At 44.4% G+C, this 288358-nt stretch overlaps 1 protein-coding gene across 2 annotated transcripts; it reads right to left on the bottom strand.

Annotated features, from left to right (window-relative positions):
• Window positions 1–11973: 11973 nt before the first annotated feature.
• Window positions 11974–174703, bottom strand: STC2 (stanniocalcin 2). Of its 2 annotated transcripts, none has more exons than XM_085618089.1 (4): window positions 174505–174703; window positions 27162–27304; window positions 20414–20625; window positions 11974–19055 (listed from the first exon to the last, which is right to left on the bottom strand). In XM_085618089.1, exons 1-4 carry the CDS (start codon window positions 174524–174526, stop codon window positions 18665–18667), a joined length of 768 nt encoding a protein of 255 aa, XP_085474215.1. In that variant the 5' UTR covers window positions 174527–174703; the 3' UTR covers window positions 11974–18664. The 2 variants fall into 2 exon arrangements, with proteins under 2 accessions (XP_085474215.1, XP_085474214.1); XM_085618088.1 differs by lacking the exon at window positions 174505–174703 and adding an exon at window positions 88996–89230.
• Window positions 174704–288358: the final 113655 nt, after the last annotated feature.

Genomic DNA, 288358 nt, shown 5'->3' on the forward strand with positions numbered 1-288358 from the left:
GACTATCGCATGGTACCGCAGTGTTCAGAATATGATGTTAACACGGTGTTATTTTGTCGCGATAGACTGCGATGTGAAGAGTTGCGTTAAGCGAATTATGCGGTAATTATCACATGTTCTTGAGAATTTCCCCCATTGTTTCTTAGCTCTGTGCAGGCTATGCTGTCTTGCAGGAAGTAAAGCTGAGCATGCGTTTGTGCAAAGATATGGAAGCTGTAACTGGTTTCAGAGGTCCTAGTACGGTCCGGATGATAGATTATGTAAAAGGTCCAGTCACAGACTGAGATCACGGAGTAAGAGCCATATATATATAGCTGTTGACAAAAATAAAAAGCTGGCGATATCATTGCTTGATGATTCGCCTGGTACTATCCGAGCTCAGTGTTTCAGTGCAGTTCCAATAAAGTGTATGCACGGAGGGCAATGGTGGCTGTGTTTAACTCTGTAGTGCCACAGCTGGATTTGCTTACTGAGCCTAGTTTGGTGTCTGCTATCCAAAGAAGTTTTACAGTTTTGATGTTCAATTGAAAATTTTGCGGGTTCAAGCTGGCGATTACTGTCTGCCGCATGTGCTGCCTAGCCTGATGAAGTTGGCTTGGAGAAAAAATGTTCTTTGCTGCTGTAGCTGGGGACAAATACATAAAACATGAATTAAAGTATCTCTTCCGTGGCTGCATAGATGGCAGCTTGTGTCGTGGTTGGCAGAATGGAGCCAAGACGGGAGATGATCTAGAAAGTTCCACTTACCCATTCTTAGAGCCACGAGCCGGGCTTTAATCCATACTGGTTAAGTACAGGTTATGTAGCTCTGTTGCTCTAGGGAAGAGTACGAATCCATGACTCACCACGTGTTTCCCTCTAGTTTCGAATTTTTTGGAGCTGTGGAGGATGTCAAATTCTTAAAAACCTGCTGGGAAGGTCTGTTTACTCCAGGCTTCGGTTGGTACGAAGTCGCATGGGGGCATATTATCAAGACAGGCGATAAAATTATCGCCGCTTTAGCGGCAGAAAACTGCCGCTAAAACGGCGATAATGGGCTTGATAATCTGCTCTATGGAATTCCAATTGAAGCCCATGTTAGATATGAAGGACAGCTAACCTGAGCTTCAATTGGAATTCCATAGAGCATATTATCAAGCCCATTATCGCCGTTTTAGCTGCAGTTTTCTGCCGCTAAAGCGGCGATAAGTTTATCGCCTGTCTTGATAATATGCCCCTTAGTTTGGAGTTCGCTCGAGATTAAAGCATGCATGAAATCAGGGGGCACCAGTCCGAGCCAGTGGTAGAAGTTAAGAAAACTATCACTGGCCCAGTGCTGCACATTCATATATATTGGCCTTAATCACAGAGGCATTTGGGCACAGAAGTAGTTCCTAACAGCCATTGGTTCAATATTAATACGTTTCGGGAGGCTCAGGATGGGTTCCGAAGGTGGCCAGCTGATAGCCAGCAATCTTAACACACAGCACATGTAACACAGTAAAACAACACGCTGCCTAAATACCTTTGTGCTTATACTGGCTAGACTACAGGCGAGCCTGCTTTAGAACTGGATGGTTTACTGCAGCCAAGGCAGGACAGGCTGGCCTCTCGGGGTGCACCACTGATAGCTGACCGTGCATCACTTACCTCTGGGTAGAGAATGACTCCCCACAGATACCGTAGTGATGGAACAAATGTATGGATTATGGTAGTACGGAAGTTGCACTTTTGGAAAGTGGTGCTAATAATGAAAGAATGGACATATATGAGACCCAGTTAGTCATGGATTAAGTACACAGTAGTATTAAATACTGTGGCTATAGTAAATTAAGTGGTTGTGTATAAATATTTTATTCTTGAATCATTTTTCTGAGATGTTATCAATACTGTTTAATTGTGCTAATTTATATGCATTCAACTTTGTATGAATAATATATTGTATTTATGATTAATGCTTTCACACTGCTCTTTAAATGTTCATGTTCAGCAATTTATATGTAGATGCCTGAGACCCAGAACACACTATTAACGCTCTTTAGCCTAGCACTGCCCTCAGCAGAGGCACAACCATACTGTATTTTCCCCCAAGAAATGGTCCACCTCTAAAGGAAACTGCACTTTTGCAAATATTTGCAAAGCATCACTCTACATACCCTTTACCCCACAAGAAGTGTCACCAAGAGGGTAATAGTGGCATTTGGTATCTTACTGTGTGCCTTCAGATCAGCATGGTTCTAATCAATCTGTTTGTTTTCAAAGCCTCGACTCTCGTCATGTGGATGAAAAATAATTGTATACTAAATGAATGAATGAATGACATAACTTGTATAGCGCACAGACACTCAGAGAGAGTCCCGGCGCTGTAACTCTGCAATTTAGGCACAATACGAAGTATGCTCTTGGACAATGCCAAACAGTGGCACTCCCCCGAGTACAGGATTGTGGCACACTGGTATGGTATTTATTTGCTGTTGCTTTAAATGTTTAGAACTCTTATTTTAGATTCTTACTATGTCATGTTTATTCCATGGGGTTCAGTTGCTGTTGGGTTCCTGACTTATCGGTTGCTGTCTCCGTGGGCTCTCCCTTGATACTTTCCACTACGCTTGTATCTGGAATAAAGATAGTGGACTTTACGTGGCCAGCTTCTTGGTTTTATTGGTGACACCCCTTATACTACAATTGGTACCAGGAGTGGGGTTGTCGCTGATTCTCCTGACAATTTAGCTGCCGACATCTCGAGGCCCACCGGACCGATACCGTCGTACATCTAGAGATCTCCTGCTTTGTATCTTGCGTCAGATTGGTGGACTATAATTTGGATTTCTACAATTTCATGGTACGCGAGCGCGTGACGCGAGGAAGCCACTTTTGAAAGTTGCTTACCTGCTCGCTCTCTACGTTCCAAGCTCGCTCCTCTGCCATTCCGATCCGTTCCAGTGCTGTCATCGGATCTTGCTTCCCTACAGGCTCTGCGCGAAGTGTACTGTCGTCATACGCTCAGTGGCGGCCATATTGGGTAATAACGAAGCTAATCCGCCGTCAGCTGTGTAAACAAAGCGGCGTTTGTTCAGCAAATTATTTCTTCAGATTGCTTTCGTTCAGTGTGACGTTGGTTTCGGTGATTCGCACACCATCTGCTCACCTTATCTGTTACAGTGAGTTCTTTCTACAGATCTCTAAGAGATTATTTATTTACTTTTATTTGGCAATGTACAGTTCTACTCACTTATTTCTGGGAGATACTGCAATTTCTATCATATTACGACAGCAACTCACTTTTTATTAATTTAATTTCTAGTGACTAATTTACTGTTGCTTTCTGCTTGGATTTGTGTTAAGATGGCGTCCATTCAAGGGGTTATTCAGCCAGCACCTTTTCTGGTTAAACCTGGTAAACCTGAGTTGAAATGGTCTGAATGGTTGAAAGATTTCGAGAATTACCTCACTGCTATTGACGCTGACAGTTATTCTCCTACAAGGAAATTGGCTCTTCTAGTCAATCATCTTGGTACAGCTGGTCGCAGGGTTTTCGACAATCTTCCACGCTACCCTTCTCCCGCAACCGAAGATACCATATGGAATGTCTTCATAGAAGCTAAATTGCGCATGGGTAAACAGTACTCTGATGCTACTAGCGTTCTTTTGGAAAGATTTAATTTTGCCAAGTGCAAGCAGTCCCCTGAAGAATCCGTGGAAGACTATATTGCGACTTTGAGAGTTCTAGCAGAAAAAAGCGCTTTTGGACCCAATGTAGATATTCACATTAGAGACCAGTTCGTTTTTTGGTGTCACTCCAAGAAAGTTCAAGAACGCCTTCTCACCTTCCCGAATCCAACTTTAGCTGAAACTATTGATGTTGCCAAAAGTATTGAAAGATCAATAGTTACATCTAAAGTACAGTCTGGTCATATTAATCAAAATGCAAATGTTTTCTCTCCTACAGAATCTGCAAATGTAAGTTCGATCTCTGAGGATAACGCTGTATGTGCCATAAACACAAACACTAAACAAACATACCAAAAGAAACAATTCACTAATCAATCGTTTAGAACTCAATTAGTCTGTTTCTGCTGTGGTTCTAGGAACCATATTGGAAACAATCCTAGCTGCCCCGGCATAGGAAAAAAGTTTACTAAATGCAAAAAAATCGGACATTTTCAAAGTGTTTGGAAAAGTAATGTATATAATTCATCCTCCAACAAAGTAAATATTTCTACGGTTCTCTAGATTCATCAGACACACAGGATCACAATTCTAAATTTTCAAACATTGTGGTTACAATTGAAGTTCCAGAATTATTCGGGAAACCTATAAAAGGGCCTTTGGTTGACATTTGCATTGATAGTAAAACTATCCTAGCCATGGCTGATTCAGGAGCGCCGGTCACAATCTTTGCAGACACTACATTCTACAAACATTGGTCCAACAACACACCGCTCATTAACCCTGACATCAACCCCAAAGCATTTGGCGAACAAGACATAGATCTCATTGGGTTTTTCTGGGACAATCTACAATGCCTTGGGCGATCAATTAAAACTAAAATATATATAGCCATCAAAGGTAGAGATATCATCGGATGGAAGGACCTTGCTCTATTGGGCATTATCTTACGCCCTGGCCAAGATCCTCCAATAGTTTTAGGTGACTTACCATCAAATATTCTATCAAATAATGTCCCTAATTCAATGGTTGAAGACCTGTGCAAAAACTTTCACGAAGTTTTCAAGAATTCTGTGGGTACTGTTAAAGGTTATGAACACACCATAGTATTAAAAATAAATGCCATTCCCATCACTCATAAAGTTAGACCTGTACCTCTTAGCATCAGAGATGATCTTAAATCACTCCTCATTAACCTGCAATCTGAAGATATCATCTCTCCCATTGACTCTGCGGAATGGATTTCTCTGGTTGTTTTACGGGGAAAAAAAATGGCGATTTGAGATTATGTGTGGACTTGAGGTCCCTAAACCAAAACATATTAGTCGATTGCCACCTTTAATACACGAAATGTTAGCCAATATTGGTAAGTCTAAATTTTTCTCAACCATCGATTTACATTCCGCATATCATCAAATTCAACTCACCACTAATTGCCAAGCTCTTACTGCATTTGTAACTCCATTTGGAGCTTTCAAATACTTAAGATTACCGTTTGGTCTTGCCTCGGCCGCAAGCGTGTTTCAAAAACTTATGGACAATTTATTTGGCAACATTCCCCATGTACAAGCTTTCCAAGATTACATATTAGTTCACACCAAAACCAAGGAAGAACATTTAAAAGTACTCAATGAAGTATTCAACATTTTGCGTGACAGAGGCATGACTGTAAAAGCCAATAAATGTAAACTTTTAGTCAATGAAGTTGAATATTTAGGTCACACGATATAAACAAATGGCATTAAACCTAAATTTTGTAACATAGAAGCAATGCTCCTCCTCCATGTGATAAGGATTCTTTACGTTCATTTTTGGGGCTATGTGAATATTATGCAAGATTTGTACCTGGCTATGCTCAAATAGTTCAACCTTTGAGGTGCCTTCGCAAGAAGGGTGTTAAATTTGAGTGGTCTGACAATTTAAATGAGACATTTGAGAAAACTAAATTATTAGTTATTGATGCCCCTGCACTACACCCTTTCGTTTCCAATGCTAAACCTTTTGTATCTGTGGATGCCAGTCAAAGAGGACTTGGTGCAGTATTTGGTCAATGGGTCGATGGTAAAGAAACCACCATTGCCTTCGCCTCACGTGCCCTGACTGTCACTGAGTGCAATTACAGTACAATCGAGCGTGAAGCCCTTGCCATTGTATGGGCAGTTCAAAAATGTAAAACATACATTTTGGGTAATCAGTGCGAAATTTTCACTGACCACAAGCCTTTAGTTTCATTACTTTCTGGCAGTGGTTTAGGCAAATCTTCTGCAAGATTAGTCAGATTGCTTTCCAAATTACAGGAATACAACCTGATAATAAAATACATTCAAGGAGGCAAGAACATTCGAGCTGATTGTCTTTCCCGAATTCCTCTATCTGACTGCAGTGACGGTGAAGATGATACGAACAAAGATTGTGTAGTGGGGTTGTTAGATGTTATTCATTCATGTAATGGGAGCATATCTCAAGATGAGTGGGCATCCGCAATGTCATCTGACGAAACCCTTAGGAAAGTTGAAGCGTTTATTAATAGTAAATGGCCTTGTAGTAAAAACTTAAGTGATGAGCTGAGACATTTCGCACAAGTCAGTGAGGAGTTATATTTTGAAAATGGCGTTTGCATAAGGAATGGTTTGTTTGTTCCCCCAATTTCTCTCAGAGAAAGAATTATAAAAATTGGGCACGAAGGTCATCTAGGAATCTCTGCCACTTGCAAGAAATTAAAAGAAATGTATTGGTGGCCAGGCATAGATAAGCAAGTAGCTACATTTATAGACAATTGCCCAAATTGTGTTGTTTCCGATAAGCATTGGAAGGCCAGTAAGAAACCGTTATTGACAGTTCCATTTCCTGATTTTCCATGGGAAAAAATTGCATTCGATTTTTCAGGACCTTTTCTCATGTTACCTGCTGATAAAAAATACTGTTTGGTTGCTATTGATTATCATTCCAAGTGGATATATTATTCTTTCACACATGCAGCCAATTCTTCCACGGTTATTTCTTTTCTTCAAAGGTTGTTTAGAGTTGAAGGTATTCCCAAATGTGTCATTACTGACAATGGACAACCTTTTCTCTCACACCAGGTTTCTAATTTTATGGAAAACTATGAAATTAAACACTGTCAGGTGGCATTGTATAGTCCTTCCTCCAATGGACTGGTGGAGAGGGCCAACAGGTTCTTAAAGGAAGGAGTCCAAACTGCTCTGGCAGCTAATCTTGATGTGGGAGATTTTTTGCAAGAGAAGGTATGGAGTTATCTCACAACTCCTCATTCGACTACTGGTGTCACACCATTTAAGGCCTTGAGAGGCAGAGAAGCTAGATCTAAATTGATGCCACATTGGTTTTCTAACTTAGCTGCAGGTTCAGCTTTACAGAATAAGAGAAATGCTGCACCAGATCCACAAATTGTAAAAGACAGAGTAGCTGGCAGACAGCTAATTAAAAAAAAAGCATATGATGGTCCTTACACATCTGCTGCTCCTGTCCTCAAATTTAATGATTGGGTTTTGATCAAGAAACCTTATAAAGTACAGAAAGGCCAATCTAAATTTACTCTTCCAGTTCGAGTTATCAGGGTCACCAAATCTTCTGTACTTCTAGAAAGTAAAGGTTGGTGGAACAAAAACAATGTAGTGAAAATTACGGACAACCAACTTAACATGTTTAACAAAGTAAATGCTAATAAATCTGTCAGTGATTCTCATTTTGGGCCTGATTATAACATTTCAGACATCAATAGTACCCAAAATGTTGACTCTGATTCAAATTTTTCAGTAACCTCTCCATCTGATCTTCACAGTGATTCATTCATTTCTAATTCACCAATATTACCATCACCTGATCAACGAGTTTGCAAATTACCTGTCAAACTTCATGATTATGTATTATATTAAGTTTCTTGATGTATAATTTTATTTTTATGTATATGGGGGGGTGGTATACTGGTATGGTATTTATTTGATGTTGCTTTAAATGTTTAGAACTCTTATTGTAGATTCTTACTATGTCATGTTTATTCCATGCGGTTCAGTTGCTGTTGGGTTCCTGACTTATCGGTTGCTGTCTCCGTGGGCTCTCCCTTGATACTTTCCACTACGCTTGTATCTGGAATAAAGATAGTGGACTTTACGTGGCCAGCTTCTTGGTTTTATTGGCGACACCCCTTATACTACAAGGAACTTAACATCTTTACAGACTTTACAGTGGACAGAACCAAGAAGGAGTTTTAACAGATACTACATGAAGTATATCATTAACCTTTGCAAAGGAACAAAGACACATTTCCTATGAGCCGAAGAGGTTTTCAAACTTTCTTCTTAACACAGTTTTGTCTTAGCATTTAGCAAATTGATTATAAAACGTGTATTTCCTATTTCTCCCTCTTCTTGCCACTCACTTCTAGGTAAGAGCACATTCGGATCTCAGAGCAGCAGCCATGACGCAGCACGTTTCTACAACTGGTTACCTGTGGTCTATGAGCAATTGGTCTTAGAGCATGTAGAAGATGGTAAATGTTTCTTGCCCCTTGCGTTGGAATGCCGGTACATACCTAAAGAATATTCCTTGGTTGTCAGATCATGGTGAAAAAAAGTCCATGCATGCAAGAGCCGCAAGCCCACTGTTCTGCAGAGTTTTCCCTCTGCCACACAAATACGTTGGGCTTCCTTAGTGGCTACGCAGGGCCAGGAGAACAGCCCTTGTTTATCATGGAGGTACTTGAGTTTCAGAAATACTGTGGTAGTACTAGCTGTTGGAATGTTTAGAACTGAGGATTCTAAGTAACCAGGTTGACAGCCATTGCCTGCATAGTCATTTGGTCCCAAGAAAAAAGGTGTGTGTGAGTCTATGGGCAAGTGCAGTTCACTGATGACATTGTTATCCCGCTTTTCCTTAGTACTCGAAGGCTGGAATCCCTCATCTGGGCTTCTCTGATTTCTAAATGGTTTAAGCGGGGTAGAACATCAAACGAATGCTAGAGACATCGCAGAAGGCCAAGAGGAGGGCATCAGGACAAGCATCCTGGGTCCTCTAGGTACATGTGAGGAAACAACCTTTACAACGCAGTCATTACATCGCACTACCTTTACAACGCAGTCATTACATCGCAACATCCTTTACATTGCATGCTATTACAACGCAGCCATTACATTGCATGTCACTACAACGTGTACCATTACAACGCATAGTTTTTACCCTTACACTATCCAACACTTACCATACTGTTGCACTCACTGGAGTGGGAATAGTAATTTTTACCCCTACACTATCCAACACTTCCCCTACTGTTGTACTCACTGGAGTGGGAATAGTAATTTTTACCCCTACACTATCCAACACTTACTTTAACTGCAATGTAATGGTATGCATTGTAATGGTATGCGTTGTAATGGTATAATGCAATGTAATGGAATGCGTTGTAAATGTACTTTCTAAAAATGCATTGTGATGGCATGCGATGTAAAAACATGCATTGTGATGGATGTTGCGATGTAAAAACTGCGTTGTAAAGGCATGTGTTGTAAATGTTTGCGTTGTATCGTCATACATTCTACATATCTGCCCAAATGGCACGGGGAATCTTGGGATATCTTTGCTGTAGTGGGCACTGTCCAGTCCTGGGCTGTTGCAAGCTGATCTTGACAATATGGAGATTAAGCAGCAGCAATAGTTGCACAACCCTATCCTCAAACGAATGGAGCCAGAGAGCTTCTACTTTCTTTGCATCCGCGCCAATGCTTTGCTTCGGGACAATCTGGCTGATGTAATGGTCATTGGAATGCCAGAACTGGCATTTGTCGAGAAGCAGCTTGAGGGCTCGCTCTCAAGATTTGTGGAAGACTTTTACCATCTGTTGTTAATGTTGCTTCACTGTCTTTCCGAAGACTGATGTCATTAGGGTACATTAGGACTTGTAGTCGAATCACGTCTCCCGCTGTGTTCTACTTTGGACTCTGGAATGTTGCCAGAGCTCGAGAGAGGCCCTTGGACATCTGTTTACATTTTAATAGACCGTGGCGGCATTCTTTCCTAAAGGGATCTGATATTATTCACTCTGCAGTTTCAGTTTTGAAAAACAGTTACTCTCAACAACCAGGAATTGGCAAGTTTTGATTATACTGTGTGAAAATGGTCCAGGTATTTTTTAACCCAGATATCACATGGCGCTCTAATGCCATCTGGCACATTCACATCATTACTGATAATCCAGAATTATTCTTTTGTATTCACTAAGGGTATTACTTCTTCATGGAGAGCACTGCAGTCATCCCTTAGTCCCTTATACTCTTTGTGACAAATTGAGACAAGATAGCCTGTGAGGGCTGTCTGACGTCCACTAAGCTGCCACCCGACACCCGCGCTATGGGAGGAGGATAGGCTGCCCCCCAAACCACAGCAAGTGTTACCTGAGTTATCGGTGTTCCAGCTGAAGTGCCCACTTGTGATCTTGTACAGTATTGAGTTGTGCGTTTAAAATTAAGTACTTTTTCTATTGAAAGTAAAAACACTTGCTGGACCAAAGACATAGTATCGGGGGAGGGGGGGGGGGTTTGGAGTGTTACCCCCCCCCCATCAATGTATTTTTAGGTAAATAGTTGGGCACAGGTGCTTTCAGTCGAGTGTGGCGAGGTGTCTGTCTGGTTTCACCAGATATTTTTACATACACAGAGACTAAAACATACAGTCTCCCTCTTTCTGTTTTAAAAGTGTTTTCCCTCACTTAGTACCCCTACCAATCTACATTCCTCTCCCTTTCCACTGCCCCTTAAGCCCCTCTCATGCTCCCCGCTTGTTGTGTAATGTATTTAACATTATATGCCAGCGTGATTGTTGGAAACTCTGAAGACCACCCCCCCCCCCCCAATCTTACTGACCAAGCAAGGCCTCTGTGCTGGGCCTGGATATGTTGATTCGTACTGAATGTGCTATTGGGTCTGTGCCCTCACGTCACATGCCTGAGTAAGCCTTGGACTGCTCGACTTCGCTACCCTGAGGGTCACGTGCTAAAGAAGTGTACTTGGTGCTCAGTTTTAGACTCAACAGTCGGGTAAAACCCCAGGACACCAGTGGTATATATCTCTGATTGTTGCAGTCTCAGCCCTGTATCCCCGGGCGGTCCTGGGGCTCCCAAAAACTTGACTGCAATTGTAAATTGCAAATAAGGCACATTGCCATCAACAACCGCATAACTAAGAGAAAGGGGCCGATCAGCTGTCCTAGACTCTTTCCGAAGAGCATAAGCATTGAACCACCTATAGCTTCCACTAGCTCAGTAATTACATAAATGGGGGCAAATCTTCATCTGGCACTTCAACAGAGGCAGAAATACAGAAAATAAAATAGCTGCACTTTTAAATCCCCCGTGAAGTCATAAAAAGGTTAACACATGTCCTTTTGTTTGCAGCTCTGTGCATTCCTTTTGCAAAGTACTGTTTATTGGAGCTTACTATCTAATTGGTCAAAATTTGAGCCAAAGCTACAACTCCCAGAAAGCATTGGAATCAATCAGTAACCCTTGGCACATGTCCACTTACAGGAAGAGTTCTGAGCTTTGTTTTCAAAGTGAGAACAGATCTACAATTAATTTTGCCAACAGTAATGCTACTTAGAAACAACAAAAGCTGAAAATATATTGTAGTTGTGTACAGTGGCGGTTGCTATAATTACTTGGTGGGGGGCGGGAGGGATGCACAACCATCAAAAAAATCAAAATGACACTTACTGCCACTCCGACAGCCGCCGCCTTGCTTCTCTCCTCTGATCCTGGACTCCGACTGCACAGGCTCCTAGATGCTAAATCCCAGCTGGGATTGGTTGGAGCGGCTTTGTTTGCCGCTCAGACAGTGCATTGAAGCCTGGTGTATTTTTCCAAACCAGCTGTGCAACACAGCTGTATTGGAGAAACTTAAGTGCGCATGTATGTTTGGCCGGCTGGCCACATGCGCACTTAAAAGTGCTGACCACTCTTCCCCCTGTCATGCCTGTCCAACAGGATTGCCTGGCCCCGCCCCGCTGAAGACTCGCATCGGCAGCTGTTAAGCAAAACTAAAATGATAATAAAATGCTTTATTATCATTATTTTATTTTTCTTCTTTTAGCAGGGGGCGGCGCCATTACAGAGAAGCCACCCCTGGTTGTGTTCAGTATTATTAACTTGGTTGTGTTCAGTAATATTAATGTTTTCTTCTGAATCAGAATGCAGTGCAACAGTAATATAGAACATTAAAAACTGCCTTCAAGAATAAACTCCACTGTTTTAGGTCCAAGTTAAAGATTCCTTTCATTCTGAGAGTTACCAAAAAAAATGAGACTTTGATCGTTGACTTTCAGATAAACATAAAAACAAGTTTAATAACACAACAGCAATAAATAATAATAGTAATGTTGAATGTGGCTCGCCAATAACATCAGACAATGGTATAAAATTATATTTTGTTGTTTAAACAAAAATGTACTTGTGGCATAAATATATACAACACAGATCATGACATAGGTTTTAAATTACCATATCCAGCAATTGTGTTTTATTCTCTCGCTTTTGAAATCTAGGCTTTACAATAAATAGAACTGTTAAATATTTACAGTAATAGCATATACAGAATCAGTAGATGCACACAAGAACCCTCTCACACCTACATACTGTAACATACAGAAACTTATTCCCAGGGATCAACATACGGACAGTTTCTTTATTTAAAGAACATATTCTGTGTTTTTCTTGACTTTTCAATGTTTCTTTATCTAGAATAATCTGCAGTGAGTGGGTATGTTTTATTGTAATGCACACTGTGGACTGGATCGCCTCTAGGCACTTGGGTGAATTAAGGGTGTAGATGTAGTACTTGCCAAAGGTGCAGTGCTGTGAGCACTGGAGCCCTCCTCAACAGGAGGTCCAAACTGCTATACAGTCGCTTTCTTTACTGTTCACTATGTCATGATTTTGCTTTATTGCCTTTGGTATGTACTTTCCACTTATTTAAAGAAAACTGCCTTTAGACTTTTGCTTTTCACAAGCACTTTCATGTGGAATGCTGCAACAATGAGAAATATACATCACTCATCAGTGTCACAGGGTAGATTGTTGTGTAAGCACATTGGAGCGAAAATGTCTGGAGCTGATTGCAATGTTTGGAGTTGATTGTAGCATACAACAAGGTTAAAAGTTAGAAAACAATTAAAAAAAGAGTTCTGGTATGCTTCCTAATAGCGATAAAAGCAATTCATGTCTGTACATCAAGGCTGAGATGTCAGAAAAGAGACATCTGACATATTGCAAAATGAACATCAGTGTGTCAGCCTTTTCTGGCAAGTAAGGCTAACAATCAGTACCCTTAATATGGTCACATGAAGAACTGACCTGCTGAAACACTGTAACCAATTGCATCTATATACCTATTAATACAAAGTATGTCCGATTATGGCTAATTGTGGCGTAATACTGTTGCTTTTCAGAGATATTGGCCTGTTAGGTTTACCAGGATGTTTTTAGTTTTCCCTTTTTTGGAAAAAAGTCTTCTGCGCAAATCCATCTTTTTGGGGAAAATTGTTCTTTTTGCCCTTTCTGAGAAACACAACGAATATGCATTGATTTTTTTTATGTTATTCGGTTCACACCTGATGGAAGTCTGTCAGGTCCACGGGATATCCCCATGACATTAGCCCAGAAGTGGTAATTCTGGAACATAAACTATTATAGCATAACAGTTTCTTGCATTCCCCAGTGCCTCTGTGGCAGAACATGATCATAGGAATGTCAAATCCACACTACTGTGAGCCTGCCATTAGAACTCACCTCTTACATATAGATAATTTACATATATCCCAAAAAGTCCCACACCTGTTACAAATATGCAAACACGAAGGGAAGAAATTCAAAATGGCACATTTGTATTACAAATGCTGTAAAAATATAACATGTTGTTTCCCTACGGAATTTATAAAGTAACACAACTGTCCATAAAATGTAGGATTGATGACAGAAAATGCACTGTGGTTTGATGACCCCTGGTTTCTATCTTATTAGAAAAAAATACCTAAAGTATATGCAAATTTACATAGGCTACACATATGTACAGCAAAACGTCTTTAAGATAATGAAATAATACAAAACGTGTGTGCATGCTGAGGTGATGTGTTGAATTTGATAGTCCAGGGATGTGTCCATGTGAATCTGGGAAAGAGTGACCTCACGTGAACTACGCACATGATGCCAAAAGATAATTCCAGATGTTTTCCTTGGCTCAGTATTGATGAGAGAGGAAGGTTAAGGATCCGGAATGGCTTTTCCAATGCATGCAACTTATTACTGCATATTAGGAAAGCCTTCCCCAAAGGGGACTTGAAATTCTGTCTCTGCATTGACAAACAACATTTGCTTCCTTCTGGCAGGAGGATTTTTAAACCTCCCCAGGTGACAATGAAAAGGAAACCAGTGAGAAACACAAATAAATGTCCACTTTACTGTCATGAGCCAAAACATTTTTTAAAGTCCCTATGTAAGCTGTCTTTAGTTCAACAAGGTTCTCAGCTCCGTTCTCTACCATCTTAGCTAATTTTCTTCGCTGCCTCGTAGATCATTTTTAATGTCATCCTGGCTAAAGCTTTGCTGGAGTACTGTCTAGACGGGCCAGTAGGAGGCAGCAGTTTCAGCTGAGGCAAGATGACTCGGCTAGACACTCACAGGCTTTAAATAGTACCTCTCCTACAGACATCATAGGTTACACAAAATGCTAGGGATGACAAAACTGATGACAGAGTAGGAGCTTTTCCATGTTAACCTGTTTGGAGAGCCGTACAGATGAATGGCGTGCACGGAAAAGGAGCATTGTTAAACTCAACTCCGTGGTCTAGATCACCAGAGTGTTCTCTTTCAACAGGGATGCCTTGCATGGACATACACATTCTCCTTTAAAAACCTTTTTTTCACACAAGCCTGGCCAAAGGTGTATGTATGGGTGGTGCAGAGGGAGATCTGGAGGAGGTAGGTTGGTATGGGTACAAAACAATCTAGCCTTTAACTGTGTGGGGAGTGTTGTGATGAGAAAACTGGACATGGTTTTTAGGGTAGATAAGAAAGATTGAGAGGGGAATGGGGTTGTTTACATCCCACATACAATATTGTATGCTCTAGTTAGCAGCAAATGTATATCTTAGAAAAAGATAACAGTTGGAAACAGGGATTTTAAAATAAGAACACTTTTTTGATTGAAGCATAATATGCTGGTTCCAAGGCAATTTGATTTACTTTGAATGTGGATCTACAGGGAAACAATTTATTCAGATTCTCTTAAAGTACTGGAAGCATAGGGCTTAATCCAGGAGTCATGGCCTCTGCTCCTCTCACTGCCAAATCCACCCAAGAGGGGAGTCTTGCAGGATATGTGGCAGATATAGGGAAGTGCATCTTGGGAGTAACTTTGCAATAGAATTATATTTTCAAGAATATAGTCTGTGTTTCTTGAGATGACTGCATGTCTGATCTGTGGTGGAGCCTGTCATTTCCTACAGATGTAAGAAGAGGACCACTCAGCTTAGGAAGGCAACTGGACTGCACGAAGGAATGGGGCCAGGGGGGGTCTTTGTAGTTAGGTAACACAACTCCCCTGTCCAGGTGCCTACCCAGAGACTAGTCTTAAGCACAAGGTCTGTAATGTAGCACAAGGAAAAAAAGATATTTTACTTCACTATCCTCGAGTCTGCATGTTTTCCCTCCGTCAGACCCTAGAATGAATTGGAGTAAATTGGGCTGCTGGGTGTTATACCACCCCTGAATCACGGTCACAGCTATTGTAACTAAAACCATAGGGGCATATTAGCAAGGGCTGGCGATATAATTATCGCCGCTTTAGCGTCCGTTTTTGTCGAAAAGCGGCGATAATTATATCGCAATATCATCAAGGACATGCTAGCGCGTGTTTTCTTGATGTAGGGCCCGTTTTTTCACAGCCTCGCATCGCTAATAAGATGCAAAGAAGGCGTGGCTGTGAAAACAACACGTTAATATCGTGAAGGCAGCTGCGCGATAATAACAAGGAGGTGCAGCGATAAAAAAAATCGCGCTACCTCAGCCTTAACTCAGGAATTTAACGTCTGTTAAATTCCTGACTAAGGCATACTTTTAATGGGAGATGGATTATGCTGATAGGACCACAGGGTCCTATCAGCAATGTTATCGCTGTTTTCAATGGAACATCGCTGGAAAACCAGCGATGTTCCATTGAAAACACCGCTATCGCTGAAATATTATCGCCATAGCGCTATGCGTTGTAAATATAGCGTTATCATGGCGATAACATTCAGCGATAGCCGGCGATAATATTTCTATTGCTATGTACGGCCAGCGATAATTATCGCTGCCCGTTGATAATATGCCCCCAAGTTACCTACTTGAGGAGAAGAGATATGTAATGTATGAAGGCTGTGAAAGAAACAGAGGTATAGTGCATTAGAGTGCATGAGGATCCCACCTTTCATTGTTCGATTCTGACTATAGGTGACCAACTCTTAAGGTAGCTTTTCGGAGAGAGTTACGTCCCACACAAATTAGGGGACAATGCTTTTAAGTAGTGCATCTGCTCAAGAGGGATGCAAAACTTTTGCTTTTTACTTTGATATCCCAGTACACATCTGAGATATCAAGGGCCATTCAAGGAATTTAGACATTGATCTGTGGAGGGCAAAAAAGTTGAGCCTACAGAGAAAATATGCTTCGTGAAGGCTGAGGTTGTGCATCGTTCCCCTCATGAAGAGAAAACGTCCATAATGAAAAGGAGGTCTCTATACTCAATGGCACTCTAGTGAATTTCAGGTTAGAATGCACTCACCCGAGAGAGAGTGGTTCACAAACCTGAATCCTGGAGTCAAGAAAATTCCAAGGCATGTAAAGGGTTCAAAGAATTGGTTACTAGAGTTTCCTGCCTGCTTCATTCCACCAGGAACAAGCACATTTTAAATACCCTGCACTCACAGCTGCAGGGTGGAGGGGATGTGTACACCATTTGCTTGGGTGTCTGTATTTAAGAGGGGTGGTTGCTACTCAGTTTACAAAAGGTAAATTGCTCCAATTGGTCAATAATACAATTCAAATGGGCCGGTCCGTAGCCCCTTTGCTTTTCTTTCTCCTTAATGGATTCTCAACACTTGCCAGCAAAGGCTGATCCCACTGGCACACTATCCTTCCTTGTCAGTCTTCACCTTCAGTTTTCCTGGTCAGTCTTCACCTTCTATTTTCTTCTACCTCCCAGCGTGTTACAATCTATGAAAGGAAATAATAAAATAGAAGGTACACCTTTCTCCTCACTTCACGCCAATGCGGTTATTATGCCATGATGAATGGACATCTATCCCTTTACACGTTTGCGTTATCAAAACTCTGCTTTTTATATATAAGTTCAGATATCAATTATTTTCTCTACTTGCTACTTGTCCCAATATTGAGATTTACTTTCGTCTTTGCACTAAAGGAGATCGATTGCTTTTGTGAACATCAATGATATATTGTTACTGTCAATGGCCCTGAGGGAGTGACGTGTGTCATGAAACATGTTGGCCAGTGTTTTGTGTTTGGTCAAAAGAACAATAACACTTTTGAGTTTCTACAAAGATGTCTAATAGAACTCATTGTCCTATCTACAAGACCTCAAAACTCAATCCATTTTTTATGTTTTTTGTGCGGGATTTGAGGAAGTAACCCCGCACCCCTCTTTAGGGTATAGTGTCAAACCTGGATAGCATTTGTATCCCTCATTAGCAAAACACTGGGCAATGATGGGAAAAGCGTCAGAGATACACTCTGCTACTTCCAGATAGAAGTTGGGGAAACCGAACTCTTGTGACCTGGAAAGATTCTGCGTATTACTGTGCCCTAGGTTTTAGAGTCTAGGATCTCTCTATGTGAAGCCCATGGAGCACACTTTCGACACTTCGGCTGATCCTGCCAGACAAAGCACTCATTATTGATATGACAGGAAGAGATGTACAGATGTTTTCTCGTCAGATGAAGTTCGATCTAAAGATTCTACAGATATTACAGTTAAAAAGATTCCAAAATGTGTTGTTCTTACTCCACCCTGGACATTTCTTTTTAATGCAGACTGTTTATTCAAAAATATCCAGAAAAAATCCAATTAACAGGATTTTTGCCATATAATTTATTTGTGTTCAACAAAGGGGAATTTCTCTGGAAACAACCTCAATATAGAAAAGAAATCATATATTAAGTTTTTAACAAGCAATTCCACCTTTCTCTTAATCTCCCAACTAGCTTGCAAAATGTGTCGCTAAACAGACCTGACTATGTTAACGCCTTTTAATGATTAATGCAAACATTTTGTTATGATGTACATGGTATTACCGTAGGTTCCATTAAGTGATTTTTTTTAACTAGTTGACAACTTTTATCACGGTCAACAGATAATTGTACTTGTTGATCAAATATAGCTTTTTGTATGAACTTGGAATTCTAAAACTACATTTTAGAATATTTGTGAATTGGGCTGTAAAGAGCCACCAAATTTGATAGCAATCAAGGGTTTTAATGACTCGTGTATATATAAATAATTGCCAGTAAAATGTGTTACATGTGCCCTTGTCCAATATATACTGAATTTGAATACTCTGTGAGTTGGTGATCCCAGTCCTATCTAGGAGAAATTATTTTGCTGGAAAAAAGACTGCAAATGGTGGAAATGGAAATAAAAAAAATATTAACTGCAATAATTAACTTAGGTTAATTTGTTAAATAGTTAGGGAGGCAACAGTACTACCATGCACTTCCCTACCTTAAGGATGGGAAGGTAAAAATTACTATGGGATTTGGCATTGCTAGCGGAGTACGTGGAAAATCTGGACGTAACCATCTCTCATCAATATGTAATGCACCGCCCAAGAAGGCCAAATATCCCAGAATTACCATGTATGACAAAACCCTTGTCCATGGTAAATGATTTGGAATGTCCATAGTTACGAAGACGGACCTGTAAGTGATCAGTGTGGTGGGGAGGAGTCAGACATCCTTTCACCTGCGGATATCTGATGACTCTACAAGCTCTTCGGCCTGGTCACCGGTCCCTTGGGGGACTCTAGGAACCTGACTCCCGGTTCTCACACGAACATTCATTGGCCCCCGGCCGCTCTTGTCTTTATCTCCTCTGACAACTTTGAAGCCCTCCCTCTCCGTCTCCAGTTGGGGGGCTGGATCCCCTTCTCTGCGAGGACCTCGGACGACATCCCCAAACTTCTTCTCTGGAGCCAGGGTGATATCTGCATGCCCAGCAGAGCTGCAGAAACTCAAGATGCTACAGAGGCTTCCCCAGTTTTGCTCGCATTGGGTTTGGATGCTGTGTGTGAGCGCCTCCTTGACGTCATTGCTGCAGGTCAGCAGAATGTTCACCAGGTCTACATAGGGCCTGAGGGTGAAAGAAATGCAACATTTATTGTCAGTTTACTAAAAGTTATTTGATAACAGGTGTTACCAAACACAAAAAACACATTTGACAGCAAGTAAGGGTTGCTATGCCAACCCAGTATACAGTTTTCTCTAGAGACAGAAGCATAATGCGAAATCATGTCCACTGCACCAAAAACAATATTGTGATAGACCTCTGATACTGTCTGCCCCTCCATAAGTGCCATCCCTTATACCAGCAGAGATCTTTCCAGCACACATGGGCAGAAAGAGAAGCATTGTATTGAATCTCACCCATCTCCCTTAGGTAAACTTAAGTGTACAGTTACTATACAGCACACTGAATAGCATTTAAGTGTTTCTATTCGCTACAAGTTTTGCCAAGCAAGATAACTCTGCACAGCAAGTAAAGTAGTGTGCCCAGGATTGCAAAATATATTTAAGGGGGGAAGGTAGGAATAGAAGGTTGCTCCTTTCGTTTCATAGTAATCTCACTGAAGCCCCCCTGCATGAACAGCCGTACTAGGGAGAATTTGTTGTGGTGGCTGCATGTGCCCTGAGGCAATTAGTGTCAGCTATGTGTAGCCCTGTTTCAGTGCAGGTTCTGTTGCAGGAGGTGGGCATATGTAGCAGGGGAAGCTCCTGCTAAAGAGCGGAGGAGTGTCACCCTGCCTACTTTGAGCGCAGCAGGCAAACACAAATATGTAAACCGGCATAATAGTTTGCCACCAGCTCCCGCTGTATACAGTGTTAGGGCAGGGAGCGGGGCTGAATCCTGCGATTGCAGGATGACTGCTGCCCCCTTTCAGTGAACATGTCGGGTTTGCCAGCTGTCTTGCTACGGCCAGGCCGACATGCGCACTGTAAACCCAGCCATCCCAGGGCTGAGGAACGGCCAGGGGATTGCTGGCACAGGCCCTCAGCCTAAAAATGAGCGCTGCTTCCACCAATCCTGGAGCTGCTCTCATGCTGAAAACAGCACGAGAGCAGCTCCAGGATTGATTGGATTCACAGTTCCACTGAGCAGGAAGGAAGTCCTTCCATTCCTGCTCGTGGATGCTGTGGGAAAAGTGCCGCACTGCGGGAGCCCCATATATGGTGAGTTTGGTGCCAACGCACTCACCATATTTTAGTCCTGCTAGCCGCCACTGATATGTAGATATTAAGAGATTTTCCAGTAGTCAACTAGAAACAAACGTGGGGCACAATCTACCACTTACTGAACCAGCCATTTCAGGCACAGAGAACCTCTGAATACAACTTATAAACAAATATTACATTGTAAGTCATTATTTTTCCGAAGTGCTAACTTCAAAATGTTAATATTGATGTTGCAGCAGTGGCTGCCTATATGCTTACTCGAGGAGCATGAGATCTTTGAAGTGGATCATCTCCACAATGACCTGGACGTTCTCCCTGGCGGCGGAGCACAGGTCGTGCTTCTGGTAGCACTCGCGCTGAAGCTGCAGAACCATGTCTTTGATGGCAGGGCACTTGCGGCTGATGCAGCTGAACTTGTGCCGCAGCCCATGAGCCTTGCACTTCAGTGCATCTTTGATGAAGGATTTGCCCTGGAGAAATATGGACAGAAAAAATTTATTTGTTTTTCGAATGTACTTGTGAGACTTATGTCTAGTGTTACAGAAATACAACTCTGTGATCATTCAGTTCTATCAACCTGAATATACATATGAAGGCTAGGACGAGTACAGAGATCAATGCATAACCATAGTCGTTTATTGTTCTTTCGAACACAGATCAAGAACGGAGTCCGATATGGGTGTTTACCGTAGAAAGTCTGCTTCCAAGATTAGAAAATAAACAGGGATGAGTGCATGCAATTCGCTTTCACAAGGGGATGGCTGCATATCATATAGTGCCTTTTAAAAACAAATTGCGTGAGGTGTAGATTGGTGCACATAAGAGGATTGCCCCTACATGGATTAGGGATCAACGCTGTGACAGGTGTACACTAGAGGGCTGGATTCCAAGGCTTAGGTTGGGCATGGAGATAGGAATGCAATGCAGGATGCAAACGTCTCAGAGTAGGGAGGTGCAGTGAGCTGGGTATTCACTGGCAGATGTCCCAAAAAAACTGAAGTTACAATGCGATATATCCACCAAATAAGTTTGCAAACAATCCAGATCAGATAAATAACTAATGTAAAGCATAATAAATCCATCATTCATTAAGATCAAAAATTGACCTAATTGATATGAATTCAGGACTAGTGTACAGTGTTGAACACTTGCTAACAAGATTTACTATTGGTGGTAGTAGATGTAGAGGGATGCGCACATTAGGGCTCCCAGGGTCAAGATCCTAGATAGACCACCTATGGAGATTGGGAAACGTAAAAATAAAAGAGTGCTCCTTACAAAGATCCTGGGAGAAATCTGGGATAGGACTAAACTGCAGAGCACACAGTTCCAACATTCAAGATGGATCGTTAGCGGTGCGGCTGCAGGTATACAGCGGTTCAGGATCACTTCAGCAAATTCTGTTTGCTGAATTTATGGTAAAGAACCTCACCAAAGTTCAGAAATTCTTCTGCACATGCTCTACTTATTGCTTGTAGCATTGACATGTTTCACATATTCTCACTATTGATTGTTTGGCATCTGGCATCCAGACACAGGTGCACATTACTCTCAGGTCAGGCTGGTTCCATCACCCCAAAATTCTGGATCCTCACCATGACTCCCTCACGCTATGGACCCTGCTCCTATCCCCTTGTAACCCATTTACGTTGCGATGTGGCCTAAATGGATGCTTTGATGATTCATTCCATAATGATATTGGTCAGAAAGCCACAAATCTCCCTTGAGGAAGAACTCCTGAACCTTCTTCCCAGTAAATGCCACCTTATTAAAAGCTGACAGCAGTGAAGTCATCATACGAAACTCATTTTTGCATGTTACAAAAAGATTGTGCTCTCTGTGAAAGCAATAATTGTGCACAATGACTTCACTGCTTCGCTTAAGTGCGCATGTGCAATTGGGAGACTGAGGAGTTATCGACATTTGGGAGCTATTATATAAAATCATACACTTATTTTTGCAAAGTTACTCTTTTCTTGGGATTCTCTGAATTCCCATGGTGCGAAACAGAAAGATAACCCTTACGCAGCAGATTTTCTGCCAACAATAGATCTGTCACTCTGCAGTTAGATATCTTTGGTTGTGTCTGGACGACTTATGTTGGCCTTTGATTTCATGTTATGGGAGTTCTGACTTTACAAGCTTCTGCTGTTTTTAATGATAAATTACTCAGCCAGTATACTCTTGATTGAACAGAACTGACCGTCTTGTTTGGAAGAGCCCTGGATTTCTTCCACGTGGACTCTCATCTTGAGGTCTCTACGGCACATAGAGTACCTCCTTTCAATTCTATGGGCCAAGGAAGAGCACATCTGCAGACTCAGCTTTCTGAAAGTGAAAATTAGCAATTGCACCAAGCACGGGCATAGCCAATAGGTCTCGCCTTTGTGACCTATTGACTTGGCTAATTGTTTTTACCATACTGCACAGAATCCACAATGCTGTTCAGTTTGGCTAAAGTAAAAAAAAAAAAAAGAAAAACTTTGGCACAGGCGTCTGGTTCTTTTTGGAGGCGTGCAAACCACACATGTGCAAACCTAGAAAATGACCGCAGAACTTAATTTTATTCTATTAACCAATCTGAGTTGGATCAGTAACTAAAAAGAAAATAAAAAACAAGCAAAAGAGAGGGGAGCAGAAGCAACGCAGTGGGTGATGAATGGTGAACAACACAGGGGAGGGTGAGGAAAGAGGAAGCATCACACGGTTGGGTGGGGAATGGCAAAGCAACAGGGGGAAATGGGGGTGAACGGAGAAGCAACATAGGATAGAGGGGGAACGCCGAAGAAACACGGGAGGGGACACGAAAGCAACAGTGGAGGAGGGCTGGAGAGGTAAGTGAAGGCATCATGGGACTGGGGAAAGCAACACTAAGGGTGTGTGTGGGGGCGGGGAAGCATTATGGAGAAAGGCGAGTGCAAAAGAGAAGAGGATAGGGAGAAGCCCTCAGGCAACAGAGAGAAACATGGAGTGCATGGGGAGAGACATTTTCAAGAGAGACGTACTCACCCTAATGGAGTACTTCACGGAAAAAACAAAGTAGTGATTGAAAAACAGGCAGTGGATGCTGTAATGCGAGCTTATCTAAGAGATTGTAAAGGGGCAATGCTTCATATGAGGGACATACACAAGATTGACAAGCTGGGACACAGGAAGAAGAAACAAGCAAATGAGAGTGAGGGTAGGAAAGGGAGCCTTGGGTAGGGAGTCTCAAACCTCACATCCTCCATGATGGCAACTCTCTGAAACTATCCTAAAGTTTCCTAGAACTTCTAACACATGCCCAGACACAGCCACTCCCTTGTGTGTACTTAGTTAATCACACACCCACAAGCATTCTCACTGATGTGTATGGCCTTTACAACCCCATCGGCAAACTCACAGGCTCACCACACTTACACAGTTGTACAACACATGAGATCCGGGCTGTCTTGTTCATGCTTGTATGGTAGTGGTTCCCACTTCCTACACAAATGTGATCAGTTGTGGGGTTTCAGCAATCATATGATGTGGAAGAGCTAACGAGAAAACCTCCCTCTCTGGTGATATCAAGAAAATACATGAAACGTCCATATCTTAAGACAAAAAGCCATTTATTGTAAAATTACAATCCTTCTGGTGAAAACCCACAGCACTTTCATCAAACAGTTAATTCAGCTGAACATTTCCAGTCGTCCTTCTTTAAGGACCCAGCAGGCAGGGACGATAATAGGCTGCACTAATGAAGGCGTGCTGTAATTACAGAACCATACACTGGTTCGCCCCTTGAGTGGAATGCTGGGCTTATTATTTCGCTTCTGCCGAGGCCCCCTGTTGCTGCAGCTCCTTTCTACCTTTCTAGGAATTTTGTTTGAAGTTGATTTCATATTCAGATCCAAAATTCCTCTTGCTATTATAGTCTGTTTTTAGATTTGAACAGAGGACGCTTGCTGCTGTGTGAAAGGACCCTGGGGTTAGGCACGTCAAGGGTTGTATATCTCAAACACAGGGCAAGGTAACCCACATGCTAAGTTTCAGGAAATGACTGAAGTCCTACACCTGCCTTGCATCTAACCTCACCGCCTGGCTTTTGGCAGAGGAGGGTGCATGTGCTGCCCAGTGAGAGGGAGGGGCTCGCGGTCACGCAACCAGTGAGAGTTTGTCGTGGGATGTGTTGTGTTTTGTACTGCTTGTACGTCTCTGCTCAGTTATGATGCGGCCCAATTTCGCCTGTTTTGTGTATTCCTTACGTGGAACTCTCTGTATGAAGAAACTTGTGTTGTTCGTATGGTGTGTGTTTGTGTTTTTCTGTGCTCAGTGTTCAGTTGAGGACAAAGTGTGTTGTGTACTGTGCTGCTGATAATGAAAAAAGCCTAAATTTTAAATCCTCATTTTACATCAGACTGATTATAGTGCTGAAAATGTTGGCTTTCTCCTAAAGTAGAGGGGGCGAGGCTGGCAGGACTGAATTGCCTTTGCATTTTCCGTTACACTACATCACGAAAAGTTAGAAACCAAGGCGTAATGATGGATTCAGATACCACTTGTCAACATTATCACACAGGCCACCGTCTACACAATGAAGCCTCTCTGTCACATCTCCCTATACCCTGGATACCTACAAAAGCTACAAGCTATCTTCACACTTCTAATCCCCAAGCTTGATTATGCAAACAGCCTATACCTTGACGGCCCAAGTTTCATCAAATGCAAAATACATCTCATCCAAATTGCCTCTGCAAGACTCCTTCTCCCCCTCCATACAAGAGAATGCATGACTCCCATCCTGCAATCAGACCACTCTACCTATTGCTAGAAGGGCAATTCCAAAGGCTCTCTGCTTTGTCCACAGAGTTTCTCAAGGAAAGCGACTACTATACCAACAAGTTAAATTCACGAAATACAAACAAAATGGAGAACTGTATACCACCTTACTAGAAAGAATTCTTAGGCACTGCCTTTTTGGTACAAGTTGTCATGCTCTAGAAATCATCACCAGCCAAGATTCAATGCATTCAGGAGCATATACACTTCATGAATGAGTACGAAAAAATGCTATTTCCAAGATAACTAAACTAAATCATCCCACAACCATGCAAAGGAACCTGGGAAAATAATCACACATTCAAGTGCACACAGGGAACAGGCCAACCACCATACAACTATTTATATCCAGGTACATTCTGAAGTGTTGACCAATGTCTAGACTGGAAATATAAAGTAGTAGCAGTGCATATGTATCCTTCCTGGCCAGCACGAATATTAATACCGTAATACTCAGTGGTCAGGGGCAACCAACTGTAGTTCATCTAGGCTGTGTAATAATTCTCTTATACTGCTTGACCATCTTACACTCATATAAGATAAAACTGCTATGGGTCATGAACATCACCCAGTATTCTACCAGTCCACAGCAATAAATCACCCATCACCAACTGAACAGGCATACAATAACTGAAGCGATGAGCCACATGCTGCTGTCCAACTGAGGCTTTAACTTAGTCTAATATGACAGGTCCCAAAAAGCCACATACTATGGCTGCTTCTTGACACCTCACAAGGACAATCAAATAAGGGATGATTGTTGCAATTCCATCCCAGCAGATCTCTCTGGTGCTTCTCCCTCCAAACTATGCCTGCTCATGACCATAAATCTTAAACAAAATATCTCAGAATAAACAACCCAGTGAAGTCAAGGAATACCATTAAGGAACCGGCAGAGCTGCGCAAAGCTGCAGTCTAGACTGAAAACTGCGTGCTTATGTCTCACACTTCTTCATCTACCACACGGCTAAGGGCTGTGTCCTGTAACACAATAACCACTCTTCTGTGATCATTACGTATGACATGGAGATGCTTCCCATTTATGTTCAAAAGCAAAGATAAGCCCCTTTTAACTATGCACCCTGCATGGTGTTGCATACTGCCCATGTAGGCAAGTGCTTTAATGACCCACTCATAAATGTTCCAAAACAATTGAATGCAACTAATTGTATTTCTCTGTCTACATTAAATGTAGAGTGCCACACATTAAAACAAATTAGAAAAATACCATCAATGTATATAGAGTTGCACACATGTAGCTGGAAAGCAATAGAGTAGCAAAAGGGCTGATGTTGAAAGTAAATTAGGGGAAGGGCCAAATATAAGCGCAGCACTGACTATGGCATCGTGCAGCACTGGTGATGGACAGTTCAGCCTTAGCATCTTTGGGTGTCAGCATCTATTCATTTATAAACTACCTCTATATCATTTGAAATGGCCTGTTTGGTTATAAAGATGTATCGGAAAATCTCGGAGTTAAATGTGTGTCCTTTAGACAGTGCACTCAGATACAAACAGGTGCACAGCTGTTTCCTGAATATATTCACACATTCGTGATAAGTCTCTTGTTACTAATCTAAGAATTTATGGTGGATGCCGCATGGGACAATGGGCCAGCCCACTGCAGCCACTTCATGATGTGCACTGTGAGTGACTGCATTTTATCTCATCACATGTGCAAATTGTCCTAAAAAGAAGTGCACTTCAGTGCCATTAGTTTACCAATGATGTTTTCCATTCTTTACACTTTATTTGTTAAAGTCATCCTTACGTCTTACACTAGGCCTTTGTTTACAGCAATTTTGAGCTAATACCTCCTTTTTATTGAGCCAATATGAATCATATTCTTCTGTGATGTGCATTCAAATTAGAAAAGGTTTCTGTACCTGTGTGTAGTACACCTACATGCCAGAAAGCACTCTACTGAAATTATATGTGAAGGCTAATTATGTTTTAATGTAACATTTTCATTGTAAGCTTTATGCCAGCACATCTAGCTGACATAATGTTCTTCTTCATTTATTTTTTTTGCCATACTCTTGTATAGGCTATAATGCACTTGTAATATGGCAGACGGGACAACCACCACATTTGTGACAGAGTAACTGATCGTAAACTCTAAATAAGGTCCTAAATCTCCATATATTTGATGGACAGGGCACCTCAATCATCTGCATTGTAAAGTCGTTCTATTTTTTTTTACCTGTGCTTTAAATTTCCCAGCGTTGTGCAAGAAGGTCATGCAGATTTCATGAAGACCACGTATCTCGCAGGAGTTGTTCTCGAAGCATTCGAAGACTCCACAGCCGACATCTCCGGCGTTGACCAGGCAGTGCTGGATCTCAGCTGCGAAGAGGCATAAAATACAGTTAATGGGGGCATTCCAAGGAGATCACACTGCAAAATGGAAACAGCACATTTAATTCGCACTTTGGTACTGACCAGCACTTAATGTCATGTACAAAGGCATCTATCTTCAAAAAAGGATTTAACTGTCAACTGTGGGTGTGCAAAATCACGTCATTGTTTCATGCAAATTTTTTGAAGGTCCACGAACTTGCTTTTAAAATTAATGACATGCTCATAGTGAAATGAGGTCTGACAGTATCTCATGTACCTTTTTTATAAGCTAGTAAGCAACTTGCATACATTTTTTTTTTATGTGAGAGCCAGCCTCCTCCAAGGCTGTTCACACAAGGTACACGCTTGCTTAATTTTTTTTAGAAATCGGCATTAAGCATGGCTTCTTCTAAGTATTCCAATTGGATAACAGAAGTAGACATCTTAGCCCTGATCAAGGCCATGCATCAATGTAGAAATAAGCCATCTGTTCCATGGTTTACGGACACGCTTGGACAAAAGTTGCAGCGCTGTAGGAGACTAGAACGCAATTGGAGAAGAGAGTACAATCCCACAGATAAAGCTAATTATAAACAAAGTATGGAAGTATACAAGATCCTACAGAAAAAAGAGAAAAAATCGAAACCTCCAAAAATTCTACTAAGGAACTATTCCAGACTGTCATCAATATGACCATGGTCCCTTGAAGAAATCTTATAGGTTATAGCCAATCTTTCCGCGATACCTTGGCTAATTTCTTTTTAGATAAAATCGAACAATCTACAAGAAGTTCTCTCCCACTAAGAGTGCAATCCCAGAGGCGAACAAGAACAGCAAGTAGTGTTGATACGTTCCCTCATAAAAAAAAACAGCCAAAACCTTACAGACCTGAACAGTTACTGTCCTATGTCATGCCTGCCGCTCCTAGCTAAGATAGTGCAAAAGGTGATGAATCTTCAAAAGATGGACTTTATTCAGAGGAACAACCTGCTAGACCCTATGCACTTTGGTTTTAGAGGTGGCCATAACACCGTGATGGGCCTGATGAAGGCAGCTGAAGAAATCAGGGCTGCTCTTGACCAGGGATGGAATGCTGCCTTGGTTTTTACTTGACCTTTCTGAAGCATTCGACAAGGTCGATAATGGCCTGCTTACCAAGACCCTTCATGGTATTGATATTGAGGGGATGGATTTGACATTCCTAAAGTCTTTTCTTACCCGGAGAGAGCAAATTGTAGCCTTAAAAGAGTTTGCCTCCAAACCTTTGGTACTGCCTTGCGGAGTGCTCCAGTGGTCTTCAGAAAGACCTTCTCTATTTAATGTTTATGTCACACCACCAGTCATCCTGATTAGGTCCTTTGGTTTTTCTCTCACTTCTTAAGCTGACGACAAGCAAATCGCTGTGTCTCTGTCCAATAAAGATCATAATACAGGACTTAGATTTCATGGCTGCATGCACTCTGTCAGCAATTGAAAGAACAACAAATGCTTTAAACTTAACTCTGGAAAGACAAAGGTTGTTCTGCTTGGAAACCAGGTTTTCTTCTGGTCCCTGTCATGGTGGTCAGAAGAATTCGAAACTCTACCTCCTCCAGTGAAGAAGGCACAAAACCTAGAAGTTGTCACGGAAAACAGACTCACGTTTGGAGACAAAGTTAACTCCATCACATCATCTTTCATTTTACATCCTGAGGACTATAAAAATAAGTACTCCAGAAAACTGTGGTAACTTAATTAGTGCTTTCAAAGTTAGACTACTGTAATAGTCTTTATCTCAATATGCAACAACACCTCAACAAACTCCATACTGTGCAGAGTGCGGCTGCACAAATCTTGCTAGGTATCCAAAACATCAGTCGGTATCCAGATTCCTTCATAAACTACATTCGCTCTCAGTCAGACAGAGAATTAAGTTTAAAGCCTTATGAACAGCCTGTAAAGCATTGCATGATTCTGGCCCAGATAGCACAGCAGAGATAAAGCACTTCGCTAGCTGACCAGACCATCAACTGCCAAGACTGGAACATTCACAAACCAGATAGAACACTCATAGGTAGTAAGGAAGGTTGAGCAGATATAAACACAAAGAATGGACTACAGACCCCAAGTAGCCATAACAAAGTAAGCACATATATACAACACCCAGCTTTCCTGAAACAGAGAATTAGCTGGTACGAGCCACCTAGAAACTTACGCTCAGTGAGGGAAACTAGACTCAGACTTCCCAACAAAGGTTTTGTGTTAGGTACCTCAATAATCTGGAATTTACTACCTTAACACAACAAAGCCATGCCCAGCCTCCTTACCTTCAGGGAAGCAATAAAAACCTGGCTTTTCAACAACTATTAGGTCGCTACGTTCGGTTTAGTAGAGCTAGCGCACAAAGACACCCACAGGTATTCGTACGCTCTATAAGTATTTATAACATAACATAATGCCATTACTGAAATTAAAAGGAAGTATATTGTCTTGTGTACCCTGTATGTGGCCTAGCTTTTTAATATAGATGAAGCAACATTTTAGTCAAATGAATGAACTCATGAAGGATTTTTATTCAGCCAACATACTGAACTTACGTATTTGAAGGGGCTCTCTTAAGTGATAAAAAAGGAGGCTTGGAGATATAAAATAGTTGTCTAGGTTCACACCAACAAGCATGGAAACTGGTACTGATTCCAGGTTTTCTAGTTTCACATCACGGATTTGAGCCACTAGGTGGCTATCATTCTCCTGTTTTACATCAAATATTACTGAGGTCTGTCATTTTTAGGTCGAGGACGTCCGGTCTGCCGAAAGGCAGAACCGGAAGTCGGAGATTTAATGACTTGGAGAAGAGGGGCTTGAACCCGCCCCTCTTCTACCCTGTTCTCCATTGGCTGGCCTCTTGAATGCTGGCCAGCCATTGGAGAAGAGGTCAGTCATTCAGATCAGGCCCCGTCCTTTTCGGATCGGGGGGCGTGTTTTTTGCAAGAAGTCTCAGGGAGGAGACAACAGCAAAACACGCCCCCGAATCCGAAAAGGACACTGCGTTTCTCCGAGGCATTTCTGCTCTGCCTCGGAGAAAGGCGGTGGTGTCTTCCGGTGCCCTCGGCTTGTCTAATGAAATCCGCCGAGTGGGAGAGCAACAGGAGTTGGAAGCGCCTTTCCTTGGAGACTTTCGCCGTAAGTTCGGGCTCCTGAGACTTTTAGTTTTGCTTTTGGAGTGCATGTTTCAGTGTTTGCTGTCGTGGTGAAGTGCCGGCGAGAGACTCGCCAAGAACGCTTAAGACCGCTCAGTTGACGTGATGACTTGGATATCCGCAATTCACATCGCGCCTTGCCACAGAATCAGAAAGCTAATAAAAGAAAGAGAACGTGTTTCTCATCTGTACTATAAACCGAGCTCGTTGAAAGGTGTCCATTGCGCTAAGGTTTGGAAAATGTACGCTCTTCCATGCGACATAAAACGTTTTATTTTCCGACCTGCACAAAGGCACTTCAAAGGTAACAGGGTATTAAGTAAACTGCTATTTAAAAGCAGTTGAATGACATGTAGAAGATCACGCTAACGCTGGTCTCAATGGGCTTACCTTAACCAGTCTTTTACGTTATATTGTTTTGTTTAAACCGATGTTTTCTCGTATCAAGTAGAAACAGAAATTCGTTTCAAGATCATGTCTAAAAGGAAAGGGAGCCGTCGAACTCCAAAGCAGTAAGATCAACCAGCCGACAAATTATGTTAAGATTGCACTGCCTGGTCTCAAATGGAAGGCTGTTAGGAGCTGCGCGAGTCTCGTTGAGAAATTGAGACAGCATTTTTATGGCTGTAGATGGGTGTCCCGTGTCCGGATAGTCAGGATAAGTATAAGGAAACGAGCGAGAATATAAACGCGTATATACACCAAGAGTGTGCCAACAATGTTCTAATTTAGGCTGTTGTGAGGGAACATAGTTTGAGTGCAGAAGACAGAGTGTTATGCTCACAATAAAGCGCGGTTTAAAATCGGCTTGTTTTGCCAATACCCGTCGCTATACCTCATGTTAAGAAATTTGTTTTAAAAATTGTTTGAAGAGTTCGGGGTCCACCTTGTTTGAAGACTGCGTATTTTAACGTAATTATTTAGTTTTTTTCTGACAAATTTGGATTCACGCCTATCACACTAATTACCACAAGCTGCACTGACTATAATATTTAAAAGTTTGCTTCAAAGTGGGAACAGATGTGTTTAATTTAACTTTGTACACATAGTGATAGGGGCACAAAAACCCCATTATTTTTATAGTCGGCAAACTGGCACCGCGTTAATGTGTTTTCATTTTGCACCATGTAAATATGACTACCCCAAGTGGGGGGGATTTGTTTTTAATTATGTTCTGTTCTCACAGTAGAGGGCACCTCATCTCCCTATCACAGCTGCTCAGACAGAAAATACAAGCTGATATTATTTCATTGATTGGCATATGACAACGAGATTCGCATTGAGAAGTCAAATTACAAGGCTAAACTATATTGTGCCGTGGTTGTGCATAGTGTGTAGGCTTCGCTAAGTGCGGGGGTTGCATTTGCCAGTAAACACGCAGAGGAGGGAACAGGACGACCAGGTGAAGAAAGGTCAGGGCCGGATGTTACTGCCCGTGTGAGTGGGCGACGGACGTGGCAAGGTCCAGTCGCAGCATTGCTTGGGATGCTTCACAGGGTTGGATCAGGAGGTCTGCTCCCGGAAACCCTCGCCGTCTCCTGCAGCATTTACTGGTACGTCATAACTTCCAGCTTCTAAGCGAGTCGTTGTGAATCGAGACTGGAAGTGTGACGCAACGACAGGCTCACTCTCACGTCACAGAGACCTTCACGCTCCCAATAGAATCTACTGTGGATTAATTCTGTCAGTCACTCCCACACTGGCTCCGCCCCTTCGTGCCCGTTGACTGTGAGAACCGTGGTTGCTGGGCATGGAGGACGAACACTTTATGCTGTTGTGAGGGACATGGTGATTGACTGTTAAGTAGTGATGGAATAGTGGGAGCGTAACTGGCTAACGGACTGAGATTGCTGGTTTTAGATTGATAAAACAATGACTGGAGAGGCCTAGGCCATAGAGTTGCGATTGCTGGGCGGGTGGCGCAGCACCTATTGCTATGGACGATGAGCAGTGACTGCTAGGGTGCTGTACGGAAAACATTAGCTGGATATGGGCAGAGTCTTACTGCTGTGGTTGGAGTGAGTATAATGGTGGTTATTGGACCTCAAGCTGTGGCGCATACCCGTGACTGGTGATAGATGTGAGGCCAGAATCTACAGTTGTAGAAGCAACGTGTATTGAATGTATTCTGCAGATGTCTGAGTGGGGCATGTGTAACATGCTAGGCTAGGTGGGGAGGGGGGTGGTGTGTGGGAGGTGTAACCTGCCAAGGGATATAGTTCCGTTTCCCAGGCTGCTGAAATCTCTGGTACCTAAAGGGAGATCCAGTTCCTGTAATCTCATTTGGTGACCTAAGTGATTGTTGATCACCGCTAAATTGGCCAAAGGGTCAGAGTTGAACTCTCCTGGCTACTGACTCAAGGGTTTTAGATCAGAGGAAATATTTTCCACAAGACAGAGCCACAGCCCATTGGACTGGTGATCTGACGCGTTTCATATACTTGCATGGTGTTTACTTCTGTGCTTTAGATTGGAGACTGGTATCAAGGTGCCTACAACCTCGAAGAGATTGCTCTGTAGTGCAAAGCCAGTCATAGATGCTTTATCCACCAGGCAACAACTGTAATATGATGACCTAACCAGCTTAGAACCCACTCGGCAGTAGCCAGTTCTTAAGCCCCATAGTCTGTGGGCTGAGTCCATCTTGCTTTTCTGTGAGCAAAGTATACAAGCATTTACAAGGCAACGGTCTCGGCATTGTTAAAGTTAGAGCTATTGGCATTGCTCATGACATTTTTGTTTATGTTTTTGTTTTTAAATCATGTAAAGAAACGGCAGTGTTATTTACAATGTCAATAGCTTAATCAGTGTGTGTGTAGGTGGCTCTGTGTGTGGGTGCAAATGCAATAGGTCTCGCATTTGAGAGTGATTAAGCTATTGACATTGTAAATAACAATGCCGTTTCTTTAAATGTTTTAAAAACAAAAACAAACAAAAATAATGTCAGGAGTAATGCCAATAGCTCTAACTTTACCAAGGCCGAGACCATTGCATTGTAAATGCTTGTTGGTACTTGAGATTAGAGCGTGGGTGGCAGGCAGAATCAATATGAAAGTTCAGCTCGTTTTGGGCTTGGCGGTCCAAGACGACCTCGAGCTGAGCCACAGCCTGGCATTGGCTTAAGTATTCAGTGCCTCACCCACCTCTAATTTTTCCCTGAAATTCAAGAGGGACCCTTTGTAGCAGGATTACACCAAACAGAAAAATAAATTAAAAGTTGGAGAACAATCCACATTTTTAATATGTGACGTTGTGAAGGTTGTGGACTTCCAATCTCCCCAGTTTATTATTTAAATATTTGTGAGCAAATAGTGAAACACGCAAAGTTCTAAAAAAAAAAACATAATTGGCACAATCAATAGGCCTGCCTTGCAGTTTGAGTCCTGACTAAAACATTAAGCCAGCTAAAGTGAAAAAACAAATCCATGATGATTGTTTCTATGGAAAACCGGCCCCCAGTAACAAAACCAGCCCACACAGGTATAAAACCACCCTCCACCCCTCCGGCCCATCGGGGAAATGCCCGGTGTCCGCTGCGCCAGTCCCGCCCTGATTCCTTGCGCACTGCAAAGCAAGCACTCCGTAGCAGTCGGAATGATACATCAAACAGCCAACAGACGGAGGTGAGGGAGTATTATTGGGTGGAGTCAAAGCCCACTCTATGTATATTTTAAAGCATTGATAACAAATTAAAGGGGGGGCATATTCAGTGGCCATTTATGGCAGCAGCAAAAAGCATGTATTGCAGAGGACATCCTGCAATGTAAAACAATCTGTCTATCATGGGGCTGCAGTTGGGAAAACGTTGCATTTGCAAAGTCGGACAGAATTAGAAAATATTGCCCTGCTTTGCCAATAAAAAAAATCTATTTCGCAAGAATTTGCAAAGAAAGGTAAAACCTATTAGTGTAATACCACTTTTTATAAGAGAACCCTTTGGTTTTCCAGAACACATAGGTAAGGACACGAAAGCCATTGCCACCATGTGTGAAGCTTTTGAATACAGTACGAATAGTGACCTGGACTCTGTGGCCTCCATTCAGTTATGTGAGTGACTCATAAACAATGTTTTTTTCCGTGAAAGTTGAGACTATTGGAAACTTCCTAATCTCTCTTTTGCTCCCAGCTCCACATCTCCTTACTTCAGGACCTGGGACAGCACTGGTATTCACCTCGCATTATTTCACGACACGTGACAGCCTTATTGCCCAGCTTCCCTTACTACAAGGCAAATACAACAATATGTTCATAGGAATAAGGAGCCAGCATACAGGGATAATGTGAATCAGGAGAAGAACAGTGACGAATGAATAAGAATAGTCAGTCGTATATCACTCTTGGTGGACCTAACAAAGTGCATGAAGCTAATACAAGCAAAAGGGGCACCTTGAAATTCCATATCGTTTTCACTCAAGGAACAGGAAGCTATCATAATATGTGTAGCATTCTATTTTTAACAATGTAATCTCAAACCTCCCACAACACATGATCCCCACTAAATGTTGCTTAATGTATAGAACTCTTAAGTATAAAGAGGTGAGTTTGCCTTGCCGTCGTTCAAGCCTATGGCCAACACAGATCTCAGCAGCGGAGCCATCTTACGACCTCTCTCATTCAGAGTTATAAGGCTCAAAGCACAGCACAGAGGTAGGCGAAGGATGATACTGCAAGGGCCGGAGACTAGGGCCAGTCTACAGGGTTGATGCAGGATAAGAAGTGAGCAGTTTACATCTTGCCTGCAAAGGACCATGGCTTCAATGTTTTTTTGAAAAAGAATGTATTGCATTTCTACCCCTTTAGCAGTAGCAATATGAAAAATTAAGATAAAAAAATATCAGACTTTATTGTCAGATTCTTTATTTAGGATGCATTAAACGTATGGAAGAGAAAAGCGGAAGAAAAAAGATGGAACACAAATATCAACATGTGGATGGGTGGGTTCCATTGGATGTAGATTGTTTTTATTTATCCTATTTCCTTTTTCTTCATAATACTGTCTATGTGCAAAGCTAAAAGAGTGTTATGTATTTGTGCCTTCATTGCATTTTGGGTAGGTATATGTAGTCAACATCCCAGTACCTGGTGAGGTTTAAGGTCACCCACTCCTCTAATCCTCTCCATAAGAAGAATCGTGCCCTCAAGCTCAGTTAAGTGTTGGCAGGTTTAACTCAGTATCACTTTTAAGTCTTCCTTAATGAACAACCAATGCATCATTTGCCTCTTCCAACAACATCTCAAGGACTAAGATCCATCTTGTCACCTAGAGTGATCATTTTGTGAAAGTATTCAACCATTCCATTGCCTCAACACTTCATACCAGTAACCTCACAAACCACAGAAACACATTCAACATCAGATATTGGAAGAAATTGGACCTACCTGCTTTTTGACCCCTAATGTCTCTTCCAAAATCTCTAGCCCAACATTAACAGTTCAGCAGTTTTACCATGGACTGAGAACTGTCTTTGACAAATGTATCTCATTCAAATGCATGTAAGCCACTAAACCCTTTAGGAGATCTGTCTGGCTGACCACATGGACGTCTTTTAGGGGTTGCCAGCGGTTGCTAGGGGTTGCAGCTGCGACCCCTGGCTTTCCCCTTTCAACACCTGGCACTGCCTTTTCGAACCACTCCCCTCAGAGGTGGGAAAATTAGTGCCAGGAACACAGTGGCAGCTCGTCTTTATGGACGTCAGCTGGGGCTGCACTCTCTTTGTTTTTTCTCTCAATTGTGATATATATATTCACTATTAGTGTAATTAAAAAGGAGTTCAATTAGCTGAAATATAACCCTCTCTGGCAGCTGAGATATGTAAAAATGCTTTTAAAAGTATGTTGTGAGCATGCTTGCAGGGGAGAGTTTGATTATGTGAGGGTATGTAAGTGTGAATGTGTGTGTATTTGTAAGCATGTGTGCGTAAGTGAAGTGTAGGTCAAAGAGCATGTGATGTAATTTCCCCTACCCCTGGCGTTTTGGTGAATTGGAGTAAACTCACTAAGCTCAAATAGAAAAAACTGGGCCAGACTCTGGAAAAAGCTGACACTCCAGCACCACTCCAAATTCTATAATGACTCCATTACAAAAGTGTTTTAACATTGCTTGCGCTGTATTAAAGAAGCCTTTTGCTCGTGAAGAGAACTACATAAAAAAGTTTGATGAATTCCAGAATCCTGAAAGCATCCAATCGAGTATGACCTACTCACAGACACTAAGTGTTTCTAAGGCTGACCATTTCATTTAAAAACTAAAAGACCTGAATATTGACCTTGCTTATTTAGAAAAAGAAGACAAATTTACCTCCTACCTCACTCCCACAATAACACACCAAACAAATCAAGGTCCCAAGCTGCTCCACTTTAAAACCCCTGCCCTTGAAGACGTTCCCAACACCAGAAGAGCTGGTAATTCATCCAGCTTACAAGTCAACCCATGTCTGGTTGACAAATTCAAGGGCATCCTCCTCAGTAGCCCCGCTGCATTCTCGGCCAGTGCCAATATCAATCACTCCTTAGTGACCAGAAGCTTCTCAAGCAAACTCAAATCTTCTTACCAAACCCAATTTAAAACATGCTCTTGATTCTACCAATAGTGGACCTATATCAAATGGTCCTTTTTAGGCAAGTGCATCAAAAGATCTGCATCCAATCAATATCAACATTATTTGGAGAAAAAGGTCTGCACACTGGTAATGAAGATGGATTCCGTCCCGGCCATGGCACCGAAGCAACACTCATAGCCGCATAAGATGGTATCTGAAATACTGTTGACTCAAAAGGAGCAGAATACTCCTCCTTGTGCGATCATTTGGCCCATCACTTAAAGCTTCTGTACAGAATTGATTACAAAGGAGTCAAGGGGATTGCCCTGAATCGGATTGCCTCCTACCTTGATAATCATATCACTTCACCCATCTCCTAAGAACAATTAAACTGCAAGCCTGGTGTACCCAAAAGTCCAAACATTACTCCTGCCTTGCTCAATGTATACCTCAGTCTGCTACCAGGTCTCATCTTCTTGTTCAATTTTAAGTGCTATAACTATGTCGATCACATGCAAATCATCCTAAAGCTACAAAACCCATCAGATTTTGACTCCTGCTCTACTGGACATAAGCAGGCACTGCCTGTTAGCAATTTCCCACTGGATGTCAGCCAACTGCCTCAAGATTATTACCTCAAAGAATGGTGTACTTGCATGTGACAAATGGACCAACTCTCACCTTTCAACAATGCGGTCTAGAGAAGTGGACACTCCACCATACCTCCCAGCTCACGTGAGGAACTCAGGTTTGACTATGGTCTGCAATCTCTCCTTCATGCCACAAGTAAATGAAGTCAAAAAATGAACCTTCCATATAATGATGAGCTTCCTTTGCCAACTTTCCCATACCTCAGCTTTCCTCAAAAAGTTCAAGCTGCCATCAATCTGGTAGTCTTCCATCTTGGCTGTGCCAACAGGTTATGCCTTCAGTGCATATGCTAATGCTACTGAAATTACAGAGAATTCAGAATCTATAAAACAAAAAGAACCTGGCTGTTGCAGAAGATGAGCTTTGTAAGTTGGAAATCAGGTCTTCATGAACATGCCTACTTCACACACTTCGCTCTTCTTCATGTTTATGAACAGAGACGTACAGCAAAATGTCTTTGTTATCTTTACCCATCACACACCTAACCCAATAAAGAGTATGTGACATCCAACATCCTTTCAACCATACACTCTGAAAGAGTGCCTTGGGGTCTGAAAGTTAAAGCCACAGGTGGCCTTGTCAGGGGTACAAGGCGCTATATAGATGCAACATACAATACGACACATCAAGGTGCCTATTTGGCTGCTAAATTAATACAATTAGTTCATACCGTACTGAAATGGTAGAATCTGCTCCACATTACAGGAATAATCAGACTATGATTATTAAGGAACACATTGCGTAAGTTACGTAAGAACACTGCCCTACTACCACAAACCCTCTGAAATCAGGCAGTGAACAACAGTCAGAATTAATGGAATGACATTTTCTCTCTGCAAGGTACTGTCCTCTGTTGTACACGGAGGAGTTCTTTGCTGTGCAGCTATTATAAGATGTACGTTGACTGCTCAGCCTCAACCCTACGCCATCAAGTCGGTCTGTGGAAAGGGAATCTCCAGTTCTAAATAACACTTACAACAAGTATACCCTCATTCTCAGCAACCACCTGCCTGAACTGTGAACGATTTTAGATCTTGCTGATGAAGTTAGTCAATCTCAGCATCAGCCTCCCAGCAGTGCTTCCATTGAAAATGATGCAGAAATGCTCAATGATAAGGTTTTCAAATACAAAACACAACAAAATGCGTAATATCTTGCACCAAAAATGAAAAGCAACGAATGTGAATGGGAAAGTGTGCAAAATATAGAAAATAAACGAGTGCGGATTTCTAAAAGTAAATATAAATCTGAATGAAAAGATAAAGACCTGCGAAGAAAAAAGTGCACAAAAATCTGTGAGGGATATGGACAGGTTTAAAAAAACAAAGAATACCAAATTCTGAATAAAACCGTGTGCATAAGTTTAAATTGAAAAATACATAGCAGTCTAAAAGGCTGCGGAATTCTAAAAGGAAACATGCGCATAATTAAAAAAATATATATGGGCAGTCCTTTCAATGGAACCAGCATTGAGACCTATTGGCTTTACCAATGCCTTTTGGCTTTTTCTAGACTCTGTGAAGCATAGTACGAAAAAAAAAAATGCATGATGATGTGACCTCCTGGTTGTAAAGTTATTCCACCGGCGGCACACGCATGTGTGATGACGTACGCACTTGACTCATAAGCATTGCTGAGGAATGATGTGGAGACCTTTTCTTCAAAATTTTCGGTCTCACTTAGCTTGTGCTGTCTCTTTGAGACATGTTATATTCAGGTATGGGCTCTGCCCATTTTCCGCACATCTTTTTTATTGGCTGCTGTTAGTGTCCCTTGTGAATGGTGGCTGTTGATTCGTCAATAGGCTGAGTAGTCCCACCTTAGTACCTCCCTTTTCCTGTTGTAACCTCCCATGAGGACAGCTCCTTTTACATGTGTTTTTACTCTGCATGTTTTAATTACAGCCTGTGAGCGCTATTTCCTTAAATCACTCACTCCTGCCTGCAACACTCTCGCCTCAATGCCTTTTGTTTTTTAACCGGCGCGATTCAGCTGCAGTAATGGCAGACGCGCCTTTCTTTTCTAATTTGAGGCTCGCCGAACTCGGCCGCGCGCCTTTCTTTTCATCTATTTAATCACTTTTCTTACAATAGCTGTAAAGATCTTAAGCTAAAGCGCGGGTGCTGCGATTGATTCAAAAGTAAATAAATAGAAAACAAATGCACCCCCAAGCCTTTTTTTCGATTTCTTTGCTTTTGAAGCAATCCTGGCACCCGTGCTTTAGCTTAAGATGTTAAAAGCTAAAGCACGGGTGGCGCAATTGCTTCAAAAGTAAATAAATAGAAAAAAATCAGGCAGATGCCATTTGTTTTCAATTTGTTTACTTTTGTAGCAATGGCGGCACCCGCGCTTTAGCTTTAAAATTTAATTTTAAATTGCTTTAAAAGTCAATAAATAGAAAACAAATGTGGCAGCACGCCTCTTTTTTCTATTTCTTTACTTTTGTTACAATTGCAGCACTCGCCCTTTAGCTTTATACTTCAAAAGCTAAAGCGCAGGTGCATCGATTGCTGCAGAAGTCCATAAATAGGAAAAAAACAACGCCCTTTTTTCGCATTTGTTTACTTTTGTAGCAATTGCGGCACCCGCGCTTTAGCTTAAGATGTTTAAAGCTAAAGCGCCGGTGCCACGATTGCTTCAAAAGTCAATAAAAAAAATGCATCCCCAAGCCTTTTTTTTGTGTTTCTTTACTTTTGAAGCAATCGCAACACCTGCGTTTTAGCTTAAGATGTTCAAAGCTAAAGCGCGGGTGCCGCCATTGCTTCAAAAGTACATAAATAGAAAAAAAAGCATGCGTTCGCCATTTGTTTTCCATTTGTCTACTTTTGTAGCAATGGCCGCACCCGCGCTTTAGCTTTAAAATCTTAAGCTAAAGTGCGGGTGCTGCAATTGCTTCAAAAGTCAATATACAGAAAAAAATGTACCCGCACACCTTTTTTTTCTATTTCTTTACTTTTCTCACAATTGCAGCATCTGCGCTTTAGCTTTCAACATCCTAAGGTAAAGCGCAGGTGTCACAATAGCTAAAAAAGAAAATAAATTGCAATACAATAGGTCTTGCATTATTGAAAGTTTAAGATATTGGCGTTGCATTATTATTAGCAATGCCAATAGCTCAAACTTTCAGTAATGCAAGTCCTATTGCATTGCAAATGCTTGTTTATTTATCAACCCAACATGGTGGATGTCATTTGGATCAGTAAGTATATTTTTATCGTCAAAGTGGCAATTAGAAAAAAAAGGACCTCTCGGGTGTGGGGATGTATCAGAACTGAGAAGTGGGTGATTGTGTGGTGGAGAAAAGGATTGCACGAAAGAGGGAACAACAAGGGAGTGTGGAGAGAAGCACACATGGAGAGAATAAAACAGAGCATGGGGGAGAAGATCACGGAGGGTTGGAGACAGAAGGGAGAAGCACCCAAGAAAGCAAACACACAAAAGTAAAAGCAACACGAGGAGCACGGGGGAAGCACAGAAGTGCAAGAATAACATGGAGCGCAGATAGTTGAGAGTAGAAGTACACAAGAGAGAAACATAGATCTGAGGAAGAGGGGGTGGACATTAACGGGAGCACACAGTGAGAGAATGAGATAAGCTGGATAACACATGCACTTTCAAGGATTGCTTAACCAAAAGGAAAGAAGTTCTATGAAAGTAAAGAGTGGAAGAATGAAAACCAGCCATCTCACTCATTGAGATGGTAAAGATGTTATACCCCAGAGGAGGAAAAATACAAGATCGGCCAGCTGCGACAAGGAAAACCAACCAATAATATGGAAGAAATTAGAGTGACAATAAAGCAAACCAATGGCAAGAAATGGGCTGCCAGCCCCAGTGAGGTCTTGGTAAGCCCACAGTGGGTCTTTTGCAAACAGGCAGTTTGTCTGGTAGGTTCGACCTAATAAATAAAATGGGGTTGAAACCGTTTGGAACAAAGACTCATATAAAAGCAGGCATTACAGACTGGGGAAATCACTTATGCCTATGAAAAGAGTGGCACTCTTTGCTTGGGCATGTCACACATTAGCAAACCCAGGCCTTGCGCTCTCCCGTTTAGCTGTGTGTCCGGGCTTGTTCAACCAGCCGTGGCCGCTGCAGGTAAGAGCGGTGGGGCCGGGTGAGTGGGTATTTCGAGAGACGCAAAAACCAAAGGAAATGATGGACGGAGTGTTGAACATTGCAAGCACTCACCCCCAGTCAACTGATCTGGGTTTAATCCATCACCGTTCTTTAGCCCACTCTGCCACCCCAGTTCAGACATGGCCATATGCAAATCAGTCTGACCCTGTGCCTCATGGGAACAGTCCAGCCCGAACTGCCAAGCCATGTCTTCCCTGGACCGGAAACAAGCTTCCTAGGACCGGTTTCTGGCATTTCAGCCGTCTTCAGCCAGGCTTGCTTGAATCCAGTGGCAAAGTGAGCAAGGGACTCACGTCTGAGCATACCCTGCCAACTTATGGCGAACAAAGCAAAAACCAAAGGAAATGATGGACGGAGTGTTGAACATTGCAAGCACTCACCCCCAGTCAACGGATCTGGGTTTAATCCATCACGTTCTTTAGCCCACTCTGCCACCCCAGTTCAGACATGGCCATATGCAAATCAGTCTGATCCTGTGCCTCATGGGAACAGTCCAGCCCGAACTGCCAAGCCATGTCTTACCTGGACCGGAAACAAGCTTCCTAGGACCGGTTCTGGCATTTCAGCCGTCTTCAGCCAGGCTTGCTTGAATCCAGTGGCAAAGTGAGCAAGGGACTCACGTCTGAGCATACCCTGCCAACTGAGTTGACTAGGGGTGAGTGCTTGCAATGTTCAACACTCCGTCCATCATTTCCTTTGGTTTTTGCTCATTTCGAGAGACGACCATGAGGGAAAATAAATTATTTATTCAATTTTCCCATGTGGTCGTCACTCGAAATCACCCCCCACCCGGCCCCACCGCTCTTACCTACAGCGGCCGCAGCTGTCGTCAACCCCTGCTTTAGGAGCCACAGCCAGTTGGGGGTTTTGGTGGGCCTCTTCTGTCTGCAACTCAGCAAAGAGTGGGAAGGTGAGTGAGCGAAAGGATGGGTGAATGGATAGATGTGTGAGTGAAATGGTGGATGGGTGGGTGGGTGAGTGAAGGGGTGATGGATAGATGCATAGATGACTGAGTGAAAGGATGGATGTAAGGATGTATGAGTGAAAGGAAGGATGGATGAATAGATGGATGGTTGGCTGATGAGAAAGGATGGATGGACGAGTGAGTGAAAGGATGGATGATACATGAAAGGGTAAATGGATGGATGGATGGATTGAAAGGCTGGAGGGATGGGCAACCTGAAAGGATGGATGGATGAGTATCAGGATGGATGTAAGGACGGATGAGTGAAAGAATGGCTGAAAGGGAGGATAGATAGATGGCTGGATGAAAGGGTGAATGGATGAGTGAAAGGGTGAATGGATGAGTGAGTGGAAGGGTGAATGGATGAGTGAGTGGAAGGATGGATGTGTGAGTGAAATGGTGGATAGATGGGTGAGTAAAAAGGTGGATGGAGAGATTCAAGGATGAATGAGTGAAAGGTTGTATGTAAGAATGAATGAGTGAAAGGAAGGGATAATGGATGGAGGGATGGATCGATGAATGAAAGGGTTACTGGATGGATGAATTATTGAAAGGATGGATGGATAAGTGAGTAAAAGAATGGGTCAATGAGTGAATGGGTCAATGGACGGATCAACGAGTGGATGGAAGGAAGGATGGATGGATTGACTGAGTGAAAGGGTGGATGGATATTTGAGTGAAAGGATGGGATGTTGGCTGGATGGGTTCAACACTGGATGTAAGGATGTATGAGTGAAAAAATTGATGGATGAGTAAAAGGGAGGGAAGATAAAAGGCTGGATGAAAGGGTGGACGGATTGATGAGTGAAAGGGTGAATGGATGGACGAATGAGTGAAAGGGTGGATGGATGGATGAGTGAGTGAAAGGATAGATAAATGTGTGAAAGGGTAAATGAATGGACAGATGAGTGGATGGATGTGTCGAACAGTGGATGTATGAGTGAAAGGATGGCTGGATGAGTGAAAGGGTGGATGGATGGCTGAGTGAAAGGGAGGGTGGATGAATGAATGAGTGAAAGGGAGGGTGGATGGATGGAGTAAAAGGATGGGTGGATGAGCGAAAGGATGAATGGATGCCTGGATTGATGGATAAATGAATGTATGTGTTTGATGAATAGGTTTGAAGATAGATTTGGATATGGATGCGCAAACGGATGGAAGTATTGGCGACAAACTGACTGCTCGATGAAAGACTGAATGAATGACAGAATGTAAAGGTGAAATGGTGATTATCAGTGGGTGGATAGATGAAAAGTTGAATGGACAGATACTTGGATAGAAGACAAGCAAGCTTTTCAGGATAGGGTTGCGATGACTCTCTTCACTTGTTTGGTGCCATAAGTGCTTTGGTTCATCTGGCTACTCCTTTAGCAGTGTGTCCTGGGCGCAAGCATCATCGGGAAGGGACAGCAGCAAAGAGCATCACCTGTTAGTGCCTGTTCAAGAAATGTGAGGGGGGTTAAGAGCATACAAACATGACCTCAAGTCTACAGTTGTACTGTAGGCTTCAATGTTCCCTTGCTGCATATATTGCACTCAACTGTGTTTTTTGCACCTAAAGTGTCATACCACGCTGCAGCTGATTTTCCATCTTAATCTGTTTGGCACCGAAATACCATATTTGATGATGAGATTTTTGCATCTCATGGTACTTGCTTAACTTCCCTCCTTCTACGCAGCACATTCCCAAAGACCCTGTCCATAATGCGTCTCTCCTTTATGTAATATTACCCACACATGCATACGACAGTTCTACGCAATGCTCTACAAGTCTATGCGCATTGCCACTTTCTGTCACTACTGCCATTAGGAATAACAAATCTTTGGAGCAATTCTGTTTGACGCCCAGTGCGATGGGTATGCCCAGACATGGGTCCCTTGTGTTGCAGTCAGCGCTCTAGCGTCTGACGCTAGAGCGCGTAGGTTGCTGATGGTGTGCGTACGCCACGACGGTGGCGTACGCGGCAAGTATAAATAAAAGGGGCGTGCCCCGGTTGGGCACTTGCGCCGAGACGCAACACCGGTGTGGTCTCTATTTCTTTACCGCGCTACCGCAGCTAGGCCAGCGCCACGCACCAACACAACACTGGCGACGAGGCGGCCGGACCCGCCGCGTGGACCACACACAGCGCCACCTCCCGCTGATCGCGTCGCGGCAGTCCCGCGATCGCGTACCTGCCTCGCACAGATCTCCCTCGGGCCTGCCATGCGGCCGAAGCATCTCTTCACCCTGTCGGCGTTCTAGCCCTGCTACGGCCTGCACCTCGAGGTGAGCTACTGTGCACTGAACACTGCCTGCAGCAATCAGCGGATGAAGGTTCCCGCACATGCTCACACGGCCCTGCCTTGAGCCTGCATCCCTGCGCTACCTCCTCTGCGCAGGCCCACGTGCCGGCCTCTGGAGTTTACCTGAGGCCCCTGCTGTGCTGACCGCTGTCCAGCCTCCGCGCGCCCGGCTTCGCCACCCAGAGCCACCCTCCGCAGAAGCGCCATGTGGGATGACAACCCCCCGCCGCCAAGCCACCCGCCGACTGGCGTCCTGCCACCTTTTAGCGAGACCGCTGACCCCGCAACAGCCGCACCACGCTGGCAGACATGGATTGGGCGGCTCAACAACTATTTCATCGGCTCCAGGGAGACGGATGGCGCAGTGAAGCGTTCGCTCCTTCTCCACTACGCGGGGGAGGAGGTATACCTGCTGTTCAAACACCTCCCTAACACAGGTGAAGCGGACGACTACGACGCGGCCGTGACGGCCCTCAACACGCACTTCGACCCCCAGATGAATCCAGACTTCGAAAACTTCAAAATGCGTCAAGCGAAGCAGAAAGAAGGGGAATCAGTGGATGCATTTCATGCACGGCTGAGGGTGCTTGCGGACACTCATCTAGTTGGCGACCGGGCGAAGGAGGAGATCAGGGCGCAGCTTATCTACGGCATCCGAAGCAAGAAGTTGCGGAGCCTCATCCTCCGTCAACCGAACATTCCAATGACAGACATCCTGGTGCTAGCACGATCCCACGATCTGTCCGACGCACGGGCGGAGGAGATGGAACAAGCTCTCACGCGAGGCACAGGGCCAGGTGTGACCGTCAAAACGGAGCGTGCAGACGCAGTGCGGACGCACGAGAAGAAGCGCCGTCCAGCCGCAAAGCAGTCGCCCCCAACACAGTGCGACTACTGCGGATACGAAGAACATCAGGGCAAAACATGCCCAGCGAAAGGGAAGACGTGCACCAACTGTGGCACCCTGAACCACACCTCGCACACTGTGCACTGGAATCAAGCTATACCCAGACCTACCTAATAAGAGGTCTCGGAGGTTTTTTTTGTTGCATCTTTTATATAGCGCGAACTCGACCTGAAGGTATTGGAGCGCTGTACATGAGCACCGTATTCACATTACATACGGGGAGATTTAGTGATTTGCCCAGAATCACCGGATGTGGACGCGACCTCGAGGCTCGAACCCTGGTTTCCTGCACCAAAGTCGGCAGTTTAAGCCGACGGACCACATCCTCCAGTTGCTTGTGTTCCGGTTATTTTGACAAGGTTTGGTTTAAGTTTAATGAATTAGTTAATTATTTTGACTAGGTTTGGTTTAAGTTTAATTAATAAATATTCTTACTGGCGTTGTGAGTTATACCACGTAGTTACACAACATGGCACCGAGGCGCCTGGTTCTATCACGGGATTATGTCTGCAGTGCACTCCGCAGTACGTAGAATCCACTCAGTGTTTCCTCTCGCCAAGTCTGCACCGCGGTGAGGAAATGTTAATGGTTCCTAATGGAATGTTTTGAAGGGACGCCGGACGGTGCAGGAGCTTTGGCGGAGCTCCACTTGCTGCGGGTACATATACACGTCAGAGCGCGCGAGAATCCTTAGTGCGCCACCGTACGTAGTTAGAGGGGGCGGAGTTTTGTTCACGTCATCGGGGCCAACTGATGTCCGTGCTCGGCTGCACGGTCTTCTGAGCCACCCATGTTCAGCAGGAATCGTACGCGGTGAGAGGGGGCTCAGGGCTCCGTGCCGCGCTGTACTCAGATGTGGACATTTGCACAGTTCTGCAATAACCCAGACATATTTTTTCGAGACTAGTGCTTTCCTACCTGTCATAGTTATCCTCCAAATCTAAAATCTGTACACTTTCGGAGACCCTTTTGAGAAATCAGGTGGCATTGATGTGGTAACCGTTTCACCGTTGCTACCTGACTACTCATTTAATCGACCTTAGAAGGATGAGTGGACCAGCCAGTACTCGAACGTTGAGCATTGAGATCAAGTAGAGTTTCCTGTAGTGGCAGCATTAGCTGAGCTAAAACGCCACTGAACTAAAATGACACTGAGCTAAAATGCCACCTAAACTGGCATGGTTCTTCCCGGACAGAACCACGTATGTGAGGGAAGACAGAGCATGGAGTGTTCGCCTATTGGTGGTACCAATTTTCCATTTTTTTAATGGTCTCCCTCTCGGCATACTTTTGTAGTCATCAGTAGCAAATAGATTTCCTATTTAATTATCTGATAAACTCGTATTTCAATTGCATTAATTCTGCCAAGACTGGAGACATACTTGAGATTCTGTGGCCACTGAATTTTCTGCATAATTGAAGATTTATTGCATTATCTGTATAATCCACCACCCGCTTCTTAAATTACGGATTTCAGAAAAGAAAAGTTTTCTATCTCAAACCAATCAAAAGTTGCTAAATTTAAGTGCACACGAGGGCCCACTCCAGGGGGTAGCACTCAAATGGCACGTGCAGTGGCACTGGAGACCACATGACCCTGATGGCTGTATTTTACTGCTTAACCAGTGTTCAGGGGCCAATTTCCTTGTTTGCTCTAGGCTAGGGTCCTTGGCACCCTCACTATGCCGCTGGGCCCCGCATTAACATACTCTTTACCGAACGCAATTATTCACCTTTAAGTTGCTGCTGCTGTATTCAGGTGCTAAACTGTCACTAATTAGATGAAAAGTCTGCTTAGACAGAATTAATGTGTGTTAAAATAGCATTATAGAGAAATAATGTTGCAGCTGGGCGTCCTGCGTTAGGCCACCTGATTTTCCTTTTATTGATGCGAAACGTAGTCATCCTGCTGCATAGTTTGATCCTCAATTGCCACATTATTCCAGTAGCCCACTTAAAGTATTTTTGCACTTTCTTGGAATGGGTCTTCAAAGAAATAGCTTTAACTAATGTAATGTATTTGCTGATTGGATGATCTTTTGTATTGGGCTGGTGGAGGCGGGGTTCCCACCAGTGTACAGACTCCTTGCCTTGCCTCATTGACCTCCCAGCTAACTGGCGTCCCCCTGGCAGCTGATAAGACCATCGGTCCTGCCACCTCTTTAGTCCTACTTTGCATTGTGATTGATGGGTTTTAGGAGCAGGGCTGTTTGGATTAGTTACCTGAAGCACTTGTAGAGCAAGGGAGGTCAGAAGGTTTTGCTAGGGAACATGTCTCCGTATCTCTCTTTTTTATTGGTTCTTCAAAAAGGATCAAGATAAAATCAGCATATAAGTATGGCCATACAAATGCACTAGTGATACATATGAAGATAATCAAAGTAAAAAAGAAAAAGAACAAAAGGTAATGAAGTATATGAGACCACATGTCTCAACATCATTTAGGAGTATGCCAATGAACATTAACACTTAGGAGAACACTACGCCCTGAGTAGATATCAACTTATGGGTTATAAATTCAAGGTTGCCGTGAATCTAGAATAGGACCCGAAATACAGTCAAATCCTTGCAAATTATTGTGGTCTCCAAACTTGAGGGCAGACACAGACACGGGATCCCCACCTGCATCACAGAGGATTATCACTCAGGGTACCTCCTCCACTGACGCGACTGCGGACTAACACTGACACCCAGAACACCGCTGCCACTGAGTCTTAGAGGTGTTTGAGGTCCTCCGGCAAATTTGACTATGGCGGAAGGTCTTGCGCGACTCTACCCTACCCTACCCTTCCTTCGCTTGTGTTGTCCTCATTTTGTTGTGCCCTATGTCACGTTTGAACTGCACTGCTCCTACATTACTCGCATACTACTCGATGCCGTGATTTGTCAGCATCACTCTCTTTCTTGGGATATTGACACAAGCTTTGATATAATTAATGCGCTCTGAATTTTCATTGTTATGTAGTGATTAGTCCAGGAGTACCTTGTGGCTGACAATCAATTTTCTCTCCTTTCTCCATCTGTTACATGAGTAATGCTCTAACTGTATGTTTTACTGCCTGCATTCCTTGCATACTACCCTATGCTGGGATTTGTCAGCACTACTCTGTCTTTCTTGGAAAATTGTCAAAAGCCTTGATGTAATGAATGCACACTGACTTTTCATTGCCATTTTATTGTTAGTCAAAATGTACCTTGCTACTGGCACTTACTCTTCTCCCCCTCCTTTTTCCATCTATTACATGAGTGCTGTTCCAACTGTATGTTTTATCGATAAACGTGCAAAAACAAACAAAAAAGGTTAATAAAAACGATTTAAACAACAAAAAATCATTGCAAATTATTGTTTAGTTTATAAACCATTTTCTCAAATGTTGCCACTTCGTACATATCCTCAAGCCAGGATTGAATATTCGGAATTACATTTGTCTTCCAAAAACGTAGTATGTTGACTTTCGCTAAACTGAGGGCTGTGGAAAGCCATTTAAAAGTGTGTATGGATATGGGAGCAATTCAGAGATGTCATGCAAAAGTGATATTCTGCTGTTAAGGAAAGGTTAATAGGAGAGTATTCCTTCAAATATGTTTCAATCTCACACCAGAATGTATGATTTTTCTGACATTCCCACAATATATGGACTATATAGCAATCAGGTTCTTGGCGTATCCAACACAGGCAACTGGGACTAAGGGGATGAAGGGGTGATTACAATGGCGGACGGACTTCAGTCCGACTGCCATCGTTTCGGAGAATGGGACCACTTGAAATGCTGTCGGTGGTCCCATAGTAGGGATTAGGATGCGACCGCCACCACGGTGGTCGTAATGGCTATATTTTAATAAAGCGTGTCAGACCATTTATTTATTTATATTTTGATAAAGCATGTCAGACCATTTACGTTCAAAGAAGCAACTTTTAGCGATTTCGTACATGTTGGTTGCATGATGTTGGGCAAAGTGTTAAAACTGAACGGTAGGGTAGGAGTTATTTATATAGTAAAAGAAGAAAGAGAATGCATAGTAAGTGTTGGATTTGAAAATGTATGGTATAATCTTAATTATTGTGTGGATTATATCGTTGATGTGAGACTTTAGGCTCTAAATGAAAATTATTTCACTAACAGGTACTTCTAAGAGTGGATGGTCAAGCAGCTAAGAGAAAAAATATATAAGAACAGTTTCCAGTTGTGTGTCTAACACCAGGTGTTCAGACAATGGTGTACAATCAACTTTTAGCTGGGGGAGTGCGTATAAGATGATGTGGGACTGAGGGGAGGCAAAACCAACAGCCCTACAAAGATCAAATAACAGTATCCCATGTGCAAACTGATTATTGAATACCAGAAATAAAATTGCAAAGATAAAACAGCGAGCAGTATATTTATAAGTCATGTCACAGCAAACAATAGGGATAGCACCTATAATACAGTATTTACAGGAACACGTCTCAATAAGACTACTCACCGTAATGCAAGAAAGCATAGAAAAGTGAGAGGTAACTTAATTAATACATTACAGATCTTTGTAATATGATATAATGATTTTATAGATTGTACATATTCATGTTTTTAAAGGCGATCTTATTTTATCACTTGCTGTCGACAACTTCCAAACGTTATGTTTGCCTCTATGGGACCAATTACGAGTCACAGTTTAACATTTGCCACGGTTCATCTAAGTCTGATGTAATGTCACTATTTGGTTCACATATAGTTGGTGGAGATGGCGTAATCCATCACTGAGTTGGTGTCAGCCCAGTCATTTAATAAAGTTTCATGGTCATATGGGTGGAGATATTCCTGGGTTTTTCCATTTTGCGTTATGACCATTATTGCCAGTTCAAGGCCCCATATTTGATTTCTCTTTTTTTTTTATCCTACGACAGAGTGCTACAAATTGGCTCCTCCTGAGGTTAGTGGGAGCAGAAAAGTCTGTATTAATGATTGGGCCGTATCATGTAGGTATGGACCATGTTTCTTTGCTTTAGTGATGATTTGTCACACCTGTTGGTGGCTTAAGCAGCAAGCCAAGATGTGACGAGGCTGTGGATTAGGTGTAGAGTTTCTTGAGCATACTCAGGGGGCACGCTGAAATCTGAGTTGGCAGGAAAAAGTATGTTTCATCAGTATAGGAATTAGATTAGTCAAGAATTCAAGGATATCATCCTACTCCGATTGTTCTGTAAGGCCAATAATTCTGATGTTATACCTTCTGCTGTGATCCATCCAAATCAATGTTTTTTTTTTAGATACCAGATATCATGACTATGGTCGAGGAGTTTGTCAAGTTGCGTTTCAACATCTGTGAGATGACCATCTATTGTTTGCATGCATGACTGACATTGGTTGACCTCCCCCCTCAAAGAGTGAACTTTCAGGGTAGTTGCAGTTACTGTGTTATTTACTGAAGTGATCAAACTTTTAATGTCCAACAGTTCTTTGAGTATAGTATCCATCGCTGGCGACGGAACATTCGGTGAATGTGCCATGACAGCTGAAGGATCTTTGACAGTTGAGTCCATCAGTAGAGCTTTAGAGTACGATAGGTGCCTAGTGTGCTTAAATCTCAACATGGAAGTAAAAGTAAAAAAGGGAGGGGGAAGTAACCCTTCTCCTTGCCATAAAAGTATGTTGTATGCTTTTAAAAGTGAACCCAAACCAAGATGGTAGTTGTAAAAGGTAGAACTGGCTTAAGGATGATTCCCAAGTCAAAATGGATGCCAGTAGTAGAACAAAGAGAAAATACAAAAAAAAAAAAATTCCAGGCACCTCAGTTGACTGTATTCCCCTATACTACTTCCCTTTTTTCTCTCCTCTATTCCTCCTGTCTCTTCCTTCTTATGTATTTCAGGGTGGAGTCCCCGATTCAGACATTGTGTAGATATTACAAGCAATGACTGGGTAATATATCTGTACAGACAAGAAAACATGTGGCATACAAGTCGGCTGATTCACAGACTCATTTGGGGCCTGGAGTAGCTCTGGAGCTGATAGGAAGGGATGCACATTCTGTCTTAAGCGCATCCACCTATCTGTGTCTGGGGGATCCTGGTACATCTGCGATAAAGTTCCCTGCAAGCGCAGGTCACCGTGGGATGGCCAACCTTGCTGGGAATTAGTGCAGCAGACTCAGCCTGCTATCTACCAGAAACACTCTATAATTCATCCCAAGAAAGTGCGCCGGGTAAGTTGAAGATTAGCTTGGGCCTTGCAAACCCCCTCATACCCTCAGCAGAGAGCCACCATTCACAACAGTGCCAATCCCCACCTCCAGGAAACATGTCTCAGCCTCGGTTTCCTTCACCAAGGTGGTAGGGGAGCAGGACCACACTAATTCTTTCCATATATGCAAGGCACTGAAATGTTTGGAAAGGCTCGAGAGGGCTAGAGGAGATGTAAGGAGACCCACTGATCTGGACAAATCAACCAGGATGGTGGGGTCACTCCCACAGGTCTATACCTCAGAATATGGAGTAGCCTTATTTGAGCCAGCTTTTTGTATGGCCACTTAAAGTTCTTGAACTAGTGACCGGTTCCAAGAATGACTTGGGTTAGGGGGTGCTCCTTAACCCCTTCGCTGCTAGGCCTTTTCCCCTCCTGTGCTAAGCCCTTTTTGGGCTATTTGAGGTAGTGCGCGCTTAGGCCCCTGTAACTTTTTGACCACATTAGGTATCCACGCCAAATTTGCGTCCTTTTCTTCCAACATCTTGGGGATTCTAAAGGTACCCAGGGTTTGTGGATTCTCCTAGAGGGTTCCCAGAAATTAGTCAAAATACAGCAATTTTTTTTTTTTTTTGTGAAAAATGTGAAAAATGGGCTGCAAATGAAAGCTTCTGGGTTTTTCTCTGCAAATGGTATCAAAAAAGGGTTTGTGGGGCTGAAATCACAATTTCTCCAGCTTTTAGGGAATGACAGACTTTTGTTAGAAAACCAACATTTTTTACACAGTTTTGGCATTTTTCTGGGACATACCCTATTTTTGCTATTTTTTGTGCTTTCAACCTCCTTCCAGTTAACGGTAGAAAAGGGTAACAAAACAATAATGGATCCTGGAAAGCTATACATTTTTGAAAAGTAGACAAAATTCTGAATTCAGCAAGGGGTCATTTGCGTAGATCCATCAAGGTTTCTTTATAGAAATTTACAGGCAAATATATGAGAAATTAAAAATTTGTTGAAAAAAGCAGCCTCTTGAGTCAACGTTTTTACCTGTAACTTCTTCGAATTATGACATCTCTTTGAAAGCAATGTACCGTTACATCCGGTAGACCTTCCTGGTTGTGTGGACATATAGGACTTGTAGGTTCATCAAGAGCCCAACGAACCCAGAGTAGAAAAATGAGCAGCATTTTGTAATGTTTTTTTTTTTTGGTCCGGGTATATAGCAATTATTGTGGGAAAATGTATACTTGGAAAAATCGGTATGAAAGTCACCTATGTATTTCTGAAATGGGAACAAATTACAGAGTTCAGAAACAGTGCATATTTGCACATTTTCGAAATTGGGAATACTCATATTTGCATGACAATTATTGGTCATTTTTCAAAATGACTTTTTTTTTACACAATGTCTTTCATTTGGAAGGGAGAAATGCATCAAAAATCAACAGGTAATAACAGTAGCTTTACAAATTTGAACTACCCTAAGTCTCCCGAGAAAAATGGTACCTCACTTGTGTGGGTAGGCATAGTGCCCACGACAGGAAGTGGCTCAAAACCTAAGGTGAACACACCACATTTTCACACTGAAAATTTACACTTTTTTTGCAAAGAGTCTAGCTGTAGTTTTTGAACCCTAGCCCTGCCGGCACCTAGGGAAACCTAGCAAACCTATACATTTTTGAAAACTAGACACCCAGGGGAATCCAGGATGGGGTGACTTGACTGCCTCCCACCATGGTCTGTTACCCAGAATCCCTTGCAAACGTAAAAAATTGAAAAAAAAACCACATTTTCCCCACATTTCTGTGATGCAAAGTTCTGGAATCTGCGTGGATCCACAAATTTCCACCCACCCCGCGTTCCCCAAAGTCCTACGAGAAAAATGGTACCTCACTTGTGCGGGTCGGCCTAGTGCCCGCGACAGGAAACGGCGCAAAACGCAACGTGGTTTTGGAGTGAAAAATGACCCTTTTTTTGGCAAAGTGACTAGCTGTAGATTTTGTACCCTAGCCCTGCCGGCACCTAGGGAAACCTAGCAAACCTATACATTTCTGAAAACTAGACACCCAGGGGAATCCAGGATGGGGTGACTTGACTGCCTCCCACCATGGTCTGTTACCCAGAATCCCTTGCAAACGTAAAAAATTGAAAAAAAAACCACATTTTCCCCACATTTCTGTGATGCAAAGTTCTGGAATCTGCGTGGATCCACAAATTTCCACCCACCCCGCGTTCCCCAAAGTCCTACGAGAAAAATGGTACCTCACTTGTGCGGGTCGGCCTAGTGCCCGCGACAGGAAACGGCGCAAAACGCAACGTGGTTTTGGAGTGAAAAATGACCCTTTTTTTGGCAAAGTGACTAGCTGTAGATTTTGTACCCTAGCCCTGCCGGCACCTAGGGAAACCTAGCAAACCTATACATTTCTGAAAACTAGACACCCAGGGGAATCCAGGATGGGGTGACTTGACTGCCTCCCACCATGGTCTGTTACCCAGAATCCCTTGCAAACGTAAAAAATTGAAAAAAAACCCACATTTTCCCCACATTTCTGTGATGCAAAGTTCTGGAATCTGCGTGGATCCACAAATTTCCACCCACCCCGCGTTCCCCAAAGTCCTACGAGAAAAATGGTACCTCACTTGTGCGGGTCGGCCTAGTGCCCGCGACAGGAAACGGCGCAAAACGCAACGTGGTTTTGGAGTGAAAAATGACCCTTTTTTTGGCAAAGTGACTAGCTGTAGATTTTGTACCCTAGCCCTGCCGGCACCTAGGGAAACCTAGCAAACCTATACATTTCTGAAAACTAGACACCCAGGGGAATCCAGGATGGGGTGACTTGACTGCCTCCCACCATGGTCTGTTACCCAGAATCCCTTGCAAACGTAAAAAATTGACAAAAAAAACACATTTTCCCCACATTTCTGTGATGGAAAGTTCTGGAATCTGCGTGGATCCACAAATTTCCACCCACCCCGCGTTCCCCAAAGTCCTACGAGAAAAATGGTACCTCACTTGTGCGGGTCGGCCTAGTGCCCGCGACAGGAAACGGCGCAAAACGCAACATGGTTTTGGAGTGAAAAATGACCCTTTTTTTGGCAAAGTGACTAGCTGTAGATTTTGTACCCTAGCCCTGCCGGCACCTAGGGAAACCTAGCAAACCTATACATTTCTGAAAACTAGACACCCAGGGGAATCCAGGATGGGGTGACTTGACTGCCTCCCACCATGGTCTGTTACCCAGAATCCCTTGCAAACGTAAAAAATTGACAAAAAAAACACATTTTCCCCACATTTCTGTGATGGAAAGTTCTGGAATCTGTGTGGATCCACAAATTTCCACCCACCCCGCGTTCCCCAAAGTCCTACGAGAAAAATGGTACCTCACTTGTGCGGGTCGGCCTAGTGCCCGCGACAGGAAACGGCGCAAAACGCAACATGGTTTTGGAGTGAAAAATGACCCTTTTTTTGGCAAAGTGACTAGCTGTAGATTTTGTACCCTAGCCCTGCCGGCACCTAGGGAAACCTAGCAAACCTATACATTTCTGAAAACTAGACACCCAGGGGAATCCAGGATGGGGTGACTTGACTGCCTCCCACCATGGTCTGTTACCCAGAATCCCTTGCAAACGTAAAAAATTGACAAAAAAAACACATTTTCCCCACATTTCTGTGATGGAAAGTTCTGGAATCTGCGTGGATCCACAAATTTCCACCCACCCCGCGTTCCCCAAAGTCCTACGAGAAAAATGGTACCTCACTTGTGCGGGTCGGCCTAGTGCCCGCGACAGGAAACGGCGCAAAACGCAACGTGGTTTTGGAGTGAAAAATGACCCTTTTTTTGGCAAAGTGACTAGCTGTAGATTTTGTACCCTAGCCCTGCCGGCACCTAGGGAAACCTAGCAAACCTATACATTTCTGAAAACTAGACACCCAGGGGAATCCAGGATGGGGTGACTTGACTGCCTCCCACCATGGTCTGTTACCCAGAATCCCTTGCAAACGTAAAAAATTGACAAAAAAAACACATTTTCCCCACATTTCTGTGATGGAAAGTTCTGGAATCTGCGTGGATCCACAAATTTCCACCCACCCCGCGTTCCCCAAAGTCCTACGAGAAAAATGGTACCTCACTTGTGCGGGTCGGCCTAGTGCCCGCGACAGGAAACGGCGCAAAACGCAACATGGTTTTGGAGTGAAAAATGACCCTTTTTTTGGCAAAGTGACTAGCTGTAGATTTTGTACCCTAGCCCTGCCGGCACCTAGGGAAACCTAGCAAACCTATACATTTCTGAAAACTAGACACCCAGGGGAATCCAGGATGGGGTGACTTGACTGCCTCCCACCATGGTCTGTTACCCAGAATCCCTTGCAAACATAAAAAATTGACAAAAAAAACACATTTTCCCCACATTTCTGTGATGGAAAGTTCTGGAATCTGCGTGGATCCACAAATTTCCACCCACCCCGCGTTCCCCAAAGTCCTACGAGAAAAATGGTACCTCACTTGTGCGGGTCGGCCTAGTGCCCGCGACAGGAAACGGCGCAAAACGCAACATGGTTTTGGAGTGAAAAATGACCCTTTTTTTGGCAAAGTGACTAGCTGTAGATTTTGTACCCTAGCCCTGCCGGCACCTAGGGAAACCTAGCAAACCTATACATTTCTGAAAACTAGACACCCAGGGGAATCCAGGATGGGGTGACTTGACTGCCTCCCACCATGGTCTGTTACCCAGAATCCCTTGCAAACGTAAAAAATTGACAAAAAAAACACATTTTCCCCACATTTCTGTGATGGAAAGTTCTGGAATCTGCGTGGATCCACAAATTTCCACCCACCCCGCGTTCCCCAAAGTCCTACGAGAAAAATGGTACCTCACTTGTGCGGGTCGGCCTAGTGCCCGCGACAGGAAACGGCGCAAAACGCAACGTGGTTTTGGAGTGAAAAATGACCCTTTTTTTGGCAAAGTGACTAGCTGTAGATTTTGTACCCTAGCCCTGCCGGCACCTAGGGAAACCTAGCAAACCTATACATTTCTGAAAACTAGACACCCAGGGGAATCCAGGATGGGGTGACTTGACTGCCTCCCACCATGGTCTGTTACCCAGAATCCCTTGCAAACGTAAAAAATTGACAAAAAAAACACATTTTCCCCACATTTCTGTGATGGAAAGTTCTGGAATCTGCGTGGATCCACAAATTTCCACCCACCCCGCGTTCCCCAAAGTCCTACGAGAAAAATGGTACCTCACTTGTGCGGGTCGGCCTAGTGCCCGCGACAGGAAACGGCGCAAAACGCAACGTGGTTTTGGAGTGAAAAATGACCCTTTTTTTGGCAAAGTGACTAGCTGTAGATTTTGTACCCTAGCCCTGCCGGCACCTAGGGAAACCTAGCAAACCTATACATTTCTGAAAACTAGACACCCAGGGGAATCCAGGATGGGGTGACTTGACTGCCTCCCACCATGGTCTGTTACCCAGAATCCCTTGCAAACGTAAAAAATTGACAAAAAAAACACATTTTCCCCACATTTCTGTGATGGAAAGTTCTGGAATCTGCGTGGATCCACAAATTTCCACCCACCCCGCGTTCCCCAAAGTCCTACGAGAAAAATGGTACCTCACTTGTGCGGGTCGGCCTAGTGCCCGCGACAGGAAACGGCGCAAAACGCAACGTGGTTTTGGAGTGAAAAATGACCCTTTTTTTGGCAAAGTGACTAGCTGTAGATTTTGTACCCTAGCCCTGCCGGCACCTAGGGAAACCTAGCAAACCTATACATTTCTGAAAACTAGACACCCAGGGGAATCCAGGATGGGGTGACTTGACTGCCTCCCACCATGGTCTGTTACCCAGAATCCCTTGCAAACGTAAAAAATTGACAAAAAAAACACATTTTCCCCACATTTCTGTGATGGAAAGTTCTGGAATCTGCGTGGATCCACAAATTTCCACCCACCCCGCGTTCCCCAAAGTCCTACGAGAAAAATGGTACCTCACTTGTGCGGGTCGGCCTAGTGCCCGCGACAGGAAACGGCGCAAAACGCAACGTGGTTTTGGAGTGAAAAATGACCCTTTTTTTGGCAAAGTGACTAGCTGTAGATTTTGTACCCTAGCCCTGCCGGCACCTAGGGAAACCTAGCAAACCTATACATTTCTGAAAACTAGACACCCAGGGGAATCCAGGATGGGGTGACTTGACTGCCTCCCACCATGGTCTGTTACCCAGAATCCCTTGCAAACGTAAAAAATTGACAAAAAAAACACATTTTCCCCACATTTCTGTGATGGAAAGTTCTGGAATCTGCGTGGATCCACAAATTTCCACCCACCCCGCGTTCCCCAAAGTCCTACGAGAAAAATGGTACCTCACTTGTGCGGGTCGGCCTAGTGCCCGCGACAGGAAACGGCGCAAAACGCAACGTGGTTTTGGAGTGAAAAATGACCCTTTTTTTGGCAAAGTGACTAGCTGTAGATTTTGTACCCTAGCCCTGCCGGCACCTAGGGAAACCTAGCAAACCTATACATTTCTGAAAACTAGACACCCAGGGGAATCCAGGATGGGGTGACTTGACTGCCTCCCACCATGGTCTGTTACCCAGAATCCCTTGCAAACGTAAAAAATTGACAAAAAAAACACATTTTCCCCACATTTCTGTGATGGAAAGTTCTGGAATCTGCGTGGATCCACAAATTTCCACCCACCCCGCGTTCCCCAAAGTCCTACGAGAAAAATGGTACCTCACTTGTGCGGGTCGGCCTAGTGCCCGCGACAGGAAACGGCGCAAAACGCAACGTGGTTTTGGAGTGAAAAATGACCCTTTTTTTTGGCAAAGTGACTAGCTGTAGATTTTGTACCCTAGCCCTGCCGGCACCTAGGGAAACCTAGCAAACCTATACATTTCTGAAAACTAGACACCCAGGGGAATCCAGGATGGGGTGACTTGACTGCCTCCCACCATGGTCTGTTACCCAGAATCCCTTGCAAACGTAAAAAATTGACAAAAAAAACACATTTTCCCCACATTTCTGTGATGGAAAGTTCTGGAATCTGCGTGGATCCACAAATTTCCACCCACCCCGCGTTCCCCAAAGTCCTACGAGAAAAATGGTACCTCACTTGTGCGGGTCGGCCTAGTGCCCGCGACAGGAAACGGCGCAAAACGCAACGTGGTTTTGGAGTGAAAAATGACCCTTTTTTTGGCAAAGTGACTAGCTGTAGATTTTGTACCCTAGCCCTGCCGGCACCTAGGGAAACCTACCAAACCTATACATTTCTGAAAACTAGACACCCGGCGGTTTCCAGGGAGGTATGGCTTGCGTGGATCCCCCAACGTTTCCTTACCCAGAATCCCCTGCAAACCTCAATTTTTGCTCAAAAAATCACTTTTTTAACACATTTTGGGGTGGGAAAGTAGTGGCATCACCGGGCTCACACAAATTTACCACCACCCAGCGTTCCCCCAGGTCTCCCGGTAAAAATGGTGCCTCACTTGTGTGGGAGGCCCAAGTACCCGCGGCAGGCAAGGGCCCCAAAGGTAGTGAGGCCACCTCAAGATGGCCTATCGCCAAACCACCTGGTTTTGCAAGGGGGGTCACTTTGGTTTTTGGCCCGGTGCGCGGCGGCCATCTAGGGAAACCTACCAAACCCAGGCATTTTTGAAAACTAGACACCCGGCGGCTTCCAGGGAGGTATGGCTTGCGTGGATCCCCCAACGTTTCCTTACCCAGAATCCCCTGCAAACCTCAATTTTTGCTCAAAAAATCACTTTTTTCACACATTTTGGGGTGGGAAAGTAGTGGCATCACCGGGCTCACACAAATTTACCACCACCCAGCGTTCCCCCAGGTCTCCCGGTAAAAATGGTGCCTCACTTGTGTGGGAGGCCCAAGTACCCGCGGCAGGCAAGGGCCCCAAACGTAGTGAGGCCACCTCAAGATGGCCTATCGCCAAACCACCTGGTTTTGCAAGGGGGGTCACTTTGGTTTTTGGCCCGGTGCGCGGCGGCCATCTAGGGAAACCTACCAAACCCAGGCATTTTTGAAAACTAGACACCCGGCGGCTTCCAGGGAGGTATGGCTTGCGTGGATCCCCCAACGTTTCCTTACCCAGAATCCCCTGCAAACCTCAATTTTTGCTCAAAAAATCACTTTTTTCACACATTTTGGGGTGGGAAAGTAGTGGCATCACCGGGCTCACACAAATTTACCACCACCCAGCGTTCCCCCAGGTCTCCCGGTAAAAATGGTGCCTCACTTGTGTGGGAGGCCCAAGTACCCGCGGCAGGCAAGGGCCCCAAACGTAGTGAGGCGACCTCAAGATGGCCTATCGCCAAACCACCTGGTTTTGCAAGGGGGGTCACTTTGGTTTTTGGCCCGGTGCGCGGCGGCCATCTAGGGAAACCTACCAAACCCAGGCATTTTTGAAAACTAGACACCCGGCGGCTTCCAGGGAGGTATGGCTTGCGTGGATCCCCCAACGTTTCCTTACCCAGAATCCCCTGCAAACCTCAATTTTTGCTCAAAAAATCACTTTTTTCACACATTTTGGGGTGGGAAAGTAGTGGCATCACCGGGCTCACACAAATTTACCACCACCCAGCGTTCCCCCAGGTCTCCCGGTAAAAATGGTGCCTCACTTGTGTGGGAGGCCCAAGTACCCGCGGCAGGCAAGGGCCCCAAACGTAGTGAGGCCACCTCAAGATGGCCTATCGCCAAACCACCTGGTTTTGCAAGGGGGGTCACTTTGGTTTTTGGCCCGGTGCGCGGCGGCCATCTAGGGAAACCTACCAAACCCAGGCATTTTTGAAAACTAGACACCCGGCGGCTTCCAGGGAGGTATGGCTTGCGTGGATCCCCCAACGTTTCCTTACCCAGAATCCCCTGCAAACCTCAATTTTTGCTCAAAAAATCACTTTTTTCACACATTTTGGGGTGGGAAAGTAGTGGCATCACCGGGCTCACACAAATTTACCACCACCCAGCGTTCCCCCAGGTCTCCCGGTAAAAATGGTGCCTCACTTGTGTGGGAGGCCCAAGTACCCGCGGCAGGCAAGGGCCCCAAACGTAGTGAGGCCACCTCAAGATGGCCTATCGCCAAACCACCTGGTTTTGCAAGGGGGGTCACTTTGGTTTTTGGCCCGGTGCGCGGCGGCCATCTAGGGAAACCTACCAAACCCAGGCATTTTTGAAAACTAGACACCCGGCGGCTTCCAGGGAGGTATGGCTTGCGTGGATCCCCCAACGTTTCCTTACCCAGAATCCCCTGCAAACCTCAATTTTTGCTCAAAAAATCACTTTTTTCACACATTTTGGGGTGGGAAAGTAGTGGCATCACCGGGCTCACACAAATTTACCACCACCCAGCGTTCCCCCAGGTCTCCCGGTAAAAATGGTGCCTCACTTGTGTGGGAGGCCCAAGTACCCGCGGCAGGCAAGGGCCCCAAACGTAGTGAGGCCACCTCAAGATGGCCTATCGCCAAACCACCTGGTTTTGCAAGGGGGGTCACTTTGGTTTTTGGCCCGGTGCGCGGCGGCCATCTAGGGAAACCTACCAAACCCAGGCATTTTTGAAAACTAGACACCCGGCGGCTTCCAGGGAGGTATGGCTTGCGTGGATCCCCCAACGTTTCCTTACCCAGAATCCCCTGCAAACCTCAATTTTTGCTCAAAAAATCACTTTTTTCACACATTTTGGGGTGGGAAAGTAGTGGCATCACCGGGCTCACACAAATTTACCACCACCCAGCGTTCCCCCAGGTCTCCCGGTAAAAATGGTGCCTCACTTGTGTGGGAGGCCCAAGTACCCGCGGCAGGCAAGGGCCCCAAACGTAGTGAGGCCACCTCAAGATGGCCTATCGCCAAACCACCTGGTTTTGCAAGGGGGGTCACTTTGGTTTTTGGCCCGGTGCGCGGCGGCCATCTAGGGAAACCTACCAAACCCAGGCATTTTTGAAAACTAGACACCCGGCGGCTTCCAGGGAGGTATGGCTTGCGTGGATCCCCCAACGTTTCCTTACCCAGAATCCCCTGCAAACCTCAATTTTTGCTCAAAAAATCACATTTTTAACACATTTGGGGGTGGGAAAGTAGTGGCATCACCGGGCTCACACAAATTTACCACCACCCAGCGTTCCCCCAGGTCTCCCGGTAAAAATGGTGCCTCACTTGTGTGGGAGGCCCAAGTACCCGCGGCAGGCAAGGGCCCCAAACGTAGTGAGGCAACATCAACATTGCCTATCCCAAAGGTCGCCTCACTACGTTTGGGGCCCTTGCCTGCCGCGGGTACTTGGGCCTCCCACACAAGTGAGGCACCATTTTTACCGGGAGACCTGGGGGAACGCTGGGTGGTGGTAAATTTGTGTGAGCCCGGTGATGCCACTACTTTCCCACCCCAAAATGTGTGAAAAAAGTGATTTTTTGAGCAAAAATTGAGGTTTGCAGGGGATTCTGGGTAAGGAAACGTTGGGGGATCCACGCAAGCCATACCTCCCTGGAAGCCGCCGGGTGTCTAGTTTTCAAAAATGCCTGGGTTTGGTAGGTTTCCCTAGATGGCCGCCGCGCACCGGGCCAAAAACCAAAGTGACCCCCCTTGCAAAACCAGGTGGTTTGGCGATAGGCCATCTTGAGGTGGCCTCACTACGTTTGGGGCCCTTGCCTGCCGCGGGTACTTGGGCCTCCCACACAAGTGAGGCACCATTTTTACCGGGAGACCTGGGGGAACGCTGGGTGGTGGTAAATTTGTGTGAGCCCGGTGATGCCACTACTTTCCCACCCCAAAATGTGTGAAAAAAGTGATTTTTTGAGCAAAAATTGAGGTTTGCAGGGGATTCTGGGTAAGGAAACGTTGGGGGATCCACGCAAGCCATACCTCCCTGGAAGCCGCCGGGTGTCTAGTTTTCAAAAATGCCTGGGTTTGGTAGGTTTCCCTAGATGGCCGCCGCGCACCGGGCCAAAAACCAAAGTGACCCCCCTTGCAAAACCAGGTGGTTTGGCGATAGGCCATCTTGAGGTGGCCTCACTACGTTTGGGGCCCTTGCCTGCCGCGGGTACTTGGGCCTCCCACACAAGTGAGGCACCATTTTTACCGGGAGACCTGGGGGAACGCTGGGTGGTGGTAAATTTGTGTGAGCCCGGTGATGCCACTACTTTCCCACCCCAAAATGTGTGAAAAAAGTGATTTTTTGAGCAAAAATTGAGGTTTGCAGGGGATTCTGGGTAAGGAAACGTTGGGGGATCCACGCAAGCCATACCTCCCTGGAAGCCGCCGGGTGTCTAGTTTTCAAAAATGCCTGGGTTTGGTAGGTTTCCCTAGATGGCCGCCGCGCACCGGGCCAAAAACCAAAGTGACCCCCCTTGCAAAACCAGGTGGTTTGGCGATAGGCCATCTTGAGGTGGCCTCACTACGTTTGGGGCCCTTGCCTGCCGCGGGTACTTGGGCCTCCCACACAAGTGAGGCACCATTTTTACCGGGAGACCTGGGGGAACGCTGGGTGGTGGTAAATTTGTGTGAGCCCGGTGATGCCACTACTTTCCCACCCCAAAATGTGTGAAAAAAGTGATTTTTTGAGCAAAAATTGAGGTTTGCAGGGGATTCTGGGTAAGGAAACGTTGGGGGATCCACGCAAGCCATACCTCCCTGGAAGCCGCCGGGTGTCTAGTTTTCAAAAATGCCTGGGTTTGGTAGGTTTCCCTAGATGGCCGCCGCGCACCGGGCCAAAAACCAAAGTGACCCCCCTTGCAAAACCAGGTGGTTTGGCGATAGGCCATCTTGAGGTGGCCTCACTACCTTTGGGGCCCTTGCCTGCCGCGGGTACTTGGGCCTCCCACACAAGTGAGGCACCATTTTTACCGGGAGACCTGGGGGAACGCTGGGTGGTGGTAAATTTGTGTGAGCCCGGTGATGCCACTACTTTCCCACCCCAAAATGTGTGAAAAAAGTGATTTTTTGAGCAAAAATTGAGGTTTGCAGGGGATTCTGGGTAAGGAAACGTTGGGGGATCCACGCAAGCCATACCTCCCTGGAAGCCGCCGGGTGTCTAGTTTTCAAAAATGCCTGGGTTTGGTAGGTTTCCCTAGATGGCCGCCGCGCACCGGGCCAAAAACCAAAGTGACCCCCCTTGCAAAACCAGGTGGTTTGGCGATAGGCCATCTTGAGGTGGCCTCACTACGTTTGGGGCCCTTGCCTGCCGCGGGTACTTGGGCCTCCCACACAAGTGAGGCACCATTTTTACCGGGAGACCTGGGGGAACGCTGGGTGGTGGTAAATTTGTGTGAGCCCGGTGATGCCACTACTTTCCCACCCCAAAATGTGTGAAAAAAGTGATTTTTTGAGCAAAAATTGAGGTTTGCAGGGGATTCTGGGTAAGGAAACGTTGGGGGATCCACGCAAGCCATACCTCCCTGGAAGCCGCCGGGTGTCTAGTTTTCAAAAATGCCTGGGTTTGGTAGGTTTCCCTAGATGGCCGCCGCGCACCGGGCCAAAAACCAAAGTGACCCCCCTTGCAAAACCAGGTGGTTTGGCGATAGGCCATCTTGAGGTGGCCTCACTACGTTTGGGGCCCTTGCCTGCCGCGGGTACTTGGGCCTCCCACACAAGTGAGGCACCATTTTTACCGGGAGACCTGGGGGAACGCTGGGTGGTGGTAAATTTGTGTGAGCCCGGTGATGCCACTACTTTCCCACCCCAAAATGTGTGAAAAAAGTGATTTTTTGAGCAAAAATTGAGGTTTGCAGGGGATTCTGGGTAAGGAAACGTTGGGGGATCCACGCAAGCCATACCTCCCTGGAAGCCGCCGGGTGTCTAGTTTTCAAAAATGCCTGGGTTTGGTAGGTTTCCCTAGATGGCCGCCGCGCACCGGGCCAAAAACCAAAGTGACCCCCCTTGCAAAACCAGGTGGTTTGGCGATAGGCCATCTTGAGGTGGCCTCACTACCTTTGGGGCCCTTGCCTGCCGCGGGTACTTGGGCCTCCCACACAAGTGAGGCACCATTTTTACCGGGAGACCTGGGGGAACGCTGGGTGGTGGTAAATTTGTGTGAGCCCGGTGATGCCACTACTTTCCCACCCCAAAATGTGTGAAAAAAGTGATTTTTTGGGCAAAAATTGAGGTTTGCAGGGGATTCTGGGTAAGGAAACGTTGGGGGATCCACGCAAGCCATACCTCCCTGGAAGCCGCCGGGTGTCTAGTTTTCAAAAATGCCTGGGTTTGGTAGGTTTCCCTAGATGGCCGCCGAGCCCTGGGCAAAAAACAAAAGTAACCCCCCTTGCATAACCAGATTACCTATTGTTACTACAGCGTGAGAATTTAGGAATAATACTGCAAAGAAAATGTGGCAGACAATTTGAGGTTTACAGGACAATGGGGATAAAAAATATTTTTCAAATCACTAGAGAGACATCACCATGAACTCCCAAAGGTTTTCGACAATATCTACAGTTGGTGGGTTATTCTTACATGGAAAGTGTACCTTGGCAGAGAAACAAAAAAAAAAGATTCCTGCACAACCATCTATTCCTCAAACACACACACATACTGGTTGGATTTGGCACGAGGGCAAGTCATGGTTCAGTGTATTAAATTTTATTAACAAGAGATTTCACAAATATGAAATGCACTGTCAATAATTAAATTCACAAAAATCCAAACCAATGACTTGCAGCTCGTGAGCTGTAAAGCCACGTCAAGGCACCAACCGCTTTACAGGCCATTCACACACCTTTCATACGTGATACAAACAAGACCATTCGCACCACCAGGTACAAAAGCAACACAGTACAAAAATCACCAAAAAGGGACAAGGTACACCCTGCTTCAAAAAAACAAATATTACTGCACAGTCATCTAACCCGCAAGCACACGCACATACTGGTTGGATTTGGCACGAGGGTGAGTGATGGTTCAGTAGATAAAATTGTATTACCAAGTGATTTCACAAAAAATGAAATGCACTGGTAATAATTGAAAGGGCAAGAAACTGAACCATTGACTCACAGCTCGTGAGCTGTAAAGCCACGACAAGGCACCAACCTCTTTACAGGCCATTCATACACCTTTCATACGTGTGAGACATACAAAACCATTCACACCGCCAGCCGCGGGCCCATCACATAACAAAACTCACACCGGCACACAGCGCCATTCAAGGGCCCATCACTTTCACACGCCCACAATCCAGACACAGCAACTACACAGGCAGAAGGATTGCGTGGAGTGGCACTCAGCTAGCAGTGTGTGTAGTGACCAGCAGAAAGTCACTACTCACACACAGCCAGCCAAGCACCGGTCGACACACACCGCTAGCCAAACGCCAGTCCACGCACACCGCTAGCCAAGCGCCAGTCCAGGCACACCACCATCCAATCGCCAGTCCAGGCACACCGGCAGCCAATCGCCAATCCACCTACACCGCCAGCCAAGCTCCAGTCCACGGACACCACCAGACAAGCACCATTCCACACACACCGCCAGCCAAGCTCCAGTCCACACACACCACCAGACAAGCTCCAGTCCACGGACACCACCAGCCAAGCTCCAGTCCACGGACACCACCAGCCAAACACCAGTCCGCACACACCACCAGTCCACACACACTGCCAGCCAAGAACCAGTCCACGCACAGCGCCAGCCAAGCACCATTCCACGCACACCACCAGCCAAGCACCATTCCACGCACACCGCCAGCCAAGCACCATTCCACGCACACCACCAGCCACGCACACCACCAGCCACGCACCAGTCCACGCACACCGCCAGTCCATGCACACCGCCAGTCCACGCACACCGTCAGCCAAGCACCATTCCACGCACACCACCAACCAAGTGCCAGTCCACACACACCAACAGCCAAGCGCAAGCCTACACACACCGCCATCACATTTTGGATTTTTTTAGAAAAAAATAAAAACACAAACAAATCGCAAATAGATACAAATTTTCTAACAGAAAATCAGCAACTAAATACATTGCACTAACACCAACCTTGAAACAGAATCAAATTATCCAAAGAATACAGACCAGCCAGTTCACTTTACCACTCAAGAATCCTCCCAAAAATTTTTTCGCGTGTGGTACGCTCTAAAACAAGCAGAGAGACACAGTGCAGGATGAGAGGGACAATCGGGGCAGTACATACGACACTCCTTCCGCGTACCTCTTCGCCAACAGACTCTACATCTCCTACTGGGAAAATCTTTTGCGGGTGTGGGAGGAATGTGATCTGGAAAGTGGCGTTCTTTCAATCTAGCAACATCCTCCACCAGTCCAACTCTAGGAACACTTGCCTGTTCCACTACAACAAGGCTGCCTATTACAGACTCCTGAAACTTAACAAAAGTCATCGTTGACTCAGGGCAAGAATCCTGGAACACAACAAAAGCATTAAACATTGCCAAGTGGAAAAGATGGATAGCCAACTTCTTGTACCAAATGTAAGCCTTACGAAGAGCAGTGTAAGGTTCCAACCTCTGATCTACTCTGTCAACACCACCCATGTACCTATTATAGTCTAAAACACATACAGGTTTGCGCGCTTCAGCGACCTGACCCCAAACAGTCACAGGTGCAGTGCTTTCATCATGGATGGAAGTCAGCATGTAGACATCTCTCCTGTCTGTAAACTTCACAGCAAGAAGCTCCTGGCAACGCAACGCACTGCACTGTCCCCGCACAAGCTTTTGACAAACAAGTTCTTTCGGAAAACCTTTACGGTTACAGCGGACTGTGCCACAAGCAAAAGTGTCCACTTTGGCCAATTCCCTGAACAACCGTACACCAGTGTAGAAGTTATCTACATATAAATGGTGGCCTTTGTTAAAAAATCCTCTTCCAAGTTCCCAAACAATTTTCTCAGTCACTCCAAAAGTGGACGGACAACCAGGGAGGTTAAACCTAGATTCCTTACCGGTGTACACCCTGAAATTGGAGACATATCCAGTCCTACTGTCACACAGCATATACAGCTTTATTCCATAGCGTGCCCTCTTACTAGGAATGTATTGCCTAAAAACCAAGCGGCCCTTGAACAACACCAAAGACTCATCCACTGCAATTTCTCTACCAGGGGCATAAATCTCAGAAAATCGATCAACAAAGTGATCAAGGACAGGCCTAATCTTAAAAAGACGGTCACAATCAGGGTGATCTCGTGGCAACGCTAAACCATTATCTACAAAGTGCATCATCCGAAGCAGAAGCAAATACCTGTCACGACTCATGACTGCCGGAAAAATAGACGTTGCCATCAAGGGACTGCTAGACCAATATGAAGCCAATGATGGCTTCCTTAGCAAGCCCATCAAAAAAGTTAAACCCAAGAACTTCTTCATCTCTTCAACATTTGTGGGAGTCCACCGGGTAGCTCTAGAGTGTGGCTTAAGACTGGCACTGTTGTCCCTCAAAAACTGTTCGGCATACAAATTAGTCTGCTCAACAATCTCTGCCAAAAACACATCGTCCATAAACAACTGAAAAAAATTTACAGGCAAAAAGTTCTCGGTATTCACTCTAGACCCTGGAACACCAGTAAACTCAGGAAATTCCGGCTGCACCATGCCAGGGGCAACCCAGAGGTCATCACTTTCAACGGGAAGACTTGCAGCCCCAGCCTGCAGCCCAGATGTCTCTTGCCGCACTACACCAACGGAAAGGCTTGCAGCCCCAGCCTGCAGCCCAGATGTCTCTTGCCGCACTACACCAACGGGAAGCCTTGCAGTCCCAGCCTGCAGCCCAGATGTCTCTTGCCGCACTACACCAACGGGAAGCCTTGCAGCCGCAGGCTGCAGCCCAGATGCCTCTTGCCGCACTATCGGCACATCAGTCTCCTCCTCTAACACAGGCACTTCATCCGCACTAAGAGTATCTTCATCATCCGATGACCCCATACGGAGAGAAAACTCACTGCCAGAATCTTCCCCTGCCCCCTCTCCCTCAGAAGCAGAGTCAGTCTCTGACCCAATATCAGAGGAAGACTCAAACAGCAAACCAACAACCTGCTGAGCAGTCATCCTGCGGCTAGCCATTATACCTACTAAGATGGAAGACTGCACAAACAAGTCAACAACAACCAACAATGTGCACACCAAGTAAGTAAAGAATTGTGTACCTTTATCACAAAGATCAATGTACTCAAAAACTATACAATCCAATTACAAGAGACAGCTGCACTCACCAGAAATAAACTCTGCAGTGACACAGCAAAGACCAACGATATCAAACTAGAAAGAAGAAAAAAAAACAAATTACTCACAAGACAACAAAATACACATCGAGCACCAATGCAAAAAGTTTTTGACACTCAAAAACCAAACATACTGCTATTATTACACCATTTGCAAAAAAAAAACAGGCAGAGAAATCAAACACATTTACATTGTACAAAAATAAGTCTCTTACCAAACTACACAAACAGCAGAACCACCAGCCACAAAACGGCAACGTGAAAAGAAGAAAAGCCTTCACCTAGAACAAAAAAGTAAACAAAAAAAAAACATTACAATTGGAAATCACAAAAAATATAACAATAAACATTCTAACATGCTATGTCACTACCCAAATGGTCAATCGGGTTGTGTGCCAGGTGGGGCAGAAAACAAATTGCACCCTGGAAGCGAGGGGTCACTTCTATTTTTATTTGAACTAATTCCCTGGGGTCTAGTGGGCTTTTCTGCCCCCCGTGGGAGCAGAAACGGCGAAAAAATAAAACCGATCCCCCGGGCAGAAAAGTCTTCAAAAAATTTAGGGGCCCAAGGAAGCGACCCTTGCCCAAGGGGTCGCTTCCTACAATAATATTTATATCCCTGGTGTCTAGTGGGCTTTTCTGCCCCCCCCCCCCAGGAGCAGAAATGGCAAAAAAATAACACCGATCTGCCCCCAGAGGGGGCAGAAAAGTCTTCCAAATATTTAGGGGCCCTAGGAAGCGACCCTTGCCCAAGGGGTCGCTTCCTTCATAAATACTGATATCCCTAGTGTCTAGTGGGCTTTTCTGCCCCCCCCTGGGAGCAGAAACGGCGAAAAAAAAACACCGATCTGCCCCCAGAGGGGGCAGAAAAGTCTTCAAATAATAAATGGCCCCAAGGAAGCGACCCTTACCCAAGGGGTCGCTTCCTACATAAATACTAATATCCCTGGTGTCTAGTGGGCTTTTCTGCCCCCCCCTGGGAGCAGAAACGGCGAAAAAAAAACACCGATCTGCCCCCAGAGGGGGCAGAAAAGTCTTCAGATATAAATTGGCCCCAAGGAAGCGACCCTTACCCAAGGGGTCGCTTCCAACATAAATACTAATATCCCTGGTGTCTAGTGGGCTTTTCTGCCCCCCCTGGGAGCAGAAACGGCGAAAAAAAAACACCGATCTGCCCCCAGAGGGGGCAGAAAAGTCTACAGAATAATAATTGGCCCCAGGAAGCGACCCTTACCCAAGGGGTCGCTTCCAACATAAATACTAATATCCCTGGTGTCTAGTGGGCTTTTCTGCCCCCCCTGGGAGCAGAAACGGTGAAAAAAAAACACCGATCTGCCCCCAGAGGGGGCAGAAAAGTCTACAGATAATAATTGGCCCCAGGAAGCGACCCTTACCCAAGGGGTCGCTTCCAAAATAAAAAAAAACACATCCCTGGTGTCTAGTGGGGCATCCCTGCTCCACGATCGCGACGCTGTGCGCGATCGTGGAGCAGGAATGCCCTGTATTGAGACATCAGGGGAGAGGAAATACTCTTTCCTCTCCCCCGACGCCTCAATACACTCTACAAGGCCCCCGCCACCCCACCGGAGCAAACACCACTCACCTTCCTCTATGGACGCCTGGAAGCAAATGGCTTCCAGGCGTCCGAGCACTTCCTGATGACGCCAGCGCGCGCTGTGCGCGCTGACGTCACCAGGAAGCGTGGGGGGGCTCGGGGGTGGCAGCGGAAACTCTTCCGCTGCCATCCCCGTCTGTGGGGGCACGATCGGTGCCCCAGGGGGGGAGCGCCAGCGCTTCCCCCAGGGGCTGTCCTCATGACGGAGCGGTTCCGTCATGAGCACAGCCCAACTGATGCTCATGACGGAACCGCTCCGTCATGAGCATCCAAGGGGTTAAAAATATCATCTGTTTTGGTGATTCCATTCAGCTTCTCTTCCCAGTTGGGAAGGGAGGAGCATATAACTGTTAGGCAACCTTCAGTACGCACGGGTTGCCCTGTTGCAGGGCTTCTGGATTTCATTTACCTGTATGCCTGTTCTCTTGATTGGTGTATGCTAGTGGGGTGCCTCTGTCAAGATTTCAATTCAGTAGAGTCTTTGGTTTGGCACTACGAGCAGCAAGGATTTACAATTCCAATTTCAGCTTGCATTCCTTCAGCATTTCAGCTGCAACTTCTGCTTTGGGTTAGAGCTGGGCCAAGTCAAGAGGATTGGAAGGTGAAAATCTGACTGCTAAGTGTTATGTGTGACATAATCTCATAAAGGTAGGTGGGAGAGGTCACGTGGGATCCATCTGCTTTGCTGTTTTCGCTTGGTATCAAGGCAAGATTTCATTCCTTCTCATCTGTGTATTAGTCATGGTGAGATCCTGGGCCATTCCTTCATCTAAAGTGCTGCTGTAATCTTTTGCCAAGGAGAATTTAAACGACAGGCCAGTAAAATGGGTCTACAATTGCATTTGATGTTGGTGTACTCCACTTGCGTCAACCCAGACAGGTGCTGGAAAGGACTCGTGGTGGGAGGCTTATGCTGCCTGCCCTCACCATTCTTCAAATTCATGGTAATGACCTGGTTAATCCCGGCATGAGGAACTTGATTGAACTTTCGATGGCTGACATTTTTTGGTTTGCTAGCAGCTTCCCTGATGCAGTTATTGCCTTGTTATATATAATTTGTATATATATATTTGTTATATATATATATATATATATATATATATATAATTATATATAATAATGGGGAGAGGAGTTGGCCTAACGGCTAGGGCGTCGACCTTGAATCTGGGGAACCGGGTTCGAGTCTCGGCAATGACGCTGAACATCCTGTGATTCTGGGTAAATCACTTAATCTCCCCGTGCCTAACAAAAATGAATGTGTGTCCTCATGTAACGCAACTGGTGCTATGTAAAGCGCTCTGATACACGATACCTTCAGTTCAAGTTCGCTCCATATAAAACTCTGTAAAAATAAAAAAATCCAGGAAAGTATGGAGAAATGGTTAATCAGTGAAGGGTTTTAATTAGGGGAAGGACCTGAACAGTTACATGACCAAAACTAAGGCCCCCGCCAAGTTCTTAATGTATAAGTATCCGCTCCCAAAGGGATCAGGGCCAGCTCAGACACTGACTTAAACCAGGGCAGTTGAATCTCTGCCACGACTTATGTGATGCAGGTGGGACAATTTTAATATTCAACTATGAGTTTCCTGGAAGAACTTTGAGAGGGTTATGTGATAGGATTTTTTCTTATCTAGCTTACTCTCACAGTTTTTTTCTTTGAAACAAACTGTGTAAGGTATCAAAATAGTGTTGTCGTGTCTTTTAGATGTATATTTTCGTGAAAAATTCATGTTGATGAATAATGATTTTATTAGTACATCTAGTACAGAAATGATTAACTAAAATGACTATAGTTGAAACAAGTTTAATATAATGAATATAAGGGTATATATTAATGTATTTTAGTAAGGCCAAATGTTACTGAAAACTATATTTAAATTAATATGGATCTTGTGCTGATGCTGCAGAGTCCTCTCACTCCTGTTCTTCCCTTCCACCCTGTCCCCTGCACATCTTCTCCCCCCACGGGCTCTGACGAGAGCGAAGACAAGTTGATCTAATAGAAATATACTGCGTGCATGTATCAGAATGACTTTCTCCATGTTCCTAAAGTTGTTTTTCCCCCCAAGGTCCTTCCGCTGTACTTCGGTTTATGGGCATAGCACTCTTCCACTAGTGTGTAGTCCATTGTTTAGAAATGTGGTATATTAGTTGCCCTTTCTATGAGGATGTGATGCAGAAAAGGCTCGATGTTTACTTAGAAATGGGACAGTGTTGTAGACAGTATGACATTGAACACTCTGATTTGCTCAAAATGTGTTACTTTTAATCATGCCACGATGATACTGCATTTTTTTGGGTGTGAGCCAGGTGACCTTCCTTTTCCATTAGAAATGCTGTACGATTTCTTTGCAATTATGAGAGATAGATTTTAACAAGACATTCCTGTTCCTAGAGGGATGCTGCCTGATTTCTTAAGATATGAAAATAATTTTGATTTCTGATTATATGCTTGCATTTTGGGACATCATTTCAATTATCACTTACTCTGTACCGCTTGGTTTTTGAGTTTTTGTAATAAAAACCTTTTAACTTTTCCCTGGACTAGAACTCAGTTATTGAGTGACCCAGATACTTATTTGCTCCTCTGCTAAACTAATGTTGGGTTTGTTGATGGGGGGGATGCCTTTTAGCACGAGACCAACACACGAGCAGAACTGCCTAATGTAAATGTGGATGTTTTTATATTTTGGGGTGTCTTCATTTTTGGGTTTGGGGCTCTGCTCCCCCAATAGTTAATAATGTATTCAATTTAAACACTTTGTTTGGAATGCAATAACTATTTCCCAAGATTGATTCTTAATTCCAAAAACAGACACCATATCGTGTCATAATTGTGTGTGGTAACCTGTTCTTGGGGGGGGTCTCCTAGGGCAGAATTGGAGTATGCTGCCATGCCACCAGGAGCAGGCCTGGTGGGGGATGGGCCCAATAACCACTGTCATGTTACAGGGCTTGTTTGTAGCGGCCACCAGTGACGTGGGCTTCCGCCTCTGTTTGCTTGAACTTTAGACTCTTCCTGCCACACCATGCTGCAGTTTGCCTTCTTTTTCCTATCCACCCACCCAAAATCAAGGAACTGTGTTTGGGTAATTTTCTGGCAGAGGTGGAGGAGATTTGGTTATACCTGTGGTTTGGGAAATTCTGGATTGCTTTTCATATTTTGGGGTTAATCGGCAGGGGCGAGGTAAGCTTGTGGTTGTCTTCATGACAGACATCCTGCATCAAAATTGTGTGCTTTTCTTAAATATGGTTGTTTTACCCCAAGCATGGGCTTTGGGGCTCTAACGGTAGCAGCAGGCTGGGGGTCACTTACACGACTGGCTTCAACCCTTTATGAGTTGTCCATATTAATGCCCTGGGTATTGAGGGAGATGGGACTTGCAGTAAGGCACATCTCTCAGGAAGGTCTCATGGGTTCCCGACGGGAATGCCTGTGTCATGGTTTTAGGTCTGTTTCTGAACTGGCCCACATCGCTGCTTTGGGAGCAGTTTTCCATTAAGAATTTGGCATACGCCCCATCGATTTACGCACGAGCCCAAATTATGCAATGAAGTTGGGATTGGTTGAGCGGTCAACCATTAATTTAGTGTTTGGACTTAGGGAGAGTTACATGGCATGAATCCTTTTTGTCCAGTGTATAGTGTAAATAAGATTGTTTTCTCAATAATTTTTCTTGCCAACATACTGTGTATTGTAACAAAATGCTTAATGATGTATTCGAGTTAAACTCTTTTTGTGGGTAATGTAATAAATATGGCCTGAGATTTAATCTCTAAACCAAAAACAGATGAGGTTTACGGTCGTAATATCTGTGCTGTTTTGCTCTTGGGGGGACACCATGTTGCTGGGTCCCCTCATATGAGTGAAGAGACTGACATAATACAAAATCATGAGCAGGAATTAGCTTGAGCATTTTAAGGCAGAGTAAAGAGTTTGAAGGGTATATACGTAGTACTTAACCATGCAGCCCATATGTTTTTTCCAGCAGAATTTAGACACGGAGGAAGATAAAACTATGTGCCCTGGATCACACAGAATGGTTAAAGCAGATAAACCAGCACCCACGTTTCCTAATTCCAGTGTAAACAAGCATTGGCAAACCAATTACATTTTGAGACTTGACTACATTACAAAAAAACCAAGAAATGTTTGCTTTCCATATACAATGCAACTGCGCAATAAAGAATTTAATACGTGATGATTCACTATACGTGTGAGAAGTACAGTAGTTCCTCGTGCACTGCAATGCAAATACTCCAGAAGAGGTGATACGACACATAGAAGAGTCAATTGCATAAAGTTAGAAGGTAACACTGCTATGGGGTGGAGTCAGTGTCCACTCTGCTTATATGTTAAGAATTGGTTAGAACATGTAATGCTGACAACAGTGCTGTCAACCGACACCGAAATGTCCTTACAGCTATGTAATTCACTTTATAGCACTGTTAGCCATCACCGTCGGAAACTGTGCATCCTCTGTTCAGGAAAAGTGGCCATTGAAGCATTTGATTCGGATTTTTTTTTAACTACATGTGACATGTATATATACTATAAAATTATACACACCTGAAAAGTAGAAATACACTTTGAGAATGTAAAATTGCACAGAAGACACACAGCTGAGCAGAGAAAAAGAGGCATTTTTTATTTTTCAGCTTTAATGTTCTTAACTGTCCTCGTGAAAATACAACTTTGCTTTTCCATTGAAACTCCTTTTATTAGGTCAAACGTTTTTTGCGTGTCAGGTTTGAAGGAAAGATGGCGAAGTTGGCTGAAACACATTGGCTCTTTTCATTAATAGAAATTCTGTCACACATCACATTATTGTTGAAGCATGAGTAAGGCTTGCTGCTGTATGGGAACTGGCAGACTAGGTGGGCCGTGCTTTTCTTGACTGCCATCAAGGCACATATTTGCAAACATTTACACACATTTCCCCCTCGCTTGTATCCCTTACGACAGGAGGCCTCCGAGCCTCCCCCGACGCCCTTTCCCCAGCATTAAAACTCCTGCTCCTCTCCTCCTGTTTTCTTTCCTTGTCTCCCTTCCACGGCTGGGTGCGCAGGCTGCAGCATTTGTTTTGTCCAGAACGCTCCCGTCACTGCCAGGGATAGACTGGCGGAGGCAGGTCCTTTAGGGAAACGAAGCAAGGAAGAGCGCCACCCCGCGCACGGATGTGCTGTCTGGGAGTTTCAATGGGAGTCAGCGCGCTCTGGGGACTTCCGGGCAGAAATATGCCTCATGATCTGCAGAGGTAGAGGGGTTTGTAGTCACACCTTCGTCAAAGCACTCCTCTCGGAAAATGCCCTGATGGCACCCCTGGAGACTGCATCTGCCAGTACTAGGGACTCCATATTCATTACAGTTAGGTCTTTCCCTAGTATTAACCCCTGATTTTAAAACGTACCGACTAGGAGCGGGAATTAAATATTAGCTCACTAGCTAGGTATTTTTAATCTATTTTTCCCACTCCACTCACTGCACCACACATATTTTTGAAAAACTAAGTGCTCCTACGTAGTTCGCAAGTCGCAGCACGCCTCAATCCGCTGCGGATTGAGAGGAACCCAATGATGAATCATGCCACCAAGGGGTAACACTGGTGGGTGAGGGGACTCTAGAAAATATTTTTTCTTTCTGAAAAGAGGGTTTTTCACACATGTTCAGTGGAATTCCTGTTCTTCCTGTGGTTAGTTTTCTAATTCCGGTATTCCGGATGTTGTGAAACTGCATTCAGTAAGGAGGGTGAACCTAACCTTAACCTCTATCTCCCCCCGTTTTTTGATTGTACTCCAGTCTGCATACTTGCACATGTCTATTCATCAAGAACATCAGAGGTTTATACGTTTTGAGGTGAGAGGCTCCCACTCCCAGCGCTGAGTTCTACTGTTTTTGTTAAATTCTGCACCACAGGTTTCCACAAAAGTACTGGTTCCTTTGATCGTACTGCTTTATCACCAAAGAATCTTGTCCAGCCCTATCCAGATGATCGTCGAGTAATGACCAAGTCTGCCCTGCTTGCAACACAGCATGTGAATCAGGCTTCTACATGTTGACGTCTCACGGATGTCTTTTGAATACCAAGAAGTCTTACTTGACTCCAGAACAGGGTTGGATCTTTATCCGAGCCAGATTCCGTACCGATCAGGGTGTGGTTAATCTACTAGACGGCAGAGTACAAAAGAATCCGTTGCACGTTCTGAGTTAGATTATGACTCCCTCTCCCAAGGTGTCGGGCTGGATGAGAGTTCTAGGGGATGTGGGGGCAACAGTTCCACCTGAACAAGTTAATTTGCTTTCTGCTAAAGTACTGGGATTCCACTTCAAAGGACGTCTCTACATCTTCTAATGTCAGAGGAAATAAAACAGGAACTAGCTTTGTGAATGGCCCTGTGGCATCTCTTGAAAAGGTCCTCTTATGTCCTCTATCTCCATCGGTAATCACTACACATGCAAGCAATAATGGATGGGGAGCCTGACTATCCTCCCATCAAGTCCAAGGTCTTTGGACAACAGCTCAAAGTGGAGAGAGTTTGAAGCGATTTTTTGGTTCTCCCAGCCTTTTCTTCTCTGATTCTGAACAAAACAGTCAGGATCGACAAGAGGGGGGCAGGGGACAGGGGGTGAAGGCCTTGTCGATCATTTCGGTTAAAATCTTTTCTTGGAGCTAGATGCATATCATCTTTCTGACTGCAAATTATATTCAAGGTCTTCTGAACACCCATGAGGACTTATTGAGCAGGGTAATTCACTCCTCTCACAACTTTTGTCCCTCTCCCTAATTGTTCAATCAGATCTGTCAGCAGTGGAGGTGTACGTGGTGGATCTGTTTGCTTCTTCCCACAGCGCTCTAGTTCCAAGGTTTTGCTCCAGGATTTAGGAATCTGCAGCTTGGGGGATAGATGCTGTTCCTGTCCTTGGCCCCTGGGTCTTTTTTCCTTTTTTTCCCCTTTAATCCAGAGGTTCCTGATCAGGGTGAGGAGGGAGGAGGCACAGGCGATGGTAGTTGCTCTGGCATGGGCCCGCTCATTCTGGTTTACTCTTCTAGAGATGATGGGGAGGGGCAAAGGGTGGTTATTACCTACAGTTCCATCCCTGCTAATCTTCATAATTCTTTAGGAAGAGTCTGCTTTATCTCAAGTTGACAGTTTGGAGACTGAGCGGACAGGGTTGAAGTCTCTGGGCTGCGCTGATGCAGTTTCCCCTTCAATTCAGGCTGCTGTGAAGCCATCCACTAGAGCTTCCTATGCTTGTCACTGGGTGTCCTTGGGGAAATGGTGTAGGAAGCTACAGTTATTGAATATTTGTGCCTCTTTTCCTCATCAAAATATTAAATTCCTACAGGATGGATCTCCTTGGGGCTTTGCCATTCGACTTTAAAGCTGCAATTGGCAGTAATTGTGGTCTTTCTGGCGCTTTGGGGGAATCTGGGGGATCCACATGGGCTAGTTCAGAAATTGTTCAAAGGGCTTTTGAATATTCACCCTTGGGTATCTCCGGTATGTCCTACCTGAGCTCGCCGTCCAGTTCTACAGGCTTTACTATACCCACCTTTTGAGACTCTCCATTCCGTTGATATTAAAACTCTTACTTTGAAGATGCTTTTCTTGTAGCCATTGCTTCGGCAAGAAGATTCAGGGAATTGGGTGCTCTATCTTGCAGGGCCCCGTTCCTGAGGAGTTTTTTGGATAGGGTCGTTTTGAGACTAAGACCAGAGTTTATTCCCAAAGTAAACTCTTCCTTTCATTCTCAATTGGAGGTTATTTTGCCCTTTATTGTCCAAATCCTCAGTCTCTTGATGAAGTTAGCCTTCATTCTCTGTGTGTCCGGAGAGCAGTTCTGGTTTATCTAGAGAAAGTTGAAGACTTCAGACAGGATTCTTCTTTGTCAATTTTGGGCCTGCCAGGAAGAGTCGCAAACCATCCACACAGACCTTGAGCAGGTGGATTTGTTCTCTGATTTCTTTGGCTTATTCTCAGTTTGGTGTTCCTTCTCCTTTGGTGGTACAGAGCAGGAGAACTCTGGTTTTGGAAGGGCCTAGAGGGAGGGGCAGGCGAAGTTGGTCACCCCTGGGCTGCTTCGTGAAGTGGAGCAGGCCGAGACAGGGGATAGATTGGTGGTTAGGGGTAGGAGATTATGTAGGAAGGGGAGGTGAAGGCCTCTTTGGACGACTCCTTCACCTTTAGGCAGGCTACGATAATTACGGTTGTCAACCACCCACCCGGCAGAAGAAGAGTCAATGGGGGAATTGAGGGTGGTTGTCGATGCTTTGAAGAAGTTGACGTTCATGTTAAAGTTAAATTTAATGTTATATTACTGCAAAACCTGCCCTAATGAAGTGGCCTTTTATGCTTCAAGTAATGGCGTGTGGTTATTTCCTAAAGAAGTATGGATGAAACGGGTGCCATCTGATGTCTCCTCACCTCCAAATGAGCACCTTCCCTACCGCTGTGCCCTAGTCAATGCTGTTCCCCTGCTCGTCCAGTAATGCGAGAGGCAGCCAGTTACGCTTCCTGGATTCGCTAAGGCTTCGTCTGCGGAAATCACTGACGCTGCAGAGCCTTGAGAAGCTCAGTTCATAAGCTCCACCCCTCCAGGGAAGCCCTGCGCCCATGCTGCACATTGACCACCATTACAACACTGCACAGAGACGCACAGTCTACCACCCCACCACAACTCACGTGGGAGGGTACCGAGAGCGAGAAGGGACTACCCGTTCAATGTAACTGCAGGACTCAGGCGTCTGAGCACGAGGTACGACACCACTGCGTGTGCGCGTGGAATGATTAAATATTCAGCACAGGCCGTTTGCGCTATCCGAAAAAAAGGGATTTAATTAAAACAAAATATATAACGTGCAGAGAGATGTCACATGATTTATTTACTTTTCCATTACATTTCTTTTTTTTCTCCCAGGTGCAGTCGATTTTGGAATTAAAACCCCGTTGGCTCAAAACGTTGTTCCAGAGGTTCCCGCCTGCAGTTTTTGTAACAAATGTGCAATAAATCTTCCAGCCCAGGAGAACACGGTCGGCTATTATTAGCTGCGGAGCAGCGGCCTAGAAAGGGTTGTGGATAAAACAGCATAGCTAGTTATATATGTGTGACATTTTCAGGCTTTCGGTGCACTAAGCGTGACATTTCAAGGCTTATGTGTGACATTGTGAGTGACACATTCAATACACCAAAAGAGTTATGTTCTGGTAATGAGACAGGCAAAAAAGAATCCCTTTTGGGTGATGTAAATACGTAGAAACCACCTTGAAACAACTAAATAGATTCAGAAGTAAGTATGGCAGCTAGGGCACTTAGTTGGCTACTGTTGGTGGGCAATCCTAGGTCATGATTTAGAAGTGAGATGTAACAGGAAAACCATCCTGTTTCTGCGGGAAATGCTAACCCTGGAGAACTACACCACAGGAATTTCCTATGTTGCAGGAAACTTCAGTGATTTTTGTTCCAGATTTAGCATATCTATAAACTTGAAGACTCTCAATAATTACCCACTTATAATTCAGGCCCCTGGACTGGTAGGAAACTAACATGAACTATCCACGATTCTCATATTACAGATCATAAGGCTGCTGGCAACAGCTTTCTCTCCTCTTCACCCCATAGTATTTAGGCGCGCCCTACCCAGCGCTCTCTGCCCTACAGTAGCTCTCCCTAGAGAGGTTATTGGGGCTGCGAGCTGCTGTAAAAACAAGAGGAAGCGCTAACCTTTGCGCACTGCTCACAGGCTATTTAGAAAATCAATTAGGAGCGTTTTTAGCGTCTAGTAAAATTTTACCGTTTTTATTCTGAGGGCTGTTTTTAGAAATTGGGAATTGAATTAGCAGGCACACTGACACCTTACACACTCGTACCTCCTAATATTGTACTTAAATCCGCTTTGTTTTGTGATTTCACTCGGCGGTGGGCGCCATCTTGGGTGAGGAAGGCGAGGTCAGCGCTCAAGTCGGGCCGGCCTCCCACCCTCCTCCTCCCTATATCATGTGTCACCCATCCAGACGGCGCAGCGGGCTGGCGCAGCGGGCGCGCCGGAAGCGCGCCGAAGTCGAGCCAAAGTCCAGCCCGTCTGCGCCCGTCTGCGCCCGTCTGCGCCCGTCTGCGCCCGTCTGCGCCCGTCTGCGCCCGTCCGCGGCCGGACGGGGCACGGGGCCACAAACCCTGGCACCTCAGCTCAAAACACCATAAGGTATGGCAGACACGCACTACTTGCTCTACAACCCGACACACCTGTCGACTGCAGACACGCCATGTCTGCCCAGTCACTTATAAAATGCACGAGGTGCCGCTTTGAACCCCTTCTTCAAATCCCTGACACTAACTCGGGCCCTATAATCAAAGCTGCACTACTGAATTGCAGATCCCTACGGAAGCATGCTCTAGAAATCTACCATCTACTAGAGGACCAAAATCTGAATATTCTGTTTCTAACTGAAACCTGGCTAGATGATCACTCGGACCCGGATATTATCCAGGCCATGCCCAACGGCTATTCTCTATCTAGACTGGACAGGAAGGACGGCAGAGGAGGTGGCATCGCCATAGCCACGAAAGCCCCTCTAGTCTGTTCCCTAGTACACACTCAGGTTGATCATAGTGAAGCCGGTACCTTCACAATTAACACTGGCCCCAATCATTCGATCTCTGGCATCTTGATATACCGACCGCCAGGTACACTATATGAGTTTACACCGACCCTAATGGAAGCGGTCACTCATTTAGCACTGAGGAAATCCAGACTGTTAGTGCTAGGGGATCTCAATGCTCACTTCGAAGATCATTTAGATAAAAACGCTGATGATATCCGAGTGGAATTGCAATCTGTCCAACTTGACCTAAAAAATAAAGAGCCTTCTCATCAATTAGGACACCTACTAGACCCCGTTTTTGGTAATTGGCAGGGAGTACATACTTCCGATCCTATACCTATACCTTGGTCGGACCATTATATTATTCCCATTACAATACAGCTTGACAGAACGGAGATTGTTCGTCATCAATCCCTGCGATACAAACGCAGGAAATGGAAGAACTTCTCTCTTGACTCTTTTAAGCAAATTGTACATGATGAAGGCCCTCCCATAGGGATAGACTGTGAGGCAGCTAATGACAACTTAAATAACATCGTCACTAAGGCCCTGGACATCACAGCCCCAAGTCGTTCCATGTCCATTGCCAGGAGACCTAAGAAAACTGCTCCTTGGTTTAGCCAAGAATTACAAGCCATGAAAACGGCTTGTAAGAAACTTGAGAGAGCTTGGCGCCAGAATCTCTGTGCAGATATTAAAATACAATATAAAACAACGCAGAGAGAGTATTATAAATCAGTTCGTTTGGCCAAAGCAAAGCACTATCACACCCGTATTTTGGAGGCAGGCAATTCCTCCAAGGAACTGTTTCTGATATACAAAGAGCTATCCATAGTGGACATGACTTCCCCCGCTCACAATGACTCGGTGGAGGCGTGCAACAATATTGCACAGTATTTTGCGGGCAAAATACATAAAATTTATACTAGTTTCTCTAACCAGATAGACTCAGCCACGGACTTTATAGAAAATGACAAACTTGTAAATACACCTGTATGCTTAAACTCTTTTACAGTCCCTTCCTATGAAATCCTGTCCAAAATGTGCAATAAAATTAAATCAGGCTCCCCTAGAGATCCAGCACCCCCGAAAATTTTAGCTGAAGCTTTTCCTGTGTTAGAGCCTCACTTCAGGCACTTATTACAAGCCTCATTTACTACCTCTCGCCTTCCGGAGGAATGGAAACAAGCAATAGTACTACCCATTAAGAAAAAAGCAAACATTAGCATGGACATAATGGACAACCTACGACCCATATCCCTGCTACCCTACGTGGCCAAGTTAGCTGAGAAAATCGCTAACAGTCAACTTATGGAACATCTTGAGACCCACAATGTTTTCCACAAATCTCAGTCGGGTTTTAGAACTGGCTTCTCTACGGAGACAGCTCTACTGAGGGCCACTGAAACCTTACGAGAAGGAGCAGATAAGGGAAAGACAATGGCCCTTATCATGCTTGATCTCAGTGCCGCTTTTGACACTGTAGCACATTCCATCTTGCTACAGTGTCTAAATAAAGCGGGAGTCACCAACAAGGCACTGGGTTGGCTGAAATCTTTCTTAACTAACAGGACCTTCCAGGTTCAAAGAGGTACTTTCCTCTCTGACAGGGTGATGCTGGAACAGGGGGTTCCTCAGGGCTCTGCCCTGAGTCCCACCCTGTTCAATCTCTACATGGCCCCTCTGGCAGAAGTGGTGCAATCGTTCGGCGTAGAGCTTGTCTCCTACGCCGACGACACGCAACTCCTCATATCTCTGACCCAGGCCCCTTCTAAGGAAGCTGATAACTTCAACGCGTGCATGTCCAAACTGGCTATGTGGATGAATGAACACTGTTTGAAACTTAATGGGACAAAAACAGAGGTCCTCATTATAGGAGGTAATGAGGTCAAATGGACGACAGAGTGGTGGCCCAGTTGCCTGGGACCCCTGCCCTCGCCTGCACAAGAGGCGAAGAACTTAGGTGTATGGGTGGATAATAAACTGTCATTTGACAGCCACGTAAAGAAGACTGTTGGCAAATGTTTTGGGGTGATGAAAACCCTCAACCGCACCCTCGACCTGTTACCCATTAACTCCAGACGTACTATGACGCAGGCACTTATAACGTCCCGTATTGATTACGGCAATGTATTACTCATGGGGACTTCAGTGAAAAACATAAAAAAGCTACAAGTTCTACAAAACTCGGCAGCCCGCCTGGTACTAAGGCTTCCCCGCCGAGCTCCTTCACGTCCCTCTCTAGCAGCCCTCCACTGGTTACCGATCAGTAAGAGGATTGTTTTTAAAGCCATGCTCTGGTGCCATAAAATCATTCATCACAGAGCTCCGGCATATATATCTGATTTGGTGTCTGTGTATGAACCTAACAGATCTCTTAGATCCAAAGGAATGGGTCTACTCAAAACTACCTGCCCCAAAAAAGCTAAAATGGGTGGCAGATCATTTCGCACCTTAGCTGCCAAACAATGGAACCTCCTGCCCCTAGATATTAGGCTGGAGAGTAATGAAATCAGATTTAGGAAGAAGTTGAAAACCTGCCTCTTTGCTGTGTGAACTGGTTCGCTTCTTTTTTTTTCCTCTGCTGCTGCTCTCTTTCTCCATAGCGCGGGGACACGCCGGGAGGTGTTACCATGCGCTCTACAAACTCCTTTAAACTAAACTAAACTAAACCCTTTGCCAATTATTATTCTCTTTCTAGCTATGTTTTCCTCCTCTACATTCAACTTTTCACGCTCTACTTCTATTCTTCCTCCTCTCCTCTCATTCTCTTTCCTCGCCATCTTCCCTCTCATCTTGTCCCCTTTTATTTTCAGTTTCTCTCTCTCTGCTCCTAATCTACACCTCTCCTTTTTGCTCATCTCTGCTCTCTTTCTTCTTCTGTTCTTGTCTGTCTTATCCTCTCCATCTCCTTTTGTCTGTCTCATCCCATTATGTCCCGTTTCCCTTTCCCTTCTTTTAGTTCCACTATACCGCAAAAACCTTGGCTAAACTTTCAGATGAAACACTTAGAAACAGAAGAAGGGTTCGAGATCAATGATGATAAAAAGTATTAAAGTGCACCAGTCACCTTTGAGCAATTAAAAAAACAATTATTTACTCTAGATCATTAGGTGCAACAGAGACTAACCTCTGTAAGCAGGTGTTCTTGTGGCAAGATGCACTGCCCAGGTTATCTCGTCAGTAGGAACTGCCTGAGTCACACACGCAATCTCCGCCGCTGGCCCAGTCTTCTGCGACTGTTGGTACAGGCGGACGCATGCCAGGACTGGCCTCGGACAGTGCTCTTTAATAGGGCAGCTCTCAGTGCAGCTTATCTCAATGCTGCTTTCATCCGAGACGTTGCCTTTGTCTGTGCTGGATGGGCCTGGGCGCTGATAATATCTTGAGGCTGGTGCAGCGCTTAAACTGTGCTGCTGTCCAGACTGGACAGGGACTGAACTGTTCTGGGGCTGGAAGGTGAGTATTGGGCCTAGAGCTTGTTTCGCTCATATTAGCTTAGCTAGGCCTGGAGACCACACCTTCACTGTGAAAGTTTAAAAGGTAACTGCAAAGTGAACAACATAGGCGAGGCCAGTGCTTAATTTGAGCCATTGGTTTCCGGTGCTTAGCACTTAATTGTCAACACTGGGACTTATGACAGCCAGCCACATGGTGGTGCTGTTTTGCAATTTTGTGATGAACACAACAGTTGTTTTAATAATTCTGTATACATTACAAATAACTAATACCTGCCACCCAAAGCTACAAAATAGGTTGGGTGGCAGGTATTATTAATTTTTAATGTATAAAAAGTCTAAATTGTCATTAGTAGATCAATGGGAGGTGGAAGCTCCAGTGGTCTCCTGTCAAGGGCCCTGGCACTTATTTCTTTACAAATGGAGTAGTGGCCGGGGCCCATGCTGCCGCAAACCATAGCAAGGAGTGGCCTCTTCTGACCCGGTTGACAGTGACTAAATTGCCTCGGGTAGGGGCATAAAGGGTCCTGGCTGCTTTGTTTGCTGTACTACACAGAGGAGCCTGCAGCGCCTTGTGGACCATAGGAGCTACTAAATGTGTGATATTAGCATTTTATAGCAGTGTTGCAGACAGCGGCACTAAAATGTGTTACTTTAACTCCTAATGCTTGGTGTATTGTCTTCTGAGTTAGAGATGATGGGAATCTATTGGCAGAAAAGTGATGTAAGTGTTCGGGTGTAGTGTTCGGGTGTGGGTGATAGAATTCATGAAATAGAATGCTTAGTTAGCGGTTACACGCTGAGGAATAAAGATGTGTAATACCAAGCTCTGTGTGTGGTGTAATCCTTTACATGTACGGAGGCTGGGGAGGATGCAGCACTTGGCAGGGCAGAAACAGTCAGAGAGCTGTTTGTTTTACACTGGATTCCGTGCGCAGGAAACTTATCTGGATACCAATCAGACACGCATAGAATCATGCTTTAAGCCTGGTCCAGAGTAATTCCTAACAGGTGTGGACTTCTTCCTCTTCAATACATGCTTAGCTACATGCCTAAATACGTGCCTGGGCGTCTGTATACATAGGGCGTGGGCTGGAGAAGGGAGGGGGGGGCAGATGGGGCCCATACTCCAGCTCTGTTTATCCTGCCCCCCCACCACAGCTGCTGATTATGCCAGGAGGCAGCACAGAAAAACAAGCATGCACTGCACCATCCCAAACACAGTAATTTGTCCCAATGCCTTTCACTCCATAGCAGTAGGGGTTACTTTAAATGTAATATATATCTGTATACATACATACACAGGGTAAAACATTTTTAGGAAGCAAACGCACGCTGTCACATGCCAAAATGTTCAGACATACCTGAGCAGAAACATGCCTAAGTGTATAAATACATATGTGCATGCATTTCTAAATATATATATTGGAACATATTGATGCAAAAAAAGAGAAAATGCATGTTGGCAAAATGCGTCAGGAAACATGCATAACACATGTGCCAGGTTCATTCCCTAGGACCATGAACCAACAATTATGGACACGTGCCGAAACACACGTACAGATACACATATCTGAAACTTACCTAAATCTATGTTCAGAAACAAATGTATGGAAATATGCTGAAATATTTGCATATAAACATATGACAGGAATATTTTTGGGGACATTCATGCAAACATTTATGAAATATATACACAGGAACACATTGGAAAGCATGTCTAAGTTCATGTATAAAACATATGCTTGGAAACTTTATAGAAATTAAGGCAATCCTTCCTATGTGCATGTATTCAAACATGTGGTGCAATGACCAATACATGTGTTGAAATATATCAGAATGCATGTATAGATGCATGCTAGATTAGAACACAGCCAAACACAGGAATATGTGTGAACTAGGGTGTAGCAAAAAAATGGTGCAGCAAGTGCGGTGACACAGGGGTACAAAAAGTATGAAGGGTCCATTGCACCCCAAATACAACATTTTATAACTACTAAACCAGAGAATTGAGCTTTCTTGGTTATTTAAATGTGTTTTCATGGCATTCTTGCAACGCCTCTGCATGTGGAAGCATGACAAAATACACTAATGGCAACATGTGTTTGGAAACATGCTCGGGTGCACAAACAGGAACAAATATATGGTAACATGCCCCGGAAACATACCTCTTCAAAAGTCTTCATGCCAAGGTAAATGTTTAGGAACACGTGCAGGGAACTGTGTCTAAACCCTCTGTACTCAAGCACAGGCGGTACGGCCTCTCCTCACCTCGCGCTGTGCTTGCCCGCACAGTTTACCCGCTACCTTCTCCCTGGCTTCCTTTTGTAGGAGGCGCTCTCCCGCCACTCCTCATCACTGTGCAAGGTCGGTCTCCGGATTCACGCATGCGTTCCTAGACCCATTCTAGGACTGGACAGCACACGTGAACTCGGAGTAGGACACCCTGAACAGGAGTGTTGAACATACACCCAGCACAGGCGCAATGTGCCGTATAGGTGGGTAGTGACATCCAGTGCTTTAAATGGAAAAATAGAAGTGCGGGTACCCTGTACCAGAGTACCTGCTTGTTTCTCAGAAGTGCCGGTACTCTCCAATTAAAGGTATTAGTCACTCTTGAGAAGTGCAGGCACTCTTTCTCTCCATATAAAAAAGTACCGGCACATAGTACCGGACAGTACCGGCACATTTAAAGCACTGGATCTACAACGAAAGGTCACATACACAACAACCAACAGCGCACTTTAGACAGAACATTGAGTGCACACACATCCAAAACAGCACGTATATGCCTTTACTCCGCACTCGCCACTGAGACCACAAACTGCATTTCCGCTGGGGAATGACCCTGCATACAGCTCTCTCACATGCTTAAGAGAGTGAGGACACCCGCCCACAACTCTCTGAAGTTGACACATTCACCTTACACAGGAATGTTAATGCAAACGTCCACGCGACGGAGCGCACGTATTCACGAACCGAATCAGCCAATGGAGACCTTGCGACTGCTTGGACGGTCAATGTGCCACGGTGAACGCTGCCGCTCCAGAGGCATGGTATGCGCTATACAAAGAACCAGAACCAGAGCAAATTGCATCAAAAGAATAATTCGGTACGGAACGAAAAAGAAAGTGCGCGTGAGAGATAAAGAGAGAGGTGAGAACGAGAGCACGAAGGAGCTAGAAAACGTACGAGACTGCGAGAAAAAACGAGAGAAAGAAGAGCGTGTGCAGGTGGAGGTACAAGCTGCGGTTGTACTTTCAAGTCAACGAGGCACGTAATGCAAAATCGATTGCGTCTTGGCGCTACAGGACGCATATTACTAAATGAATATGATAACGTACAGATAGCGCTCTAACTGAAATTCTAGACTGGTGCTCGGCGGCTGGGGGCACCGATTGGACGGACCTACTGGGTTCCGGTGTTAATGTTTTGGTGCTCGGGTAAACTCCCACAGCAGAACGCACGTGGGCACAGGTCCTCGCCGAACATCTCAATGCCTCTATCATGTAATATATGTGTGTTGATTTCTAACATATGTTTAAAGTGGAATTGTGTGATTTTTTTGACTGTCCTGAATCATACAACGCCCTAGGCACTAACTGCCCCACACGTGCACTGGTAATGAATGATAAGTGCGACACCGGCCCCTTCTGAGCCCCGCAGCCCACCTCCCCCCACTGCATGTCTGCATGCCCAAAGACCCTTGAAGTTGTACTTTGGTGTCGTATTGGCGCTTTATAAAACCAACCTCTTCCCCCGAAACGTATCAGTTTAAGAACCTATATCTCCTGTTCTTCCTGTGTTGGTGGTCACCATGCCCCGATGCTCTACCCGCCCCCCTCTTCAACGGGTGATCACGTTCTTGTGCATTGGCTGTTGATGTATTTGCGCTATGCGTCTAGGAGCATACCTGTAAGGCACGTGGAACGACTTACCAAGAAACTAGTGCCTCGAGACTGCCGGGGTCGATAGAGGGCATTACACAAAAGTTGAAGTTCTTCAGTCACTCACTCACCAGTGTTTTGCAGCGAAAGGCGCCCCTTCTGCTGGATGGTCAGTTTCTCCCTCTCCAGGGGGCTCTCGGGCAAGTCGGTGCCCTCTGTACCACCCACCAGGTACAGGTCGGCCAGCAGCAGCAGCGTCACGGGAGCTAGGGTGCAGAGCGCCTGGGCACGCATGGTGGTGGAGGCGGGAGTGAAGGAGCGGGAGTGTGTACTGGCTGCTCACTCAGAAGGGCTCCAGAGAGGGACTGAGTTATGGGCGCGCGAGAGCCTAAAATAGAGAGCAGCTCTGGTGTCAGCCCATGAGGGACTCGGGCAGGTGCTGTCCTTGAAACGGCCAATCACAGAACGGGGGACGAGCTACACACACCCCACGGGGAGACGGGGCCCCACCCTTCCCCATTCACAGCATATCCTCCCAAAACACAAATTACGTTCACTGCTGAAACCATCATGCTCACTCCACAACCACACATTTCCCTTGCTTGCATTTCCTTCTGGTACGCATGCTACATCCCTGCCACACGCTCAGCACTCAATCACACACCGATAACACACCCCACACAGATTCAACATCTGCACGTGCCCACCACGCACAGACAGCTCACCGCAGCGAGCGAAAACCCCACACAAAGGCACGAAATCCCACATACTAAGGACATGCAAATACAACACTAAGCACAGCCACCACACACGTCGCACCCCACCCACTCACGTAAATAACACACGTCCCCAAACAGTTACTATCCGTAATAAACTTGTCATATACTGCCCCCCACCCTAAACTTGGACATTGTTGCTACATTCACCAGTTAGCACACACTTACCACTGACTCACCAGCCATTTCACTCTGGCCGCACACCCACCACGCATAGTGAAGACGTTCTATCGACCCCCAAATGATAAACGGCTGAGCAGCTCAGCCAGGATGCGCGAGCGATGTGCGCCATAGGTAATGCTCTCTCAGCCTCGTTCTCCGTCTGTATCTTTCCCAGCATCTTTTGTACGAGCTTGTGTGAAACATGGGCTTTGTAACCTTTCACAAGAGGATCTAATTATCTGTTGTGTTTTTATTTTTTTTGCAAGCTGCAAAAAAGCCGATGGAAGACAAGTCAGAGTAAAAAGACGACGGGCCGATTCACAAAGGTAAAGTGAGACGAAAGTCTAACTTTACGACTTTTGGTATTCACAAAGGGCACACTCGTAAATGCCCTTAGTGAATACCAAAAGTCGTGAAGTTAGACTTTCGTCTCACTTTACCTTTGTGAATCGGGCCCGACATCTTTGTTATTGTTCGTATACTCATTGGCCCACATATGTAATTGAATTAACAACAATAATAACAGTTGTTCTAAGTATTCATATTGTTAATATAAGCTTTACTAGGACCCGTGCAAACAATAGCTGTATGTAGCATCATAGTATCATATTAGCATCCCTCATTGTCATCATTATAATGACCCTGTACCCTTCTGCCGTCCCAGCCCACCTCTCCCAGGTGCTCCTCGCTCACTCCAGCTGGTCAGATGCCCGAGGGCTGCCAGGGCTCTCGTGCTCCCTCCGGTGAGATCCTGGCACTTTGCGGAGTCCACTCCACCCCTGATCACTCCATGTGCACTGTCCCTCCATTGTGCTCTTTTTGGGCTTCTTTCCTACCTCTCCTGTCTCCCTCAGGGCTCTAAGCTGAGGCGACCTTAGGATGGAATAAGTTGCTATACACATATTTAACAAAGCATAACACAGCATTATCTCATGCTCTAGTATCATGCCCTGTCATTTCTGCATTTCATATAGAACTACATATGCCTGTCTCTGACCCAGCTCTACCAGCCTGTCATGGGCTCCCAGCGCGTTGTATAAACTCTCCATTGCCCTGAAGGCCCTGAGCCACCCTGTTCAGAAGTGCTACAAAGTCACTAGGTGATAGTCCTACCTGTAAGGCAGGGCTTAAAGTGGGCCGGATCTCACCGGGTCGGAGCGCCGGCAGTTTTTGAAAGGGGGCCTCAAAACGGGTCTCTATCGGGCTCTATTTTGTACCCTGACACAGGCGGTCCGTTTTTTTCCCTGGACTGCAATGACCTCAGGCACTGCTGTCTTCTCACTAGTGGATAAGTTACGGCATGACGTCATGCCAAGTGAGCGTTGTAGGGGAAGGGAAATCCTTTAAAGAGAGACATGCTCTCTCTGGACTTCCCTTCTCTTTTTGAAACTCTGGAGCAGCAACTTTATCTTGATTTACAAGCCCTGCTGTAAAGTGAGAGTCTACCCCACCACCGCCCTAATCGTCTGAAGTGAAGTGAAATGAAAAGTAACACATTCTCACGTGCAAAATTGATATATGATATGCATTCTAGCCCAACACTTTTTGATGACACTATATGACAAAGACAGAGGAGCAAAAGTTAAGAAGCTTATTTAAATCTTACGAATCTCACCCTCCATTTGATCTTAAGAGTTTATCTAACTTCATTTTACCTGCATCATCCTTTTATCTCAATGTTATCTGATTCGCTAAAGTTCTCTTTATCTTTATGATTTGCAGGAGGGCTAGAATGCATAGCATATATCAATTCTGCATGTGAGAATGTGTTACTATTCACTTCACTGTTGCAATTCACAGTATTGTTCAGTTTCAATTTTCTCAGACCGTACTTCAGAACCATCAGTCATGTACTTAATATGTATATATCTAAAGTATAATGAATTGGCGCACCAGATCTCTAGATGACAACTGTTATTTGTATATATTTTTTTCATTTTTAGTATTCACTGGTAAAGAAAATCCTGAAGAAGGCATTTGCCGAAACGCGTTGGTGGTATTCCTCAAATCACTACCAGTGTTTTATATGTGATTTCAATTTTATTGTGAATTGTGTTTTGATGGCATAGAATGTGAAAAATACAATATGTTGTTTAATTGTCTACCACATATCAAATTAGGGTTTGATTTGTGCAATATATGTTGTAATGTATTTAGAAGCTAATCATGTATACATTGAATTTATTTGTATATATATTTTGCTAAATCTATAAATATACAAAAAAAGATCAATAAATTAATAATATTTTTTCAATGCTGTTTGTTAGAGTGTATATTATGTGGTTGATTGTCTAGAGTTTGCGCGCGTTCTTAATGTCAATCAGCACTCTGCCCGGTGCTACAGCTTTTTCAAAATAGTTGATTTCCCAGGGTTTTACCTTTTTTCAGGGGCCCCGTGCGTTTTTCAAAAATAGTTAGGGAATTATACACTCTACAAAGATGTGCGAAGTTCCTCGCTTCTCTTAGAGGTAGATTTTCGATTCACCCATCCAATACCCTGCAGCCGGATGTCCCGCCAAGCATTTACAGGAAATCAGACTGTAGGGAATACACATTTTTCAAGCTGATGCGTCAAAAACCTGTTCTATCAAGAACATGGAGGCAAGGATTATGCTTGGGGGAAGAACATTGAGGTTTAGATTTAATACTATGTTTTGAATTACACAAAGACGAAGGTCTACAGTGACAACATGTCTTATAGGGTCATGTGGGCCTTGATTGGTGGAGAGGTGCAATAATAGAGCAGTGACTCATGGGATATGTAGTCAATATGTTTTTGTTTTGTAATGTGATTGGCTGCTGTGTTTTAAGTAGGAAAAAAAGAGAAGCATAATCTGCAGCCTCTGGTGGGGACATAGAATTGTGTTCCCCTGCTGCCATTTAGTGCCAATGAGAAAAACAACAGCTGCTGGTTGTTTCATCCTGGAATTACCTGCAGTGGGGAAAGGAGAGATGTGAAGGACCATGGTACAGTTTTGGTAAGTGTCTGCCAAGCAGCACTCTTTTGGTACTGTGTGTCTGCTGAAACATTTCCGTTTCAGCATAAGGACTCTCCCCACCTTTTCTTAACAAGCTTTGCCAAAGCCAATAAGTCTTGCCGTTGGGAACTATTAGCTTTGCCAATGTTTTTTAGCCATGTTGCACGGCAACCCTAATGCTGTGCAGCCGGGCCAAAGAAATGTATGAAAAAAGCCTATGACGTTGCTGGCCATGTCACTATGTAGGGGTTTGCATTACGCATGCATGCGCCTAGAAAATGATGCCACTTTTTTTTTTGTTTGAAGTTACCGATCCAAGTTGAATTGGTAACTAAAAATAACAAAAATTTGCAAAAGCGTTTTTTGTGTTTTTGAAGCGGAAGTAAGCAACATGGCTTACTTCAAAAGTAGTGGGGTGGAATCAACACTGCAGGAGGAGTAAGCAACATGTTGGGGTGCTGGTGGGGAGCAGAAGCAACACAGTGGTGCAAACAGAGAACAAAGTGGAGTGCTGTTGGAAGCAGCGGGTATCAAGGATACAGCTCTGACTCTTCTTACGTCCTTTTTGGCCTCCAGGGTACAACTAGTTCATTGGGAGGGTCTTCAGTCAGGAGAATTCTAACTCCCATGTGGAGTCCCTCAAGGATCAGCCTTGTCCCCGACAATGTTCAACCTGTACGTCACACCACTAGCTAGACTAATAAAAGATCATTTTCTGACGCTAGTGTCATATGCGGATGACACCCAGCTTGTGGTGTCACTCACGCAAAATGTGGACATAACAGCTGAACGATTCCGTAATTGTCTCACGGTACAGATGGCTTGGATGAATTCTAATTTTCTGAAGCTCAACACAGAAAAAACCGAGGATGTTGAGTTTGGTCAGAAACCCTAAGTATGGAGCCAACTTTGGTGGCCCCCCGAAGCTGGCACTTGCCCTGTCCCTGTGTCTAAAGTTAGGAACTTAGGTTTCCTGATTGACAAAGACTTAACGTTTGCCCTACAAATCAACCAAGTCACCTCATCTTGCTTTTTTACGATGAATGTTCTACGAAAAATACTTCCTTACATTCCTTTTTCACTCAGGAAAACGGTAGTAGGAGCCTTGGTTCTGTCGAGAGTCGATTACTGTAACGCCCTGTATCTGGGATCTGGCGCAAGACAGTTCTCAAAACTTCAGTCACTACAGAATGCAGCTGCTCGAATATTGCTGGACTTACCTAAACATCACCGACGTCCAGTGGTATAAAGCAGTTACATTGGCTTCCAGTTCGACGATGAGTGGACTTTAAGGCCCTCTGCTTGGTGCACAAAGCTCTGTATGGAGGAGGAGCGGTAGATCTTAGGCTCCTCTTCCCTCGGTACGTACCAGCTCGCTCTCTTAGGTCTGCAAATATGGGGTTGGTATGTCTCCCCAAGACAAGAAGAGTCAGATAGGGAGGAAAAGGCTTTTCGTTCCAAGCGGCTAAGCTTTGGAACTCGCTCCCTAGACACATGCGACAACAACCTAACAGGACTCTATTTAGGAAAACGTTGAAAACCTGGCTTTTTTGCAAAAACCTAGATCTGCTAATGCTGCATTACCCGCGCACACCTCAGCGCCAAGACGCCTCGGCAATAGCGCGCTTAATAAATAATTCAGTCACTCAGTTTGTTTCTGCCTGATGCCAGTAGACACATAACACTGACGGACAGCCTTGACACCTAGCATATAGGCAACCATTATCTTTGCACCACGTTAAGTAACCCATGTACTTACGCTAGCAAGCCATGCCCAATCAGCCATACCAAAAACCAGTTCACATTTCAAACCTGCACCCATGAAGAAGTATGAATTGAAACATAGTGATGCACATACGATCCTTTTCCTATACTGGCAAGTACACAGCATTGTGCACAGTTGCTGCCGGCAAGGCTTGCGGGTGGGTGTGAGAGGGAGGTCGCGCAGGGGGATCGCAATTGCAGGAGGGAGCACAATAAAAAATAAATCACTTACCTTGCCACCGCCGGGTCTCATGTCTCTGCGCCTGCTCTCCTGCTCCGACTTCAGGAAGCAGGCAGCCAGGCTGCCTCCCCTAAGCCAATCACAACGCTATTGCAGCATTGTGATTGGTCTGAGCGCCGTGACACGGTGCTCAGCCAGGGGCTGGAGGGGTGGGCATGTTCTCCATGCAGGCTGTAATGCGGCCTGCATGGAGAAGTGGGAAAGTGCACATGACTGGTTTGGGCGGCCCCAGAGGGCCGACCAAAGTCATTGCGCACCCAGGTGTGGGCAAACCACTCCTCCCCTGCCCTGCTCCATTAGCAGAGCTGCCCCGCCCACAAAGGAAACATAAAATGATAATAACTGAAAGTTATCATTTTATGTTTTTGCTTTTAGCACTGCTTGAAAGCAGTGAGGCGACGCTCCTCCGCCATAGCGAAGGAGCTGCCACTGACTGTGCAGATGCGCAAGCAGGGATATACAAGTGAAAATAAACCGGCAATGTCATGCACAGGCATATATAATTAGCATAGATTTGCATATAATTGCTAGTTACATGAACACCAAATATTGCATCCTGAGCAGCAGCAAGCCGGGCGCGTGCTGCATGATGCAATAGCTCACCCACCCCTTCCCCCTCAGGTTATTGGATCTCTCAGCCTGTCTGCCCCCTCTACGCCGCCACTATCTCTGCAGTAAGAGTAGTCACATATTTCATCACTTCTTTAAATGTCAGGTCTTATGACGTTTTTGGAGTGTATTTATTGTTTGCATTGACTGGCTGAGCATCTTGAGTGCAAACGCCTTACCGAGGCTTCATACAACGATGCACCAGTACATAGCTGGGGATGACAAAGTAAGTTTATGCATTGTTGCACATATTTTCTCTTGCACACTGCTCGTAGTTCTTGGAAATACTATGATTGCTACCTGTAATTCACAAAGTATTCTGCACGTGGGCTTTCACGTTACAACTGAGATGCAAGCACGTTTTATAGCGCTGGCTATCCATCTAGTTTCAAAGTCGCGAGGAAACTGTGTTAAATGTATCCTGCAAGAAAATGACACCTCCCTTTTCAGCCCCAACTAGCACTGTGCAGAAATAATGCTAGGTTGCACTGAAAACTGCATTAGGGTGTAAATGTTTGAAAAGTGGGAACTCTGCAAAGTACGGGTAGGCCAGTTGTCAGGATTTTTTATTTTAGGATTTTGTGATGCTGCTCTGATGGACCTAGAAGAGTGTCAGAGCCCTTTATACAACACTTTGGTGCCGATCAGGATCCTGGAAAAACCGGGTACAAACTGTCGGTCGGAGCGTTTTCTCCGTCCGACTCGTACCCGGTCGTAAAACTTCACAAACATGCAAGTACGATTCGCACGGAAACACCATTTCCGTACGAGTCGTACAAAACACCAACCGACGAAAATATACATACAAATGTAATCCGGGAAAGCGCCGACGTAACGTCGGGACGCTTCCAGGCAGCGTTTCACGAACCAGGAAGTACGATTCGAACCGACAGCAGTCCGGACGGCAATATTTATACGGCACCCAAAAAGTGCCGGAAAAGCGAAGTACGCCGCGAAACGACCAGATTAGGGGGCCCGGTATGTGCCGTACCCCCCCCCAGCCCCCGTGAGTACGCGCCGTACCCCCCCAGCCCCCGTGAGTACGCGCCGTACCCCCCCGCCCCCGTGTACGTACGCGCTGTACCCCCCGTGTATGTACACCCCCGTACGAGTCGAACCCCCCGTGTATGTACACCCGTGTACGAGTCGAACCCCCCGTGTATGTACACCCGTGTACGAGTCGAACCCCCCGTGTATGTACACCCCCGTACGAGTCGAACCCCCCGTGTATGTACACCCGTGTACGAGTCGAACCCCCCCGTGTATGTACACCCGTGTACGAGTCGAACCTCCGTGTATGTACACCCCCGTACGAGTCGAACCCCCGTGTATGTACACCCGTGTACGAGTCGAACCCCCCGTGTATGTACACCCATGTACGAGTCGAACCCCCCGTGTATGTACACCCCCGTACGAGTCGAACCCCCCCATGTATGTACACCCGTGTACGAGTCGAACCCCCCGTGTATGTACACCCGTGTACGAGTCGAACCCCCGTGTATGTACACCCCCGTACGAGTCGAACCCCCCATGTATGTACACCCGTGTACGAGTCGAACCCCCCCGTGTATGTACACCCGTGTACGAGTCGAACCCCCCATGTATGTACACCCGTGTACGAGTCGAACCCCCCGTGTATGTACACCCGTGTACGAGTCGAACCCCCCGTGTATGTACACCCGTGTACGAGTCGAACACCCCTGTGTATGTACACCCCCGTACAAGTCGAACCCCCCCGTGTATGTACACCAGTGTACGAGTCGAACCCCCCGTGTATGTACACCCGTGTACGAGTCGAACCCCCGTGTATGTACACCCGTGTACGAGTCGAACCCCCCGTGTATGTACACCCGTGTATGAGTCGAACCCCCCGTGTATGAACACCCCCGTACGAGTCGAACCCCCCGTGTATGTACACCCGTGTATGAGTCGAACCCCCCGTGTATGGGGTTACGCACCACGCTACGCGCTGGGGGTACGCACCGTACATACACGGGTGGGGGTACGACTCGTACGTACAAGGGTGTACATACACGGGGGGTTCGACTCGTACGGGGGTGTACATACACGGGGGGGTTCGACTCGTATGGGGGTGTACATACACGGGGGGTTCGACTCATACATACGGGGGCTGGGGGGGTGTTCGGCGCGTATGCGGGCACATGTCTCCATGGTTGCTATGGGAGTTTGGTGCGGACGGTGTTTTTTCCATACGGTTGTGTCATCGGACGCACGGGATGGATCGTACTTGCGAGGTCGGACTTCACTTTTCACATTTGTACGGTGAAACGTCCGGGGACGTGTCGGACACATTTTCCGACCCGAGGACGTGTGGGGAATTATTCCCAATGCGATTCGTATGGTCTTTTTCCCATGCGAATCGTACTTGCCAGTTTGTACGGCACTTGTACGATTCATACGGTAAAAAGACCGGATACGAGTCGTACGGGGAAATTTTTGCCAGGATCGTAATCGGCACCAGAGTATCATAAAAAATACGCACACGCCTGCATCAGGAATAAGCACGGGGGTGGCGGAAATGAGCGAGACGCCACAAGATGGTTGCATAGGCTACTGTGATCACCACAGACTAGACCATGTTCTGATGTATTCGTCACGACATGTCGATTACAAAGAATTGGAACAACAAAATGACCCTTTTGATGTGAAGAAAGAGGTGTCTGGGGTCCATTTTGAAGGCTATCAGGTTAGTGGCAGAATCTATCTGAAAGAGGCTATTGCAGTCGGAGGGTAGGTTGGGGTTCAGGAAGCAATAGACCTGAATGTAGAGGTTCCTCTAAGGAAACAAATTGGGTCTATTACAGTGGGAGGGTGGGTTGGGGTTCAGGAAGCAATGGACCTGAATGTAGAGGTTCCTCCAAGGAAACAAATGGGGTCTATTACAGTAGGAGGGTGGGTGGGGGTTCAGGAAGCAATAGACCTGAATGTAGAGGTTCCTTCAAGGAAACAAATGGGGTCTATTACAGTGGGAGGGTAGGTTGGGGTTCAGGAAGCAATGGACCTGAATGTAGAGGTTCCTCCAAGGAAACAAATGGGGTCTATTACAGTGGGAGGGTAGGTTGGGGGTCAGGAAGCAATGGACCTGAAAGTAGAGGTTCCTCCAAGGAAACAAATGGGGTCTATTACAGTGGGAGGGTAGGTTGGGGTTCAGGAAGCAATGGACCTGAATGTAGAGGTTCCTCCAAGGAAACAAATGGTGCTTGATGCATAATGAACGGTATTTCATGATGCAGTGTCAGGCACCCATTCACTCAAGGTCTTCGTCACGGGGAAAAATGAATTGTCCTGGTTCAAACCTGGTCATCACCACTGAAATACCAATGTGACCGTAGCCAGAACTGCACTGTAGGCAGTGCTTAATTTGAGCGGTGGTTTCCGGTGCTCAGCACGGGCGCTTTTATCATCAACACTGGCGCTTTTCAGGAGTACCAGTTAAGGACACATTAATTTACACGGAGATTACGTGATTTGCCCAGAATTATAGGATGTTGAGCAAATGCCGAGACTGAACCCTGGTCCTGGTTCTCTAACTCCAAAGTCGGCAGCTCTGACCATTATGCCACATCCTCTCATCACTTTCATGGTTAGTAGTCAGTTCTGTTTTAGGCGGCGCTAAAAGGAGAAATAGACTAGTGCAAGCTGCCACCTGACGAGAGCCCCAGCACTTATTTTTTTTTCAAATTAACCACTGACTGTAGGTGGCATTTGCCAGTATAGAGTTTGGGACCTAAGGTCCTCACCTGAATGAAAAAATATTTTATTTGAAGGTTAGTGTGAGGATTGCAGTGTATTATATGGTTCGGAAGGTCGACCATACAGTGAAAGACACTTGCAAAACTGTATTGGGCCCAGGCAGGCTCATTTGTAAAACCTTTAGCTCAACCCTGAATGGCTGTGGCTTTGAGCAGCAAGTCTTAAAAAAGGAGCTAGTGTAAAGCATTTAGAAGCACCTCACAACAAATAAGAAAGCCATGCAACACAAAATAAATCAGAGACCAATTTCTAGAAATAGATTATATTTTTATGAATTTTTAGGCACCAAGATGAGGAAAATCCACATGAGGGTTTCGGAGGTATAGATTTTTAAGTAAAACTAAAATCTCAGCTTTTTAGTCCAAAGCACAAACAAGCATTGGTAATGATAAAGTTTATAAACTTTTGAAAAGTTTGAAAGAGTTGTGTTCGGCTCCTCCGACGTGAGTTGGAGGACCAATTTCAAAAGGGACATGGTCTGCGGGTCTAAAAAGGAATATTTGGACAATTACCTGGTCACCAAAGCAGTCTCAAGTCCACTTCCATGATTTACATGAAGACCACCATAAATTTCAATAGAGTGGTCCTAATGCTGGGGCTGAAGGATGATGAAGGATGCTCTGAGCGCTGTGCGGTTGATGGCAGTGTCCTTACGGTTATTCTTAAGTCCACAGATAAGGTGGGGGGACTTTGGCCCCAGGGGTTGGCGTCCCTCGAAGTCCTCTTCGAGCCAGTAGCAGTCCAGTTGTGGCTGGGCTACCGATCTCTGGACACAGCGGGTCCAGTGGTATCCTTTGGTGAAGGCTGGTGTCCTTCTTTAGTGAAAACCAAAGGAAATGATGGACGGAGTGTTGAACATTGCAAACACTCACCCCCAGTCAACTGATCTGGGTTTAATCCATCACTGTTCTTTAGCCCACTCTGCCACCCCAGTTCAGGCATGGCCATATGCAAATCAGTCTGACCCTTTTCCTCATGGGAACAGTCCAGCCCGAACTGCCAAACCATGTCTTCCCTGGACCGGAAACAAGCTTCCTAGGACCGGTTTCTGGCATTTCAGCCGTCTTCAGCCAGGCTTGCTTGAGACTCACGTCTGAGCATACCCTGCCAACTTATGGCGAACAAAGCAAAAACCAAAGGAAATGATGGACGGAGTGTTGAACATTGCAAACACTCACCCCCAGTCAACTGATCTGGGTTTAATCCATCACTGTTCTTTAGCCCACTCTGCCACCCCAGTTCAGGCATGGCCATATGCAAATCAGTCTGACCCTTTTCCTCATGGGAACAGTCCAGCCCGAACTGCCAAACCATGTCTTCCCTGGACCGGAAACAAGCTTCCTAGGACCGGTTTCTGGCATTTCAGCCGTCTTCAGCCAGGCTTGCTTGAATCCAGTGGCAAAGTGAGCAAGGGACTGACGTCTGAGCATACCCTGCCAACTTATGGCGAACAAAGCAAAAACCAAAGGAAATGATGGACGGAGTGTTGAACATTGCAAACACTCACCCCCAGTCAACTGATCTGGGTTTAATCCATCACTGTTCTTTAGCCCACTCTGCCACCCCAGTTCAGGCATGGCCACATGCAAATCAGTCTGACCCTTTTCCTCATGGGAACAGTCCAGCCCGAACTGCCAAACCATGTCTTCCCTGGACCGGAAACAAGCTTCCCATGAGGCACAGGGTCAGACTGATTTGCATATGGCCATGTCTGAAACTGGGGTGGCAGAGTGGGCTAAAGAACAGTGATGGATTAAACCCAGATCAGTTGACTGGGGGTGAGTGCTTGCAATGTTCAACACTCCGTCCATCATTTCCTTTGGTTTTTGCTTTGTTCGCCATAAGTTGGCAGGGTATGCTCAGACGTGAGTCCCTTGCTCACTTTGCCACTGGATTCAAGCAAGCCTGGCTGAAGACGGCTGAAATGCCAGAAACCGGTCCTAGGAAGCTTGTTTCTGGTCCAGGGAAGACATGGCTTGGCAGTTCGGGCTGGACTGTTCCCATGAGGCACAGGGTCAGACTGATTTGCATATGGCCATGTCTGAAACTGGGGTGGCAGAGTGGGCTAAAGAACAGTGATGGATTAAACCCAGATCAGTTGACTGGGGGTGAGTGCTTGCAATGTTCAACACTCCGTCCATCATTTCCTTTGGTTTTTGCTTTGTTCGCCATAAGTTGGCAGGGTATGCTCAGACGTGAGTCCCTTGCTCACTTTGCCACTGGATTCAAGCAAGCCTGGCTGAAGACGGCTGAAATGCCAGAAACCGGTCCTAGGAAGCTTGTTTCTGGTCCAGGGAAGACATGGCTTGGCAGTTCGGGCTGGACTGTTCCCATGAGGCACAGGGTCAGACTGATTTGCATATGGCCATGTCTGAAACTGGGGTGGCAGAGTGGGCTAAAGAACAGTGATGGATTAAACCCAGATCAGTTGACTGGGGGTGAGTGCTTGCAATGTTCAACACTCCGTCCATCATTTCCTTTGGTTTTTGCTGCGTCCTTCTTTAGTGACCAGTCTGGATTCAGATGAGAGTCCCATATCCCGCAGATTCTGGTGCCACTTTTTGCCAGAGAGTATTGCCCATCTGTGGTCAGCATTGATTCGAAAAATGTGGCTACTGACTTGTCCGAATGGGCTAATACAGCTTTGATAGCCCTGGTACTGGTTTCATGGGGTCAGCCGACTGACCCTTGGAGTCACTTCCTTGGTCTGGGGCTCGGGAGCAACTTTTCAGTGAGCAAGGACCCACAGGCACTGTCCTCTTATTGCTAGCCCAGGGTGCAGCAGGTGCAGTCCAGCAGTCAGTGCAGCCTATCTTGCCAGGTCCAGGGGTCAGCAGAGCAGTCCTTCTTCAGTCTTTTCTCCAGTTCAATTGTGATCTGTGGTTCAGGGTGCCAGGGATGCCTTATTTATGGCCAGATATTGCCCTGGGGGATAATGCGGTGACTAGCTAATGTGCTACCAGGATCCCTCTTGCCCTATGAAAACATCCTGCTACGTGTGGCTTTTAGCAATCCCAGAGTGCACTATTTTGCGCACGCCCAAGATGTCTCAACCCTTCCTTTGATGTTAGGAGCTTGGTAACCCTTTCTAGAGGGGTGGCTACCTGTGGTCTACACACCCACAGCAAAACTGGTGCTGACACTGGTTGAGCCATTCTGTTCCTGCCTCCAGCCCATCTGCCTGAACAAAGGGGTAGCCCGCATGAATGTGATAGCCATTTGCCCACCAAAGCTGGCACCCCCCTTTGAAGCTTGCCTTTTGGGTCAACACCCTGTGTGGCTTTCTGCAATGGGGAGGTACTACCTCCCTCTGCAGCAGACGTCTATTGTTCCTGAGCCTTGTGACTCTCACCCTACTCTCAAGGAGGGCGGAAGGCTGTCTGGTGGCCAGCAACTGTGCAAGGCCACTGGACAAACAGGGCAACAGAGTTCCAACTTTTCAAAAGCTGCTTTTCCTTAATGTGACAATAAATTTGACTTGGGCACCAAGTTGGCATTAATTTGATACTGTGAAGACCCATTTTAGTAGTCCCGTCCATTTTATTACAGTTCATATGTAAAATGGGGTTTGTTTCCCAGTTTCCTTATCTGGAACTTTCATGGACTGAGCACTCAGTTTGCCCCATACTATACAAGACTAGTGTATCCCTTGCTTGTGCAATCCATTGATTCTGGTGCTTGTTATTGAACTTCCCCCAATATCAGCACAGTAGTGGTTAGTGCAATACAAGTTCAGTACCTCGAGTTCCTGAATGAAAAGAGAAAAGAAGACTTGAGGCTGAACACGGGGCGCCTTGGGTGCTCTGAAGTATGGATTCAGGCGAGGAATGTCTACAGTAGGCCTTCTGATCTTATACCTTTTTGTTGTACATATATTTACACAGTTGGAAGAATGTTGCGTGTTGGATCATGCTATGCGCTAACAATGGGTAACACGTGTAATGACTTAGTGACTTAATATTTGCAGCAGTTGGTGCAGCTGATAAACGCTGGTCATGTCATATACAAGCATTGCAGACCTGGTGAAAAGTGCTGGCACTCTCCCATTACAATTGTACACCAACTGCTGATGTAAACTGACGTAATCTAGCGCTAGCCATTATTAGCCCTGCTGATGGTACCTGACGTAAGCCGGCATTATCTATTATTGGCTCTGGTGATGTCTGCGTGACTTAAGCAAACGCAGAATTATCTAGACTATGATTGGCCGTGCTCCTAGGAGGTAGCACTATCTGGACACCTGCTGAGAAGTGCTGTTACTGTCCCACAAAAAGCGTAGACATGCGTCTGAGAAGTACCGGTGCTGTCCATCACTTGTAAGGGGCAGTGTCAAGAAGTGTCGCACTGCATACATGCCGAGAGGAGTTATTACAGTCCAACTAAAAGTGCAGCAGCCCAGCTGAGAAGTGCTTTGTCGGCTCCGTTACATTTTGGGACTGGTACTTTCCATGTGTTGCTGGTACTGCCCTACTAAAAGTATAGCAGCTCTGCTGAGAAGTGGGTGCCCTGGCAATTACAGGGGTAGCAGTCCTGCTGTGCGTAATGTTATTCGTGATGCGCCTGCAAGAAGACAGCAGGCCATCCAACGCGCACTAATACTGCCTCCTGCTCCTCTCTTCCAACCCCTAGTGGTAATTTCCAGAGTCATTTCTACCATTTCCAACTTGAAGGTTAAACAGGTACCTAATGTTTGGAAAGGAGAAGTTGAGAAGGTTAAATAAAGGGCAGAACCTACCAGGGCTAAGATGTGTCTTTTTTCAAGGGGTTGGAAGGTGGATTGATGAGGCCAAGGAAAAACCTCTAGCAGCAATCGAGGTCAAAGAAGGAAAACATTTTGTCAAGCAACAGGAGGTTCGAGCAGGCTTCCCTTGTCCTGGCTACTCTTTGCAGACCATGTCTTATCTCCAGCGTTACCACTGTATACTCAATAGTCTTGTTGGAGTATATTTGTCTCTTGTCTTTTTGACTTCTCAAAGTTTGCTGATTCCATTTTATTCTGCTTATGCATGTGACTTGAAAATTGAAAATTGAAAATAATGACAAAGTGGGCGAACCATTCAGATCAGAATGCATGTCAGACCCCTAGGATTCCTCATAAGCCATCCAAATGCTCATGCTTGTATTTACGGCTGGTTCCCTAACTCATCTGACACCCACACCCTCCCTTAAGTCAGGGTGTATGCCAGACCATGAGCATTACCCTTAGCCATGCCAGTACTAAAGTCAGTTACTGTACAAGACCTTGTGCAGTGGTGGCCCGTGCAGGTAAGCGTGGCGAGGCGGGTGGAAGTCGACATACAACAGGATATTAAACATAAAATAAATAAAGCCACTTACCTTGCGCTCGCCGCACCACCGAGTCTGCGACATGGTGAGCGTAAGATAAGTGGTTATGACCATACCTCAGTGTAATTTCTCACATCCGAGCAGTTGTTAGATCCATGTATACACGGTGGTACCAGTGCCGGGATGCATGTTTCATTTCGTTCATGCCTTACATGTCACTCAGTGGAAATAAAAAAAAAAAACTCACCTCTCTGGTGAGATAACTGGTCAAAAATGAAATATTGTGGCCTAGGGTTCCCTAAAAGTAATAACCTTCATGAGCAACAGCGTGCAGTCCTGGGAAAAACCAAGAATCTGCTGACTCTGTTCATGTGAGGTCTGGATTTTCTTTTGTGTCCTTGACTATAGTACAGACATTATGCACACATTTCCACTGTGCAGGAAAAAAGTTCTGATAATCTGTGATGCATGTGCATCCACGATAAAGCATTTTTAATTCACTGATCTAACATGGTGGACGGCCATGTTAGACCAGTAAATTAATGTTCAAAAAATGTAAAACAACACATGCAAAGGCAAGAAAGTGAGGAAACAGTCTGGCTGAATTTTCCAACTGCTGGCCCATGGTAAAAAAATAATAATAATAAAAAAGTCGACTCTGGATGACGAACAGGAGGGAGTGGTGGAGGGAGGATGTGAGAAATTGGGTTGTTGGTTGAATGGAATGTGAACCTTGGTCAAGCAATATCCACAATCCCTTGCAGGGTGAAACCACAAAAAGTCACTAAATTAACTTGTGCTTAACCCCGTGTAACTTTGCACAATTTGTACAAAAAATAGTCAGGCTTAACTTAGATGCAACGTGTAAGGTATTTATGCAGGTATTTATGCAGCACTCAAACAGTAATAAAGTGACAACACAACACAAGAAGAATCCCACACCAATTAAAAAAAATAGCTTACATTTTAATAAATTATTTGACACCAAAAGATATAAATCCAATCAGTAGATCCAGAGTTAATAATTTTTAGAATGTTTAGTGAAAACTAGCATCACAGAGATCAAGGTGCCAACTGCAGACATCTAGTCCCGCAAGACCGGGACAAAGTGGAAAAATATAGGCAACCGAGATGGAGTGCATATTCGGTATAAGCAGTGGATTGGGCCTGGTCAGATCTTATCTTTTGAGAAAAATGTTCTGAGACAGTAAAGTATAGAAGTGCAAGTCTGCAGGCAGTGTCCAAGGAGAGAGCATTGTTGTTGGGGAGCCTTGCGTTGACGCTGTGATAAAGATTTCTATGTTTGGATTTAGGGCCTTAATGCGAGTTTGGTGGCCCTCCTGCACGTTCCTGCACGGTGTGGCTTGCATGCCACACCATGCAGGAATTGGGGGTGCAGTACCAGGAGGGCACAACATGTGCCCCCCTGCATGCACCCCCTGGCGCAGGAGTGGCAGGGGTACCTGTTAAGGTCCCCTTAGTTGCCTCTCCGCCACCCTTTTCATTGCGGGCTCACCACCATGAAAGGGGTAGTGGAAAGCTATCTTGGAATATTCTTGGCGATGCCGCAGCGGCACTGCCAGCATATTGTGGCTACTGACCTCTGCATGGCCACTGTGGGGTCCTGGATCCCAGGCGATTGCAGCAGTCGTGTGGCGGTCCGATTGCCACACTCATAATACTGCTGGCGGGTTCATAGTGTGGTGGTGGTTGGACCGCCAGCGCGAGTACAGAGGCCCTATGGACCGCGCTACTCATAATAAGCCCCTTTGTCTCTTTTTTGGAAGTTGAAAATCTCCAGTGAAACGAGGTGAGAGGCTGTAGTCAAAGACAGTTCTAGGGACTTGGATACCCCTTTAGTGAAGGACTGCTGAACAGGAATATTCTGCGGCGGAAAAGAATGTAGCAGGAGCAGCCACAAAGTCGGGCTGATGGCCATACACCTTGGGTTGATAGACGAGCAGGTTGGTCCCAGTCTTCCCTCAGCTCTCAAAGCAGTTTTTAGCTAAATATGTTCAAAATCCTCAGTTTTGGATTATGGCTATCTGTGCACCTTTAGCACCACAAGCAAAGGTCCAGGACTGTTGGGACACCATTTGGGGTTTCAAAACTCATTCTGGCTGGGCCCAGGTGCAGGTTTAAGATGGTGAGAGCCGTTGTGCCCCTGTGGCTCTTAACAGGAGGCCTGCAAACTAGCCCTTGAAGTCACTGTGGTAGTCCTGGGTGCAAGTGAACATGCACAGCTCAAACAGCAGCGCTGACCTCTGAGGGTTCAAGGGAGGCTCCAGGCAGCAAAACAGCCCTACAGGAATAGCAAGGCAGTCTTTCAGAGTGCCCAGCAGATTACAGCAGAAGATTGTCCTCCGAGAGCCCTTCTGCAGGTCTAGAAATTGAAGTGAAGAGTGGGTCGGAGGGCCCGAATTTTTTTATACCCAATTCTGCCTTGGAGGTTGGGAGGAGTTTCTAGAGGTTTCTACTTTGAAGTGCATGAAATTTCCTGACTCCCCCGCCCTGGCTACAAGCTGGCTACAGTGACAGTGTGGAGATGATAAGCCCTTTGTGTGAAGAAGGAGCACAGCCTATTCACTTGCAAGTGGGACTGTGATCATCTCCTCTACTCCATCCTGCCAGCAGACAGCCCATCAGGCACACCTAATCCCTCTATTGTGTGACTGTTTGGGAGGAATTCACAAGATCTAACTGTCAGTTACACCCAGTCATGTGAGCCAGGAGAGGCTGCAGGCACCAAATGGATAATGGCAGGAAAATGCCAACTTTCTAAAAGTGCATTTTCAAAATTGTAATGTAAATTCTGACTTTACCATTAAAGAGGATTTTTCATTGCAATTTCATAGATACCACATACATGAAGTGCTTCTCTGGTCCCAATCAAAAGTTAGCACTTATTAAATGCACTAAGGCAACCCAATGTTATCCTGTGGGAAAGGTAGGCCTCACAGTAGTTAGTGAAAACAATAAATTTAGGAGTTTTTCACTACCACGTCATGTAAAACTTAAAAGTACATGTACACATTTTTAATTCCAATGCACCCTGCCCTATGAGCTACCTAGGGGTGACTTACATGCAATGAAAGGGAAGTTTAAGGATTGGCAAGGGGTTTATCTTGCCAAGTTGAATTGGCAGTTTAAAACTGCATTCAGGCTGCAATGGCAGGCCTTGGACATGTTTTAAGATGCTACTTAAGTGGATGGCACAATACGTGCTGCAGGTCAACTAGTCTCGTAGCATTTAATTACAGGCCTTGGGCATATGGTATACCACACTAATAGGGACTTATAGGTAAATTAAATATGGCAGTCAGGTGTAAGCCAATTGAACCATGTTTAGGGAAATGAGCACAAGAACTTTAGCACTGCTTAAAAGAGCTAAAGTGCACAGAGTCCTGAGGTCAACAAAAATGAATTCAGCAAAAAGTGGAGGGTAAAAGACAAAAAGGTTGAGGGTCACCCTGTAGAGAGGGCTGGGTCCAACAGAGGAGATAAAAGAGTGAGTAAATATGGGGAGCGGGTTGAGGTTGGGAGCATGGGGAGGTTGTAAGTAAAAGAGTCTGCCCTGGGAGTGTACAAGTGGAAAAGACAGGAATAGACAAAGGAAATACATGCACTCCCATGGAGTGCTCCATACAAAAGTAAGAAAAGAGTCATATTTGGTATGCATTAGAAGGATACAACTATTCCAATTAGAACAATTTGAGACTAAAATGCTCCTAAGCAGGACAAAAATAAGAATTGGGAGGAAAGTCATTGAATGAGGAGTAGGAAAGTAAGATAGACAACACAGCTACCCAATCTTGAGCAACGGGCTGACCCAAAGCAGACTCTATGTATATTGGAAATAAAAGGTCTGGCCAGCAATCAGGAAAGGCGGCCTGTATATAGATCTAAAAAGGTGAAAGAGGATACAACAATCAGTTCTAGTCCATAGATTGGCTATCATTATCAATCTGGAGTAGTACTGAATCTCTTAAGTTTGTGTACACTTTCATGAGTTTTTTTTTTTTAAAGACCAAATTTGTGTTTCTTTTAGCCTGTACTTTGGGTCTGGATGGCTGCAGGGTACTGATATTGATAGAGGCCTGACAGAAAAGGCGTTAAAAAAAGACACATGACGAAGGTTTATTTCTGTGTCCTGAGTCTCAGCTGATTGGCAGAGGAGAAAGAAGCAGAAGAGAGAAAATGGTATCAGGTCTTTTAAGCTCAAACAAAAATCCTCTGCTGAACGCCTTGACTAAACTGTCCATTGCTTTCAGAGGAAGCACCAACAGTACAATGGGAGCAGAATGCATGTGCAGCAGCATATGTAGATGCAGTATGAAGTAATCTATTATGCACATGAATGGGGATAGACTCTGACCCCACCTTAGCCCTGGGGGTATGTGCACAGACAATATTTGGAGGTGGAGATCACTGCCATAGGGAGCAGTGTAAGGAGCAGACTGACGTCTAACTAGAAAGGGTGGCCTTTCCTGAAACTAGGCCAGCATCATTATCTAAAAAAAACTCTTGGTCAATATGATACTGAGACTTTTTTTTCAAGGTTAAAGTAAAAGGGGGCACCAAACAGCAAGCTTGTGAAGGGACAGAAAAAATACAAAGGACAAAAATATCCTCATTGTCAAAGAATTCATCCAACAGAAATATAAGCTTGGTGCCCCTTTCTGTAATGGTGTGGTCACACTGGTCGGACTGGCCTATATGGCAGTCCGGCAGTGCCCGATGGGCTGGTCTGACTGGTCAGTCCGTGCAGGGCCGGCCTTGGGCATGGGCGAGCTGGACCAATATTCCGTGGGGTGCATCAGGGTGCTGCCTGACAGAATGTCATCCAAACAGCAGCTCGTCCATCTCACTTGGTCTAGATCGGGTCCCGTTAAAGACTTTTGGCCTGGTTTAGATCTTGGAGGGTGGGTTACTCCTTCACAACAGTGACTGATAACCTGTCCGCCAACATGTACATCCCATAGGAAATAATGGGATTTATATTTCAGCGGACGGAATATCCGTCACCGTTGTGCTGGGGTAACCCACCCTCCAAGATCTAAACCAGGCCCTCTGTGATCTGCCCTTAATGTACCTCAGTGTAATTGTGAGCACCCCATCAGCACCCTGCCCTCCTTCCATCTTCCTCACACCTCATGCCCTTACAACTAATTTTATTTCCGCATAGGGCGCAGTCCCGGTCAATCTGATTTAGGGCCGGCCCTGAGTGTGTGAGTCGTTTTTTGGCAGTACTGGGCTGGTTTTATGGCCTGGTGGGCCAGTTTGTAATGTTGATTTATCCTGAAAAATACCACCAACTGCCAGCAGCAAACACAAATGCATGCAGTCTCCCTTACCAACTTGCAAATGTGGGCCACTTTTTTTTAGCTATCTAATTCACTAATGGGGGCAGCCGCAGCCCGTGAAAGTAAGAACTATGGGGCCGTGTGGGGTGGGATTTCGACAGACGACGACAAGGGAAAATTAATTATTTATTTAATTTTCCCTCGTCGTCTGTCAAACACCCCCCCTACCACCCTCCCACCCAGCCTCACCGCTGTTACCTGCACGGGCCGCGGCTGAATGGGGCCCTCTTTCACTTTAGTGGCCAGGGCTATTTTTTGTCCCGTTCCGACCCTAGCTACATTTGAAGGAATGCTAATCTATAAATTATTAATAATTTCCATCCATCACGAGAGTTGCATTAAGCGCCTAGAAGGGAGGATTAATGAATTTTGGCTTCAGGCAACAATACTCCCACATTGACCCTTGATTTCTTAAAGAGAAGAAACAGCTCCACCAGTACCCAATTGTGTCACTGGAACTCAGTCGTACGGCTTTTTAAGCCTGTTTTACACTGTACTTGTTGCATGATTGTAGAGAAACGCAACACTGTGTAGCGCGGCCTTCAGATCCAAACGTTAATCCTGCTGTGACGTGTCACGGACCCGCTCACTGACGCTATGCGCACGTCTTGCTGTGTCAGGTGCCAGCCGAGGATGGCCCTGACCAATAACCAAGAGGCATTTCGTCCTGCAGAGCACACGCGCTGCCAAAGAGTGATAGGAACTGCTCCCAGCAGAGCCTCGCGCTGCCAGATGAACAGCAGAGGCTGCTGGCCGGGGTAACACGAGATGACGCATTATTATTAAGGGCCGCAGCCAAGTGCTCGAGCATTTCAGCCGTGTGTAAAAAAGTATACATTTTAGCATCGTGCAGTATTATTTTAGGCCCTTAGTCACCATCCCATTTTGCAATCGGTTGCAGATGTGATTGAGGGCAAAAGTGTACATTGAAACGTCAAGGTTGTTACAGCACTAGGAAAACCTTTAAAATGGCCCCATCTTTGAAGATGGAATATCACTGACTCACACAAGGGCCCGCGGACTGGCTAGCTCTCCTAAGTGTCTGTATCATTTCGCTGTGTAGGCCCTGGGTACTCTGCAGCTCTTGCTTTGTGCTCTCAGGTTATGATTACACTTGTGTCTCTAAGAGACACCGTTAGGTCTAATCTACAGACAGCTTTAGCTATCTGTTGACAGACCTAGTGTTTTCAATGCATTAAACCTACTGACAGTGGGTTTTGGGTCAGCCCCTTGTTCATGATTGGATGGCTTTGTTGTCTGTCAGGATTTCCTGAGCCTGATTCAGTGGCATCCCTTCCTGTTCTCGTATTTGTCCTGCCCTGGATCGTTTTGGTCTCACAGTGTTCTGATTGGATTAGCGGTATCTTTCCACTGCTGACATCAGGAAACTCTTTTTCCTTTCGCATGTTTTTGTATCATTTCATTTTTAGCACTTGGTGGGAGAGCACAGCCTTCCTTTGTAATCCCTTCCGGTACCTTCATATCATTGCAACCCTCCACCACTCCTGATTTCCTCTGTGTGCGGTCTCATTGCTCTTGGCTGTTGGTTCACTCTTTCTCTTGAAGTAGTTCACATCTAGACAGTCAGCAGATTTTTCTCTGTTTACAGCCGAGAACTATTGCCTTTGTTAATGCTTGTTGAATTTTGATAATATTTTGTCACTGACACTCATGCTATTAGACTGTTTCAGGCATTCACCAACCATTCTTTAAATACAACTTTGACCTACATAAAAAAAGCTCAGGGGCCTAAAGTTTTTCTTAAGAGCACATCGCTGATGCTTCTGAATACCAAGGTTGCTAGGTACCATGACTGCGTAGTCATGACTTCGTCTCATGCTTCTTACTTTCACTACCCTACACTTCCTGCTTTCTCCCTGTGTTACTGTTTTCCTTTCTTTTCCCCCTTCTTTCTCCCCTCTTCAACTTTCTCTCTCTTGCTTTGTGTCAAACTCTAATGACGAAAAATATGCTCCTGGCTCCAAAAATGATTGGTGGTTGCCTCCATTTGTGCAATGGTTTTTGCAAAGCGCTCCATCACCCGTGAGGGTATCCAGGAGCTGAGCAAGTGTGGTACTGGACTCCGTGGGTATCTAGTCAAAGAGCTAGGTCTTCAGCTTCTTGCAGAAATCAAGGAGCAAAGGTGAAGTCTTATGTAGAGTGTAGAGGAAGTTTGTTCCAGGCTTTGGGGGCGATGTATGTTTTGCGGATTCGAGGAACGTGCTAAGTGTCTTGAGGGTTGATGGAAGTGGATGCAATTGTTGAGGTGTCCCGGTCCTGTATTGTGGAGAGCCTTGTATGTGTGGGTGAGAAGCTTTCACATTACTCTTTTGTGTATTGATAGTCACTTGAGCTTTCTGCAGTGTAACATTATGTGTTCTCGTCTAGGGACATTGAGGATGAGTCTAGCTGTGGTGTTCTGTGTGGTCTGTTGTCTGCTTGTGAGATATTTTGGGATTCTGGAGTACAGGCTATTTCCATAGTCCTGTCTGCTTTTGATGAGGGGTTGGGTGACCGTCTGTTTGATGTTGTAAGAGAGCCACTTGAAGATTTGTTTGAGAATTTTCAGCAGGTGGAAACAGGACGAGGTGACTACGTTGATCTGAGCTGCCATGTCGAGTTTGTAGTTATTAATGATTCATGGGTCCAAAATCTGAGGGCCACCAGTTGGAGTCCCAAAGTGAGGGTTCCTTCCCAAAGGAAACCACTTCCGTTTTATCTGTATTGAGTTTCAGGCAGTTGTCTCCCATCTAGTTGGCCACTTCAGTCATGCATGATGTGAATCTGTTCCTTGTGATTGTTGTCTTGTCTGAACTGGATAAGATGAGTTGTGTGTCATCTGCGTGAGATAGGACGTTGCTGCTGTGGGCCCTGATGATGCCTGACACAGGTGTCATGTAAATGTTGAAGAGTGTAGGGCTGATGGAGGTACTCCACAGATGAATTCTCAAGTCTCCAATGTATATAGCGGATGGTTGACTGAGTTTTTCTGGTGATGAGGAAGAACCACTGGAGTGCATGTCCTTGGGCGCCAGTGTTATGTGTATGTCAGATTAGGACTTGTTGTGATCCTGTGTCAAATGCTGTTTAGAAGTCCACGAGAATGATGAGTGAAGTCCCTCCTAGGATATTCCTGATGTTGTCAATTGCTGTGAATGGGTGTACATCCTGAAGGAGTTGGTGGTCCGCAAGGTGTTTTGTAAGGTGCCTGGTGGTGGCTTTATTCAAGATCTAAGCTGGATATTGGTGGAGTGAAAGGAGATGGTAGTTTTCAGTGGACTTGTGAGGATTATTAAGTGGAGTGTTGACTGACGTGTGCTTCCAGATCTCAGGAAAAGTGTCTGTGTTGATAAAGGTATTGAGAATCCAAGTAAAGACTATGCTTATGGATGTGAGTCCTTTATTGAAGATGTGGTGAGGACAGGGGTCTGACAGGGGCACAGAGTGGATGATCTTCATATTTCAACTGTTTCCTTGGTGGTGATGTGGTTCCAGTGAGGTGGTGGGGATCAGGCTGGCCCTTGTAGCTTCTGTAATTGTTGTTGAAGAACTCATAAAGGTCATTTCAGAGCTCCAGGGAGGGGGTGATTTTACTGGTGGCGGCTGTGGTGAATTCATTCACAAGGGAGAATATTTCCTTGCTTCTGTTGGAACTTGTGTCAATTTGGTCTGCAAGGAATTTCCTTTTAGTGTTTCTCATCTGTTGGTGGTATCTCCGACGGGCAAATTTATAGGTGTGTCTCTACCAATGGTATTATTATGGCTGAGCCTCCATTTCTTCTCCAGCCACATGCAGTGTCATTTGTACACCTTGAGTTCTTCTGTGAACCAGCAGGCGTGGATTTGTGATCTTGTAGCTTAGTTTTGTCTGAAGGGGACAAGTGTGTCAGCACATGTGGTCATCCATTTGTTGAAGTTTGTAACGTCTGCCTGTTTGATTGGGAGGGTTCTCTGAGAGTGCGGACACCATATTTTCCTCTGTTGTGTTTTTCTATTGTCAGCTGGTGAGGCAGGCAATGGTTGTTTTCCTGGTTCATGGGTTGTAGATCATAAAGCTTAAAATGGAGTGGCATGACCAGGTGACTGTAATAGGTGTGTTGTTCGAGAGGTTCAGAAGGTGGAGAAGATGGGGCCAGAATGTGTCCGGCGGTGTGCCTGAGTCTTATTTTGTGTTGGGTGAGACTGACATTCATGAGGTTATCAGGGATGGCTGATGAGTTGGGGTTGGAGTGGTCTTCTAGGTGCTAGTTGAGGTCTCCTAGGAGAATGAAGGTGTTTGATTTGATTTATAGAGGTGTGATGAAGTAGAGAGGTTTTGATGAAGTTGCCTCATGGGGCGGGTGGGCTGTAGATCACAGTGCTATGGAGGGTGAGGTTGGTGTTGACCTTAAGTTTGAAGGTGAGGTGTTCAATGTAGTTAGCATCTGTGTCTATAGAGGCTGTGCATCTGTATGAGTCCCCATAGATATTGGTGATCCCTCCTCTGAGTTTGTACTGTAAGTCTTCTCTGGTGATCTTGTACCCAGCAGGGATGGCCATGATGATGTTCAGGGTTGGCGATGGTCAGCCATGTTTCCATGAGGAATAGGATTTCTGGTGCCAATGTTGAGGAGGAGGCATGATACTGCGGTGCGTGGTGTTGGTGTTGCCTTGTTGGGTGGCTAGGAGTGGGTGAATTGCAGAGTGTAGTGTGTGTTTGTTTGTGTGGTGGATAGGGTGTTGCAGGTGTAGTGGCAGGTGAAGGCTCCTTCTGTGTCGTGCGATACGTTGCCGTGTACAGAGCGGCAGCCTGAGTTGAGGGTGTGGAGGAACAGAGCAGGGTGGGGAGGGCCAGAGTTCCCAGTGCTGGATGCAGATCAGGTGCAGACTGGTGCAGACAGGCCGGCCTTTGGTACACCTTTGGTGTGCCAGCGGTGCCCCACTGTTCACGTCAACTGTGTGTCTGCTTTGCTGCCCCATTAAATAGGTCCTGGGTGTAGGAGAGATGCAGAGGCAGGAGGTGGTAAGAAGGAGAGCGGGAAATAGCAGCAGGTAAGAGAGAGAAACAATCAAAACGAGAGAGAAAATCCAGCACAGAAAGTGTGAGTGAAAGTTTCAGAAGGCACATCAAAAAGATACGTGTGAGCAGAGAAAGAGTGAAAAGGGTGCTGAGCAGCATCGGCTTGGGAAGGTGCGCAGTCGAGCATTGGCCGATGTGCCGGTGCCTAAGGGTCACCAGTGGGCCGGTTTTTGTCAACTGGCCTGCAGGGCCTTATTGTCTTCCCACCCAGCTCACTGTAAGGGGGGGCAGCATCATGAGCAAGGAGGCTCTGAGGAGGTTGCTTTCAGCAGTGTCGCTAGGCCAATATTGTTCTGTCCGCTGCAGACTCTACCATTGCCTCCCGTGGGGCCAGCGCAGATGCCCAGAAGCAATGTCCCACTCCCCTGCTGTGGGCCATTATCACCTTGGCTCCCCTGAAGCAGCAGCAGCTGTGTTCTTTTCTTCACCCCTCCCCTGCCAGGCCATCACCCTGAGGCTACAGTTGGCTGGTGTAAGTGAATGGCCTTGCTGAGGGCCTGTCATTGGCACCTCGGTTACAGTGTCTTTTAGGCCTCAAGGGTGGTGGTGGTGGTGGGGGGTATGTTTGCATAAAGCTCGCTGTGAAGCACCTTTCCCAGAGCGGAAAATTTAGATAATGTAATGTTAGGGTCAGAGCTGCCGAATGTGGAACTATGGAAATAGGTTTGAGTCCCAGCCTCACCTCACCATCCTGTGATTCTGGGCAAATGGCTTAATTATGCAAGGCCTAAAATAAAAATGGATTTGATCTTCTGTAATCTAACTGGTGCTCATATAATTGCGCCCTTTGGCTAAGTTTACACTATATAAAACGACAGTAAAATTACCTTCTGTTTGCTCATTTTTTAAGACTCTGCAAAGGCTGGAACTTAATAATGAGAGAGGATTCTTTATTCAATAATAAAAAAGTCGGTATTGCTTCTTAACATGGCTTTTCTTCCTTTGTTTAGTCACGGATCATTAAAGAAGCTTTAGACCACATTTTAAACTACTTTCACCTTATGTTTACTGTTCAAACTTTAAAGTACTTATCGATCAGGGGAGAAAATACCAGCTTTAAGTGTTTTTCTTCATTTTCGTACTGGCAAGGGCATTAAAATACTGGTAATGCTGATAAAAAAACGTCCTGGTGGCAGCCATAGCCATATCAGGAGTTGTGGCCTTTGGGCCCCTTTATTTCACTTTGCCCGCCCCGCCAAAATGTAGTGCTTCTAATTTTCAACAATGTTTCTGGCTCTATGAACTTTCAAATGCATAATTTATCAAACATTTCTCTAAAAGTGAGCCTGATGAGAGTAGCCAAATGCTGTTTCATGAATGGGTGTGATCCAGGTATATGGGCCACTTTTTTGGGAGTGCCCGGGCCGAATTGTGATCCCAATCCGACATTGGTGCTGCGTGCATAAGAGCAAAGCAGAGCAAGAGATCAGAACAGGGCACACGTAAAAGCAGAGCGAGAAAGAGCAGACACGAGAACAAAGCAAGAGAGATCAAAGAGCAAAAACAGAGGCGAGCGTGTTCAGAGAGCTTAGATAGAGAGAGAGAGCAACATACACAGGAAAAGAGCTGGCGAGACAGTGGCAGAAGTGGAAAGCAAGTATAGTACCAGAGAAGCCAGTCAAGACGACAGGAGTCTCGAATAAGGATCTGGGGGATACGGCCTGCAAGGGCCCCTCAATCGTCAGAGTACCAGTGCAAGTAAGTGCAAGGGGTTGAGTCCCAGCACCTGCTTAATTTCTGGTCCGCATTGCAGCCACCATTAAATGCGCTCAGTAGCTTAAATGAAGAGGTACATTTGTCTCCAAGACCAATGCCTTTATCTTACTTAAAGGTACATTTAGCATAGGATAGGGTTGTCAAAAGTCAAATCAGCCCTTTCAATCATATCTGACCTTCACACCCCTGTCCTGGGCTCTTTACTTCTAGAGCCACTCATACATCACTGTGTGCCCTTCGATCTTTAGACGACAAGCATAACAACCTCAAAAGCAGCTTCTTGCACTCGAAAATGGCACTGTAACCCAGGTGGTCAAGAAGCAAAGGCTTAAGAGGAAAGGAGAGAACAATTGGTAAAAGAGGATAGATCAAGAAAAAGACAGATAGGGGCATGTCAGCAACAACCGGCGATAATTATCGTTAAGCGCACTTAGCGGTAGGATAATTATCGCCTGCTAGCGTGCATTTTCATCGCTGAGATAGCGTGCTATTAGCAATGCTTATCTCAAAAGCGATAAAAATCCTAGCGCTAACTGCCTAGCGTGAGATTATCGCTGGAAACCCAGTGATAATCTCACGCAATGTGGCGTTATCTTGTTGATAGGGCCCCACAAACTTAGCCATGATATCCACCTTCCATTGGATATCATGGCTAAGTCAGTCCTGAAGCAGGCGTAAGGAAAGTAGCGATATCAGGGGTTATCGCTACTTTTCCTGCCGCTATTCTTCATAGCGTGAGGCTTGATGATAGGAGAAATGTCGCTTAGCAACATTTCCCCTGTCATGTCAGGTCAGGAACACCCACTTTGCATCTCATTAGAGATGCAAAGCTGGGCGCTAGGAATTCCTACGCTAACGCAAGTTTTCACAAATTAGCGTGAGCTTGCTAATTAGGCGATATAATTATCGCTGCTTTTCGGCTGAAAACGGCCGCAAAAGCGGCGATAATTCCATCGCCTAGCCTTGCTGATATGCCCCATAGAGAGAAGCAAAGGAGCATGTGATTGCAGAAAAATTTAAAATGGCAGATAAGAAGTTCCAAAGAAATTGATGGAAATAAATCAAACCAGTGGGAGAAGAGATACATTGGAAAACAGCGACTTGCTATCAGGGGTGTGCTCGAAGTTGGAAGAGTTTAATTTACTATTCCAACTCTAATGTGTGCAACAGTAGGGAAGGTGTTGGAGTTAAATCCAACACCTTCTACCCCCTGTTACACACCTTTCGCGTTGCAACGGCATACGGGGTAATGGCATTCGTTGTGACACTTGCGGTGTAACAGCTGTTTCCCGCAGGTGATAACAAAAAAGTTGAAGAAAAGATACCATGGGCTCATTTTCATCCTGGCGGTCAGTCCAGGAGGCTTGGCCATTCTCTGGGCCCGGTGGCAGAGGACTGTCCCACTTATTTAGAAATCCCTGCCTATCTGGCAAGGATCTATGTGCTGTGAAGGAAGCCATCATTGTGGCGGCTCCCTTCACAGCCCTGACGGTTTGCTCAGTATGTGCCAAGTTCAAAGCACAGTCTTGGCAAACCTTTTACTTTATAGAAAGCAAACTCCCAACAGGGAATTTGGATTCTGTAAAGAAAATACCAATTGCCCCAACCACAGGGAGTTTTCTCCCTGCGTATGGGTCATTTCTGTATATATAATCAGGAATGGGTGACTTCATAGGACCAGAGCGTACTCGCTTTGGTGAATGTTGGAATACCATTACGGGGGACGTGCCCATTACTTATAAGGGATTTTACACTGGGACGATACGATTGAGGTGGACAGAAGATAGCTTTCTGTTGAGAACACACGTGGGATCGGTTGGGACCATGGATATCCAAACAGGTTACTCTCGGTCAGAAGTTGGGGAAAGGACTATTACAGACAGGTAGAGCTGGACAGCCCTGATGAAGTCCTAGGTTATACCCTAAAACGACAGAACACGTGTTGGCTAAAAAGAAGAGCCCAGTAGGCCGAAAATAAAACCATCATAAAAATACATCAATGTTCATGACTGCGCATTGTATTTTAATTTGGATAGGTTGCGTGTGCTTAAGGCTGTATGGGCCCATTCTATATTTTTCCTGCCAGTGTCCATCATGTAGAGTCTTCGTTATACCTAATTTCTCGGGCAGGTAAAATGAGTGACGGTTGACCCTCACTCGAGATGACGAGATGAATGTTACTGTGACTTGGCAGTCCCTTGGTAGGTGGGCCGCCAGGCCAGAGGTTTACTCAGACAGACCCTCTGCAAGTGAAAACCTGGCGCTTCCCCTGACTCTAAATAGAGTGGAGAAAGTCGTGGCATTGCTCCTGCTATGCTAAACTCCAAAAAAGCTCCAAGTTTCAGAAGAAAGGAGATAGAAAATACTATGGATAAAGGCAATAGATAGGACTAAGTAGGGGAGGACACGAAATAAAACAGAAAATCAAAAGTGTAACATCAAATAACAATGTAAACACGTGGGAAAAGAGGTGAAGGGTGAAACCGCAGACAAAAAAAAAGAAACTGGACTTGCAAAAATGAACTCAGCTCTGCATGTGAATGAGATACCTCTTAAAATGTTCAACACTCTCACCCCATCTTCTTATCTCGATTGTGTGAGTTGGAAGTGAGAGACAGTGCAAGGAGCTGGATTCAGTGCTTTCTTTCATATTATGTTCAGGCAGTAGCTTTGTATACTTTTCAGTCTTTTGTTGTTGTTGTCACTTGCTGAGTGCAGCAGGGTTCATCTCTGAAACTGATTCTCTTTATTAACTATATAATTCCCCTAGCCAAACTGATCAGACTTCTTGGCTTTCGCTTGCCTTGATACCACTATGTTACTCAGGTGATGTTCCGCCCTCAGTCTATCAAATTATGTGCAGCCTGAGAAAACATTACCCATGATTCCTTCTGCTTGCCATAAAATCATCAAACTTTGATATGCTGGAGCCTGGATTATGGAAATATGGTTTAATTTGCCACCCTAAATACACTCATTGGTGTAGTTAGGGAGGGACGGTGGGGGCGGACCGCCCCAGGCTGCACGAGTTTTGGGGGTGGCATCCACCTCTCCTCCCCCCGCTCTTACCTGCGGCCGTATGAATCGCCAGCACCCCCCCCCGCTCTTCGATCAGGCTGCCGTGGGCCACTGAATACACTATACACCAGATTAATTTCATCCAGAACTGGGCAGCTCGCTTGGTCCTAGACCTCCCACTTCCGGAGCTTATTTCTGTCTGACTTAGGGGTCCCCTTTGATTGCCCTTCCCTAGGAATATCTCATTGAAAGCATTATTTATCTCACTAAGTGAATGATGTGTTTTGGACATTAACTCAATCTCTTTCTGATTTAAAACATATTTTTTTTTTTAATGATAGAAAAAGTGCAATATCAACAATTCATGAACATTGGCATACAAATACCCTATAAATATCCCCATAGGGTGGACACATTCCTTCTGAAAAACGTAAACACAACGTCTTGGGCCAGATGTACAAACGTTTGCAATGAAACGGGCTGTTTGTGAATAAAAAAATTAATTCTTCAATGTACAAAAGCCCAATTTGCGATACGATATCCTATCACCGAATCACAAATTGGGTTTGCCATTCGGTATTAGGAAGGAACGTGCTTAGGGCATCCCTTCCTAATACTGAATCACAATGGATTGTGTGAATGTTTTGCGACCGAAATGCCGTCGCAAAACATTCACATTTTACCAGTTACTTTGAGTAGGTGGTAACCCATTCACAAATGGGAAGGGGTCTCCAAGGGACCCCATCTCCTTTGTAAATGTTTGTAAAAACATTTTTTAAGAGCAGGCACTGGTCCCAGGGATCACTTCCCAATCTTAAAAAAATGAAAAGAAAACTTTCCATTTATCTTTTTGAAATACATCCTATTTTACTTTCAGGAAAACGGGCTGCATTTAAAAAAAAACGGTGCTTTATTGAAAAGCAGTCATAGACATGGTGTTCTGCTGACCCCAGCAGGCTACCGTCCCTGTGATTTTTATGATTCCCAATGGGTTGCAATCCGACACCTACCTCATGAATATTTATGAGGTAGGTCTATTTGCAACCAACTGGGAATCGCAAAATGTGTCAAAAACACATTTATAACTTGGTGTTTGCGAATACCAAATAACTAGTCGCAAAATTTGCTGTTTGGTATTTGCACACGATTACCAATGTACATCTGGCCCTTTGATACAATTTAAACAAAACAACACAAAGAAAGTGAGTCGGAGGGCCAAGGAGATCAGCTACAGAGAAAGCAAAGCCCTCCTGGTAGTTTGAAATGACAGTCCACCATCATCCTTACCCCCAATTTAGTACAGACCTGCAGAGTTTCTAATCTGTCAACGTATCAGTTTCCCTTTCATCCTTATTCTGACCATCCTCAGGACTTGTTGAAGGTCCAATGGTCAGAGGGTACTACAGAATATATATTCACAGATTAATCTGCAAGCTCTCAAATAGTATCATCCCACATTATTGTAAGACTTGGAAAATGCAATCTATTATGTCTAATTTTAATTCTCTACACCACAATCCACTGCTATTTCTCATAATCATAAAATGAGTTTCACGTACATTTAATAGGATTCTCATCCTCTCACTTAGGTAAATTTCCATCATTTGAACATTTCTTAACTTTCATATTGCATTACATTTATACTGTCTTGTTACCAGTCACCCAATTATTCAGTGCAACGAATATTAGATGCAAAAGCTCTCATTTAGTATAGCATCAAGAATAAACAATTTAACTCAAAATACCCATCGGTAATCATTTAGCAATGTCCATAATTTTGACATTGTTAATTAGCCCTTAACACAGATTCCTAATCCATATTTTTGCAGATATTTACATCACAGTTCAATATTTCACTATATCACTGTGCTAACGAAACCTCCCTTAATCAAGTGACAATATGCAGGATCAAAACATTGTTAATTTTCATATGTACAACAAGCAAGGTATGTAAATGCATCTTAGTGTACTCATTCATATCGTAATTTCCTATTCCATAATACAAAAGGCAGGAGACATTTGGCAAACAGCAACGTGCATTCAAGAATAACTCTGAAAACAAATATAAAGCCCAAAAAAACAAAGACGGAGAAGAAAAGCACCCAGAGCCTTCATGGTCCCCGGGGACCCATCCCCAGGGCCTTCTGTTACAATAGGCGAGTGCCCCGGTGCTCACCTGGGGCACCTCCCAACCAAAACATTGGGGGCCAAGAAGGGTCTCCCAGGTCCCCCGCAACCCCAGCCAGCTTACCACATGGTGAGGAAGCCAGCATTGCTTCCGCTTAGAGTGAGCAGCTGCTTTTTACATGCTCCTTCCGACGGGAGTAATGTGTATTCAGTTGTAACAGAACACAACTCTGCTCCCAGCCAATGGGAACATTTTTAAATCTCTCACCAGCTAGGAGTAGACTTAGGGCCTGATTATGAGTTTGGCGGTGCCGAATCCCCCCGGCCGCCGCACCACCAAACTTGTGGTCGGGTTGGCCGCCAGATTACGAGTGATTCTTATGTCTGGCAGGCTGTTTTTTATGTTCCCACGGTGGCACCCAAAAAATGGGCACCGCAATGGGAAAGCCAAAAACAGTTCCTGCACGGCATGGACTTAAAAGTCCTTGCTGTTCGGGAATTAGGGTGCTTGCACACAGGGGGACACATGTTGTGCCCCCTTGCTTGCACCCCAGGGCGCAGAGGCACAAGGGGGCCATGTAGGACCCCCTTTGTTTAGTGTCTGCCACTGTTTTCATTGAGAAGGAACTTCCATGAAAACCGTGGCAGCGAGGAAACTTGTAATATGCTTGACAGGACCGCGGTGGTCCTGTCAAGCATATTGCTGCCTTCTGACTACTGCAACACTATCAGGGAAAGGGGGTTCTCTGGCAGCTGCGGTGGGGCTAGGCCGGTCCAACCCTGAAAACTGTAATAGGTAGATCGGAAGACTGCCACCGCTGCGCCCCCACAAGTCTGGCGGTCTGTGGACTGCCAGACTCGTAATCAAGGCCTTAGTGTTTGCTCCTGTTTAGCAGGAGATTTAAAAGTGCTTCCACCAGATGGGAACAAAGATATGTTTCCCTGCCCGTGCTAGTGCGGGCAGGGAAATGACTGTGTTCCGGGTGTGGGCTCCATGGGAAACAGTCGCTGAGCCGGTCCCGAGTATGAGGGCCCAAGTGCCTATAAAAAGGCTCAGGGAGGGGGCCGCGCAGCCCCTCTCCCTTTTAAAAAGTGTCATGGCCTCTTTAAGGCTCAGGGATAGGGGCTGCGCGGTTGCTCCTTTAATTTAAATTTCAGCTTAGGGAAATTGTGTCCTTGGGCCTCCTCCCTTATTTTTTGTCTTGGCCCCAGAAGGTGGGGTCTCTGGGGCCTCTCAGAGACTCTTGAAGGGAGGCCACATGTCCCCTGTACCCGCCAAAAAGAATATGTGTCACCCCCCTGTGGCTTGGCCCACCCCGGGAGGATTTTTAATAAACAAGTGCAGAACGCTGCACATGTTTTTTTTGCCGCAGATTTGCGTATCCTTTCCAAATTTGTGTCAAAATTAAAAAAAAATATTTTTGGCCCCACCACCCGGCCAAGTAGGTCAGGATTTCCCTACCCTGCCCCCTTATGTCTTTTTTGCAGTTTTTGTTAGTACTAGGGCATGACTCCTGAGTTCTAAGATGACTGTCACCACTTCCTGGTTGATGTGGTGGCAGCTAATCAAATTTCAGGAGGAGATCAGTCGGCTCTGCAAAACCTCCATGTTGATATATATTTTCACGTTTTTTGAGCATTAATTGCCCAAAAACTACCGAAGGATTTACAACAAATCACAAAAAGCACTCTTTCTGGACCAAGATCTAGCTTTCTGGCAAATTTGGTTTAAGGCCTTTCAGCAGGTCAGACTGTAGCTGTGTCTAAACTTCCTATTAAAAAATGAGCTGGGAAAACGCGTTTGGGATCCCCTTTTTTCTCTGCCACCACTTGACGGATCACCCCAAAACTTTCCATATGCAAACTAGTCAAAAAGTGCCATTTGTTTTAGAAAGTTTGTGGAGATTCATCAAACGGCGCAAAAGTTATTATCAGGGCTGATGGAATTATGTGGCAGGAGAGGACCAAATTATGTGGCAGGGTTGACTATATTATACGGCAACAAAAGGCCATACGTTGCATAATGTGGCACATTTTCTGATAGTATTAGTTTATTATTTTGTCATTTTTACACTTTTTAACATTGTCTGGGCATATTTTACACATCATTAGTACCAGCTTAACACCCAAACATAGCAATTAGCAAATGGTCTTCCACTGTGCTGGAACATGTGTCACTGTGATTTTAGTAACTCTTCAACCGTTTGAGCTAGAAACAAAGTTTATTTTATGTTAAAAATCTGCAGATCATGCAGCAGATGATGGAGTATGTGGCAAATGCAGCAGAGCCATAACTATGAAAAAATGCTGCAAATTCACAATCACATAATTCCAGTGGCCCTCTGTCATCAACTGTCAAGTCTTCGGTCTTTACTTTATGAGTGGCAGCACACGGAGATTAAGACTCCTGAGATTTGTCAGTAAAGGACCCCTGGTAGGTGGAGGTACATTAGTTGTACCCATGTGATTGTGGACCATGCTGCAGCTGGCCCACATTGATCGATGCCATCACAATAAAGTATGGTATTTTTCACATTTGAAAATTATTATTTTTGCACGGAAATAGCAGAGTGAGGACAAGTGGGTCCTGAAGAATGCCATGAACCAGCAGGTCAATCAGGCAGAAACATGTTGACCTTACTTCAATAGGGAATATCCATTCCCCTATTTCTCACTTAGCTTTTTTAGCTCTAACCATTGGGGACACCGATTAAAGTTGATTTTGTCTTCCTTGAGTTAGTTTTAAAACACTTTTTCACTTAATTTCCACTCTCCCCTCACTTCACACTCCTCTCCTGAGGGAGAGTTGTAGCCCACACTGTGAACCTTGCAGTCACAGTGTGCAAGAGGGAACCCAATGATGAAGTATGTCACCTTTGGGTGAGTGAGGGTTCTCGTTTTTATAAGATTAATGCCCTCTTTTTCTATACTTTCTCCCTACACCGACACCATGTTCAGTTATTAGATATAATTGACAACATCCCAATACTTTTTTGTGAGTATAATCAACTGTCAAGCCACATATATGTGAAGCTAAATATAGTAAACCTGTACATACCTGTATATTCCTACAGTGACAATATTTTTGTTGTAGAAATTCTGACTACGATATTCTTCTTGTACAATAATAAAAACCCAATATTCTGATTGTATAAAACATTGAGCTGTCATAAAATGAGTAATATGTACTTTCAAAGAAGTGTTTACCATGCATCACATTCTACTAGATTCTATGCAACATGAGTTGACATGTAATGCCCGAGGGCTGTGCAAACAGCAGGCCACAATAATCCACCTACCCGTGTACTCCACCATATCGGATTCACACTCATGTTTGACAGACTCGGTCAGATGCATTGGATGAATTGGATCTGTAACAGGAGGAGCAGAAGGTTGTGGTTCGATCTTTTGCTTAATCCTTTTCTGAGCATGTAGGCTGACTCTGGGAAGATGGCACCAGCTTAATACATCTTGCTATGGTGGGGTTAGAAATCTAATTTGGTGTTGTTTTCCTTAATTGAACAGTTCTTGTATCAAGTCGACTCTCTTTATCTCTGTAGGCCAGTGCAAAGTGCAATTGCAGAGCAGAAACGTAACACATTTCCAATGGTACAGGTAAGTGGCATCCATTCTCTGGGCTGCCTCTGCAATTCCCTTGTCCGAACTTGCCAGTAACCCATTGCTCAGTAAGGGTACCATACTCTTCCTATCATTCTCCTGTTTCACCATGGTCTTTTATTCTATCCTTCTGTGCAACTTGTAGTACCCTTGCTCATCTTCAACATTCTGCTTTTTGAATCTGCTCCCCAATCACTTAAGCTCAACAGGAGCACACTTCATTTCACCCTTCCTACAGCAGCTGTGTGGGGCACTCAGTCCCACCCTCATACTGGGTTGATCCTCCTTACTTCCCACAGAATTATGCTAGAAAATATTGAAGGCACTATATCGAAGGGTCCCAATATCATGAGCGGAATATTGGGGAGAAAAATATCAAAGAGGTGGGTGCACAGAGGGAGGTATGGATTTACTGTTCTTAACTACATATCTACGTACCTTGAAGAGATATACATCACCAAGGCACATATATGCAGATATAGGCATAACAAAACTGTACACACTTACCTTTCGATATTTTGTTCCTCTATATTCTGATCACAATATTGTGACCTTTTGATATGCTGTCTTCAATATTTCCGATCCACACCTGCCCACGGATCCCCACTGTTTTTTCTACCATGTCCACTCCCCCATGTCTCCCCATTCTATGGTATGAAACAGAAATCCTTGCAACAGTCCCACAGTGCCCATAGGTCCCATCCTCACAGTGGCCCCTTTGCTCTGGTGTAACACAGTGCTTCCCGAATAAGCCACGTGGAGTTCTGTTGGTTACCCCCATGGAGCTCATTGCTCCTCTGGTGCTTTAGCCTGCAGCTGTCTTAAGGTGCTCTGTACTCTCACCCCAGTGATCCTCATGCTATCACTTTCTTCCCACCTGTCGTATGGTGCTCTTTCAAACCTTTCATTCAGCCACTCTTTCTTTAGGCATCACTGTGCTTCCTGCAGTGATCCCAGCCTATCTGTGGTCACTCACTTTCTTCACCATGGCCAGACAATCCCTTGGGCCTTTTCACTCTTTTATGCTGTCCTCCTCCTTCCTTCAACCATCTGTTTCATGCCTGTCCTTGATCTGGAGCGACGTATGCTTTCTGGAGATGTCATTTATTGCTCTTTGATCCAACCACAGAAAGGCCTGGAACTCCTGCCATGTCATTGTTACTCCAGCTGTTGCATAGAGCACACAGTTCCATCCTCCCTATGGACTCCCTGGTCTGGTATTTTCTGAAGTTCTCTGGTGATCCCACACCTTGTCCGAAACAGTGGAAACTGATATATTGAGGAAGGAAACTGACCGCAACAACTTACTGCATTTCAATAGCTTTCATCAATTTTCTCTAAAAAAACATTTACCATACTCTCAACCTATTCAAGTCAAAAGAATTACATCCAATCTTGATAAACTATCCACAAACACAGCAGACATAATTCAAAGATTCAGTGACAGAGGCTACCCTCCCGGAATACTGAAGAGTGCTGTACAACGTTCTTCAATCAAATCACGCAAACAATTATTGACATCAAAACAAGGAGGACCGTATAGTCCTAGTGTCCGAATTTTCTAAACAAAGTCAGAAATGTAAAAGATTAATTTTGAAACATTGGCCAATGGTACAAATGGAACCAGAATTCAAAGGTATCTTTTCCGGACTTCCGTTATTTGCTTTTGAACGAAGCAAAAATATTTAACAAATGCTCCCCACTCCCAAACTCACTAATACCAATCATCCACACCGAGGCACTGTTCCATGCCTTAACCGTAATAATTGCAACAAGGTCATCAAAGGGAATTTTATAACTCACCCACACAAAGGAAACAAAATCAAACTACAAGTTACTGCCACTTGTGACACCAAAAATCTTGTGTACCTTCTGAAATGCCCCTATGGCCTGGCATACATCGGGAAAACCGAACGCAAAATCAAGACCAGGCTCAATGAACATAAAAACAACATCAGGACTAGGAAAATAAAATCTGTCATAGCCTCACACTTTTTGACACAGAAGCATACCATCAGCCAGCTTTGTTTTATGGTGTTAGAGATTGTGACTGTACAAGAACGCAGAAACAACCACAAGTACCTCCTACAAAGAGAAACGCACAGGATGAAGTTGCTAGATACCCTCATACCAAATGGACTTAATGACGTATTGAATTTCTTTGCTTTTTATAATCTGTGTGCTATTTCACATAAATGCTATTCATGGAGCACATGTGTAGATAGGCAGGGACAGTTTTGTAACCCTGACGAAGGCCCCAGACCAGTACGGGCTCTTGGTGAGTGCCAAAATATATTGGCAAACCAAAGGGTTTTTTGGACACTAATTCCCCCCCAAAAAGTTACGCAGTCAAAATATCGATTTTTTAATATCGACCTACAATAATATCCAGTTTTTAATATCATAGGGACAGAATATCGATGTCAAGAATATCGGTGACCAGAATATCGACCTTAAGGTAAGTAATATTGTTTTTTTAATATCGAAATAAGTAATATCGAAGTAACTAATATCGTTAGCAAAAATTATCGTTGTTAATAATATCGATATTTATATTAGTGTTATGTATTTTAGTATGTATTTTATATGTATGTTTAACATTTTTTGTAATGTATTTTTATTATTTTTAAATATATGTTATAAATATTTTGAAATTAGTTATTTTTTCCCAGTAAATTTTGCGTTTTAGTATCAGAGCAGGTTGTGGGAATAGGGTGGGAAGTAATTTAATTATAATTAATTAATATATTTTTGGTTAATTAATTAATAATTGGTAATTCATTTTTAATAATGTATCATTATATTAATTATACTTAATTCATTATTATTTTTTATTTATTGTTATTGTTAATTAATGTATTTTTAATTATTAATTATTAATTCATTTTTATTAATTGACTAATTGATATTTAAAACAATTATGTTCATTTTTATGTGTAGCGGGTTGTGGGTTTATAGGGGAATAGGGTGGGAAGTAATTTAATCATAATTGATATGTTTTTATTTATTGTTAGTAATTATTAATTTATTGTTAATTATTAACTGGTAACTAATTTGTATTAATTGATTAATTTATCATTATATTAATTATAATTGATTTATTATTATTTTCTATTTATTGTTATTGTTAATCAATTTATTGTAAATTTATTAGTAATTGGTCATCATTTTTTATTAATTGATTAATTGATATATAAATTAATTGTGCTATTTTTTATGTGTTGTGGCTTGTGTGTTTATGGGGGAATAGGGTGGGAAGTAATTTAATGTAAATATTAATCACATTTTGGTATTTATTATTAATTTGTTTGTTAATTAATTATTAATATGTTATTTATTTACCAAATTCATTTAATTAATAAGTATGTTAATTTAACCCCTACGCTATCCAACGTTTTCCCTACTGTTGCACTCCCTGGAGTGGGAATAGTAATTTCTACCCCTACGCTATCCAACGCTTTCTCTACTGTTGCACTCACTTGAGTGGGAATAGTAATTTTTACCCCACGCTATCCAACGCTTTCCCTACTGTTGCACTCTCTGGAGTGGGAATAGTAACTTTTACCCCTACGCTATCCAACACTTTCCCTACTGTTGCTGCTGGAGCAGGATTTTCTAATGAAAATCTATAGGGTTTTGAAGCTCTGGTTTGTCTATTTGTCATAAGATTAACATTATTAATTATTAATTACTAATTATTTGTTTTGTGTAAGTGTTTTACTCACCAATATGTATGTATGTATTAATAAGAGAGAACTACACGTGGGAACGCGTATGTGTTGCTATTAACAATGTGCATGTTTTATTAAATAAACGTTGCTGAGTGCTGTTTATTTTAAGCACGAAACGCTTTTGAATTAATGCTTTTCTGTGTTGCTAAAGCTAGATAATTACATACACATAAGGGTATTAGTGGGGTTAACACTGTTTAATCACTATGCTGTGGTAACGTTGTTTTTGTCTCTTTTAATTAAGATGGTCCATTTTGGCCTAACCAAACATGTCCGCCGTTTGCAGCCTGGCCTCGAGTGAGAATTTGTGATGAGAAGGCCTTGCTGAACACATTTGATCACAGTCCTTGCCTGGTTAAAACTTTCCGTGAGGACAGCAGCAGTTCTGGGCAGGTTTCCAGATGTATTGGACAGCCTTGGAGGACAAAGGAACTGTTAAGAAAGAACTCTGAGCATTGTGTCATCGCTGAAGAAATGTGGTTGCTAAAGGATACATTTTTATTTTTGGTTCCTGTTCTGTTTTTTTATTTTTGTGATTTCCTGAGCGGAGATTTTCCAAATGTAGTGATGCTACATCCTTTCCTGCTCGCTCTGCTCAGCGGTTCGGCGGATGTGTAAACATTTAATGTTTCTTTAATATTGCAAGTTTCATTATAAATATACTAGACTAGAGAGGGTCTGCGTTCATTGCATTCGGGATTTTGATGCCCAAACCTGCGTTGGTGAGAATCGATGCTGAGAGGACGGTGACTTGGGAGATTTCTACTGAGAGACTTGTCCTGATGACCCATTCTGACATTTAGCTAGAATAGGTAATTATGAGAAAATGATTTATTCTGATTAATTTCTTTTGACTAATTTTAGATAAAGAATCATAATTTTAAATATGGTGTTGGTGATTATTTCTTGTCAATTATTGAGTACTCTATTTGATTATTGATGTATAGATTGTTTAGATTATGACAATTGCAATAGCTAGGTCTTATCGACCTCGGTGTAGATGTGGGGTTTAGGAGGTTTAGGAGTTTTCTTTCCACAGGTTCAATGCTGGTAGAGTATTTGAGTGTATGTTAGTGAAATGGGCCCTAGTGTATGGTGAGTGTATGTACGTGTAACTGTGAAATTACTCTATCCGTGGAAGTAGGGAGATTTTGTACACCCCAATCTGCACCAAGTTCCTGGTAGCAGAGTGATGATGGTTATTGATGATTGTCTTGATCTGATTAGATTGCTTGTACATTAGCTTATTGATTATTGATTATTGGTGATGTTGGTATATGTACTAATACTATATGTTGGAGTCGTCATGTTGAGTTATATGTAGTGCTTCTGGAACTTGGGAGCTAGTAGCAGTTCCGTAGTAGGGCAGAGGGAAGTATATGCTGCTCTCGGGAAAGACGGGATTGTTGGTCCTGTACGTATGCAGGAAAGTCACATTGTCTGGATTCGGAATCAGTGACATTGTTATATGTTACTATTAGAAATATTTCTGGTATATAAGGAGTGCGTATGGTAGTGAAGGTTATCTGTGAAACTCTGGTTTTAAGTCCCAGGGATCCGTAAGGTTCGCCGTTAAAGCTTATCGCGGGAGAAGTAATAGGTATTCTCTGAGCTTGTTTGAGAAACTGGGTAGAAGTAAGCTGCTTGGTTAATGTGTGTTATAATTCTGTAGTGGAGCAGATTGTTCGCTGTTCTCGGGAAAAGCAGGATTCTGTGTGTATGTACTATATTTTATTGTATGAATGTGCGTGAATGTTCGTATATTTAGTTGATTGTAAGACTCTTTGGACAAGTCCTAGAGGAAACAATTAAGGAATGTATGAAAGAATTTCGTTGATTCTTGTGAAATAGATTTTCTTTACTATTCTGTGGTTAGCGAAGCAGACAATGGAGATGTTTATATGTTGTAACTAATAGATTTTGTAGAAATTTGACACGGAGTCTACTGAGAAATTTTGTAAAGGAGGGGTAGACGAGTGACAAGAGACAGGAGACAGAAGCGACTGCAGCGACTGCTGACGTCAAACAGACCGCGCTCTGATTGGATATTAGATCAGGATAGTGCTCGCGCTGAGATTGGTGCGTTGGTGTGAGCCGCGCAAGGATTGGTGGAGCTATTCTAGTGACGTAACGTTCCAGGATTGGTGCGTTAGTGTGAGTCGCGCTGTTATTGGTTGAAAAATCATATTGTGTAGTTGTATTACGGAAGGGATTAGAAAGTTTGGTAAGCGTTAAAATGTATTACCAAGAAGAGAAAAAGAAAAAATCTTTGTTCAGAAAGATTAAAAATTGGTTTGACAAGGATAAAGATGTTAAAACGAGAGAGGGTGAATTATTACCTCCATCGAAAACGCCTGCATCCTTCATGGCTGCAAGATATGGGTATCATACCTGTATAGGGTTGGAAAATTGGGTTAGGTATACTAAGGAAGATGGAGTTTTAGCATTTCCAGAACATGGTTCATTTAATCTGGCCGTGTTGAAAAATTTACGGGAAAAGATGTTATGTCTTGACCCAAGACCAAGGCCGACACAGTTCGAGGCTTTAGTGGAATGGGAAGAGGAAGTACATGAGCGAGAGAAACAGAGGTCTGGAGGCAACTATAGGTACATGTTCGGGAGGAGACATGGTCGTGAAACTCATCATGATCGAATGACGAGATGGCGAGATGCTAGTATGTCAGAGGGATTATATCCTGTGAGAACAGTTGAAGAGGGAGCAGAAAGAGTTCCTGAGGCAGAAGTGAGAAGATATGGAGTTAATGAATATGAGGATGAGGTTTTAAATGACATGATTTACAAAAGACCACCTCCATATAGACCGGAACCAGAAGAGAGTACACCAGTTGTTTCTCCGATAAGAGATACAGTGCGTATCATTGAGACAGAAAATGTGACACCTGAGTTAAGAAGTGGTAATCCTTTCAGGGAGAGAGAGAATAGAAGCAGTGGCGAAAATACGAGAGAATTAGCTAGAACTACATCGGAGTTGACTGAAAGGATCAAGGAACTGACAAAAAATCTAGACGCTGTTACGGTACCCGTAACCATAGGTCCGGTTATGCCTGTTTTTGATAAGCAGAGGACGGGTGAGAATGGTTTGGTTATTCCATATGTTGGGAATAGATTGACAAGTTTGGCTGGTCCTTCAGGAGATTCAGGAAAAAGGGCAGGAAAATTCAGACATGACACATGTAATGAAGGATTAGAGGAGTCTAATTCAGGACTGGATGCTGGTGAAGCTAGTTGTTCAGGGATGCCAATTTTAGAACCGCAGAAGAAAGTGGTTCCAGTGAGAAAATCTACTGAAATAACAGCTGAAGAATTGAATGAATGGATGAAAGTTCTTCAAAAGAGGGATAAAGATTCACAAGCAATTGATGTTGCTAGGTTACGTGTAGAATTAGAAGAGCTTGTTGCAGGGACAGTTCCAACAGAAATTCTAAAAAATCATCATGATGGTGAATTATTGCTTATGTGCAAGAATATCACCTGGAGAGCGAGAAATACACATGACAGATTAAGAGCAATAGCAAATGACTATGGAGTTGACATTGATAAAGTGAAAGTTTTGCAGAAGTCTTACAGGATGGATTTCACAGACAAGGATATTGAAAATTTGAATGGTACTGGTAGAACAGGACAGATTAAAGAGATGATCGCTTTATTGCGAAAATGGGGTGATGTTGAGAAGTGGAAGGATAGATGGTACAAAAATAGAGAAGAATCAGGGGATAGGACTTATTCAGCATTTTCTGTGAGAGAAAAGGAAAAACCAGTGGATACTTATCCTATGAGAGAAATACCTGGAGGAGGATATGTACATGTTCCATGGACCAGACAGGATATTTTATCATTTACGAATGATTTCCCTCGATTGAGAGAAAAGCCCGTCGAGTGGTATAGGCAGGTAGACAGGTTTGTGAAATTGTCAAAAGTGCTGTGGATTGACCTGAATAGTCTGTTTGATATAATTGTTCCAGCAGACTTGTGGGCTGAGTGTAAAATAGTTGTGAGTTGGCCTACTGAGGAATATCCAAGGGATCAGAGAACAGGAGCACCAGATCCAGAAGTAATGAGAAAGTATGAGCAGGTGATTGTATACCTGAAAAATAAAGTACCTCCAAAAGAAACAGACTGGGTTAAAATAGATCGAACACATCAGGAAGCAAAAGAATGAGTTCATGCTTTTTACGAGAGGCTGATACTGGCATTTAAGCAATTCAGTGGAGATGAACACCTGGGTGACAAGGATTTGAGTCATTTTGTATACAGATTTGTATATGGCCTGAGACCTGAGATTAGTGAAAGAATTCGTGAGCATACTGTGGATTGGCAGAGTAAGAAAATAGATGAGATTCTGAGACATGCAAAATACTTCAGTGATGAGATTGAAGCAAAACAGAGAAAGCTGAAAGAGAAAGCAATGTGGGCACAAGTGAAAGTTGCGGAAAGACAGGAAGCACAGTTGGTGGAACAGGCGAATAATGCAGGAAATAATGCAGGGAATAGACCTAGGTATGCAGGGAAAGGAAAGGGGAATCTTGAGGAAGCTAAAAAGAAGTTCCCATGTCACAACTGTGGCCAACTGGGACATTGGAGATCTGAGTGTACCAATCCACCATTAGTGAATAATGAGGGAAAATCCTTAAATCAACAGGTGCAGAACGAGGGGAATAATCAACAGCAGCAACAGCAGAAAGTTGTGAGACAGCAGAGTCAAGAGCCAAAACCGCCCTTGCCGCAGAATAGAGGAGCACAAAAGTATAATCCGGATTCGGGATTCTACAATGATGAGCAGGTAAACAAACCAAGGCGTTCTAACCAGGTACAACAGTACTTGTTAAAGAATGAAGGGAGTGAGTCTGAGGGTGATTATTGACGGTGCCGAAGAGAGGAGGAAGAGTGCATACTTGGTGCAACTCTAGAAATAGACCAGGCAGGACCATTTGTGGATGGAAAAATAAATGAAGAAGGTGTTACTTTTTTAGTAGACACAGGTGCGACAAGATCAACTGTCAGGTCAACAGATATTAGAAATCTTCCTCTCTCGGATGAAGCAATCCAAGTAGTTGGTGTAGCCAATACACAAATCAGAACACGTCTTACTGAACCAGTAAGAGTACAAATAGGGAAATTCTCAGACATGCACAGATTTATCGTCTGTGACACAAGTCCAGTGAACCTGTTAGGTAGGGATTTGTTATGTAAAATGAACTGTACAATTTTTTGTACACCAGATGGAATAGCTTTTGAAACACCAGATGAGGATGTTTTGTATCGAATGACTCTAGAAAATAGAGAGAGTGAGTTAATTGGTGCATATGCTGTGTTTGATCCGGAGGATTTGCCTCAAGAGCTGAGAGACACAGTGAAAAGGACAGTTTGGGCTTTTACTGGAGAGGATGTGGGATTGATGAATAATGTAGATCCTGTGAAAATTTCAGTGAAAGAGGGAATTACTTATCCTAACATTCCTCAGTACAAAATGACACCAGAAATAATTGAGGGAATAACTCCTATAATTGAGAAAATGATTCAGCAGGGAGTTCTGAGAGAACTACTGAGTAGTCCGTGTAATTCACCGATAATGGGGCTAAAGAAGCCTAATGGGAAGTTCAGGATTGTACAGGATTTGAGAAAAGTTAATCAAATTGTGGTGGCATGTTGTCCTATTGTGCCAAATCCATCAGTGATTTTGTATCAGATTCCACATGATGCTGAGTGGTATACAGTGATTGATTTGTGTCATGCTTTCTTTTCAATTCCATTGCATCATGACAGCCAGCCGATTTTTGCATTTAGATTTGGCCAGCGTATTTTAGCATGGTGTCGTATCCCACAGGGGTATACGGAGAGTCCTTCAATATTCAATCAGTTATTGAAAAAGTCATTGGAGAGTTTGATCATGCCTGAAAGTTCAGTATTAGTGCAGTATATTGATGACCTACTTGTGGCATCAAAGACACGTGAAGCTTGTGAAGTAGATACTATAGCTTTACTGAATCATCTGGCAGATGGAGGGTTAAAAGTATCTCCAGCCAAATTGCAATTCTGCAAGAAAGAGGTGCATTATCTTGGACACAATATTGAGAAAGGTCTGAGAAAAGTGACTGATGACAGGATTAAAAGTATCAGGGAAATGAAGGCCCCAAAGACCCAGAGAGAAGTGAGAATGTTCCTGGGAATGGTGGGTTATTGTCGTCAGTGGATAATTAATTTTTCGCTGATACAAAGCCACTGATTAAGCTGACTAAAAGTGAGATGACAGACCCATTGGAACTAGATGGAGAACAAATGGCAGCATTTGAAGAGTTAAAAAGCAGAATGTGTGAAGCCCCTGCTTTGGGTATGCCAGATTATGAAAAAGAATTCGAATTGTACTGCAGTGAGAGAAAGGGATGTGCACTTTCAGTGTTAATTCAGAAGCATGGATTACTGAGAAGGCCTATTGCGTACTTCTCATCGACACTTGACCCTGTAGCTGTGGGTTTACCAGGTTGTCTGAAATCTGTGGCTGCAACATGCAGAAGCCTAGAACAGAGTGAGGGAATCATAATGGGATATCCTGTAAGGGTATTCGTACCTCATAATGTGGCAATTCTTTTGACGAGAAGCAGAACTCAGTACATGTCACATAGTCGGTTGACTAAATATGAGAAAGTCATTCTGGGAGCATCAAATGTGACTCTTGAGAGATGTGTGAATGTGAATCCAGCGACATTGTTGCCGGATATTGAAAATGTGGGTGTGAAAACAGAAGATGATCACAATTGTTTGGATGTGCTTGATTACTGTACAAAACCGAGACCAGACATAAGGGATCTTCCCTTGCATGAGAGTGATCATGTGTTGTTTGTGGATGGATCATGCCTGAGGAATGATGAAGGTGTGCTATGTGCAGCATATGCAGTGTGTAAGGTTTCAGAAGTAATGGAAGCATCATCATTGAAAGGAGTGAAATCTGCGCAAGTTGCTGAATTAGTTGCATTGACAAAAGCTTGTGAAATTGGGAAAGATTTGAGAACGACTGTGATGACTGATAGTCAGTATGGATTTGGAGTTGTGCATGACTTTGGCCAACTTTGGCTACAAATAGGTTTCTTGACGTCGAGTGGGACTCCAATAAAGAATGCTGAAGTGATTGGGAAATTACTTGAGGCGATACAGCTGCCTAAAGAATTAGCAGTTGTAAAATGTGCTGCTCATGGACAAGGAGATGATTTTTTGACAGTGGGCAACCGTTATGCGAATGACATTGCTCAATATTGTGCCAAAAATAACCAGTCCATTAATCGGGAACGAGAAGGTGAAATGTCTTTTTGTTCTGTGATGTTTACTAATGTCTTAGAGACATGGGATGAAGTGAAACAGTTGCAGGATGAGGCAGAGGAGGAAGAAAAGAAAGATTGGATTAAGGCAGGTTGTGCCCCAAGAGAGACAGACCATGTTTGGGTCTATAGAGATGGCAGACCAGTAATGCCGAACTCCATGCTGTCAGCAATGGCAAGGATGTATCATGGCCAGGGACATTTGGGAAGGGATTCAATGATTAGGTCTTTTAAGCAAACCTGGTACAATGCAAAGTTCAGGACAATTGCAGAAAGTATCTGTCAAAGATGTTTGATTTGCCAGCAATTTAACACTGGGAAGAAGACAGTGGTGAGTCTGGGAACAATAGGCAGAGAAGGAGGTCCTTTTACAAGAATGCAGATTGATTTCATTGAAATGCCCCAAGTGAACAGACTGAGATATGTACTAGTGGTAGTCTGTTTGTTTTCAAGAGGGGTTGAGGCCTATCCGACTAGGAGAAATGATGGAGTAACAGTGGCAAAGTTACTGTTAAGAGAGTTGATTCCTTGGTACGGATTTCCGGTAATGTTTGAGTCTGATAGAGGTGGACACTTCTATAATGAACTCATGAGTTTGATTTGTGAAGCATTAAGCATACAGCAGAAGCTACATTGTGCATACAGACCAGAGGCTTCTGGTGCTGTTGAGCAGATAAATGGCACAATCAAGAACAGGATTGGTAAGATGTGCTTAGCCACTGGCATGAAATGGCCGGATGTCTTGCCTCTAGTGCTAATGACTATTAGATCTACTCCAGATAGAACTACTGGTTTAAGTCCGCACGAAATAATAATGGGACGTGCAATGCGACATGCATATGTACCTGTCAATAAGTTGATGACAATAACTGATGACATGATTTTGGATTACTGTAAAGGCCTGGCTGACGCAATTCATTCTGTGTTTCACCAGATTGGAGAAGAAGCTACTACACTTGAGAAGAAGCAAGCTCATGATCTGAGTCCAGGAGACTGGGCGAGGATTAAAGTTCACAGAAGAAGAAATTGCTTGGTTCCGAGGTGGGGAAGACCAAGACAAGTCATTCTAACTACGACGACTGCAGTGAAGTGTGCTGGTGTGAAAAACTGGGTGCATGCGAGTCATACTCTGAGAGTTCCAAACCCAAAGGATGGGACTGGTAGAGAGTATTTTGAAGAGTCAGATTCCAGTGATGATGAAGACCCAGAACCAGTGAGAAAGAATCAAAGTTCAGGAAAAGAAGCAGAAAAGGCTTCAAGTTCAAGAGAAACATTGGGAATATCAGAAAGGAGATCAGATTCTGAAAGAGAGCCTGAAGTTCCAAAAAGCAGTGGAGGAAAAAGAAAAGAAAAGAGCAGTTCCACAGAAATTACTCCTGAATCAGAAGAGGAGGAGATTGAAGAACCACTTGAGATTATATCTGAAGAAGTAGGGTCAGAAGAAGATAGAGAGGGACAGATTGCGGAAGACCCCCGAGGAGGTGTAGGGAATACTTCTAATAAGCTAGGTGAAGGGACAAGTAGACAGCAAGAAGATTGCGTGTTGGAGACCCGAGGAGGGAAAGAAGTAGGGAAGTCTCAAATAGTGGTGAAAAAGACTGTGGAGCAAAAGAAAACTGCTGAAGAACAAGAGGCATTTGAAACAGAATCGGATGAAAGTGAGAATGGAAAATCAGAGGGTCGAGTTCTGAGAAAGAGAACTTGGATTGGAGAAAGAAATAATACAGAAACAAGACCGAAAAAGGTCGTAAGAGGAGATTTTTGGCCTAACAACAGAGTAAAGAGGCTGAGATACAGACTGATAAGAGGGAATACATCGAAAGCTGAACAAGTGAATGAAGTGTCGAGTCAAAACGAAGTAAAAAGAAAGGAACAAAAGGAGTCAAGAGAACCTGAGGAAATAAAGAGAATTAGAAGACCCAACCAAAAGTACAGATCACCGGAATGGTCTTATGTGGCACTGTCTGAAGAAGGAGAAGAAGAAACAGTGACTCGAGATAATCCGGAGGGGATCTTGAGAAAAGTGGTTGAGGAAAAGGAAGAATCTGTTGGAATCTTAAAAGTTATCCTGACTGACATTGGAGAAGAGTCAGATGCACAAGATGTTGTTGATGATCTGATACAATTTGATGTTACTGAAGAAGGAGGAGTGACAAGTGATGAATATCCAAATTGAGTGAACTGAAGAAATCACTTGGAGAAAGTGAAAAGGAGAAAGTCTGAAATTCAGCTGTCTGAAATAATCCAAAGTTTGGGAAATTACAGTAGTGGAGTAGTAGAGGCTAAGTCAAAAGACAAGGTCAAAGTAGTAAAATGGCTAACATAGAGAATAATCAAAGTAGATGTGCCTTCTTAAGAAGATGGTGTGGAATGTGCTGCTGCTGTACTGGATTATTAATGCTACTATGGGGTATTTTAGCTTTATTAGTTACATTTAGAGTTTCAATAGGTACATTTGAAATACATACTGAGAATGAGACAAATGTATAAAAGAATTTGCAAAAAGTAGTTCCAACTAGAATTAGTAATACTTACATGCATAAAGATAGGTCAATTAATGATTTTTCTAGTAATGTTTTTTCAAAGTTGTTATACGAATATGTGAAAACAATGGAAGTAAGGGATTGCTACGTTTGTATGCAATTACCTGCATCCGTTTCAGAGGGTGTTACTTATCACCATTTACCAGCTACGTATGGAATTTCTTGTAGTGTATTAAGTAGTGTTTTTTATTTGTTAGGGAAAATAGATTATAAGATGTCTAACAAAGATAGTATTTTTGGGCACTTGCCAATGAACAAAGAGCTGAATCCAGCTAAAGAAGCTAACATTTTTGGTGAGATTTTTATTGAGAAAGAAGAATTAACATTAGATTACATTTTTAAGAATAATTTAACTTGTAGTTTGGAAGAAGAGGAGAAAGCTTTCCTGAACATGGTGGAGGAAAGGAGATTGAGTATGCATGAAAAGGCAGGGAAATATAAAGTGAGTGAGACAATTTGGGACATTGAGATGGGAAAAGAATTGAGAAATGGAGCTAGTCCAACTTTAGCTTTAGATGCACCACAGAAGGGTAAGCTGTGCATTACAAGAGGGAAATCCCAATATGATACATATTTTGTTGGGACTAGTGAATGTCATGATACATACTTCATTGCAACAGGATGGGGTTTCAGAGGTGGAGAAGATACAATTTTTCCAGGAGTGTATTATGTTTGTGGGAACAAGGCTTATTACAAGTTGCCTGACCATTGGTATGGCACGTGTTATGTGGGCCTGGTTTTTCCAAAGATTTTTCATATAGATAGAATAGAAGATGTAGAACATATTAATTTACTAATGCGCTTCAAGAGGGAAACTTGGTCTGAAATTGTGGGTGACATTTTTGGAGCTTTAATTCCAGCAGTGGGAATTTCTTTAAATGCTAATGGGATTCGGAAACTGTCAACAGTGGTGGATCGCTTATCGACAAATACCGCTGGAGGGTTTCTTTTGGTGAATACGAAACTAATTGCCGTACGTGCCATGTCTATGCAAAATAGACTTGCTCTTGATATTCTATTGGCTAAGGAGGGTGGAGTTTGTGGAATGCTGAAAGTTCAACATTGTTGCACTTACATTCCAGACGAAAGCAAAGACCTGAAGGTCTATATCAAAAATATTACTGATTTGCATGAAGAATTAGTACCACTTGAAGCTGAAAGTATCTGGACTAAAATAGCTAATAAGGTGATAGCTGTTAAGAGTTTTATTGCAAAAATAGGTAGTACTATTATAGGTAAGATATTGTTTCCTTTAACTTGTATAATTGTTGCTTTATTGATATTGAGATTGGTGTGTTTGTGTTGTAAAAACAGGGGAGGGAAAAAGAAATTAATTAAAAGAAACAATGAAAAGAGAAATAAAAGGTTGAAAAGAGAACCACAAGAAATTGAATTAGAAGAATTAAGGGAGAGTGTCTACTTAGAAACAAAGAGGGATGATGAAAGAGTGTCTGGTGTGTAGTGTTGTGTAAGGAGGGAAAAGACATTTCCAATTTCTCCTAAAATGGGACTAATTTTCACAATTTTTTTTTTTTGGGTTATTTGGTGATAAAATCACCAAAGGGGGGATTGCTGGAGCAGGATTTTCTAATGAAAATCTATAGGGTTTTGAAGCTCTGGTTTGTCTATTTGTCATAAGATTAACATTATTAATTATTAATTACTAATTATTTGTTTTGTGTAAGTGTTTTACTTACCAATATGTATGTATGTATTAATAAGAGAGAACTACATGTGGGAACGCGTATGTGTTGCTATTAACAATGTGCATGTTTTATTAAATAAACGTTGCTGAGTGCTGTTTATTTTAAGCACGAAACGCTTTTGAATTAATGCTTTTCTGTGTTGCTAAAGCTAGATAATTACATACACATAAGGGTATTAGTGAGGTTAACACTGTTTAATCACTATGCTGTGGTAACGTTGTTTTTGTCTCTTTTAATTAAGATGGTCCATTTTGGCCTAACCAAACATGTCCGCCGTTTGCAGCCTGGCCTCGAGTGAGAATTTGTGATGAGAAGGCCTTGCTGAACACATTTGATCACAGTCCTTGCCTGGTTAAAACTTTCCGTGAGGACAGCAGCAGTTCTGGGCAGGTTTCCAGATGTATTGGACAGCCTTGGAGGACAAAGGAACTGTTAAGAAAGAACTCTGAGCATTGTGTCATCGCTGAAGAAATGTGGTTGCTAAAGGATACATTTTTATTTTTGGTTCCTGTTCTGTTTTTTTATTTTTGTGATTTCCTGAGCGGAGATTTTCCAAATGTAGCGATGCTACATCCTTTCCTGCTCGCTCTGCTCAGCGGTTCGGCGGATGTGTAAACATTTAATGTTTCTTTAATATTGCAAGTTTCATTATAAATATACTAGACTAGAGAGGGTCTGCGTTCATTGCATTCGGGATTTTGATGCCCAAACCTGCGTTGGTGAGAATCGATGCTGAGAGGACGGTGACTTGGGAGATTTCTACTGAGAGACTTGTCCTGATGACCCATTCTGACATTTAGCTAGAATAGGTAATTATGAGAAAATGATTTATTCTGATTAATTTCTTTTGACTAATTTTAGATAAAGAATCATAATTTTAAATATGGTGTTGGTGATCATTTCTTGTCAATTATTGAGTACTCTATTTGATTACTGATGTATAGATTGTTTAGATTATGACAATTGCAATAGCTAGGTCTTATCGACCTCGGTGTAGATGTGGGGGTTAGGAGGTTTAGGAGTTTTCTTTCCACAGGTTCAATGCTGGTAGAGTATTTGAGTGTATGTTAGTGAAATGGGCCCTAGTGTATGGTGAGTGTATGTGCATGTAACTGTGAAATTACTCTATCCGTGGAAGTAGGGAGATTTTGTACACCCCAATCTGCATCATTGCACTATGTGGAGTAAGTATACATATATTAATTTATATGTATATTTTTAATTTATATTAACATTATGGTGCCGATTCCGATCCGTTAAAAATATTCCCCGTACGAATCGTATCAGGATTTTTTTACGTACGAATCGTACAAGTCACGTACAAACTGGCAAGTATGATTCGTATGTTAAAAAATCCATACGAATCGCATTGGGAAAATTCCCCGACACGTCCCCGGGTCGGAAAAAGTGTCCGACACGTCCCCGGACAGTTTTACGTACGAATCGGTAAACTGAAGTCCGAGCGCGCAAGTACGATCCGTCCCGTCCGTCCGAATGCACAACCGTATGGAAAAAACACCGTACGGAGCGAACTCCCATGGCAAGCATGGAGACGTCCAAACATGTGCCCACATACGCGCCGAACACCCCCCCAGCCCACCCCCCAAGTACGCGCCGTACCCCCAGCCCCCCCAAGTACGCGCTGTACCCCCAGGCCCCCATGTACGTGCCATACCCCCACCCCACCCCCGTAGGCACGGAGCGTACCCCCCCATATGTACGGTGCGTACCCCCCGTATGTACGGTGCGTACCATCCCCCGTATGTACGGTGCGTACCCACACCCCCGTAGGTACGGAGCGTACCACCACCCCCATAGGTACGGTGCGTACCCCCACCCCCATGGGTACGCACCGTACCTACGGGGGTGGGGGTACGCTCCGTACCTATGGGGGTGGGGGTACGCACCGTACCTATGGGGGTGGGGGTACGCTCCATACCTACGGGGGTGGGGGTACGCTCCGTACCTACGGGGGTGGGGGTACGCACCGTACCTACGGGGGTGGGGGTACGCTCCATACCTACGGGGGTGTGGGTACGCTCTGTACCTACGGGGGTGGGGGTACGCTCTGTACCTATGGGGTGGGGGTATGCACCGTACCTACGGGGGTGGGGGTACGCTCCGTACCTATGGGGGTGGGGGTACGCACCGTACCTACGGGGGTGGGTGTATGCTCCGTACCTACGGGGGTGGGGGTACGCTCCATACCTACGGGGGTGGGGGTACGCTCCGTACCTACGGGGGTAGGGGCACGCTCCGTACCTACCCTACGGGGGGTGGGGGTTCGGCGCAGACATGTGGGGGGCTGGGGGTACGGTGCGGACGTGAAGGGATGGGGGTACGGTGCGTACCGGGCCCCCTTTTCGTCGTGCATCGCGGCGTACTTAGCTTTTCCGGCACTTTTTGGGTCCCGTAAAAATTTTGCCGTGCAATGTGCTGTGGGTACGAATCGTACTTGCTGATCCGTAAAACGCTGCCTGACTCCGTGCGAATGTTGCGTACGCGGTGTCCCGGATCAGATTTGTATGTGTTTTTTTGCCGGTCGGTGTTTTTAACGATTCGTACGGAAATGCTGTTTCCGTACGAATCGTACTTGCATGTTTGTAAGGTATTTTTCCCGGGTACGAGTCGGACGGAGAAAACGCTCCGTCCGACGATTCGTACCCGGTTTTTCCAGGATCGGAATCGGCCCCTATATGTATTAGTTATTATTTTTTAAACATGTTATAATATTTTTAACTATGTTTCTTTTATTTATATGTATTATTTACTTAATTTTACATTATTATTAAAACATTTAAAAAAACAATATTTTTAACATCGATATTTTTGACAACGATATTTTTTTCTCGATATTTTTGTACTTACCATTATGTAGATAGGACTTCGATATTTTTGACATCGATATTTTTGTAGGTCACTTTTCTGTCCATTGATATTCTGTCAGACATTCCCAAAAAACACCTCTTGCTTTTACTCATACCCTCAGGACCCTAGAATAAAAAGAAATCTCCTTGGGGTTTACCGGCAGGTATTTTTAACAGTCTTTTTCCTTTCTGGATCCCTGCTTCTATCCAGTATAATACTTAATATAAGAACTCCCAATCTTGGTTGAGTCCTCCCTGGTGGAACCATCCTACCAGGGTGTGGATAGGTATAGATGATGAAGCATGCCACCATTAGTGAGTGAGGCGTCAACTCCAATTCTCTTTGGATATCTTAGGTAGACTATTAAGTGGATTTTATCCCCTGCCCCAGTCTCTTTCAACCTGGTTGCCCTTTTGTGTTTGATTACCTGATTGATTGATGCACATCCTTCAGCCGAACCCATTTCTGGGTGAAACACTGTTAATTGCTCCCTTTCTCTGTGAAGGCCTTTGCTCCTGCTGCTGGAGAGAAATGTAATTAACCAAGGCACAGCAGGGTGACAAAAGGCCTGGGCTCTGATCCTGAGCGGAGCCAGGGGAATATGATAATTCTGAATGACTCATAAGTTGTACAGATATCTTTTTGGAACTTGCACATTTGATTTTACCGTATAGTTTATACCCCATTTCAATACGTCACTGGTCTCTGTAGGCCAAGGGGAAGTAAAACTGCACTCTAGGGCAGTTTTCTTCAAATGTGTATAATTCAGTGTCCAATACAGTGTCCCTATAGACAAAACAGTAAATCACACTGACTTTCCCTATTAGTGTACACTTACATTATAAGGCATACTCCAGGTCAATATCTAGTTCTGCAGAGTCCCCTTTGCGCCTAGCTACCTGTGCGCAGTCAACGGGCTGTGCACAACAGTAGTCTCACACGTGCCCCGTACATGTGTTCACGTGTAACCAACCAGGTGTCCATTTCCCTGGCTGCGTCGCAGCGGCCTTATCTTAAAAGGCAGACACTGGCGATAAACATGCGCAGTCCATTTGCCATGTGATAACCCATGTGATTACCCTGGGTGAGACACGTAGTGAGACACCCACAGTAAAAAGTCCAAAACCTAATGATCCAAAAAGCGAAAAAATTCCAATGGCAAAATATATCATAATTAATTTTTAGCATGGCATTAATTAAGGAGAGTCTGATAAGATCCTACATTTTTAAAATAAAGACTGCTTACAGCATTGTCCTGGTTTTAGTAACCTATCGTTCATCCTGGATATTCCCTTTAGATTTCTTTGAATTGATTGAGTTAATTTTATTAACTTACACTACATTATTAATTTTCGGTGACTTTAATTAATGTACCAATGATCTAACTGACAATACTAAAGCGGCTGAATTTAATGCCATTCTCAGTTAATTATATCTTATCCAGCACATTACCACGCCTATCAATGTCAAAGGACATACATTCAATCAACTTTGGTCTCCTGACCTACAGCTCTCTGATGTTTTGGTGGAACATTGTAATTTGTCACACAATTTCCCCAATAAATGGAAGTTAAGTTTACCTAAGCTCACATGCATACCTAGACATAAAACGATGGCGTCTTGTCAATGGAAAGCTCTTAATTATGAGGAAGTTATTCGAGGTCTAAATGAGTCCTATTGTAATCTATCAGCTCAATTGGATTCCGTTAATTTTTGTCTGTCAATAAAGAGTAATTTGATTCCCTTTAGGATTACATTTCCCCCCCAGTTTTCCAAGGATTTGAAAGAATCTAAAACTAAATTATGGAGAGCAGAATGTAAATGGTGCTCTTTTCTCTCTAGTGACACACATCAATTCTACAAAATCTATTAAAATCACACAGTTAATTTTTAAGACCAAGCAGTCTGATCATTCACAGAGAATAACTTTGTGAACAGATGTGTGAAAATCAATATCTCGAATTGTAAATGATCTTAGTAACACTTTAATCTATTTTACTGGAAGTATCCCCTTTCAAATGAGCTTTGTGAAAATTTCTAACATTAGAAATGAAATTGGTGCAACTCCTTTTTCTCCGTTTGGAGATAAGTCTCCTCCAAGCTCTTCGTCACTCCATGTACTACCACTGCTGCAAGAGGAAGAATTCATCTCTGTAGTATACAAAATGTGGGCCCCCTCTGACCCTTGTCCACTTTTCATTTTTAGATTGCTTCGCTCAGGAATAATTTCCCCATTGAGGACTTTATTAAATGAAACCTGAATCAAGGAGGGGTGCCAAGTGTGTTCAAATCTGCTATAATTACTCCCTTTATGAAAAATTCAGGAGCAGATCTTTTTGTTCCTAGGTATTTTCGCCCCATCTCGCTGCCCCTATTTACAACTAAGGGGTTAAAAATCACAAGTGATCCAGATATTCGGTCATCCTCTTCAGCCTAATAACTATGTGGTTATTTTAAAGGTAGAATTTAGACCTGCTGATAGCACCAAGTACAAATTAATCTCTATATTAGATTATTTGAGAATGGGCATGGGTTCTGGTCAGGCCAGTGCACTGATTTTGTGCAACCTGTCAGTGATATTCAATATGGTTCATCGTCTTGACGCCGCAGGTATCAAGGGCACAACTCTAAAATGGTTCTGTTTTTTTTCTGTCAAACCGGACCAGGGTTGTAAAATTAGGTCCATTTACCGAACAGCAACTCCCTACCTCTTCTGGCAGGGCATTTTGTTCCACCACCACAACACCGCAGCAGGGCTCGCTGAGGGGATTCTTCCCTGGGTCCTCGGCCTGATTTGTGAAGAGTAGTAGACAGATTGGGCATTCGTGTTGTGGATGTGCTCCTCAGTGGCAAGAAATTGGTGGGTGCAGGATAGCTTTGACTATATGTCCTGGCTGTCCCCAGGCAAACCTTTCTGAGACTAAGCTGAATCTGTATCAGACCAGTGGGGGGGACACGCTGGCACGTGTGTTGTAGATTGAATGATCATGTGCATACAGCTTATCCAATCAGAGCAGCAGCAGACTCCAATAGGGTTAGCCCAGGACACAGCGCAATCCAATCAAAGTGAACAATGACTCGTTACGGAAACTAAGACAGACATTAGCCCTATTGAGAGCCATGCAATAAATTAGCCATTACTCCCTTGTATGGGGGTTCTAGTCCCAGTCATTAAAGAATAAGATGGGCCTTCCACTGGACAGCCCCATCACAAGTTATTTGACTTCAGGCATAGTCCTTTTATAGTTTCAGTTATTTCTATAAAAGACCCTCCCTTTATTATGGCACCCTGAATGCTTTGGGTTTAGATAGAAACACGCGTTTTCAGGTAAAAACAATCTTTTTATTTATATTGAATCATGTTGTTTTTGTTACTCATATTTCTAAATGTGAAGGTGTAACCATTCAGGACCTACTCTCAGCTCATGGGAGCAATATGAATTGTCCCGCAGTTGTGCCTTGTGGATGGATGCCCGAGCAGGTAGCAGTCCTGATCAGTTCTGAGAGGGCGCTAGACGTGCTTCCAACAGACTAGGTCATTACACCAAGGGGTCTTTTATCAGAAGCTCTCATCATGTGAGATGAGAGCTGTTGCTTTCAGACCCTTTATAAACATGAGCCAGAGCACAGCCTGGTTAGATGGTAACAACTATGGAGTTTTCCAAGTGTGCTGAGAATGGGGATTGGGAGGGTGGTGCAGCCCAGATGACTGTCACCAGGGATCTTGGGCTTCTCTGGCTTCTTGGGTGCGAGGAAGTAGCCTAAGTAGTTTTAAGGTTGGGCTGTTTTGGGCTCCCTGCCACCATTTTTGGTAACAGGTGACCTGGTGGTTGGTGGCAGGAGTCTAGTTAGTGAGTTTCTGGCCCACCCACCCATCCCCATTTTTTGTCAGTTTAGGGTTTTTATTAGTTTGGAAAAGCGCTTTTACTTCAAGGTGCTTCGGTTGGGACAGGTGCTTAAAAGAGCTTTGTTTTCTCAAATTTTTGTTGTCGCTTGAGGCATGTATCTGGTCTAACACATTACCAGCAAGGTGCGTGGGATTGAACACAAATTGGGACAGTGCCAAAGAAGATATACTTTCATGTAGGGAGACCACCTCCTTCTCCTCTATATTACCCATATGGAGATTAAAATCTTCCAAAAGAATAAAATGGGCGTACCTCAAGACCAGATGTGTCAAATCATTACACAAGGAGTTAAGAAAAGAGCCTGCCGGGCCCAGAGTCTTTAAACTAAAGCCCTGCCAAGGACTGATGTGGTGAGAGGGTGAGGCAAAAGCCAAGTGCCCCCTCATCTTCCAGACACATTATCAGAATTGGAACACAATCAAAATTGGTCATGGCAACCCACCCTCCTCTACCACTGAAGTGGTCCTCTTTAAATATTTTATAGTCCTTTGTAGTCCTTTGGAATTGCCGAGATAATTACAGAGCTAGAAGATTCAGATAGCCAGGTTTCAGTCACAAACAGCACATCCGGAGTTTCCTCACATAAGAAATCACAGATGTTATCAGCATGTTTTGGGGAGGACTGGGCATTAATCAAGGTGGCAGAAAATCTTGGAGTCATACTAGTCTCAACCCTGGGTGACAAAGTATGTTTGTCGCAAAAGTATATGAGATTAACGTTAAAACCACACTATGCACAGAAATAAGCAGTTAGGGCAGTGGGTTTAAGGACAATAGTTGAACAATTACATATGGGAACTCGACTAAGCAATTGTTAAGGGCTATAGCATAGACTAGATTTCCCTTTACGGTTGCCCTGAGCATAGTGGCCGGCTGCTTCTGGGACGGTGACGGGTGCAGACAAGCTTGCCTTTTGCATGCCGGTGTCGTGCCCGCTGTGCGTGTTTGGGCCACTGGCTGCTTTAAGTATATATGTCCCCCAGGAGGCTATTTCTCGCACTAACCAATGGCCGGAGCATTACTTAAAGTACAACAAGATTATTTAGCTGCTCCCTCGTCCCTTGAAGTTAACTTATGCAATCCTACAACAAAGTAAATCAGTTTGATTTTCACAGATATAAAAAAAACAATAAAATCAAATAAAAACATTTACGACCTTAAGCGTCCCCATCTTTAGTGCAGCCGAATCCGAGCCGCGTGCTGCTTTAAGTACATATGGCCCCCGGGAAGTTAGAGCGCGCACAGACCAAAATGGCAGCTCCAGCTGTCCCATCCAAGAAAAAATGGCCGGAGTACTACTTAAAGTGCAAAAAATGTATTTAGCTGCTCTCTCCTCCCTTGAAGTTAGCCCTTGTGCAATTCACGCAATTGTTCAACAAAGTAAATCAGTTCGATTATTACATATTTTAAAAAACAATAAAATCACGTATAAACAGTTAAGACCTTAAACGTCCCCACCATTTCATTCACAGTCACTTACTTTCAGTCACTCTTGATCTCAAGCAGTCATTCTCACTCACTCTGACTCACTCATAATTACAGATACTCAATCTCACATGATCTCAGTCACTATCTGTTATTGATGCACTCACTTTCACTCACACACATATACTCACATACACATGCTCTTGCTCACATAAACACACTCTTTCCTGCAAGCACACAGAAAATATACATTTTCAAACGATTTGTTGGCGTTACCTCAGGTTCCATCAAAGGTCCTGTTCCAAGTAATTGTGCTTTTGTATTAAATTAACAGTGAATTATAGATTATTTCTCACTATTAGTATGATGAAAAATGGGTAGAAAACGGAGTGTGGAACTCCCCCAGTGTTCTTTGCAGTGCTTTTACTACCTCTCAGGACATGGGTGCTAACGGAAGTGGCAGTGGGTCACAATGCACAAGCCAGGAGTTGCAGCTGCAGCTCTTGGGGACCCACAAAAGGCATTCCTATGAGGGCCCATTTTCTTTAGGTGCTAACTCAAATCAAAAATTGGTGCAGATGGCGTCTGAAGTAAGGGAATAGTTGTGGACAACCATCTGAAGACAAGGTAATGGAAATGTCTCTTACCTGTTCAAATGTGGAGAGGGTCATACAGTTCCTAGTGAGAAAAGCCATGATTTATAAGAATTTGCACAATACACAAGGTGGTATGCAGTGGGGATCAATTCTAAGCAATTTAATATGTCCACAATGAAACAACCACCAATATAGCTAGGGTTCATCACAGTATTTTTATGTATACAAAACATTCCTGAAAATCACACAAATAACCACAAATATACAATACAGTAAATAGAGAGAAAATTGTTCAACATCGATTTATGTTTTTTGTCTCCCAAAAGTATTCTGCTTGAATGTGTCTATCTGGTTATTTCTTCCATAGTCCGCAGAGAAAGTAGTCATCAAAACAAGAGGTTAACTGGAGAAGTCTCCACATATTTCCATACACTTTGTCAGTCAACTCAATTGCCACAAAAAAGTATTTTTTGAAATTACTCCTCCATTATGAAAGTCGGCACGTTTCAGATGTGCAAAGTTCTGGCCTCAGGACGAAAGTAACTTATACCTATAGAAAAAGACATGTAACAAATCTAAACATGTGTATATACCTGTTTATGCATTACACTGTATATAAACACTTGTATTGACCCAATAAATATGTAGGTAGAGCTCATAATTGTCAACTCAACACACTGAAGTGCCCCCCGAGAAGGAACAGAGACAAAAATGGAAATTTTGCATAACCATGTGTCTTCTGTGCAACACATGCATGTACTAGTGAGCATGCCAACCTAAAGGCACAAGAAAGACATGCCGGAGCCCATGAACTAATAGGTCCAAATCAGAAGGAGCAGGGTATCTGAAATGGACCATTGACATAATATTGATAGAAACTATATTGATTCACAAAATTATCAGAAAATAAATATAATTCACAAAAATATTGCCTTCCTGTACTTAACTCATAAAAACACAAATTTCCACAACCAAAATATCGTAGCTAAAAATATCTATTTTCACTTACATCGATAACAAAAATATCAGAAACAAAAATATCTTGTCCTTCAAATAAACATATACATAGTCAAAAATATTGCAACACACAATATAAACTACAATAATATCGCCGAAATGAAATACATTTAATTACTAAATATAAAAATCACTAAATTTCACATTAAACAAAATTTTAAATAAACTTCTAATACCCCAAACAATATACACTTCAATACATCAAAATATTAATAATAGTGCTAACATTTAAACATTAAACAACAATAATTGTAAATAAATACATAAATAATACATGCAAATTAAAACAAAAAATCTAAATGTATATTCAACATTGTAAAATAAACACTAATTAGCATTGGCTATAAATGGCAATTAATGAAAAAATTCAAACTAAATGAGCACTAAGCAATAAAAACAAACCGTAAAGCAAAGTAACCAATACAAGTATTTAGTCAATTAAACTAGCAAAATTAAAGGCACACAAAATGTGACTACTTACTGCACCAAAAACTACAAAATCTGCAAGAAGATGACACTCTGCCGGATATTCCAAAAACAACCTAAAAACAGAAGTGGAAACAATATATACAACTACCTTCTAAAGTAAGTAAAACATTTATTTTAACTAACTTATAAATTAATTAACTTACAAAAATGTAAACAAATAATTAATAAAATACTCTACTGCTTTTATGTCTTAAATTGTAGATACTACAAAGAAATAGCTACAGCATCGAGAATCTAATGAAAAACTACAGCAATCACATACCTGGAAAAAGACACACAAAAAGTAAGTAAATTAAAAAAAGTATTAAATACCTACTCACCCTAAAACAGTAAAAATAAAATTAAACTTCCTCACCTCCCTCTAACTACCAACAAACAAACTTTTAAAATAAAACAAAAGTAATGATTTTTTCCCAAACAGAAAATGAGCCACCTGACCCACATAACAACACCTTCCCTCCACCCCCAGAAAACCTGAAAATAAAGAATGCAATTGCCAACAAGAACATATATGTAAGTTTAAAATAGGAAACAAATACTGTAAATTTGTATGTCAATAATAAAAGTATTATAAATTATTAAACATTTAATTCTTTCTATTATTACACTACTTTCAGACATAATGGCATAAAGAGCAAAATACATCACATCACAGAAAGGGAAAAAATTACTCTCTCATGTGAGCTACACTTACAGCCAAGAAAGTACAAACAAAGAAACTCACAATTGGAAATGTACCAAATATTACTCTAATGCTTGCTATGTTAGAGTCACTACAAAATATTACGTTGTTATTAATGTATGGAAACATTACCACTCACCAAATGTCACTGTAAATGAAGTACGGCATGTACTACAAGATTTAAGAGAGGCAAGCACTAGCGCCCAAGAGTCAACAACAAAAATGCCAAAATAGCTACCTGCTATACCCAGTTTAATACACTTAGGGGCTTATTACGATGTGAATCGGAAAGCCTCCGCCCGACACCTTCTCAGATTCGTGCCGAACAACTTGCAGTCGGTGGTTATGACCGCCAGATTATGATGGGACCGAACACTGTTTGGTCAGATTCTAAATGTTTCCTATCGGAGCTCGTGTTATGCCCCAGAAGCGGCCATAGCACAGGCTTCTATGGGTAAATGGTGTGTGTGTGTAAAACCCTGCACCCTGTCGCAGGCACCCAATGGTGCCTACCACACAGTGCAGGGTTTTACAGAGGGTTACCTTAGGTCATCGAAATCCCGATGGCAGAAACGCCAATCATAGGGGGTTACGGTGTGGTTCTGACCGACAGGAATACTCTGCGAGTCAGTCAGAACAGAGTCAGAATGACCGGCCGGTTTACGTTATGATTGCATACATTGTAATCGGGTGGTCGGACTGTAAACCGACCGAGTTGGTCGGAAGTGCTCCGATGCGGTTGCAAAGATTCCGACTGTTAGGCGGAGGCTTTCCGCCGACATCGTAATCAGCCCCTTAATATGATGAACTAAAAAAGTTGCCAGTGATACCCCTCCAGCTCCTAAAAGACACCATGATGTCTACATTCCTGAACTCTTAGCTACCACACATATTGGGGATCCCTTCCTCTTACATGATAACCTTGATATTTTCTACTGCAGATAACTTATCAAAATTAAGCCAATGTCAAACATGGATGATGTATGGGATGTTCTAAATGTGCTCCTAACCATTCTCTCAGATATACACCATGGATGTTGAATATCAACAAACTCACATCCTATTCATATATGCCCTGCTACCTAATAAACAAATTAGCAATTACTACGAACTACTAAAACACATTAAAATTAAAACAAACAACTACTCCCACATAAAATAGTATTAGAGCTATGATTCAAACTATCCTTAAACATTACCCACACGCAGTCATAGAAGGCTATTGCTGCTACTTTACCAAAAGCACTTGGAGACACTTCCAACAACCTGCGCTACGTGTAGACTATCCAACAAACAGCCAATTTTACTTTGAAATTAAAAATTTGCTTGCGCTAGCCTATGTCCCTGTCACGGAGGTAGCTAACCTCTACAATGTACTTGGAGAAAGTCCTTTCTATCAACAAAACAAACACAAAACTAGGTCCCCTAATGGATTAATATGAGGATACTTGGGTTGGCAGGCTACACCACTTTGGACACAGACACTAACCCAAATTCCAAATACCATGATGGAATGTCTACAATAGCACTGTGGCTCAAGGAGCCAAAAACAACAACCCAGTAGAAAAATTGCACAATGCCTTAACATCTACACTAGACAGAACCCAACGTGCACGCTATAGATTTTTTTAAAAGCCCTACAGAAAGAACAAAGCTAACAACAACTTCAAATGAAACAATCAGTTACCCAAATTAAACCTAAAGTTAGAAAACAAACCAATATAATGTGTGACATGCTACAAAGTAAATTAAAACTCTTTAACAACAAAGGAGTGCACTGCTTCGAATCAATAGCCAAAACCGTATTATAGAAAAACAAGCTTCCTACATAGTACCCAAAAAATCCAAACCAGCATAACTAAAACTTTTTTAACTAAATGTTCAACAAATTATTTTTATACATCTGTCAGCCTGACCAACTCCTCAGAATCAATGCAATGCTCAGTTATTCCACCTCTTGATATTCTTAACTGCTGAAAGTTATTAAAGAACCGACAGTTGGGATGATCAGCTGAGGGAAGGGAAGGACTGGAAGGAAACAACGAGGAGTAAGACCTCTAAGGACAAAAGACAGCATTAGTCCTGTTCCTTAATTAGCATTCCCCCCCCCCCCACAGTCAGCATTGTGTGTATACCTGAAAATAATATGGTTGTCTTATGTACCCTTTTTTGATTTCTCCAGGCTGTATGGGAATAGAGAGTAAGATCTATTGCAAAATGCAACAAGTCTCGGCTTTGTAAAAGTTAAAGCAATTCTGTTTGTAATTAGGTGGCTTTTTAGCTTTTGTTTATTAGTGTCTTTCAAACTTTCATATACATAACATGCATATGTATGCATATATGTATATGTATGCATGCATTTATATTTGTATTTATATAGATATGCAGATGTATATATGTTTACGTATGTGTATATATATATATATATATATATATATATATTTGAAGAAAAAGAGTTGCCCCTCGATTGGACCAGCACACACAGAGGGATACACGCTGTTAGAGGCAAAGGCAGCTCTCACAAACACCTCCTCAGCTCCTCCACCACTGCCGATGCGTTTCGGGTAAACACCCTTCTTCATGGGCAGCATAACAGCAAATGACGGCCAACAACGGAACAACAGTTCATCCCCTTCATTTATTTCAAATTTACAATTGAGCACAGGTGAAAAAGAGTTGCCCCTCGATTGGACCAGGGGCAACTCTTTTTCTTCAAATATTGGTGGCCTGCCCGGCCACGGACTAGCACTGCCGCGAGATCCAAGCGGGTCCGTTGCGGTACAATGTAGCCGCTCACACGGAGCAGCGGGTGCTGGAAAGAATTGCAAGGGTGCTTTCACGAACTACTATTTCCTTGGGGAGAACGTTTGAATAAGGCACTTGACGGCACACAGCCCACTTGGGAGGTATAATTTGGAACTACAAGCCCCATGATGCAACGCACGTACTCACCTGTGCTCAATTGTAAATTTGAAATAAATGAAGGGGATGAACTGTTGTTCCGTTGTTGGCCGTCATTTGCTGTTATGCTGCCCATGAAGAAGGGTGTTTACCCGAAACGCGTCGGCAGTGGTGGAGGAGCTGAGGAGGTGTTTGTGAGAGCTGCCTTTGCCTCTAACAGCGTGTATCCCTCTGTGTGTGCTGGTCCAATCGAGGGGCAACTCTTTTTCTTCAAATATATATATATATATATATATATGCATATGTGTGCGGTAGGTAGAGGGGTAGAGGTAGAGAGGTAGAGAGAGGCAGAGAAGGTGTAGAGAGTAGAGAGTAGGGAGTGAGTAGTAGAGAGTGAGTAGTAGAGAGTTGTAGAGTGTAGTATAGAGTAGTAGAGAGTAAGTAGTAGAGAGTAGAGAGTGAGTAGTAGAGAGTATTAGAGAGTGAGTAGTACAGAGTAGAGAGTAGTAGAGAGTAGGAGAGTTGGAAAGAGTAGTAGAGAGTGAGTGGTAGAGAGTAGTAGAAAGTGAGTAGTAGAGAGTGAGTAGTAGAGAGTGAGTAGAGAGTAGAAGTGAGTAGTAGAGAGTGAGTAGGAGAGAGTAGTAGAGAGTGAGTAGTAGAGAGTGAATAGTAGAGTGAGTAGTAGAAAGTGAGTAGTAGAGAGTGAGTAGTAGAGAGTAGTACATTGTGAGTAGAGAGTTGAAGAGAGTAGTAGTGAATAGTAGAGAGTGCGTAGTACAGAGTAGTAGAGAGTGAATAGTAGAGAGTGAGTAGTAGAGAGTAGTACAGAGTGAGTAGAGAGTAGAAGAGAGTAGTAGTGAGTAGTAGAGAGTGAGTAGTAGAGAGTAGTAGAGAGTGAGTAGTAGTGAGTGAGTAGTAGAGAGTAGTAGAGAGTGAGTAGTAGAGAGTAGTAGAGAGTTGGAGAGAGCAGTTGAGAGTGAGTAGTAGAGAGTAGTAGAGAGTAAGCAGTAGAGAGTAGTAGAAAGTGAGTAGTAGAGAGTGAGTAGTGTAGTGAGCAGTAGAGAGTAGTATAAAGTGAGTAGTAGAGAGTGAGTAGTAGAGTGAGTAGAGTAGAAGAGAGTAGTAGCGAGTGAGGAGTAGAGAGTAGTAGAGAGTGAGTAGTAGAGAGTAGTTGAAAGCGAGTAGTAGAGAGTGAGTAGTAGAGAGTGAGTAGTAGAGAGTAGTACAGTGTGAGTAGAGAGTAGAAGAGAGTAGTATTGAGTAGTAGAGAGTGATTAGTAGAGAGTAGTAGAGAGTGAATAGTAGAGTGCGTAGTAGAGAGTAGTAGAAAGTGAGTAGTAGAGAGTGAGTAGTAGAGAGTAGTACAGAGTGAGTAGAGAGTAGAAGAGAGTGGTAGTGAGTAGTAGAGAATGAGTAGTAGAGAGTGAGTAGTAGAGAGTAAGTAGTAGAGAGTAGTAGAGTGAGTAGTAGAGAGTGAGTTGTAGAGAGTAGTAGAGAGTGAGTAGTAGAGAGTGAGTAGTAGCGAGTAGTAGAGAGTGAGTAGAGAGTAGAAGAGAGTAGTAGTGAGTAGTAGAGAGTGAGTAGAGAGTAGAAGAGAGTAGTAGTGAGTAGTAGAGAGTGAGTAGTAGAGTTCTTTCTTGAAGCATAATTTAGCACAAAACCATTCATGGTGGACCATGGACACACTAACACACGACCATTCATGGTGGACCATGGACACACCAACCAACTCATGACAATCCAAGGTGGTCCACGGACACACCAGCACATGACCATCCATGGTGGACCATGGACACACCAGTGGTGACCAAGGCATGTCAATGAAAAAGAGTTTCCCTCCTGTGGTACTCGGCCTTCAATCAACCCTCCCCCAACATGGTTCTCGCACTGGGACCACATGAGGGGTTTTACAGCAGCGAAGACTTTACAGAGCCTTTTAAGTGTTAGTAAATACGATTTTGCTTAAAGAATCTATATTGAATGTTCTTTTTCCTAGAGATTTCCAGCATCCTTGAATCAAAACAAACAGCAGCCTTAACCTAGAAAAAAGGGGGCTCTGATATTTCCCGCAAAATAGATACATTAATTTGGGAGCCCCTGACACCGAGATTCACAAATGTGTAATCAAGTCCTCTTCCAGATTTAGTCCCGTCGGAATATGTGTGTTTAATTCTAAGATGTAACAGTACTCTAACCTTCTGAGTTTCTTTTCTCGATTACCCACTCGGGCATTTGGTGGAATCCAATCAATTACAAAGTATGTTAAACCTTGTGTGTTTTTCTTATGGTGGGCCTCGAAATGGCGTGCCACTGAATAGGTTTTATCGCCATTCCGAATGGCTCTAAGATGTTGTAACACCCTTTTATGGACGGGATGGATTGTGCTGCCTACATGCCTCAAGCCTCATGGGCATTGAAGGACATAGACAGCGAACTCCGTTTTGCACGAAAAAGGCCCTTTGATCCTTTTAACTCTTTTGGACAGTCCCAATGTATATGTCTGTGTATTTTTACCATGGCTGCAGGCTTTACATTTAGTACACTTAACAAAGCCTTCTTTCCGCTTTAGCCATGTGGTCTTTTGGGTTCCCTGCTCCATGTTTGAAACCATGTTGTTAACTAACATCTGCTTGAAGGAGCGTGCTCTTCTAAAAGTGATTGCTGGTTTCTTTTGAACTAGCTTCCCCTTATTAAACAGAATATCTCCTCTTGTTCTCTTAGCGGCTTTCTTAGTTGCAGCTTGCACATTCTCTTTTGTATAGCCTCTAGCTTGAAACCGAGAACTGAGATTCTTCAATTCCTCGTTTCGTACGTCTAGCTCACTGCAATTACGAATTTTCCGTAGGCATTCCCCATAAGATATACTTCTTATCAAATTTTGGGGGTGGAAACTAGTCGCATGAATCAACGTGTTCCCTGCCGTTGGTTTCCTGTAGCGTTTTGAATGTAGTTTAGAGTCTTTGGCATAAATAGTCAAATCAAGAAAATTGACGGAACTGTTACTAATGGTGCTGGTGAATCATAGATTTAAATCGTCCACCCGCAGTTTTTTAATAAAGATTTTTACTGATTCTACAGTCCCTTTCCATACGACGAATAAACATCTTAGAGCCATTCGGAATGGCGATAAAACCTATTCAGTGGTGCGCCATTTCGAGGCCCACCATAAGAAAAACACACAAGGTTTAACATACTTTGTAATTGATTGAATTCCACCAAATGCCCGAGGGGCCAATCGAGAAAAGAATCTCAGAAGGTTAGAGTCCTGCTACATCTTAGAATTAAGCACACAAATTCCCACGGAACTAAATATGGAAGAGGACTTGATTACACATTTGTGAATCTCATCTATATATGTTTTCTGTGGATTTTGCTACTGACGAATGAATGCGCAACCTCTCATCAATTGTTTTTGACCGTTTAGTTCTTTTGTAACTCACATAGTCACAAGTTTTTTTCTTTTAACACGCAAACAAATAGACATGGACTGTACACACAAGGAATGAGTAACTGCCCACTGGGGCTTGATATCAAGCATTACATGAGTTAGTAATTGCCCACTGGGGCTTGATACCGAGAACCACATGATTTAATAATCTGCGCTTGCACAGGATGTATATTTTACCCACACGGGCTAGATAAGTGGGTAGTCTGCAACTATTTTTATTAATAATATTGATGGTTAACTATTCAATTAATTGAATTTTACAGCAGACTGTGATGTTGATAACAGTGCGATATTTTGTATAAACATATCGCGCTCTACCAATTCTGCGATAACGCGCGTTTAAATAAGTGCTAAAGTTGCAATTTATTTTTAGCACATGGTTTTTAAACAAAGCATTTACCTATGAAGTTCATTTGTCGAAAAGCATAATGTGGCTGAACATTGAAATGTAATTCTTTGTATAGATTTATATATACTCAATTGCAAGTTGAAAAGTTCTGTGTGTAAAACTACGAGTCTTTTGTCTAATGCACTGTTTTTGTAGTCATGTCATGTGACACACTACAGAGCACTTTATTTAAAATGGCCAATTGTAAACGGTAAAGTTGTTGGTGCTCAAGCCTGCAGGACAGGCGAAACGCGTCCTACCAGCTGACTGATTAAATTTATCTGGCCAGTACATGGCGTTGTTAATCCTTATTTTTATGAGGAACCTTGCTAATATTTAATGGACCGTCCTTTGGTGGTGCTTTACCAACGACGCACCCGCTGATTTGGAGCTGCGGCGGCTGTACCTGAGCGTGGAGGAAAAAAATATATATATATTTTAAATTATTATACAGAAGTCGCACACACTTCGCGCACCCTACATGATGGCTGCGTGCATTCCGGTAGCCATTTTGAAAAGTCACGCTGAGGTCGCGACTTCGGCGTGATTTGTAAAGTATGAAATATCTTTTAATTTCATTATAAATAAAAGTTTTCCTTGAAGTGTTTGTCTAAATTTATTAATAAAAGTATTTTTAAAGTATTATTTTCAATATAATTTAGTCAAAAAATTATTCCATTATTATTGGATTCGAAGGTTAGGAGGGATGGTCATTTTGCTCGATCTGTTTTGCAAGATTTTTTGGTCTAGTCAGGTGGACACCCTCCTCTGGGTGAGGTACGGCTTGAGGATTCTATTCAAAAGGTGAGGAATCAACAGGCAGAAGTATCCATCAGAAGAGCAAGCTACTTACCTTCGGTAACGCTTTTTCTGGTGGATACAGTATCTGCCTGTGGATTCCTCACTGTCCCACCCGCCTCCCCGTTGTCCACCTGTTTCTACAAAAAAGATGCTTTTACTGTTTGGCACGACTGTTTTTAATATGTCTTAATCATGCTTATGTTTTATTAGTGAGAAATGCTTGATCTGTTGCTATTTCTTTATGCCTTTATTGGTCATGCATTTGTATATATATATATATTCACTGAAAAAACCATAGGTTTCACACACGTTATAGTTAGGAATTAGCATTTAAAAAACCTTGCAAATTCACTGAAAAAACCATAGGTTTCACACATGTTATAGTTAGCGGAAATTTTACTGATAAAAAACCAATGAAATTGCCCCGTTATAGTTAGTGCTGGCAACTATAACTCACGCGACCGCAATCCTCTGCTGATGCTAATACTGTATTTAGACACTTATTTGCCCATGTCTTCTTCCATACATTTTTAGCTATACATATATTACAAATATTTTTTTTTATAAAGACACATATGTCATCAGCAGAAGATTGCGGTCGCGTGAGTTATAGTTGCCAGCACTAACTATAACGGGGCAATTTCATTGGTTTTTTATCAGTAAAATTTCCGCTAACTATAACATGTGTGAAACCTATGGTTTTTTCAGTGAATTTGCAAGGTTTTTTAAATGCTAATTCCTAACTATAACGTGTGTGAAACCTATGGTTTTTTCAGTGAATTTGTACGGTTTTTTAAATGCTAAGTTACTTTACGCCATTCGAGGCGTGCGCGCCCACTTAACGCAGTGCGTTCCGTGCACGGTTTTTATCAACTTTAATAAGCCCTGTACATTTGGTGGCCTTCGGCCACCAAAAGCACAGGGGGTGGGGTCAATGTGGATAGTGTTTTTTTTATTTCGATTTTATAATTTCATGTTGCCAAAATATAGTTTTTTTACTGATGTAATAAGCCCTGTACATTTGGTGGCCTACGGCCACCAAAAGCACAGGGGGTGGGGTAAGTGTGGATAGTGTTTTTTTTATTTCTATTTTTTACCGTACGCTTACGGTAAGCGTACTCGGCGAAATTGCCAAAAAAAAAAAAAACGTTTTGGCTCTTGGGGGATGTTTGGGGACTCCCTCAACATGACTATGTGGGAGGGAGTTGTCAAAACAGCCCCGTAACATGTTTTTGGGCATCATGTTTGATAAATAACACTCAGTGCGAGAGACAAAATGGCGGACGCCGCTTCCTGGTTTCGGCCGATTCGAATGTTTACTAAGATCTAAGAGCCAATCAGAATCGCGCTCGCGCACGCCACCGTACGCGTACGGTAAGCGTACGGTAAGCGTACCGCAAGCGGGCTCAGATATATATATTGATTTAAAGGCTATTTTCTCAGAATCTACTGAACAGATTTACACCAAACCTACAAAAGGCACTTCCTTGACCTACGGACTACCTCTCTGCCAAATTTCTAGTAATTCTGTTCAGCCGTTCGGGCTGTAGCTCGTTCTAAAGGTCCTATGGAAAAATGCATGGGAAAAACGCGTTTTGGGACCCCCCTTTTATCTCAGCCCCCGCTTGACGAATCCCCCCGAGACTTTCAGGGTAGGAGCGGAGCGTAGCGCCCCACCTATTTTGAGAAATTCGCGAGGATTCATCGACCGGCGCCAAAGTTATTCAAAATAGAATGTTGCGGATTTCCTATGGAAAAGGGGTCCTAACTATAACTACCTACTGGCAACCGCCAGTAGGTAATATATATATATATATATATATATATATATATATATATATATATATATATATATATATATATATATATATATATATATATTAGTATACTATGCATACATGTGAAAATGTGTCGGGCCACCTGTTTACCTCGGTGGCATGAAAAAAATGGGTGGAACTGACGTCAGCACGCCGACGAGGTCCTCTTATGGCTCCTATGACGTCATATTGTGTCGCGAGCAGAGCCGTGCTATTATGACATCGTCATCGATGTGGGAGAGCTAGGAAAGAATTTTCGCGGAATGCTGGCGCAGGGGATATTCACCTAAGTGTTCAGGCTAGTCCTTTGGGAGCAACTGCTTATGTTGCCACTCCAGAAACTGAAACCAGTGATCCGAGGGCAGAGGCCCTGCAGATGGCACACGAGGTGGGGAGCCCAGTCATGTGCACCGGCGGTGCAGCGAAGTGACAAGCACCACTACCCACAGAAAAGGTAATGAGGGCACTGAATAACTCAGGATCTTCTCTTTGTATCTGGCAGGAACAACAAGGTTAAAATGCCCTAGTTCCAAAATGTAGAATTAGTGCTACAACGGTCTTCAAGAGGACCTGCGATGGATGCTGCTTCTGCCTTCCGTACACTGGAGGCGGCACATGGGTCACGCGGTACGGTCATACTGCGGTGGGACGCACACTCGTTGACCTCTCATTGCACTGCTCCACACTTCGGGGACAACGCTTTCTATTAGCTGTGTTTTCTGATGACGTGTCGCGCCGGCCCCGTCCAACAGCGAAACCCCTTGAGATCCAAACAGACTCTTACACTCTCTCACCGGAAGTGAAACCAGGCCACGCGGACACTTTCACAATACAACAGCTTGGAATGCACTTTTCGGTAAAAAACACACACATTCCTTCCTCCTAATTTATCAAATAAACGACTCACTGAAGAACAGGGACCAGCTTCAATCGGTAAACAGCCGTTAAAACAACTTTTTTGCTTTGCGATGCCATTACAACGCATGCATTACCACGCATGCATTGTACAACGCAAAGTCATTACTACGCATTTTTTTTAGAACGCATGGTCATTTACCACGCATACCTTTACAACAAATTTTGTTGTAAAGGTATGTATGGTAAATGACCATGAGTTCTAAAAAAATGTAGATGATCCACGTCATTGTAAGGAAACAGAGGCTGTTGCGTTTCCTCACAGCGACGTGCACCGCCCCTCAGAGATGACATGAAGCAGGAACCACGAGGAGAAAAGAACCACGAGGAGTGAGAGGTAAGGGGGACTGTGCGGTGGTGGTTACTTTTCAAGGGTTTAGGGTAGTGTAGTGGTGTTTGTGGAGTGTAAGGGTCATGCTTGGGGTAGATTTAGGGTTTAGGGTAGTGCAGTGGTGTTTGTGTAGTGTAGGGGGTCGTGCTGGGGGTGTTGTTTTAGGGTTTATGGCAGTGCAGTGGTGTTTGGGTAGTGTAGGGGGTCGTGCTGGGGTAGTGTTTTAGGGTTTAGGGTAGTGCAGTGGTGTTGGTGTAGTGTAGGGGGTCATGCTGGGGGTAGTGTTTTGGGGTTTAGGGTAGTGCAGTGGTGTTTTGGTAGTGTAGTGGGTCGTGCTGAGGGTAGATTTAGGGTTTAGGGTAGTGCAGTGGTGTTTGGGTAGTGTAGGGGGTCGTGCTGGGGGTAGATTTAGGGTTTAGGGTAGTACAGTGGTGTTTAAGGTAATGTAGGGAGTCATGCTGGGGGAGTGCTGTTGGGTTTAGGGTAGTGCAGTGGTGTTTGGGTAGTGTAGGGGGTCGTGCTGGGGGTAGTGTTTTAGGGTTTAGGGTAGTGCAGTGGTGTTTGAGTGGTGTAGGGGGTCGTGCTGGGAGTAGTGGTTTAGGGTTTAGGGTAGTGCAGTGGTGTTTGGGTAGTGTAGGGGGTCGTGCTGGGAGTAGTGGTTTAGGGTTTAGGGTAGTGCAGTGGTGTTTGTGTAGTGTAGGGGGTAGTGGTTTAGGGTAGTGCAGTGGTGTTTGTGTAGTGTAGGGGGTCGTGCTGGGGGTAGTGTTTTAGGGTTTATGGTAGTGAAGTGGTGTTCGGGTAGTGTAGGGCAGTGGTTATCAAACTTTTGACTCCTAAGGACCCCCAGTGAGTCACTACTGGAAGCCAGGAACCACAAGTAATTTGTACTATTTAAATCTCAAAAATTAAAACAGTAATTTGTGAAAAATACACAAACAAGAGCAGACCAAACAAATACTCTAATAGTTAAAGATTTTACTATTTTATATTGAAAATGTTTGCAAAACTCTAAAGAAGTTTGCTTTTATTTCACAGTAGAAGGCCCCTGCTCCTGCCAGGGCAAATACTGGCAACCCAAAGCAGCCCAGGCAAATATTGTCAGACCAGTCCCTGTACGGTGCACACCAAGTGCAGCTAGTGAACCTGACTACTACAAAGGGAGCTTTGGGGGACTCCCCCCCCCCCAAAAAAAAAATAGGGATAAATGGTACATTCCACATACATTTGTCATTATATATTGAATTGTATTAGCTTTTAAAGCATAGTAAATGATTACCTTATTGTGTACCAGTATACAACGATCTTTGTTGGGACACTTCAATAATTCCCTCATTATCATCCTCCAACAGTGCCACTTATCTCTTCATAGCCCCTGTCACATGTATTGCATTTGTTTTATAGCATCTCTCGTACCAGTGTAGGGCAGAGACAATTAATCATATATGTGTAAATCAGTGTATAGAAAATGTTACAAGAGGCTAAGGGGACTTCAAGGTGTAGTATTCATCTATACTGGAATAGTAAGAGTGCTTGGTCTGGAGAAGCACAAACTCAGGATTCAGAACATAACAAAGTGGTTAACATTGACGTTAATAATAAGAATTTATTTCTACCCTTTATTAGCAGAATCAGGATAATGAAAGACTGAGAGAAAACATAACTTTCTAACTTGTACCATGCAGTTTTTAATACAGCTCTTTGATGGCAGTTCATAGCTCACTGTGCTAGTTTACAATTGTAACTTATGAACTGCACAGTAACAACAGAAGCTCTGTTACAAAAGCAGTAACCCACTGAGCTATGCACATAAAAAATTGTTTTTTTTTAATGCATGGTACACGTTCTTTGCAGCAGGCATATTAAACCTCTGCACTTCCTTAGAGGAGTCAATGCTGCCACTAGACAAAGCTCCCATCTCTCTCCAGCAGGAACATTAATGACCGGAGTTATCTTGACTCTTTTATTGTTGCTTTTAAAACTGCTGATTATATAAGGAACTCTGCAGTACTTTTAAAACTGCTGCCTGCGGACCCCCTGGGAATGTGTCACGGACCCCTGGGGGTCCACGGACCCCAGTTGGGGAACCACTGTTGTAGGGGGTGGTGCTGGGGGGGGGGTGTTTTAGGGTTTAGGGTAGTGTAGTGGTGTTCGGGTAGTGTAGGTGGTGGTGCCGGGGGTGGTGTTTTAGGGTTTAGGCTGTGCATTGGTGTTCGGGCAGTGTAGGGGGTGGTAATGGGGTGGTGTTTTAGGGTCTAGGGCGGTACAGTGGCGATCGGGCAGTGTAGGGGGTGGTGCTGGTGGCGGTGTTTCAGGGTTTAGGGCGGTGCAGTGGTGTTTGGTCAGTGTAGGGAGTCATGCGGGGGTGGTGTTTCAGGGTTTAGGGAAGTGCAGTGGTGTTCGGGCAGTGTAGGGGGTTGTGCAGGGGTGTGGTGTTTCAGGGTTTAGGGCAGTGCAGTGGTGTTCGGGCAGTGTAGGGAGTCGTGCTGGGGTTGGTGTTTCAGGGTTTAGGACAGTGCAGTGGTGTTCGGGCAGTGTAGGGAGTCGTGCTGGGGATGGTGTTTCAGGGTTTAGAGCAGTGCAGTGGTGGTCGGGCAGTGTAGGGGGTCATGCAGGGGGTGGGGTTTCAGGGTTTAGGGCAGGGCAGTGGTGTTAGACAGGGCCGGACTGGCTGTAGAGGGCACCGGGGAATTCCACGGTGCGCGGCACGTGTGGGGGCCGATTTTTGGGCCCCTGGGGGCCGTTTCTGTTACAGGGCCGTTTTTGCACCATAGATGCAAAATCGGCCCTGTAACAAAACCGTCCGATATCCGGCCCTGGCAAGGAGCTCACTAGGGAGGTAGCAGCTAGTATAAGACGTATTACTGACCATGACCTCAATGAGGGTTTCCTCTCGAAACATGAGCATACATACCTCAATAATGACCAACCAAGGAGGCCTACCATATACACTCTTCCTAAGGTGCACAAACGACTAAATAATCCACCAGGAAGACCTATCATTTCAGGGTGTGGCTCTATTTTGGAGCCACTCTGTAAATGTATTGATATTTTTCTTAAACCCATTGCTGACAATACGACAGCATACTTAGGGGACACTATGCAGACCATACAGTTAGTTGATGAACGTCCCTTTAACCAGAGAGAGGATCTTCTAGTCACGATGGATATAACATCATTATACACCAACATTCCACAACTAGCTGCACTAGATGCCATCAAAGCAGCTCTTGACGAGCGTCCCAGACCATGGCAGGTCCCGACGGACTTCATAATGTACCTCCTAGAGATCGCAATGACCAAGAATTTCTTTTATTTTGAGGGTGACCATTACATACAAACCAAGGGCGTGGCGATGGGGGCGAGCTTCGCCCCTGATTTAGCAATCATCTTTATGGACACCTATGAGCATACATATGTCCTGAGCGAGTCCAATCCCTACAAAGGATGCATCTCGCTATGGCGTCGATATATCAACGACGTTTTAATGATATGGAGAGGGAATGAACTGCAACTCTCTAACTTCCATACCTGGCTCAACGCTCAGTCACAGGACATTCAATTCTCCCTGGACTTTAGCAACGCAGTAATCAACTTCCTGGACATCTCCATCAGGGAGATGGATGGCAAACTACACACCACACTCTATAGGAAACCTAGCAAGAGAAACACCCTCCGGCCCTATAGTAGCCATCATCCGTGGAATCTCAGGGACAACCTACACTTCGGTCAGTTCCTGAGATTGCGCAGAAATTGTAGTAGGAAGCAGGATTTTTTTGAGGAATCAGCAGAACTCCTAGAACGTCTTAGTAATAGGGGGTACCCCAGGAGTCTATTAAAAAAAGCACGTAAGCGGCCTTGGTTTTGCCACCGCGAATTTCTACTAGAACCCAAATCCAAGAGTCAATTGTAACGTGAGAGGCTCATATGTACCACCACCTTTTGCACTAGGAGCAATGAGATAAAAAAAATTGTGAATCAGCACTGGCATCTGGTGTCGGATGAAATTGGAATTATGGAACCCCCTATGCATGCATTTAAGAAGGGAAGGAATGTAAGGGACTATGTGGTCAAATCACTACTACCTACGAAACCCAGAGAAAGTCAAACTACACTCTGGAATATCCCACCTATTCTAGGACACTACAAATGTGGGACATGCAAGGCATGTCCCCTCACCAAAGAAGTTAAACAATGTACATATAACAACTATGTACATACTCTAAGACAACATACCAATTGCAATTCTGCTGGGGTCATCTATGCTGTGGTTTGACCGTGTGACTTCCTGTATATTGCCAAACGATACAGAAGGTCAAGGCGCGTTTATTAAAGCACTGCAGTAGGATACGCTGTAATGTCCAGGGTGCACCCCTCGTCGAACACTTCAACACCTTTGGACACTCGGCTGAGAGTCTAAGGTGGTGGGTCGTGGAAAAGGTCCAAACGAACCCACGAGGTGGCAATTTTGCCAACATCCTGAACACACGCGAATGCAAATGGATACATATTTTTGATACTGTACATAAGGGCCTCAATGAATATGAGGAGATTACTAGACAGATCTCCACTCTGCAAAATGGTTAGATACTTCCTATGGTGTACAGCACGTCTTTGTGTAATATTTTCCTTATGATATATAACACGTCTGTTTGTAACAAGTATTGTATCTAATGCTGTACATGTGCATCTCCTTTTGCTTCACAGCACTATGCCCCGTGGCGCTATGGTAATCCATCTCCCTAGCGTTTTTGATTAAACAATTACCTTGTGCTTACTGCCATATAATGTATGATTGTTTCATTTCACAACTAATACTGTGCCCTATTTCTAACATATATGTACAGCACGTTTTTCAGTGTTTTTAAACTTCATGCTTGTTTATTGTATATACTGTATATATGTTGTGCATTTCAGTTTTACCATTATACACCAGATTGATATCGCCAGAGTTTGAGTCCCCCTCACTCTTTTTGTAATACAGCACTATGCCCCATGGCATTATGGCAATCTATGTTCCTAGCGCCCTTGACTATACAATTACCCTGTGACTGTTTACGATTGTTGTGGTTCAATTTTTAATGTCACAACTAATTATTGGGCCCTGATTATACATGTGTAGTACGTCTTTCTTTTGTAAATATTGTATATATGTTGTGCATTGTACTTTCAGTATTGCTTTTATGCATCAGATTGATATCGCCTGAGATTGAGTCTCTTTTCTCCAAACCCGGTAAGACAAGTTAGTCTGTCTTCACCGTGATCGGCGACGCAACAGATGCTTTCGGCGTGCGCCGCCCGGTAACGTACACGCAGCTTTTTAACTCCGGTTGAGTAGCGCGCTCTTCATGTAATCACAGAGATGCCGACGGATGCGGCACGTCTCTTTCCCTCTAACCCGCGAGGTACCTAGGACAGCATTTAACTTTACCTGGCCTTTTTGAATGACTCAATCAGATCAAGGCTCGCACACCGCCTACTTCGAAAGGGTAAGTTCGTTTGGCACGTCTGTGCACAACTTTGCCTACTCTGCCCTTATGGTACTTTTCCCTTATACTTATAACTCTGCCCTTATGGTACCTTTCCCTTACACTTATACAGCAAACCGAGAAGATACTTTCTTGACAGTGATGGATACAATTGGATCCCGCATACTACTATGAAATAGTGTCCTCACCACGACCTTAGTTCTGGTGAGTGGGGTTTTTTAACTACCTTTTCTTGTTGGCACATCTGTTGAATTATTCTTTACTCCTACTCTTGCCACCCCTGATTTTATGGTTTCAATTTCAGGTCCCCCCCTCCCCCTCCCCACACCGTCCTGAGGCAGACCTGCTTGCAGAGGAGTCTACCTGCCCTTTTGCGTATAGGGTCGAAACGTTGACGCCAACTCTCCAAACGGGCCTACACCCTACTTTCGTTTCCCCTATACCCCATACCTCAGTCACAGATGAAGCTACACTGTGAAAAAAAGATTGTCATAAATTACTGTGATTCTGTATTGCAGATAGGGGTAGGCCCTATAATTGAAGGAATATCAGCCTCATCAGGATCCTTTGCTGACTTCCTTTGTTGATAATTAATGTCCATTTCTTTGATGTACCTTTCGATGATTCTTCACTCCAGCCCCTTTCTACTCTGCACATGAGCACTTACCTTTATTTCTGTCCCTTGATCTTAACCGTATCAATTTTGCCATGCCGTATATTTTGCAAAAGTACATGTTTTCATTGAATGAAGTATATTAGATATGAGAAATAAATTGATGCTTGTTGGAATCAATGAATCTTGTTGGCCCACTATTTTATGACTTTGCATATTTGGTGGTTTCTTTTTCTCTTGTTGATGTGCCTTTAAATTATATATTTCCGTCTGTATAAATTAAATGTACTACAGATTTAAGTTAGACGTGGTTAGGTTTGTCTATGACCACTGTTTTCTTTACCTGGCAAAGAGCTCGGCGGCACCCCCAACCCCCCGAGCACTTTGCCAGGGCTGGTTTTGGTTCCCAGTCCGGCCCTGGTGTTCGAGCAGTGTAGGGGTCTTGCAGGGGGTGGTGTTTAGGGTTTAGGGCAGGGCATTGGTGTTCGGGCAGTGTAGGGGTGTAGGGTTCTTGCTGTGGGGGGTGTTTCAGGATTTAGGGCAGTGCAGTGTTGTTCGGGCAGTGTAGGGGGCTGTGCAGGGGGTGGTGTTTCCGGGTTTAGGGCAGTGCAGTGGTGTTCGGGCAGTGTAGGGGGTCTTGCTGGGGGTGGTGTTTCAGGGTTTAGGGCAGTGATGTTCGGGCAGTGTAGGGGGTCGTGCTGGGGGTGGTGTTTCAGGGTTTAGGGCAGTGCAGTGGTGTTTGGCCAGTGTAGGGGTTCGTGCTGGGGTGGTGTTTCAGGGTTTAGCGCAGTGCAGTGGTGTTCGGACGGTGTAGGGGTCATGCTGGGGGTGGAGTTTCAGGGTTTAGCGCAGTGTAGTGGTGTTTGGGCAATGTAGGGGGTCGTGCTGGGGTACTGTTTTAGGGTTTAGGGCAGTGCAGTGGTGTTCGGGCAGTGTAGGAGGTCATGCTGGGGTAGTGTTTTAGGGTTTAGGGCAGTGCAGTGGTGTTCATGCAGTGTCCGGGGTCGTGCTTGGGTAGTGTTTTAGGGTTTAGGGCAGTGCGGTGGTGTTTGTGTAGTGAACAGCGCATGTGCTGCGTCGCTAGGCGAGAACTAAAAAGCATTGCACCAAAATGGCTGCCAACACTTCCTGGATTGAAGATATCTAAAGATTTTTTTCCTTTAATATCTCGAAAACTACTGAACGGATTTACACCGTTTAAAAAAAAGGTTGCTTTATGAACGAAGCACTACCTTTTTGCCAAATGTGGTGTAATTCCGTTCAGCAGTTTCAGCTGTAACCGTGTCTAAAGTTTCCTATGGGAAATTGATTTTTAGACCTCTATTTTTTGAATTTCTCAGGAACTACTGAACGGATTTACACCATTTAACAAACAGATCTCTTTCTGAACCAAGGGCTACCTTTTTGCCAAATTTGGTGTAATTCCGTTGAGCAGTTCGGGCTGTAGTCGTGTCTAAAGTTTCCTATGGGAAATAACATGGAGAAAACCCTTTTTTCTCAGCCCCCACAGGATAGAAGCTGACCGGAGCGGGCCACAAGTTTTGAAAATTTGGCGAAGATTCATCAACCGGCGCCAAAGTTATTGGGAAAAGAAAAAACGCAGCCCCCTCCACCATTAAAAAATAAAAAATAAAATATATATAACATTGGCCGGCTCCGGGGGATGGGGTCCCTGGGGCCTTAAGTGGCCACAGGAGGGGGGCTGACATTGCAGTTTGCTATGGGATGGAAGGAACAGTGCTCCTGCTATCCTACAGCAAAGAGTGCTCGCTTTAAACAAGCAAGAGCACTTTGGTCTCGCTTTTTCAAAGCGAGCACACTTTGCTTTTTACCCCCAGGGAGCTGCATATCAGTGATGTCATTTGAGATGTCATCAGTGTTGTCATGAATGATGCCACTGACCATGTCATGAGTGATGTAATATGTGACATCATCAGCACTGCATTGTGGGGGTGCGAGTTATAGTTAGCTCAGCTAAATATAACCGCTGAATTTCACAGTGAAATGTCAGCCTAAGTAAAACGTTCTTGTAACCAGTGTTTTTTTCAGTGAATTTCTAAGATTTTTTTAAATGCTAATTCCTAACTATAATGTCCCTGAAACCTGTATTTTTTGGCAGTGAATATATATGTGTATGTAGTGAGAGATCACGCCAAGTAGTTCAGTACCTAAAGAAAAACTGGCACATTCTCCAAACTGACAATATCCTGGGTAGTACCATCACCCAGCGACCCCAGATTACATATAGATGCAGTACATCTGTAAGAGACCTCCTAGTACATAGTCATTATCGATCGACCCTCATTAAATTTGACAGTGTTACTGGCTTCTTTCCCTGCTTGCAGTGCAAAGCATGCAAATATAGCAGTAAAGTAAATGAATACAAAATCACTGAACAAACTTAGGAAGATCAACAAGTTACTTAATTGCAACTCTGAGTTTACTGTATATTGCCTATAGTTTCCCTGCTCTAAACGCTAACCACCCCACCAAAAAAGAATTTTAGAACATATGTGTCATGACGCCAATGACCTGCGCATACATTGAAATGGGGAAAACAGAATGTCATCCAGAGAAGTTATCCCCAATGAAATATCCGCGATGGATTAAACTGGGCCCGACTTGGAAGACAACTCTTAAGTCCATTTTACTTGGACTAAGAGTTTCCACTTCCTCACATCCAGGCCAATGTCCCACTTCCTTAGAGAGTTCTCAGTCTAGTTGGTTTCCGACTCGAGACTCTCTTTGTGTTCAACGTGCCTGCGCGAGCTTCGCTTGGTGCACTTCAACAGTGAAGAAACCTGAAACGGACGTTATCTCTTCAGCGCACTGTGATCAGATTGAGGAGATAAAGTCTGTGACGGGCGCGTATCCTGAACTTCAGCCTTAGCATCTTTGAGGAAAGTACTGGAGGCATTTTTGTGAATATTGCTTGAATTATTCTTTATGTTCTCAATTATTGAATTACAGCGCTATTCCTGTGAGCAAGTATCGCGCTTATCAGTAAGCAAGTTTACCGGTGAGTCGAGTCCAGTATCTGAGAAAGGCGCATTGCAGATTTTGATTAGGATAGCAGAGGAGAAGAGTCTTCTGTGAAGAGAAGCCTTCTCAATCGTTATAAGTAAGAGTGTTTATTTCTACAGTGTTCTGCAAGTGTCAAAATAGTCGGCAGGATTATACAGTGAAGAAAATATAAGCAACGTTTTATTCCTGTCAATAATTCCTAGAAATAAATCAGACTTTGCGAGCAGCTTTTACTGACATAGCTCTTCAAGTACAATTTAAGAAAATACTTTATTTGAGTACTGCAAAACAGAGTTGTTATTCTTCGGCAATACTTCAAGAACAATTTTATGGTTTGAAAGGCTGTCAGCTACGAACTAACCTATTATCTCAAATTTAATCTCACTCTGAGACCCTAACAAACTGATCAAATAAATCAATGACAGAACATTTAAGAGAGGGACTAGATCTCTGGCACAAAAAGGTGAAGAGTAGTTAAATAGGAAAAGTATTACTACGCAGGGTTTTAGATAGGGAAAAAACTAATTGTTGTTATTCATTTCAGGAATCAAAATAGAACAGAATTCCAGAAGAAGAAACAGAACCCAGAGGCAGTCTCTCTTGTTTTGTCTTCCACTTCCCCTTTTCCCCTGGCTGAATTCGGAGGCAGTTGTTTTCACCTGTCGCTGACTTTGGTGAGAGGGTTTTGGGACCAATCATCTGTTCCTGGGGAGATCGCTACAAGAATCTGACAATATGCAAGCCATTACCAAAACGGACCAAAATTATCCTGTAGCTCGCGATTCTGAAACTGTTCACAATAGCAACCATGATCTTCTTAAATTCTTTTGTATTGATTAGGTTCCGAAAGATTAGAGGGGGAGACAGGGTTAGGAAGCTACGCACATTGGAGTCTAAATATATCATAGAGCTGCAAACAATGGTTCCACAAGGTCTGAATAATGAAGAGGAGTTTCGGATTCACCTAGAATAAACTGGATAGGTTTTTATCGTATAAGGATAGTAGTACTGAATATACATTCAATGTTTGAGGTTATTAGTAAGTATCAGGACCACATATTGCCTTCCTGTAAACATATTATCTCGCTCTCTGAAGTTGGAGCTTTATGTGTTTGTAAATATACACTTTCACAGTTTGTCTCTGTTACATTATGGATTATCATTGCCCATTCAGGGCTTGATTGTGGTACAGAGAGGGATAAATTAGACATTTTGTATTAACACGAATTGATGAAATTCGTGGGAGATATGTATTTATCATATTTGATCAATCATGATGTGATTCTTATTATCCCCACCTTCTTTGGTTGATTAATTGATTTCAATTTGATGACAATAAGCAGAACTACAAAATAAGCAGGCAAAATACATTTCTTATGTACGAAAAAGGGGGGTGGGAGGGAAAAACATACCGGCATAGTGCGCTGGAGGTTAAGAGTCTCCCTTATTGTATTCTGTAGTGTGAACCAACTAAGGGCACATGCCAGAGCACTGCAAATGATAACTTGATGTAAAGCAGAAGAGCAGAGCAACCCAATGTAGAGACATTGAAAAGCAATTGCAGTAATCTTAATAAGACATCTCTATTGTGTTACATAACTAACAATGATTGTATATGTTTTCATTGCTTTTCAATGTCTCTACATTGGGTTGCTCTGCTCTTCTGCTTTACATCAAGTTATCATTTGCAGTGCTCTGGCATGTGCCCTTAGTTGGTTCACACTACAGAATACAATAAGGGAGACTCTTAACCTCCAGCGCACTATGCCGGTATGTTTTTCCCTCCCACCCCCCTTTTTCGTACATAAGAAATGTATTTTGCCTGCTTATTTTGTAGTTCTGCTTATTGTCAACGTCTACTTGCAAGTTATATTGTTTGGGCACTTGCCCAAGCTTTCGTTGACACTGCAGACTATAATTAACCTCTTTTGCTAATACACTATGATAACATGTTCCCCTTTCCTACCACTTGACGCATGAGGGTATTGCCATTGAGCTTTACGTAGTATACGGTCATCACGTGTCAGTGCCTCTGGCAGCCACTTGATATATACCAATGCGGAAGAATTCTGATATTTGTATCAGTGTGAGGAATCTGTGAAAATAACAGCCAGGAGATTTCCCCCCTCTTTAGTGTTCCACATGGATCTTGATGTACCTTGTATATTTTATGTACTGTGATACTACTTTCAACATGGCTGCTACTATGTTTACTAGAAATGTCCTTCCTTTATGTCTATTGATGATGACGAGCCTTCCGTGTTTACTTAATGTGAGTTTTGAGTCAGTGCACCATTCACGTGAGCAAGGCTGTGGATACAGTCGAAACGCGTAGTGTAATAAATTTCTAGTCACATCATTACTGAGAGAGTGTGGTTTGTGGACTGAGAGCGCACGTATTTTGGACTTTTGGATAGAGGATTGCCAGCCGCTCCGCTGGCGTGTACGCCACTTTCCACGGGTGCCAGCTGTCCGGAAGGGGCTTTGTTTTGGAATATATATATATATATATATATATATATATATATATATATATATATATATATATATATATATATATATATATATATATATATATATATATATCTGTATTCTGTACTCAGTATGCAAATGAACGTCACCTACCATCGCAGGTATTGCTTTAACCATCACAGGGGAATTCTTTATCATTCGAATATACGGTTCCCCTGTTAAGCGATATGCAAAGGTTATTATGGAAGCACATTTGTCTAATCAGTGCCTTTAAAATACTCAGGAGATGCAACACAGTTCTTATTTCATCACCGCATAACACTCTTTAAATCTTGATTAATTATCTCTTTATATAGCACAGTTTCAACACCACAAACATCATACATCACCTTCTTTCTCTTCATGTAATGCAGTATTCAGCAGCATCAACGTCTTACATAACATGTTCAGTACTAATACCAGATTGATCTTTCAGGGCTCTGAGGGTTTTCACCAGTGTCTATATTGTTTGGCACTATCTTCAACCTGTCTCTTGCCAAAAACAGGAACGTAGCTTATCCATTCTGCCCAATCAACAGTTGACAAAATGCATCAACACAAGCGTGTCCTCCCACCGTGATCGGCTGCACAGAAATGATGAGAATAGAGTTAACTCACCCGCTCTCCTGATCGCTTGCATCTGCAGTGCTCGGCACACAAGGAAACACTGATTGGAGCAAGCGCACCCTTACCGGATTCAGCGTTGCTATCTTTGTTTGCCGCTCTCAGCTGTATCAACTCTCCTCACGGTGTTCACGCAATACCAAGCTAAGGCCAGCACGGTGGGCCAATTTGTTTTATAGGGCGGCCCATCCCAACATTGCCATGCAAAGCACCAACAGCCTGTAATACCAGAAATACCACAATTAACCAACACATGAACACGCTTTCTTGACTTCTCAACAATTTTGCAAAACCTGTCACCCTTGTAGTACCCTAGTATTACCAAGTTATGTTTCATGTGTTTCCTAGTGTGTTTCCTAATTACCTGAAACCATAACTGCGACATAGCGTTACAAATCAGCGCCTTTCCCATTGCACCTGAAGGCAAGAGCAGTCCTAACAGTGGTCAAGACTGGTTCTGACAACATTCCTAGACACTGAGAGCGTTAGAGCCTGACAACATCAGTCATATCAATATACAACTTTAATTGCAAATTAGACTAATTGATAAAATTAATATGTATATTACTTAGTTAAAAAAACAAAAAAGTCACTAACCACAAAACTTGAAATTGATAGTAAACCTGTAAAATACCACATAATACTAAGCCTGGGCGTAGTTCGCTGAGTTTTGCTACGCGGAACTCCAGGAAGTTACAAAAAAACTCTGCGAAGTTCCGCGAGTGGCGGAGTGCAGTCCGAACTGCAGTTTGTGCTGGTATTCCTGCCGCTCGGATAGAAATTCTACCCGAGCGGCAGCTCGCGATCGCGAACTTACCGTTTGCAATCATGAATTTACCATTTGCGATCGCGAGCGGGGAAAAAACTCCGCTGCACATCGCAAAGCCGAGTTTTCTGCACTTCACAAGCTCCGCGGAGTGCGGAGTGCAGAAAACCTCACAAACTCCGCGAACGGAGCGAAGTTCACCTCCCAGGCCTATATAATACCCACCCACAGAAAACTCTATTTTCTAACATAACATAAAAATCACAATTAGTGTATACAATCTGGGTAGCCGCCCACCTGGGCTGTACAGCAGGGATTATGTCTACGCACTCTGCAGACCTCCAGTGTATACTTCTCAAATGGCCAAATGCTTATAAATTGGCCATTGTGAATGTGTATTCTCGCCCAATTGGTTTGAATATGGAATCGCCCACCATAAATGATTTGTCAAATGTTATCAGCTCACTGCCTGGTAACTGTCACCTTCTTGTGGCCGGAGACGTCAATTGCCAGTTTGAGCAGCTTTTAGGAATGAGAGAGGGTGCCCTTATGGGCGAGGATGATTACTGGGGGATCCCACCATGTCAATAGCCATGCCCAAAATTGTGGTCCCCTCTGGCGGTTCAGATTATGTCCTTTACATTAAATAATTCTCTTAGGGCCTGCAATGGCCGTACCCAGTCCGATAGCCCTTCAGTGTGTACTTTTAATAGGAAGGGGCCGGAATCGCGTATAGACTACATATTAGTGGAGATGAGCATGTGGTCTAAGGTTCTTGATTTTAGAGTGACTTCAAGGGCCGATAGTGACAACAATGCTCTTTGTCTGGATATGGTGTTCCCGGGCCCCAAGACAATTCCCATCTCAGGAATAGATCATTTGGGGGAAGGGATGTTAGTGTTATCCAATAACAGGCAAAGGGTAAAATGGGGTAAAATAGCAGACTCAGCAGAGAAATTAGCAAAAATGTATGATTTGGTCCACTCACGATTTATAGAGGTAGACAGCCTGATTAGCCAACCCAAGTCTATAGAATTTAATGAGAAACTAGGTTCTATTCATGCAAATTTAGTTACCGGGCTAGGAGACGTCTTCAATCCCTTGGTAGCCACAAGGAAGAATAGGTCTCCTGTATCAGCTTGGTATAACTCTGCATGTAGAAAAGCCAAGACCGAGTTGATCCGTGCAGTTAAATCTGACACTGAGAAAAACAAAATACATTTTCTCAGACGACGTTATAAAGAAGTTATGGCACATGCAAAGAGAGAATGGTACTGGGATAGGTGGCATAATTTAACACGGGCTCTGGATTTAAGAGACGCACGCTGCTTTTGGTCTTTAATTAATACAGGGTCAGGGGAACCAAAAGCTGCGGTAGAATCAAACATTGATGCCTCAATTTGGGAGTCCCATTTTAAGGCTCTCTACAGCGAAGAACCCTGTGCACAAATTGCTATTGGTTCAATAGATTTAAACGCACAACATGATCCCTTGGAGTTTACTTTGGGTGAAGTGCACAAAGCGATAGGGAGACTTGCGATGGGTAAGGCTCCAGGTTTAGATAGACTTCCTGGGGACTTATTTAAGCACAAACCCGAGATTTGGGCTCCTTACCTGCTCATTCTTTTTGATGCAATTGTAAAGGGTATGGAGGTTCCCTGCACTTGGCTGGGGGCGGAAATAGTCCCAATTTTCAAAAAGGGTTCTCCTCTGCTCCCAGCCAACTACAGGCTAATAAGCCTGATCGATGTCCCCCAAAAACTCTTTGCACGCCTTGTATTAGATCATCTTTTGGACTGGATGGAGGAACATAAGGTTCTAAATCTTCTCCAAGCAGGGTTCAGGAGGAACACATCTACCATGGACCAGGTCTTTCGCCTTATTCTCCTTTATTGGAAAACGGCAAAGATCGAGGGTGGCAGCCTCTACATGGTATTTGTGGACCTCAGGGCCGCATTTGATTTAGTACCAAGGAAGAAATTGTGGGGGGTTCTCCAGGAGTTGGGTGTTCCACCACAAATTCTGCATATATTGATAAGGCTCCATGACGGGAATTTTTCTCAAGTCAGATGCGGAAGGAACGGGGCACTGTCATCTAGGTTCCCAGTTGGCAGGGGGGTGAGACAGGGTTGTGTCTTAGCACCAACCCTGTTCTGCCTCTATGTCAACGGTGTAATTTCGCATCTTGACAGTCTCCCTAACAATGATGCACCAAGGTTGGTGGGCAGGAGGGTACCATCAATTATGTTTGCTGATGATACCCTCCTACTCTCCAAATCCCCTATGGGGATACAACGGATATTGGACGGGTTTGGCGACTTTTGCAGATCCAGGGGCCTTGAGATAAATGCCGATAAAACAAAGTATATGATATTCAACCCCTCGGCATCTACACGTCTAAACCCGACCCTGGGGTCTGTAAGGTTGGAAAGGGTCACTACGTTCCAGTATCTCGGGGTAACACTGCATGAAAACCTCTTTTGGGGCCCAAAACAAGCAAAATCCCGTTTAAAGCTGTCTCAACTGGTGGGTGGCATCTTGAAGGCTTCAAATTTATCTACATTTAAGCCAGTAAGTCCAGCCCTGGAGATTTACAAAACTCAAGCCAGGGCTGCAGCACTCTATGGTGGAGAGCTGTGGGAACATTCTGCTAGTCTTGAAATCTCCAAATTGGAATCTAATTTTGTTAGACGGCTGCTGTCACTCCCACAAAGCACCCCACTTTTCCCTTTAAGATTAGATCTGGGACTCCTACCTATAGAAGATGAATTAGCACTGAAACCACTTAGGTTCGGGCATAGGCTATGGACCACTGCGGAATTGTCACACTATAGACAGGAGCTGAAGCAGGTATTGAGTTTCTGCAACGCAGATAAAATACCTTGGTTGGCTTTTGTCAAATGCGAATTTCAACGCTTGGGCTTGTCTGTCATGTGGAGCGACCCGGAGAGGGGATGCCTCGAGCTATCGCGTAGGACCCTGGTAGGGCTCTACAAAGATAAGAGCTTGTATTCGGCACTATGCGCCTCTAATATTGGCACCCTTACTGAATCATTCCTGGTTTCCAAACGTTCTTATAAATTTGAGGATTTTATGGATATTGTTTTTCCAATTTTAGCAAGGAAGCTTTTTATTCAATGGAGATATGGTACTCTCCCTTTTAAAGTGTTTACAAGTAAATGGACAGCTTTAGCAGACAAGACCTGTCCAGGATGCAGTTGTAGTACGGAAGATGAAATGCATGTGCTCTTCTTCTGTCCCGCCTACAGTAAACATAGGAAGCACTGGCTGGTTCCGTTATGTAGAAATTTAGGTTTTAAAAATTGTCTACAATCGTTTAGAATTTTAAAGACTAGTACTTCAAATTCTATTGTGTTTGCAGTAAGCAAGTTCTTGACAGCCATGTGGACGAAAAGGCGTAAATTAATGCGCAGTGAATGCAAATTTGGAAAAAATTTGTGATCATTATTCTTCTAATTGTAAATATGGACATTATTTCCTTTAGTTCTAAATTTGCAATCCAATGGTTTTCAGGCGTGACTATATATTTACTTGTATGCAATGTTAACTGTTTTATTTCTGTATCTTTTATGGCCTATATGGACGAAATAAAGAATTTTGGATTGGATTGGTATAAAATAACATACCATTTGATAAAATAACACAGAACACTAGTAAACAAAATAACAAAAACTACAAATAAATCTTCAAGAACCTGGAACACAACACTGTATCAACCTTTGGTGATTTTTTCAGACAATGTAATAGCCACGGTGCCAAAATTATAAGTGAATTCATCAATTTAGGGATTAATATTGAGGGATTAGAATCCCTGAAAAGACTTCAGTTCTTAGGCAAATGGTGAAATAGACCTTCTTCAGTAGTGAGCTATGGACCCTTTGTTGGCGAATTGAACAGGCCGAACAACATTCTGACTGAGAATGTGGCAATTTCAGGCTCAGTGGATAATAAAGCACAATCTTCATGAAAGCGAGCGTATTCAGGACTCAATCTAGCTAATAGAAGGCATTTTCTCTGTATATATGTCCCAGTCCTTGGTCAAAGGCTTCCAGGCCCTGTTGGGTGCAATTCAGAAGGGTGAGGATGTGGCGCGGGTGATACAATTGCATGCAAGATATTTGTATGATGTTATATTTGATATTTTGAAAGCTTCTTCTAAGGCTGCAGGTGTTCTAGTGGTTGCAAGAAGGCAGCTATAATTGAAGGGAAGACGTTTTGATGAGAAGTTTGAGGGCTTGATCCAAGTTTCACTCAAAAGATCACAATAAAAATAGGAGACCTTATGAACAGTGTAAACAAGAGAAGAGTATCCATCTTCAAATAAGTCCAATTTCCAACCCAAATAGAATAACTTTGGAGTGTATGCCCAGGATGAAAAGGCAAATTCTAGACAGTAGTTCTAGCTTTACTTAATCACAGAGCCCTTTGTTGAAGGTGGGAGGACGTCTTTCCTTATTCAGCAGGAGTGGAAATATTGGATATAGCATAGATGGGTGGTATAGGTAGTATGAGAGAATGTGGAATTGGAGTAATGGTGATTAACAGTATGTAATTTAGACACTCCCTCATGATCCAGAATTGGGACATTGAGTGTTGCCAATCTTTATTTAAAAAAAAAAAGTGGCACAGCTATGTGGGTGTGTGTCCCTTTTAAGTCTTCCTTTTGAATTAGCAAGCAGAAAAAGTATCTTAGAATGACCACGCGCACTACTCAAGATTGAAGGTGAAAAGTCTTATGACTATGTGCTTGAAGTGCCACTAGTGGGTTGTATATTGAAGCAGTTGTTCCCATTACTGTGTTGTGCTTTAATCAACACAGGTACTGGTTGTAGCTTTCTTCATTTCAACTGGTTGCCACAACTTGTCAGAAATTGTATGCAGCAGGTTCATTGACCTAGCTGCATTCTCTAGCTGTTTCCCACAGGGTTTTATGTGGCTAATGATGTAATTTGTTATGATGTCATTTTTGGGTCAAAGGTGATATGCCATTTCCTATAACGCCATTAGAAATGGCAATTAACACTTTTGAAACCTGAAACAGCCTAACTCTTTTTTGATCACATAATGTTGGCAAGCATGGAACCTTGCTGCAGGCGCTCTTACAAATGCTCTTAAGATTCATTTTTTTTCATAAGTGTGGTAACTTTAAAATTGGACTGAGAAAGCATGTTATTGACTGAGATCATTTTGACTTAAATTTAGAAAATAGAGTGCATATAAGTGCCAACTTTTTATGGCTGAAAATGGGACCCAGATGTCAGCAAAGCACAAATGCCAAGCAGCTTATATGAATTATGTGTTCCCTTAAATCTGAACTCATTTATTAAAATAGACATACTTTTATTACTGATTGAAATAAATCCCAGACATGTGTTAATGTGTTTATAGCAGTACAGCTAATGATGAACAGGCTGCATTTGGGAGGAACTTGTCTTCATGCAACATGGTGTATAGATGTGTTAGGGACTTCTTTGGCCGTTGAGCTGGGTAGTAGTAACATCTGTTATTTGCAACGTCACAAGGCCAAATTTAGTGACAGAAAGAGCTAAATAAAAGATTACATATTTTTATAACACGTATTCAACATTGTGCTTGTTAAAACCTTTTCCTAAATATAACACATTTCTGACAATGGAGATTTGTTCTCTAGAGGGATGCATGTTTTAAACAAACGTTTTTCAATAAAATAGTGGAATTCTGTCCTTTGTGTTGAGTGTAGACGACTTTTTGAACCTTCCTTGATAGAAGTCTAACATGAGTTCATAAACAAGAGTGGAATAAACTAAAAAAAAAAAAACTATTGCAATAGTTTACCAACTTAGAAAGAGCTAAGATCGAAAGTCTCTTGTTCAAGACCCCATTGATTTAGTGATGCTTCACAATCCAGTTATTAAAAAAGATGAAAGCTTTCCCATGAAGCAGGTGGCTTGACAATTGCTGGATATACCACTGAAACATGCAGTGTTGTTTTGTAAAGTATTGTTTACTATTAGTTGACTTGATGTTTGAAGTGGGGCTTGTATATCACCACTCTGTACATTGATATATTTTCTGTTTGGCAGGAATACGTAGGTATATTTATTATGCATAAACATTTATGGATGTATATCATAAGAAAGGCATTTTGCCTTTTCCTCAATGCATTTCTATGCTTTTCGTTTTTTAAAATTATTTTTATTGCTAAGAATTGGAGCGGTCTTACCGATACGAATATAAATCATACAGTCATACAACCAATCAATCAGGATTTAGCCGCTTATCACCTGTGAGGGTATCCAGGCAGTGGGAGGAGGGGGGAGTTGCTGTTGAGATAAATTAGTTGAAGATCCAAGTCTTCAGGTCCTTCTTGAACTCCTTCAGGGTGGGGGATGTGTGGAGGTGGAGGGGCAGGCCATTCCAGGACCTGGCTGCCAGGTGTGAAAAGGCATGGCAGCCACTCCTGCTTCTGTGGATGTGGGGTGTATGGGCCTTGGAGAGGGCTGAGGAGCGAAGTTTGTGGGTAGGTTGGTGGAAGTTCATCCTGTGGTTGAGGTATGCTGGTCCCTTGTTGTGAAGGACTTTGTAGGCGTGGTGGAGCAATTTGAACTGGTACCATTTATTGTCAGGAAGCCAGTATAGAGCTTTGAAGTGGGGGGAGATCGGGGTCTTCCTTGGGAGGACGAGTATGAGTCTGGCTGCTGCATTCTGGATGGTCTGGAGTCTATTTAATAGTTGCGTGGGGATTCCCACGTAGAGGGAGTTGCCATAGTCTAGGTGGCTGGTGATGAAGGTGTGGGTCACTGCGCGCCGGACTTTCGAAGGGGAGCCATTTGTAGATTTTTCTGAGCAAACGCAGGGTGAGGAAGCAGGAGGATGAGATCGAGTTTATCTATTTACTCATCGAGAGCTTGCTGTCGAGTATTATTCCCAGGTTTCTTGTGTGCTCTGTGGGTTTGGGACCGAGCTCTGTTGACCACAAGGAGTCGTCCCACAGGGAGTTGTTGTTCCAGTAGATGAGTATTTCTGTTTTGTCTGTGTTGAGCTTGAGGCAACTACTTTGCATCCAGCGTGCGATGCTGGTCATGCATCTGAGGAAGCTTGATTTTGCATTAGTCGGGTCTCAGGAGAGTGAGAGGATGAGCTGAATGTCATCTGCGTAGGAGATTATGTTCATACTGTGGGACCTGACCAGGGTTGGTAGAGGTGCCATATAAGGGTTGAAAAGGGTCGGGCTTAGAGAGGAACCTTGTGGGACGCCGGAAATAATGTTATTTTGTCCCAAGGTGAAAGGCAGTAGGTGGACGCTTTGGGTTCATACAGAAAGGAAGGGCGTACATATGGGGTGGCAGAGATCCTTGGGGGTTCCTGAGTGGATGGAGCCCATGATTGTGGCCGGTTTGTTCACATAGAGGGGCTTCCATGCGCTTTGTGAGTCTTTGTAGAGGTTGGTGTTGTTGAAGAGTCTGTTGACTTCAGTTACCAGTGGTTGGACTGTCAAAGTTCTGATAGATGCTGGGGATTTTGGTGTAAAAGAAGTCGGCAAGGGTATCGCAGAGCTCCTGAGAGGGGATGACGGCGTTCGTGGTGGCTGCAGGGTTGGAGAATTCTCCGATGATGCAGAATAGTTCTTTGCTGTTGTTCATGCAAGTGTCCAGATGGGAGGCCAGGGCATTTGTTTGGGTGGTTTTGAGTTGGTGGTGGTTCCTGTTGAGGGCTAGTTTGAATTGTTAAGGTCATTGATTGTCTTGCTGGTTCACCAGACCCTTTCAAGTCACTTACAGGTGCGCTTCTGGGACTTGGCCACTGGTGTGAACCAGCTGTGATGTTTGGAGATTCTGCTGGTTTTGGTGACTTTGAGGGGTGCAACTTCGTCTATACATTTGTTTTTCCATGCGTTAAATTGTCTGACTGCCTCCTCAAGCTCAATGGTAGCGTCGTGAGGAGAGACGTTGAGGTAGTTGGTCCAGAGGTCTTCTGTTTCTTTACTCCAGCTCCTCTAGGGGTAGCTGAGGGGGTGGCAGGTGTGGAAGGTGAGGATGAGATGTGGAAGTGGACAATGAAGTGGTCGGACCAGGTGGTGTGGCGTGGCTGTACCTGATTCTGTTGCTGGCTGTAAAAATGGGGTCAAGATTGTGTCCAGCGATGTGTATGAGGTCCCTGACCACTTGGGAGAGGCTGAGGATTTCCATGCTCTCGAGTACATTGGTTGTGTCGGTGTAGTTGGGGTCTTCCAGGTGGAAGTCGTGGTCCCTAAGGAAGAGGAAGTCTGTGGAGTTGGTGGCCAGCAGGATTATGAAGTTAGAGATGGCTTCGCAGAAGGCTGGGCATGGTCCAGGGCGTCTGTACGCTAGGGTACCTCTAACCATTGTTTTACTGTTGGAGCTGATTTGGAGGTTGAGGTGTTCCATGATGAGGGTAGAGGAGTTGGCAGTGGTTGTGCAGTTGAGGGACTCTTTGTGGATAATGGCTTTTCAACCACTTTGTTTGTTGGGGCGGATTCGCAGATTACCTTGTAACATTGTGGTGTGGCGGTGGCGATGTCGGGTGTTGATGCTGGATGTAACCACGTTTCGGTGAGGAAGATGATGTCTGGCATAAGGGATGTGATGGTGTCCCAGATCTCATTGGTGTGCTTGTCGAGTGAACGGGTGTTGATCAGTTGCCACTGGAGTTGATCCATAGTGGACTTGGTGGGCGGGGGCTCCGTAGCCGAGGACAGAGGCAGAACTGGCAGGAGAGAGGTCCTCCTGTTGCTCACGGAGAGGAGAGGTAGCGGTTGTTTTGCATGGTCAGGGGTTGTAGGATAGAAGTTTGGTGATCTGTGAATGGGAGGGGGCCAGGGGTCTGGGCACTGGGCGCGGCCCAGTTGCGGATAGGCACAGAGAGGCTCGCCTTTGGCATGGCACGCCCGCTGCCTGCCCATGCTCTGGACTCCATTAAGTAGGTTCCCAGGAAGGGGTTGGGGCGCTGGGCAGGCTTACTGGGAGGTGGAAGGGAGAGTGCTTCAGGTGGGAGTGTGTGAAAAAGCCTAAGAATAAAAAGCAGGAAGGAATGAGATCACAAGAGGTAGAGTAGGGAAAATTAGGAAACCAAGTTTAAGGAGGAAAAACGAGTTAAAAGGGAGCCTGAAATATAGCTAAGAGGAGCCTGAAATATAAAGCAAGTTAATAGGAAAAAAATGGGTTAGAAGGAAGGAAAAACGAGTTACAAGGAGCCTGAAAGATAAAGCAAGCTAAAAGGGAGAAAACTGGTTAAAAGGAAGGAAAAGCAAGTTACAAGGAGCCTGTTAGGTAAAGCAAGTTAAGAGAAGCCTGAAAGATAAAGACAGTTAAGAGGGGGGAAAACGGCTAAAATGCAAGAAAAAACGAATTACACGGAGCATCAAAGATAAAGCAAGTTAATAGGAAGAAAACGGGTTCAAAGGAAAGAAAAAAGAGTTACAAAGATCCTGAAAGATAAAGCAAGTTAAGAGGGAGAAAATATTCATTAGAAAAACAAACCAAGAAAACAACCATTTGAGAAAAGGAAAAAGAAACATAGAAAGGAGGAGCATGGGGCTAGTATCCATCATTTTTAAGATTCCGAACTATAAATTCCATGTCAACTTTCCATCACTAGAAATTACTCATTAAAATAAAACAAGATTTTGATCAAGTGAAAATCGAAGCCCAAGCTTGATTTATAATTCTGGTCCCTTTTTTCCCCTAAGCCGAAAGATTGCCACCTCTGTTTTCATATATGTGACCAAATAATGTTCACCACTGATAAAATGTGGGGGGGAAGCGACATAGCCCAGTTTTTTGCAATACATAGTCAAGCTGTTTTAATAACAAAATAGACAATAGTAGAAATATGCCTACCCCTTTTCATTTCATGGCCCAGCTCAAATCCCTTAGATTGTATTATAAATCACATTATAAATGCTGAGAAAGAAAAAATACTTTGTCCTTCCAATATTGATGCAGACAACTGTCAAACATGGACAGAATCTGTGGCAGGTAGCCTGCATCAAGGACAGCTTCTCCTATTACTGCTTTGATTCCTATCCCATTTGTGTATTTTATCCAGGGTATAATAAAACATACAGAGAGTTTTGAATTGTAATTTCAGATGGACCGAGGTCACAGAAGAATAGATAAAGCATCCTTCACGTCAGACTCCTGTACCAGTGATCCAACTTTGGAGCTCCAGTTATACGCAGTCATCTTAGATCATCTTCCCTATGCTCAGCCATTATACGATAGAGTTCCCTAATAGTTAATGTCCGAGTGCTACAGTATATAAACGAGAGGACCTCTGAATCGTCATTAATAGTATTGTGGGAGACATTACAATTAAAGTTCTTGTACCTATAAATACTTGAAAAAGATCTTCTACGTCAAATTATATGCAATTTTCAATGTGGAGCATACTAGACCCTTGATGATCAAATAATTGACCAGCTGTTCTAAGTCCACTCAGATACCATGACCTAGTGGCCAGTTCATGAAATATTGCTGCTAGGGAAGGGTCCCCCAGAGAGGTATATAGTAATGTAGTGATGACATTTTGAAGGAAGAGCAGATTTCAGCCCAGGTTCTGCAAACATCTGTGACCAGCTTAAAATGTACCCTCTTGAAGTAATTAGGATCAGTTTGTCTGGCCAAGAAGAACTTTCACTCTTTCCCCATTACAATCTGATAAGCAAAGATATTGGAATCTGGCTACAATCTGTAAGAAGGCATCGGAGACGGGATTCAAACGCAGCCCCAAAATATGAAGTATGGTAATGCCCAGCCACCTTTAAAATGATGCAATTTCAACAGGCGAATAGCCTATGTAGTCGTTTTATATCCCAGTATGAAACTGCCCCGTAAAGACGCCGAAAAGAGAAGTCAGTTACCTATAGCGGATAGAGCAAAAAAGAAATTGGAATTTGGGCAGAATATTCATCTTCACCATATTGCAGGGGCCAATGTTACCTTTTGGCTGCTTTCCAAGCCGGCGTCTTAGTTACACATTGATGGAGCAGTAGTTGATAATTTAGCTCAATAATGTGATTAACAGAACCGATAATATTGACTCCCAGATAAGTTGCAACTGAGATCACACTTGGTGCCTTTGCAGTTTTCTTAATATTGAGACAGTAACCAGAGTAGGCCCCAAAACTCTCTGCCTCAGTAATAATTAACTTCATTACTGGAAGAGTTTCGAATTAATATACAGCCACATCACCAGTATAGGCACTATTAATATCATTTCCATGCAGCGAAACCGGTACTATCCCAGTACTCTGAATTTTGTGCTGCAGATAAGTTTCCAGATAAAGGGCAAATATAAGCTGGAATAGTGGACACCCCTGTCGGGTGCTACGAGTCATCCTAAACTGAGTAGAACTATACCCAGCTAGTACTACGCTGGCTATTGGGCTCAGATATAAGTTTTATATCCTACTTAAAAAATTACTCCCAATCCCCGTGGTCTGTAGAGTTAGCCACAAACATGGTCATTGAAACCCTATTGAATGCCTTCCCTGTGTCAAATAAGATCATGCTACTCCGTGTACCAATAGTATTAGACTATTCGAATAGTGCTATATCAGCATTCATATGACTAGTAGTGTCTTTGCTTGCAATGAAGCGATGCTTCTGGGGAGATACCAGCTCTTTGATATAGCAGGCCAGCTGAGAACACTTTTATGTAACTTTTTGCATCTGCATTGATCAAAGATATGGGTCGATAAGATCTCCTCTCTTCTGCAAGTTTATCCTTTTGAAGAAAAAGGACAAACATGGCATGTTTCCATAAGTCTGGTATATGGCCTACCTGTCCAGTAACAGCACTGGAGCTTAAATGTTTATAAATATTTTATAGAACTCTATAGGGAATTAATTATCACCTGCAGCCTTACCAAAAGGAAGTGAGCTCATAGCCATGTCAATTTCTTCCAAAGTTATTGATTCTTCTAATACCTCTACTTTAATAGAGCCAAGTCTAGGTATGTGGGCTGCTAGTATATATCCGTCCTTTGCCCTCATACATGGGTCCTGAGTTTCAGTATATAGTTCTTGATTAAATAAAACCTGAATTGTCCGAGTATGTCTTGATGGTCATAGTATTTATTACCTTCAGTGTTCTTAATATATTTGACCAGATCCTGCTGCCTTCTCTCAGCAATTTTATAGGCAAGGATCTTTACAACTTTTCCCCAGTATTCAAATAGAGCGACCCCTACCATTGATATAAGCAGCTGCAGCTCTCTCTCTTTGTATACGACCCAGACTTCCCAGCCTTTAATCATCTCGACCTGTATCTTAGATTCATTAGAGCTGTTTTCCAAAACTGTCTGGTATGCTTCTGCTCCCACCTTTGCAATTCTGAATATGCAGACTGTGTTTGCTCCTTCCGATGTTTATTCTGCTCCAGGATAAATCGATCAGTGACAACCCCATGTAAACCCTTTCGGAGTAACCCAGGCAACATAGGTAGCAGAAGAACCCACGTTAAGAGCTATAAAATCTGTTAGCTCAATATTCATTCTTTTAATATAGTCAGAATTCAACAATAAGGACTTAGGAAAGTTCAATCTACGAGGCTCCCATGGAGAGTCAGCACTTTGACGTGGTAATGATAAGGGATTATGATCTGAGGTGATTTTGGGCCAAAGCTCAAATTTAGATTTATTAATCATGCCCTGTGGTGCAAATATCATATCAATCCTAGAATAATGTCTCTGGGGGGCAGAATAATATGTAAAGCCAGGAGTATTCGGTGTAAAGTTATCCAGAGATCTATTCTCACTAACACCTTGACCACGGCGCGAATTCCGCCGCGGTGCTGGACAATTAGGAGTGGGCGGGGTTCAGCGGCCCCCGGCCGTCCTCCGCACACGCCCACTGTGACGTCAGATTGCCGGGGGCAGTCCGCAGCATGGAACGGGTTAATAGTCTGCCTGGTGTTAATCATAGATAGAGTATCAACTATATTTGTTGTATCCTGCTTATAACTCATAATGCAATTTAAATCTCCTAGTATCAGTATCTCTCCAGACCAGCATGCCAACGTGAAATTTAACAAGTCTAGTACCACCAGCTCATCTTTATTAGGACCGTATACAATTCAAATAGTATATACTTTATTATTAACCATGACCTGCGCAATTGCCCACGTGCTTGCGGATCAGATGAGGTTCAAATAGCTTTATATTCCAAAGTACGTTAATGTTAATGTAGCAAACCTAATACACTGAGGCCTGCTGTGTCGTACATACAATAATTGTATAGCCTAATTGCTGTAGCAACACCCTATCTTTATAGGCTATATGAGTTTCTGTAAGACATGGAATGTGAGGTTTATAAAGCAAGAGCTCTTCCTTAACCAGTCGTCCTTTCAAGGGGTGATTTTGGCCAGCCACATTCCAGCACATTATTTTAAGCTGTATCATGGTGAGAAGTATTAACAATATAAGCCCAACAGTATCCCCTTCGGTGAGATTTGTGTATAAGGCCTCCGGCTACCTTTCTCTCTGCCATCTCTAAATTCTAAATTCATAAATAACCCTATTAAATACTTTGTGCCTCATTTATGAGGTTTTGGCGCAGTGTAGCGCCGCAAGGAATCTTGCTGTGCTGGCCTGCGTTAAAAGAAAAGGGCAGGAATGCACTGTATCTGTATGATACCAGGATATTGTTACTGCCTTGACGTACAGTACGAGGTTGTGTCTCACCATCTCCAAAGGACAAAACCACCTGCTCAGGTATAGAAGGTATAGGTAGAGAGGTGGGGCTGAATACATAACTTTCCCTAACAGCATCCTATACCTGCAACGCCACTGTGGGAAGCAAAGCGTCACAGGTAGGAGTGGATTCTGATGTAGCTGGAGTCACACTTCTGACGCTTGTCCGGATTGCAGAAGCAGGACAGTTAGTCAGATATTTCAAAATGAGGTGGCTAATCCTTGTTAAAACGGCCCTGCAACTGCTCTGAAGTGCTAGAGCTGACCCATCACTGACGCCATTTACTCCCCCCTGTTTGCTGATGGGAGGGACTTGGGTTCCGCGTCTTCCGCGGATTGAGCGCGTCCTCGGGGAGCCATCCATGCTGCACGGAGTGCCCAGGTGTAAACAATTTGAACGGGCAAGGACTGAGAAATAATCAAGGTTTGAAGACCATACAGCAACATCTAGCGAAGCAGGTAAGCTGGATGAGTATCAGCCTAGCATCCTGCTTTACAGCTCTGTGGTCGGCGGTCTGCTGGGTAACAGCCACAGCCAGCTCCTAACAGTCACAGTGAATACACAGCTATGTACTAAACAAAATGTTTCAAAGTTTGCAGTCCAGCGTTGCCAGAGACCTATGATACATTTTTGCAACTCTGCCATCCTTCCTCAGGCAGCTTCCGGGTGCAAAACAGCAATAACTATTTGGCAGGTGGAGAGGGGAGTGAGAGAGCGTCTACGGCGACCTAAGCATCCGCCATCTTTTTTCCCCATTCTTATTTCTATACTTTTCATACCTGACTAAGAATAACAGATTTTTAAAATTATGCTTTTTGGTTACATAAAGTCTATATAGATGGGAATCAGTCCAATACAATAGCTATTGAATTGTGTGAAAAATGGATGTGGGTGGTCAGGGTTTGTTTACGGTATTTTGTAATTATTTGATCCTCTTTGCTGCTCTGGCTTTCAAAACTCAATTTAACCTATATACCTTTGATACAATTTCTACACTCTCCTTAACAATAATCCTCCTAGTCCTATCACCTATTTTTCTGCAGGTGATATTATTCTCCATCTTGTTACTACTAAGCCATATTTATTTCTCTCCAATCTTAGACCCATTAATCTCTTTAAACAACCATTTCCAGACCTCTAATATTTAGGGCTCCTCCAATCCTTTCCCTCAGCCGATACACAAGGTCATTTCTCTGAGTAAGGCAACCTGTTTCTGACTCCATATGAGATAGACAGGCGACGGGCCAATGCTGATGCCACAGGGTAGCATTGATTTATTGACATTTATTTGCACCTTATTTATAACTGCATTTATGGTAGATTGCTTGTTATATGCTTTAGACAAGAACAGACTGATTTGTGTGGCAGCCCACCAAAATGGAGAGTTGGAAATCATAGAACTAATCAGATTGTTGCCTTTTCCCCCGGTAAATATGTGTGCTGGTTATTACAGAACTTCTAAAAACAATCCCACTGTCAAGAAAATCTCTAAGCTCAAGAACTTCAGCTGATCAGCACTGTCAGTTGAGAGGAAACACATGGCTGCTTTCAGGATGGAGATTTTATCCAGCCATGAAAGCAGCCTCCAAATCCTTAATCCTGCTTTGAAGTCTTAGTACTAGTAGGCCAGTCCAGCAGTGGCTGACTAAAGCTATCACGCTGTGGGCGGCAAATCAATGCCAGAGTGACTGGATAACGACGATAAGAGGATAACATTAATCATTCAAAGTTGAGGGCTTGGAGCTGCTGTAAAGTGAAAGTACAGTTTCTGAAAAACTACTTATTTAAAAAAAAAAAACACTTACATTTTTGGAAATTTCAAGAGTTGTTTCCAACACATCTCAGAATATAGTTATTTTAGCTTTCTCAGTCTTCTTTTGAAACAGTCAGACAGATGAGATGAAAAAGCCCGCCACTTGGGTTCCAATAGTAGGTTAGAGCTGTTTGATCCAATCACAGTTGCTCAAGACTCCTGCTCAGCTAATCACTGCACCCAAGGCGAGAGTATCTTCCACAGTCGTTGGATTCCACTCAAAACCATAAGAAATTGTCTCGCTGTCTAATTGGTACATCCAGCCCATATGTCCAGCCTTGTGCGATTTAGGGCCAGTGCCTCAAGGTGTTGACTCAGAAAAGGCACCTCAAAGAATGCCCTGTCTTGCCTTTTAGTTCAAGTAGAATAGTCGCTATTCAAAAGATGCCCTCGGTGATGGAACCGATCACGACTTGATGATGTTATTCTTGATGTTTTTAATGGGGTGATGAACAGTATTTTGCACAGGAACCTTCTTTGGAGCATCTGATAATAGCTGTGGTTTTAAAATGCCCCACTAATGTATTCTTCAGTTATTTTTTTACGGAGCGTTTAATCGTCATAATAATATAGTCACATTACTTGTAACTCTGTTAGACCATTTTCCTTTTTCTGGAGTTGTAACGGTCACTCAGCAATAAGAAAAGTGCAGCTGTGTGTGTTCTCTACTGAGCCTCATGCTGTTTATATAATCTAAGAAGAAAAGTTGTGACTCTGCAGGTTACACTGGTGGACCAGTCAAATACTGGTTCATAGAATGAATGTTGAGTCATAGAGTTTACCACACGTATTACATGCACAACAAAGATGAGTGTCCTTAGAAAGGCAAGAGAATAGTCATTCTACAATAAAAGTTAAGATCAACAGGGAGTGTCTGATATCTCTAACGCTAACCTTAAATGAATATTTTTAAAAATTTCTTTCAACATCAGCGACCTGCTCCAAGGTTTGTGGATCCGTTTTTTGCCTGTCTTTTGCCAAAGATCTAGCTGATAATGTAGGAGGATAGAAGCCGGTTAGTTGTCGGTACTCTGTCCACCCGATAGCATAATGGGGGGCTACCATTGGTTTTCAGAGACACTATTTCTGGGTATAGGCCAAAGGTTCATATGGGTCCTTGTTTATATTATGTTAGATGGATTCTAGAGGCTGATGGAGGTGGTTGAAACAATGGTTCATGCCTACCAAAAGAGGAAATTGTGATATAGAGTAACATTTCTACAATGTTTAGAGGTTAATATGCTTACAGGATAGTATACCAACCTAGGTAAAATGCAAGATATCATACTCATATCGGCGACTATGTTAATAATTCCTTTAACAACTGTCGGAGAAGCAACTGCTGACAAGAGTGTTCCACTCAAACTTCAAATTCCATAGATAAGATTGGTAACCCATGGGTCTCTGTCCTCCTACTATCCTAAATTACAATCTCAAAAGACTGAAAATCGAAACTCTAAACCCTAAAAATACCCTTGTCAACCAAAAACCCATTCCCCCACCCTAATATATATATATATATATATATATATATATATATATATATATATATATTCACTTAAAAAACCAGGCACGTTATAGTTAGGATTTTCATTTAAAAAAACCTTAGAAATTCACAGAAAAAACCATAGGTTTCAGGTGGGTTATAGTTAGCTGGACATTTCACTCGTACAAAACCAGAGAAATTCCTCTGTTATAGTTAGTTCAGCTAACTATAGCCCGTGCCCCCGCAATGCACTGCTGATGACGTCACATATTACATCACTCATGACATGGTCAGTGACTGCCCCGGGGCATGCCCTTTTTTTTTTTCGGAGGGGGGCTGCGTTGCCCCCTCCTCTGGCCACTAAAGGCCCCGGGGACCCCATCCCCTGGGGCCTGCATCTCTAATTTTTTTATTTATTATTTTTTTGGGGGGGAGGGGGGCGGCGTGGCCCCGCACCCGGGCCACTAATAACCCCGGGGACCCCATCCTCCTGGGGCTGGCCCTCTCCATTGGGGGCCGTGGGGGGTTCCCAATCCCCCAACGGTCCCGCCGGCTCCCCGCCTCCTGCGGGAGCCGGCATTGCTTTTCCACATGGGGAGCTGCTAACATGCAGCTCCCTGTGTGGAAAAGCAATTTGGTTTGAATTTTGAAAGAGAGAGCAGGTTTCCCTGCTCTCTCTTTTAAAACTCAAACCAAGTTTGCTATGGCAGGGTAGGAGCCACGAGGCTCCCGCCCTACCATAGCAAACAGCAGTGTCCCGGGGTGGGCACCCCGGGACACTGCAGGAGCCGGGCCATCTTTGGCTCCGGGGGGGTGCACAGCCCCCCTCCCACCAATTTAGAAAGACTCAGGGGGTGGTGGTCCCCCGTCACGGACCCCCCAATTTACATATCTAAAGCTCCGGGGAGGTGGCGGTCCCCGGGGCGTGTGGGGGGGGCTTGAGCCCCCCCACACAGGGTTTTTTTGTTTCTTTTAAAGAAAACAAGCCCCGGGGGTGGCGGTCCCCGAGGCTGCAGGGGGGCCATGAGCCCCCTCGCAAATATTTTCACGAAGCCCCGGGGTGGTGGTCCCCGGGGCTTGGGAGGGCTTTTGAGCCACCCCAGCCATTCATTTTTCAAGACGGTCCCGGGGCTGGGGGGGGGGGGGGCTGTGAGCCTCCCCCACATATTTACATAAAGCCCCGGGGTGTGGTGGTTTTTATCGGCAGGATCCGTGCACCCAGCGTGGATTTTGGCGATTTAAAAAACAAAAAGAAGAAAATTCGGGCCCTGAGCAGGCCTAGGGGGTCAGGGTGTTTCTACCCTGCCCCCTTTTTGCGTTCTGCGTGTTTTTTTCTTAGGTTTCTTGTGCCTCGGTTCTACTTCCTGGTTTGGAGTGTTGACAGCCAATTAGCATACAGCTCGTGTTCGGCAGGTTGCGCGGATCCACCGCGCCCATAGATATATCTATGATTTTACTTTTGATTTTCTTAGGAACTACTGAACAGATTTACACCATTTAAGCAAAAGGCACGAGTGTGAACCAAGCTCTACCTTTCTGACAAATTTGGTGTAATTCCGTTTACCAGTTCGGGCTGTAGCTGCGACTAACGGTCCCTATGGAAAATTGCATGGGGAAAGCATGTTTTGGGACCCCCCTTTTTTCTCTGCCCCCGCTTGACGAATCACTCCGAGACTTTCAATATAGAAGCGGACTGGAGCGGGCCACGAGTTTTGAAAATGTAGCAATATATATATATTTATATATATATATATATATATATATATATATATTACCTACTGGTGGTTGCCAGTAGGTGGTTACAGTTAAGACACATTTTCAAAAAAAGATGGCCCACTACATTGAGCTCCTGTCTTGAAAGTTTTGGGATGATTCATCAAGCGAGGGCTGAGAAAAAAGGTGGGTCCCAAAACGTGTTTTCCCCATGTTAATTTCCATAGGAACTTTAGACAAAGCTACAGCCCAAACTGCTGGACGGAATGACACAAAATTTGGGAAAAAGGTAGGTCTTGGTTCGGAAAGATCCCTTTTTTTTTTTAAATGGTGTAAATCCGGTCAGTAGTTGCTGAGCAATTAAAAAAATTAAAATATCGATATCTGAGCACTGAGGAGGAGTTGTGACTTCTCCCGGGCATGAGCTTCACACTGATTGGGTGCCAGCACTCCAAACAAGGAAGTGTTGACAACCATCTTGTGACTCGGTAACCTAGTCACAAGAAAAGAGTTTAAAAAAAGGTGAAAAACAAGAAAAGGGGGCAGGGTACAAACACCCTGACCCCCTAGGCCTGCTCGGAGGGTCCCACAAGGACGCCCAGGGCCAAAGAAAGCATTTGAAAGAAAAACAAAATCGGGCAAATTTGCGCTGGGGTCACGAATCCGGCTGAGAAAATTAAAAAAATGTTGTATTTAAGCCCCTGGGTGGGCCTGGTCCTGGGGGCATGCCATATTATGTTGTTGGGGCACTGGGGAGTGCCACCTCCCTGGGGCTTCATTTATGATGTGCGGGGGGCATGTGCCCCCCTGCAGCCACGGGGACCGCCACCTCCCCGGGGCATAAAGCAATAAGGGTGGGGGGGCTCGTGCCTCCCCCAAGCCCCAGGGACCACCACCTCCCCGGGGCTTTCTTCAAATTAGGGTGGGGGGCCTTGTGGACCCCCCGCAGCCCTGGGGACCGCCACCTCCCTGGGGCATAAAGCAATAAGGGTGGGGGGCTTGCACCTCCCCCAATCCCCGGGGACAACCACCTCCCTGGTGCTTTCTTCAAATTAGGGTGGGGGACCGCCACCTCCCGAGGGCTTTGAAAATAATGAGTGTGGGGAGGCTTGAGCCCCCCACACTGCCCTGGGGACCACCACCTCCCCGGGGCATTGATTATAATAATATGGGGGTCTGTTACGGCCCCCCAAGGACCACCACCTCCATGGGCTATTTAAATGAAGGGAGGGGGACCATGCAGCCCCCCTCCTGGAGCCCTTGATGGCCCTGGGGGCCACCACCCCACAGGGTGCCCATCCCCGGGACATTGCTGTTTGCTGTGACAGGGCGGGAGCATGGCTCCCACCCAGTCATAGAAAAACTCTGCTGTGGGTTTTTGGAAGCGAGAGCAGGAAACCTGCTCTCGCTTCCAAAAACCAAAGCAGAATTGCTTTTGAATAAGGGGAGCTGCATGTCAGCAGTTACCCTTCTGCAAAAGCAATGACGGCTCCCGCAGGAGTTGGGAAGCCGGCTAGACCATGGGGGCATTGGGGCTCCCCCGCGGTCCCCATCACAGAGGCCAGGCCACGGGGGATGGGGTCCCTGGTGCCAGAAGTGGCCCGGGAGGGGGACAACATGGCGACCCTCCGCTCTAATAAAAAAAAAAAGTCCGACCCCCGGGGGATGGGGTCCCCGGGGCCATAATTGGCCTGAGGAGGGGACCACGCAGCCCCCTCTGAATAAATAAAGATTTAAAGTTTTAAAAAGTCTGGCCATTGCCTAGGAGATGGGGTCCCCGGGGCCGAAAATGTCCTCTGGAGGGGGGCCATGCGGCCCCCTTCCCGATTTTGAAAAACTTTTTTTAGACAAAATGGGCCAGACCCTGGGGGATGGGGTCCCCAGGGCCCCAAAAATGTAAAGAAAGTGGGGCCACACAGCCGACATCTCGCCGGAGGTCACGCACCCTTTCTCCACCGCTCTGCAAACCACGCCCCCTGGTGCGTTGTTAGTTGGGGAATTAATTTCCCTTGAATACTGAGGGTCCCTGGGGGCCAACTAGCCCACTAGGTACCACCAATATGTGCCACAGAGCTGCGTTGCGAGGCCACGCCCCTTTTTATACCAGAGGCGCGTTTGCAGAGTGGTGTAAAAAGAGGGCGTGGCCTCAGACCACCTCTCTGCAATCCAGCTGTGCGGCACTTACTGGAGGTACCTGGTTGACTAGTTGGCCACCAGGGACCCTCAGTATTCAAGGGGAATTAATTCCCCAACTAACAACGCGCCAGGAGGGCATGTTTGCAGAGTGGTGGAAAAAGGGGGCGTGGCCTTTGCCTACCTCTCAGCAATCCCACTGCCTGGGGCTTACTGGAGGTAAGAGGTAAAGGACCCCCAGCGGCGAAGGGGACTTCAATCCCCATTCAAGAGCACGCCAGGGAGTGCGTTTTTAGAGTGGTGGGCAAAGGTGGCGTGGCCTGCTACGAGTAGTTAACAATGCTGCTTTGTGGAACTTACTGGAGGCAATAGGAGGGGTAGTTGGCCCCCAAGGATGTCCTTGGGGCCAACTACCCCTCTTGTTACCTCCAGTAAGTGTGGGATTGCTAAGACGTCTTCGGAGGCCATGCCCCCCTTTCTCCACCACTCTGCAAATGCGCCTCCTGGCAGACTACGGGATGGGGGATGAAGCCTAATTTACTCCTGAGGGAGTTAGGAGGCCATGAAGCCCTCCTGTTACCTCTTGTAAGTCCTACGCAGTGGAATTCCTGAGCGCTGGACGGAGGCCCAGCACCCTTTCTCCACCACTCTGCAAACATGACTACTACTTAAAGAAGCATCTTTCTGCACCTCTGATTTAGAGGTAGTTTTAATCCCCCTGCCCTATTATGTACTAGGGCCTTACAGAGGAGATCATGCCAATCACAGGGGTACCCCAACGCATAGTGTTCCCTAGTGTATGTAGGTGTTTTCACTGTATTCTAAGTGTTTTTTAGCATAGCACTGGCTCTAGGCCTGGCTAGTCAGAGTCAGTTACCACCAGTACCCATCAGTAAAAAGTTAGGGCACCGGATGACTTTGCAACAAAGCCTCTTTCTGCTCCTCTGTTGGTTCTTTCTGCAACTCTCTTGCTTCTTCCTGCACTTTTCTTTGTCTTTCTGGACTGCTGTTGCCTCTTTCTGCATTTCTCTTGCTTCTTTCTGTGCCTTTGTTCCTCTTTCTTCACATGTCCTACCTCTGTAGGCATAGTTGGGAATGAGCATTTAAAAAACCTTTGAAATTCACTAAAAAACATAGGTTTCAGGGACGTTATAGTTAGAAATTAGCATTTAAAAAACCTTTGAAATTTACTGAAAAAAACATAGGTTTCAGGGACGTTACAGTTAGAAATTAGCATTTAAAAAACCTTAGAAAATCTCTGAAAAAAACCATAGGTTTCATGGCCATTATAGTTAGTTGGACTTTTCACTCGTACAAAACCAGAGAAATTCGGCCAGTATAGTTAGCTGAGCTAACTATAACTTGTGCCCCTGCAATGCACTGCTGATGATGGAACATATTACATCATTCATGACACGGTCAGTGACATCACTGATGACATCACTGATGACATCTCAAATGACATCACTGATATCATCACTGGTGACATCATTCACATGATAATCTGATGCACCTCCTCACATCCTAATATAACCTTTGATACACCCACTCTCAAATACAGACTACCATTTTAGAAACCAGAGACACACCAATACCAGTTACTACATACCCACTCACTGATTCCTAGGTCTACACACATCCCCTCATTCACCCATACAGTCACTCATACATGCAGTAACTTATCAATACAGCACTATCATTTGCACTCATACACCTATACAGACACTCACACATCACCACTCATCCATAGAGTTACTCACACACCTAGTCAATCATGCAAAGAATCATTCACACTCCCATTTACTCACCTATACAGTTATACACACACCACCTCACTAATTCATACAGATACTTACACAGACTAACTCTCATATACAATCACTGATACAAGCACACACTCATCCAAACAGCCGCTCTCACAATCACTCACTCTCACGCACGCCCTAGCCTCACCAGAATACATCCTCCTAGGGGACCTGAACTTCCACCTGTAGAAAAACGACAACAACACCACCACCCTGCTCGACACCCTGGCCAACCTCGGACTCAAGAAACTGGTAGACACACCCACCCACCCCATTTTCTCCGCCAGCTACCACATCTCCTTCAGCTGCTCCGCAGAACTACACTGGACCGACCACAGATGCATCCACTTCACCTTCAAAAAGAATACTTCACACCACCGCACGCAACAATTCGACCGCAGATGTTGGAGCAAAATCACCAGAGACCAGCTCCTTTCATCACTGAGCCAGAACCAGCCAGCCGACACCGCTGACCCCAACGACGCAGCCCACAACCTCGCACAATGGATCACCAACTGCGCCGACGACCTCGCTCCACTGAAGAACCCCCAGGCAAGGCCGGCAACAGAACAACATCATGGTTCATAGACGCCCTCAAAGAATCAAAGAAATCCTGCCGGACCCTTGAAAAAACCTGGCGCCACGACCGGACTTCAGAAAACATGACAGCCCTCAAAACGCTACCCGTGAACACCACCAGCTGATCCGCACCACCAAAAGGACATCATTCAAAGAGCGGCTAGACAAGAACACCCACAACAGCAAGGAACTCTTCAGCATCGTCAAAGAGCTCTCCAACCCCAGCGCCAGCAACAACGACATCACACCGTCACAAGACCTTTGCAAGTCCCTCGCCACGTTCTTCTACCTCAAGATTGCAGATATACACGACAGCTTTGGACCCCAGATTCCGCCTCCAGCCACAGAACCAACGACCCCCACGCCACACTCAGCGTATGGACCCCCATCAGTATGGAAGACACCACCCACGTCATAAACTCCATCCACTCCGGCTCCCCCTCTGACCCATGCCCCCATCACATCTTCAATAAAGCCGACAACATCATCGCACCCCACCTTCGGAATGTCATAAACAGCTCCTTCACGTCTGCCACCTTCCTGGAGAGCTGGAAGCACACAGAGATCAACGCCCTTCTGAAGAAACCCACAGCGGACCCCAAAGACCTCAAGAACTTCCGCCCCATCTCTCTTCTTCCCTTCCCGGACAAAGTCATCGAGAAGACCGTCAATAAACAGCTGACTGCTTTCCTTGAGACAAACAACTCCAGTCCGGATTTCGAGCAAACCACAGCACCGAGACCGCCCTCATCGCAGCCACCGACGACATCAGGACCATGATGGACAACGGAGAAACAACCGCCCTCATTCTCCTAGACCTCTCTGCAGCTTTTGACACCGTATGCCATCGCACCCTAAAAACCCGCCTCTTCCACACTGGGATCCAAGGAAAGGCCCTGGACTGGATCACCTCGTTTCTCTCCAACAGAACCCAGAGAGTCCGCCTCCCTCCCTTCCGCTCAAAGGCCACCGATATCATCTGCGGCGTACCCCAAGGCTCCTCTCTCAGCTCAACACTCTTCAACATCTACATGAGCCCCTTCGCAGCCATCGCACGCAAACACAACATCAGCACCATCTCCTACACCGACGACACCCAACTGATACTCTCCCTTACCAAGGACCCAGCCACCGCCAAAACCAACCTCCAGGAAGGAATGAAAGACATTGCAGAATGGATGAAGCTCAGTCGCATGAAGCTGAACTCAGACAAGACGAAGGTCCTCATCCTCGGACAATCCCCCTCCGCCTGGGACAACTCCTGGTGGCCCACAGAGCTGGGCCCCGCACCTACCCCCACGAACCACGCACGTAACCTGGGTTTCATCCTGGACTCCTCCCTCTCGATGACCAGGCAAGTCAACGCCGTATCATCATCGTGCTTCAACACCCTGCGTATGCTCTGAAAAATCTTCAGGTGGATCCCCACCGAAACCAGAAAGACCGTCACCCAGGCCCTCGTCACCAACCAACTGGACTACGGAAACGCCCTCTATGCTGGAACCACAGCCAAACTCCAGAAACTACTTCAGCGCATACAGAACGCCTCCGCACGATTCATCCTCAACATCCCTCGCCACAGCCACATATCCGCCCACCTAAGAAACCTGCGCTGGCTTCCCGTCAACAAAAAGATCACGTTCAGGCTCCTCACCCACGTACACAAAGCGCTCCACGACAAAGGACCCAAATACCTCAACAACCGCCTCTCGTTCTACACCCCCACCCGCCAGCTCCGCTCAGCCAGCCTTGCCCTCACCATCATCCCACGTATGCGCAGAACCACCGCCGGAGGAAGGTCGTTCTCCTACATGGCCACCAAGACATGGATCTCACTCCCCACACACCTCCGACTGACCCAGGACCATCTCACCTTCAGGAAGCACCTCAAGACCTGGCTCTTCGAGAAGTGACAGCACCCCTCCCTTAGCGCCTTGAGACCCTCACGGGTGAGTAGCGCACCCTACAAATGTATTGATTGATTGATTGATCACATATAGTCATTTATATACTGCAACATGCACATATAATGCCTTCCACATATGTAGTTACTCACACATGTACCACTGATACATCAATTCACTCACCAACACGCCCATACACACTCTTACCCACCCATACAGCCCTTCATAGATGCACTCTTGAACCCATACACCCAGTGAATCACCCACTCACACATATATGCACAGAGTCACACACCACCCACCCACCCACACAGACACTCAGGCAGCCATACAGATACTCAAACAACCAATCAATAACCCATATAGACACTTATCTAGCTACTCACCAACCTATGCAGCCGCTTACACACTAAGTGACAGACTGACACAGACATTCATACAGTTTAGTCACTAACCTATGCATTCAGTAAAAGACGTTTAATCACTCACTTATACAGTCAGTCATGCACCTACCAAATCATCCATTCAGACACTTATACACCCACTCATTCTTTAATAGACCTCGGCATATGTATGTATGTGTGTATTTATATATATATATATATATATTACCTACTGGCAGTCGCCAGTAGGTAGTTATAGTTAGGACCTATTTTCCATAGGAAATTCGCAACATTCTATTTGGAATAACATTGGCGTCGATTGATGAATCTTCGCGAAACGGTGATTCATCAAGGGGGGGCCGAGAAAAAAGGGGGGTCCCAAAACGCGTTTTACCCATGCATTCTCCCATAGGACCTGTTGATGCAGCTACAGCCCGAATTGCTGAATGGAATGACACCAAATTTGGCAAAGAGGTAGTCCTCAGTTCAGACTCGTGCCTTTTGCTTAAATGGTGCAAATCCGTTCAGTAGTTCCTGAGAAAATCAAAAGTAAAATCACATATATATCTGGGCGTAGCCTAACTACACATCTCATCGTGAGATCTGATTGGCTGTCAGCACTTCATCCAAGAAGTTTTGGCAGCCATCTTGGGACCAATATACATGAGAGCACCTCATTAAAAAGCATTGCAGTTAATAGAAGGTTTTAAGACTTTAGTTACATTATAAATCATTTGTTGATTGTACCCTACTCATTTTAGGATTTGTGGTGTGTTCTAAGGTGATTTTACCATGTGAAAAAGCCTTCTGCTGTGATATCATGAATCATGTTTGAGAGAACTATTATCTCATGCTTTTCCCACTGAGGTTTGGAAGGTGATCTATAAGCTAAACTGAGAGCATATTTTCTGTAAATTCACCTTATCTTTCTCAGTCATGTGAGAATGAAGTCTGACATTCTCAGTAAAACATGTACATCCAACAAGGGCAGAGACTGTCAGTTGATTCCTTTGTGTTCTACTGCAGCTTCCCAGAGTGTTCTAAAGAACAACTAGAGCGCTAACAGTCCTACTTATGACAAACGTATGGCATACCTGAAGCCATCTTGTTTGGAATAAAGTGGTAACTCTTCAAACATTTAATTTAAAAAGGAACAAAATGAGGGGGTTCATTTTGCCATAGAAAGTATGATTAGTGCTGCAGAAAGAAAAATTAGGGCACATTTTGAGTGGCTTCTCAAATCCTCTTCTATTTCATTAAAAATGTCTGACATGCAGACTGAAACATGCACTTTCAATACCAGCAGCAGACTTCCCTGGTGAGCAGTAGCTTTACTACAGTGATCTAATAAGCAACTAGAGTGCTAACATTCTGAATGTATGGCAAATGTGTGACACATCTGAATGCCTTCTTGATGAAATCAAAGTAAAAAACTGAAAGCATTTCCTACTGAGGAGACTGCAGTAAATAAGCAAATTAGGAAACATCATAACAAATAAATCTCCCAAGATGTCCACCAGAGACAAAAGAGCCCAAATGTAGCACAAATATCACCCAGATGTAGCCCACATGTAGCCCAATGACAGAAGTGTGCAAAACACTTATTTTTTGTGTATTTGCAGTTTTATAAAGTGCAGACTTGTCAGGTATTGGAGTGCTTTACATGAGCATTGGTTACATCACACAAGATCAAATTCATTTTGGTTGTAGACATGGGGAGATTAAGTGATTTGACCAGAATCACAGAATGTTGAGCTGAAGCAGAAACTCCAACCTGGTTCCCCAGTTGCAAAGTCTGCAGTCCTGGAAGTAACACCACATCCTCTCCCCTAGGTGCAACATGTAATCAAGTGGTCAACTGGATAAAAAAACATAAAGATTACAAATAATTTAAAAGTTCTTTGCCGCTATTTGAAAACTCAGAAAATATATCCTCATTTTAGTTTTTTAGAGCACTAACCATAATTTTGATGCAAATAAGACCCTCTCATATATGTAATTTCTAAAGGAAATACTCTAGGTGTGACAGTTTTGATTACATCAAGATGACGTCAGGCGTTCCACACTTTTGTAATAAATATAGAATGTTAGCAATCTAGTTGTTCATTGGGATACTGTTGAGAGGCAGAGGCCAGGGGCACGGACTCTAAAAATTGAAGGCAGGTAGGAGAGTGCAGAGGCAACAATTTGACCACACTGGGCAGGCAGGAAGGGCAGTGGCAGCACAACAGACTATGAAGGGCAGTGGAAAGGGGGGCAGGGGCAACAAACCAACAATACAGGACTGGCAAGAGAGGCTGTGGCAATATAATGAACCATTGTGGGCAGAAGGAAGAGGCAGTGGTAGTACAACCATACATGCCAACAGACCCGTTTCAGCCAGGAAACGTCCAATGTTTTTAAGCTCAAATGGTCTTTATTTGATCTGTCTCCTGTCTACAATCTCCTCTTTTTCAATGTAACTCAAAGGGGAAAATCAATACCCCAGTTTTTTTTCAAAATCTCCCTCTTACCAAGTTCAAAATGTTCGCAAGTATGGTACATTGGATCATGGTAGGCAGGAGGAATTGGGGTAGGGACATGGACTCGGATAACAGAGGACAGGAGGGACATGGAGAGGTGCACCAAACTGACCCTACAGGGCAGGCATCAGGGTTTGCAGCAGCACAATACACCACACTGCGCATGCGGGACGGGAGTGCAGCACAACAATCCATAGAAAGCAATAGGGAGGGGACAGGACCATGCCCATGGACAACAGAGAACAGAGGGGAATGAGGCAATGGTAGCTAGCTGACCATAATGGACAGACAGGACATAAAGCTGCAGCATAACAGACCATAATGGACAGGAGGGACGGATCAGGGGCATTACAATGGAACAGACATGTCAGGAGGGAGGGAATAGGGGTCTGCACATGGAAACAGAGGGCTGGGGGAAAGGGGGCAGGGCAGGAGCAGCAAGATGACAATGGAGGTCAGGCAGGATGGGCACTAGAAACAAGACACACCATGGAGAGCAACAATGAGACCATGATGGCATACACACAGACCATGGAGGGAAGGTGGGAGGGGGTCAGGGGCAGCTAGCTGACCACACAGGGAAGGTGGGAGGGGCCATGGCAGCACAGAAGACCATGCATGGCAAGCGGGAGGGTTAGTGGCAGCACAATGGCTATGATGGGCAAGAAGGATGGTGCAGGGGCATGCACAAAGGACCATGGAGGATAGGAGGGAGGGTCAGGACCTGGGCACAGACAAGAGAGTTCAGGGGAAGGGGCCTCACAACAGACCGCACAGGGCAGGCAGGAGGAGCAGTTGCAGCACAACAGACCAGGGAGAGCAGAAGGGTGTGGCAGTAAAATAGACCATGGAGGACAGGAGGAAGGGGATAGGGGCATGGCATGTGGACAGGCAGGGTAGAGGTGGCAGGGACAGGTTACAGTCATCTGACAATGCTAGGCAGGTGGGAGGGGAGTGGCAGCTCAACAGAACACTCAGAGTAGATAGGAGTGGCAGGTCCATGGAACTTGGTGGGCAAAAAGGATGGAGCAGGGGCATGCACAAAGACATCGGAGGGAAGGGGGAAGGAGAATAGGGGCAGCAAGCTAAGCACAGAGGCTAAGCAGGAGGTCAATGATGGGCCATAGAATTGGGCAATGGAGGGCAGGAGGAGTAGACTGGTACATCATGCTAAATGGAGGGCAGTGGCAGCACATCAGACCATGCATGGCAGGAGGGAGGAGGCTAGTCCATGGATTCAGACACCAGAGGATAGGGAGGAGGTGGATGGGGCAGCAAGCTAACTGTTCAGAGAAGGTGGGTATTAGGAACTGTATTGTTTTTAAAATGTGTGTCTGTCCGAACTACTTAAAATATGAACAAGTATGCAGCATAATCTCACTTTTATTCAGGATGAAGAGGACGTTTGTGACTGTGACTCCAGGCTCACTTGGCAGAAACAGCCCCTGACCCTCCACCCCTAGCGCAAAATGTAATGCCCGTGAAAAGGGTAGGTGGACGCAGTGTTATATAGAACATAGTCCTGAGAGCACGATTGAAAATTAAAAATAGATATGGTATATGGTATAAACTATGCACCAAAAACTGTGATATAAGATGAACCGGGGCGTGAAATATAATATGCAATACATTGTGCGCAATGACAGATTCATTGGAGAGCGCAAGATAGCACAGGCACTAGCGCGTGCTATGTGATATGCGCCTTGGAGTGTAATATGCACAGGGCAGTGTTGTGTAACCTAATTAGTCTCTAAAGTTGGAATATAAAATATGTGCTGGGGAGTGTAACGTTGCATATGCACTGTGCCAAAGATATGGATCCCAGATTGTAATATGTATGGCATAGCGCTGTGCGTTATAACATAGGCATCGAGGAAGGCACGCTAGATGGGGCAATATAACCCGTGCGAAGGCAAGTGTGGCATGAAATTTTCACGGGGCGGTGTTACAGTGCACATGGGCTAGAGAGTGTCATAGCATGCGCACTAGCTGGTGGAATACAACACATGTAAGGCACTCGGCAGGCACTGGTGGGTGTAACACAGCATTGGGCTCAGCCAGGAGCACGCTGTGACTCTCAAGTGAGGTTCGTCTCCTTTCCAGAGAGTAAAATAAAAAGTATTACACATCCGGCGGTGGATGTGTATTTTATTAACCGTGAGGGGGGTTTCTTGCATAGTTTGGTCGAATTTTTGTCGAATCCCCTTTGAATGGCTTGGTGTGCGTGTTTATTAAATGTGCCCGTCAATAGCTACCCATGTTTGTATAAATAAACGACAAGGGTGTCTACTTGGAGAGTACCCACAGGCGGGGGCGCCGGGATTAGGCACGGTAGGGCATCAGACACGTCAGAGCTTCACTAGCGGTGTAAATACTTTCCATGTGGATTCATTCTATGCATAGTCGCCTTTTAATGAATATCACGCAAATCGTCATGGTGATAGGTACGTACGGTTTGTCCAGCATGTCCCAGGTGTCTCTATAAATATATATTTTTTTAAAATAATAAAATACAAAGACCGGCCCCGGGGGATGGGGTCCCCGGGGCCATAATTGGCCTGAGGAGGGGGGCAACGCAGCCCCCTTCTAAAGAATTAAAAAAAAAAAAAAAGGCCATGACCCGGGGGTTGGGGTCCCCGGGGCTGATTAAGGCCTTGGGAGGGCTGAATTAATTTATTTCAACAACAAAAATTAGGGTGCAGGCCCTGGGGGATGGGGTCCCCAGGGCCAGTAAATTAGAAAAAGAAGGGGGGCCATACAGCCCTCCTTCTTAAAAAAATTAAATAAATAAAAGACCGGCATCGCGCCGGAGGCCACGCCCCCTCCTTGCAGCACTCTGCAAACGTGCCCCCTGGCCAGTTGTAAGTTGGGGAATTAATTCCCCTTCAATACTGAGGGTCCCTGAGAGCCAACTAGCCCAACAGGTATCTCCAGTATGCGCCAGGGAGCTGCGTTGCAGACAGGTGTTCTGAGGCCACGCCCCTTTTTACACCTCTATGCAACGCAGCTTTGTGGCGCTTTCTGGAGGTACCTAGTGGGCTAGTTTGACCCTAGGGACCCTTAGGATTCAAGGGGACTTAATCTCCCAACTTATAAAACGGCCACAGGGCGTGTTTACACAGTGGTGAAGGGAGGGGACGGGGCCTGAGGTGACGTGTGCAAACACGCCTTATGGCGCGTTTTAAGTTGGGGAAAAAATTCCCCTTCAATCCTGAGGGCCCCTGGGGGCTAACTAGCCCACCAGGAGCTTCCAGTAAGCGCCACTGAGCTGCGTTGCAGAGAGGTGGTCCAGGCCGTGCCACTTTTTACACCTCTCTGCAACGCAGCTCTGTGGTGCTTACTGGAGGTACCTAGTGGGCTAGTTGGACCCTAGGGACCCTCATTATTCAAATGAACTTAATCTCCCAACTAAAAACGGCCACAGGGCGTTTTTACACAGTGGTGAAGGGAGGGGACGGGCCTGAGTTAACGTGTGCAAACAAGCCCTGTGGTGCGTTTTAAGTTGGGGAAATAATTCCACTTCAATCCTGAGGGAAGCTGGGGCCCAACTAGCCCACCAGGTGCTTCCAGTAAGCGCCACTGCGCTGCGTTGCAGAGAGGTGGTCTAGGCCGTGTCCCTTTTTACATCTCTCTGCAACGCAGCTCTGTGGCGCTTACTGGAGGTACCCAGTGGTCTAGTTGGACCCTAGGGACCCTCAGGATTCGAGGGGACTTAATCTCCCAACTAAAAACAGCCACAGGGCGTGTTTACACAGTGGGGAAGTGAGGGGACGAAGCCTGAGGTGTTGTGTGCAAACACGCTTTGTGGCACGTTTTAAGAGGTTATTTTAATTCCCTTCCCTATTATATACTAGGGGCTTACAGAGGAGGTCATGCTGATCACAGGGGGACCCCAACACATAGTGTTCCCTAGTGTATGTAGGTGTTTTCACTGTATTCTGAGTGTCTTTTAACATAGCACTGGCTCTAGGACTGGTTAGTCAGACTCAGTTACCACCAGTATCCGTCTGAAAAAGTTGAGGGTACAGGATGATTTTGCAACAAGGCTTCTTTCTGCTCTTCTGTTTGTTCTGTCTGCACGTTATCCTTCTTCCTGCACTTTTCTTCGTCTTTGAGGACTTCTGTTGCTTCTTTCTGCATTTCTTTTTTTTCTTTCTGTGCGTTTTTTCTTCGTTCTTCATATGTCCTATCTCTGTAGGCATAGTTAGAAATTAGCATTTAAAAAACCTTTGAAATTCACTGAAAAAACCATAGGCTTCAGGCACGTTATAGTTAGGAATTAGCATTTAAAAAACCTTAGAAATTCACTGAAAAAACCATAGGTTTGAGGGGCGTTACAGTTAGCTGGACTTTTCACTCGTACAAAACCATTGAAATTCCCCCGTTATAGTTGGTTCAGCTAACTATAACTTGCGTGCCCGCAATGCACTGCTGATGACGTCACATATTACATCACTCATGACATGGTCAGTGACATCACTCATGACATCACTGATGACATCTCAAATGACATCACTGATGACATCATCCTTGTGATAGAGTGGCAGACCTGCTCTCCCGCTAATATAACCTTTGATACACACATTCAAAAATAGAAACTAAAATTTTCAAAACAATGGACATACCAATATCAGTTACAACAACCTATTCAGTAATTCTAAGATCCACATACACATCCACTCATTCACCAACAGTCCTATACAGTCACTCATACATGTACTCACTCATCATATGTACTCATACACCTATACATCCTGTTACACAACGCCACTCATCCATAGAGTTACTCACACACATAGTCACTCATGCTAATAAAGAACCAAACATCCATTTACTTGCATATACAGTTATACACACACCACCACACTTACTCCTACAGAAACGTACACATACTTAGTCTTTTAAACAATCACTTATAGAAACACATACTTATTCATGTAGGAACTCTTTCAATCTCTCACTCTCACATATACTCACTTATATACACCAATAGTCACATATACTAGTTTAAAACATATGTAGTTACTCATAAAGACACTATTGAGACAGTCATTCACTCACTAACACCCCCATGCACACACTCATCCACCCATACAGTCCTGCACACATGCTGTCTTCAACACATACAAACCGAGAGTCACTCATTCATGCACCTATGCACTACGTAATACCCCCCACCGAACCATACAGACACTCAGACACTCATACTGATACTCAAAAAACCAACTAATAACCTATATAGACACTCATTTAGCTACTCACCAACCCATGCAGCCAATTATACACAAAGTGAGAGACTGATACAGATATTTACATATTTAAACATTACTCACTAAGCCATGTATTCACTAAGATACACTTAATCAGTCAGTTATACAATCAAATTTTCAAAAACAAATCATCCATTTAGACACTTATATACCCATTTATTCTTCCATCGACCTTGAGATATACATATATAAAACATATGTAATTTTCAGGAAAACACACATTCACTGGATGATGTCATCAGTGATGTCATCCGTGATGTAATTTGAGATGTCATCAGTGATGTCATGAGTGATGTCACTGACCATGTCATGAGTGATGTAATATGTGACGTCATCAGCAGTGCATTGCGGGCGCGCGAGTTATAGTTAGCTGAACTAACTATAACGGGGGAATTTCAATGGTTTTGTACGAGTGAAAAGTCCAGCTAACTATAACGCCCCTGAAACCTATGTTTTTTTCAGTGAATTTCTAAGGTTTTTAAATGCTAATTCCTAACTATAACGTGCCTGAAACCTATGTTTTTTTCAGTGAATATATATATATATTATATATATATATATATATATATATATATATATATATATATATATATATATATATATGAGACACATTTAAACTTTACAGAAACAAACAGTCACTGGATGATCTCATCAGTGTTGTCATCAGTAATGTCATTTGAGATGTCATCAGTGATGTCACTGACCATGTCATGAATGATGTAACATGTGACGTCATCAGCAGTGCAATGCAGGGGTGCGAGTTATAGTTAGCTCAGCTAACTATAACGGCTGAATTTCTCTGGTTTTGTATGAGTGAAATGTCCAACCAACTATAACGGCCATGACAGCTATGTTTTTTTTCAGTGAATCTCTAAGGTTTTTTGAATGCTAATTTCTAACTATAACGTCCCTGAAACCTATGTTTTTTTCAGTGAATATATATATATATATATATTCTCCATTATTCTATGTATTATATATATATATATATATATATATATATATGTGTGTATGTATATATATATATATATATATATATATATATATATATATATATATATATCCAAAAAGCGCTTCTCCCCTTCCGGACGGCTTGGGACCCACGTAGAGTGGTGCACACACCGGCAGGGAAATCCGGTTCGTAATCTCATTAGAACCAACGTTTCAAATAAGTGCACTCTCAGAAACACAAAACTCCGTACCAAGGTGAAATCGCCGTTTATTCACAACGCGTTTCGCTCGCCCTCGAGCTTGATCACGTGAATGTAGGCTGACGAATGGCAATGCAGTTAAGTAGAAAACAACAACAGTCATTGAAAGGTGGACTAATGTGCTGGGTGCAGCGGACATCTTGTAACGGTGTGAATGCACTTGAAAGAACTGTTCCCAAACATCGTCTCAGTGACCAGATAGCGTGAAATACAATATCTTAACAATTGGCGCTGCATGTTGTCACACGGACTGACTAATTTGAACAATGGAACCACAATAGTTATAAGTGTACTGTGCTCTGTGTTAAAAATAAAATAAAATAAAATAAAATAAAATAAAACACAGATGTGTTGAAGCTCGCATTCTCATAATAAACAAAACGAGGTAAGAGAAACCTGTGATCCGCATGATTGGCAGTTCACACAGGAAAATTGCAAAATACTAACTAATGGGGGTCTAGTGCCCCGTGTTGTACACAACGAGCATCTCAAGCATCAGTCAGTTACATCTCATGGGGTTATGGTATTTTGTACGGTTCCAAAGTCCAAAAGAAATGTCCATCTTGATCACGTTGTCATAAAGGATATACATAATGCATAAAATGACATTGAAAGGTAAATACCAAAGCGTCATCCTCATGTGCTCGTGTTTTCAATGATGAGGTTGCAATCATTTCTGCCATCCGAAAAGATAATAGAAAGAAGTGAGTGATGTACAGGTTCCTGTGTCATGTGAGGAATTGATAAATATCTTGTGCTGGTGAAATTTGATAGAAGGGCCAAGTCCTTGGCTCAAGTGACTAAAAAGAAACACAGGAAACAAAAATTAGGAAAGAAGATAAAAGAGGAAGAGCATTCAGTCATAGAGCAAAGGATAGTAACTGGTAGTGAGTATCTATGATAGTGACACCCTCATGAATAAAGGGAGGGGATAACATCACTCGCACTAATAACAGCCACCCATCCAGCAATGTGACTATAACATATGCCACGGCTGTGTTTCTGAGAGTGCACTTATTTGAAACGTTGGTTCTAATGATATATATATATATATATATATATATATATATTACCTACTGGCGGTCGCCAGTAGGTAGTTATAGTTAGGACCCTGTTTCCATAGGAAAACCGCAACATTCTATTTTGAATAACTTTGGCGCCGGTCGACGAATCCTCACGAAATTTTCAAAATAGGTGGGGCGCTACGCTCCGCTCCTACCCTGAAAGTCTCGGGGGATTCGTCAAGCGGGGGCTGAGATAAAAGGGGGGTCCCAAAACGCGTTTTTCCCATGCATTTTTCCATAGGACCTTTAGACACAGCTACAGCCCGAACGGCTGAACAGAGTTCCTTGAAATTTGGCAGAGAGGTAGTCTACAGGTCAAGGAAGTGCCTTTTGTAGGTTTGGTGTAAATCTGTTCAGTAGATTCTGAGAAAATAGCCTTTAAATCAATATATATATCTGAGCCAGCTTACGGTGCGCTTACGGTGCGCTTACCGTACGCGTACGGTGACGTGCGCGAGCGCGATTCTGATTGGCTGTTAGATCTTAGTAAACATTCGAATCGGTCGAAACCAGGAAGCGGCGGCCGCCATTTTCTCTCTCGGACTCTGAGGGGGGGATGAAAAACAAAGAGAATAAACATGTAAAGGGACTGTTTAGACAGCTCCCAACCACCTCGGCTTGCTAAATGTGTCCCCACAGAACCCCCAAGGCCAAAAATTCATTTTTATTTTTTTACGAAAATTCGCCGATTACGCTTACCGTACGCGTACGGTAAAAAAATTAATTTAAAAAAAAATTATCCACACTCTCCCCACCCCGTGTGCAAATGGTGCCCGAAGGACACCATTTGTGCATGGCATATTATATATAATTTAAACTGAATATAAATGTTTATCTTTCACAACGAAGCGCATAATATGTCCACCACGTGCGCACGGTGCGCGAAGCGCATCGAGCGTACATGGCCCATCCACGGCACTAACTGCGTAAAGTGGGCGCGCGGTGCGCAAAGCGCACCGCGTGCTCAGTGTGCGCGCACGGTGCGCGAAGCGCACCGTGCGCGCACGGAACGAACTGCGTTAAGTGGGCGCGCACGCCACGAATGGCGTAAAGTAACTTAGCATTTAAAAAAACGTACAAATTCACTGAAAAAACCATAGGTTTCACACACGTTATAGTTAGGAATTAGCATTTAAAAAACCTTGCAAATTCACTGAAAAAACCATAGGTTTCACACATGTTATAGTTAGCTGGACATTTTACTGATAAAAAACCAATGAAATTCCCCCGTTATAGTTAGTGCAGGCAACTATAACTCACGCGACCGCAATCCTCTGCTGATGACATATGTGTCTTTATGAAAAAAAAATATTTGTAATATATGTATAGCTAAAATTTAATGGAAGAAGACATAGGCAAATAAGTGTCTAAATACAGTATTAGCATCAGCAGAGGATTGCGGTCGCGTGAGTTATAGTTACCTGCACTAAATATAACGGGGGAATTTCATTGGTTTTTTATCAGTAAAATGTCCAGCTAACTATAACATGTGTGAAACCTATGGTTTTTTCAGTGAATATATATATATGTATAATTTAACAATGCCGTCCAAGGCAAACGGCGCGCTCTTTCACAGCTGGTGCACGTGGACCAGCCCCGAGCTCCAATTCTCCACCAAAGTAATAACATGCTGCACTCTCCCAGGGTTTGTTGTCTAAATAAAGATTTATTCAACAAGCCATGTATTACTCCTTCTCCACCTACGCGTTTCAACCAGCAGGTCTTGGTCACGGTGTCCAAGACCTGCTGGAAGAAATGCATAGGTGGAGAAGGAGTAATACATGGCTTGTTGAATAAATCTTTATTGAAACAACGAACCATGGGAGAGTGCAGCATGTTAATTACTTTGGTGGAGAAATATTACCAACTGGCGGTCGCCAGTAGGTAGTTATAGTTAGAACCTAGTTTCCATAGGAAAAGCATTTATTGATTTGCTAATACCTTGGCGTCGTTTGATGAAGCTTTGCAAAATTCTCCCCAAAAAAAGTCTATCCAGGTCAGCTCCTATCCTGAAAGTTTGGGGGAGATTTGTGAAGCGGGGGCTAAGAAAAAAGGGGGTCCCAAAACGCGTTTGCCCCATGTTAATTTCCATAGGAAATTTTGAGACAGGCTACAGTCCGAACTGCTGAACGGAATAACCCCAAATTTGGCAAAAAGGTAGTGCTTGGTTCACAAAGCGACCCTTTGTGACATGGTGTAAATCCATTCAGTAGTTGCTGAGAAAATCAAAAAATAAAAATATTGATATCTATGGCCAAGGAGGGTTCACGAACCCTCCCGACCACGAGCTTTATTCTAATTGGCTGTCAACACTCTAAACCAGGAAGTGTTGGCAGCCATCTTGTGACTCGGTAGAACAGAGTCACAAGAAAACAGTAAATCAAAGGTGAAAAAAAAGAAAAGGGGGCAGGGTAGAAACACCCTGACCCCCTTGGCCTGCTCAGGGGAGCCCACAAGGACCCCCCAGGGCCCCAAAAAGCATTTTTTTTTTAAACAAATCGGCCGAATTCGTGCTGGGTGCGTGAATCCGGATGAAAAATAAAAAAAACAACGAAGCGCGGACTACCGCGCTTCCTTATTTTAAAGCCCCCGGGTGGGCCAGGTCCCGGGGGCCATGCAAAAAATGTGTAGCGGGTGCCCCCACAGCCCCGAGGACCGCCACCTCCCCAGGGCCTAATTTATGTTTTGCGGGGGGCACGCAGCCCCCAGTAGCCCCGGGGACCGCCACCTCCCTGGGGCTTTGCAAACATTGGGAGGGGGTCTGCGCAGCCCCCCTCCTGGAGCCTTTAATGGCCCTGGGGACCTCCACACCCCAGGGCCGGCTCCTGCAGTGTCCCAGGGTGCCCATTCCCGGGACACTGCTGTTTGCTATGGTAGGGCGGGAGCACAGCTCCTGTCCGACCATAGCAAACTTGCTTTGGTGTCCCTGCTCTCGCTTCCAAAATCCAAAGCAGAATTGCTTTTCCACAAGGGGAGCTGCATGTCAGCAGCTCCCCGTGTGGAAAAGCAATGCCGGCTCCCGCAGAAGGAGTGGAGCCGGCAGGGACTGTGGGGGCATTGGGGCTCCTCCCACAGTCCCCAACGGAGTGGCCAGGCCCTGGGGGATGGGGGCCCCGGGGCTAGAAGTGGCCCGGGAGGGGGGCCACGTGGCCCCCCTCCCCTTAAATAAAAAATAAATAAATAAAAAAAGAGAGCATAAGTGGCCTGAGGAGGAGGGCCACACTGCCCCCTCAGGAAAAAAAAATTAAAACGGATGGCCAGGCCCCGGGGGATGGGGTCCCCGGGGCCATAATTGGCCGTGGGAGGGGGGCCATGCGGTCCCCCACCACATAATTGACTTTTTAAAAAAGGGTGCAAGGCCCTGGGGGATGGGGTCCCCGAGGCCAAAAGTGACCAAGGGAAAGGGGGCCATGCAGCCCCCCTCCCAAATAAGGACAAATAAAAGGAAAATAAAGGAACTGGCAAATCGCCGGAGGCCCCCGTAAAAAGGGGCGTGGCCTCGGATCACCTCTCTGCAACGCAGCCCTGTGGCGTTTACTGGAGGTTCCTGGTGGGCTAGTTGGCCCCCAGGTACCCTCAGGATTCAAGGGGACTTAACACCCTAATTTAAAACGCGCCACAGGGCGTGTTTGCACACTTGTCATATCAGGCCCCGCCCCCTCCCTGCACCACTGTGCAAACAGGCCCTCTGGCGCGTTGCAAGTTGGGGGATTAACTCACCTTGAATCCTGAGGGTTTCTGTCACTGACCATGTCATGAATGATGTAATATGTGACATCATCAGCAGTGCATTGAGGGAGCGCAAGTTATAGTTAGCTGAACTAACTATAACGGTGGAATTTCTATGGTTTTGTAAGAATGAAATGTCCAGCTAACTATAACGTCCCTGAAACCTATGGTTTTTTCAGTGAATATATATATCTCAAAGAAAAGTCTCACAAAAGCGTGCTCAGCTCGCAGCGGGTGCTTCTTCTCACGTGTGGGTAGGCTCATATATATCTACATAAAATTGTAGAGCACTCATGGGGTTAGAGAAAATTCCAGCAGAAAGGATGACACGGTCTTCAAAGCCACATAGTCAAGCACTACATAAAAGAAGAAGCAATTTGGAGTTGGAGTTATTGGCATAATAAATGCCATTGTTTTTTAACTAGCCATGTTGCAGGGTGTGGTAGCATATGTGGCCAAAAGAGGTCCCATGGGACCTCTTTTGGCCACATATGCTACTGCACCATTGCTAGGTAAAAGACATTGGCATTTATAATGCCAATAACTCCAATAAATGTGAGACCTAGTGCATAGTGTTAAAAGAAAGGTGCTGCTTGCAAAAGTCTATTTTTTTTATTGCAAGCTTTTTGCAAGCAGCATAACACACTGCTTACTAAAAACATATAATATTGAAACAATATACTTTGATGAGCCAAGCCCAAAGAAAAGAAAAGCGTTGCTCGCCAAAGTCTATCTTTTCAATGGGAAAAACCCCCCCGAAAAACAGACCTTTGTCTTTGAATGCATGGCAAATGGGCAAGATAAAAGCAAGATTTACAGCCGTGTTTACAACAGAGCTCTGTAAACCACGATCACTGGTCTCCAGTGCTCCACTTTAAATAAACAAATAGTGCCACAAACTGTCTAAGTAACAACACATGTAGCATGGGCAGTCCTTGAAAATGAGTGGAGCTTAAAGCCCATATCCTAAACACAACATGTCTCTCAGAGACAGCGCAAACACTGCCTAGGCGAGACCTAAAAAGGGGCTACATCTAAATTGTCAACTAAGTCTGATAGAGGACAAGGGGGACTTTTTAAGCCATCTGTGTCCACCACGCCAGAGTCTGTTCCATCTTGCTCAAATGGGTCTTTCACCTCTGGTGTTGTAAATTGCTCAAATGGGACTCTTACTCCTGGTGTTGCTGGTGCATATTGATTGGAATGAGCTGTTGGATATTATAAAAGCTACAGTTGCTGAATGTATTTCCCCTTTAATTTCCCATTTACAGAACTTGCAGGATGCCATTGCTCAGTTATCCTGGTCCCAGACAACGTTTTTTGCTCAGCTGACTCCTGTGCTGGTACTGGCAAAGGATTTAGCTGGGTCTTCGTCTTTGAGCAGCGCTGCTGCCCCAGGCCATAACATCATGTAAGGTCCTTCAACTACTAGGAACGCCTAGCCCTCTCTTGCAAATGAGATGGGAGTTCAGACTGCAGGATCTAATAGTGTGGGGGCCGAAAGGCAACCTGCAGCATGGGCTGGCTTTCAATCAGGAGGAGGCGTGTCTTGTATCAACACCTTTCCTAATGAGTCCTGCCTCAATCTTCCACCTGAACGTTGCCCGTATATAGCTGTGTTATGGTGTGCTGTGCTTGCAGTCTACAAGGGAGGAACACAGCGTCAAACGTAAAAATAAAGTTTGTCATTGGTTGTCTTCTAACGTGGACTTTAAACTGAACGAGTTCAATGACATTCTGTTTGTCAGGAGAGTTCGGTGGGTTGGTCCTGCTAGAAAACAACGGGGACTGTACATATCCTGGCCTAGCTCGTTGCCTACTAAAATCTGGTGCTGCAATGAATTTGTTGGGTGTGAAAATCAATACTGTACCATTGAGCTATTTCTATGAACATTTACAAAGGTTGAGGGGGGTGGGGTGAGGGCCTGTGCTATCCAGACCCTTGGAGTGGCAGAACTTTGCTGTACCGACCCTAAATCACTTCCTTCCTCTGTCTGATTTGTCGAATGTGGATTGATGCCCCAACCTCACTTGGGATCGAATGACCCCATTGTAGAAGAGTTAGGGCATCAGGGGGACAATTATATGTATTCTGAATTGGTTGTTAGTACCCCTGTGGTAGTAAGAAAACTCAATCTACGTCCACCTATTCCTGAAGAAATATCTGTGCCCCTTGGAAAATTGCCCTCACAGAATATGGTTGGGTTAATTTCTAATCTACCTTGTGATGAGGAGCATAAGCTTGTTACTGACAATGGGGGGGGGGGGGGCAAATGCAGATAGCTCAACACGACGGCAGGTCAGCAGGCTCAGAGGTGGACATTAAATTTGTATCCTGGAATATAGCGGGTCTGAGGAAGAAACTGAAAAATGTAGAATGCGTGATGGAAATCAGCAGGTATGGTTTGATATGTTTGCAGGACACATGGGAGGTACAGGCCAGCTGTTTGGGTGGCTTTCGCTCTTTCATTCTCCCGCCATTCCTTTTAGGGTGTGCTGAGCAAAAGGAGGCCTTGTTACTTCGGTTTTGAACACCTTCGAAAAAGTGTGCCAATTTCATAGTGCCTCCCTATTTCCATTGTTTGGTTTGCGAAATGCACAATGATGGAGATTTGTTAATTGTACAATTTTACAATTTTTACAATCATTGCTTTTCTGGAAACATGGCCCAGGTAGTGTGCTCGTAATAGTCCAAGTTGAGGTCCATCCAATCCCAACACCCCAAAGTTTTGAATGTAATTTGGATGAATGACTTTAATGTGCATTACTGCCCGAGGTTTGAAAAATATGCGTGTGGACTAATGGATAATTAAGGTGAGTCATTGGTTCATTTTGAGCACAAATAATATAGGGACCCTCTGAATGGTCTCTTGGTAAAAATTAATCTAATAATAAGAAACAATGGTGATACTCAGAGAGCATGTTTGGCTAGTACCTTTGGGGACCCTGATAGGGGCACTATGATAGATTATATTAGTGCCTCAGAATCTTTTTGTATATTGCTCTCTGAGTCCGAAGTACTTTTTTCAGGGTTTAATGACCATGCTTGGTTGTCATGCTCTCTGAGGAGGGGGGGTTTATCAAAAATCAATCGAATAGTGGTTCCTAAACCAATGTTAGTTAGTAAAAATGGCTTTTCTCTGAGGCGGGAAACAGTTGAGGTCTCCTCAGAGGTGTCTGCTTGCCTGAATACAGAACTTCAACTGGGACAGGTTATTTCTGCTTTCAAGGATATCCTTTCACACATAAAACAACATCTGGCACATGATAGTCATCCTACAAAGCAACCGACTCCAGGCTGGCTCGACTCGTCGTGCTCAGGGGCATTAGCCAAACTGCACATAGCCCTTTGTGAGGAACCAAGTGATAGGGTGCTGGTGAGAAGGCTGCGCATAGTATACAAACAGGCTAGATGTGTTACATTGAAGCCCTTGAAAGAACAGGCCTGGGAGGATCTTCGGGAAGCAAGTCTAGCTAGAGATAGTGCTAGAATTCTGGAATGTGGTGAATGCCCCACATTTTAAGGACCCTAAAGGTCCTTCTTTAGCAGTACATGTAGGTGAAGCGGGATGGATAGACCATTTTATGAAGATAAATCAGTGTAGGACTGTCACCTTATAGGCTGCAAACGATCCAGCCCCTGGGGAAGGTGATCTCCCTTGGTTTTTGACTTAGAGGAGGTAAAGAGGAATCTGGGGGAATGTAGTAGCCTTAAGGCCCCCGGCGCCGATGGGGTACCAGTGGGTGTTTTCTTGTAGAACCAAGATCTATAGGCTGCGCTTTTGGTGGTTGTACTTAATGCCATAGTAAAGGTTAGCAATTTGCTTCTTGGAACCAATTGGTAATTTTCCTGATTTACAAAAAAGGAGATAAGCCTTGCCCCAAAAACTATAGCTCGTAACTTGATTCCAAAGCAAAACTAATGAGGCCTCTATTGCTACACAGATTGAAGGAATGGGCATAGTCAAATAACATTTTAGTAGACGTACAGTATTGTTTTAGGAAGGGCAGGGGTACAGTAGACCAGTGCCTAAACTTGAGTTTGGTGATAGGCAAGTATGTGGTGGCAAACAAGGTGCTTTCTAGCTGGCCTTTGTGGACCTTACAGTCATCTTTGATTACATTTCTCACTCTAAATGTGGTCCATTATGGCTAAGATGGGTATTGAAGTCCCCCTTTAGTACTTTTATAAGAGAGCTGTACTCTGGGGCCTTTGCCTGTATGCAATTTGGCCAGGAAGGTAAATGTACAAACCACTTTAAGATTGAGAGGGGAGTAAGGCAGGATGGTGTTCTGCCTCATTTCTGTTTTCCTTTTATACCAACAGATTGGAAACAGTTTGGTGGAGAGGCCCAGGGACGTTCTGTACATAACATCATGCACACTCCTGTATGAAGACAATGCGGTGCTCATAGCACAATCTGGCAGAGCACTGCATGGTCTCTTAGAGGATTATACAATTTTTATGAGGGAATTGGACCTTCAGATGAATGAAAGTAAATATTTCCCACTTGTTTATGGAAAACGCCCCAAACCACGTCCAGTGTTTGATATTGGAAATGGTAGGGTGGAGGAGGCTGAGACATTTTCGTACCTGGGTATTTTGATCGACTCTAAGTATTTATACTAAAATATATTTGTAAACATGATTCTGACACTGGAAAAAACGATTTTAACTCTGTCCAACTTCACAAAGAAACTAGGGTTGAAACCAATTTCAGAGATACTAAGTATTTATGCAGCGAAATCTGTTACAACAGCTAGTTGCAGGGCGGCCGATTGGGTCATGGTGGATGCTTAGGAAATCCAGCGAGTTGAGGATAAATTGTTTATGAAGATTTTAGCCTTACCACACTCTTGCCCTAACATAATAAGCCATAGTGAATAAGGGGTGCAGTACATAATAGATAGTGCTCTGGCATTCGATTTGGAAGAGGGACACAGTTGCTTTAAACCAGCTGATTTTGGAGGACTGCTTGAAATTAGAGTATGCCTTAGAGATTCCTTGGTTGTTATATGTAAAGTCTACTTTGGAGGATTTGGGTTTGCCCGAACTGTTTAATAGTCCTACCACCTGTTTCACACTAAGTAAAGCGAGATTGAAGGAGGTATTTTTAGCTAAAGCTGCACTTAAAAGAAGGGAAGCTAATAGCCGAAAATATGTGATTACTCACTATAATTCTCTTCCCTCTTGCCGTGGTTTGCAGTCTTACTTGATGTTAATTCAGAACATGTACCATTGTTTCATACTTACTAGATTTTGTATGAATTATCTCCCGGTAATGCTGGGCTCCCCTGTAGCTTGTTATTCATTTAGGTAGATCAATTTGTTCCCACGTGACGGTGTGTCAACTCAGTCTCCCCTGTACTTTATGTCCTTTTGTACTGTTTATCATTCCCCAAAGAAGAAAAGTATTGCTCCGCTTATGCATGGGTATAATTTTAGGCAGTATAAACCAGCCCTGTGTTTTATTCAAAAGCTGGACGGCCCACTGTTGTGCCAGGCAGTTGCACTTTATCTTTGACAATATCTCAAAATTAGACGTCATCCGACATAAGGAAAGGATGAAATGAATGCTTTTATTCATCTTGAATGTTTTAATGAATCTTATGTTTTAGGTATATACTGGTTGCTTAGGCTTTTACCTAACTGGTTCCTAAAAATGTTGTAATATCCATTAATTCTTTTTATTGTTTTAAATGTCTATTTATGAACGTTTTTATATGTGTTCTTTTATGCTTCGGAAACAAAGTGAATAAAGATATTTGACTGACTGATATACATCACTGATGACATCTCAAATTACATCATTGATGACATCATCTAAACTTCTTTTGTATATATTGCTCTATAGGCTAGTATGGCATTAGAAGTCTGAAAGTAAGTACAAAATAGCTCAAAACAATATGAAGCATCATTAATGCCATCACAAATACAACTGCATTAGGTGTTGCAAGCACGTGTTATGTGCAACAGTGACCCTATAACATACACTTCACAGGTAGCCTAGTTCACATTAACAATCAACTACAGATATATGGGAAACCCTCATTGCACACAGTATTCAACATGTATACAGCTGTTCAGAGAAAGCCAAGTTCCTCAAGATATTTACTCAACATCTGTTCCAAAATGAATGCCCTGCTATGGGTAGATTTTATCATTATCAAACCCCTCACAGTCATCAAATCTAAGTAGAGATTTGAAGTTGATAGGAGTATAAAAGTGGGTACTGTAAACAGTGATTAGTCTATGGAGAGACTCTGTACGATGCTGTTTGCAGACAGTGAAACTCTCATGAGATATACACCACAGAGTATCTACTCAGAACAGTGGACCCTCTATGCAACACTTGTCAAAAAGGACTCTCTTCACCTAAATAAACCAGGGTCTGAAGGTGCTAAAGATTATTCTACCTGCAGCCTTTATATTGTGGTGAAACCTTTACAAATAGCCAATCTTCTGAAGCAAAATAAGGACATGTGTTTAGGTTAGTACCTGGTGCACACAGTAATATATGTTATGTAGAAGTTGTCATGCTGAGATGATTCTGTCTAATAACTCAAGGCTGCTTACAATACTTAGTATCTACTTGTAGAATCTTTGCCCCATTGCAAACTTTTTCTGCAGAACCAAAAAACTTGTGTGGAACATACTGGACACAAGTCATCAGCTGCCATCTGCACACAAAGTTGCTCTTCAATACAAAGATTTATGATGTGTTCAATACTGCTACACACCTATGATGCATTATTTGTAAACACTTACATTCATCAGCTGGACACAGGCTATCCAAATTTAGGTAGATAAGTAATATGGTAGTTAGCTGAAACTATATAAACTATACAACAAATTAACACACTCATTGGATGGTGCCATCAGTGATATCATCAATTATGTCATTTGAGATGTAATTAGTGATGTCACGATGTCATAAATTATGTAATTGAGCATGTCATGAGTGATGTAATATGTGAGGTCAGAAGCATTGCATGGCGGGGACGCAATTTATAGTTAGCTCTGCTAAGTATGACTGGTGAATTTCTGTAGGTTTTTTTGGTCAAAATGTTAATGTTGTCACGGACATCCTATAATGTTACTTTACCCTTTGTGTTTTTCGGTGAAGATATATATATATATGCCCCCGCCATGCACAGTTTTCTCATCAATAATTTTACTGCAAATGTTGCAGTGATATTATCAATGATGCCTTTGAAGATGTCATGACCGATGTAGTATGTGGGGTAATGAGCAGTACATGACAAGGGCCCAAGTTATTTTTGCCCAATTTCACTCAATTTACCACACCTGTTTGTGGATTTCAGTCAACTTGTACAGAGTCCAAAAGAGTTACAGCGGAGAGAGTTCACATATATATATATATATATATATATATATATATATATATATATATATATATATATATATATATATATATATATAACTCTCACCACTAGACTGTTTTGGGCTCTGTACAAAGTGAGTTCAAATCCTGCAACTGGTTGGTAAATGATGTGAAATTGTGCAAAAATAACATGAGTATTGAAGTTTGACGCACAGTTTAAAAACATGCACATAATTAAGTGTAACTATTATTAGGGTCTTTGCTGTTATGTTGATAAGGAAAGTTTTAAAAAAAGCCATGCATATGTACATTGGCAAACATTATCTATCTATCTATCTATCTATCTATCTATCTATCTATCTATCTATCTATCTATCTATCTATCTATCTATCTATCTATCTATCTATCTATCTATCTATCTATCTATCTATCTATCTATCTATCTATCTGTCTATCTATCTATCTATCTATCTATCTATCTATCTATCTATCTATCTGTCTGTCTGTCTGTCTGTCGGTCTGTCTGTCTGTGTCTAAACCATGCGTCTGTCTGTTTAAATGTCGGCCAGTCTCTCGCTCTCTCTCTCTCCATCTATTCCTATGTCTGTCTTTCTATCAGTCCTCTCAGACACAAACGCACACATTAGCAGTTGTGTTGATAAGAGTACACGGAAGCGCTCACTAAACCAGACTTCCTTTTTCCCATGGTCCCTTGACACTTGCCTGCTGCAGGTCAGGCACCCGCGCTGCTGCTATAGTATCCGCTCCCATCCATCATTGTCAGGAGACAGATGATCTGAGGAGGAGGATGGAAGGGGCTGTCCTCGTAGGAATGCAGGGCACACGTGTGAGTGATCGCCTTGCTTTAGCAATGACCCTGGGGCTCAGGACACGGGGGATGGCCCTGGCCGGGGCAGCCTTGGACAGCATGTCCTTAAATTCCAGCTCTGTGAATGAGGTCCGCAGAGGCACACCCCCTGAAGGCAACACTCCCCCAGAAATCCACCAATCGGAGGCTGGGAGCGGGCCACGGCCCATCCTGCCCCACACAGCAGTACTTTATTGCAAGGAAGCTCACAATTTCTCTCCCCCCCTGACTGAGCTCCTGTCCTTGTCCTGAAGGCAGAGGGGGGCGGGGGATATCGGAGAGAAAGGATGGGAATAGAGAAGAAAGAGCAGGACGTCTCCTGCAATCTAAGGTGCGGGAAAGGGCGGGGTGGTAAAGGCAGCTAGGGGAAACGAGAAAGACGGAGAGAAGAGGTAGGAGACGTGAGACAAACAAGCAGCTGGAGAAAGATATGACGACGGAAAGTCAGCGAGAAAGAGGGAGGAAAACAGAAAGGGATCAGTGCAAAGAGAAAGTTCATGGACAGTAAGTAATAAAATGGAGAACGAGTATAGAAGAGAAGAATGGGAGGGCAATGGATAGAAGTTGAGACAAGAGACAAGACATAGCGCGAATGCAAGAAAAACAGAACTGGGGACCTTCGCTTAAAATCAGTCATTCCTCGCCAGGGCTATGTGCTTACTTTACCCTCACTCCTTTCCATCTTCCATTGATCCGCCACAATATAATTTCACCTGAATCTGCGTTGTCCTGCAAAGAAATCTGAAATTACCACAGAAACCTGACGTGTGTGAGACGAAAGAAGTACTTCGAGTTGTCGTCGTTGTACCCCCCAGAACCTGTACTTTCTCGTCCTCACTGCCTTAGAAAAGTCAAAATGTTATGGACCACGTGCACAAAAATGTTGTAGGAAAAACCCCGTGGTCAAAAATAAAAAAAAAAACATGATATCAAAGCTTAAAAATGCAAACAATAGCCAACTGCAGACTGAATGACCACAGGCTGAAAATAAAGACTGTGTGACACAGATTAAACCAGAAACTCAAAGAATACACTACGTGCACATTTTGTGACATTAAATAACTAAGGACAGATAAACTTTTTTTTTTTTACAAATGTAGAGACATTCGGGCACTTTTCCCAAACTCCACGAGCATAACGAAGCCTTTGTGAAATTGTGACAAAAAAAAAAGAAAATGAAAGAAAACTTCCTTAGCCCCGCCAGAAACAGCAGAAAGGGCTTCAAAACATGCCCGTGCCTGGCATGAGAAGAGACGAAGGGGGTGAGCATGTAAAACAACAGAGACCATGTATCATCGAAGAAACCGCAATGACTAACCCTGGAACAATCGCCTTACTTTATGCACTCAGTGTGTGTACTTTGGCAATACCAGCCAGGCTTGCCAAGCCCATAAAGTTCTTTCTATTGTCTTGCACTGAACTTGGTTTCCCCGCTGGGCCTCCTCTTTCCCGATAACCCACCAGGGAGGAATCGACAGACTGAGGGGTCTGGAGAGCAGGTTAGGACAAACATAGCATCTCTCCACCCCGTGCACACTTCTTTACCCGCCTCCTTACAACCTGTAGTCTACAAGTGCCCCTGGTTCTTCAGCCCTGCCTTTCGCTTTGGGCTTCCCAGCGTCTCTACAGCAGGTCTGCAAAAGTGCAATGCCTTATCGCAGCTATTACTGACTCCTTTATTTTTATTAATTTATTAAAGTGCTTAATATGGGTATCCTTGCGCTTTACACGATGATGCTCTATAAAGGACACTTGGGACCCTGGTTCTCCGACAGCCTCAAATCCCTCAAACTGGGACTCCGCCAAGCTGAGCGTCGCTGGCGTCGAAGCTACGACCCCTTAGAAAAAGTCCACTTCCTTAAACTATCCGGAGAATACAAACATACAATCTCAGCGGCAAAATCTGTCTATTTCTCCACAAAAATTCTCAACTCTGAAAAAAATCTAAAGACATTTTTGCTATTGTGGAGGAACTTTCACACCCGGATAGAGTGACCATCAAACCCCTCCCCTCTCAGGTACTCTGCGATTCCCTTAACCAATTCTTCATTGACAAAATTAGTAAAATCAAAAACAGTATCTCTTCCAGGTCCCCAGCAATGTCCCCCCCAGAGGTCGCCCCCTTTCTGAACTCTCGCTCCCTGACACAGCTCCCTCCTATATCCGATGAAGTCTTTTTCCCCCAGCTCCACAAAGTCTCATCTGGTTCCCCCACAGACTGCTGCCCCCCGGCAATTCTCCGGACCGCTTTTTCGACCTGCCCTGGCCCCCCACTGGCCCTCCTGAACAACTCTCTGTTGCTCGGCGTGGTCCCCAGCCAGTTCAAGAACGCCGAAGTGGTCCCCATATTAAAAAAACCCAACGCCGACCCCACGGTCCTGGGCAACTTCCGCCCCATTTCCCTCCTGCCTTACCTGAGCAAGGTACTCGAGACGCACGTGACCAGCGTCCTCAGCTCCTTCATCGAGGACTCCAATTTTTTAGACTCCCAGCAAGCTGGGTTTAGACCTGCCCACTCGACAGAGTCGGTTATCCTCTCTGTTATGGAGGAACTCCGTAGAGGCGCTGACTCCAACATCAGTCAAGCCCTGGTGTTCTTAGATCTGTCAGCGGCCTTTGACACGGTCGATCATACCATCATAGTCGACCGTGTCAAAGAGGCAGGCATCAGCGGGACGGCCCTTAACTGGGTTTGTTCCTTCCTTGCAGACCGCCATCAATCGGTCCGTCTCTCTCAGTTTACGGCGAACCAGACGAGAGTCACCTGCGGTGTCCCGCAGGGTTCATCCCTATCACCCCTTCTCTTTAATCTTTACCTCACCCCCCTGATCCGCTCCCTCCGCGGTAGGAATGTCACCGCATTCAACTATGCAGATGACATACAGCTCGTCTTCAATCTCGACTCCTCGGACGAAGCGGCTCAAGATTTCCAGTCCACCCTTTGTCATATCAGTAATTGGATGAGCACTCACCATCTTAAACTCAATCCCGACAAGACGGAGCTCGTTCTTGTCGGAGGCTCTTCCAACCCCTGGAATTCCACCTTCTGGCCCTCTTCCCTCGGCCCTCCTCCCCACCCTGCTGATAAAGTAAAAAGTCTCGGGGTCTATATCTCCCAAGACCTCTCAATGCAGCACCAGGTCAGTGCCACTGTGTCCTCCTGCTTCTTCCAGCTCCGGAAGATCCGGAAAATTGCCCACTTTCTTACCACTGAAGCCCTCACCTTGGTACTGCTGGCATTAGTCATCTTTCGAATTAACTACGCCAACGCCCTGTACGTTGGCATCCCACAATACCAAATCAACAGATTGCAACTGATTCAGAATCAGGCAGCTCGCCTTATCTACCACCAACTGAAATATCACCACGTCCGTCCTCTCCTCAAGGCCCTCCATTGGCTTCCTATTTCGGAGCGCTGCAAGTTTAAACTTGGCTGCCTGACTCATAAATTTCTGGCAGGCACCGGTCCTTCCTTTATTTCCTCCCTCTTGCATCCGTATATCCCCTCCAGGAACCTCCGTTCCTCTCACCTTGCGCTTCTTCAGACTCCCCGCTTCAAGCGCATAAAACACGGTGGTCTCAGATTCTCCTTTTTGGCACCCTCTTTCTGGAACTCTCTTCCGCTGGAACTGAGACTTTCTCCCTCCCACCTTCACTTCAGGTCCCTCCTAAAAACCTACCTTTTTCTCGGTATTTACTCATAAATTTCTCTTTCCTCGCTCTCTGCTTCTGCCTCCTGTTGAATAAAGTGAATAGCGCCAAGAAACCGTCCGGTGAATGCCGCGCTTTATAAGTAATTTTTACATTACATTACATTACATTACACATGACTGCGCCAGCGCTAATGGTCGCTGTGCGCCAGAGTATGCGCCCAACGGCATTACAGAGGATCGTTCTGTAATGCCGTAGTGATGTTTGCGCAGACTTTTAACTCTGAGGCTTATTTACAAGCCACTTGCTCCACCACTTTTGCATCATTTTTAACATGGGAAAGCCGCGTACGGGTGACGCAAGAGGCTTGTAAATTAGCCCCTCTGTGTTTATGTGCATTTGCGTCTGTGCGCATATTGTATTAGCGCACAGATGCAAACACACATAAACACAGACATACTCTGGTGCACAGCGTCAATTAGTGCTGGCGCAGTCATCTGTAATAAGGCCCTATGTGCGTTGCGTCTGTGCGCATATTGTATTAGCGCACAGACGCAAACACACATAAACACAGACATACTCTGGTGCACAGTGTCAATTAGCGCTGACGCAGTCATCTGTAATACAGCCTTATGTGCGTTGCGTCTGTGTGCATATTGTATTAGCGCACAGATGCAAACACACAGAAACACAGACATACTCGGGTGCACAGCGACAATTAGCGCTGGCGCAGTCATCTGTAATACAGCCCAATGTGCGTTTGCGTCTGTGTGCATATTATATTAGCACACAGACGCAAACACACATAAACACAGACATACTGTGGTGCACAGCGACAATCAGCACAGGCCCAGTCATCTGTAACACGGCCCCAGGTAGGAAAACTCCTAATGCAGCATCAGTAACAGAAACCAAAGTACATTAGGGTCACATATTTACATACCTAGGAATGGGGTCAGCAGCATTTTCTTCCTGAACATGGATAGAACATCAGCTTGGATTAAATATGATAGTACAATATGCAAAGGTTACTATACAAAATGTTTCATATTTCAAAGGTTTATGTACCGGAAGACAGCATCAGTTCTTTACGTGTTATATATAAGTAGTCATGCTAAAAAGGCGACAGATAGTGGACAGCAAGGAACTGTAAGAATGATAGTACTGTAAGTGAGGATTTGACCCAAGAAAGTGCGAGCAGTTAGCCAGCATGTAATAGGCGCATTTATGATTGGTTTTTAAAGATTAGAAGGGAGGGAAGGAGCAAATGTTAAATGCTGTGGGATTCTATATTTTCAGGAGCGTTGCTGAGAAATTGACTGATTAATTCAGTTTTCCTTATGCTACCTGTCAAAAATGAGTTTATTAATTAGGCAGGGTAATACTCATACCAACGCAATAAACCCGCTCTGTTTAGGTTAAAACACAGTTCTGAGGGAGTAGGGAAATATCAGCTCAACCTCTGGTAGCAATGGATCAAGCAGCGGGCAACCCTCCGAGAAGTGCATGCTAAATTCAAGCAATACCGTTATTTCAAAATAAAGAACAAATTACAATTACATTCAGAAAATAATTTAGACAAATAGAGAACAATTTAATAAGCAAAAAGACACCAAAATCATCAAAAGAGGTTAAGGGAACTGGTTAAGGCAAAATGTGCCTAGTAAAAGTCAGGCCCTATGGAAAAACAACAGTTCATGGTGGACTGGTGCCTGGGTGCAATTTGTAACTGACCATAACAGACCAGATTTCAGATACACCAAGGAGGTTGTCCTGGTCAAAGGTTTTTTCTTCAGATTTTGAGGGCATATTTACAAGGAAGTGGCGGAGTGTGGCTTTTGCCTCCTTGGCTTAACGCTGCGCTCCGCCTAGCGCTAATTTAGCTGCCTAACGCCAACCCAGGCACCCTTGCACCATAGTGAAAGGGTGCCTGCGTTGAGGGGAATGATTGTTTATGTGCAGATAAACAATCTGAAATGGTGTTTAAAAACTTCTATGTGTTGGGGCGTGACCAGGCATAGGACCAAAATGGCCGAGTAAAGGCGAAGCTCCGTAACCGGCCCGTCCACGCAACTATCCTGCCACAGATCCGGCCCGCTGGACAACAGCCCTGCACGTTAACTCGATTGGCCGCACTCTGCTAGTCCTACCAGCGTGTTACCCCAAAGAATTGTGGTCCATGAAGTAGCGTCCGCGGGTACGCCTATGCCAAAAGTTTAAAATGAAAATGAGTGTCGTGTTAGCCATCCCTGGACACGTGTTTCGAGGTAGTTGCCTCTCGTCAGCAGGGAGTAGGTATGTGTGTAGGGTTGCTGCGTAGGCTGCCAAAAAATATTCTCAGGTAAAGTACCACTCAAGGCGCGCAGGTGCGTAGCCATGGGCTCGTCAGCCCCACCGGCTCAAGGGAGCCTGAATATAAACAAAAACTTGATTGGCCGCACTCTGCTAGTCCTACCAGCGTGTTACCCCAAAGAATTGTGGTCCATGAAGTAGCGTCGGCGGGTACGCCTATGCCAAAAGTTTAAAATGAAAATGAGTGTCGCGTTAGCCATCCCTGGACACGTGGTTCGAGGTAGTTGCCTCTCGTCAGCAGGGAGTAGGTATGTGTGTAGGGTTGCTGCGTAGGCTGCCAAAAAATATTCTCAGGTAAAGTACCACTCAAGGCGCGCAGGTGCGTAGCCATGGGCTCGTCAGCCCCACCGGCTCAAGGGAGCCTGAATATAAACAAAATCTCGATTGGCCGCACTCTGCTAGTCCTACCAGCGTGTTACCCCAAAGAATTGTGGTCCATGAAGTAGCGTCGGCGGGTACGCCTATGCCAAAAGTTTAAAATGAAAATGAGTGTCGCGTTAGCCATCCCTGGACACGTGTTTCGAGGTAGTTGCCTCTCGTCAGCAGGGAGTAGGTATGTGTGTAGGGTTGCTGCGTAGGCTGGCAAAAAATATTCTCAGGTAAAGTACCACTCAAGGCGCGCAGGTGCGTAGCCATGGGCTCGTCAGCCCCACCGGCTCAAGGGAGCCTGAATATAAACAAAAACTCGATTGGCCGCACTCTGCTAGTCCTACCAGCGTGTTACCCCAAAGAATTGTGGTCCATGAAGTAGCGTCGGCGGGTACGCCTATGCCAAAAGTTTAAAATGAAAATGAGTGTCGCATTAGCCATCCCTGGACACGTGTTTCGAGGTAGTTGCCTCTCGTCAGCAGGGAGTAGGTATGTGTGTAGGGTTGCTGCGTAGGCTGGCAAAAAATATTCTCAGGTAAAGTACCACTCAAGGTGCGCAGGTGCGTAGCCATGGGCTCGTCAGCCCCACCGGCTCAAGGGAGCCTGAATATAAACAAAAACTCGATTGGCCGCACTCTGCTAGTCCTACCAGCGTGTTACCCCAAAGAATTGTGGTCCATGAAGTAGCGTCGGCGGGTACGCCTATGCCAAAAAACCCGGGACATGTATCGGGTCTAGAGATCATCAGTTCAACAAGTACTTACTTGCACCCACTGGGGTGAACCACTCAAGAACTCCATCAGAGATCATCAGTTCAACAAGTACTTACTTGCACCCACTGGGGTGAACCACTCAAGAACTTCATGTACCAGCTTCCCTTGGGGCGACCCGGAGGAGGAGCTAGCGGAGTGCGGTCCATTGCGGTTGTTTATAGCCCTGCACCTTGGACCAACAGCGGTTGAGAATCCGCCGACCCCAGGCCGTCTCCGACGTCTGAGACTGGAATTACGGCCACTTGTAGACTGCGGCCTACCCCCGGAGCCCACGCCGGGACACACAATGTGCTGTGAGGCCAGGCACGAGACCCGAAAGTACGGGTGCCGTTGCGCGGTCGCGCCGCCGGCAGTGAATGATCCTTCGTCCATCAGGGGTCCGACGCCTGATCTGCCCTGCTGCAGCTGACAAACTCACACATGTGCCTCTAACGGTGGGCAGACTCCCGCAGTGTCCCCAGTATCGGCGCGGCGGGTACGGTGAGCGGCGCCTTTCATTGCTGGGCCCTGTAGTGCTTCACCTTCTCCCCCGCACTGCCAACGGTGATTGATGGCCGCGCCAGCTGCACGTGACCTTCAAAGGACCCTCGGTCGCGCTAGCACTACACCCCGCGGTTCCCCGCTGACTCGGGTGCGCGGGCGGGGCAGCTGAATTATTGCATCGGTGCGGGGGGGAAGAGGCCCACCACCATAGAGGGGAAGAGACCCGCAACTGGATGCAGGGGGCGTGGCCGGCGTAGGGTCCCATATCAACCGCAACAAATTTGGGTGCATTAATCGCTTTTGTGTTTGGAACAGGTGGCACATCTTTGTTGGTGGGAAGCAGGCCTGAAGCGAGCCACTTGGACCTTCATAATTGAGCACTGGCACCCTCTCCACCCAGTAAACTGTGAGCCGCAATGTGATGCAGGGGGCGTGGTCAGCATAGGGTCTCATATCAACCGGGACAAATTTGGGCGCATTCATCGCTTTTATGCTTGGAACAGGTGGCACATCTTCGTTGGTGGGAAGCAGGCCTGAAGCGTGCCAATTGGACCTCCATAATTGAGCACTGGCACCCTCTCCACCCAGTAAACTGTCGGCGAGCGCTCTGTGGCGGTGTGGCCTGGGTGCACCCAAACTAGCTGTGAGTGGTCAGCTAGTGAAGCCATGGAGCGCAACAAGGCCATGGACACAGTGGCGATTGACATTAACCTCATTAGGGCAGACCTGTCAAAGCTGAATGAAAAGTTCAAACAGGTGGAACTTACCACTACTAGTCTCGTCAGCGACATTGCCCAGCTACAGGAGGAAATCCGCCACCTTCAGGACTTTCGCAAGCTTACTGACCTCAAGCTGGACGACTACGAGGGCTGCCTGCGGCGCAACAACCTCCGCATCCTGGGTGTTCCGGTAAAATCGGAAGAACAATTCCCGGATCTCTTTGTCGAGGAACTAATCCTTAAACACCTGCAGCCGAAAGGACTCAGTAAGTTCTTCGCTTTCGAATGTGCCCACAGGGTCCCGGACGGCAGTCCCAAACCGGGGGCTCCCCCGCGGCCCATGCTGGCAAGGGTGTTGAATTATCGCAACAGAGATGTCATCCTCCAGAACTCTAGGGCGGGCGCGCCCCTCCAGTATGAAAACGCAGATATTTCCTTTTTACTGGACTTCACGCAGAGAGTACAGGGTCAGAGGAGGTCGTTCATGTCAGTCAAGCGAGACCTCAGGGAGCGGGGTCTGAAATAGTCCATGTTGTTCCCGGCACGTCTTCGAATTGAGGCGGAGGGAAGCGCGTGGTTTTTCGAACACCCTGAAGCCGCGGCGGAATGGATCGAGCACAGCGGAACAGTGAGTCCTGGTGATCACGGCAGCAGAGACAGTGCGGACAGTCGGCCAGCTTGAGACGGTGATGCGCTCAGAGGAGGCACCTGAACTGAGTAAATGGGGCCTGAATGGAGGTGGGCCTGGGGGGGGGGGGGGTTGTCTTTTTTCTTTTTTTCTTTTTTTTGTTTCTGATTGTTGGCGCTCATTCCTCCTTGAGATAAAGAATCCGAACACAGCAGCCTGAAACTGAGTAACTGGGAACATGGAGGCGGGGTGGGCTGGGGAAGGTGGGGCACAGATGTCCGATTGCAGGGGCTGAGGATTGTGTATGGCCTTGGTGCGTCTTTTATATTCCAAGCCACTGGCTCAAGTGGTGGTAAATAACAAAGTTTTGGCCGCTTTTTTGCTTAGGCGGGGAACTCGTCAGGGTTGCCCACTGTCCCCCCTCCCTTTCTCCTTGGCTTTGGAACCCCTTGCTGCTTAGATCCATTGGGATCCGATGATACGAGGGCTGCGGTGGTCCCCTGGATGGGAGGACCGCATATCTTTATATGCAGATGACTTACTACTCAATTTGGCCTCTCCTAGGAAGTCCCTCACAGTAGTGCTAGACATCCTTACAATCTTTGGCAGATTCTCTGGACTCTCCATCAATTGGGGAAAATCTCTACTATTTGTATTGAGCAGGGACCCCCCTGTTCCGCCCCGGAACTGTGAAATACAAATCAACACGGCCGGATTTAAATATCTGGGAATTTTTATCCCACTTGACCCCCCTGCCCAAACTCTTCTTCCCCCTCTTCAAGGACTCAAAAGTGATATTGCTCATTGGAAATCACTCCTGGGCAGGGCTGCCCTATTCAAAATGATGGCCCTACCACGATTCCTCTATGCCCTACAAAACTCATTAGATTTATTTCCAGCACATTACTTCGGGGAGATCGAGAGCCTGCAGGGGGACTTATTATGGGACGGCAGACCCCGAATTGCCCTGAACAAACTAATGCTCAACTGGTACGATGGAGGCATTAGCCTCCCAGCTATCATAAAATATAATTGGGCGTCCCAATTGGCGGCCATCAATCATTGTACGTATGGTCGTGCGGACGACCCGGGCTACGCCATGGACAGGTGGCTCCTTCCGGGGGGCAATTTCGGTAGAGCTTTGTATTCCCGACCTAAACGATTTGTGTTGACGGGCTTCACGAAATATTCCATCCAAATTTGGCATAACGCCATCAACTCACTTGGTTGGAGACGTAAATTGACCTTGGCCACCCCTCTTTGGGACTCGGAGATGCTGGGCGATCTGTGGAAAACAAAGGGCTTCGATAGGTGGGATCTGATTGGTATTTCGGCTATCAAGGGTATCTGGGGGGGAGGAGTGGTCAAGTCCTTCAGTATGCTTCAGAGAGACTATGAGCTTGCAGACACCGAATATTTTCGCTATGCACAGTTTTCACACTCACTCCACTCGTTGTTGCCTAAGGGTTCCGATCCCCCGGAGGCTTCTCCCCTGGAAGACAGAGTGTTAGACGGTCACTTCCCTGACAAAACAATCTCATTAATATATAAAAAGTTAATTAATCTCATGGCAGACCCTCTGTGGACACTGCGGGATAAGTGGACACAGGCTGGGATAGAACTGGACGATGAGGATTAGCAAGTTGCAGTATCTTCTCCTAAAGAGGTGGCTATTCCGGCACGCTTGCGACTGGTTCAGCTTAAAGTCCTTCATAGGATCTACATAACAGGGCCCCGGTTAGTGCACATGGGGTGGGCTGCCACAGGCGAATGCAAAAGGGGTTGCGGCCTCGTCGGAACATTCATGCATAAAATTTGGGAATGCGCACATATTAGCTCTTACTGGCTCCAAATCCACGACACAATTAATGAGGTGTTACGTGTCTCTCTCAGCCCGGAGGCGAGACGATGTATTTTAAATATTTGGGAGCCCACGGATTTGAACACTTCTCAGACGCAATGGGTCACACTGGGATTCATGTTGGCCAAACAAAACATCGCCCAACTGTGGGGGGCAGCGCAACCGCCCACTCTGGAAGCCTGGGAGAAGAACCTTGATTGGTGTATGTTTAGGGAAAAAACTGTGTGCTTGGCAAGAAGATGTCCTAGGAAATGGTCTTGTATTTGGTATCCGTGGAATGTTTATAGAGGAGAGATCTGTGTACCACCTCGAAGTATTGAACATGATGACCCTGTATCCCCATGATGTTCCTCTCTATGGTGAAGTCAGTGTATCCTTCCACCCATGCGTACTGTAATGTGTAACTTGCACGACCCCCTGCATTGCATTGTATTGTTTACCGATGTATGTTTCAATAAAAAGATTTATAAAAAAAACTTCTATGTGTGCTCCTTAATGCAGCACACATAGAAGTTTCAAAACTTAATTTTCTAATGATTGTATATGTGTAGGAAGGGACACCTTCCTGCTGATGCAGCGGAGTTTACCAGCTTGTACATGCATACACACAACACTCAATTGGGCACATATACATTCATACATTCAATGAGCTTTGCAAATATCGCTGGTCACCAATTTTGTTTACTTTAGAGAACCTTTACACCAGTATCCTTACCATCTTTGTCTCCTAAGTAAATGTACTATGTCGACAAATCTAGTTTAGATTAGAATAGGGAGGAAATAATAACACATTTAACTTTTATTTAAGAATTACAGACTCAGTAGGAGTTTTAAGAGGTTTATCTGAATTAATAATTTTTGTGAGTCAAATCAGAATACACGTGGATACATACAAATTCTCCATCAGGAATGTAGTACAGTTAGCTTATATTCAATTCACATTAATTCATTTCTTGTGATGACAGTACCTGAGGAGAGAAAGAACCGAGAGCAAATACGAAGCACAAACCCACAGAAATATATTTACCTAGAATGGTGTGAGGACCTAGACATCAGAGTACCAAGGATTCAGGACAGGTTCAGGACAGGGAAGATGATCTCTTCTAGTTGCAACGCCAGCGTTGCACCCCTCTCTGGTACTACTCTCTCCGGCTCGGGCTTGTCCGGACTCCTTCCTAGATGTGCCTCCTCGGTTGTTCCGTGACTCTTCCCTAGTGTTGGATTCTTCAGTCAGATTGCAGCAAAATCGGGCAGCATCTCAGCATAGCATCAGCATCAATTTGGTTAAGTGTGTCTAACTAACTAGAACTTACCTCTGTTATACCAATTCAAATGTATGATCCACCCCCAAATGTTTCAATCCTATGTACACCCCTCAATTTGATTGGGCCAGACAGTGAGGTGAGGACATCACACCATACTAAGTGCAATAACTTTCTTCAGTTCTATTGTATAATTTCCCACCCCTTAATTTTAATACCCACAAGCTTTATTCCCACAAGCATTTCATATGTGGATTGATAAATCTGTAATACAATGTTTCGGCTTCTTCCTCTCGTAGGGTCTGAAGTTGATCTTCCCATGTCCTTGCTGGGCACATGGATTGGCAGCCATTTAATGATTTCATTAGTCTCAGAACAAGGAGGTTACACGCATGCGTAGTTGCCGCAAAAGAACAGGGACTTTGGTCACCCTTCAAGGCCCAATTGCGAGCTATTAATAAAGTCAGAGAAGAACATGTTAGAATACAAAATTAAAAGAATTCACTGTATACCGCTTACTTCTACTCTAACCCCGTTTACTTAATATATCTTTTGCATTTATGGCTTAGTAAAACTTGCATAGGTTAGTTTCAGCACAGCATGTGCGTTAATGCGAGGTTTTCGAGCAGCCATGTTAAAAGCTATTGCGCAGCTGCAAAGATTCCCCACCAAGCTACAGGAGACGTCATACTACGTAGACGTAGTAGAGGCATGCGCAGAAATGTTCCTGCGTTTTGACGGAATTTTAAGGACACTCAGGTTACTTATTACTAAAGCACAAAGAAAAGCTTCCCCTAGATACAATATGTAAAATGTGATGCAAAGTTAGTACTTACAAACAGGTTGGTTATAATGTTACAGGTTATTCGAGAGGTTTGCATACGAGCAAGTTTCTTTTTACACAAAACCTTGCTCCTTCACTGCACATAAACAATCAATGGCGTTTTGCTCTTTCTATGTGTGCTGCACAACGCAGCACACATGGAAACAGCAAAAACGAGGAGAAATGAACATTTCTCATGGTTGAACCAGGGTAAGACCAGGTTTTCCCTGGTCTTCATTTTTGCGCTGCCCCATATTTACGCTACCCTTGTAAATATGGGACAGCGTCAAAATCAATGGGTGTTGCGGTGGAACACCCACCACAACACCCATTGCCGGCCCCTTCCACACTAAGTATAGCATGAAAGGGTACTTTAATCACAATGCAGCGTTAAGCCACGTTAAGTGACGTAACGCTGCCTTGTGATAAGTCGAAGCCCCTATCAACACCACAAGGTCAAGAAAAGTGATGTTGTTGTGGCGATAGGGGCTTGTAAACATGCCCTTAGTCTTCATCTGTCGGGAAAGCTTCTTCTGATCAGTCCTTCAGCCCTTAGTTCCTTAAGCAAGGTTTCTAGGCACCATGCCCCTTTCAAGCCTGGTCTCCTGTAGGGCCTATTCCTCTTTAGTATTGTTTGACCTCTTGGAGTCAGAAGTCCTGCTGCTCTGTGTGTCCCTGAAGCAGGTAAAAAGGAGGCTAAACACTCAATCCTTGGTGAGCAGTTGCAGTCTCTGGTTTTCAGCAGGAGTATCAAGCCAGGCTTCTACTTCCACTAGGACCTTCTTCTTCTTCGGATGGAGTCTTCTCTTTTGGTATTTCTAGGAAGGTGGTGGTGGTTGAGGTGCAAGATTTATCGTGTACCCTAGCCAGTGACTGGTGAAAATCAACCACCGAGCTCTAACTATTTTCTTGAAGCCCTCCACCTTCATTTGCGGCATTTCCTCTTTGCCTTACTGTAAAATTATCCTGGAACCTGCTGTTTCAAAATGATATGGCTCAGACACCACTAGCCTGGCCAGTCTTTAGCTTTCCAGCTAACAGGGCCAAAACGGTGTTTCTCTTCTATAGTCTAGCAGGGTCCTGGGGATGAATAAAATAATCGCTCTCTGCATCTCAAAGTCAAAACAGGCAATTCTAATGCTGTCCTTTATTCATTTTCACAACTGCTCCTGTCAACTTCCGGATAGCTAATCCCTGTTACGAAGTCAGCAGTAAACACAGATTGGCCTTTACTGGGCTCAGAGCCAGACAATTGTATTCTGAGCCATGGTCATTATGAGAAAGTCATAAAAATCAAGGGCAATACGGAGAGCATTCCTAGTAGAACAGAAAAGTCTCTGGCTGACCCCAAAAATTGAGGGATTTCATACATATTTTTTGCATATGAAATTAACAAAACTGCAAAATCATTGTGGTGTGATCGAAAATGTTACACCCATAGAAAATCAGAGCACAGTCTCATTAAAAGTCATATTGCTATAACACCTAAGCACCATCCCATTATTCGGTCCACTCTATGCTAATGCCATCCGAAGAAGGTGTAACAAACTAGATACACAAACAACAACATGTTATTACGATTGTAAAGGGTACAGCGGCAAGACCGTGAAGTAAAGGTTGCGGTTTGGTTCAAAACCGGAGACGGTTTATCAAGAACAACATGACCCGTAATAATGGAAATATACAAATATTACTCTGCTTGACTAAGTGCTGCATATATAACAAAGAGTGAAATGTGCCGGTGGAAGACAAGGGTGATATTCATTTGACTGTTATGCTCAAATTGAGGCCTAGTAAACAAGGGTCAGAGAAACATACTTCTATACATCATAAAAAACTAATTTAAAAAACAACGGTACTGTTTCACTATACATATGTATAATCATGTTTGTAACTATTCTGCAATTTGTTAATGATGTTCAAAAATATAAATGTGCAAAAATCCTCCACATGCCCTTATCTTAGGGTCTACTTGCCTTTCGATTTGATATTTGATTCATTGCCCAGGACGAGGAATGCATATTTACAGAGGTGGAGTGAGGTTTATTCACTCTGATTAATTCTGCGTCACCTGATTGATAGCTGAGTGACCAGGATTGCCTGAATGGCAGTGCCCTCTATAGTTCATCACCTAACCTTAACTGACAGAATTCACTTGTGTTCCCTTTTTACTTGATACACACACATTCACATCCCTGTAGGGAATCTGCCAGCTTGTCAGTCACACACTGTAGCACTCATAAGACTGGGTACCTAAACACTCCCTGAATGCAGAATGCAGCACACATAGAAGTAGCAAATCACCCTTATTTAATGGTTGTTTATGCACAGGAAGGGACACCTTCCTACACATAGACAATCATTCCCTGCAACCCTGGCACCCTTGCACTTTGGGGCAAGGGTGTCTGTGTTGGCGCTAGGCAGCTATTTTTAGTGCCAGTGCAAGGAAAGACACAGTGGTGCACCATATTGTTGAAAATGCAGCGCATCCCTGCATTTTTCAAATGATGCAGCACAGTGCTGCCAAATTTTCCGCAGCGCTGCACCTTTTCCTTTAGATATGCCCCTATATTTGCTCTGTTTCTGCTGATACACTAAGTTACTTTTGTGGTCTTTGGTTATACGCCTAAGCATTTACACTAAACACCAGCCTAAGACAATGGACCACTGCAATTCCACCTGTCAAGTTTCAGGCCCATCTCACCATTGCCTAGGGGATTGGGCTCTCTGCCAAAGAGGACACTTTCCTCAGTGCAGTGGGCATGCTGGACCTCTCTCTACATATGGTAATAGACCAATCCCACTGTGAGTGACATACTCAATTCTATCCTCACATCACCATACCAAGCTTTAATGTATTCAGCTTTAGTAAGGCTCTGTGGAAACTGCACCAACACACAAACTTCAACTTCAGGTACACAAACAGGCTTGAATCCTTTAGAAAGGTTTGTGACTGCACTCTCTGGGCATGCTTGTGGACAATTCTATAATGAACACACTTTTTAAAGCAAGGTCTCTTCTAAGTACCACACAAGGTCTTATATAAATGTATATATTTTCATAACTGAGCTTCTTCCTAACATACTAAATAATTGTAGTTTTTATTGTGCTACATTTAGGGATTATCCATAAGTTAGTTACACAACACAGCCGTTTTGGTCATGTTGTTACTGCTGCGCTGCCCTACGGCAAAACCTCATAAATGAGGCCCCCAAACTGATGGCCTAAAGTTGGTTGGGCTGTCAGGTTAAAGTTTCCACCAGAGGATCCAGTGTGGGTTCCTTCAGCAGAAACATGATGGTCTACCCAGCTTTAAATTGAGGGGACGAACTTTTAGTGTGGTGGCAGGATAATTTTTCATGTTTGTGGTGGAGTACCCTGCCCCCCAAACTCTAAATAACCTTCTAAGGCGGTACCGTTGTAGAGAAATGGATTCACTTTCTTCGCTCCAGAGTTAGAACCAAGCTGTCTTGACCCTCCTGGCGAAGTGTTGCATGAATGAGAGTTCTGTGTTGAAAGTGAATCTCTGATATTTTGCATGGTCTGTCAGGTGGGGAGTGAAGAATGGCACGTTTAATTTGGAGAGCAAGGCTTGAATATGTGGCTGTTCGAAGATGTTCGCAAACATGAGGAATTCAGTCCAAACACAAGACTCAGGCTTTAGGACTGTAAAGGTAAAAAAATCCTCAAAGGCTGGACTGCTTATTATTTGGAGCTCTACTGAACAGATAACTGCTTGAGTGATGCTCTTTAATGATAAGATGTGTAACTTTATTGTGATTGTTATATCAGATGTGAATACCCGTACAGTTCTGTTATATTTCTTCTAGGGAAACACAGTGTCGTTTAGACAGACAGCGACTGACATGGTAGGCTCAAGAACAAAAAATTATGAAGCGCTTGATTCAATCACGAAGACACTCAGTTATCGGATGATTATAAAAATGCTAACCCCAACAGCTCCCTCCCTCCCACTCTCCCTTTAACCATGCCAGCTCAGGACTGCAACTATACATAAGATCTCAGTTTAGTAACCAGCAAAGCGAACCATATCATATGAGATACCATAAAGGGACCAGTAGAGCTGTTCACAGCTGCCAGCATACTGAAAACTATCAACGTTGCGTCTGTCGAGAGACAGTGGACAATGAAGTGTGAGAACACTTCATCGTCCACCACACTGCTGTGCGTTGCATCCTATAACACGATAACCACACCTTGCACGGCATGGAAACCGTTTCCACAGAGGATCAAAACAAAGACAACATCCTTGCAATCTCACACCCCACACATTGTAGCGTAATAGCTATATAGGCAAGCCCTTCAACACTCTACATAGTGATAGTAAGCGCTGGATAAATGCTGCAATACAATACAATATAACAGAAGTCCTTTTTTATCCTCATAGTTTCCTTCCCATCTTCATCGTCGTCACTGGTGTCTGAAGTATTTACCCGCATACAACAGTGACAACTGGGTAGGGGGCTGGTGTAATCCAGATTGCTTTTGCAATAAACCAGGACCAGAGGTTAGTGGCCTTGACACCAGTTATGTTTTTTCACAGACTAGCCCAAACTACCTGCTACATTTGTAAGAATGACATTTACAGATCTCTCTTTTAGTGTGATGTTATGACCACTTCTAGGCACTCTTTTATAAAAATCTTTATAAAATGCATTTGCCAATTACTTCCTCATTATCATCCTCTAAGCCTAAAACTTCTGGTTCATTTCTAGGGACCAGAAATATTTTGAGAAATGCGTTACAGCAGGGCCAAATTAATATTGACTCACTTTTCTTGCACATAAAGCGTTCTCTTGCATCATCTTTTCTGAATTCCACATGTAGATTGCAAAATCTATTCACCTAGTTTGCAGTTCCCCAACAACCACTCTATTTTATATACGATTTTCCCATTAATTCCCCACCAACTTTTTCCATGAATATCTTCTTACCAATCATGTTAAATTATGATTCCAAATCTATGAACTCTCTACAATTACCACAAATCGCAAGCACTTCACTGTGTGGATGATTCACCTCATTTACCACAATTGTTAATGCAAAATCATTACAAATCTTAGATCACTCGCAGTTCTATTAAATGCTTTGTTGAACGCACTATCTTTCCACACAAGCAACAAAATACTTTAGCTCTTTTTACTCCTTACCATGAGCCAGATTTTGTTCATTCATACATTCACAACACAGCATGGTAGCACCTACTCTATCATCCTTTAACAAACTACTGTTTCACTCCCGGTAAGTTATAGGACCATTGTTAGATCTCTCTACTGCATTACCACAGAGCCAGGTTCCATCCCTTTGGACAATTGCTGGACAGAGTCAACAGGGTATTGCACCCTTTTCGCCATGCTCTAGCCGTCATGAAGGGAGGAATCACTGTGTAACCACAGTTCTTTTTTGCCTGTAATGTCTCATGAATATGTCTCTATGGGATCTTCTAAAGGGCTGACAATTTGCAGGTGGACGCAAAACAATGTTGATCAGGGCACTGCTCTCGCATTAACATAAACAGACTCCATAGCCTGGCCCCACGTGATGCATAATATCCCAAACAAAGTGTACCCCAGTTCTAGTTATCTCGGTTGAAGAGTTTAGTTCCATGCTGAAAAACAGATACGTGTTATACCGCAGTATCAGCACAGCAGATGTAGACTATATGTACAATAACCACTATAGGCATCGATCCACGCAGTCATGAGCTAACATGCTTTACACTTTCATAGCGACAAAGTCACCTAAATAAAGAAAAGATTCCTATGTTTTGAATGTATCAGATTGCAGAGTACTATATTGAAACTCTGTATGATATGTACTACATGAACGGCCAAATTGGATGTGTTGTGCAAAAATGAAAAATGACAAAAAAAATAATTTAAAAAAATGAGTGATGTAATATGTGACGTCATCAGCAGTGCATTGTAGGGGCGTGAGTTATAGTTAGCTCAGCTAACTATAACGGCTGAATTTCACAGGTTTTGTACAAGTGATTTGTCAGACTGACTATTACATTCCTGTAATCTGAGTTTTTTTCCCGGGAATTTCTAAGGTTTTTTAAAATGCTAATTCCTAACTATGGTGCACATGCATCAACATCCCGAAAAGCGAATCCTTATTAGCGAGAAATAAAGAATCGGTAATAAGGAATCGCTTTTCGGAATGCATGAACAGATTCGGTAATTTTCAGCGATTCCTTAAAAATCGCTAATAATTACCGATTACACAATAGCGAGTACAGAAAATACCGATTAGCAATTAGCGAGTTCGTTATTACCGAAATCGGTATTAGCGAGTTTGGTATTAGCGAATTCGCAAAAAACGGGTCGCTCCTGGAGCGGGCTGATGACATCACAACCAGGAAGTCAAGCTGCCCCACCCTCATTCACTGGCCTGAGGAGCTCACAGGAGGAGGCAGAGCACATCGCATTAGATGAGTATACTCATTCACACGTTTTCCGTCCACTTTCCCTGCCAAGAGCAAATATTCAAATGTAATTCACCCATCTTGTCCAAATATTGGCGAAACAAACATGTTTACTGCTTCATATTGACGTTTTTGCTTCATAACGCAGTTGCATGGTGGCTGAAAAACCTCTTCCAATCATCTGAGTTGATGGACCGTTCAATGAGGATCGTCAAGAAAATGGTGTTGGTTGTACTTTCTGCATTAAGTCATCCTCTTGTGAATGGCGCATTGAAGTCAATTTACACCGCAAAAGTCTAGACCTAAACATCATAACAAAACACTCGAAGGAGAAACAAACATGGCCGAATTAGAATTTTAACATGTCTGCCCAGTGTTATTCCAATGGCAGGTATGTATTTCAGTGTCGGCTGATAAGTACAACTTGAAGGGGGCGGCGGTCCCACACACATGCACTCACTTACACCCATGCATTCATATGCAGACATGCACACCCATTCACAACACTCACTCACAAATGCACATAGATTCATACATACACGCACCAAAAAGTCAATAAAAAACACTTTCCTGCTGTAGCTCTCCGGGTGGGAAGACTCGGAGGTGCCAGGAGGGTTGAGACTGCCACCTCCCCTCATTGGCTGATGTTAGGCCAGCCTATGAGGGGAGACAGAGTGGGATGGGGTCAGAAAGACTGCTGACCCCACCCACACCGTGAGGAGGTGTCAGTGATAGACACTCATCCCTGGCACTTCAGAGCTTAAAACTGAAGCACTCAGGTATGAGGCTATCACTGACGCTCTCCCTCATCACGAGGGGGAGGACCTTGAGGACCTTTGCTGAGGTGAGGAGGTTATGCCCACAGGAGCTGTGACACTCAGCCCAAAAAAGTTCAGCTCAGGCAGCCAGGAGCCTGCACAATTTAGAGAATGTCTACTTCCTGGCTGCCAGACCTAAAATTAAAATGTGTCTGTCAGGCTGACAGGAGCACTGCTCCCGCTAGGCCATAGCTAACTCTGCTTCGCTTCATGAAAGCAAGAGCATGGAAAATGGTCTCGCTTTCATGAAGCGAAGCAGAATTGTTTTTGGGCAGAGGGAGCTGCATGTTACCAGGAGTTGGGGAGCCAGCAGGGATCGCCGGGTGCCTTGAGGCTCCCCCCCGGTCGCCAACAATGTGGCCATGCCCAAGGGATGGGGTCCCCGGGACAATATTGGCCCCAGTAGGGGGGGATGCACAGGCCCCTCTACCCATTTAAAACAAAAAATAAGTTGAGGCCTTGTCCCGGGGGATGGGGTCCCTTGGGCCGAAATTGGCCTGAGGGTGGCTGGGCAGTGTCCTACTTTAAATGTTTTTTAAAAAAAAATAGAAATGGCCGTGCCCCAACTGACAGACTGATACAGACATTTATACAGATCAGTCACTCACCCATACATTCATTGAGACAAGTATAATAACTCACAAATTCACACACCCACTAAATCAACCATACAGTCACTCATACACCCATTCATTCTTCAATACACCTTGGCGTATACATATATATAACTTCTTTAGAAACAGTCACACTCACTGGATGATGTCATTAGTGATGTCACTTGAGATGTCATCAGTGATGTCACTGACCATGTCATGAGTGATGTAATATGACAAAACCTACAGAGTAGAATGTGGGAAATGTAGAGCACTCCCAAATGGGCACTCCCGCCCTAAACTAATGCTTGAGTAGGTCATGCACCACTTAAACAGACTCCATAGCCTGGCCCCACGCGATGCATAATACCCCAAACAAAGTGTACCCCAGTTCTAGTTATCTCGGTTGAAGAGTTTAGTTCCATGCTGAAAAACAGATACGTGTTATACCGCAGTATCAGCACAGCAGATGTAGACTATATGTACAATAACCACTATAGGCATCGATCCACGCAGTCATGAGCTAACATGCTTTACACTTTCATAGCGACAAAGTCACCTAAATAAAGAAAAGATTCCTATGTTTTGAATGTATCAGATTGCAGAGTACTATATTGAAACTCTGTATGATATGTACTACATGAACGGCCAAATTGGATGTGTTGTGCAAAAATGAAAAATGACAAAAAAAATAATTTAAAAAAATGAGTGATGTAATATGTGACGTCATCAGCAGTGCATTGTAGGGGCGTGAGTTATAGTTAGCTCAGCTAACTATAACGGCTGAATTTCACAGGTTTTGTACAAGTGATTTGTCAGACTGACTATTACATTCCTGTAATCTGAGTTTTTTTCCCGGGAATTTCTAAGGTTTTTTAAAATGCAAATTCCTAACTATGGTGCACATGCATCAACATCCCGAAAAGCGAATCCTTATTAGCGAGAAATAAAGAATCGGTAATAAGGAATCGCTTTTCGGAATGCATGAACAGATTCGGTAATTTTCAGCGATTCCTTAAAAATCGCTAATAATTACCAATTACACAATAGCGAGTACAGAAAATACCGATTAGCAATTAGCGAGTTCGTTATTACCGAAATCGGTATTAGCGAGTTTGGTATTAGCGAATTCGCAAAAAACGGGTCGCTCCTGGAGCGGGCTGATGACAATACAACCAGGAAGTCAAGCTGCCCCACCCTCATTCACTGGCCTGAGGAGCTCACAGGAGGAGGCAGAGCACACAGGCTGAGGCAAGAGAATCCTCTCGCTGAAACCATCCACCCTACCCTCATCCAGGATGGACAAGGATGCACCAGGCACTGCAGACACGCCCAGGAAGAGGACGAGAAAGTTCTCTGACAGGGAACTGGAGCACTTGATTGAGGGGGTGAGCAGCAAGCATGACAAGCTGTTTGGCAAGCTGTCACTCAAGGTGCCCGAAGCTGAGAAGAGGAAGATTTGGCTTCGCATCAGGGAGGGGGTGAATGCTGTGGGAGTGATGCACCGCAGCATCGACGACCTAAAGAAGAGGTGGTATGACCTCAGGAAGAGGGCCAAGGAAAGAATTGCAGAAAGGGTCAAGGAGGCAGCTGGCACAGGAGGGGGGCCATCCACAGTAGCTGCAAACACTGCCCTGGAGGAGCTCGTCGAGGGGACCATTGAGCCAGAGGCGGTTATCGGAGTTACCAGATGGACACCTCCGGCGCAGCCACCACTGAACAAGGTAAGATGCATGCCTGCGCCCATACTCTGCGTATCGTATACCCATCTCCATTCCCCCAGCTCAATCACAATGTGCAGGCAGAAGTGCATAACACATATGCCCTCACATCAGTATTGCAGAGTCGTAGTCATGTCAGCAAAGTGTGCATGTATAGTCATAAATGCAAAATAAATTAGATCAGCAGTACAGGCCCAAGATAGAGTCAAATAATGTAATTCATTGTAGGACATAAATGCAGAATGACAAACAGATGTAGTCACAAAAATAACTAACCATGCACTGTTTCATACACAGATGCATCTCCTGGGGATTCGGATGATAGTGAGCGCCTCATCATCTCCGAAACACCGGCTGATTCTGATGGCGACACTCCGCAGGAGGGTCAATCCCCACCTCCACCAGCAACAATATCACCACCACCACCACCACCACCACCACCACCACCTGCGACAAAACCAGCAAGATGCAGGGCACAAGTCCCCTCCATGCAGGTGATGGATGCATGCCCGAGTCCTGCACCCACAACTGGGCCAAGTCCTACAGGTGTCACACCGCCAGCACCATCACCAGCACATGGCAGAGTCACGCAGCGGCGCAGGTCCCTGCGCAGTACTGCCGAGGGAGCCGACCAGGCAAGGAACATTTATGGTGGAGTAGAGGCTCAGATGCTGCGTGTTCAGCGCCTGCAGGGGAGACACATGGGGACAATGAACCTCAACATTTCACGTCTCGCAAAACACATGTGCACTCTAACTGACGCAGTGCGGCACATGACCACAGTTGTGGCAGAGGGCAATAAGGACATTAGTGAAAACCTTCAGGAGCTCACCCGCGCCATCCGAGCAGGACAACACAGCGAGCGCCAGAGGCATAGACAGAACTTGCTCCATTCCACAGCATCGACCAGGGCCATCATAAAGCTCTGCAACAGCACTGCTGTGTTGTCCCGTCGCTTCATGTCACTGCAGGTGGACCTCGGACATTACTGTGGTGACGTGGCAAAGGCCTTAGGCCAGGTGACCACTGCAGTGGAACACTTGCAGTCAGGGACATTCAGTGGCAGCAACTTGGGACGGGAGGATGGCAGTGAGGCTGCATCCAGTGTAAGCAGCGTCTCGGTGATGGAGACCTGCACCAGGAGGCGCAGTTCGCGCAGCTCCACAGCCACAGAGACACAGCGTGGTGAGGTGGAGGAGACACACGATAGGAGGCTGGGCGTTCGTGGGAAGCGCCACTAGACATTCTGTCCTGCATCCCTGACCAAGGTGGGGTAACCATGGCCCACTTTAATTTTGCATTTGCACTCCCGTGAATCCAGCGGTCATGTTTTTGGCCACAATGTGTGGGTGAACTCTAATTTGCATTTCTGTTTAACATTACATACATCAGTGCTCCTGTGAATTAAACAGTAACACTACTAATGAAATCGTTATGGCTCATTCTTACCTGGCTCAGAAATGATGTTGTGTGATGTATGTCCACCTCCTTTGACCTTCAGCTGTGTTTGGAACGTGTGCCTGTCGGTGTTGTGCGGGTGGTTGGTCATCCCGGTAGTTGTCATTCCTGTCCACCTCTATGGGTATCCCCCTTCTGGTTGCAATGTTGTGCAGCATGGCACATACTGCTACAATCCTGCAGCAGGTGTCTGGTTTATATTGCAAGGCACCACCAGTCTTATGTAAGATCCGGAAGCGACTCTTCAGGATCTCGAATGTCCTCTCAATCACATTTCTGGTGCTTATGTGGGCCGTGTTGCAGAGTTGCTCCTGTGGTGTTGCTGGGTTGATGTAGGGGGTGAGGATATATTCCCACAGGGCGTATGCACTGTCACCTACAGGATGGAAGGAAAGGCTTAGCGTCAGTCATGGTGGTACATGTGTGATGCTGATGTTATGAATAGGTATGTGTACGTACCAAGCAGGAGTCCCTCTCCGAATTCTCCATTGAGCAGACGCCTGTGGATGCCACTGTGTCTGAATATATAGGATGCTTGTGTGCTCCCTGGAAATTGTGCCACGATGTCCGTAATGATGTGCTTGGCATCGCACACGACCTGCACGTTGATGGAGTGATAGGACTTCCTGTTACGGAAGATGTACTCATTGGCTGAGGGTGGACAGATGGGGACATGCGTGCAATCAATGCATCCTATGACATGGGGGTATTGGGCCACCTGGTAGAATTCCTGTTTGGTGTGGTCCATCTGCTGGGGGGTTGTGGGGAAGCTGATGTGGGTATGTATCATTGTCAGCATGGCATCAATGAATTTACGGAAGAAGCTTGATAGTGCGCTTTGTGATACGCCTCCCGCTACCGCTATGACCCCCTGGAAACTTCCAGACGCCAGTAGGTGCAGGCTGCATAGGACCTGGACGTGCACAGGAATGGCATTGGTCCGACGTGTCTGGTGCTGCAGTAGTGGTTCCAGGTCAGCAATTAGGCGCATTATCATTGCACGATTGAGACGGTACTTGTCGTATACCTCATCCTCATTTTGGCCAAGCAATGTGATGCGCACTCTGAATACTCTCTCCTGGATCCTTCTCCTGCGCTGTGCTGCTGCATTTATTCTCATCCTCCTTGCAAGCATGTAGAGAGCTGCAATTTTGTGAAAGGAAACAGGGTCTCCAGGCCCAATTTGTATGGCTTTCTGATTGATTGCATCTGTGGAACACTTGGGAGTTTTTCAGTTTTTTTTTTTTTTCTGCAACTTTACCTCCTGGTTCTGATTCCCCTTAATCTGCTCATGCAAAATAGCAATTTTGGGAATTTTGGTATTTGCGACTTTTGACGCATTCATTAGCGATTCTTTATTTGCGATTAGCTAATGCCAGACGCTATTAGTGATTTCGGTATTTCCGATTCTTTATTTTGCGATTCTTTATTCTAACGGGGAGGTTATTTGCGATTCTTTATTTTAACGGGGATTTATTTTGCGATTCTTTATTTTTTCACTGTTGGTGTTGATGCATTGGGATTCGTTGTTTGCCACTCGCTAACGGGTGATTTTAGCGATTCGGTATTTTTGCGAGTTGATTTTTGCTTGATGCATGTGCCAGTATAACGTCCCTGAAACCAGTGTTTTTTTCAGTGAATATATATATATTTATATATATTTATGTAACTTCAGCTGTATTAGTCTGGAAAATAGAGTTTGCCCTCAAACTCAGAGGGGGTTCATAATCCAGAGAATAATCACTTACCAAACTTGAGATGTCTGACCTCATTATCCCTAGTTGATTCAGGATCACTATAATCCCCTAGAATGAAGTGTTTGTTCACTTTAATCATCACCAGTCTCTCCTCATTTTCAGGTGAGAGATTGGTCCTTCTGACTGTGATAACAGTGCAAGCTGCACTGAAAATAAGCTCTTAAGAAGCACTGGCTACCAAACATGCAATATACTTTATTGCAAGCCTGCTGAGCTCTGGACACTGTGCCCTCTTGCCATAACAATAAATCAATGGGCCTTGATGCAGGTATGCCTCTGTTGGGTCATCAACATAGTCTTGGACCATCTTCTGATTTGCATTAGTGCTGCCACTTGCAGTGCCTCTGCACTTGATTTAAGTCCTGTTAAATGAAACCAACCATTGCAGAGGTTGTCTTTCAACTTGGAGCGGTTGTTGTTGTGGGTTTTGGAAACACTGGCAATGGTGCTGGCTGCTGCTGCAGTGACTGCAACACCAAATGCAAAGCATCAAGCTGTTTCATTAAAGTACATACACAGACGTTTGCTAATCGGGATTTTATAGTCCCGTTGAGCTGCTCCACTATTCCAGAAGACTCTGGTCAGATAACTACAGTGCTACAGTGTAATCGCTGCTCAATCTGTAATTCTGCACATATCATTCTCAGGATCTCTTTATGAAAATGAGTCCCTCAATCTGATTCCAGAGAAACCAGTAGCCTGTACCGAAGTATTAACTGACACAATAACAGTTTAGCTACAGTGAGGCTATAATTTCTTCCTTGTTGGGTAGGCTTCCACCCATCGAGAGAAAATACCCACTATAACCAGGACATTTCTCAACCCATTACAAACAGACATTTTGATAAAATCCATTTGCATTTTGTTGAAGGGACCACTTGATCTCCCTACATGACTGTGTTACTTGTATCTTTTTCCTCATGTTCATCTGACATGTTACGCATCTTTGGCACAACTCTTCTGCAAACATCCTAAACCTGAGATTGAACCAACTCTGTCTAAACAATCTAAACAGTGCATCTATCCCTATGGGTATTGAACCATGTTAGTGTCAAGTCATAGGATATAGTAAACTGTCAGGTAATACTGGTCTTCCATATGCTGATGTCAGACTACCATGGTCCTTTCCCTCTGCCTGCGGTGTGGCCTTGCAGAGACGACATGAACCTGGCTTCACCGTTCCTTTCCTCCTACTTGCACACTTGCATACGTGCAGTAACCAGACAAGAAGGAAGGCTGGGATATGGGGAGAGAGATCCTGGAAGTTTAGTATGTATTCTCTCATCTTAGGAACACATGGTTGTACCATAAAAAGCAGCAGACAGAATAAATACAAAATGACAATAAAACTATTTTACTGTCATTTTATTTTTACTTCCAGTCCGCCAAGTCCAGTGGGAGTAGGGCCATGCCGCAGGGTTACGGAGCAGGGAAAGGAGGAGTGGTAGGCACTGAAAGTGTGCATGTCGGTTTGGCCAGCCTTCCACAACCGGCCATACCAACATGCTACTTGGATATCTCCAGGCTGTTCCTTGGAGATATCCTAGTGCTTAGGGGCACAGTCTCCCAGCTCCTGCTGGAGTGCAAAACTGACCCACTCGCTTCACTCATGCTGGGAGTAACAGCCTGAGAGTAGTGCTGGAACTGCGTGGAGTCTGGGATCCTGTGTGCATGGGAATTGTAGTACCGGTTCGTGAGCAGAGGAGCAGCACGGCATAGGATCAGAAGATCGTGGTGACCGGCAGGAAAGGTACCTAATAATTACTTGAAAAAAGGAGAGTGAAGTGCATGAAGGGAGTGTTAGGTGTAGACTGAAGGAACTGTACAACAGGTCTTCAGACTATCCACGACAAGCACCCTGTAACTAGGCCTGGGCCAAAATTCCGTTCCGTTCGCGGAAATTGCGATAATTTGGCATTTTCGCGTTCCGCGGAAAGCGCGAAAATGTCAAAATTTCCGCATTCCGCAGCTTAGCGATAATTTGTTTCTTGCTCGCGCTGTAAAAAAATACATTCTTGCGTGCGCGCGATCACCTTACCTGAATCCCCGCGTTCGCTGACAAGTTTTCCCGACCCAGTCGCGTTCTCCACGAGATATTGGATTGTTGGTAGCCATTTTACGCTGTCTCGCAAGAGTTTGCGCTCACATTGTCACGCGATGACGTCATTTGTCGCGCGAACACGTCATTCTTCTCGTGATCATGCACCGCGCGAGTATGAGAAGATTGAGATCTCAAACACGTCATTCTACACCGCGAGCGAGAGGGTGAGGACGCGGGCACGTCTAATCGAACGCGAACAGGAGAAAGAGACCCCGAACACGTCATATCCAACGCGACAGGGACGAAGAGAACGCGATCATGTAATTTTCGACACGCCGGTGGAAGTCATGTGAAGCTCGGGAACTCGAACATGTAAAATTTTCAATTTGGAGAGGAATATCAGCTCTAGCAGCATGAAACCTTCTGCAAATGCTGATTTTGGATGAAAACAACTCCTCACATTGACATTTGGCTGTCCTTTTTTGTGCAAGGAGTCCTTTTTAAAAAGGTGGGGAGAGGGAGGAAGTGACACAGAATCTCCAACTTCCTGTTCCTGTCCAGCAGACTCCTCCCAGTGCTTTGTCCATCTCCTGCTCATTCTGCCTTTGGATTTGGAGCTGGAAAGATCACTCTTTTTGTCTGCTGCATCATTGCAATTGGATTTGAGGATTTTTGGAATAGGATATTTTACAAGTAAGTGGTTGTTGTGTCTGTTTGATTGTGGGCATTTCAGTTGTTGTAACTACAATTTATTTTTGATAACTATCACCATTTTATTTTTAATGTTGTGGGTAGTAGTAGTAGGCCCAAGCTAGCCATGGGCATGGCCTCATGGGTGTGTGCATGATGAAGCAACTGTTCCTTTTGGTGTTTTTTGAATGTATTTCATTTTCAAGCATCATTTAGGGCATGGATGGCATTGGATTGAGTTGGGGAAGTGTGTTTTTTGGGGTGGCCTTTCTGATGTTGTTGGGCCTGGCCATGTGGCTGGTGGCCATTTTGAAGCCTAGGCCTGCAAGCTTGCCTGGCCTTGTCTGCCAACAGGCCTGCTTTCATCCACTAGGATCAGAGCAGGTAGCCACAGCTTTATTAATCAAGTGTTTTCTGTGTGGTCTGTTGAATTTAGACTTCATTTAGGGCATGGATGGCATTGGATTGAGTTGGGGAAGTGTGCTTTTTGGGGGTGGCCTTTCTGATGTTGTTGGGCCTGGCCATGTGGCTGGTGGCCATTTTGAAGCCTAGGCCTGCAAGCTTGCCTGGCCTTGTCTGCCAACAGGCATGCTTTCATCCACTAGGATCAGAGCAGGTAGCCACAGCTTTATTAATCTAGTGTTTTCTGTTGAAATTAGACTTCATTTAGGGCATGGATGGCATTGGATTGAGTTGGGGAAGTGTGCTTTTTGGGGGTGGCCTTTCTGATGTTGTTGGGCCTGGCCCTATGGCTGGTGGCCATTTTGAAGCCTAGGTCTGCAAGCTTGCCTGGACTTGTCTGCCAACAGGCCTGCTTTCATCCACTAGGATCAGAGCAGGTAGCCACAGCTTTATTAATCTAGTGTTTTCTGTGTGGTCTGTTGAATTTAGACTTCATTTAGGGCATGGATGGCATTGGATTGAGTTGGGGAAGTGTGCTTTTTGGGGGTGGCCTTTCTGATGTTGTTGGGCCTGGCCATGTGGCTGGTGGCCATTTTGAAGCCTAGGCCTGCAAGCTTGCCTGGCCTTGTCTGCCAACAGGCCTGCTTTCATCCACTAGGATCAGAGCAGGTAGCCACAGCTTTATTAATCAAGTGTTTTCTGTGTGGTCTGTTGAATTTAGACTTCATTTAGGGCATGGATGGCATTGGATTGAGTTGGAGAAGTGTGCTTTTTGGGGGTGGCCTTTCTGATGTTGTTGGGCCTGGCCATGTGGCTGGTGGCCATTTTGAAGCCTAGGCCTGCAAGCTTGCCTGGCCTTGTCTGCCAACAGGCCTGCTTTCATCCACTAGTATCAGAGCAGGTAGCCACAGCTTTATTAATCTAGTGTTTTCTGTGTGGTCTGTTGAATTTAGACTTCATTTAGGGCATGGATGGCATTGGATTGAGTTGGGGAAGTGTGTTTTTTGGGGTGGCCTTTCTGATGTTGTTGGGCCTGGCCATGTGGCTGGTGGCCATTTTGAAGCCTAGGCCTGCAAGCTTGCCTGGCCTTGTCTGCCAACAGGCATGCTTTCATCCACTAGGATCAGAACAGGTAGCCACAGCTTTATTAATCTAGTGTTTTCTGTGTGGTCTGTTGAATTTAGACTTCATTTAGGGCATGGATGGCATTGGATTGAGTTGGGGAAGTGTGCTTTTTGGGGGTGGTCTTTCTGATGTTGTTGGGCCTGGCCATGTGGCTGGTGGCCATTTTGAAGCCTATGCCTGCAAGCTTGCCTGGCCTTGTCTGCCAACAGGCCTGCTTTCATCCACTAGGATCAGAGCAGGTAACCACAGCTTTATTAATCAAGTGTTTTCTGTGTGGTCTGTTGAATTTAGACTTCATTTAGGGCATGGATGGGATTGGATTGAGTTGGGGAAGTGTGCTTTTTGGGGGTGGCCTTTCTGATGTTGGTTGTCTTAAAGACATGCTTTTGTTGTATGTGTCTGGTCACTGGTGTGTTGGTGTGCAATGCATGCACCCTGCAGACCTTTTTGGGGCCTGTGAATGTTCGTATTTACATTTTGTTGCATTAAAAAGGCAGAGCAGTGTGCTTTAGCATGCATCCTTTACCTGGCTTTTATAGGCCTTTTGTCAGCTCAGGGTGTTTCCCAGGCCCCCGGCTTGTTTGTGATTTGTGAGTGTCCATGTGGGTGGTGGCCTTTTTTTGTGTTTGGACTGGGAGTTATTAGTGTCCTGCTTTTGCCATAGGCCGGCATGGTTTTCCTATTTTCTATTTGGCTTACTGCTTCCATCCATCCACCCCCTTTGCCAGCAGCAGCTCCATGGATGCTGAGATGCTCAAATAATTTATTGGCAAATAGGGTCCACCCCACTTCCATTACATTTTTATTTTGGTGGTTATTATTATTAACTTTCCTATCCTTCCTGAGAGTGTAGTGTGTGGCTGTACACAGTAGTATAACATAATCCCTAGTTAAAAAAAAAAAAGTCATAAATGGCTAGACTATCTTTTGTTTGCACTAGTACAGTACTAAGTAACTGAACCACAACAACAAATGCAACATTTCACTGATGTTCTTCTCCTGGCTTATTTGCTTTTAGGTGCACAAAAGACAGAGTAGGAGGTGTCATCAGCATCACCCGGCTACCCGTTGTACTGCCAGCCAGACAGAAGTCCTGCTGCGCATCACGTCCACATGTGACCAGAACTTGTTGTGCATCTGCATCCTGCCTGACATCTGAAGAAGATGATATGAAAAACAATGGTTCCGTCGGGTGTAGCCAAACAATTACTTTGTTTTCAGTTATGAATGAATCGTAAAGAAGAAACTTAAGTACAATATTTCAAATTTAGAAAAAAAATTCAAAAAATAATTACATTCACAGGACCACATGTAGATATAAATGAGGCAATTTATATATAAAAGAACATTTTACCACCCTGCAAATCTGATGTCATAGTGATTTGTGCATTCTTGTTGTTTGCTTTATGTGGTCCTGTGAATGTAATTATTTTTTGAATTTTTTTTCTAAATTTGAAATATTGTACTTAAGTTTCTTCTTTTCGATTCATTCATAACTGAAAACAAAGTAATTGTTTGGCTACACCCGACGGAACCATTGTTTTTCATATCATTTATACCCAGGTTCTGAGGGACACAGGGTCGCCCCATTGTCTATACAATCTGAAGAAGATGGCCCCAAAGAAAGGTACCAGGTCTAGTACCAAGAAAGTTGCCGGTGAGAAGAAGGAACAGAAAAAGGAAGGGCCATTAACCACGACTGGTGATGTGCCGGCCAATGTTTTTTTTGGCACCAAAAAAGTTACGCCTGCTGCAGCGTTGTCCGGGAACCAAGCTGGGAGCAGCACAGCGGTCCAACCCCACCAACCTAGGCCCAAGTGCTTTAGTGTCGCAGAGGTAGCCAGTCTACTAACGAGCAGCGATGTTGAAGAAATGTCATTACCGCAAAGTAGTACACAATCAAGTTCAACGCAGGCGCAAACTCAGCAGATCAGTGTGCAGCCGCAACAAGAACAGCAGCAGCCGCCGCAACAAGAACAGCAGCAGCAGCCACCACAACAAGAACAGCAGCAGCAGCTGCCGCAACAAGAACAGCAGCAGCCGCCGCAACAAGAACAGCAGCAGCAGCCGCCACAACAAGAACAGCAGCAGCAGCCGCCGTAACAAGAACAGCAGCAGCAGCCGCCGCAACAAGAACAGCAGCAGCCGTCGTAACAGCCAACCATAGTAGTTGTTGCTCCTGACGTAGGGGCATTTCAGGAAATCGAGCTTCCTGCAGACAAAGTGGAGCAAAGTGAAACCACTGTTTCAGAAGATCTATTGTCTTCCAGACCACCAGCAAGGAAAAGGAGGCTTAGTCCATCATCTTCTTCTTCCAGCCCCGCTTCTGATGATCGTGATGCCACTTGGCTACCACCAGCTCAGTCTGAGAGTGATATACGCCACAAGACAATGCTTCTGAAAAGGAAGGTCCCAGAAAAACTTAGAGTTATGGAGGTAGATGTAGAAGAGGGGGGTGATGATGTTGATGAAGACGAGCCAGTCATCACGCACATTACTCCCGCCCCAAAGGGATTGGAGACCAACATTCTCACCCTATCCAGAAAGGCTGCTACTGAGCGGGATGTAGCACGGATATCACCAACACAGGTTACACCACCACTACCTCCAGCTGCCATATTTTCCAAGGCCCGACAGGGACCTACATCCAGCTCAAGCATCTCAGTAGGTAGTGGTAGTAAAAGTCACAGTCTAGGTGCACAGGGTCACATTTCAAGCACCCCCTCCAGTTCATCTGGTGTTGAAAGTGGAACATCCAGCAGTGCCAGAAAGTTCTCCTCCCCAGTTTGGGACTTCTTTGCTGTTAGCACCAAGGAGGAGAACGTTGCTATCTGCTCAATTTGTCGTCAAGGTGTCCGGCATGGTAAGCTTGGTACAAACTATGGTACCGGAGGACAAGCAAGTCATCTAAGAATACACCACACTATCGTGTGGGAGGATCACCTACTTAAGTTAAAAGAAAGTAGAAAAACTCAACCCATTGAAGTTGGTCAGGATGAATCAGGGAGCGATATTATTGTGGTGGCAGGTGAAGAAGAGGGAGGCATTTCTAGCCCTGTCCCCAGTAGTGCAGTGGTAACGCCCACATCCTCCTCAGTAACATCAGAGTGTCACCGCAGTAAGAGCCATACTCAGAGTCAGGGTGAGACACCAAGGCGACCGATTACCTCAATGAGACAATCTGTGTCGTTGAGCCTTAGTGGGTTAATGAAAACAGCACCACAAAGGAAAGTAATCCAGCCTACCATTGAGAGCATGTTTAGGTTGGAGGGGCAGTTCCAACGCAACCACCCAACGGCACAATTGTACAATGCGAAGCTTGCTAAAATGTTAGCGCTGGACCTTCTTCCTTTTTCATTTGTGGAAGGGGTGGGTTGTCTTGAATTTGTGTCTGCCATCTGCCCTAAATGGAAGGTTCCCAGCCGGTCCTATTTCGCAAGAATTGCTGTTCCGGCACTACATCATGATGTGCTGGAATTGGTTGGACAAGCTTTGCAGCAGAGTGCTGTGCACAATATCCACCTGACAACAGACATGTGGACCAGTTGCCAAGCCACAGATTACATGTGCATCACTGCACACTGGATCTCTTTTGTGGGGGTTAGAGATAAGCTATCTGCACGAGGTGTTGTTGACACAGCTGCGATTTTTGAAGGTACTCGGAAACATGCAACTGTAGCCATGTTCGCCATGGAGAAATCTCATACGGCTGAAAACATTTTACACGAGTTTCGCACCAAGGTTTTGGAATGGCTGCGGCCCAGAGGGCTTGGTATTGGTTTTGTTGCCACAGACAATGGCAGTAATGTACTTAAGGCCATGGAACTTGGTTCCTATTTCAGGGTTCCGTGTTTGGCGCACTGCATAAACATTATAGTTCAAGACTTTCTTAAAAAAGAACCCATAGTCAGCAATTTACTGGCCATCTGCCGAAGAATATGCACTCATTTCAGCCATTCTTTTAAAGCTCGGAAGCAGCTAAGGATCATCCAACGTGAACAAAGGATGCCAGTCAAGGCACTCATCCAGGAGGTGGCAACACGTTGGAACTCAACGTATTACATGCTTGATCGTCTGTACGAACAGTACAGGTCACTCCATGAATATGTCTGGAACAGAAGCGGGGATGCTAGTGTTAAAGGCATGAACCTTGAGATGGATCAATGGACCCTAATTAAATGCCTGACTGAGATGCTGTCTCCTTTTGAGGTCTTCACATGTGAAGTCAGCAAGGAGGACTGTACAATGGGCCAAGCCATCCCATTATTGCAAATGCTAGAGTATGAGCTGAATAATGTGTCTGAATCATACAAAGGTGTAGAGGACAGAAGGCAAGCCCATGACTTGGTGGAGAGCTTATCCCGGCGCTTAGCTGAAAATGTAAGGATACAAACTAAAATTTTGTCACAAGAACATTTCATTTGTGCCATAATTCTGGATCCACGTGCAAAATTAGCACTGAAGACATTCTTTGCTTTTTCCGACATTGATGTTGCCCGCTACAAAAGTTGTATAGCTGAAGCAGCCAGGAAGTTGGAAAACGAACGGCAGCTAATTAAAAGCCCGCAAGATCAACCCACAAAAAGTACTGAAGCAGGCCATGCAGGATCAAGTGCAACTTCGTCGGCTGAGGGCAGTGCGTTTGGATCACAATCACAACACTCACCATCACTATCGACCACAGAAACAATAACTGGATCATTAGGCCGAGTACAATCATTATCATTACAGGATTGGTATCTAAAGTTAGGCTTTAATAAGCACAGTGCTGATGCACAGAAAAAACAGCACAAAAGCTTACCAGCAGCAACCCTGAATATTGAGCGGATGGTCCAGGCCTATCTGGACGACCCAACAGAGGTGTACATTGATCAAAACCCATTGCAGTATTGGTATAGGAAAAGGTCTGAATGGCCACAGCTCAGCAGGCTGGTGATAAGCTATCTGGCTTGCCCTGTCGCAAGTGTCTCTTCCGAACGTGTTTTCAGTGCTGCTGGTTCCATTGTAATATTGAGAAGGACCAGTCTATCGCCAAAAAACGTGTAGAGGTTAACAATGATCAAAATGAATCAGCACTTCATACCACCGAATTACACAATACATGAAGCAATGGAGGAAGATGAGGACAGCGGCTCAGGTGATGGAAGTATTGTGTCAGATGATTACCTACTACTGGCTGAACCCCCAGAGTTTGAGGACGAGCTATACTTCCCTGACAATTAGGCTTGCACTTACTGTCTTCCTCCCTTTTTTCCCCCTTTGTTTATGTGTCTGTCGTTCTGGTTATAAACTTGTGAATCACAACAAATCCATTACCACCGTCTTCTACTCTTCTAATTTAATATACAAGTTTCAGGTGTCTGCTATTTGACAGTACAGTCCTCCGAATCCAGCTCCTCCGCTCCATCATACTGAATCTCCTGCTCAATTCCATTTCCCTCATGAATGATGATTGGATGATGGTAACAACAAATTCAAACTTTCCTAGTCCTTCCAAAAGAAGTGGAGCATGAATCAGATGACTACTATAGCTATCCTCCTTTCAGAGCCGAGAGAGACTGGCCATTAACTGAAAATAAGATGGAACAGGTAATGATTGATGCCATGCATTGGACGCAGAGTCGCAGACTGAATGATTTAGATTTTGTTGTGTTTGTTGTGCATGAATTTATGTAATTGTGCACTGCCACAAATCAACTTTCTACAGAACACACTAAACTTAACGCAAGGTAAATTCAATTGTCCCCTTATTGCAAATATTACATTTGTACTTCTCCTACAGCTAGGTGATACATTGCTTTTAATTCAATACAGGAAGGGGACTCACTCAATCTGCGCAATGAGTATGATTGACACAACAGACCCGTCCATCATGATGATGGCGAAATAGACGGCCCGTTAACTTAAGACGAGAAGGAACAGGTAATGACAATTAATGGCATGCATTGGACACCTGACTCAGAGCGATTGGTCTTTGTGTTTTCGTTGTTTGTTTGTTGTGCACAAAGTGAAGTCAAAGTGTACTAGTAATCTATCTTTCTGTACACAATAAAGAATGACTGAAGTCAGTAATATTTATATTTCTACTCTTGTTGTGTCATAAAAATGTTACTTATACTGCAGGCCGATCTTCACAGTCAGTCAGTAAAAGTATCGGAGATTATGATGAAGTCAGGAGGACGTTTCATGAGTGGCATAAAATGGAAAAGCATAAAGGTAAACACGTCAACAACAACCACAGCAGACACAAATGTCTGTGTAGAAGTGGAATAGAGTGTAGCGGTGGGATGACTGCAGTGCATTGATTTTACTAACTGAAACTGTAAAATGCAATGTTTGGAATGGATAATGTGCTTTGCGTTTGTCCAACTCTTTGAGAAAAAAAAAGGACTCTAAAGTGTTAACGTAGGATGTGCTACTGCTAAGCACTGTGAGCCTGCTCTCTCCTGTTACTGTTGAAGGTCAATGCTGGAAACAGACTAGAGTAGTAGAGATGATGCATACATGCCACCTCGGAAAGTGTTCTTGTTGCACTACACCATAACTTGTGCATTTGTTTTAACTTTCATTCTCAATATCCCCTTTGGTTTTCCATCTACAATTACAGGCCGGGCCTTGCCCTAAACTTTGTAAAACATTACAATGCATAATTACCTTACCAATAAATCACCTTTTTTTTCCCAGCCGGGCAGTGGCGAGTGGCGAGGCGACACACCCAAGATTGATGGACGAGAGGAATGCCGAGATGCAAATCCAGTCCACATTTTTGACCAGGATAACACATTAACAGTATCCACTTTTATCTTCTTTTAAATAATTTGATTAATATTTTGTATACAATCTTTACAACAGTGTGTTCTTGGAGTTGTTATTATCATCATTAGGTTTGCTCTGTGTTTACGATTCTTCCCTACCAATATTTAAAATTTCTATTTGCTATCTGTAAAAGTATTAAGGCCGGAACAGAACAAGAACTAGAAGTGTATGTAATCCGGGTCTCTCATCATCATGCATGCATTGCCTTTTTCTCCCTTAACATATGGATATGATAGTCTTCAATGATTGTCGTTTGTCTATCTATGCATACTGTTTTTCTATGTCAAACCTTCCCCAAAACCCCCCTTCCCATCCATTCAACAAACCCTAACCCTCTTCCCCCGGGCTGTGTGACTTATTGTCGAGGTGTAACTAAATTAAATGTACACCAATACTTAATCACACACTTGCTGGGGCGGATGTGGTGAAAGCAACACTACTTCAATTTCAAGGCAGAGCGATGATCTTCTGCTTGCCCACCCACGAGTAGGATATTTCAGAGGTTATTTTATTTAACAATGGAACATATACCTCAGCATGAATTGCCGGCATTGATTGGATTTGTTTGTTGTCATTCCTCATATACAGCACTAACTGTTAGGCTGTAGGCCTAGTCAAGTGACTCGACACAACTATAGTTTGTAACTCTGTCTAGTAGGCTATCCCAACCACCATTATGTTTTTTTGTCAAATATTTGAGCATATTATTGTTGCTCGGTAAGTTCTGTACTGTACTTCATTCTACTACTCCTCTAACAGTCTCTCAAAGGTGATTGACTGTCTCCTTTTCTGTTTTTGCAAATGCTGCCGCCCTGCCAGTGTCTACTACTACTACTATGCTACCACCACCACCACCCCAATCATGGCATGTATGAAAAAGGAAACCATCTTCACCATGCAGCCAGTGCTGTGCCACAGTTGGACATAAACATCATGCACCGGTAAGAGAGAAGTTTGGGGGAGGCAAAATTAATAATGGACATGTTGTCAATGATTTCATTTTCACACACCAGTACAAATAATGCATAGACTAGAGGACAGACTGAAAGTACTAGAAGGACAAGTCAATGAGTGAGGTGTGTCGCATCTATCTGTTTGTGTCTTATACAGGCAGCCAATTATTTAAATCAAACACAGGCTATGGGCGGCCATGCACCAGCAAGGAAACAGTGTGATGTAAAACAGTTACCCCACCTACAAAACATTAACAACATTGCATGTAACATAGAAAAATATATTTAATTTACCCTAACAAAAATAAACTAAACCCACAAAAGCTGACCCACCCCCCTCCCTAACCCCAACCAATGTCCATAGGAGAAAAAAGTCTGTAACGCCCAAACAAGTTCCCACCCACCCACCCAAACAAGAATTAAAAAAGGGGCAGAACAGGATGACAGGGACTAAGTGGTGGGGCGGGACTCAAGGAGGACACGCATCTGGCGCATCTGGCCCTCTAAAGAGGCGATGCGGCATCTAAGGGCGCGGCAGTTGCAGCCACAGTGGGGGGGCACTGGAGATGGCACTACGGTGGCGGCGGGCAGCCACCAGACGGTGGCGCTGTACCGCTGGAGGGCGGTGGCTGGGGCCCGGGGCACTGGAGGAGGCTTCAACAATTGCTGCCGCAGTCTCCTCCTCCTCCTCGGCTAAGACCACCAGCCACTGGTATTCCCGCTGGATGGCCTCCAGTTTACGGCGCCGTGCCTTGGTGGCCAACTCCTTTCGATTTTGTTTCGGAGTAGCTGTGTATCAAAAAGAAAAAAACAAGACAATTGTAAAATATACTCTTAGAAAAACAGTAAGACAAGTTAATTATTTATACACATAGTGGCATGGTAGAGTAGCACTATAAAGCATAGTAGTACATAACATTTTAAATCTCGCCCGTCCTTCTTCCTTCCACCCGTCTTTCACTTTTTAGTTGAACAGTGCACCAGGTGCTCTTCTCCATAAAACTTTCAAAGCGGAGTTGAAATCAGATAAATGAGGCCATTGGTTACTCAATACTCCCGCTCCTATGCCAATTAAAGGGAATTCTAGTCTTCTAGTTCACTCTTCAAATGTCACCAACAACTCATACTTACTTACGACATCGGATAGCGGGTGTACTTTGTCCGCCCGCCATCCTCACGCTAAAAAGGGTGGGGGTCCCGTGGGGACAATTAATTAGGATGATGCGCTCGGAACAGTGGCGGGCGCATCCTATTTTTTTTACATTCTGGTTGGCGTTGCCGAAAGCAATGCTTAAAATACATGTTGTGCTGCTTTTCCAAGCACAACATGACGGGTCCCGCATGGAGCCTGTCACGTTTTGCTTTGAAAGGCGGGGGGGTACCATGGCATAGGTACGTAACCTCCATGGGGGCCCCCAAGCATACTCTGCAATGTCCTCATGCCTTTCCGTGGCGGACGGCAATGCCGCCACGCAAAGGCATTCCAAAATGCAGATTATATGGCTGGCGGTGTATTCAGAGAGACACCACCGCCATATTGAACCCTTTTCCGCCTGGTCGACATGTGGGGGGTCTGAATTTTGTCTACAGGGATGGCGGGAGGTTTGCCCCTGCGGTGTCGGCAGTGAATTCCAGACGGCCCGGCGGGGGCAATACGCCCACCATCCCAATGGGGCCCTAAGTCACAACTGTACAGTATACATATACATACAGTACACCCTTGCAGTGAGTGTACTGTCAAGTTCAACAATAGTTAAGGATTATGAATCTAACTTACCACCGCCTGCCACTGGTGCTGCCACTCCCCCTACTGCTCCGTTGCTATCTGCAGCAACTGCCGCATCCTCGCCCTCCGCGTCGCCTTCGCTGGCCCCGGCAATGGTGGTCGGTAGTGAGCCTAGAAAACATTACACATTTATTAGGCGTCATATACACCTCCCCCTATTGATCAGTAGCAAGGTTGAAAAATGAGTTAATACTAACATACATCACTAGTACAAATCAGCTAGTAGTAGAGTAGACACTAATAGTTATATATGATCATTGTAGCCTTTGCTTAATTAGCCCTAGCCATGCTACCATTTTACCTTTGTGTCTTTTATTTTTGCACATGTGACGTTACCTTGCAGCTTCTTGTATAAGACATCTTTGAGCCCACATGACCTGCCTCACACTGCTACTGTCTAGTCTACGCGCTGCGTACAAGCGGTCAACAAAAACATTAACAAGCCACTTTTTTAGGAAGTACTGGTGTACTACTGTTACTGTTAGCCCATATTGCTTATCCATAAATGCTACACTTTTTGGCACGGCTGAGAAATGCTTGCAAGTTGCAATATACTAACGCACACCATTTCATTTTTCGCATTACAGACGGAAGATTCTCTTCTACGAACCAGAGCTTCTGAATGGTGCAACAACTACCAGAACTAGGTTTTTCTAAGGTGAGGGGTCCCTTCACTTACATATTCATTTATAAATTTTTATAAACTAAATTCCTAGGGGATGGTGGTGCTGCCTTCCACCACTGTTCAGTTATCATGATTTAATCCCCAACTGTATAAGTGTAACAATGTATATTGTTTTAATGTTATTGATTTTCCGTTTGGTGCTACATTTTATAATAAAACAGTGTACAGAGCTTCTCAATTTGAAATAAACATTTTGAACTTACATAGACTTGGTGGTATTTGGTGTGGACTAACTTACACGAGTGAGCAAATTAAAGTAAGGGTGTGCATGTGCATTGCTTCCACGACTGAGAGGTTGGGTGTGTTATGTTCTGGGTTGTCTACTTGTTGGGTATCTTGGGGGGAGGGTTCCGAGACCTAATAGTTATGACAAGACAGTACTATAGTCAAGCAGTGGAATTGTGGTGGGTGCGGAATTTCTGATTGAGGTGTGCGAGGAAGGTCCAACCTACCATCACCAACATCCTATTTTCTGGTGCAAATGTCTGTGTATGTGCAAGGTCCCTACAACAGTAGTATGTCCTATAGGCTATCATATCAAAATAGTAATAAATCTGGTAGGGCTGTTGTTGCTGTGAATTTTCAAAGCCTCAAGATTAACAAAGACTCAAGATCAATAAGAGTAAAAGTAGTACAAGACGACGACCCAAAGGATTGGACTCAATGGCTCGAGCTACTGGTGAATATGAGTTTTATATTACAACCTTTCACATAAAGAGTGGCACTGGCCAACTGGGCAAGACTAGCTACTACAGTACAGACAGACTGATAGTATGTAGTAGTAGTAGTACTGAGAGTCATCATAGCGGAGGCAGGGATAAGATTTTTGAAACCGTACAGATCGAAGGATTATTGGTGGTAAAAAAATAGCATTTGGAAACAAACAATAGTTCGTGAAAAATATGGGGCAGTAAAAGTTATGGAATTAGAAATATTATTAAAAACAAGAAGACTTACTGGGGCCAGCAGAGGAGCCCTCAGCGGTGTCCTCCTGGTGGTGTTCTGACTGTCCCGCCGACTGCCCACTCCCTGTCTGTCTGCCCCTGGGTGCTGATGAACAGGAAAGATATAAGAAAGAGACAAACATTGATGGATGGTGTCAAACAAATACAATATTTTTCAACAACGGTCAAAAAACACTTATGTAAACAACAATTGCAATAACTAAATTAACCGATCTCATCTGGTCAACAAGTAATATCGGGGGATTCGCAGTTCGACTACTTAAGTTACTATTTATCAACAGTAATCCAGTCTTTCATTCTGATTCCAGAATACTAAGTTACAACTAAGCCTAAGTACAACGTACCACCCAACCTAGCCCACCTATTCCAGGCATGCCAATTGTACATTAAGAATGCATTTCCACTGTATTCCTCAACAATGCATATGGTGAAATCATGGAGGACACATGACTACATTTTTTGTATACACCAAATTTTTTTGTTTGATTAATTGATGCTGATCTACCACCACTCATTGAACAAACTAGAAAAGGTTCTAATAAAGACTGCCGTACTAGCTAGCAGCACGTCACATAACTGAGTGAGGGGGCATCACGCATACCACTAACAAAGTAGAAGCTCATACAAAGTACGTAAACCTAAGTATCAATCCGCCCCTATCTATTAGTGAAAGGACAAAGTAAGGAGTGGACCAGAGTCACTGTAGCATTACGTAACTTAATTTCTATAAAAAAAACTCATAAAGAATCACGCTAAGCAAGCGCAAACGCAAAGCTGCAAACAAGTAAGATTAGTAGTAGCGCAGAAGAGCACCTGTGTCATAATCACAGAAGACTTTTAAACGTTATTAACCTGGAATGTATTGTAAGCAGCAACATTCTAGCTGGTTGGAAGGAAAAAAAGATATTCACAATATATAACACAGAGCAGGAGAACAGACACAAAGTTGTAATAATTAAATAGGTACTCACCAAGCCCCGGGACCTCCACTCCTAGCAGGTCCAGCAGGTCCTGCTCACCGTCCAGGATGTCGGACCACCGGTGCGTCAGCTGCGCCTGGGTGCGCCGGACGCCAGAGAAGCGCGACACTGCCTGGCGCACCTTCCTCCACCGCTGCCGACACTCCCGGAGTCCGTACCCGGACCCAGGCCTGCCACCTGCTGCCAGGGTTGAGGGGAGGTGGCGCTGCACAAAGAAAATTAGTGCAGCCAACTCCACCTCCCCAAATAAGGCCCGTGCCTGCACCCCTTGTGGGCGCCGCCTTCCGCAAGGAAGGCGGTCGCGGCTCTGGCTGCGACGGCGAACAGCCCTAACCTTAGACATGGTTCTGGGGACGGGGCGGGAAAGAAAAGGTAAAATAAAATAAAGGAGTAAAGGAAATAAATAGCAGGCAATAGAAAGAGAGAAAAAGTAGCTAAAAAACAAAAAAAAGTAGACAAAAACCAAAAATATAGAAGCAGGAAAATAGTTAGAGAAATAATAAGTAAGAAAGATCCAAAAAAAGTGGCTATAAACAAAGGATTGAAAAGATTTTTGGAGGATTCAAAATCAGGCCCCAGAACCCTGCAATAGAGTGAAAAACAAGATGGCCGCGCCCATTGCGACCATGTGCGCAAGTTCGCGTGATATTTTCTCCCCGAGCAAGCAAAAAGCAACGCGATCAAGTAAAAGCGGTCGCAAACAGGAAATTTCGACCACGAACGGGCACGAACATGCATTGCGCGACCCGGAGCAGGAAGTAAGCATTGCGAGAGGGCGGGACAAGTGAAAACAAGATGGCCGTGCCCGTGAGCAACCGCATGGGTAAGTTGGCGACCCGCGATCATGCAAAAAATACCGCGAACAGGCGGGCAAAAAACGTCCGCGTCTTCGCGATATTTCCGGCGTGTTTGCGGAGATTTTTAACATTTTCGCGATAAATTGCGATAGTTAATATCGCAAATTCCGCCCACCCTTACCTGTAATACATAAACCATGATATGAGTTCTATGATACACCGTACACAATCACAATCAACATAGCATAGCAGAAAAAGAGATAGCTAAAGTAAGGATATTCACCTTGTTAGGACAGGTAAACACTTGGTTCAGGATTCAACAAGAGACTCAATTGATATTCATTGGGTGCCTTCCATTTTCTGATGCGCACAAATTGTGCGATATGGATTCAATAATGAAAGATGTCTTAAAACATTCTTAATGTATACTTTTGTGCATCCAGCACTAATAAACAAAGAAAGATAAGCGCTCTGCACGCTTTACTGCATTATCCCAGAATAATCCTTCAAAAAGGAAAACCAAGGTCACCCACAAATATACTTCCACACGTGTGCTGGGTCCAAGAATGAGCTCCACGCATATGCTGCCAAAGGAAATGTACTCCAAGCGCGAGACAGCAGCTGTTTTGAATAAACACCATGCTTCCACTGCGTGTTGACAAGAAGGAAACCAAGGCTGCAGTAAAGGAGAGCTTCAAGAAAGTATGGAGTTTACTGCCAAGGGGTATTGACATGCTCCAAAGCATGCCTTCCAGGAAAGAAGGAGTTGTCACAAGCTGTCTCCAAGTATGTATCGGGCACTAACAAACACACATTCCAATGTATGCCAGGCAAATAAGGAATAAAACAAATAGCAGATGCAGAAGCGAGTGGTACTCACGGAGGAGAAGCCTCACATGAGAGCCCGGGGCATAGAGACAGACGTCCAAAGGGCAGGGCTGCAGCTCGTTTTGCCTCCGATAAGCACTGGTCAACAAAATAGAGTGAATGCTCTATAGACCAAATATAGCTTCCCAGGTCAATGGGCACAGACAAAGCAGCATCAAATGCATGACCCATGTCTGAATACTATTTGACCCTGATATTCAATCCGTCCTGCAGAGTCCATGCAAATTGCAGGAAGTAAACGACTGCACTGCTAACCTTGCGGAGAGTCGACAGACATCCTTCCTATGCGTGACCACAACCCAGCTCATTGCCACATAAGGTCCTGCTGACAAGGAGGAAAATATATTAAAAGGTCAGTTCCCACCCCCTTTCATACCGCATTCAACCACTCTGTCTGGGGGACATGGACAAAGCAGTACCCAAGTCCAGATCATGACAGCTGATATCCAAATGGCATATGTATTTTTCTCACATCCTGCTCAGTTCCAGCTCTGCTGTTCTACTTCTGAAACATTTTCCTGGGAATGTTTTAATTCTTCCCAAGAGTCATCTACTGACAACAACATTGATCATTGAGTCGAAAGACATTGAGTCAGAAGACAAAAAGCAGTGTTGTCTTCTGACTCATTTGTAAAAGTTCCATTAAATATGCAGGCCATAAGTGCACAATATTGTATAACTTTATCAGCATATCTGTTTCCCAAAGGTGACATATCCATTGCCACTCCTGTGAGCTGCACATTTAACCACTGCCACTTTTGCTGGCACCTGAAGTGCTTCTAACAAATTTCTTACATATATCTAATTTCTAATCGGGGTCCGATGAGGTCATAAAACCTATCTGGGACCATAATTATCCAAAGTCCTGGACCACACGAAAGCCATACTGACGATCTGTAAATATAGTCATTCTGAATTGGGCTGTTAGACTGCATGCTCTCGTAAGGGAAATTTGTTCTGCAACTTTTGCAGAGGTGACATTTTGAAGCCATGAAGCTGCTACTATTTCTTGAATTGTATAGACAGGGTAAGTTGCTTTTAGGACTTCATTATTGTTTCCCAAACATAAGCAATCAACAAAAATGACATAATCAACCTCAATTAGGGGTTCATCTTTTAGGTCGGGCCTTGACTTGGTGCACAAATCTGTGACATCTAGACAATCATGTTCAATATCATCATCAACATCTTCATCTATAGGCAATAAGGTTGAAGGGTTAAGAACATGGCACCGTTTGGGTACCACATTTTCTTTAGATAGTAGTTGTTCCTATCTGGTAAGTCTTGTGTTGGTCATGCTACGCGCAGTGGACTCGCGTGATGGAGGCAGACACTGACACTGTGGGTGAGAGGAGCGCCTGGGAAAGGGCTCCCGTTCTCACTAGTTTGTGTATCCTGCCAGCTTTATCTTTTAATCTTGCACATTGTTTGTTTTTACTGGATGTCATTCAAAGACGCTGCTATTTTGTATTTAAAATAACACTATTGTACTGCCTACCTGCACTGAGTCCCCGGTCCACCACCGATTTTTCGGATTGTGTGGAGGGACGGTTACATGCTAGAGGAAGGGATTACTACATCCGGCTTTGCTCCAATCAGCTGCCTCCAGCTGATCACTCTTCCCCTTTAAAAATAAAATGCACCGCGCTACGCGCAGCGGGCGCGCCAGCGGTGCGCCGAAGGCATGCCAAAGGCAAACCCGTCTGCGCCCGTCTGCGCCCGTCCGCGCCTGTCCGCCCCCAGACGCCGGACATGCTGCCCTTTTTACCAAAGCTGGGCCGATTTATACAAAAAAGGAGCTGTTAGCCATTAGGAAAGGCTTTGGCTTTATTGCTACTTCCGCGCTGACTTCACTTGCACACCTCCCACGGTCCAAGAAGGCCATTAAGATCTTTAATCTTAACAGTCGATCCTTAGCCAGACATGATGCTGACATTTATGACTTATTGGAGGATTCCTCCCCGGATTTCCTCTTTCTCACCGAGACGTGGCTCTCGGATGATATAACTGCGGAACCTGTCCTGGTGCTTCCTGTAGGGTATAGCATCCTTACTCTTAACAGGGTGACCAGAGGAGGGGGCATTGTGGTGATTTATAAATCGGTCTACCCCTGCACCTTCACTAGGCAAACTATACCTGGTAGTGAATGTGCCCTCTACAAAGGTTACATTCAGCCCTGATTACACCATGTCAGGGCTCTTGATCTATAGGCCCCCTGGGCCAGCTTCTGTTTTTAAGCCTGCACTCGTGGAGGTGGTCAGTGCGCTAGCAATTAATACTGCCAACTTCACAGTCACTGGGATTTGAACATCCACTTAGAGAAATCTGATGACCCTGATGTGGCAAATGTTATAACAGATATGGCAGCTTGCCAACTAATACAACTGGTGCCAGGCCCTACCCACGTAGCTGGCCATTTGCTGGACCCAGTTTTCACCAATATTCCTTCACTTACAGCCCTTGCCCCCATGCCCATGGGAATGTCCGACCATTATTTGGTCCCCATGTCCCTTCAGGAGATAACTCCCTTACGGAGCTCAGACAAGACATCCTCGCTCAAACGCCCCTGGCATAAGCTTAATTGGGATTCTTTCCAGGCCCGACTGTCTATTACATGTCCTAGCCTCCCTAATGACCCTAATGAGGCATATGGGGATCTAACAAACTGGATCAGTCAGCCACTGGATGGACTCATCCATGAGAAATTGTCCCTGAACCGTAAAACTCGATCTAAGCCATGGTACAATAGCGAGCTGGCTGACCTGCGCAAGGAACGCAAAAGACTGGAACGTATATGGAGAAGGGATTTTAACATCAAGGCGAAAGACATCTATCAAGTGGCAGTCAACAGCTATCATAAGGCCATTCAACTGGTGTGCACAACGTTCTATGCCGACCTAATTCGCAACAGTGATAACGCGGCAAAGAGCGTATTCTCGATTCTCTCTAGCCTTAAACCACAGCAGACCAACGTAGGGCAGAAAATACAGTCCAACGAGCAATGTGAGGACCTTGCCTCCTTTTTTATTAGGAAGGTAGATAACATCTATAGGTCCTTCCCTGCCATAGTTATCACCCCTTTAGTGGCAGGGTATGATCAATACCTTGGAGTCTCTTGCACCCATTTCCACAGACCAACTGCAAGCACTCTGCAGGAAAATTAAATCTGGCTCACCGGCTAATCCCCTTAAACCAGAGCAATTTAGAAGGGTGCTGCCTACGATTATGCCCTCCTTGAAACAGGTAATTAATATGTCGCTCTCCACCGCTATTGTGCCTAAGGCGTGGAAACATGCCAAAGTGCTACCTTTACTTAAAAAACCTTTGTTGGATCCGGCCAAGCCCGAAAATTATCGCCCCATCTCACTACTTCCGTGGGTAGCCAAGATCACGGAGGCGCATGTTAACTCACTCCTCTCAGACTTCCTGACCGAGAACGGCAGAATGGTTTTCGACCTGGTCACAGCACAGAGTCTGCTCTTTTGGCTGTGACAGAACATCTTTGGTCTGCTCTAGACGCTGGCCTAACATCGGCGCTGATCCTTCTGGATCTCAGCGCCGCGTTTGACACAGTGTCCCATGCCATTCTGTTACATCGCTTGGAGGAGGTGGGAATTATCGGCTCGGCCTTGAAGTGGTTCACCTCGTTCCTTATTGAGAGGTCATTTAGGGTTACTGTCCCCCCTTTTGTCTCAGGCATTCACCCCATTAAACAAGGTGTTCCACAAGGTTCCTCCCTCAGTCCCCTTTTATTTAGTCTCTATGTCCAACCGCTGGCTGCGGTGGCTAGAAACGGGGGACTGACCATGGTCTCCTACGCCGACGACACTCAGCTGGTGGTGGCACTCTCAAGCGATACCAAGAGGGACGCCCTGAAATTTCGGGGCGACCTGGCGGTGGTCACTGAGTGGATGACCGCTAACTGCCTCCAGCTGAATGCCAGTAAATCAGAGATGTTGTTGGTGGGAAAGGGCCATGGGCTTTGGACCGAACTTTGGTGGCCAGAAAACCTGGGGAGTGCCCCCCCTCCTAAGCAAGCTGCTAAAAACCTGGGGGTATGGTTGGACTCATCGCTCAGCTACCAAGTCCAAACCAAAAAGGTAGCAGGGACTTATTTTGGGCTCTTGCGGGGGCTTAGACCCCTACTGGGATTTTTTTACCCCCCGACGCGCCAGACTATCATTCAGGCAGCTATAATGTCCAGATTGGATTATGCCTGTTCTCTGTATTTAGGGGCAAATAAGGCCAAGATTGCTCGGCTACAACGGGTTCAGAACGCAGCAGACAGATCACTGATTGGCTTGCACAGGTTCTGCCTGGTGTCAGCCACAATCCACCGGCTTCACTGGTTGCCGGTGGCCAGGAGAATTGAATTTAAGGCCCTTTGTATTACTTTTAAAGCCCTGAAATTCAACACTCCTAGTATTCTGGCCAACCTTGTTATTCCCTATGTTCCCACAAGCCAGCTCCCTTCACGTGGCCAGCACTTGGTGAGGGTCCCTAGGTTCCAGAGAGTGCGGGCAGGAGGCCGTTCCATCCGCAGCAGGGCAGCCCTCCTTTGGAATTCACTGCCCACTCACATTCGAAGCCATACCAACTATTTGACTTTCAGGAAGGCCATAAAAACACACTTATTTCCCACAGTGTAGTCCCTGCCTCCCTCCGTGTTAGCTGCCTTGCTGACAGCGTCGGGACGCCCCTTTGCTGGGGCAGCTGTTGCGCTATATAAATGGCAGTAACATAACATAACATATTGAGTTTTTGATCTGGTTAGCAAGAGTTCTATAGAGTGAGGAACCATAACAGTTAAAGGATATCCCATCCCTATGCTCTCATACCTCTCAAGAATAGTTCCCACTGCTGCAACTGCTTTAAGGCAGCTGGGCAGTTCTGCAACGACGGGGACAAGGGTGGTTAAAAATTAAGCCACTGTTCTCTGGGAATCTCCATGCATTTGTGTAAGAAATGAGAAAGCGCAGCCCTCTCTCTCATTGTAAAATAATGTAAATATCTTACTGTAATCAGGCAATAAACTAGTGCCAGGGCACGATAAAGACTTTCTCTCAGCTCTAGGAAAGCTTTTAAGCACTCTATGTCCCATGGAAGCAGGTCAGGCACATCTTTGTGTGTCAGCCTCAGTAAAGGTTTAGCCATTAGGGAAGAGTTTGGTATCCACTGTCTACAGTAGCTAACCATTCCCAGGAATTTTTTCACCCCTCTCTGCTTTCTAGATGGGCTAATTTTTAAAATGCTATATACTCTCTCGGTTTGTACTTTCCTTGCTTCTTTCTCAATAATATGTCCCAAGTATTGAACTTCTTTTTGACAATACGGCATCTTATCAGGGGACCTTTTATGTCAGTTTTCAGCCAAATGATGATCCTGGTCCTGCGTCTCTGCTCCTGCTCTCCTGCCTCCGACTTCAGAAAAAGGAAGCAGGCAGCCAGACTCCCTCCCCTAAGCCAATCACAATGCTACAATGCAGCGTTGTGATGGGTTTGAGCGCCATGACACAGTTCTCAGCCAGGCGCTGGAGGGGTGGGCATGTTCTCCATGCAGGCTGTAATGCACCCTGCATGAAGAAAAGGGAAAATGCGCATGACTGGTTTGGGTAGCCCAAGAGGGCCGACCAAACAGTCACTACACAGTGGGAAAACCACTCCTCCCCTCCCCTGCTCCAAGAGCAGAGCAGCCGTGCCCACCCGCAAAGCGGCACAAACATAATATGATAATAACTGAAAGTTATTATCATTTTATGTTTTTGTTTCTCGCACTACTTGAAAGCAGTGGGGTGACGCTCCTCCGCCATAGCGGAGGAGCTGCTACTGAGTTCAATTCCAACTCAACAATTATCTCAAACGAGCTGCTTCACTCAATCCAATCAAGTTTTTGGACAGGGCTTTCTACTGAAACTCTACTGAAACAGCCTTAGTAAAAGCGATGTGTTGTGACAACACTTTGTATTGCAACACAATGCAGAAGTTACGAGCTAACTTGTATGTAAATGGGGTGGTGGCCATGATCTTATTAGATCTTTCGGCTTTTGATAACATGACCCACTTCATTCTACTCCAAAGACTTGACGCCATCGGTGTTGACGGGACAGTCCTAACCTGGTACAACGGCCTTTGGACTTCTCAGAGTAATTAGAAAGTTTCTCCATTTCATTCTAACCAAAGCCTCAGAGGATCTTGTGCAGGGTTTAACCTATCCAGGACAGATTATTGTAATTCCCGGGCAAAGGGCGGGCCCTCTTAGGCCCTCCGAGGCCGAGTGAGGCCGGGCAGGGCTTATTCCCTTAATTTTAATCTATACCTTTTGTTAGCATTATTGCTATGGCCCAGAGTCTGAATAATGCCATTCTTGAAAAGCCGGGGGGGTCGTTAAATTGTACCCTGGACTGTTATTTTACAAGGGTTCCCACCGACCTTGATAGGGAATCAATAATAGAAGAGCGTAGGGTGGAGCGCCGTCGCTCGGTCGAATGTCTGAAAAATAGGGCTCCAATAGACCTTATGCTCCATGCCCTCCCCTCCAGTGGAGGAAGTTCTAGTGGTATCGACGACCTTACATCTTTAGAGAGTGTTCCACTCCTACTACGTGATTGTGCACCTACAGCTAGTCCTTCCATTGAACAGCCCTTGAGTCATACTCCCCTTCCTAGTTCCAGTAGTATAATTGCCAATTTGGCTAACCCGACCAATAGTAGGGGAAAATCTGCCCGAACTAAGATAAACAAATTAATGCCGGCTAAGGCATTTGGCCCTCCACCAGGTAAAAGAAGACGTAAAGGAGGTGACCAGAAAAAATCCAAGATTAGTTACACTGACTTTGGTAGGCCCTCTAAGCCGGCCACTAGAACAGATCAGGCGTTAGTAGCCGCACCAGCCAAGTTGCCTAACTTGGAAGTCCCCCTTAAGTCCACACACATCGACAGGGAAGTTAGTACCATGGTACCTACTGCCATTTCTGCTGAACCCGTACGGGAAGCAACACTTTCCATCGTCCCTCCAGACAGTATGGAACAACTAATCAGGTCTCTTATTTCACCAATTATTGAGGGGTTAATTAGGGTGGAGAAACGACTAGCGGCCATCGAGTCTGTTTTTAGTAGTAAGGACGGTGCAACTAGGGCCATAGCGAGTACGGTTGTGCCACCTATAACTTTGGTTGCACAACCAACAAGCTCAGCCTCTAAAGTTTTACTCCAACCCACCAAAGTAATATCACAACTTCCTAATTTATTAAATTCTAATAAACTAAGGCTACCACCCCCTTTGCAGGTAACCAAATTAGCTACAATTCCTGTTAGCGAACCCACGAGGGGAATGGAAAAGGCTCTTGTTGGAAAAACGCGGGAGGAGGAGGGAAGTACCAGACACGTAAGGGCACCAATAAATAAAGGTCCATTAGTTGAACTTCCCCCTGAGGCTGTACCCTATGTGGTTGTTTTGACGGGGGTCCCTACACTGATAGACAACAAAAGGGAAGGGTTTGCCGAGCTATAAAATAAAATCATGCATTGGTTCAGTATATACAGACCAATCACAAATAACATCAATGTTGAAATAGTGCATGTTCGGCGCCTCCCATGGCTTGGTGGTAGAAGTAAAGACATTGAGGGAGATGAAGTTGTAGTTAATTTTAGAGATCCTCGTGTGGTCAATCACATATTAAATTGGCCCACGGGCAATGGTAATAACCGCATCATCCCTCGTGCTCTGACATACTTCTATCCCAGATCACTTGTGTTCCCTCCAACTTACATAAGTGGCCAAGTACCTATCTACGCAAATTCCCTAGTACCATGTAATACTGGGCATTTTGTTCAAGCACAATACCCAAGACCTGCTGCTGATCCCTTTGGGTGGAATACCGTACCCCCTAGGTTTAATACAACCACTCATAGGAGAATGGATTATTTGAGACCTTTCACACCCTTGGAGTCAGTAAATAGGTTTGATGTGTTCACTGGCATGGATGAGTGCGATTGAAGATCACAGCTCTCGTGGGGCGGGTGGGTCCGCCCAATAGGGGGTGTTACCCACGTGATGGTACAATCCACTGAAACCCCTAGCTTGCAAGTAGTTCAGTCTGCCCCCCTTACTGAAAGTAATTCCATTCTTGGTCATGAAATCATTTGTAGGGAAGAGGTCTTGATGGTTGGTGAGACGAAAAAGGCCTAACTATAACCTCTAATGTGCCATCGCCTTTGTCTGTCCCAGTTAGGAATGCCCCAAACGAAGATGGGGAAGGGGCAGGAAGTTTAATGTCATGGAATATTGCGGGCTTGCGGTGCAAACAGGAGTCCCAAGACTGGGTTGCCTTTGTCAATGGGTTCGATATATGTTTATTTCAAGAGACATGGATGTGTGAACCCTTGTTCCTTCAGGGTTATTTGAATTACTCTGTACCAGCTACTAAGGGCAAAAAGGGTCGACCCATGGGAGGTTTGACGATTTGGGTTCGGCAAAATCTGTGCTCTAATATAAGAGTGATTGAGACAGGGAGCAAGGACATCCAACTCATAATTCTTGATTTGGGACCGCTAGGGCGCCTTGACCTATATAATGTATATGCTAGGGGTAGCAAGGGTGGGAAGTCAGAAGTTTTAGCTTCTTTGGCGGTTCTCTTAGAGACCCACTCCTTGGTTAATAACACCATAATTGCTGGTGATTTTAACCGTACATTTGAACCACTAGATATAGGCGATGACTGTATTGGGACAGAAGAGGATAGGCATTGGGGTGTTCCTCCATTAGATTTAGACCCGATAAAACGATGGTCTGATGATGTCATTTCGCTAAACGCTATTTGTCTAGAGAGAGGCCTCCGTGCGTTGAATGGGAGAACCAAGAGTGATAGGATGGGGGCTTGTACTTTTGATAATGGTCGGAGTAGGAGCAGGATAGACTATGTCATGTGCAGTTTGGAAATATGGAAGCTGATTAATGATATGGAGGTTATGCACAGGTTGGAAAGCGATCATGACCCTCTGTGTATTTGTCACAGATGGTGGACCTTGCCTAGTGGGAATGTTCGAATAGAGTGGGAAGGTCTCCCTTTACCAGTTCCTTCCAATGACACACGTCGGTTAAAATGGCCCAGTGTTCTGGCCAATCAAGATTCTATGGCTAGTATAAATATGGAGGTGGATAGTGCTATTGAGGCCTTGGAGCAGGCTGCTACTGTCACTCAGGGGTCGCAGGAAGCGACTATAATTCACGATACTCTTTTCCTAACCATCAAGTCACATTTCCAGAAGGTAGGTAGGAATACTAGTAGGGCCCCACCTAAGACTGCGAAGTGGTACAATGCACAATGCACAAATAGGGATCTGGCGGAAATTCGTGGCGCCAGAAGTATTTATAAACATTGCATAGTCGCAGCAAAAAAGGAGTGGGACGAGAGGCACTGGAGAGAGTTATTGGAAGCCTGTGGCTCCAAGGACTCTAGGCTTTTCTGGAGTATTGTTAAATGGGGGAGGGGTGGTGAGCCTGACTGCCCTGATAATAATGTCCAGGAGGAGGATTGGGTCAAATATTTTAAACCCCAATATGCCGAACTTAATCCTGGCAGGGAGATGGATGGGTTTAAGGCTGTCTATCCCAATGAGCCATTTTTTAGTCTTAAAGAGGTCCTGCTGGCACTAAGTGTAGCATCGTTGGGTAGAGCACCTGGAATGGATGGGGTTCCGGTATGTAACCTATTGTGAGATTTGTGCTCAGGGAAAATCAGAGAGACAGCCTAAAAAGGTGTTTTTTACAACCATTACCAACTCATCCTCACCAGTGGCATATTCTAACCACAGATCTGATTGTAGACTTACCCTCTAGTCAAGGTTTTGATACAATTTTGGTGTGTGCTGGCGCATTTACCAAAATGGTCCAATTCATCCCTCTTAAAGGTGTATCGACAGTGAAGGATTTAGCACAACATTTTAGCCAGCACATTGTGAGGTTACATGGTATCCTACAAATATTTTTTTCCGATCGGGCCCCATAGTTATTGTCACATTTTCAGAAGGCTTTCAATAGCGACAAGATTTTCCACTAGTTTCCATCCAGAAACTCATAGGCATACAGAGAGAACAAACCAGGAGTTAGAACAATAGTAGAGGTTATTCCTAATTGATCAAGGAGAGATTGGTCTGAATTTCTCTGGATTTCGGCATTCACACATAATAATGCAATAAATGTGTCCACTGGTTATTCTCCATTTTAATTAAACTATGGTATGCACCCAAACTCATTAGTCGAACTTCGAGAACTCACAGTTCCAGCAGCCAAGGATATAGTTCAGCATCTAACAGTAGTCCATGAGTCAGCATTGGGGAATTCAGTGGGAAATCTAGCCCAGGCTAAAAAGAAATACAAGTATTATGCAGACCAAAAAAAGGAGAAAAGAGCTAGAACCTAAGGTTGGAGTTTTGGTATGACTCAATACTAAAAACCTCAGGCTCAAGGGTACCAGGAAGTTTAAACCTAGTTTTGTAGGGCCATATCATGTTGATACAATTATAAATCCAGTTACCTTTCATTTGACCCTGTCTTGTCATGTTAAAATTCACCCAGTGTTCCATGTATTACTGTTAAAAAAGACCTTCACAAACTTAAGAAGGATTCTACCACCAAAACCCATACAAGTGAAGGGTAGCCTAGAATTTGAAGTGAAACAAATTTTGGATATGAAAGAAGTTAAGGGTCAGGTACATTACTTGATTGGAAGGGCTACGGTCCAGAGGTGAGATTTTGGGAGTTGTATTCTGAAGTTCATGCTCCTCGGTTAGTCAAGGCCTTTCATCAGAAATTTTCAACCAAACCTCGACCGGGAGAATCCTCTTTGTGAGGGGGTACTGTCAGAACCATTCCCAAGAAAGCAAGATTCAGAGCTAAAACTGTTATTACAATCCCTTCTCGACAAAATTCCTGCATGCACTCTAGAAAGGGTTATATCGAATCACTGGAGAATGAAGTGGAGTCAGAGGAACTCCAAAATAGCAGCCAAAATTCACATTGACGAAAACCCAGTCTAGTGCTGCCATGTTTCCAGTCTGGAGTTCAGTGTGAAATGTTCAACGCTGAAGCAATTTACTGAAGCGCTGTCATGTTAGCTATTGTTAGTTAGGTAGAGAAATCGTGCGAGGGCCTCGTTTAGTTTAGTTGCATAGAAACAGTGTTAGTCAGTTCTAGTGGAGACTAGTATTCATTTAGTGAGTCTCCTCTTTGGTTCTGGGCGGCTTTTTGGTCAATGTCCACCTACAGCCTGTAGCGTTTCTTGGCAGGCTATCCAGACATATCAGTGTTGAGAATAGTGCCTCAGTCCTTTAATTGCCTAAGCTCTGAGCAGTATTTCCCCATAGTTAAATAGTGTTATCTTGTAAGACCTTGCTGGCAGTGTCAAAGTAGAGATTCGTGTTTCTAATCGGCAGCTGTCAACAAATAATTGTGCTTCAGAGTGTATAATATTTCCACCCTCAGCTGAAGAGTGTTTCCTAGTTTTAAAATTTCTGGCAGTGCCGCATAGAGATTAGTGTCTCTTTCTGGCAGCTGTCAAATGTGTTCCAGAGCATTTTAAGCTTCCAGTGAGATTGAAAGAGGGCAGTGATTTTTCAGTCGTCTCTCGAACTCTACAACAGCCAGCAACTATTCTACAACATCACACTGCAAGCTAAGTGTATCAATTTGACCTATTTGTTTTAAATACAGTATTGGAAATATAATATGTTCTTCTAGTAAATCTAGAAACAGAAAATAGTAACAGTTTAGAATAAGAAAAGCGACTTACCTGTTGTAAAGTTGGTTTTAAAGAACTTCTTCTCAGTGTCATTATTTTTCTTCAATACTAGAAATACAAAAGATAAAAGAAGAATGTATGTACTGCCTTGCATATACTAAGTTGAACAAAATACCTATAGAAGAGAGGCACATTCCTAATCCACTCTGGGTATGTAGTCATACACATACTCACAATACATTACCCAAGGTAAACAATAGATTGTTGTACCTGAAGATATGTATGTTATGCTTCTTTTTATTTCACCTCTTCGCAACAACTATATAAGGCACATTGATTACTTAGGGCCCAATTGCGACTTTGGTGGTGTGGCGCCGAATCCACCCCGTCACGGCACTGCTAAATCCATGGTCAGACTCGCTCGCTAGATTAGGAGTTTCCTCCTGTCTAGCGGGCTTTCCCACAGCGGTGCTCTGAAGATGGCCACCGCAACGGGAATGCCAAAAACAATTCCTGCACGGCATGGACTGTAAAGTCCATGCTGTGCATGAGCTGGTGTGCATGCACAAAGGGGGGCACATGTGTTCCCCCTTGTGTGCATCCACAAGGTGCGAGGCACCAGGGGACCCTGTAGGGCCCCCTTTGTTTCCTCTCTGCCACAGTTTTAATGGCGGAGGACCCTCCTTGAAAACAGTGGTAGAGATGAAACCTAGAATATGCTTGGTGGGATCAAGCATATTACTGCCTCCTGACTGCCACAACACCGTCAGGGAATGGCGGTTCCTTGGCGGCTGCAGCAGGCTGTGGCAGTTCCACCGCCCATATCGTAATAGGGCGGTCGGGAGACTGCCACCTCTGTGCCCCCACAGGTATGGTGTCCCTTGGACCGCCAACTCATAATTGGGGCCTAAGTGTGCTAGCCAGGTGATTGGACATGAACATCAAGAAGGAAGGAGACCAGAGAGGATCAGGCAGTCTCCACTTATCCCCATCCCCTTTCCTCCCTTAGTACCCTCCAATTTGTGTAATCAGTGGGTGGAGTGGACTAAGAGGGGCAATGGGAACGATCCTCACTCTGCCTCCGTGAAGGTTGTTTTCACTCCTGTCAGCTTATTTTGTTGGAGAAAATAAATTAAGCACATGCAAATTGTGTGCCATGGTAATCGTTGTGAGAATGATCATATAAAGTCTACCTTGAACAGTTTCAGCAGTCAGAAACTTAGACTTTTGGTTCGATTCAATAAATTATCCTCCACCTGTGATCATATAAAGTCTACCTTGAACAGTTTCAGCAGTCCGAAACTTAGACTTTTGGTTCGATTCAATAAATTATCCTCCACCTGCTTTGCGTTATTAAGATCTTTGTATAAAATACTTCCATTCTTACCACAGCATCTAAGGACTTTAGTCATTCAGGCAACAATATTAAGCATGCTGGGCTATAGGAATTCATTGTCCCAGAGAGCCTCTGATTAGATTTTGAAACAATTTCTTAGAATTAAGACGGCGGCTGCCCTTATGTCTCACTCTCTCTCTCCCTCTCTCTCCCTCGCTCTGGAGAAGCTACACTGGCTCCCTGTTCCTACCAGAATTTATTTCAAACCACTTTATTAAATGCACAAAACCATTCATTGGTCCAGGCCCATCTACCTCCACAATAAATTTTCTTGTTACACACCTCCTCGGCCACTACATTCTGCTGATGCCAATCTGTTGATCATCCCAAACTTCAAACACACTCGAAGGGGCGGTAAATCCTCCACAGTCCAGGCCGCCCAGCTATGGAATAGCCTGCTTGTATCTCTTTGCTGAATTCCTGAGTATGACGCTTTTGCAATGCCTTAATACGGTGGCTCTACACTTTATATGTACTTAGGAGCCTATTCATTACAGTGGAGCCAGTTTAGCACCAGGACAAAATTTGGGCAATAGATGCACTCTATACGTTTTTTTAATATAAAATACATTACTCTAGGCATCTGATGCAATGTACTAATTCTTGTATGGATGGTGACAAAGAAGATGTATTGTGTGAAAGTCAAGATATTTCCAGTGAAGGAGTTAGCTTTCACTAGGGCAGGAGGCATCCAGCATGGAGAAAGCCCTGGTAACTTACCGGTCATCTTTATTACTCAGACTCCTGGGCTTCCTGGATGCAGTCCTGAGTCCCGCCCTCCCACCCGGGCATGGCGGTTGACTATTTCCTATTTTTCTTGTGTCGTTTGGCATGGTATGTTACAGGAAGTGATTCATTTGTTCCTCCGTTTTGTGGTGGCTCATGGGTAACGGGGTCATCTTGGGGGAACTTTTTGAGTTTCAGCTAGGGAATTAGTTCTGTCAGAGGGGGGAAGTATCATGCGTGAGGACTTTGTCTAGGAAGACGGATGAGGAGGTAATGATATCCTTCAACTAAGTATATCCATGGTATTATCTAAAAATCCTCTTCATTTTAGGGATTATCTTTTCTGCTAGTCTTGCCTAGGAGTTGGTTCACTAGCCTGTTCGTGGAAAAAATGTATTTTATTTCTGATTTGATTTTGTTGAACTTATTCATTTTTTTGCAAATTATGGTTTGTAAAAGGGGGAAAATTGTTATATTCATTGCACTTATGGCTATCGAGGATTTGATATTTTGTTTGTCATGAATGTCGTACGCTGTTGTTGTGAGCTGTGGTTCACAAGCTTTTTCCAACTCTGGTTGTGATGAGACCAGGATTCCATTTTGGGCAGTTGAAATTGACCTGGTTACCTCAGCAGCTATCCTTTAGCTTGGCATTTACTCACTTGAATAAACCCAATAGCCTTTTCTGCTCATGGGTGACACTTTGTCTTTCGTCCAGCAATAAGCATATGACTCTTGGTGTAAAAAATGCATTTTTGAGCTTGCCAGTGTGTGTGGGACACGTTTTAGGCCCCACACACAGTCCAGTAGGTCTGTCGATGTTGTGGGCACAGCTAAGTGGATCTTCCGGATACCTGCACTTCAGAATGATGGTTTTTGGGAACAGGAAGACAGCGCTGTTGCCAACTAGTCAGCAATGTTCTACAACACCATATTTAATTACATTGGAGCTGAGAAGCACAAGAAGGGAACAAATGGCTTGTTAAACCTGCAATAAAAAGGAATAAAAGGAAACGAGCAGCAGGAACGATGAGACCGCAGAATGTTGAACTGCATGTACTTTATAAACTGTAATGCCTGTAACCGTGCTTTGGTGCTGCATACCTTGGTCCCTCTAAGGCATGGGCACTTGCAAACATTTTCTTCAAGGGCCACATAGTTTGGTCTGTGATGTGACTGAGGCCGCATTGATGCCAGCAGGCTGGCAATCCACGAGAGGGGGCGGTAAGGTGGGTACATTGGGGAAGTGAGCATATACATCTAGTGGCTGAATTGCACAATGTGAAATCAGAAAACCTAGGATAAATTAATCCCAGCGTCCCTCAAATTGTGTGATCCATAGCAATTCTTTTATTTCACTTTCCCTCCTTTTTCTTGTATTATCACATATAATAGGGCCGTGAAATATATGATTTCAGGATGTGTGCTGTACAAAACCTTCTCTTGTATTTGATTTAAAACGATTATGATGTTGTTCATTTATAAGAGGAACCTAGGCTAACCTTAGAGTGCACATAGCAACTGACTTGTCTCTTAGAATGCAATCAAAACAAAAGGAGTGTGTAGTTCCTAAGTGCTTCAAAAGCAAAATGCTATCTAGTTGTAGTGTAACACATAAAGAAAGTCTTTAGGGAGTCCCATATTATTTTCTCAGTATCCTTGTTTTTATTCAATAGTCCATTAATTCCTCCAAATTAACCAATACAATTGATTATTGTATTGATTAATTTGGAGGAATTAATGGTCTATTGAATAAAAACAAGTCATTTGAGAAAATTATATGGGACTCCCTAAAGAATTTCTTTATGTGTGACACTACAACTAGATAGCATTTTGCTTTTGAAGCACTTAGGAACTACACACTCCTTTTGTTTTGATTGCATTCTAAGAGACAAGTCAGTTGCTATGTGCACTCTAAGGTTAGCCTAGGTTCCTTTTGCTTTAATTGTATTCTTGTTGGAAGTGGCTCAGGGGCAGTGGTACCACAGAGAGTAGAGCGTGATTAGATTAATTGACAAAAAAAAAACAGAATTGCAAACCAGTGCACATCCTGTGTGGTGCCTTCACCGCTACGGAATTGTATGATTGACTTGTCTCTTAGTTCACTATTGGCATTGTTGTCAGTGTGGGTGAAAGAATTAAGGTTTCTAAATTCAAATTTGAAAACTATCACTTAAAACAATACCTTTCAATGCACTGATATACTAAGGTGAAATGGTTCTGCATGTTAATGAAATACACTTTATGAATTTCGAAGAGACTTTAATATATTTTTACACTTTTGCTGCAACATGGGTTTGAAAATGAAGGTGTTTCTAAATTTAAGTGACTCAATGCAATCTCCTTACTTCCTTTCTTTAACTTCATTTAACCTTTAAATAAAGGTTTGCCTGTATATTGAACATCTTTTGAATATTAGTGTTGAGTTGGGCGAAACAGTAGCCAAGTGCTGCTGTTGATCAGGGGGTGCATGCAGCCCAGTGTGGTTCTTTGAGGACCATTGCCTAAGGGAACAGGAAGTGCTATGACAGGAAATAGTAGAAACTGAACATTCGCAGTGATTATCAAGTGCCACTTACGTCACCCACGCCGGCCTTGATCAGAACAATCGGTCCTAGACATGGGAATGAAGCCCTGGGTATACAAGAACTTTTCATAAGAAACATGTAACTTCCATCACACAAATTAATGTATTTATTCAGTTTTGAAAATGTTACACTGTGAACAATTGATGTCAAAATGAATTTGCAAGTGAAACGGAACTATTTTTCTAAATCTAGAAGAGATCGCCACCTTGATAAAAATCCTGAAAGCATAAAGTTGTGCATGAATTGATCCATATATTACACTTTCTGCTCAGGAAATGTTTCCTTCTTCTCGGGTGAGTGTAATCTGCTGCTAATCAAACCCTCTTATGAACCAACGCACTAGCAATAAATATGGGATAACTAGTTGGTGGGCGATATACTCCAGCGACTGGCCAACACGCACAACGTCACGTTAAAGGTGTTGAGGAACTAGATAAGAATACTCATACAAAAGATATTTCTTTGCTGAAGCTGACTGTTTGCAAGAAGTCACTACTTGGGATTCCGAGGAGAATATTTAGAGGGGCTATGTTACCCATCCTGAAAATTCTCTTAGAAAGGTTTCAGTACCCCGAGTTCTCTCTCCTTTTAGATTTATTTTGTTTCCCTTTTTTTTCCATGTGGCAGTAAAGAACACGGACATTTTGGTAGCTGAAAAATACATCTGATGGAGATGGGTATTCCAAGTTTGTTACTCTACCCGCTATTGGTGGAGCTAATCCAATCATGCAGGGGAGATGGAACAACCTATAACTTAAGCAGTTACATCATTTACTATTTATTGTCAGCACATGCTCAGAGGAAGGCACAAATGACGTTAAAACAAGGGAAACACCATATGAAATGCAATACTTTTAGAACCCTATGCGTACCAACAAAAGATAAAGGGCCCGATGTAAGACCATTTGGAATTGCGACTCGCAAATTGCAAAAAATAGCGAGTCACAATTTGCGAGTCGCAATTCCAAATGTATAACAGTGTTAGAGACACTGTTAGCGATTCCTAATGGGGTCGCAAAATGCGAGGCTCATCAATATTTATGAGACACTCGCATTTTGTGACCCCATTTAGAATGGCTGACCCTCCCAGGGATGGTGGCCTGCTGTGCTCATCAGACCACCATGTCTGGGACTTCTTTTAAATAAAGCAGCTTTTTTTTTTTTAAATGCAGCCCATTTTCCTTAAAGGAAAACGGGATGCATTTAAAATAAAAAAATTAAACGTTTTCGTTTCCTTTTTTAAGGGCAGGCAGTGGTCCCACCACTGCCTGCCCTCAACAAATATTTTTGCATGTATTTGCAAAGGGATAGGGGTCCCCTAGGGACCCCTTCCTATTTGCGACTGCATTGCCACCTACTTGAAGTAGGTGGTAAATTGCGACATACATAGGGCTCAGAGTCACAATAAGGAAGCAACGCCCATGAAACACCCCTTCCTAATTGCGAGTCGCATACACTATTTAGTGAGTCGCAAATAAATTGCGAATAGCTAAATAGCATTTGTACATGGCCCTGTAGGGTTTTTGCATGCGCAAACGAGTCACAGATCCATTTGCGCATGCAAAAATGGGTCGTACATCTGGCCCAAAGTCCCATGCAGGATCTGTGGTAAGGGGTCGCATACGGGAAATCGGCCCATTTGCGACCGCAAAATTCTCTACTCGCAAAATAGGGTTGAGACTCGCTATTAGGAAGGGGCGAATGGGCGTGCCCAGGGCATCACTTCCTAATAACGAGTCTCACTTAAATGTATGATTGTTTTGCGACCGCAATTGCAGTTGCAAAACATTTGCAGTTTACCACCTACTTTAAGTAGGTTGTAGGCCACTCTCCTGAGGACCCCTTCCCCTTTGTGAGTGTGGGCGGAAATAGTTTTTAAGAGCAGGCATTGGTCCCAAGGACCACTGCCTGCTCTTAAAAATTAAAACAGAAACGTATCATTTTTCTTTTTTTCAATGCTTCCAGTTTTCCTTTGAGGAAAACAGGCTGCATTTAAAAAAACCTAAAAACTGCTTTATTTAAAAAGCAGTCAAAGACATGGCAGTCTGCTGCCCCAGCAGGCCACCATGCCTGTGAGTGCTAGCCATTGCTAAATGGGTCGCAAATTGCACCTGCCTCATGAATATTAATGAGGCAGGCAATTTGTGACCCCATTAGGAATCGCTAACAGTGTCAGAGACATTGTTCTAAATTGCAATTTGCGAGTCACAAAGCGATGCAATTTGCTACTCGTAAACTGTAAGGTTAGTACATCTGGCCCTAAAAGTTGGCATTATTCGCCATTCCACTTATATAGATTAGAAATATATGCAAGATGCATATACGTAAGAAATCATAGTTAAGGAAATAGTCCAATCAACCCCTAGCCAGTGCAAAAACCAAAATGGACATAAGGTCAGAAAGTTAAAAATCAAGAACAAAAGCCAAGCCTGGTACCAATCTGTCTACAGAGCTGATAAAAAGCAAACAACAATGAAAAACAATACCAAGAAAGGGATTGTAAGTCAAATTGAAATATCCAGTGTCAAAATATCGATCCGCAGCAATGTTGAGTGTGAAATATCAGCTACCACTCAATGACTGTCTAAAAGAAGGAACTGGCAAAAGGCAAAACATCAACATAGAGCGGCACCACATCTCAGAAAGTTTGAGCAAGCAGAGATAGAGTGCATAAAAGATGCACTAAGGTATAGGGAGAAGCTAACCCGTGCTGAGAAAATATTTGCTAAATTTTAGAAAGTCGTCTCATATCTGCAGTCAAACACTTGGAAACCAGGCACAGCTTTGGAGGTATTTTACAAGGGATGTTAGTTTTAAGAAGCACAGACTCAGTTAAAGTGGTGAAATGTGTTTATTCAACATTGTAGGAACAATCCTTGTGCACGTCCTTCTCCTCCAGCAACAGCCATCCAATCTGCATCGCATCTCTTCCAGAGCCTTGGGAGCTAGCAACAGTTACCAAGATACAACACATCTACCTTTACTGAAACAATATAAATAAAATAACAAAATACAAAACTAAAAGAAACTAAAAGAAAATAGATCTCCGATTACACATGTTTCTAGTGACTACATTACCAGTATGACTATGAACATACAAAATCATCTTGCCACTTGGGTCTCCTCTTGTCATGTTTGCAGATTCGCTACCTTTGCCCTTACTTTTTGGAACATGGAAATCACACAATTCTTGTGCCAAACCACCAGCCGACTTCCTTAACCAAGTGTTTCATTCCAGTTCATTGCATAACGTAATTTTTTTAACATTCCATCTCTTCTCATCATTCAGCTACACATTATTTCCATCCACCTTTCTGATGCACTTGGGCTCTGACCATCTTGACAACCCCACCTTATGGGTACTCCTCCTGCTGGTCCTTACCCAATCTCCAACCACAAACATGCATCTCCCCTTCCTCAATTTGTCATTGTCTCGCCACACATACTTATCTTGATACTTCTTGACCCTGCACTCCAAATCCTTCTTATCCACACATCGCGTAACAACCCTAGACATCCACGCTGGTGAGACTCTGGTACCTGCTTGTCTTTTTTTCAAAAGCATGAAAGGAGTTTTCATTGTGACAGAGTGGGGCATACTGCGGTAGCTCCACAGCATCTCCTTGACCGCTTTTCTACAATCCTCACTACCTCACTCACAAAGCTGTATACATTCCTTTATAACTCAGTTAAATCTCTCAACGAGACCATTTTTCCAAGTATGATATACAGCTGTGGTGTGGTGTGACACTAGTATTTTTGACAGAAATACTTTGAATTAATCTGCAACAAATTGCCTGAGACCAGGGTCCCCGCGGAAATTTGGTCACAAAATTCTATTATGTTAGCTGCCTTAATTTCTCCTGGCCACTTGGAGTAGTGATCTATCAGTACAAGTGCATACTTGTTCGTTATCCCCTTGGCTGAGAAAGGGCCACAAATGTCCATAGCCAACCTTTGCCATGGTTTGTCAGGTAACTTGGTTTTATGCAAATGAAGATTCTTCAGATCAATGAGACTTGTCGCTACACATGCAATCCGCACAATTCTGCACATAGCATTCCACCTCTCTATCCATTCCCAGCCACCAAAATGTTTCCCTCGTACTCCTTTTGATACCTGACATGCCACTATGTCCCACATACAATAAGTTGAGAAACTTAGATCACAAACCTTCTGGCACCACTAATCTGCCATCCCTGCGCACCACACCATCCTCCATCCGATTTACATGCCAAACCAATGGGACTGAGCCACTCAGACGATTCTATAGCTTCTATGACCTGTGCCTCACACACTATTATATATATATTATATATATTATATATATATTATATATATATACACTTGTCGTGACATCACGAAAGGAAGTAGTTGCCCGCCAAGCGCGTACCTTTCCTAAACGCCTCTGAAGAGATGGTGAAAGTCCATCGAAACGCGTCAGGCGATGGAAGGGCTGTTCATTACACTGGCGAACCTTCTTGTCCATACCGTGATTAAGGCTGGTAACCTTCTCTCTGGTTCGAGTGCAGCTCATGGGGCTACCATGTTGTTGAAATTTTGAGGCGGACGCCCATCTGCCGAGTCTGCACCACCCCATGATTCCCAGGGGGCCACGGGAGAGGATACACCACTCTCAAAGTGGAACAGAGAGCCTGGACTAAGGACTGGCAGGCAAGCTGGGGCTCACGTTTGGGCTGTATTTTTTACAGGAATCAGCGCACCGTTATTAAGGTTGGAAATAATTGCGGCACTACGACTCCCATAAGACACTTGTCGTGACATCACGAAAGAAAGTAGTTGCCCGCCAAGCGCGTACCTTTCCTAAACGCCTCTGAAGAGATGGTGAAAGTCCATCGAAACGCGTCAGGCGATGGAAGGGCTGTTCATTACACTGGCGAACCTTCTTGTCCATACCGTGATTAAGGCTGGTAACCTTCTCTCTGGTTCGAGTGCAGCTCATGGGGCTACCATGTTGTTGAAATTTTGAGGCGGACGCCCATCTGCCGAGTCTGCACCACCCCATGATTCCCAGGGGGCCACGGGAGAGGATACACCACTCTCAAAGTGGAACAGAGAGCCTGGACTAAGGACTGGCAGGCAAGCTGGGGCTCACGTTTGGGCTGTATTTTTTACAGGAATCAGCGCACCGTTATTAAGGTTGGAAATAATTGCGGCACTACGACTCCCATAAGACACTTGTCGTGACATCACGAAAGGAAGTAGTTGCCCGCCAAGCGCGTACCTCTC

The sequence above is a fragment of the Triturus cristatus genome, chromosome 7 (genome assembly GCF_964204655.1).
Source record: "Triturus cristatus chromosome 7, aTriCri1.1, whole genome shotgun sequence".
NCBI lineage: Eukaryota > Metazoa > Chordata > Amphibia > Caudata > Salamandridae > Triturus > Triturus cristatus.

What these genes read in the sequence shown, in the direction of transcription:
- STC2 (XM_085618088.1), bottom strand. Translation starts at nt 89,158, where the DNA reads ATGCGTGCCCAGGCGCTCTGCACCCTAGCTCCCGTGACGCTGCTGCTG. An exon ending in CCTTTCGCTGCAAAACACTG is followed by an intron (nt 27,305 to 88,995) that starts GTGAGTGAGTGA and finishes GCCTCTTCGCAG; the next exon opens with CTGAGATCCAGCACTGCCTG. An exon ending in CTGGGAAATTTAAAGCACAG is followed by an intron (nt 20,626 to 27,161) that starts GTAAAAAAAAAT and finishes ATATTTCTCCAG; the next exon opens with GGCAAATCCTTCATCAAAGA.